Source organism: Schistocerca americana, chromosome X (genome assembly GCF_021461395.2).
Source record: "Schistocerca americana isolate TAMUIC-IGC-003095 chromosome X, iqSchAmer2.1, whole genome shotgun sequence".
Classification (NCBI taxonomy): domain Eukaryota; kingdom Metazoa; phylum Arthropoda; class Insecta; order Orthoptera; family Acrididae; genus Schistocerca; species Schistocerca americana.
The window spans coordinates 652,359,565-652,626,749 of NC_060130.1; the positions used below are offsets into that span (position 1 = coordinate 652,359,565).

Genomic DNA, 267,185 nt, shown 5'->3' on the forward strand with positions numbered 1-267,185 from the left:
AGACTTTCAAAGCAAAACACTATCCAATCCCATGTATATACACAGAAGCAGTTAAGAAAGAGTTACGAGCAATGACTGATCAGGTCATAAAACAGTTTGAACCAACAGCAAGCCAATATATAAATCTATTACACATCGTTGAAAAGAAGGATGGATCACTCCATTTAGTTTTAGATTCACGTGAGGTTAATAAAATAATCATTACAGAATCTGACTGACCACATACGTTAGAAGAGTTACTGCAAAAGTTTCATGGCACCTCTATATATACCACCCTCGATCTCAAATCAGGATTTTGGCAAATCCAGTTGCATCCAAATTGCCGAAAGTATACCGCATTCCTTTGCTTTGGTGAATGTTACCAAACTTCCGTTTGGACTAACGATTTCGTCTACAGCCTTTATACGAGGCATGAATACAATTCTCCCACAGGATCTTAAAAACAAAATTACTACATATGTAGATGACATTCTAATCGCTGCAGAAAACTGGGAACAGCACAATCACACCCTTCAACAATTACTGAATACATTCAAGGAGGACGGTGTAACTATAAACCTCCATAAATCTGAATTTGGAAAAGCCTCAATAAAATTTCTAGGTCATTTCATTTCACAAACAGGTATTGCAACAGACTCCGACAAATTACAAGCATTGAAAGATATCAACGTGCCAACAAATAAGAAGGAACTTCGGAGCTTTTTAGGCCTTATTATTTATTTTAGAAAATTCATTCATTATAAAGCATTAGACACACCCATGCTACACCAGCTCACAAGTAAAAACACAATTTGGTCATGGAATGAAGACGCTGAAGCTGAATTCGAGAATTTGAAAGATGCGCTACTAAGGGCAACTTCGTTATCGCATCCTGACCCAACACAAAACTTTTCCATTGAAACAGATAGTTCAACTACAGCACTAGGAGTACTTATTTTCCAGGAAGTAGAGGAGGACGGTAAGACAATCGTTAACCATATTGCGTTTGCAAGCAGGGTACTTTCTCCAGCAGAGCGCAATTACTCTGCAATAGAATTAGAGATGCTATGCGTAGTATGGGCATTTAAGAAATTCCGTCATTATCTAAATGGAAGACACACCACAGTATATACCGATCACCGAGCAATCCAGTTTTTATTATCAGCAAAACTTACGCATGCTAGATTAAGCCATTGGAAATTATATCTACAAGAGTTCGACTTTACTATTGCCCACATTCCAGGCACGTAGAATATTGTTGCCGACGCACTATCGAGATCTATTCAGCATAAACGACTAGTGAAAGAAAATACCTTCTGCCACAACAGCCATTGTATTATGTATATCAAACAAGTAGCTTTCGAAAACTTTATATCAACAGCATTACAGGACATAGAGAGAGAACAGCAGAAAGATGAAACACTAAAAGAGATTGTAACGCTTTGGCGAGACAAGAGCAACGCAAAAATCAGACATAATTACACTATACATCAAAATATTCTGTTTATTCGCTTGTACCCAGACGGCAACAATTGGCTTTTATGCGTTCCAGAAGGGATCAGAAACAAATTGATATGGTATACGCACCTAAGCTATGCACATTACGGAGCTAGGAAATGCCTTCTAATTCTGCGACAAAATTGTCACTTCAACATTATGGAAAAACACATTCGCGAAGTTATAGAATCCTGCAAGATATGTCAGAAAGCTAAATCGTCTACAGTATCACATATTCCACCACTGTATCCCATCATACCGGTTAAGTTAAGACACGTGACAGCAGTAGATCTTTTCGGTCAAATCCCCAGAACAAGTAAGGGTTATAGTTATATTCTAGTAGCTGTAGAACTGACATACAAATTTGTAAATTTTCTCCACTAAGGAAAGCAACAGTATCAAGAGCATTTGTAAGAGATCTTCTGTCAATAGTAGGACATGTATAGAAGGTTATTTCAGATAACAGACCACAGTTTAGGTCAGACATATGGAAACAAATCTTAGAGAGTAAGAACATAACACCAATTTACATATCAAGATATCACAGTTCTTCTAGCCCGTCAGAAAGAATAATGAAAGAGATCGGGAAACTTTGTAGAATTTATTTCCACAGAAAGCATACAACATGGGACGAATACATTTCACAGTTTCAGGAAGTAATAAATGCAATACCTAATGAGTCAACGATGCTCTCACCAACTGTAATACTGACGAATAAAGACCCACCGAATAAACTTACTGAAATGATTACTTTTCCAAAGAAGCGTAGACTTCGTCATTGTGAGATAATAGACATGGCACTAGCGAACATTAAACAAGCTGCGGATCGTCGGAAGAGACAGCAGAAGCAGGTAAGTAGATTACACAAGTACGAGATTGGCGATAAGGTACTAGGTTGTACCCATTATCTGTCACATAAAGGGAAGAAACGATGCAAAAAATTTGAACTTCTATACACAGGACCGTACAGAATTCGGAATATTCCGCATGCTAATGTAGCACACATTGAGACACTCAGAACAAACAAATCGAGAGGAAACGATCATATGTCAAACATAAAAAAATTCTTAAAATAGAAAAACCTTCTTACAGGGATACATATTGACAGAGTATAACAATGAGCTTTTTGACACATTCCAGCAAGCCCGAATACAGTGAGCTACTAATGGGTCATTTACGTGCACAACAGGTCACCTCGATTCGAGCACAGATAAATACACTGAACATTAAAATCAGTCTTAGAAGCATTCTCGCAGGAAATTTATTTCACATTATGTAAGGCAAGTGAAGCAATTAACAAGACTACTTTAAATGTAAATGTATAACACGTACAAATGATTTTCATACAGTAGTAGCAATTAGATGTATTCTTTAACCCGTGATGCAGCATTGTTGCCATAGTTCACCAAAATAAACGTAGTTTTAATTATAATACAAGTACTGAATATGGAGAAATGTGGATAAGTGCTTTACAGGTCATGCCGAGAGCTGACGCGATATTCCAGATGCAGAGAGATGTTGTAGTCATGCCGTACACTGACGATTATTAACCATGAAAATTTTGTTATAGGTAATACAGAGAGATATTTAAGTCATACCATGCGCTGAAGATTATTAACAATGAATATTTTATTATAGGCTATTCAGAGAGATGACATGAAGTACAAAGGAGAGACGAGAATGAAGATGTTAGTATGTAATGAATATAATTTAGTAATGGTTTATTTTGGTAACAGGTGACACAGCACAGCGCAGCACTACGGATGGAGAAACCACATTAAATTGCTTACTATATGTACTTTGCTATTCGAAAAATTTTTTCTGCATTGAACATGATATCTTTTACATCAGATACATACATAGGAAAAACAGATCACACCAAATGTCAGCATACCAATTCGCAGCTACATAAAATACAAGTGTTTTCTCTTAAAGAACAATGACGATGTGTGTTACACAACTCAAACAAAATATATAGTCGACTGACAATATGACTCGTAACTGACGAACACATTACCGAACATACTGAAGTCACAGAAAGTAACATATTTTGTCAAAATGTACTTTCATATTTCAAAAACTGTGAATTCACAACCAGTGAAGTAAAATAACATTGTCTTTATGAAATTATTTATATGAGCACCAGATTATGATTTGTTTAGAGTCACAGAATGTGACATAGTTTGTATAAAGGTACTTGTCTATTTTATTTAAAATGATGATGCGTAAATGTACTACTAAATTCCACTTACAGAAATATTTGTTTATGTTATTGACTGTCACATAATCTCACATGTACTGTAGGCTGAATTCACTACAGATGGAAAATTTGTTTTTTATGTAATTGTTTAAAACTATAAACTTTTTCTACAGTCACACAAGGTAACATATTTTGTCCTTTTAAACGTAAAATAAATAATTTATTCTAGAAAATAAAGATATTCTTAGAGGTTATCTTACTAGAGTCAGACACAAAGGTATAGATTGTTTATACATAGCTCAAACTTATTCAAAAATACCAAAACTGTTAGTTAGAGATAATTTAAATTTTTAAATGTATTTAGACAAGAAGACATAAATTTAAATCATATTTACCATGAGTTTGTTGGTGGAGATTTAAAGTTTGATAACTTTAAAGAAATATGTATCAAATGTTGGAATGATAAATTTGGTTTTTTAACAATAGATATGTCTAGAAAATCAAACAAAGGTATCTTCAGAAATGAAATACATTTTCAAAAACATAAACATAAACATAAATGTAAACGTAAGTGTGAACATAAATGTAAATATAAATGTTAAACGAATAAAATTAAACATTTATTTATTTATTCAAAAAGTTTAGAACAACCAAAGTATCAAGAATTTGTAAAGTAATGTAAAAAATTCATGATAAAGTTATTAAACAAATTGTTAATGTTTTTCTTCTTTAATAAATGTTTGCAAATTGTGATAAAGAAATTGTCAAAAAACAAAACAAAATAGGAAGTGAGCTGAAGAACTAAAGGAAAAATTTAAACTTTGGAAAAACCTACCATGAACGGAATATGAAAAATATAAAAAGGGTGATCAACCTGAAACTTCCTGGTAGATTAAAACTGTGTGCCCAACCGAGACTCTAAATCAGGACCTTTGCCTTTCGCAGGCAAGTGCACTTGCACACAGTTTTAATCTGCCAGGAAGTTTCATATCAGCGCACACTCCGCTGCAGTGTAAAAATCTCATTCCGGAAGATCAACCTGTTATAGATGCTATTGAAAAAGGAAAATAACGTATTGACGGTCTAAGTGATAATGTTTTAAAAGCAATTGAAGAAAATACGGAAATTGAAAAACAAATGATTCCATTTCATCATAATATAGGAGATTTTGTAGATTTATCACCAATTCAACCATTAACAGATTGGTCTGATGTTATTCCTGGAAAATATAATTATACATTGAGTGAAACAGACATTAATGATATATTAAATAAATATGAAGAAGAACATAAAAATAAAGATATAAATTAAAATAAAAATATAAACGAAAATAAAGGTAAATATATAAATGAAACTTAAAAGATAAATGTTGGTGAAGATGTGTTAAAATATATTAATCATAGTGAAGGTAAAGTACCTGTTGGTATGTTTCAATATGTTGCTAATATGCCTGTAGAATTTAACGGTGAACATTTAAAAATTGCTGATAAAACATATGAAGGTACAGATAGATTAATGAAACTTTTAAGTGAAAGATTTAAGTGGAAGATTTAAACAAAAAGTTTGATGCTGTAGAGTTATCAGTTTATGCACATATATTATTTAATTCAGGAGCATTATATTCTGATAATAATCCAAATAAAAAAAGATCAAGTAGAGGTAATAAATATAATTATTAATAAAAGAAGTTGTTGATGTTTACTTTCCAAATTTAAGAAAACAAAGTAGATTCCTCAGATAATAGATCCTAAAACGAAAAGGTAAAAGTTTAATTAAAAAACCTACAGTTAAATCAATTAAATATGATTGGTTAAATTATGTTAGACAATTAACTGATAGATTAACAGTAATTGGTGGTGAAGAATTAGCTGAAAATAAGAATTATCATAATGAAAACGTTAGTATTGCACAAATGATAACAAAAAAATACAGCGATTTTATAATTGATAATCCAAAAGGAATTCCATATTTAGAGATTTTTAAACAATCTTCAACATAGATTTTGGAAAAGTGATAAATATGGAAAAGGATTAGTAAATACTTATTTAACAAATTACCATTTGAAATGCATCTTCCAGGTTATAATTATTGTCGTCCAGGTACAAAATTAGAAAAAAGATTAGCTAAAGGTGATAAAGGTATAAATCCATTAGATGAATCTTGTAAAACACATGCTATTGTTTACAGAGATAATAAAGATTTTGAAAAAAGGCATATAGCTGGTACAGAACTTCAGTTGGATGTAAAAGAAAGAATGTATGCAAATGATGATACATTTGGTGAAAAAGTAGCAGCAACAACAGTTACGGGAATAACGAATGGAAAAAGAAAATTGGGTAGGGGAATTAATGTTAATTTGACGAAAATGGTTGCGGATTATAAAAATCTTTATAAATTGTTAAATTATATAAATATCATTATTCATTTTTAAACTATACAAAAATCTTTATTAAATTTTTAATGATATAAACAAATAAATTTACGACTGATTATATTTTGCTACCTACTGCCAAAACAAAAACAAAATCAATTAAATTAAAATTAAATAATAAACAATTTAATGCAACTGAACCATTTTAACTGAACCATAAAAGCGTAAAAAAAATTATAAAGATAAAAAATTGGTGGAAATTTACTTATTACATTAGGTATTTCTGTTGTTAAAAAAATAATTGAATGTAGGACTATCACAACATGAAGGTGGATTTTTACCATTATTATTAGCTGCATTACCTTGTTTAGCTGGTTCTGCAGCCATTGTCAATGCACTATTAAATAAAAAGAAAAATGATAAAGAATTAAAAGATACAAAAAAAAGACATAAGAAAACTGCTGGCGCAGAAATAAGGAAAACAAAAATTATTTCAAAAAATATTTAATAAATATCCAACTGCATTAAGTAATTTTGATATAGAAAAATTAACGAAAGAATTTTTAAAAAAATTTTCGTGTTGTATACATGATTGATGAACTGCCAAATAAACCATCTAAAATTAAATGTAGTATAGTTAATTTGGATACATCTGATAATCGTGGTACTCATTGTTCTGTTAATATAAAAATAATAATAAAAAGGCTGTTTTTGATCCATTTGGTGTTAATACACCAATACACTTAGTTAACTATTAAGGAAAAATGAACTATACTACAATACAGAAAGAATTCAAAACTTTTATGAAGAAATATCTGGCCGTTTATATCTATTTGTTTTAAAATTGTTTTCTGAAAAATATAATTTTAATGATATTTTAGATTTAATAAATGGACATTTTTGGAAGTAAGATACATTTTTTTAAACAAAATGAACAAGTAGTTAATACGTTCACATTAATTTAGAAAAAATTGAAAACATTACTGAGAACTTCAATTATCAATAGATCCATAGATAACTAATGCACTTAAACAATTTCAAAAAGAATTTAAAGTTATTTTTAAAAAACAGAAGGTTATATTGGCTTTAAAAATATAAGACTTTCTAATGTAAATGGTCCAATTGATGCAAAGGCTGCTGTTACTAAACAGTACTTAGAAAAGAGATATGTTACAAAACCTGAATATTTCAAGCTTTCTAACGCAATTTACTAATTACGTTAATAAAGAGGATTATAACAAGTTTCTTTTAGATTTAAAGCAAAGAAATGGTAGTGTGGATGGTATTATGCAACATTGTAACAAAGAAACAAACAAAATAAAAAAAGTGTTCTTAATGCATAAGTTATCATTGGTTTAGTAGAAAGTTACATTAATTCATTAGAATCACAAATTAATAAAAGCTTAGATAAGAATGAAGATGAAGATGTAGAAGTACCAAAATCATTAGATTTATTTTAACTTAATTAAAAAATTTTAATGTATATAAATTTTTTATATATATATAAATGAAAAATCATATTTCACATAATTATCACATTTATTGCTTAAATTGTAAAGAGTTTACAGAAACATTCAATCCACATAGAGTAACAACTAAAAATGGAAGACAAAGAATTGAAGGTCTTTTTGCAATTTGTAAATCTAAAAGTAAATTAGTAAAAAAAATTGTAAATGGTGAAGCATTAAATAATAAAGGAAATAATAATAGTAATGTAAGAAAAATAGCATAGTCAAGGGAAAACACACTAAACAGGAAGATTACATATTGAATAACCACAGCGACTGCATAGAAGCGATGGAAAAAACAGATGCCTATAAGTATCTAGGATACAGACAAAAAATAGGAATAGATAATACAAATATTAAAGAAGAACTAAATGAAAAATATAGACAAAGACTAACAAAAATACTGAAAACAGAATTGACAGCAAGAAACAAGACAAAAGCTATAAATACTGATGGTATACCAGTATTGACCTACTCATTTGGAGTAGTGAAATGGAGTAACACAGACCTAGAAGCTCTCAATACACTTACACGATCACAATGCCACAAATATAGAATACATCACATACATTCAGCAACTGAAAGATTCACATTAAGCAGAAAGGAAGAAGGAAGGGGATTTATCGATATAAAAAACCTACATTATGGACAGGTAGACAATTTAAGAAAATTCTTTCTAGAACGAGCAGAGACTAGCAACATACACAAAGCAATCACTCATATAAATACATGAGCTGCACCACTGCAATTTCATAACCACTTCTACAACCCTTTAGATCACATAACATCAACAGATACGAAGAAAGTAAATTGGAAAAAGAAAACACTACATGGCAAGCACCCGTATCATCTAATGCAGCCACACATGGATCAAGACGCATCCAACACATGGCTAAGAAAAGGCAATATATACAGTGAGATGGAAGGATTCATGATTGCAATACAGGATCAAACAATAAACACCAGATATTACAGTAAGCATATTACAAAAGATCCCAATACCACAACAGATAAATGCAGACTTTGCAAAAAACAATTAGAAACAGTACACCACATCACAAGCGGATGTACAATACTAGCAAATACAGAATACCCCAGAAGACATGACAATGTAGCAAAAATAATACATCAACAGCTTGCCTTACAACATAAACTTATAAAACAACATGTTCCCACGTACAAGTATGCACCACAAAATGTACTGGAGAACGATGAATACAAATTATACTGGAACAGAACCATTATAACAGATAAAACAACACCACATAACAAACCTGACATCATACTCACCAATAAAAAGAAGAAATTAACACAACTAATCGAAATATCCATACCCAATACAACAAATATACAAAAGAAAACAGGAGAAAAAATTGAAAAATACATTCACCTGGCTGAGGAAGTCAAGGACATGTGGCATCAGGATAAAGTTGACATTATATCAATTATATTATCAACTACAGGAGTCATACCACACAATATCCACCACTACATCAATGTAATACAGCTACATCCAAACTTATATACACAGCTACAGAAATCCGTAATTATTGATACATGTTCAATTACCCAAAAATTCCTAAATGCAATATAACATATAATGTACACTTAAAAGGAAGTCACGCTTGATCTAGGTCCACGTCACTTTCCATTTTTGACCAGACATAACGTCTGAGAAAAGAAAGAAATGATAATAATAATAATAACAATCGTGGAAATATAATTAATGAATTTCATAATCCAACTAGAAAGATTTTTAAAAAGAAGAAATGTAGTTTCTTTTAATACAGATGATTTATGGCAAGATGATTTAGTTGACATGGATTCTGGTAATATAAATGGAATCTCTAAAATAAACCAAGATTATAAATATTTATTAACAATAATTAATGTGTTTTCTTGCTCTCTTGCTAAAAATATAGTTGATGCTTTTCAAAAAAATTTTATAGTCAGAAAGCCAAATAAATTACAGAGAATGGTAAAGAATTTTATAACAAAGAATTTAAAGAATTAATGAAGAAATATAACATTAATCATTATTCAAATTTTTCAGAATTAAAATCATCTATTGTTGAACGGTTTAACAGAACACTTGAAGTAAAAATGTGAAAGAAATTCTCTTTAGAAGGAAATAATAAATGGTTATAATTAGTGAAAGATCTAATTGATGAATATAATAATACTAAACATTCTACAATAAAAAAGAAACCAATAGATGTTAATGAAAAAAATTTAAAAGTAAGAACCTAAAATTAAAAAGGGTGATAAAGCTAGAATTAGTAAACTTATAGGTCTTTTTGAAAAAGGATATACAGCTAATTGGCCAACAGAAATTTTTGAAATTGAAGATGTTATTTATTCTAATCAAATTACACATAAATTAAAAGATATAAAATGAAATTTTTATTAACAAGAACAACAGAAAACGAAATATCCAGATGTATAATTAGCTGAAACAGTTTTAAGAAAGAAAGGTAATCTAGTTTATGTTAAATGGTTTTGGTTTTGATAATTCACATGAGAGATGGGTAAACTAAGATAATATAATTTTATAATACTTCAGGTTGATGAACCATTTTAATAACAGTAATCAATTGATCTTGTGTATAGTTAAACAAAATATTGAAATAGTTCAAATGAAATACCATCCTTAACCTTGTTTCAATCTTAGACACAGATTTATTGAATAAGGATTATAGTTCATTCTTAACATTTCGTCACAATTTGGATGATTATGTTGGAATTTATATAGTTGCTTCTGTATTTTGTTTTGTTGTGTTCTAATGATGTAATAGTTATATTAACATTCACCATCAAATAATTTTAAAAGAATGAATGTTAATCTCAAACTGTCATAAATTGTTTTAGGAAATACATGTGGTAATAAACTAGTTGTTTCTTCATTTCATTTACCTATTATTTCTGAAGCAGTATCAACTGTTTCTATCAAATTTTAAATTTGAACATCTTTTAATTGAATTATTTGTGTGCTTAATTTATTTAATGTTTGTAATTGTTGTATGCACTTATCTTTTATTCGATCTTTGTAAAAAGTTTTAATTTTATATTCTCCATGTTTTCTAATTGATGGTAAAACTTCCTCTGTAATCGATTTTTAAAATTGTTTGGCCTCTTGTTTTTTAGAAAATAGTATTAAAGAGTATAATACAGATCCATAAAAAAATTTTAAGAGTTTTTGTTACCTTTAAACCCCAGTAAATTACCGAGTTTAGATAAATTTTCATATTTTAATTTATCATCAACTCAACATGTTTTCTATTTGTATCAACAGTATTTTTATACTCTAATATCTGTGGAGTATCTTTTCCTTCAAACAAGAGATTATTTTTTCATCAATAATCATGAAAACTTGTTTACTGTTGTAAGTAAGGTTTTTGTCATTAGATCTACAATCGGTTCCATTTAAGAGAAACATTCTTTATTACTTTTGCAAAAAGTAAACAGTATTAAAAATTTGTAGTTTGTATTTCTTGATGATAATGAAAAATTAAATTGTAGAGGATAATAACTCTATATATTTGATTATCATTAATTGCAATTCATTTTTCATTTGTCTAGCATTTTCAAAAGAATAAAATACTAATTAATTAATATATATAGTTCTTTTGTTTTGCAATATAGGAGATTTGGCAATTTACCAGCTAGAATCAAATCATCATATTTTACTTTATTTGCCCTATCAACAGGAATTAGTTTATTGTTTAGTTTAACTATCAATTAGCTTTTAAACAATAAGTTTTTAAAAGTATTATTTAAGTTTTCAGTTAAACAATCAATTCGTTTTTAAATAAGTCTCAAATATCTCCATCAAATTTCGAATTTAAGCATCTTTCTATATAGAAATTTTATATAGAAATTCTATTAATTTAATAACTTATAATGACCATATGGCAATATATCTATTTTATTTTCAAATTCATATCTTTCATTATCATGAGGACTTTGTGCTTTTTTGTTTACTTGAATTGTATATATTTCTTGTTTTTCACTTTTAAATAATTAAATTTTCTATATTGTTCTATATTGTTAACAAATAATCTTTATAATCTTCTAAACTTATTCTGTTTTTAATAACACATTTTATAATACCTTTAGATATTTTCTCTATTTTATTGTCAACTTTATAAGCATACATCTTTGCTCTTACATCACAAAATTCTTCCATTACTTTTCAATTACATTCATCTTTCATTTTACCATCAACTTTTTTGTTTACTTGTGGAATATTATATATATTATATGTTGGATAATCACTTGTATCAAACTCGTCAATCATCGTTTTCATATCTTCATAACTGTCTTCAGTTTAAATATTATAAATATAACAATCTGTATCGAAATAACATCATTCATTATTTTCTACATAATTAGGTTTCATAACTATATAGTGAAAATCGTACATTAAATCTTCAGATATGTCAAGTACACCTAATCCAACATAAATAGGTTTATTAAATATTATTTTAGTTTTAATCATATTTTTGTTAAATATAGTTCTATGTTTAAAGTTTTTTTAGCTATGGAGTTATCACATATTTTACCATTTCAAATTAATTTTATAACTTGTCTATTTCTTATATTCTCCATTGTTTTACCAAAACAAAATTATTCACTAATTTATAGAAATGTTTTTCAAAACAGTTTGTAGCTTTAGTTCTTAACATTGTGTTTAAATCCATGTACTTCTGAAACCAATCAGATTGGTTAAATATTAAAACTTCATGTATTTTTGTAAGTTACAGTCCTAAAGATAAATATTGTTTATGATTTCTATAATGTACAGCATACAAATGTTTTTTATCTAAAGTATTTATTAATTTACTCTTATTTGTACCTGGAACATGTTTTGATTCAGGAGCTAATGGTAAATCTTTATGTAAATCATCTAATTCTTTTAAGTATTCTAAATCTACTTAAAATATGTAACCATTTTCTCAAAGATATTTGGTTCTTCTTATCTAAATCCACCATATGGTAAATATTGGTTCATAGCGTAACCATATAAACGATTTGCATCTATATACATTATATAATTTTATATTTCTTTATAATTATAATCTTTTGAATATTTATTAGTTGATTTTACATATGTTTTTCAACATTCTTAAATTCCACCTCTCATCCTTTTTCATCCATTAGAAGCATATCATAATGATACACTAATCAAAGATTTTGTTCATTAATTTTTAACATTGCATCCCAAGATATACCTGGAGCTGTAAAATACCAAGAAGGATCGAGATTATATGTTTGTATACTTGTTTTCAAAATTTTCAAATTCATCACTTAATAATAATATATCAGTTCTAAGATTTAAATCATGATATTCTCTGAGATTTTTTATATTGAATGCTTCCCAAACTGATTTTGCATTTCTAAAATCTTCATCAGTTATATCATAATCTTTTAATTTACAACAAAATTTTTCGTTATTAGCAATTGTGTTTCGTCAAATTTATTCCAAGAATCCATATAATCAAATGGATAAATAACTTTTCTAATTACTAAATAAAATAATCCTGAAGAAAAATACATTTTAATATTGTTAACTGATTTTTCTTTTGATTTGATGAAAGTTTTTAAGTGAAGAAACCATAAATTTAAAGGTATCAACAAATCTCATTTTTAAAGTTTCAGTATGTTTCCCGAAAATAAAATATTTATGTTTATTATTTGTTATTAATTCTATTTCTTTATTATCATACCCAAGTTCTTTTACAAAAAGATGTGATTCATAACCAGTTAAACTTATGAAGTCTTGCAACATTGAATTGTTGTAGTTGAGCAGCAATGTTACTATCCATTTGCTCTTCTATTTATTACAAAAAAATTTATTAGATTTGTAAAGTTATTTTTTGTAATAAAATGATAACTATTTAGTCGCTGGATAAGGATTAGTATTTAATAAATTATTAATCGAAAACAGAATTAGTTTAATATTAGGTTTAACAATCAATTAGTTTACTATTTATATTACCAATCAACTACTTTTTAAACAATTAGTTTTTTAAACAATTAGTTTTTATAAGAATTACTTTACTATTTACTTTAACAATCAATTAGTTGTTCTTTATTTATTACAAAAAAAATTCGCTAGATTTGTAAAAATTATATTTCTATTAATAAAATAATAATTATATTGTAGATGGATATGGATTATTATTTAACAAATATTTAAATAAGATGAGAATTAGATTATTTTTTTAGTTTAAGAATTAATTAATTTTCCCAGACTTAGTTTAACAACAATTATTTCAACAATCAATTAGTTTTTATAATACAATAATTTAATAATAAATGATTATTATTTTATAAATAATAATTAAAAAGTTAAAGCTTTCTAATTCTAAATATATTCTAAAGTATATGTCTTACATTTATTATCATGTTTAGTTTTATGTGTTGCATTTGTATAAAAACAATTTAATTCTTTAATTACTTGACAAATTTAACATATCTTTATAGATGTAGGTTTTTGTTCAATTACAACTTCTTCATTATTCATTGTAGATTTCGATTTTTCTTCATTATCCATTGTTCATCATACTTTTGTGAGTCTTTCATTTGGATTATGTCTTAAATTCTCTTTAATATTTAGCAACACTTTTCCATTTACACATGGAATTCGATTTTTATTGTAATTTTGTACATGATATTTATTTATACATGGCCTACATAACCATCTTTTGTGTATTTTTGTAAACAAAACTATCAATTGTTTTCTCTGTATTGTATTATTTCTTAAATTTATTTTTCACAGAACAATCTTGTTGAACTTGATGCAGTCTTAAACGTTGTACTGCTGGCGTTTGACACAGGCCTGCTTCAGTTGGCGCTTGACACAGTTCTAAGCCTGCTTCAGCTGGTGCTTGCTTCATTTATATAGAAAAAAATTCAGAATTTTGAAAAAGTAAATTTTTTTATAATTTTTATAACTTCTTAAATTTTAATTTTAAACTATTGATATAAATTATTTTAAAAATAATCATCAGAATCATCATCAGATCATAATGCTGATTTCTAAAATTTGTGTGATCAAAAGATCCAACTACATTTGTTAAGGAATCAAGTGCAGCTGATTTATCTTCTAATGTTGGTTCTTTTTTTAATAATACTTCTACAAAGTGGATAATTTTCTTTTTCCTTTAATCATTTATCAATACATTCTTTGTGAAAAATATGATTTCAATTTGTTTTAACAAATTGTTTATTTTTTCATAATTTAAACAAATAGGACAATCAATATATTTTTCACATACCTCAATAATTTCATAAGCATTTTTTTGATTAGCTTGCATTTCTTTTTTGTTCTCCATTTATAAGAAATAAGTTTTATGAGATTTATAAAAAACAAAAAGCAATAATTTTCAATGAATCATTTAGCTATAAGTTCAAAAATACATTTTTTTAAAATATGTTTAATACAAACTATAAATTTACTTTTGTAAAACTAATAAAAATATTTATTATATAAATGGAAACTAATTTAATCAAGAAGCTAAATATATTAAGTATTTCTAAAGAAATTAGAAAAGTAAATGAGCTAGAGATAAATCTTTTATATATTATTACAAACTGTGTATTTTTAAATACTCGATTTCGAGAACAAATTTGTCTCGAACTCGATAATGATTGTAAAGTTATTTTACCAAAATTGATTTTCTAAATCAATTGACGGTTTTCGTTTTGAAATAATTAAAATAGGACAAATGGAATTAAAGTATAAAGGAATAAAGAAACTTAAAAATAAAAATAAGGAATTTCATGATATGGAGTTTACAATGTAAAATGTTTAAAATAATCTTCTTTTGTTAGTTAATAGATTTTAATTATTTACTTACATTCAAAATGTAAAAAAAAAAATTTCTTATCAATTTTATTTTATTTAAATGGACAAAACTAGGCTACAATTAAGACAGTGTAGTGAATGTGTGATTAAAAAAGTATCAAGGAATGTTATAAAGGTAAATATCGAACAGGTGGACATAAATATGTATGTGAAGAATGCTGTAAGGAATGTAATAAAATTAAAGTTACTTGTGAATGTGGTAGAAGAGAAATTTTAAAAACATTTACAAACAACAAATTATAATAATCTTATGGCTGCTAAAGCAGAAAGTAAATAATTTTATATATTTAATTTATTATATATTTATTACATTCATCTATGGGAAGTGTATGTAAAATAAGTGATTTTTATAGTTATTATTATATATTATATTATATTATAGTTATTAATTATTAGGTATAGGGATAGAAGGATGATTTTGTAGATTCTGGATAATTAGGTCAATTTTGTGAAAAATAACAAAATTGAGAGTTTTAACTAGCAATTTTTTATTTTTTATAAAATCGAGCAAGTGAGCCAGAAGCTACAAAATCATCCTACTGGAAGCCCTTTCCATCCTCCATGAATCCAATATCAAAGTGACTTCACAGATGTTTATAAACATTGTGTGGGGCCCAACAATTATCTTGTTGTCCAAGATGTTTTCCAAAATATGCTCGATAGCTTTGTTTTACAAAGTCATTTACATTCCAATGTTGTTTTTCTTGACAGTAAATATCACATTGTAGGAAAAATGGTAGGGAGTTATTTGCAGAAGACGTCTGTGAAGAACTCATTCTTTCTGTAACGAAAACGCCCAGACAGGACAGTTGCATGAAGTAACTGACACAGTAACACATCTGCAGAAAAATTGTAAAGAATGAGTAATGCAAGAAGCTTACCTGCACAGAGTAATAAAGACTGAATGACAAACAACAAAAGCTCACCTGTGAAATGGCTGATAGTCACGGTGCTCTCTGTGAGAAGCAGAGATAATTAATGTAGTTTGCCACATGCGCATGAGGTGCTTTCTGTCAGATTCCTGTCATAGTTACCAGACAAAGGCACTAGCCCATATTGAGTACAGTTACCTTACTTCAAAAAAGACACATTAATGAGCAGGGATAATTAAAAAAGCGAATATTTTTATCGAACGATTTATCATGAGAAGCAGAGTATATTCAAACAAAATAATTTACAGGCTAAGTACTTCATTATCATATATATCTGAATAGACTCCATAAACTTATGGCACAAAAAAAAATTTTTTTGTACATCTGTCTAATTACTGAAGTTCGACAAAATTTTCATTGTCTCCCTCCAAAGCCACTGTATCAGTGTTGCAGTCCATTTAAATTTGTTTCTGGCCAAATGTTAAGCCCAGCACCACTTCGCATTCACTATCCACTCATCAATGTCATAGACCTTGTTCTTCTCCTGATCTCTTCGTTCTTAATCCTGTCTCGTAGGCTCACCCCAAGCATTTCCCTCTCTACTGCGGTTTGAGACGCAGAGACGATTTTTGGTCCTTGTTGTGTCGTAGTTTCCAGCCATTATGTTGTTACTAGCATGATGCACATGTCATAAATGTTCCTTTTAACATTTGTAGGGATACCAGATTTACAGAAAGTGTAGCCAAGTTTCCCAAATGCCATCCAGGTGAGGCCAATTCGCTGGGTGATCTCCTCTGTCTTGTTACCTTTTTCGAGTTCGATTTTATGCCCTAGGTAAATGTATTCTTCTATTACTTCCAGAAAATGGCTCCCAATGTGGGTTGTAATATCGACAGGGCTCGTGACAATCGTTTTTTGAAGATTAATTTTGAGGCCTACAGTTTGGAAAGCATCTTTGAGTTCTCAGATCATTTTTCATAGTTCGTTTGCATCACTGCTAAAGAGGACGATATCACCTGCAAAGCAAAGATGGTTAAGACATTTTCCAAGTTGATACCTTTCTATCCTCAGAATAGACACTTTAACACCTCCAGAGGTGAGATGGTTTTGTCCTTGTCTGAGGACTCTTTTCATGGCAACCTTTCCATAGATCCAGTCTTATTTTATTTTCGTAAGTAGAGTGGCAATGTCGGAAATGTAATGGATTAATTTGGTGTGTCTACAGTCTATGCAGGCTCTGTTCATCATCCTCAGTAGTGCTCAGGTTTTGTTCACGTCAAACGCCTTCTGGTAGTCTATGAAGCCCATGTGAATGGGACATTATACCCTACATATTTTTGTATCAGTTTGTGTACTGCTTGGCTATGATCAATAGTAGTGAATACTTTTCTGAATCCTGCCTGTTCGACTGACTGGTAAAAGTCATATATCTGACTGATGGTTGCAAATTATTTTTTTAGCAGCTAGTAGAATATAGATAAAAGACTAATGGGCCTCTAATTCTGGATGTTCGCGCTATTAAGCTTATTTTTGAGAAGAAAATGGCTTTTCCATTTATTCATGACTCTAGAATTTTCCATTCTCGAAACACTTATTTAATAGAATTAGGAGTGCTTTGTCTCTCCTCCAATTTTTAAACATCTCACACTTGATCTGATGTTCTAGCCATCCCTCTCCCTGTTTTACATATATCTCATGTGACCTTTTCTTCTAATAATCCCTTAAAATTCTTGGGTTGTTTTAGACTTATTTCCATTTCATTCTTTATGGTAGGTTCCAGTTGTTCTAATCCCACATTCACAAGAAATCTTTGCGATTCATCATGTGGGCTATGGCTTGGAAGTCCTCAACAGTTTTTACACTTTTGTCTCTATCAGTAATGACTTGTCCTCAGCCATTCTGAATGTTGTGGATGACAAGCTTGACTTCTCATTGACACGAACGAAGGACTATCATGTTCACATTGAGTTTCATGGTCTTCTCATTGGTCATGTGTTTTCATTCACTAATCTCTTCTGATCACTTTCCTTACGTTTTTGTTGACGTATCTTTATTTCATTTCCTGTCTGTCAGAGTTTCACCTTTCTTCTATAAGCTGTTCTGCTTTGAAGCTAAATGTCAGATTTTTATGGTAGGTTCCAGTTGTTCTAATCCCACATTCACAAGAAATCTTTGCGATTCATCATGTGGGCTATGGCTTGGAAGTCCTCAACAGTTTTTACACTTTTGTCTCTATCAGTAATGACTTGTCCTCAGCCATTCTGAATGTTGTGGATGACAAGCTTGACTTCCCATTGACACGAACGAAAGACTATCATGTTCACATTGAGTTTCATGGTCTTCTCATTGGTCATGTGTTTTCATTCACTAATCTCTTCTGATCACTTTCCTTACGTTTTTGTTGACGTATCTTTATTTCACTTCCTGTCTGTCAGAGTTTCACCTTTCTTCTACAAGCTGTTCTGCTTTGAAGCTAAATGTCAGATTTTTCTGGTTCTGGAGTGCAATGCCTTCCTTTACTACTAGTAATTTCTGTCGAGGTATCTAAAGGAGTCCAGTTCCAGACTCCTACAGTCATCAGGAGAGAGCCAGGTGGGATGTGGTGGTGAGGACCTAGCTACACTCGAGAGCGCCATGAAAACATCAGCTGGTGAGCCTCAAGCAGTTGCAGGTGTAGACAGGGCACAACAAACTTTCAGCAGCAAATTGAAAAGTAAAAATGTAGGGAAATCAGTAGAGGGAAAGGAAGTGTAGTTGTTAGGTAGTTCCCATAGAAGAGGTGTTGGCCAGCATCTGCAGGATGAACTAGGATCAGAACACTAGGTCACCAATTTCTGTAAACTAATGCTGGTCTTGAGCAGGTGAGAGCGGATTTAGGATCACTTTGCAAAGATTTCACTAAGGAAGACACCATGGTCTTAGTGGGTGGGCCAGGTAATAACATTGACAGAGAACCTTGGTACAGTATAGAGTGTGACCTGGCAAAGATGGCATCAGCATCAAAGCATACTAGTGTTGAGTTTATATCTGCTCTTGGGCGCCGTGACCGACCTCATTTGAACTCTTCTGTCAGGAGAGTTAATTTAGAGTAGGAACGGCTGCTTCTGTCAGGTGCAGGGTCACACATTGGTGTGGTTCCTGTTGATCCTCTCAGTAGGTGGGATTATACTATACTAGGCATGGCCTTCACCTCAACAGGAAAGGGAAGGGTAAACTGGCTGGGAAAATAGCAGGAAAGTTAAAGGGGGAGGCACTGTCATGAGTGATAAAATACCAGTGGTTATAGGGTTCAGAAAGACCCTTTTTTAGGATAGAGAGGACAGAAAGAAACCAAGTTTTAAGAGCAGTTAGGATTGAGACAAACCTTCACTTTGAGAAAGAAACAAAAAAACATAATTCTAGGTTATTACCCCAGCATAAACAGTTTTTGGTTAAGAGTTTTCAACAATCAGCAGAAATTCATGTCTATTCAATTTTAATCCAGTCAATGTGAAATGGCAGCTATCTTTATTGCATCAAAATATTCTAAGAAATAAAATTAGTGAATTAATTATCTCCATAGATGAATCAGAGTCCTCAAACCAGCTGACATAATGTGCCTCTCTGAACATCTTGTGACTACCAGTATATAACTTTTAAGTCTTTAGGTTAGCATCTCACTTTTGTGGAGTGGAAATGGAGAAATGAGGAGTTGCCATACTCATCAGAAACAGTCATAAATTTAAGAACATAGACATTCATAAATTTGCCCAGAACAGCACATGGAAGCATGTGCAACAGAAGTAGAATTTCATAAAAAGTCCTTCATAATATTAAGTATATAATGAGCACCTGCAGATAACTTTAATCTGCTCAAAAACCTCCTTGAAGCAATATTGGCCCATTTAATAACCAAAAACAAAGAAATAGTGGTTGCAGGTGACTTCAATATAAATTTTCATTCAATTTAATTCCCATTGTAAAGTTCCCAAATAGGATAGCCAATTACTCACAAACAGCTATTGATAGCATCCTTATAGAAAAGCCCAATGAACAAAATTATATTACAAAACCAATAGTCAATGGCCTCTCAGACCATGACATGCAGTTCCTTCTGTTAAATATTAATACTGAACAGGATATAAAATGCATTAAATCTGAACTCAAGAGGGTAATCAATAAGCCAAAAATTGATTATTTTAGGACACTCCTCAGAGACATTCACTGGAGTGATGTTTACAGTGCTTATGGCATGAATGAAAAATGTAATACTTTTGCTAATAAAGAGCTTACCTTATTTGAAAACTGTTCTCCCCAAAACTAACCAAGGTTAGAGCTAAGTCTACAAAGAAGCCATGGATTACTCAAGGAATAGAGGTATCTTGTAAAAGAAAAAGAAAATGGTATCTGTCAATCTGAAACAGTTCTGATGCTGATGCTATATCACCTTGCAAGAAATACTGCAAAATATTAAAGACTGTAATATGGACATCAATGCAAATATATTACAAGGAAAAGATAGTCATAGCAGATAAAAAAACAAAGGCAATATGGGATATAGTGAAGGAGGAGACTGGTAGAACCAGACATGAAAAGAGGCAAATAGCATTAAGAGTAAATGATACATTGGTGACAGATGGGAACTTTTTAACAAACATGTTATAACTGTTACTGAAAAGATGGGGTTGTCAGGTTCTGTAGATGCTGCCATGGGATACCTCAGACCAGACATTTCAAGCAACTTCCATAATATGAATTTGAGCCTCACTACCCCAGCAGAAGTAATGACCATCATATAATCTTTAAAATCAAAAACCTCTAGTGGGTGTGATGATATATCAACAAAGTTAATTAAAGAATGTGATTCTGGGTTAATTAACATATTAAGCTATTTGTGTAAGCAGTCGTTTATCAACGGAATATTTCCTGAATGGTTGAAATATGCTGAAGTTAAACGACTGTTTAAGAAGGGAGATAAAGAAATAGTGTCAAATTTTTGTCCAATTTCACTTTTGACAGCATTCTCAAAAATTTTAGAAAAGGTAATGTGGAATCGGATTTATAACCATCTTATCACAAATAACATACTGTCAAAGTCACAGTTCGGATTTCTAAAGGTTTCTGATATTGTGAAGACTATCTACACTTACAGTGAAAATTTATTAGACAAAAAATTGCAGGCAACTGGAATATTTTGTGATCTCTCAAAGGCATTTGACTGTGCAGATCACAATATCCTTTTAAATAAATTAGAATATTATGGTGCAACAGGAAATGCTGCTAAATGGTTCAAATCTTATATCTCTGGCAGGAAACAAAGGCTGTTATTAGGAAAGAGACATGTATTAAGCTGTCAGGCACTATCCAACTGGGAACTAATTACATGTGGGGTCCCACAAGGTTCCATCTTAGGGCCTTTACTTTTTCTTGTGTATATCAATGACCTTTAATCAGTAAGATTACCAGACACCAAGTTTGTTTGGTTTGCCAATAATACAAACATTGCAAAAATAGTAAATCAAATGTAGCCTTAGAAAGATGAGCTAATATAAAATATTTGTGGACATTAATCACTGGTTCCTAGTCAATTATTTGTCACTAAACTATGAAAAAACACACTACATGCAGTTCAGAACTTGTAAGGGGTGTCCTACAAGTACATACCTAACATATGATGACAAGCAGGTAGAAGAAGTGAACAGTGTTGAATTCTTTGGATTACAGCTTAATAATAAATTCAACTGGGAGGAGCACACCACAGAACATCTGAAGCATCTAAACAAATCTCTTTTCTCAGTGCAAATTCTGTCAGACATAGGGGATATAATAATGAAAAAGCTGGCATACTATACTTACCTTCACTCCATAATGTCATATGGGATTATTTTTTGAGGTAATTCATCAAGCCAAGCTAAAGTTTTCTGGGCACAAAAACGCGCAATAAGAGTTAAATGTGGTGTAAACTCAAGAACATCCTGCAGAGGCCTCTTTAGGGAACTAGGGATACCAACTACTGATTCCCAATATATTTATTCCTTAATGAAATTTGTCATTAAAAATATAACATTTTTTCAAACCAACAGCTCAATTCATGGAATAAATACTACAAATAAGAATAATCTTCACAAGGATTTAAAGTCACTTACTCTTGTACAAAAAGGTGTGCATTATTCAGGAACACACATTTTCTATAACTTGCCAGCAGCCATAAAAAGTTTAAGGTAGTAATGGATGACGCTGCTCTCAATTTGCTATTTGCATTGAAGGACATTTGTAGTAGATTAATATATAAGTTTAGGAGAAGCCTAAAGGATTTATTGGTGGCCAACTCCTACTTCATTGATGAATTTCTCAGTAGAACCAACAGATTTTTTGTATGTATGTAAATATATATATATATGCCTAACATAGATTTTCACTCAGGAGTCACGTCCCCCAGATCCACCTGAAGTACTTGCTGGCTTACAGGGGTCGGCTCTCAGCCCATTTGGGAGACACGAGCCAGCAGTATCAGTGTCTGTCACAGGAATGGGATGGGATGAGCTGCAGCAATGGTCCTCCCTCAAGAAGGTGGATGGCGGAGAGCGTCCAGGTGATGCAGGTCAAGCTTCCAGGAAACCTGCTGAGTAATTGCGACCACCACACCCCATCAGTGTTGCCTCAGAATTTAGTAGATCCATAGATGATCAAAACAGCTAAGTGTGCCAAGGGTCATCCTCCTCGTGCTCCCATCTCACTGGGTAGCTGCAACAGACACAAGGGTTGACACTATGCACTAGGCAGTCAGCCATTTGTCAAGAAGTGTGGGACATTTAAGTTGGCACTTCCAATGTGTTCCACAGCAGTGGGGATGGCTATGACATCATGTATCCTGGTTTTCCGTCGCTGTCAGCACTCATAGTGATTTCAGACTTTCCCAACTTCACCTTTCAGAAGCTCTTTTCAGCCCTTTCGCCACCTGTATTCTTATTCTTGTATTGTACCTAACGTTCCTTTCAACGTTCTGCTTTGTCAATAATATGACAGTATTTCTGGGCTTCCATGTTGTCATTATGCTTCGCTTGCAGACTTGGGCACTTGGTCATTCCTCCGTGCTGAAATATCTTCTGTGCTTGCCACAACTTGCTCAGCATTTCCCCCTAATGTACTGGTCATTGACACAGGCCGTTCAGCTGCTGGGATCTGCCAAGGTAGACTTTGGACGAATTTTTAGTATCTGTTAGGATACTACCTAAGGTGTAATATCTTCTCTTTCCTTGGGAAAACTCGTCTCGAATTTTTCAGTTTGTAGTACCCATAATAACCTCATCGTGCATATTTTGCACCAATAGTTACACATATTATGACTTTAGTTATTATTCCATTGCCATACGGCTAGTTTACATGATTTTCAATGGTTGATACATTGAAGCGATAATGTAGGTCGTTGCAGAAAGCATTTCTTACACTTACACAATCATTTATATATTTATAGTTTCTTCTATTACTGTACATGTAATACCTTTATTCTGTCTGAGCTTTATTTACAAACCAATCCATGGGTTTCTGGAGCACAGAGGAATCTGAGCAGTGCACAGACATTCATTTAAAAAATAAGCACATTACACAAATTGCAATCAGGAACACTATGGCATTAGTAGATATCATGCTTATATTTGTGAAACTATGGTGTTGTTTATCATGGTATTACAGTATGTGCTTGAACATTTGTTCAGCTGCAGTTCTCCCTTTTTGGAGTGCTACTGGTTCATCTAGGGAGTGTAGAATCTCTGGATACAGGGTATTATTCAGGAAGGTTAAGTTTTGGGTAGGCAACACCCCTAGCGGCTTCTCATGCCAGTACAACATTGGTAGTTCCCACTTAAGTGTGGTCATATCACTGATAGTAGCTGGTAGACAAAATGTCTTGCCTGCTAAGCGACAAGTCATTCTGTTTATTATTATTCTGCTATCCTGTAATTTCACTCTGTCCATACTGCTGGTTTCCCATGTTCATAGTAGTTTACTGTGACTACTTCTGGTGAAAAAACTGAGTAGACCCAGCAGGTGCTTACTCCCTGCAAATGTGGATATGGCATTAACACTTCCCTTTGACATTTACTTGCTTCAGGTTTTCCCAGGAATAACTGAGCCTCACATCCATGCATGCCTGCCCGTATCATCCTTCTTTGATAGAGCATAGACTTTCCCTCAGGCATCTCTGTAGGTTTTCCAGCAACATTACAGCACAGCCATCGATTTGCTCTAAAATTATTAATACATCTGTGGCCCATAACTGTACCAATTGTGGTATGCGACCTAAGAGAAAGGAACCTTTATCACTATCTCCCCCTCCCTTCAGAAGGCGAGATTACCCAGACAAAATTATACCTCCATATACAAAAACAACATCGCACTGATCCCTTGAAAACGCAAATAAAAAACCACCATAAATAGAATGAAATAAAACTGGACGACTTCCTAATAATTTACGCAAGAACAAACGGTGTGCAATATAGGCAAACAACAATCTCACATCTTATCTATCAATGAGGCCTAAGGGCATAATGCTTGTTAGACATACTCTGGTCACCAGTTGTCTGATCCTTCTTCGCTCCACGAGGCTCCACATTGTGTACTGCATATGCTGCTGATATATGTGGCAGTGCATCAACAGCTCCCGTGAAAGGCTTAATACATCCCACATGAGAAATTAAAGCCTTCATTGGTATCTGTATTTCAATATTGACAAGTGATGTTATTTTCACTACTTCTTAAGGGTCATGGTATCAATTCAGGAATTTCTTTGTTTTGCCTTTTGGTGTATATGGATTCATTACAAATACCCACTGGCAAATCCTGCATTACAGTAACTTCCCTACATGTTGTCCTATCTGTTCTTGTCATTCTACAGCTTTCATATTTGTGTGTTTCACTTGTTGCCAGATGTCTCGCAATTTATTAGCAAACTTTTTTACTCTTACAACATCGGATCCAAGCTTTGGTTTAATCACTTTGAAAGGTGAATACGTCCTTGTCCTGTATATTACCTAGTATGGACTTCAGAACTGCACGTGGCGGTTACAAAATTTAAATATACATCCCAGTTTTCAAGATTACTGCTAAAGTAATAGCTCAACATCTTCGAAATCGTGCAATGAAGAGATTTGTTCGCAGCTTGAGAATTTGGTGCAATCAACACAATTACTTCATAAGAACAGACTTTAAATTGTTATCATGGTCCGTAATTAACGTGCGTGAAACGCAAAATGTGACCAACCAATTATTTAAAATGCTTTAGCAAGCGTACTGACAAGAAATGATCAGTTATAGTCAATATGTATTTATTTCCTGTTAGTGTTTTATTAAATAGGCCCAAAGTGTCCATCCCAAGCATTTCAAATCGTTTAGGTGCTTTTGGTAGACACTCTAATGGAATTGGTAAGTGGGTGAGATCAGCTTGTTGCATGAAAGGTATGCAATTCCTGACATATTGCTCGACATCTCGTTTTCTACTCCTTCATCAAAATGTTTAGGCAAAAAAGAGTTCTTTCTGGAAATGTGTAGATACTACCAACTGCAGTTCGCACTTTGTTGTTCTGCACAGAATGCTATCATGCATCAGGAACTGAGGTTCAACTTGAACTGTTGACAGTCAGCATCAGTGACTTGAGCCTTTTGGCATTGAGCAACGCTCCTGTCCAGTTTTCGTTCAACTGCAGTTTTCCTACTCAAACTGTTGACATTAACACGCCTTCTACCTGGCTTGGGTATTACTACATAATCGAATTCACTCAAATGGAGTGTCTAAGATAATAATCTACTGCAAAGGTCCTTCAATCCTAATAGGAAGTGCATTCAAGTTCTAAGGCCTCCGCTTTTTTTTCTCCGGACTGGAAAAATATAGAAACATGCGCATTGTTTTAAAATGAGGCCGTGTTCATTGTCAATACATCCCATAGATGGCAGCACCGTATGGCAGATGGAATTTTACCGCCAGCGATGAGAATGAGAACTGTTTTAAATACTTAAAATGGCGACGTTTACCTTGCTTGAACAGCGTGCAATCATTCGTTTTCTGAATTTGCGTGGTGTGAAACCAATTGAAATTCATCGACAGTTGAAGGAGACATGTGGTGATGGAGTTATGGATGCGTCTAAAGTGCGTTCGTGAGTGCGGCAGTTTAATGAAGGCAGAACACCATGTGACAACAAACCAAAACGACCTTGGGCTCGCACAAGCCGGTCTGACGACATGATCGAGAAAGTGGAAAGAATTGTTTTGGGGAATCGCCGAATGACTGTTGAACAGATCGCCTCCAGAGTTGGCATTTCTGTGGGTTCTGTGCACACAATCCTGCATGACGGCCTGAAAATGCGAAAAGTGTCATCCAGGTGGGTGCCACGAATGCTAACGAACGACCACATGGCTGCCCGTGTGGCATGTTGCCAAGCAATGTTGACGCGCAACGACAGTATGAATGGGGCTTTCTTTTCGTCGGTTGTGACAATGGATGAGACGTGGATGCCATTTTTCAATCCAGAAACAAAGCGCCAGTCAGCTCAATGGAAGCACACAGATTCACAGCCACCAAAAAAATTTCGGGTAACCGCCAGTGCTGAAAAAATGATGGTGTCCATGTTCTGGGACAGCGAGGGCGTAATCCTTACCCATTGTGTTCCAAAGGGCACTACGGCAACAGGTGCATCCTATGAAAATCTTTTGAAGAACAAATTCCTTCCTGCACTGCAACAAAAACGTCCGGGAAGGGCTGTGCATGTGGTGTTTCACCAAGACAACGCACCCGCACGTCGAGCTAACGTTACCAACAGTTTCTTCGTGATAACAACTTTGAAGTGATTCCTCATGCTCCCTACTCACCTCACCTGGCTCCTAGTGACTTTTAGCTTTTTCCAACAATGAAAGACACTCTCCGTGGCCGCACATTCACCAGCCGTGCTGCTATTGCCTCAGCGATTTTCCAGTGGTCAAAACAGACTCCTAAAGAAGCCTTCGCCGCTGCCATGGAATCATGGCGTCAGCGTTGTGAAAAATGTGTACGTCTGCAGGGCGATTACGTCGAGAAGTAACGCCAGTTTCATCGATTTCGGGTGAGTAGTTAATTAGAAAAAAAAACGGAGGCCTTAGAACTTGAATGCACCTCGTAACAATTTGAGAGCAGCGTCATCCATTACTACCTTAAACTTTTGGCCATATGAATAACAGTGGAAGTTCATAATACCGTAGATAACTGCTAGCATCTCCTTCTCAATCATGGAATTATTTTGCTCTGCCTTGTTTAACTGCCACGATGCATACACTGCAGGATGCTCTTTACCATCTACATTCTGTCCTAGGACAACCCCAAGACCCATATTACTTACATCATGAAACAGAATAAATTATTTTTCAAAACGGAAGAAAATAATAACTGGGTACTATGTCAGTGCTCACTTTAAAATATCGAACACAGTCTAACATTCAGTAGACTATTCAAATTTTACTATTTTCCATAACAAATGGCTCAAAGGTCTGGCAATTTCAGCAAAATCCTTTACAAATCATCAGTAATAATTTCAGATACTGCTGAAACTCTGCAGCTGTTTAAATGTCATCAGTAGAGAAAACCTCTGAACTACTGAGACCAAAAGTGGATTTGTTCTCACACCTTCCTTGCTAATTATATGCCCAAGATAATTCACTTCTGTTGCTGCAAAATGACATTTATTGGTGCTTAGTGTTAGACGTGCTGTTCTCAGTCTTTTGAATACCTCCTCCAATCTTTGTGCATGCTCCTGCATGTCCTTTGAAAGCACTATTATGTCATCCACATATATCAAATATTGTTTTGGATTCAGTCTCCTATGTTTAACATCCAACAACCGCTGAAAGGTGGCAGGTGCATTCTAGAGTCCGAATGGCATCTGATGATATTGTAAATGATCTCCCAGAATAGAAAAAGCTGTCTTTGGTCAATCCTGTGACGCTACTTCTATTTGATGATATCCACTTTTTAAACCCATAGTGACCCAAGCTGTCAAGAGTCTCTGTTGTTTGATAACAGCTAGGCATTGGTAATCGTTTGTAAATTGTGGTATCGGTTTTCACGGCAAAATCAGTAGTTTTTAGTGGCATCTGTTGACTTTCTCAGGACCAAAATTACGTATGCCCCTCAGGCATCAACATTATACTCAATAATACCGTCAGCTAGCTGATGGTCGATAAATTCTTCCATTATCACTTGTATACACTTCCGAACTTGATATGGGTTCTTGTACACTGGAGCATTATTCACTGTTGGTATTCTGCATTGCGTGAATGGTGTTGCTGCTAATGGATCACTTGGATTAAACAAATTTCAAATAACATACGGGTTTGCTGCCATGTGACGTCGTCGACCACCGCCGATATTTCGACAGGAGCGCACCCTGCCATTCTCAAGGCACAGCTGCAAGGAGGAAGCAATGTGTAAGGGAATTTAATACCTTGGTTTACAGAGGAGAAACAAGGAAGATACCAAACACAGAACAAGTAACCACAGAGTCAACACACAACCAAAGATAACCAACATCAGGAATATCAATAGTGACTATTAATCAACAGGTGAGGTAGCACTAATTCTGTCCCTCGGTTTTTTGATGAGAGACAGAGCCGGATTCCAGGCACCATTTAAACAAAATCCACCATCTCTGTTTATAAGGTTGCTTGATAATTTGATTTCAACAGCTTCCTTAATAACACTATCTCAATAGCTGGACGTGCAAGCCGGAATCTCCATGTTGTTATATTCCATAGGATGACCGGTGTCAGAGCAATGTTCTGCAATAGCGGATTTGCTCGGCTGTTGTAAGCGTGTGTGACGCTTATGTTCAATACACCGGTCTTCCACATTCCTGATTGTCTGACCAATATATGACATGCCACAACTGCAAGGAATACGATAGCCACCCACCTTACGCAAACCAAGATCATCTTTCATGGACGCCAACAGGGCCTTAATCTTTGAAGGTGGTCTAAAAACACATTTCACATCATATTTCCTCAAAATACGGCCAATCCTGTTGGAAATGCTCCCTGTGTAAGGCAAAAAGGCCATAGACTTAGGTGCCACTTTGTTGCTATCATCACTCACCCGTTGCACAGAAGGCTGATAGCGCAACACATGTTTGATCTGCCTCTCACTATAACCATTCTGACGAAAGGTGACTTCGAGATGTGATAGCCCAGCTGCCAAACTTTCAGGGTCTGAGATAACGTGGGCCCTGTGAACCAAGGTACGAAGTACTCCTTCACGCTGAGCTCGGTGGTGACAACTATCAGCTCGTAGATACAAGTCAGTGTGAGTAGGCTTCCTATAAACAGAATGTCCCAACGTGCCATCAGTCTTCCTTCTGACCAACACATCAAGGAAGTTAAGGCATCCATTCTTTTCCACCTCCATAGTGAACTGAATATTCGGGTGATTGAGTTCAGGTGTTCCAAAACCCGGTTTAAATTCTCACTACCATGAGGCCAAACAACAAAAGTATCATCTACATACCTGAAAGAACACGCAGGTTTCAAGGTCGCTGACTACAATGCACGTTCCTCAAAGTCCTCCATAAACAAATTGGCCACAATAGGTGACAATGGGCTTCCCATTGCAACTCCATCAGTCTGTTGGTAGTACTGACCGTTGAATAAAAAGTAAGTATAAGTCAGCACATGTCGAAACAAATTTGTTAGCTCGACACCAAACTTAACCTCAATTAGCTGCAACGAATCACAGAGAGGAACGCAAGTGAAAAGAGAAACCACATGAAAACTGACTAAAATGTCAGAGTCATTCAAACGCAATCCCTGCAATCGACGTAAGAAATCTGCAGAGTTCTAAATGTGGTGTTTACACCTACATACTAGTGGGCTCAACAAACTACCAAGATGTTTAGCTACACGATATGTCGGAGCACCAATATCAGAAACAATAGGCCTCAACGGGACAGCCTCTTTATGGACCTTAGCGAGGCCGTATAAGCTAGGTGGTACAGCACAGTAAGAATTAAGACTCTTGATAGTCTCCTGTGACAAAGAATTTTTCTTCAGGAGGTTGTTAGTCTTTCTCCCAACCCTCTTAGTAGGGTCAGCACCGATTTTGCGATACGCCGAATCAGGAAGTAGACATTGCATCTTTTGAATATAATCGTGCTTGTTCAACAAAACCGTGGCATTTCCCGTGTCCGCACGTAAAATAACAATATCAGGATCCATTCTGAGTGAACGTAAAGCAGTCGCCTCAGCTGCTGTAATGTTACACTTGCGTGGACGAGCCCCAGCCAACACACGACATGCTTCCCTCCTAACCTCTTCCGCAACTACGGAAGGTAGTTTACAAACAGCTTGTTCAATAGTACTAATAAAATCAACGACTGGCAAACTCTTAGGCGCCGGTGCGAAATTCAGACCTTTCCCCAGCACAGACAAAGCTGCGTCGTCAAACGTTTTCTCCGTGAGATTGATCACAGAACGTCGAGAATTAAAATTAGAATTAGACACTGAGCCAAGGAAACGTTCAAACTTCGCCGAATGACGAGCAGTTACAGATTGAAATTCCCAGTCTGACTGCGACCAAGAGGCACCGTCCACCCAATCCCAAGAAAATTCAGAAACATTAGACGCCATCATTAAATGAAGCTGAAATAATTCCTAGGAACAAAATCTAATTGATGGCGAATATAGTGGATCCTTTCACGAACAAGAACTAAACCAGCACGTTGCTTGATGCGATTGGCGGCAGGAGAATTAATATGATGCACAACCTTAGCAAACGTTGGAACCACATTATGATTTCGACACTTCAATAAAAACGATAATGCACATTCCAACCTTACTCTACTGCTGCGAAGTTTATGCGACCTCCGCAAGCAACGATACGTTTCCTCCCCGTAGAGGTAAACAATGTGAGACCTTAACTCACATTGCTTCCTCCTTGCAGTTGTGCCTTGAGAATTGCAGGGTGTGCTCCTGTCGAAATATCGGCGGTGGTCGACGACGTCACCCGGCAGCAAACCCGTAAGTTATTTGAACATTCAATTCGCCGGGAAAAATTGAGGTCTCACATTAAACAAATTGTTGAACTGCAGTAACATAGCTTCTCTAGCATTTCCCTGTACACGTTTCACTTTCTCACGTAATGGAGATGCATTGATGGTTTGCTTGTGGCAGAAGTCCTCGATTGACCTATCCAAGTCATCTTCAACCAAATCATCCAAATCAGCCATTAGTTAACCCTTCAGCAAACTCACTTTATCCCTGCCAAAATGATCAAGACAGAACGAAACCATAAAATCTGTGTCCATGTCAATGAAACTTACTATACTTCTGCATATGAAACAGTGTGACTTATCTAAATCTTTGTTAGTTACCAATGGCTCTAAAACATACAGGGTGTAGCGCTAAAAATCCGGACAAATTTCAATTTGAGTTTCCCGCCATATCGTAGTTCCGCCGGATGTCGCGACTGGCGTTCTTGAAAGCAATAGGCATCTAGTAAATAGTCAGGACCTCAAAATGGCGACATGTTACGGACAAGTGCGGAGTGCAACCGAAGAGCCGCGGTTATCGAAAGTCTGTGCCCTGGGCGTTCGCCCAGTGAAATAGTTCAATTCTTCGGGTATCCGATATCAACTGTTTACGATATTGTGGCCAAGTATAATGCTTTGGAGGAGTCTGGGGAAGGTTCTGATAACTAGGCAAGGAAACCTCATTCAAGAAAACGCGTGTCTCGAACTGCAGCAGTCATCGAAAAGGCTCAGGCGCTGCTTTCGAGGTAGCTAGTGCAATCGCTGAGGAAATTGGCGTCAGTATTGAATGTCAACGAGCTGACAATGCGTTGGATGGCAGAGGAGGACCTCATACGAGCCGTTTAGTCCAAAACTGGCTTTTGGGTAATGTTGGCATGTCCTGGTCAAAGGAGCTCTGAGCCACAAATAGCCTGGATTCGACCCCCTGAACTACTGTGTTTGGAACATAGTCGAAAGAGTTACCCATAAGATGATGCACCCTAATGTTGTATCTCTACGTATGGCTTTCGAAGCAGTATTTGCGAATATGGACAGTGCTGTTTTAAAGAATGCGTGCAATCGCTTCAGGACCAGATTGGAGGCGCTCGTTGTCATGAAGGGGGTTACATAGAGTAATGTTACTCTTGAAAATTACCACTACTTATATGTAAAAGTATTTTAATTTTCACTTGTATTTTGTTTTAATAAATTTGCTTTTAAAAAAAAGTTTCATTTGTCCAGATTCAAGCGCCACACCCTATATAATAAATTTTTAGGTAGGTCCATAACTATGCTCATCCAGATCAACTTCCCTGTACCTTGTGGTATCGTATCACATGCACTGATCTTTAGTGCCTGTGTCTGCTGTTTATTGGTTACCACCTTCATGACTGGTGAATCTTGCTGCAGCACAACTCTTGTAGCTGTAGTCCCTAGCGGAAACAATGTCCCACCAGGTTCAGTTGTATGCTGAAAAAGTTCAATTTTTGTGTGATGTCTGCTAAATTCGAGTCCCAGGACCACACAATACCCTCACTAACATACGCCAATACTTCTACATGTTCCCGAAAACATTTACTTCTCACGTAAAACTCAACAGAGTTGTCCCCAACGACTTCACGTCGTTATAACCTACTCTCCATAACCTATACCGTGGCAACTGCAGTCTCTTTCTTCCCAGAAGATTCAGTCTATGACACGTGAGCCCCTGTGTACCGCAGAAATTTATGTTCTCTACCATTTACTTAGCCTAGCAAGCAACATTCCGTCTCTGTATAAGTTTCTGCAGTGTTGTGTTGTACTGGGAATGCCGTCGGAGGGATGAGCCACTTCACTTCCTTTATAACGACCGATTATTAGGACCTGCTTTCTCCTGACAACATGTGCTTTATGGCCCACCTCCCGCATTCATAACATATGGGCTGACGACATTGTTTCCTGACGTGGCCCGTGTGCCCACATCTAAAACACTACACTTCAGGAGAAAAAACACTGCGATGACTCTCCTCCATCTCCATTTGAGTAGCAATCCTAATGGCAGCAGATAAGTCACTGCCGCGCGGGGTTAGCCGAGCGGTCTGGGGCGCTGCAGTCATAGACTGTGCGGCTGGTCCCGGCGGAGGTTCGAGTCCTCCCTCGGGCATGGGTGTGTGTGTTTGTCCTTAGGATAATTTAGGTTAAGTAGTGTGTAAGCTTAGGGAATGATGACCTTAGCAGTAAAGTCCCATAAGATTTCACACACATTTGAACATTTGATAAGTCACTTGCGTTATACATTCTGAACCTCCTTGAGATATCAGCAGAAATACTTCTTAGAAACACATCCAGAGACCTATTCTTACGCAGAATCAATCTATCAGCCTCCGCATTCTGCATTAGTTCATACATTTGCGAGTTCAGTTTCCTAATCCTGTCAGAGAAGGATTCCAATGATTCACCACACTCCTGCGATAATCCATTGAGTTTTTCCATAAAGAACCTCGCGCTGTTCTGCTTCCGATAGCGCCATAACAGACCGTTAGCCAGTTCATTAAATCATCTAGAATGGCTGGGCCATAGTGAGGGTCTTGTGGTACATAAATTTCTTTCTCGCGTCACCCACTTTCCTTAAACTAGCTGTATTCAATGATGTTTCTTCCCATCATTTTCCCAATTCATCGGCAGCTTTTGGGTCACTATTAAAAATAGACACATCTTCGGTAACTTTCCCTGAAAATGGTACTATTTGGTTAGCTGCTGTGATATTGATAGAATGCTAGTATTAATGTTACTCCATTTACCTTGAAAGACGCGCTGGCAAGAAATTGGCCACAGACCCATGTGATAGGTCATTTGATTAAAACCCTTGTCATGGGAATATGGGTCAGTGTCAACTATACTCTCTCTCTGTACACTCAACACGACTTTATTTTCTCCTGAATCTAGGAGTCCTTGCCACCCCCAAAGGTTTCCCACTACTCTGTTCTCCTACGCAGTGCTTCATTGTCTTACGCCTGTTGCCTTGTTGTTTGTAACAACGAAGCTGTTTGCCCCTTCAAAGCTTCCACCGTTTCATTCAGAGTCCTTGCTCGTGCGTAAAGCATTTGTGTAAATTCCATCTGCCGTTATACCAGAAAAGAAGGAAACTACACACACAATAGGCCAAAAAATGAATTAAACTACAATTAATATTTACGTCGTAGCATAGGCCAATGAGATTCTGTGCACTGGTGTTCTTCGTGACCAACCCTTCTGCATGTACTGCAGGTAGCTGACACAGTTTGAACACATGGCAAGTTATGCCCAGATAAATTACAATACAGACACCTCACTATCCGCAAATAAACTTCTCTAGTATCCCCACGGAAGTGAGACAAGTCTGCAGGTTCCTGCGATCTAATAAATGACGCTTTTAATGACATACTGTGAAGGGCCCTATGGCTCAACATGGTGAGAACGAAATACACAACAAGAAAGCAAACAAATATCAGTCACTCACAATACCGCATTGTTATGAACTTCAACTCGTAGCCGTTGATCTCACGTTGCTGCTGTGTAGAAGGTCAGCTGCTATTGTCCGAGATGTGTGGGTGGTACACCAGGCGTAGATGTCTCCACCACTGGCAACTAACTACATGCTGCCACCAGATATGGGAGTCCAGTCCCAGGCTCCTTCAATCGTCAGAACAGAGATGGGTGAGACGAGGTGGTGAGGACCTAGCTACGCTCGAGAGCACCAAAAACACATCATTGACGATAACACATTTATTAGGGAATAATACAGGATTGTCTTCCAAAGTGCCGCGCCACAACCAGACCGGCAGAGCAGTGGTCACGTCAGCAGTTGAAGGCCGGCTTGTGTTCGACTTGCAGTTTTGCCAATGGAGCAAAGAACATCAAGTGGTGGCTATTATGTGACGGGGCAGCCGCCGATCCGTGTGCGCCGGCGGCCTCCAGCTCTATGTATTGAGCTCCAAAGTCCTCTCGTTAACCTCGAAGATTTGCACTCAGGAATCACACCCTCAGGTCCACTTGAAGTACTCGCTGACTTGCAAGGGTCGGCACCTCCAGCAGACCTGCAGGATGATAGCAGCCTTCGCACCCCATCAGCGTTGCCTCAGAAATTGGTAGTACAGCTGACAGCAGCGTGTCCTTCTGGCTGGACTCATGGCTCCATAGACAATCAAAGAGTGTGCAAAGAGTTGACTTGCACAGTCTCCCCTCTCACGGGATAATTGCAACTGTGGCAAGGGCTGAAACTACGCTGTCGGAAGTCGGCAATCGCAACTCAGCAATCAGCCATTTATTAATAAGAATGGGATATTTATGCTGGCACTTCCAGTGCGTTCTGCAGCGGTGGGGATGGCGATGACATCACGTTTCCTGGTTTTCCATCGCTGTCAGCTCTCTTAGTGACTTATCACTTTTGCAACGTCAGAGGCTCTGTTCTGCCAGTTCGCCGCCTGAATTCTTATTGTTGCATTGTACCAGTGTCCCTTCCAACACTCTGCTTTGTCACTAATATGACAGTATCTCTGGGCTTACACGTCATAATTTTTAGTGTCCACCAAGGATACTATCCAGAGGCGTAACAGTTCGTTGAGTTTCATTCCTCTTAACTTTCCCATTGGCTGTTACGAAAATTCATAATAATTTGTCCTCACTGGTTTCGCGCTGGAAGTTCAAAATTTCCAATGAAGGAATGGTCTCTTGTGTACCTCACTCCTATATTAGTATTAAAATCGTGAAGTATTACAGAAAATGTGGTTGTTTCTGAATCTTTTGCGGTTGTTAGATCTTCATTCTTCCGTGGTTGAGGTGAAAGTAAGTGCACAGTTACACATGATTTGAAGGCTAATCATAGCATTCTGCTCAAGGTTCATGTAGATTGTTGTGTCTGAAATGTACATGGCTTTGGTGACAACGTGTTCCCTCGTGTAGTGAATTAGCGGTCTATGCTGCCAATATGCGAATTTACGTATGAGTTATTCTTAAACAGGAGGAGTCCATATTGGACGTTAGTAGTTCCTTCACTTTGAGCCTCGTCTCACTGAGTCCAGCTATGTTCCATTTGATGTTCTGCTATTCATTTTCCAAATATCCGACATGTTCTTCAAGCTTCATGGTGAACATATTACAGGCCGTCACAGGAAGTTTTGTTCTAGTTGTTCCTACCTCCTTTGTATTTATTATGTTGTTTAATTTGATTAGACGATTTTTGCCCCACCCTATCCTCCTCCAGAATCCATTGGGCAGACTGACATTTCAGTGTGAGATTCCACGCCTCCAGCTCTACTTGCCTGGGGTGTGCTTGTTTTAATTTTCACCATTTTCGTTCAGGGAAGGATTGGACGATATTTTCTTATTCTTGTCCAATGTTGGTTGAGAAGAGGTGGATGGTTGTATAACAATAAATAGACATTTTGATGGATACAGGTTTTAGATCATGTTCCTCTCAGGATATGCAGGTGAGGAAAACAAGTGTTCGTATAGGGCAGGATCGCCACTCACTGGGATGATCCTGCTCCCACCGGATCAAGAGAAGGGTTCACCTTTTACTACAGCTGTCGCATTACACCTCGATAATTGTCATATGAATATTGTGATAGCCAGACGAATCACTCATATGAAACCATCAAGGACTACATTTCTCTGTGGAGAACTACATAGAAAATCAACACCACTCTCAGCTTGGTTATCTCGGTCTTAAGTGTACTGCGAGTTGAAAAGCTCTTCAGCATAGACACTTTTCGCTTTTATTGGCAAAGCATCACAAGTAGTAATATTGTAATTATTAAGAGTGGATGATTTTTATTGATTTTCAGTACTGATAGGCTGATTGACAATTTTGCTTAAGGATGACTTATTCTAGGCATTACTGTCAACGTTCTATGTTTCTTGTTCCAGTTTCTTTCATGTTAGCTGGTTTGATTTTCTCCACTCCTTTTTGAGCCCGCTTTCTCGGTCATGGCGTACGGTTTCCACGCATAGTAACATTCTTGGTTTGTAACTGTACGCTATTTGTAGCTTCTGACGTCTCTCCATGGATGTTCACATTTTGCAATCAATGCTGTGTTGATTTGTGTTCCTATGTTTTGCGAATAGTGCCTTGTCAGCGCCCTTAAGAAAAATATTTGCAAAATCTATAATGATCAAAGGGCTTGTGGTCTATGGTGGTGGTTAGTGTTTAACGTCCCGTCGACAACGAGGTCATTAGAGACGGAGCGCAAGCTCGGGTTATGGAAGGATTGGGAAGGAAATCGGCCGTGCCCTTTCAAAGGAACCATCCCGGCATTTGCCTGCAACGATTTAGGGAAATCACGGAAAACCTAAATCAGGATGGCCGGAGACGGGATTGAACCGTCGTCCTCCCGAATGCGAGTCCAGTGTGCTTGTGGTCTATATTTAATGTTTGCAGTATAACCGCTGGAGAGCTCCTAAAACGTGAATCCTGTATGGTGAGTGAGCTTTTTAGTTTTCAGTACGCTGCGCAGGAGAGCTTCTGTAAAGTTTGGAAGGTAGGAGACGAGGTACTGGCAGAAGTAAGGCTGTGAGTACCGGGCGTGAGTCGTGCTTCGGTAGCTCAGTTGGTAGAGCACTTGCCCGCGAAAGGCAAAGGTCCCGAGTTCGAGTCTCGGTCGGGCACACAGTTTTAATCTGCCAGGAAGTTTCGTGACAGTTACTAATTCATAATTTCTGTTACAGGAATGGGAATACGTTAAGTGAATATAGTTTTGGAATTCACACCCTCAGCTGCTGCCTCCTTGAGAGGCAACCTGTAGACACTTCCTAGTCCACTCAATGAACACATCGACTGGTATTCTTCCTCCTAGTAGTATAACTGAATCTTCGCAACAACACAGATTATGTGCGTTAGCTATGTGACTGACGAGTTACTTCTCGGTCCACACAGAATTGCCCTGCTAAATTTAAATTCACTTGATGTCCTGTGTCATTTTCAGAGAAAAATCTATATAATTTTCGTTTAGGGTGATATAACTAGCTCTGAGGTAATTTACCAGCAGCCAGATCTAACATCAATAAGGAAATCTTAAGACTACTTCCCCATCAAAAGTCGTCTCACTACTTTCAGTGCCCCATAGTGTGAAGGCGAAAAACTGCAACCGCATAGTTGATAATGCCTTTTTCCATTTCTGCCGACATGATGTTTTGCAACTCTGACACACAATTTTATTTATCAAATGCCACAATTCCATACTACTTGAATATGACGCAAGGCAGCAAGTAAATACAGACCACTTCGAAGTCCAAAGTGAGTAATATCTTACTATAATAATTGTAATTCGTGCCAATATGGACATGCTCGCGTTACAGATATGTTTTGCTGAAAGTGTGTTTCATCGTAAGGTTATCATGTTCAGTTGTACATCGTTTGTAACAGGGCATGTCTTAATACGTTTTTCCATATTTCTATTGAATGCAACAGTAACCATAAAAAAGAAATAATCATAAACAATATACTATTTCACATTATCTAAAACAGTCTGACAATGCTCCGGTGGTTTACCGAGTCTGCACCTGTAAAAACATACTGCTTCTCAGTTAAAGATGGTGTTAAAACCAGGTTTGAACCGCATTTTCGTCTGGAAAGGAATTTTCTTGATGGTTGTTCCATTAGAATTGGGAAAGATAAACATTTGAGGGTATAAGATTACAAAAATAAGAGCATGAGAGATGACTTCCCAAACAAACTCCTGCAAAATCAGCAGAGCGAGTCGTCGTATTTTAGGAACAGGTGATGCAGTTTTGTTGGTCGTTTTTCATTTACAGCAACCAAAAGATGCCTCTGTTGTTGGCAACAAACATCATATGCGATGGACACACCCCAGGGGAGGAGATCGTTGTGCGCAACACCAGATGAAAAATTGACGTTCACGCTGACCTTTGCTCGAGTATATGTTTTGCTGTTAGGCTCAACCATAAATTTGTTCTTAAGAAGTTAACATAAATACATCATAACTCGTCACCAGTGATAATATTGCACAGAAATGCTCAGTGAGTGAGCTGAGGGCCTTGAAGCAAAAATATAGTAATAGTCACTCCCTTGATTTCGCTTACTTTGAATTAAGAGCATGCAGTGCTCCTAAACCACTTCTTGAATCTTGCCTATTAGGTAACAATTCCACACTACGATTAAATGGTCCCATTTCATCACGTATGACAGTTATCGAGACTTCCTGAATGTGGAAACCATTCAGGCGACAACGATCCTCTGTGAAAGAAGAAAAGCCTTTTCGGACGTGGTGCTAATGTTAGACTTTTTTCCACTTACGACTCTATTTTACAATGTTTAAGCAACATCCATGAAGTTTTAGGTGTGCAAAATCCAATACGTAGCTGCAAAATCACTTCTATAATTTCAAACAAGAAAATGGCAGTTAATAAACTGACTCCCAGCGCCACGGCCAATTAATCACATGGTGCTTGACGTATGGCCGCACCTTTCATGCGGCTGGTAGCCGGCAGCCGCAGTAGGGCGAGGAAACTATCGAGTGTGAAAGGCTCTGATTTTGATGCACGCACAAGCTCTTTTGTGGATTCATTTCTCGACGTTTTTGCTACTATTGGTGGGTTAGAAAGCGAAGTGAATTATCTCTGAGGTTCAATCAGACTGATAACTTCAGCAAGCAGCTGAGATACAGTTTAAAAAAGTATGGGAAATGTGGACTCACACTCGTGACTTTGTGTCTACATTGCATGGCGTTTACTACTAGGCCACAAGCTAATACAGCACTGCAACAGCTCGAGGAGGAGACAACACTTCCTCTAGAGACTTCCACATCCTACAGTGTTGGCAAATTGTGCATATGGGCAGATTTGGAATTCTGTGGGGTGGCCAGCTTTAGTGGCCGCCTTAAGTGAACGCCACCAGCAGCCAGTTTTTATGTCTGACGAAACGTGGAATCTGACATTGGAAGTAGTTAACTCTCATAGAGAGTGGTATTGTCCCCCTACAGACCACAATTTGTGAAACAACATATTCTTCACAAAGGAGTCATGGTACCATACGGTATATCTCTGCTGCCTGTGTGCCGTTTCTTCCTCCATGATTTGTGATGTGCTCATATGCACTTGAATCGCCCCAGTGGTATATAAGGTGGATGGGAGTGCTTTATCATCAGTCTGTTCAATTCACTCCAAAGATGGCTACAGGGTTTACAACCGAAATATTAGCAGGAGACAAAGTATGGCTGCAGCTCAATTCCCACAACTTCATGGATCAAATAATACACTATGAAAAATGAAGATTCATATTTAGAAGTGTTTAGTGAAACATTCTTGATAAGGCAAATAAATATAATGTCTAAGCCACACACACCTTAATTGAAAGAAGTCAGTCAAGTTCAGTGGGCACACACTTCTTAAATGTGATTTCATGACTCATGGTATACAAAGGAATGCATTAAATAATATTCAGGAAGTTAATACCTATCTATGTCCATACTTATCTATGTCTATACTCTGAAAATCACTATGAAGTGTGTGGCAGAGGGTACTTTCCTTTATACCACATATTACGGTTTCTGCCCATTACATTTGCAGATGGAGTGTGGGAAGAATGACTGCTTAAATGCCTCTTTGAATGCTGTAATTAGACTAATCTTGTTCTCATAGTCCCTACGGGAGCAATACACAGGGAACTGTAGTTGAGTCCTCAGGTAATACTGCTTCTTCAAACTAAGTAGACTTCTGCAAGGTATATGATACCTATCTTCATGCCACTTACTTCACCTATATTATAGGGTGGGTAAAATGAGTATTTGTAAGCAAATTTCTTTGCTAACTAACTGCCTTTTCCCCTATAAACAAGTAATGAACCGAAGATCATCACTTGCTTTACCCAAGACTAGATCTATTTGATAATTCCATTTCATATCACTATAAATGGTCACACCTAAATATTTGTAAGAGCTAACGGATTCCAGTTGTCACCCACTAATATTGCAATCATACGATACTATATTTTCACGTTTTGTAAAGTGCACAGTTTTATGTTTCTGAACATTTAAAGCATTTTTCTCACTGCACCATCTTGAAAGCTTATCAAGATAATACTAAAAATTTGCGCACCATTTTCAGGTAGTACCTCAGTATAGATGACTGCACCAATTGCAGTTTTTAAATTTTACTGTAGATATTGTCTACCAAGTCATTAACACGCAACGTGAATAATAAGTGTCCTAAAACATGCCCAAAGTCACTTCTACGTCTATAGATGGCTCTCCATCCACAATAACATGATGCATACTCCTTGCCATGAAATTCTCAATCCAGTCTCAAATTCTGTGTAATATCCCCTGTCACTATACTTCGTTAATGTGTTGATGTGGTACCAAATCAAATGCTTTTCAGAAGTCAAGAAACACTGCATTTACCCAATTGTTTTCTATGGCTTTTGGGATACCATATGAGAAAAGCGCAAGTTGGGTTTCTCATAATCAACAGTTTTGAAATCCACCCTGTTTGACATGGAGGATCTCATTCACCTATAACCATATATATATATATATATATATATATATATATATATATATATATATATATATATATATATACAGGATGATTCTATGATGATGTTACAAACCTTTAGGACGATAGAGAAGGGTAAATGTATCAATTTGAGGTAAAGGTCCCTGTGCAAGGAATGAACAAGTTAAAAGTTATAATCGAGTACTGTTCTGATATCTTTGCCAGTGGAATACATGTGCTGGTACTGTTGTTGCTAAGATTGTATGGCGGCAGACAACTTTCAGAGGTGTAGTACGGACCAAAACAAGGAAAAAAGTCCAGTAAACATGGGCTCTAAGAGGGATACCTGAGGAGCTATGTGTACTTTTTCAGCTTCGCTAATGTGAAACAAATCTCATCTATTGAACAAATGCTCATAGCTCTTAAGGTATGAATTTTAGAGCCCATGTTTACTTGACGTTTTTTCTTGTTTTAATCCACACTACCACCTCTAAAGGTGCCTACGCTACAAACATAGCAACAACAGTATCATCACATGTATTCCACTGACAGAGGTATTATAAAGGTTCTCGCTTATAACCAGTGAATCATTCTTTTCCAGTACAGGGGCCCTTGCCTCAAATTGATACATTAATCCTTCTCCATCATACTAGAACTTTGTATCATCATGATGGAATCACCCTGTATATACAAAAATTTACAGGCACCAGCACCTATAACTTTGACACTCTGTAGGATCGTTGGATGATGTTTCCGGACACGGGTTTCTATTGAAAATATTACTTGTTCACCCCCTTGTACAAATCCTAGAAGTCTGTAAACGGGATAGAGCTGGGATAGTAACTTACATTTGTTGTTCTGTAAATGAGGAAGACTAAGCTACATAATCTTATAAAGCTTTCATATGTTAGTAAGATAAGGTAGATAAATTACTAGTTATTTATGACTGGGTTTTCTTGTTTTTTAGGTGTGTGTGTGTGTCATCATTTTCTTGTTCAATTGTTGCCCAGAAATCAAAGCGCTACATTTTTTGTCAGCTGAAAACAATGCTATGAATGCGAAACGTTACGTATGTATTATTTGTAGTCTCCTGAGTGAGCGCGCCAAGTTTCCGTCACTTCAGACAGATAGCATAGCTGCAGGACAGTTTCAAAATGGCGTCCTTAGGTGATGTATGTTATAAGGAACGTACCGTCATTGATTTCCTCACTGCAGAGAAAGAAATTGTGGGGAATATTCACAAACGCTTGTGCAAAGTCTATGGAGCATCTGCTGTCGATAGAAGTATAGTTAGTCACTGGGCATGGAGGGTGAGGTCGTCAGAAGGCGGTTCGGCGGAACTCCACGATTTGCAGCAGTCGGGGAGCCCGTCCACGGCTGTCACACCTGACATGTTGCAGCGAGCTGAAGCTGTTATTCGCGAGGAGAGACGCATTACATGTCGGCAGTTGGCGCTGCATCTGTCAATCAGCAAAGGAAGTGTGAATGCAATTATTCGCACTCTTGGATATTCAAAAGTGTGTGCAAGATGGGTCCTGCGGGGTTTAACGGTGGATCACAAATCGCACAGAAAAAACGTTTGTCTTGACCTGTCGCAACGGTTTGAAGCTAAGGGGGAGGTTTTCTTGGTCCAGGTTGTGACAGGTGATACAACGAAACAAAGCGACAGTCGATGGAATGGCGCCATTCCCACTCCCCATAGAAGAAAAATCTCAAAGCAACTGCTTCTGCCAGTAAGGTCATCATCACAGTGTTCCGGAACTGTGAAGGTGTGATTCTCATTGATGTCATGCCAGAGGTGGTACCATTAATTCAGAAGCATATGTCAAGACATCAACAGAACTCAAGACGCACTTCCGGCGACTTCAGCGCCACAGCAACCCAGGAGATGTTTTGCTGCAACACGATAATGCTTGGCTCCATACAAGTCTGGGGACTGCTAAACATATCGCAAAAAAAGGTTGGACAGTGTTAACCCATCCACACTACAGCCCTGACCTAAGCCCCCTCGGACTTCCACTTGTTTGGGCCATTAAATGATGCCATTTTGGGGTCGATGAGGAGGAGGTGATTCACTCAGTGAAGCACTGGCTCTGCCACCAGGACAATGATTGGTACCGACAGGACATACACGCCCTTGTTTCCCGCTGGAGGAAGGCCATAGAACAGGATGGCGATTACGTGGAAAAATAGGGTGTGTGGATAAAACACCATTCTTTACTGTGTGTAATTCTCATTATGTTCAATAAAGAATTGTTGAAGAAAAAAATGTGGTGCATTACTTTCTGGGCAACCCTCGTATTTGTTTAATGATGTTGCAAGATTTGTTGATGAGTGAGGAGTGAGAGAGCTATCATACATTAGTGAGTTGCTACGAATATTGAGAGTTGTATAGAAAGTAGTTTCACTGGGACGAATGTGGTGGGGAACATAGCGAAGTCCTCTCCTGGAGCTACAGGACATGAAATAGGAATAGGTCAATAGTGGAGTACGAAGTGAGAGTATTTGCCCTTCAGGTGCAGTTGGAAAAAGACAGAGAATAGCTGCAGAAGCTACGAAGGGAGAGGTGGAGAAGTTGGAACTGGCCATTTACAGTAAGGCCGGTAAGAAGAGAACACATTCTCATAGTTTCATTTTGATTTTAAGACTAGGTTTAGCCAGCTGTCACAGTCATGTGAAGAGTAACTTCCAATATTTGTCAGAGCAGGTAACATTGCTAGGAAGCCTAAGTAAGATAGAAACATTAAGAAGAAGAAGAAGAGGATTCTGCTGTTAGGTAGAAGTCATAGGTGTGGTGTAGGATCACAGTTGCAGGAAATACTAGGTAAGGAGTGCCAAGTCATCCGCACTTTTAAACCTGGTGCTGGGCTCTGTTAGATGACAGCAGATTCAGGAGCTTCGAGTAAAGACTTTTTAATAATGAGGATCCAGTAGCGATTGTGGAAAGGTCTGGGAATAATTTTGGCAAGCATGGGGGTTGACAGGACTGCTACTCAAACTCGACCACCAATAATCACTTTATACAGCTGTTCTGGAATTACAATTACCCATTATTTACAGTGCTGTGAGGTGGTTTAATGTGGACTTGAGAGGGTGCTGATGAATGCTGAAAGGCACAAATTTCACTGGTGGCATCTGAGAGTATCCATAGGTCAGGCTATACATGACAGGGCCGGCACCTGATTAGGACTGGCAAAGGATGGTTGTTTGAGCTCGTAAGTGACAGTATAGGAGGTGGATCTGGGCTCATTCAGGTTCATATCCCAGTGATAACATGTACAAGGGAGAATGAAGGGAATTAAGGGCAAAGTAGATGAACTGCTAATAGATCTTGACGGCACTGACATTATCTGAATCTCAGCGTATCATAAACATAGCAAAAAAATACTAAGGCTTCCTTTGGAGAGATACATTTTATCTTAATTCTGTGCAAGGAGTTCGTTGCAGAGGGGAGGAGTGGCCATTTACGTCAAATGAGTTGACATATCAAAATTTTGGAATGACCAGATATTTGAAGGTTGTAAAGGGGAATTTGAATTTTCAAGGACAAATTTTTAATTCTAGGCTACTGCAGATCCCACAGTTCAGAATACGGGATTTTCTTCTGACTTGATGCTGTGTTAGCCGCAGCTCTTAAGTGTGGAGATTTCTGTGTAAACTTGCTGACTGATTCTCCAGAGAAAATAATGTTACTGGATTTTGTGGAATCTTACAACCTGATACAGAAAGTGTAGTTTCCAGCAATACTGTGCTCATCATAAGATAAACCTGATGTAAACGTTACGCCTTCTATTCTTCCATGATTGCTTGCATCTCATTGGATTTCATTTCATGCCTGGAGTGGAGGCCAAGCCGTCTAGAGTACAGTCAATTATGCTAATAAGGATGCATTTTCTATTTACATCTACATCTAGTCTGCAAATCATATTTACCTGCCTGGCAGAGGGTTCATCGAACCACCTTCACAATTCTCTATTGTTTCAATCTTGTATAGCGTGTGGAAAGAACGAACACCTATACCTTCCCGTACAAGCTGTAATTTCCCATATTTTATCATGGCGATCGTTTCTCCCTATTTAGGTCTGTGTCAACAAAATATTTTCGTATTCGTAGGAGAAAGTTGGTGATTGGAATTTCGTGGGAAGATTCTGCCACAAAGAAAAACGCCTTTGTTTTAATGTTGTCCACTTCAAATCCTGTATCATTTCAATGACACTATCTCCCCTATTTCGCGATAATAAAAAACTTGCTGCCCTTCTTTGAACTTTTTCGATGTACTCCATCAATCCTATCTGGTAAGAATCCCACACCACGCAGCAGTATTCTAAAAGGGGACGCACAAGATTAATGAAGACAGTCTCCTTAGTAGATCTGTTACATTTTCTAAATGTCCTGCCAATAAAACGCAGTCTTTGGTTAGCCTTCCGCGCAACATTTTCTATGTGTTCGTAATTGTAATCCCTAGGTATTTAGTTGAATTTACAGCCTTTAGATTTGATTGATTTATCGTGCAGCCAAAGTTTAACGGATTCCTTTTAGCACTCATGTGGATGACCTCACACTTTTCGTTACTTAGGGTCAATTGCCAATGCACAGAAACAATTTCCAATTTCGAGCTTCTGTAAAAGATCGCCAATCTTGAGGATTTTGCGTCAGTTTAAATTTGGCATGTTTGTTTCGTTGTTTCTGCAAGTGTTCTGCCCCGTTTTGTGTACCAAGGAGGATCAGCTCTGTCTGTCTGGAATATTTACTTTTCTAAATCGATTTACAATTTGTTTTGATCTTCTGATACTTTATTAGTCAATAAACGACAGCGTCATAAGAAACATTAAGGGGCCTTTAACACTACCTTGGGAAACGCCAGAAATCACTTCTGTTTTACTCGATGACTTTCCGTCAATTACTACGAACTGTGACCTCTCTGACAGGAAATCACGAATCCAGTTACGTAACTGAGACGATAGTCCATAAGCACGCAATTTCACTACAAGCCGCTTGTGTGGTACAGTGTTAAAGGCCTTCTGGAAATCGAGAAATACGGAATCAACCCGAAATCCCTCGTCAATACCACTCAACGCTTCATGCGAGTAAAGAGCTAGTTATGTTTCAGAAGAACGATGTTTTCTAAATCCATGTTGACTGTATGTCAATAGACCGTTTTCTTCGAGGTAAATCATAATGTTCGAACACAATACATGTTCCAAAATCCTGCTGCTTATCGACGTTAATGATATGGGCCTGTAATTTAGTGGATTACTGCTACTACCTTTCTTGAATATTGGTGTGGCCTGTGCGACTTCCCAGTCTTTGGGAACGGATCTTTCGTCGAGCGAACGGTTGTATATGATTGCATTAGCGTTCTCTGAAAGGAACCTAACTGATATACAGTCTGGATCAGAAGACTTCCTTTTATTAAGTGATTTAAGTTGCTTCACTACTCCGAGGATATTTACTTCTACGTTACTTATGTTGCCAGCTGTTCTTGATTCGAATTCTGGTATATTTACTTCGTCTTCTTTACTGAAGGAATTTCGGAAGGCTGTGATTAGTAACTCTTTTGGCAGCACTGTCTTCGATAGTATCTCCATTGCTATAGCGCGGAGAAGGCATTGATTGTTTCTTGCCGCTAACATACTTTACATACGACCAGAATCTATTTGGATTTTCTGCCAAATTTCGTGATAAAGTTTCGTTGTGGAAACTATTATAACCATCTCGCATTAAGTCCGCGCTAAATTTCGAGCTTCTGTAAAAGATCGCCAATCTTGGGGATTTTGCGTCAGTTTAAATTTGGCATGTTTGTTTCGTTGTTTCTGCAAGTGTTCTGACCCGTTTTGTGTACCAAGGAGGATCAGCTTTGTCATTTGTTAATTTATTTGGTATAAATCTCTCAATTGCTGCCGATACTATTTCTTTGAATGCAAGCCACATCTGGTCTACACTTATATTATTAATTTGAAAGAAGTGGAGATTGTCTCTCAGGAAGACGTCAAGTGAATTTTTATCTTCTTTTTTGAATAGGTATATTTCTCGCTTATTTTTCGAGAATTTGGGGATTACAATATTCAATCTCGCTACGACAACCCTGTGTTCACTAATCCCTATATCGGTTTTGATGCTGGTTATTAACTCAGCATTATTTGTTGCTGAGAGCTCAAGTGTGTTTTCACAACCGTTTACTATTCGCGTGGGCTCATGAACTAACTGCTCGAAATAATTTTCAGAGAATGCATTTAGCACAGTTTCGGATGATGTTTTATGCATACCTCCGGAATTAAACATGTATTTTCGCCAACATATCGAGGGTAAATTAAAGTCGCCACCAACTATAATCATATGAGTCAGGTACGTGTTTGAAATAAAACTCTAGTTTTCTTTGAATCTTTCAGCAATTGTATCATCTGAATTGGGAGGTCGGTAGAGGGATCCAATTATTATGTTATTCCGGTTGCCAACAATGACCTCTGCCCATACTAACTCACAGGAAGTCTCTACTTCAATTTCGCGACAAGATAAACTACTACCAACAGTAACAAACACGCCACTGCCAACTGTGTCAGGCCTATCCTTTTGTAACACCATTAGGTTCTTCGCAAAAATTTCAGTTGAGTTTGTCTCCGGTTTTAGCCAGTTTTCAGTGCCTATAACGATTTGGGCATCAGTTCTTTCTATTAGAACTTGGAGCTCTGGTACTTTCCCAACACAGCTACGACAGTTTATAACTGTTATACCAATGGTTTCTATATCTAGTTCTTCCTGTGTTCTGCCTGCACCCTTTGTGACTGAAGCTCTTTTTGTGTTTTCCCTGAGACACTCTAACCTAAAAAACCGCCCAGTCCACGCCACACAGCCCCTGTTACCTGTGTATAGTGGACTCCTGACCTATTCAGTGGAACCCAAAACCCAACCACCCTTTGGCGCACGTCGAGAAATCTGCAGCCTACATGGTCGTAGAACCGTCTAAGCCTCTGATTCAGACCCTCCACTCGGCTCTGCACCAGAGGTCTGCCATCAGTCCTGTCGACTATGCTATAAATGGTCAGCTCTGCTTTCATCTCGCAAGCAAGACTGGCAGCCTTTACCACTCTGTTAGATGCTCGAAACCAGAGAGAATTTCTTCTGATCCAAAGTGACACACATCACTGGTACCAACGTGAGCCACCACCTGCAGTTGGTTGCACCCTGTGCTCTTCACGGCATCCGGTAGAACCCGCTCCACGTTTGGAATTACTCCACCCGGTATGCACATAGAGTGTACATTGGCTTTCTTCCCCTCTTTGGCAGCCATGTAACTAAGGGGCCCCATAACACACCTAACGTTGGAGCTCCCAACTATCATTAATCTCACCCTCTGTGATTGTCTGGATCTTGCAGGGTGAGAGGTTTCTTCTGAAACAGGTCAGGCGACGGCATCTGGCGCAGCGACAGTGTCAGCCACAGACAGCACCTAGAACCTCTTTGTGAGACTAACTGGGGAGGCATTATGTGCGGCCCCCTGGGAAGTCTTTTGCCGCCTGCTATGCCCTGGGGCAACCTCCACTCGACCACAGGTGAGGGGTCAACTTCAGTGATAGTAGTAACTGGGCTGGCCACCGGCAAGGACCAATCAGAGGACTCAGACGTGCTGGACATCTGTTGGATCCCCACGGCCAGCCCACAACAGTTGTGCCCATCCACTGCAGCCTCAAGCTGTGTAACCAAAGCCATCACAGCCTGGAGCTGTGAGTTACATGCACATTGATTCAGCAATAATATGGAACAACAGTTAACTTGGGCAGTACTAGCGAGCCAGCTGGTCCAACTATTATGATGTGAGCAATTGCAGTTAAGATGCAAAAAAGGGCAAGCAGAGAAACAATATAGCTCTGAACATCATTCAATTTTTAAAGAGAATGAAATAATATTTGGTTAAACTCCAGCAATACTGTATGCTTCTTAGAGGACCAGATGGAAAGCATATCATGTTCTATTTCGTAGCTAACATAGCATTCTAATTAAAAACAAGAATGATGAAGTTCTTATGTTAGACAGAGGTAGTTAAATACTGAAGCCACTTACAGTCTGGTAATCTTTGAGATCCTTCCATATCCAAAACAAAGAAATACATCCAGTGCTGGAACTGTCATCTACTACATTTATAACAAGTCAAAAAACAACAGAAACCATTAAGACAGCCCAGAGTCACATTTTTCCCTCTTTTACAACGTGCCGTTCCGTATTTCACCAGCATTTGGCAGTGACGCATGACAAAGCTTCGTGCATTAGTTTCAGTGCATCTGGCAGCTTAAATGACTTATTTCTCAAGATAAGTACCTTAATTTGGCTTCATATCAGTTCTGTTGGGTTCATATTGTAGTGGTACGGTGACAACTGGAAAAATACAGCATTTGTATGGTGTGCTCAATGCTGTGAAAATTGTTTTCCATGTTTCCATGACGCTTTATCGCTTTGGCTCATATGAGACCACATCTGTGGTATAAAACAGTGGACATAGTCCAAATAAAGAGCATTTGATTTTTAATTTTTGTCCTTAAGATTCAATTTCTTATGTTTTCTTGATCTAAATCACCTTTATTAACAATATTTTACAAAATGTTGATAATTAAGAATTTATATTATCAATGAAAATTGGTATTTTGCATGCAATATATAATTAGAAACAAGAAAGCATGTATTTTTTATTAAAATGATTAGATGTGTCTGTATTAGTTCATATTTGATGAATTTTACATTTAAAAGATATAGGTATTCCGAATTAAATGAATAAAAAAAAGAAAGACCACAAACACTGATATATTCATTGTTCCAGATTACTATTTACTGCACTATTGATTAAGCTGTACTTCTAGTCATCTAATGAACCTTAACTGTGTTAAATGCACTGAAAAATTTCAAAGTTGATTTTTTTCTGTAAACTTGTAAATAAAGTTAAGATCAACCTGTTTCTCACCGCTTTTTAACTGTGTTCCATGCATGTGTTTCACTACAGAGCAGGAAGCAGCATCAGCCATTTTCACACTACGTATTAACAGTGTGACAATATGAGCACAACAGTAGTGGAACTATGACTGTACATGATTTATTAAATAAGCTACTTAGCTAAAGTAGGATTAGGAAAAGTGTTGATGACTGTTAGTACATTAGAGTATCTTAAAAGTTTCATTCAACAAAACATAGTAATAAGATATCTAATACATAAGTAGGGCCTACTCCCAAGAGCATAACAGCACCAGTCTACGTATGCTGTGGCTGCTGACTAATCATAGGGAAGGAAGGAGCATGATTGAGATTAACTAACTATCAACATCGATGTCACTGGAGACAGAGCACATGCTCCAATTGTGTCAAGGGTGGGGAAGGAAATCAGCAGTGCCCTTTCAAAGGAACCATCCTGGCATTTGCCTGGAGTGATTTAGGGAAATCACAGAAAACCTAAACCTGCATGTTTGGATGCAGGTTTGAACCGTCGTCGTCCTGAATGTGAGTCCAGTGTGCTAACCACTGAGCCACCTCGGTCAGTACCAATCACAGAGTTTGTTTACATCAGGTTTATTCTTATGATGGACAAAGTATAGAGTTCAGGGAAACAGCAGCATGATCACTCATCTCTCGCTGATGGGTAGAGTGTGAAAAAAACAGTAATGGCCACTCAAATCGTGATGCAAAGATAGTGATACTGAAAGGAAACAAGGCATAGTCATATCCCAAAGCAGTAAACGAAAGATTTAGACATATGAGTTCACTTAAAATGCAGACATTTAAAGCCTATCTCTTAAAGACAAACCTGACAAGAAGTCTACAGTTCAGACAACTTGAACGACAAATATAATACAATTCTTCAAGTCTTTGACATTTTGTTTGATAGCTCTTTCCAATTAAAAAACTACAGACAGATATGCAGTACTAATAAGCAACCAGATTTGATAACCAATGACACTAGAATATTGTGTAGGAGGAACACTAGAGCTGTTTCACAATATGAAGGAGCCCAATTACAGAATTTCATTACAGACAAGACTGAAAAGTGCTGAAGAATGTCATTAGACGGGCTAAAACAATGCATTACATCAAGAGAAGAGAAAGCTCTCAGGACAAAATTAAAACTGCATGGTCAATTGCGGAAGATGTATCAGGACATAATTCTGGTGTTCCTCTTGTGTGAGAATGAAACTTTTAGTGATCCATCATAGATTAATAATCACTTCTTGTCAGTAGTCAGATATTAAATCAAAATTTTGTTAGTACAAGTAAATACGTAGAACTCTTGAAAGCTTGTATCCTAAATTGAGTACATCACATGCAGCCACAGAAAATAAGCAAGGATGAAACTGTATCACTGAACAGTAAAGACTCCCATGGGTGACCTAGAAGACTTTTTGAAGCATAGCATTCAGCATGTATATTAAAGGCGAATATCCAACTAGGGGAAAAAAAGCAGTTTTGCCTATGAAAGAAGTCGAAACCTCATCAAAATCAAATGGATCATATGTCTTTGTGGACTTTAAAAAAAAGCATGAGATAAAACAAGCCGATAGGGTCTGAATTTATTATGCACATGAAATGTACATCAATGAAAACTATGGAAGGGGAATGTGCTGAAAAATGAAAGATGGATACAGTTGACCAAAGTAATTGACGTCAAATGCTTCATGTTGGATTTTCAGAAGCTGGCTTTGTTCCTGAGAGTAAGCTTATTTTTAAGGCATCAAAGGCTAAGAATTCTTAAGATTACCAAATGATGGCATAGTGTGTCTTTAAACTGAGGTTTAACTCCATAACATAAAATTGCAAGTTATCTCGTTTTTGTTATTTTGACAGAAACTTAAAATCCCAAGTATACTCGGGCAACTTGAGTACAGACCTGTGAAAGAACAAAACCTCACTTACATCCATTTCAGCACTGATAGTTCAGTGTTTAGCCACTGAAGAGCATTGGTTCTACATTTGCAGCTTCGCTGTTGTGTTTTGGTTGAGGTAGTTGCCACTAGATATGGTCTTCATTGAGTGCAGCTTGACAATAAAATGCATGATTTCAGCCTTTCTCTGTATTATTTTTTAGGTTTTTTTTTCAAAAAAGGATGGCTATAGTGTTCCTGAGTTTGACACTGAATCTAGCAGCTCAGAAAGTGAAGAATAATGTGATGTTATTTCATTAGAGACTGAAAATGACGACATTTCACCTGTTGAGTGACAAGTACTTGCCAGTGGTATGGGATAAATACACCCACTGGGCTCTAGCCCACTCCCCTAAAAGTTATGTTCATAGGAAACCATTGTGAAACACATAGTTAGACTTCATAGCTACACAGGATTTAAAAAGTGACTTCAAGTTTCACGATATTTTAGTCAAAGTCTAGTGACGAGTATACTCGGGATTTTATTATTGACGATCTCCAAAATTTTGTAACTCACTATTTTGAACTTTAAAATCTATCTTTATATGTCTATATGTAATGTCATTCATTACAGGATGTTTTTCATTAATAAAAAAATTATTTGTGGAACATTATTTGAAAAAAATCACTGCGCCCTCGGATTCTAACGTCCCTGCTGGCCGACACTTGCCTGACGATGATTGGCAAACAGGAGGAGTCATCCAAGATGTGGAAAGGGTCCTTCCGGATGCCACGAAAGGTACAGGGTGCAGCAAACTGTAGGTGGTAGCCCATGTCGGCACTAATGACGTGTGTCTCTACGGATCACAAGAGATTCTCTCTGGTTTCCGGCAGCTATCTGAGTTGGTGAAGACTGCAAGTCTTGCTAGCGAGATGAAGGCAGAGCTCATCATCTGCAGCATCGTCGACAGGACCAATTGCGCACCTTTGGCACAGAGCCGAGTGGAGGGTCTGAATCAGAGGCTCAGACGGTTCTGTGACAGTGTAGGCTGCAGATGCCTCAACTTGCACCATAGGGTGGTGGGGTTTCGGGTTCCGCTAAATAGGTTAAGTGTCCACTACACACAGGAGGCGACTACACGGGTAGCAGGGGCTGTGTGGCGTGGACTGGGCGGTTTTTTAGGTTAGATAGTCTCGGGAAAGATCAACAAGAGCTCCAGTCTCAAAGGGCACAGGGCAAAGAAACGACGAGATTCGTCCAAGCAACAGTCGGTATTGTAGTTGTAAATTGTCGTGGCTGTGTTGGAAAAGCACCAGAGCTTCAAGCACTGATTGAACGCACTGAAGCTGAAATCGTTATAGGAAGAGGAAGCAAACCGCGTTCAGAAAGGATACATTAAATAAAGTAGGTGGTGGTGTGTTTGTGCCTGTTGGTAGTAGTTTATTTTGTAGTGAAGTTGAAATAGATAGTTCCTGCGATTTACTATTGGTAGAGGTTATATTCAACAGCCGTACCAAAATAATAAATGGCCCCTTCTACCGACCCCCCGACTCATATGATATAATAGCCGAACGGTTCAAAGACAACTTGAATCTCATTACAAATAAGTACGCCACTCATACAGTTACAATTGGTGGAGACATCAATCTACCCTCAATTTGTTGGCGAAAATACATGTTCAAAGCCGGTGGTAGACAGAAAACATCTTCAGAAATTGTACTTTCTCTGAGAATTGCTTTGAACAATTAGTTCATGAGCCCACACAAATTGTAAATGGTTGCGAAAACACACTTGACCTCTTAGCCACAAATGATCCTTATCTAACAGAGAGCGTCATGACGAATAAAGGAGTTAGTGAACACAAAGTCATTGTAGCGAGGCCATATCAACAAAAACCACTAAAAATAAACGCAAAATATATCTATTTAAAACAGCAGATAAAATTCGCTTGATGCCTTCCTAAGAGAGTGTCTCCATTCCTTCCAAGCTAATTATGTAAGTGTAGAACAGATATGGCTCAAATTCAAAGATACAGTATCGACAGCAATAGATAGATTCATACCGCATACGTTAATAAGGGACAGGACTGATCCACCATGGTACACAAAACACGTCAGAACATTGTTGCAATAGCAACGAAAAAAAGCATGCCAAATTCAGAAGAACGCAAAATCCCCAAGACTGGCTAAGTTTTACGGAAGTTCAAAATTGAGTGCGGACGTCAATGCGAGATGCTTTTAATAGTTTCCACAATGAAACATTGTCTCAAAATATGGTAGAAAACCCAAAGAGATTCTGGTTGTATGTAAAGTACACCATTGGCAAAAAACAGTCAATACCTTCACTGTGTGATAGCAATGTAAGTGTTCCCGATGATGGTGCCACTAAAGCGGAGTTACTAAATACAGTTTTCCGTAATTCCTTCACAAAAGAAGACGAAGTAAATATTCCAGAATTTGAAGCCAGAACAGGTGTTAGTATGAGTGACATAAAAGTAGATATCTTAGGTGTTGCGAAACAACTCAAATCACTTAAGAAAGGCAAGTCTCCCGGTCCAGATGGTATACCAGTCATGTTCCTTTCAGAGTATGCAGACACAACAGCGCCTTTCTTAGCAATCATATACAACCGCTCACTTGACGAAAGGTCTGTTCCTAAAGACTGGAAAGTAGCACAGGTCACAACAATATTCAAGAAAGGAAATAGAAGTAACCCATTGAATTAGAGACCCATATCACTGACCTCAATTCGCAGTAGGATTTTGGAGCATATATTGTACTCGAACATTATGAATCACCTTGAAGAATATGACTTATTGATACATAACCAACAAGGATTCAGAAAATATTGTTCTTGTGCAACACAGCTAACTCTTTATTCCCATGAAGTAATGAGTGCTATCGACAAGGGATCTAAAATCGATTCCATAGTCCTAGATTTCCATAAGGTTTTCGATACCGTTCCTCACAAGCGACTATTAATCAAATTGCATGCATATGGAGTATCGTCTCAGTTATGTGACTTGATTCGTGATTTCCTCTCAGAGAGGTCACAGTTCGTAGTGATAGACGGTAAATCATCGAGTAGACCGGAAGTGATATCTGGCGTTCAGCAAGGTAGTGCCATAGGCCCTCTGCTGTTCCTGATTTACATAAATGATGTAAGTGATAATCTGAGCAGCCCCCTTAGATTGTTTGCACATGACGCTGTAATTTACCGTCTAGTAAAATCATCAGACGGTCAATTCCAATTACAAAATGAGACAGAGAGAATTTCTGTATGGTGCGAAAAGTGGCAGGTGGCACTAAACAAAGAAAAGAGCGAGGTTATCCACATGGATACTAAAAGAAATCCGATAAATTTTGGGTATACGATAAATCGCACAAATCGACTAAATACCAAGGAATTACAACTACGAGCAAACTTAAATTGGAAAGACCACATAGATAATATTGTGAGGGAGGCGAAACAAAGACTGTGCTTTGTTGGCAGAACACTTAGAAGATGCGACAAACCCACTAGACAGCCTACATTACACTTGTCCGTCCTCTGCTCGAATATTGCTGCGTGGTGTGGGATCCTTGCCACGCAGGATTGACGGAGAACATCTAAAAAGTGCAAAGAAGGGCAGCTCGTTTCGTGTTATCGCGCAATAGGGGTGAGAGTGTCACTGATATGATACGCGAGTTGGGGTGACCGTCACTGAAACAAGGGCGGTTTTCTTTGCGGCGAGATCCATTTACGAAATTTCAATCACCAACTTTCTCTTCCGAATGCGAAAATATTTTGTTGACGCCCAACTACGTAGGGAGAAATGATCATCATAATAAAATAAGTGAAATCAGAGCTTGAACGGTAAGATTTGGGTGTTCCTTTTTCCCACGCGCCATTCGAGAGTGGAATGGTAGAGAACTAGTATGAAAATGGGTCGATGAACCCTCTGCCAGGCACTTAAGTGTGAATTGCAGAGTAACCATGTGGATGTAGATGTTAATGAGTGACTGTTGCTGTATCTTCATGCATGTTGGTTATTGTCTTGGGCAATGCAAGTATCCAGTCTGTGGAAGTAAACAAAGTCCCAACTATTAGTACTAGAAAGACAGACATTATTCCATGGTTATCCTCTAGAGGAGTATCTCAATTTGTCACAGACCTGAGCAGAATTACGGGTTCTTGTCAACACCCACAAGCCTACATACTGAATTTATGAGAGAAATGATATTGCAAGACGTGTCGACACTGTGTTATGAGGCTGCCAATAAACCATTGTCACTATAGTGCAGCTGAGCTGGTTCAGGTGAAATGATATATTGCAGAGAAGAACTGTACATTTAGAACTGCAGACTTGCACACAAGGCACTAAGCAGCATCTCAACATCTGCATGACACGCAGAAAACTTGCAAGATGAAGATTACCACAGAGAAATGGGCAGGAATGCAATTTTGGACCTTTTGTGATAAATTGTCAAAGTGTGAGTTACTTGTATCTGATATGAATGGCAAACATGAAGTTCTTACAGTGACCTACTATACACACACTGTTAACTTAGCACTTTTCTGGGAGAGGAGGAATAGGTGAAGTCAGATATCTACAGACTGGTATGGATTGTTTGTGTTTGTTGCCAGTTTTACCTAGAAAACAATACATAGTGCCATAGCATTTGCAGTAGGTACTGTGAATGCAACGCTGATCCCAGTGTAGTGCTTATCCTATAATTATAAATGTTAATCCAGTGGCAATAGAGATTTTAAATAGGAACCTGAATGGCTGACTAATGGGATAAGGATATCATGTAGAACAAACTGGGAATTATATCAAAATGTTATGGATAGTAACAATCGAGCTGCAATAGTTCATTACAAAGAGTACTGTCAAGTGCTCAAAAATGTTATTGGGAAGGCAAAAGCACATTGTATGCAAAGTAGCTAGTTCTCAGGATAAAATTAAAACCATATGGTCATCGCTAAAGGAACTGTCTGGCCAACAGCAAAAGATCAAGGCTATAGAGTCAATAAATACATTGATGGAAAAAACTGAAATTTCAGTTACCTAGGTAACATATTTGAGTGATTAACACAATAAGATCACAGATTAATGTAAGTGCAAGATACACCATTGTAAGTGTGAAATGCTGGCGTGCTGGTGTAAGCTATCACCAGCACACCAGGCAGCAAAGAGGTTGCGGGAAGATCGATAGAGGCAGAAGACAGATTAGCAAGAAACACACTGCCAATGCCCTCTTGGCTGCCGGTATTTAGATCGCCGCCGCAGAACAGATGGCTCAGTCAGTCATCCAATGCGTCACCGAGTTGAGTCTTCAGTCACAGCACAGTCTCTTGCTGTCACAGACAGAGTCTTCATCTCAGGCAGGTCATAGCGACCAGAGTAGTGTGCATAGCGGGACTTGTACTTGTGACGCTATTATGGAAGAGCTTGAACCACAACACTTGGACCACATCAAGTAACTTCTTGTTCTTATGAATAATGAACCCTGTTAATATATGCATGCAGTCTGTGTTATAGAAAGAGGATACCAGCCACCAAACAATGTCCTCTCATTGCTTCCCATGGAACAAGCCGACAGTGATAACGAGACAACACAAAAGCTGGTACATTAATAAATGATGTAACCAGTGGAATGTTGAATGCAAGCAAGCAAACGTACATGCATTGTGTTGTGCAGGTGACGGATGTCAGTTTACAGGATGGAGTCCATGCCTATCACACTTGGTTTAGCAATGCGGAAACATTGCCAGACTGGTGTGGCAACTGAAACAGTTGAAAACAAATAAAGCCACCAGGTCTTGGTGGAATCCCGATTCTGTTTTTATTTAGCTTGCATTTATCAAGAATCTCTCACCTAGGGCAAAGTCCTAAGCGACTGGAAAAAAGTGCACGTGACTCCTATATATAAGATGTAAAAAAAAAATTGTACCTGCGAAATTACAGACCAATACTCTTGATATTGGTTTGTTACAGGATTCTAGAACATATTCTGAGTTCGAATAAAATAAATTTTGTAGAGACAAAAAAGCTTACATTGATGAATCAGCAAGATTTTACAAAGTATCACTCGGGAGAAAATCAGCTTGCCCTTTTCTCACGATATACTGCGAACTATGGATGAAGGGCAACAGGTAGATTCCATATTTTTAGATTCCCAAAAAGTATTTGACACCATGCCCCACTGCAGATTGTTAATAAAGGTACGAGCATATGGAATAAGTTCACAAATATGCGAGTGGCTTGAAGACTTCCTAATTAATATAACCCAGTACATTGACATCAATCACGAGTGTACATCAGAAACAAAGGTATAGTCGGGAGAGCCCCAGGGAAGTGTGATAAGACCGCCATTATTTTCTATACAGGGTGAACGTTAATAAAACTGACAAACTGCAGGGGCGGATTCCTGATTGGAAAATGAGGAAAAAAGATTCAATGAACATGTGTCAGGAAATGCATTGTTGCCAGTGTATTTCAGGCTGTGTGACTGATGCAGCGTACTGTAAGCAGCAGAATGGTCAGGTATTCATGATGGGAACATGCCGAGATGGTGTTTGTGTACGGCCAAGCAGACAGAAACAGCCGAGAGGGACCACTGTTATTACCAAAACGAGAATACTCACAGACACCAGCTACACCACACAACATTTCCAGCCCTTTTTGGGCACTTGTGTGATCATGGGTCCTTTCAGACAGACTAACATGAAAGGAGGCAGTGGACTGACTGTACACTAGATTTGGAGGACCGGATTCTGCCTCTTGACCTTTTGCATCTCCGTGGCCATATGGTAACACCATCTTGGCTTGTTCCTGACATGAATACTGGACAGTTCTGCTGCTTACAGTATGCTATGTCAATCACACAGTCTCCAACACACAAGGAACACATGGCAAGTGGTCACAGGAACTTTCATTCGTCAGCATCATCTACCATGACAATGATTCATTTCCAGATACATGTTCACAGGACCTTTTTCCCCATTTCCAGTCAGGAATCTGACCCTGCAGTTTGTCAGTTTTATTAATGTTCACGCTGTATACATAAATGATCTAGCAGACAGGGTGGACAGCAATCTGGGGTTGTTTGCCGATGATGCTGTGGTGTACGGGAAGGTGTCAAAGATGAGCGACTGTAGGATGATAAAAATGACTTAGACCAAATGGCAGCTGGCTCTAATTGTAGAAAAATGTTAAGTTAATCCAGATGAGAAGGAAAAACAAACCCAAAATGTTCAGATATAGCATTAGTATTATCCTGCTAGACATAGTCACACTGTTAAATATATGGGTGTAATGTTGCAAAATTATATGAAATGGAACAAATATTTGAGGGCTGTGGTAGGGAAGGCAAATGGTTGACTCAGTTTATTGGGAGAATTTTAGTAAAATGTGGTCAATCTGTAAAGGACACCACAAACAGTATGCTAATGTGACCTATCCGGGGTGCATTAAAGGAAGACATTGAAGCAACTCAAAGGTAAGCTGCTAGATTTGTTACCAGTAGGTTCGAACAATACACAAGTGTTACAGAGATCATTTGGAAACTGAAATGGGTATTCCTGTAGGGAGGGCGATGTTCATTTTGAGGAGCACTATTGAGAAAATTTAGGAAACGGGCATCTGAAGCTGACTGCAGAAAAATCCTACTGCTGCCAACATACATTTCACATAAGGACCACAAAGATAAAATACGAGAAATTAGGGCTCATACAGAGGCATACAGACAGTCATTCAGTCATTTTCCCTGGCTCTGTTTGCAAGTGCAACAGGAAAGGAACTGACTAGTTGTGGCACAGGGTAACCTCCACTATGCACTGTACGGTTGATTTCAGAGTATGTATGTAGATGTGGGTGAAGATAAATGTTTTCACTGTGGATGCCCTGGACATGTTGTTTGCCAGTGCAGAGAAAGAAACACATGATCAACAACTACTATGCTGCAACAGTCCTATTAACAACAGTCAACTGCATACAATTATAATCAACTTGTGGGACAAAGCCCATCACCCTATCCTTGACAAGGTTGGTCCCAACACACAATAGCCATTCCCTGCTGCTGTACCAAGGTGTCAGCTGCTCACCTACCAACCGAATCAAGAAAAATTAAGCAAGGTGACCATCTACAAAGGTCAGGCTGCCACAGATGCAATTCCTCTATGGACATCAGACACCACAATGTCAGGAAACTTCATTGACAGCCAACACGTATCAACTATGGGGCTCCTTTTTCTGTAATGCTGAATGCTTATTGCTGCCGGCTCATGGTATGTTCTGTGATACAAAAGCGATTGTGCTGAAGATCATAAATAGGATATATACCCAGCTGACAGGAACAGGTATTGCAAGAATAACGATCCTTTGAATTTGCCGTTTTATCAGAACATAGTCATAATGTTACTCTTGGTTTGGACTTCTTACCAACATCAGAAGCAGTCATAGACTGGATGATCATAGCTCCAAATTACAAAAGCTATTTCAACAAGTTCACGCAACAAAGAGTGCTGTTGGCAGTTGTTTGGCATTGAAGACATTGTAATACTACCTTGCCATCATTAATTAGATGAGTTTCAGTCATCAATATAGATGCTCAGTTAAAATGTTAAGCTTTTGTCGACCGCAAAAACTTACTCAGGTTTGCAAGAAAAGTCTATAAACTAGCAGTGATCATAAGCATTGCAGGTGGTCAAGAACTTTGGATCACTATTTGCCATGAGCAGTCGCATCTCATCCATAAAGGTATATGTGTAGGAACAGCCGATGCAGTTCAGGATGAATAGCTCAAGCCATTGACAAAGAAACATGCTTTGATATTAGCTTCCTCCCCTGTGTTGTCTGTAGTGATAACAAACTGCCAATTGGATCTGGGCAGACCAAGGATCATCATCTGCTAGCCATTCTGCGCCAGTTTTCTGATGCTTTCAATTCCGGTGTGGAGAAAAAAACCAGACCACACAATCTTTGGTAAAACACCTAATTTGGGAGGAAGTGGAGATGATGATGATGTAATATGACATCAATGAACCTTCAGAGAGTCTTTGGTACTCTCCTGTGGTTCTTGTGAAGGGGAAGGATGGCAAATGGCCTTCCAGCATTGACAACTAATGAATGAACAAAATCAAAAAAAAAGTCTGTACATTGCCACTCATTTATGACACCTTGGACTGCTTGAAAGGAGCACAATATATCTCAACTATGGACATGTAGACAGGTTGCTGGCACTGTTTGAACTATGTAATGCCTTCTAAAGCAAATACACAAAGGTGCTGCAAAGGTGATTGCTTATGCAACATAGAACTCTCCACATCTGAGATGAACCACTCTACAGCCGAGAAAGAGTCCCTTGCAGTTGTTTGTGCCATCAAGTTCTGGCCGTATTTATTTGGCAAACCATTCAGCACTGTAATGGATCACTATTCTCTATGCTATCTGACTAGCTTGTAGGCTCCATCGCATTGACCGACCAGGGCACTGAGGCTTCAACAGTATGACATCACAGTGGTATACATAAGTGGACACCAAAACAAGCATGCTGACAGTCTTTCAATGAATTCTTTGGCAGAACACAGCAGCAGGGGTGAAATCTCAGTCATCACTGCATTAAATGACACTGCTACTGAACAGAGAGAAGATCCAGTATTGCTGACAACCAGACAAGCCTTGAAGAAGGGGGAACCAGCAAAAGAAACATTCCAATAGACAAAAGAGGAACTGCGATCCAATATAGTGGAAATGGGTGCTTATCATCCCAGCTCATCTACGGCTAACTATCCTGAAATATTTCCACAATGCTCCAACGTCTGGTCATCTGGGATCATGAAGACTCTAGACAGAATCAGATACATGTTAACTCTGGCTAGGTCTCTACTGATACCCTAGATACCATATGAGCCACTGTAAGGAATGCCATTGACAGAAGCAGGTACCAAAATTACCTACTGGTAACACAAAGCAGCAGCCAGTAAGATAAGCTCAGGAGACTTGGTATGGATTTTTAAGCCTGTGCAGAAACTGGGACTATTCACTTGTCAGATGTCACATTCAAAACAGAGTATTATGACCCTTCCTCAAGACACAAAAGCACAAAGACATCCATATCCTAGATATGAGGTCCTTCTACAGTTCTGACATGCAGATCAACTGTGGACAACCCTGCTCTTGAATTTGTTGTGGTTACAATGTGACAAATGTTTCCTCAGGTCGCACATTTTTACAGCTTGAAAATGCTTCAGTTATGTTTGATAACTGTGGATGAATTCAGAAAGTCTGTTTATAAGAACGTTAATCATTCATGTTTAAAAGACAAAACATTAACAGTATTTCAAGGAAGAAGCTCCATGATGATTATTTACAGTATTGTTGTGCGATATTCGATATAAAATATTGGTATTTTGTATGTATTGGATTGCTGATGAGTAAAGAAAAGTGATTATTATTTGAACAAAGTTGTTAAGTCTGTAAGAGGAGATGGATATTTAAATTTGTTCTACAAGGTGTCTGTCATTATTTATTTACTCTGAAGTTTTGGCTAAAACCTCGTTTAATTTTTATTGAAAAAAGAATATGAGAAGATTTTTACTACTATTCAATTAAATAAAACATATAGGTTCACCGAATAGTCAAGGCATTAAGTTGTCACAGGTTTGAGAACGTTGCTAGCTTTCAGACAAATTCCTTTTCAGGACTACAAAATATACACATGCACACTTTCCCGGCTGACTACACTGTCGTCCTCCACCATTTACTTTCTATGAGGAGTTTCGAGTACCGTAGAAACTGTACAGAGCTGGTTAATTAAAATTAAACTTTATTCCATGCTGATATCTGAGTGAAAAATATTTTGAAGAACTTCACAAAAAGAAGGGATAAACTGACAGGACATATCAAGGAATAGTTAACATGCAAAATGTATATATATGAGGGGAGGGGGGGGGGGGGGGCGGCAGCCGTAGACTGCAGAGGGAGTCCATGGCTTGAACACAGTAAACAAGTTCAAATATATGTAGGGTGTAGTAGTTACGCAGAGATAAAATGTCATAAGGAAGAAAGTGATTTGTCTTCCAGTGATACAGAACCAGAAGAATTGCAAGCAGTAGTTCGGAGTGAGTCTAGTTCTGAAAGTAAAGATCAAGTGGCAATAATGACAAGTGTACTTCAGCCTGTTCGAAGTGTGTTCATACAATGACACAGGCTTAGCAAAGAGAATGGGATGGGAAAATGATTTGTAACAGCCCAGTTGTCTTCCACTTTAATGTGTACAGCGGGGTTTGTGAAGATTTGTGAAATAAATACAAACCACAACCGGCGTGTACATATTTTTTTAGAATACATGGGGCCACTGTTCAGACTGATCTGTGTAGAGACTGATGCTTATGCAAGAAAACAACAGACAATAAAGACAGATAAAACTATAAGATAAGTGGTTTGAAACTACAGAAGATGTGACTAGGGCATATTATGTACTGATTCTTCTGATGTCACAAGTATGAAAATCTAGAATCCAATTAGACTGGAGCAAAAACAGGTGTTTGCAAACACCTATTTTTCATGAAACAATCTGTATGGAGAGAGAGAGAGAGAGAGAGATATTCACTCTTGAAGCTTCCTGGCACATTAAAACTGTGTGCCAGACTGAGACTTGAAATCAGGACCTCCACCTTTCATGGGCAAGTGGTCTACTGTCTGAGCTACCTAAGCACAACTCTCAGATTTCCTTCTGCTAGTACCTCAGCTCCTACCTTCCAAACTTCACAGAAGCTCTCCTGTGAAACTTCCAAGACTAGCACTCCTGGAAGAGAAGTGATGAAGGTGTGAGGACAGGTCATGAGTTGTGCTTGGGTAGCTCATTTGTAGAGCACTTGCCTATGAAAGGCAAAGGTTCTGAGTTTGAGTCTTGGACTGGCATATAGTTTTAATCTGCCAGGAAGTTTCACATCAGTGCACACTCCACTGCAGAGTGAAAATCTCGTTCTGGAAATGTCCCCCAGGCTGTGGCTAAGCCATGTCTCCACAGTATTCTTTCTTCCAGGAGTGCCAGTGTTGCAAGTTCCACAGGAGAGCTTCTGTGAAGTTTGGAAGGTAGGAGATGAGGTATTGGTAGAAGTAATTCTGTGAGAATGGTTCATGAGCCGTGGTTGGGTAGCTCAGTCAGTAGAGAGCACTTGCCCACAAAAGGAAAAAGCCCCGAGTTTGAGCCTTGGTCCGGCACACAGTTCAAATCCCCACGAAGTTTCATATCAGTGCACACTCCACTGCAGCATGAAAATCTCATTCCAGATCCACTCTTATATCATGCATTTTGCATTTCATTGACAATTTTTTCAATTATACTCTCCTTAATAGAACCCAGATCTAGGCAAAACTCTAATGAAATTCAGAGACTCTCTTTCAGACGTTCAATGCAACTAATCTAAGGATGTAAGATTTCGTGTAAAATTCTGCAAAATTTGTGAATCTAGTTATGGTTACTTTCACCTTCTCGCTTTCAAAATTTAAATTGGTGATAATGAGTCAAATGCTGCCATTCTGGCTAGCAAAAATGTGGTGCTGTTGGTGTTCTTTCCTTTATTTATTTAGGAGACTGACAGACGGGCACACAAACGTTGTAGGAACTATATGATATAACAGAAAAAGTATGCCTCAGGACATCTCCAAAGCAAAACTGAAACATGGAGAGCACAAAAGATGGTCCTCTTAAATATATTGTGTGTGAAGTATCAAACATCAAGACAGGAGATGATAAAACCTACATGTGCCCTTGAACAGTAGAAGGGAATGAGTGGCGCAGACCTTCAAGACCAGATGACAGTTCCATTTCCAACCATATGACGTACGATGAAGAGGTAAAGAAAGATTTTTTTTTTTTTTTAATTTTATTAGTGTGCGGATTTTCAACATTTAAATGTGTATCATAAGACCGGTGAAAAGAATAAACCTGCTACGACGACTTCATGACCAACATTTTACAGCAACTGCTAATGTGCATGGCTACCCGAGTACTCTTCAGGCAAACATCAGCAAAGTGCTCCTATGAGACTTTAGGCAAAAACATGAACTCCTTTCCCAATGCACATGCCCTACCGGAGAAGAAAAAAGTCACAAAAAGGTGTATTGTGTTCTCCCCAAGAGAAAAAAGCAGTGAATGGCAGTGTAAGTGTGGTGGTGCTCTACATTTAGAGGACTGTTCAAATGTCTACCATACCCACCAATCATACTAGCTAATATGTATAAACCCGATTTCCTAGCAAACAGTATGTAATTTAAATAACATCTTAGTGGGTTAATGGATGTCTTGTGAAGTTCATGCCGTGGCATGTCACCTTTGATAGGATATGAGAGTGTGGTATGTGCTTCAAAATCATGACACTGCCATTTCTTTTTATTGGCAAACCTGTTTCTGACAACAATTTTCCCAGTAACTTTCTTTATCAGGGTTTCCACAAGTTTCCCCAAGTGAAATTCCCTGATATTTCCTTGATTTCCAGACAAGTTTGAACATTTTTGCCTGACAAATTTTTAGATCTGAAGGGTAAGTTAAGACATAAGTTGACAATCTGTCTTTGCAGCTATGATACAAGAAACAATAACGCAAATGAGGAAATATCTATAAAAAAAAAACACTACTTGCAAGCAAATGGCATTTCCTGGCGTGAGCAAAAACCTTAAGTACTAACATCAGCAACTTTTGTAATGAACTGTTTTTAGATGGAGGAAGCAAGCCAAATGGGATGTGTGTTTCACTAAGACCACTGATGTTATTTTATTTCAATAAAACAAAACACATTTGGTGACAAAAATACGCATTTCCTTGGAGTCACAAGATCGATTTAAAATACCTTCACTGATTTCAGATATAACCTCGGAAAAATGTACGCCTCTTGAAACAAGCATGAAAGGCTGGGAAGAATTGTGTAAACCAACACTGTAGGTAATAAAAATTTTGGTTCTAGTATGTTCATTATTGTCAGTTATTACCCACTGTGTTATATCTACTATTTTACAGGTGTTGAGTGCTTTTCTTTCGAGAAATATACGAGTACATAGTGTACAAACCGGCAGCAACTGACACAATTTTCTTCTTCCAAACAAACCACTCCTCACGCTTCCCTGCCTCTTGTCGGCAGCTGCCAGGCTAGCTGCAAGAAGCAGTGGCAGCACTGAGTGCAAGCTGAGGGGAGTGGTAGGAAGGGGAGAAGCAGTAGGAATGAGGGAGTAGGGAAGCAGCGCACGTACTCCATAATCACTGTGGCATGTGCTATGTGAAAGAATGAATAAAGAGCAAATTGATACTCTTAATTTCCCTTTTCAGATATTGTAACGCAGAAAAGTGAAAGATTTCTAAATACTTTCTCTGCTAGTTACTAATCTATGTTTTGAGCAACTAACTCTTTGTTACGTGCATTATCTTTCCAGGTTTTAGCACATTTAGATAACACAATCTGCAACTCTGAGGTTTTAGGAGAAAGAAAATAAAGAGAGTGATTAGGTTAACTCACACTTTTAATCAAGAAAATAACTTACATCCGCATTATTTTTTTAAAAAACAAAATCATCAGTCCATTTACAATATAACTTCAGTCTTTTTCGTCATCAATGCAAGATTCAACAATTTCCCTTAGGTTTGGATTCTCCATTGCTGCAGCTATCCTTTCTTTGTCGTTGATTTGTTTATTTACTGTAAAAGTACAAATTTCATTAGCAAGGTGCTCATTGCATTAAAGGGTGCTGCGTCTTTACAAAAATTTACGTGTAAATATTACTTTTCAGGAGTACAAGTGTTAAGACACTTGCGTATTGGAAAAGTTGATGAAAAGCATGTGAAACATAGATCAAATGTGCTGATTTATCACCAAATATCAATTTAGGTATTAATTCACACTATCTTAAGAAGAATTAAAATCTAAGTTCATATAATGTGTTCAGAATATACTACTTTCACTCCATTTTCCTACACCTGCTTCCTTTTTCTGGTGAAAGTTTCAGCCATTGACGAAATAAGGGCAAACACATTGGATGGACTTACTGCTGGAGAATGATGAGTGTCATGAGGCACTCATGAACTTAACTCTTAAGAGAGGACAGTAATCAACAGCTATGTTCCCAGAGCCTCCTTACAGTGTGTGGTAAAGTGTGCCACACTCATTTGTCCTTTCCTGTTCCACTCATGAATGGTGTATGGGGAGAGACAATGGGTAAAACTCCACACAAGTTACAGTTTCTTTGGTTTTACCAACACAAACATTTCACAAGGTGCATCTGGGAAGAATTAATTACTGTATTCTTTGAACTTAAACCAAATCTCTGTGATGCACAGTGCCCCTCTTATTATGTCTTGCACTGGAGTAAATGAGTAGTTCCAAAACATTTTTGTGCTTACAAAAAACGTCTGATATTTTCTACTTCCTATTTTAAACTTTCCTGATAAGGGCTCCAAACTGACTAATAATACTCAAAAAAACTGGTCGAACAAGGATTTTGTAAGCTACCTCTATCATGTGTGAAATACATTTCCTTAGTGCTTTTGGGAGTGAAACATTCACGATCTTGTGCAGAAACTAACCATCTTTAACAAGAAAATATGAAAGCTGTTTTACATGTTTGCCTCTGTAGCTGAGCTGTGATGTTCTGATTAAGTTGTGGAGGACCCAGTTTCAATTCCTGGAACTGCCAGGGATTTCCTTGGTTGGGGGACTGGGACAGGATGCATTCAGTCTTGTGAAATCAATCGAGGAGTTACTCAAATGAGAATCAATGGCTCCAAAGTCTGGAAAGCTGACAGCAGCCAGGAGAAAGATTTGCTGACCCGATGCCTCTCCACATAGGATAAAGTTGTCATCAAACTGAAAGTGGTTTGAACAGTACAGTGCTTCACTAGGAATAGCCCTATTGGACCTTGGAGCTGATCTCCCCAGCCAGTTCTATGGGGTCCTACATCTTACTGTGGACTAGAAACCATAGTGCAATTGGGGCAAAGGTAAAAGAAGTGATAAGTGACACACAAAAATCCCATGACTGACCAGGGACTGAACACAAGATCTTTGAATCCACAGTCTGGCACTTTACCGCTTAGCAATGAATCCCTCCATACCACATCCAAATGAAGCAATACGGCAGAGTATGACGTGGTGACCAGTTGACATCATATGATCCTCTAGGCCTGATTGAGGAGTTGTTATTTACTTTACGTATGTTTGCAACAATCGATGGAGTCAATTTGTGAACTCTGTGTGGGCCGTTGTTCAAATTTTCTTCTCAGCTTTCGGTGAATTATGCACTTACTCATTCCCTAACCAAGTAGCTTTGGCATACATTGATCCCATGGAACTTCATGAATTAAACTACACTACTGGCCATTAAAATTGCTACACCATGAAGATGATGTGCTACAGACACGAAATTTAAGCGACAGGAAGAAGGTGCTGTGATATGCAAATGATTAGCTTTTCAGAGCATTCACACAAGGTTGGCGCCGGTGGCGACACCTACAACATGCTGACATGAGGAAAGTTTCCAACCGATTTCTCATACAGAAACGGCAGTTGACCGGTGTTGCCTGGTGAAATGTTGTTGTGATGCCTCATGTAAGGAGGAGAAATGTGTACCATCACGTTTCCGACTTTGATAGAGGTCGGATTGTAGCCTGTCGCGAGTGCGGTTTATCGTATCGCGATATTGCTGCTCGCGTTGGTCGAGATCCAATGACTGTTAGCTGAATATGGAACCGGTGGGTTCAGGAGGGTAATATAGAACACCGTGCTGGATCCCAACGATCTCTTATCACTAGCAGTCGAGATGACAGGCATCTTATGCGCATGGCTGTAACAGATCGTGCAGCAACGTCTCGATCCCTGAGTCAACAGATGGGGACGTTTGCAAGACAACAACCATCTGCATGAACAGTTCGACGACGTTTGCAGCAGCATGGACTATCAGCTCAAAGACCATGGCTGCAGTTACCCTTGATGCTGCATCACAGTCAGGAGCGCTTGGGATGTTGTACTCAACGACGAACCTGGGTGCACGAATGGCTAAACGTAATTTTTCGGATCGGATTAATCCAGGTTCTGTTTACAGCATCATGATGATCGCATCCATGTTTGGCAACATCGTCATGAACGCACATTGGAAGCGTGTATTCGTCATCACCATACTGGTGTATCACCCGGCATGATGGTATGGGGTGTCATTGGTTACACATCTCGGTCACCTCTTGTTCCCATTGATGGCACTTTGAACAGTGGACATTACATTTCAGATGTGTTACCACTCGTGGCTCTACCCTTCATTCGATCCCTGCGAAACCCTACATTTCGGCAGGATAATGCACGACCACATGTTGCAGGTCCTGTATGGGCCTTTCTGGATACAGAAAATGTTCGACTGCTGCCCTGGCCAGCACATTCTCCAGATCTCGCACCAATTGAAAATGTCTGGTCAGTGGTGGCCGAGCAACTGGCTCGTCACAATACACCAGTCACTACGCTTGATTAACTGTGGTATCATGTTGAAGCTGCATGGGCAGCTGTACCTGTACACGCCATCCAAGCTCTGTTTGACTCAATGCCCAAGTGTATCAAGGCCGTTATTATGGCCAGAGGTGGTTGCTCTGGGTACTGATTTCTCAGGATCTATGCACCCAAATTGTGTGAAAATGTTATCACATGTCAGTTGTAGTATAATATATTTGTCCAATGAATACCCGTTTATCATCTGCATTTCCTCTTGGTGTAGCAATTTTAATGGCCAGTAGTGTAGATTAAAATTTTTACAACAAATTTCAGTCTGAAATTGACTTTTCCTAGGTTCATGAAGGTAACTTGGACTTATACTCCTTGATATTTATAGGTTATGTCTATTTCCATTTATTACTTATCAACTGCTTCATTAAACACTAACAATTTTCCCAGCTATTTATGCAACGCTATTCTGGTGTTCAGACTTCCCTATGTACAAAGCATCATCTGCATACAAGTTTGCACAGTTTCAGATGCCATCCATCCGATCATAAGTATACAGTAGCACCTTCATGGGCTGAAAAGCTGACCCCGTGCTCCTCCATGTTGCATCCAAGTGATGCTGTATATGGCAGATGATGAGACAGCAGTTGATTTCCTACAAAGGAGATTTTCATTCCACAAAATGATCACTTCATTAAAATCTCTCTGCTTTCATAAGAACTTTCTAACATGGCTATTACAGCGAGTCTTTCCAGTCCTTCACAACTTTGCTCCCCAGATACATGGCTATAGCATATTCAGCAATACTCTTGCATTTTATCAACTGACATCGCAATTTCTTCCCCAGTGATGACTTGGATTCTTACTGCATTTTCTAGGCAGAGATATTTACTTACCTTTCTTAACATATCTCTCAACACCTGAAGTCATTTATGCTATAACATTCCTATGGTCACTGAGTCTCACCCCAACATCAACTAAATAAAAAGATCAGGTCCATTAGTTGCCAGGGTATCTGACACATTACCCCCCCCCCCCTCCCTCCCTGCCCCCCTCCCCAAAATCCAAAAAGAAGTCAGTTCTCCTACTGACTGCTCAAGTTAATTTTTAGACAAGAGGTTCAGAAGAAACTTGTATGAATCTCTTTCCCCAGTAAGAAACAACAGTCTTTCACTCGCAAGCTCATATCTCCATCTACAACCATGGCATGATCATTAAATTTATCAATGATATTCTACAAGTTTTCTGTGAAGCATTCTGTCATTATATCTCCTGAGGCATGTGGCCTATAAAAAAAGTATGTGTGTGACCTCCCTTTAATACTTAACTCCACACAGATTATTTATCATTTGGAATCTGCAAGAAGAACAATTGTTGTGAGATATCATTTATAGTGGTACACAGAATGCCACGAATGGTCTTTTCAATACTGGGAGAAAGTATTGTTGAATGGGTGTACACGATGTCACTCTCATGTGGGTAGGTGTGGATCTAGCAGAAATGTAGTAAATAGTGTTTATCTGAGTGTATTGTGTTCACAATGAAATTTAGGGGAGATAGTGTGATAGTCTGGAGTTGTTTCCCCTGATTTATGCTGAGACTTATTAGTTTTAATTGATGACATAAAAAAGTAGTACTATGCAGCCACAGCCATTGAAAGTGGAATAATCATGCTCAACTACTTGTATAAAAAGCTGATGCCACATAGTCATTGGAAAAGTCCTAAGGAAATGTAACTGTCTCATGAAACATGTATCTTACAAAATCCTCATTCAACCTATTCTTCAGCACAGCTTGTCACTGTCTGTGAGCCTTACAAATTAGGACACTCAAACACCCTGACACAAGCCCCATCACACATCTTTTGTGTACACTAGTGTGTTGATTGCATCTCTCATCTATCTGTTCACCATGTTTTAGCCAGATTGGAAATAGTGTACAAATTCAGATCATGAGATCATACTGGAAAACCTCCAGTGTGGGTTAGACACTAACAACACAAAAATTAGGTTCTCCACACTATTAGTTACACGGCTACTTCTGAAACAAACAACAATGAATGAGCAGTGATTTGGCTCCTTCGTGTATATTAATATGGAGAAAATAGAGCATAACTGCAACTGCCTTAGAAGATTGTACTTACTTTCACCTTCTGTAGAATGTGTCCCTTCTTTTATGCTGATATCCAGTTTGAATTTTTCTGTAAGGTTCCTTTCCAGTTTTATGCGAATACAAAGGCCTATAAGAGTAGCCAATGAGCAGTGAGGCACAGTAGGAATAAATTCAATATGAACTGAGTACACATCATTATCTGGACTAGATTCAACCTAAAACAAACAAACAAAAATTGTACATCTTTAACTGACTTTTCATTCAAATACCATAAATAGTCCCATTGCAGGACGAAGAAAAGCCCTAGGTAAAATGGGAATGAATGAATAAATAAATAAAAATGCAAAATAAGAGAACAAGACGTTTTTGAAAGTGTCGAATGTTTAGCAAATAAGTACAGTGTTATTAACTTTTATCCTCAATAGTTTTCCTCCTTCCATTTCTCAGCATCCACTTATTTTCTTTTCAGCATTATTATTATTTGCATTAGGTGTTATTCAGCTGTCTCAGATCAAGGCAGCTATATCCAAAACACCTGTTTACTTTTTCTTAAACACTATAATATGAACCACCTGAATCAGCCTAACTAAACAAATTACATCTGAAGCATTTACTAATTAAATATACTATATATGAAGTATTTACTCTCCTCCAGCACTTCTCTCTTGCCATGTATCTACAATACTTATCCTTCTAAACACAGTCTATAATCCTATAAAAAATCTCTACCTGCGTTAATAACAAATAGCCTTCAGAAGAAGACTAAATTAATCATAAACTAAATCTATATTCTTATATGAATAAAGCATGCACATTATACACGAGTAAATTTAGCTCCTGTCCTCCGCATCAGTACCAGGCTGATAAAGCCAATAAAAATTTGTAAGGTTTTTGCTGTCAACAACTGAGTGAGATTATTGTAAAGAAATGGCCCTCAAATGTGATGAATGATGATCTTTATCTCCCTCACACCTCCTTATTCATTACTGCAGGAGCTGATGCAAAGCTAAATATTTTTTGCTAGACATATGGGTACACTTCGAAATCCACACTTCTTGTGTTTACTGCCAGGTCACGTTGTGTAAATGCCACAATATTTCATGATGGCAATTTACTCATATAATTCTCCTATTCAGATCGTAGAGGGGATGTAGATGGAGTTATCCTGTTTCCAGGCCTTATTTCTGCACATAATTTGAGAGCTTAATATCCATTCACTGCTGATTTGCTCTTAGTAACTACAGCTGTAGTAACACCTTTAAGCCCCCCTTACACCAAAGCAAACAAGCAAATTTGCAGCAGCGAAACTGCTGGTTGTCAGTTCTTCATTGAGCCATCATAAGAAATTCACAGCCTCTCTGCTTTAGCACTTGCAATACAGAAAGCTTAGGTCCACTATGTTGTCTACTCTTGCTGCTGTTGAAACAATTTGCACGAGTGATGGGTAGTCTGAAAAGAATGTAGTGTTGCCGATGAAAGAATACACACACGCTCCAACGATCGAAGAGACTCACAGTGTAAATGCCTAAGGAAAAGAAATATGACTGGTAGAAAATTCCTCAAGCACTCCAAGATCCTACAGGGAATGTGAGAAAGATGATAAATTCATTATGTGCTTGCATCAGGTGAGAATGGAGCAAATAAGAAGCAGCTTTGTAATTCTTTTTAACATTAAAAAGGAAAAGCACAATAAATTTCCTTGAAAGTAAACAAAAGCAAATACATATCTATTATGTCAATTAAAATTAAAAATATACAGAAGACATCATTCTCATTGCTTACGTTCATGGTACCTGCAATCATGTGGTTGATTTATCACTGTTATGTTAGAGATTTCTGACAATAAATAAAAATGGTTTACTCAGGATTACACTACCTGCCCTCTAAAAGTGTTACGTGCACTACCTCCACGCAGTTCACATTTACGAACAGACTAAGACACCTAAATTCTTCCTTTCTTATGGCAAGTTCTATGTCCCTGTTCTCCATCATGATTGTAATGTGCTGTATGGAATAAATTTTGCAACTTTACTGCTTATGCTTCGACATTCACTCCCATGCATTCTCACCTGTTCGCTCCAGTGTAAATGCTTATTCACAGTTACAGGTCACTGTTGGTGTGCACAAGTGAATCCTTTGTGTATTGATTGTGAATGTGCATTCACCTGTGTTCACTCTGATGTAAAGTGGTTTTTACATGTGCAGGTGGATGTGCATACACATGGTATGCTTGTGCTGAGGCATCTGCCTTTGCAACTGATTTTTCCTAGAACAGAGGAAAATGAAATGGCTGGAAACACTGTAAGTTGCTTAGCTTTGAAGATCTTTCTTGACAAAATTTATGCGTCGTCATATGCAGTTTCTGAGTCTTCTGTTCCTCCAAGAAAGCTAGGCATTCCTATCATCACACCAGACATTTGCCTGAACACTTGATGAAATACTTGTGAATCTGAGTATGATGAGCCTCAATCACGAGCATCCAGGCTCCATTTCCACAGGTTCGCTTCCCCTTATACCCAAGAACTGTGTACCTGAAGCTCTGAAAACTGGAAAAGGTGCATTGGATTTGAGACATACAGATGAACTATCAGATGCACAAACTGAAGGTGAGTATCTAGGCAAATGTTCTTCCATTTCAGCATTCATACTACTTCACATTTTTCGCTTTTATTTTACCTTTCTTCTAGAAGTTCTCTGAAGTCTACATTCATACGGCCATGGACTTGATATGACATCTTTCCTGTAACTGCACGAATGGTGCATTTCAAAAAAAGAAAATAATCGCCAACTGAGTTTCAACATTATGAGGATACTCCCTGCTTCACAGAACTACAAACAATGGAGTATTTTGTTCACATTTGGTTCTGCACTTGCCACATAGCGAGCAAATGATAACACCATGGTTATACCAGCATTCCACTTTGTCCAAATTTATTGTTGCCAACAACAAGTAACTTCAATGAATGCAACAAATATATTGGTAAGGTTTATGCCGCAGCCTCACAACTGGTGCATCACAACTCACTGCTCGCCAGGAGCCTTATGCCACAGCCTTGCTACTTGCTGGCAGTGTTTACCCTGCAGGTTTTCACATAGCTAGCAGAGTCAAACATGGCACTGCTGGAATGTTCTTGAAGTAGCCAATCATGGCTCAAGTGTCAGGATATGCGGTTATGGGCACAGTGTGAAACACAAACCAGCTTGATATAATTGGCTGACGAGGTTTGTTGCGAGTAATTGTGCTGCAGATTAAATGACTCACTGATCTTGTTGCATCATTGCTGGTCCATACCAGTGAGCAGCAAGGTGACAGCATAAATGCATCATTAGAGAACATACCAATGAAAGTGACAGCAATCCACCTTTAGCTTGCACCTCATAAATTATGAACACACCCTTAATTATAGAAGAAAAACTTTAAAAATATACATAGAGCAGATAAAGAAAAGCTTATTAATATTTTTGGGGAAATTTAAATTTATACACATCTGAAGAAATAGCTATATCACGCCAGAATGAATTTTTACTCTGAAGCAGAGTGTGCGCTGATTTGAAACTTTCTGTCACATTAAATTTGTGTGCCAGACTGGGCGTCAAACATGGGACCTTAGACTTTCACAGGCTAGCGGTCTAGCAGCTGTGCTATCCAAAGATGATGTACAACCCACTCTGCTTGACTTCCACCAGTACCTTCCTACCTTTCAAATTTCACAGAAGTTCTCTTGTATACCTTGCGGGACTAGCACTGATGGAAGAAAGGATATTACGGAAACATGGCTTAACTGACTTACATGAAATGTTGCAGACTGACATCAGCTACCCATGTGGCACTATTTACTAGTCCATTATATATGGTTGTTGTGCACGTATCATGATTGCAGTCACAAGACCAACCATAGTGCTGCCTGATGGAATGCTGCTAAGCATGGGCCTTGGCGTAATGTGTCATTTTCACTGGGAGCAAATCGTGGAAACTGGTAACTGCTGTTTCAGTAAATACAGTTTTTTGCCATGTGTACCTTCATGGACGCACTAATAATGGAATCCTAAAAAAGAATTTGTGGTATGCAACTTTTTTTTATCAAATACCATAGTATGCCCAGTGGATATACAACACTCAGCAATGACAGACTTGATGGTTTGCAAAAGATGAGTACAGCATTGCTGTTCCACACAACATTCTTCCATGGGATGTGTGGTCTGACCTATACAGGATGACAGGATGTCCCACGAGGAATGGGCAGTATTCAGGGATATGAAAGGAATGATCATTCAAAGCAAAAAAGTCTGGTAAACATGGGATAAAAATTGCATACCTTAACAGTTATGAACACTTCGTCTCTAATACTGTGAAACAGATATCATCTACTGCAACCTCTTTGTTTTCTGTATTTTGAGAGGTGGTAATACATACCAAAACGGGGATAAAATGTCCAATAAACATGGGCTACAAAGTGCATACGTTAAGAGATATGAGCACTTGTTTATCTCTGTACAGTGCAACACAGCTCTTCTACTAAAGAAGTGCTCATAGCTCTTCAGGTATGCATTTTATAGCCCATGTTTACTAGACCTTTTGCTTTGAATACTCATCTTATCACATCCCTGAATATTGACATTCCCCCTGGGACACCCTGTCTAAGCAATACCACACTGGCAATGTATTTTATATACTCCAGACTTTCACAATAATATATTGTTGCTCACTGATTGAAGAAAGTCTGTGGTCTCAGATGGTGGACAAAAAATGACTTATAATTTGTAATTTCTGGAGAATGCTGCCTACCTTGTGCAAGATGCTGCTTACAAATAAAAGAAAAACTATGGATTTTCTTGATTTACTACTCTCCTCATCCTGTTGCTGATTTTCTGCTTTAACTGATAGTACCCAATCAATCTGCCAAGCAGAGTATCCATTTTACCTGATGAATGCTCTTGGAAGAGCTAAGGCGAACTCTCAGCATCGGAAACCGTATGTGCTGTATGTACAAGTGTCTTAAGTATATTCATAAATATGGTTGGTGTAAAAACTCAACCTGTCCACACCATGGGGCTATACTATGAAATTGCCATCAACATATCTCGTATCTTCATAAAAACAGTTGGTTTCAGGGTCACTGATTCCGGAGCTCTCTCCTCAAAATCCTCCGTAAACTAGTTGGACACCAAGGGAGAAAGGGAGTTACCTTCTGGTGACCCCATAAGTCTGTTCAAAAATTCCTCATTAAACATAAAAAAGGTTGAGGTAAGAGCATGCTACTCTGGGCCTGTGATGTCCACGTGAAATTCACTGCCAGTCAGTGCCAGAGACTCTGCAAGTGGTAACCTTGTAAAAAGTGAGTCTACATCTCAACTGATTAAGTGATCTGAGTTGCTTACGTGAAGCACTTCAAGTCTGTTGATGAAATCTGCTGAGCTACATATGTGGTGTGAACATTTCCCAACAAATGTAATCAATAAGAGAGTAAAATGTTTAGGTACATCATATGTAGGAGCACCAATTATTGCTTACTATTGGCCGTAAAACTAGACCTTTTTATGAATTTTAAGAATATCATGCATTCTGGATAGAACACAACTATGTTGTCTTTATCTTTTGATGATAGCTCAAGGTAACTAAGAATAATTCATGAGTGCTGATGTATTTCATTTTGCTCATCCTCTAGGGTTACATTTGATTTCTGATAGGCATGGTCACTCAAAAAACCATACAGCTTATAGACACAGAGGCTGCAATATAACAGTACTGTAACATTACTCTTATGGGCCTCGAGTATCACTACATCTGGGTCTTCTCACAGAATGTGTAATGCACCCTAACTACAGACATTATGTTGCTTTGTATTTGAGAAAATTTCACAAGCACACAGAAAGTCACTTGTCTAGTGTCTTTTGCAGCTTCCAATGAAAGGTGTTCACACAGCTTCTGCAACAACACTGACCAAACTTATCAAAGGTGGTGCTTCAATTGTTCGAGATACTGACCACAGATTTTTTGCGATGTTTACTACCGTAGCACTGTCTGCTGTGGCACAAGGTGATCCTTATAGCCTTGTTCGAACTTAGCACAGGTTTCACAGTCAATCCATTTCCAGGACAGCTGAAAAAGATATGCCGTCATCTGTAGATGTACATCGTACAGTTCTTCTGAAATGACATATAAAGTTCTTCTTGTATGATGATTCTTTTTTTCTTTCTATCTCTCTTTTATTGTAATTTTTTATTTTCCTTTTTAGCAAGACTGGCCTTCTCTGTGATCTTTGTTACACTGATGATCTTGATGATGTGTCCCACTCTAGTAAATTTTGTTATTATTATGTCTTGGTTGTAACATCTCATTAAAAAAAGACTTATGGAAATTAGTAATTATGCTTGCTAATTGTGTATCTTGTCGATCCTTCTAACATTTGTTTTCAGCTTGCTCTGTTGTCTTCCTTGAGAACAAACATCTCATGAGCACAAGGATGTCAGCAAGTTTAAAACATGTCTCCTGTAGACACTAGCAAACCTGTGATAACAGTTTCAATTTCTCCACATGTGTTCACAACCCACTTATGTCCCCCTATAATACATGAGTCATTTATCAGTAGTGTTTCTGCTACACCTTTTCTCTTCTGTTAAGAGGACTCGTGGCTACACTCAAGTGGAACACAATGTGCAGGAATTCTAGTGCATCTTATGGTCTTTACATTTTCTTGACATTAAGTTTCCTTTTAGTTTTCACCTCCTGGTTCAATGAAGTTGTTTTAGACTGACACACATTGTTTTCAGTAAGCCCCATTATAATGCTATTTCTACCTTAGATGCTGGAGCTTTGCTGATAACTGGAGCTGGTCTGGAGGTGGCACCACACTCTTCCATTACTTTGTTTATGGAGTTGCATTTGTGTGGAAGAACTTCTCTCCCCATATTTACCTTACCATTACCACAATGTTGCAAAGGTACGGTTCAAAAGATTTTTACTTCTTTCTCATGTCAGTGTATGGTGCGTGCTTTATCACCTTGAATTCCTGGATTTTCTTTTCTTTTAGCAAGACAGTACACCCCCTTGTCCACACTGAGTGTCTACCAAAGTAATTAAAACAGAAGTTAGGGTAGGTGCACGGCTGAATTTCAAAGAAGGTAGCCAGACTTTAATGTGTAACAATGGTGGTGTTGAATTTCTGGCACTTGAAATGCCTGATGCAGTTTGAAACGTATAAGCTTACTTTCAGTTTTATAAATCCAGCTTTAATATAACCTGACCATCAATGTAAATACAGCTGCTTGTTTCTTAACTTTCCATTTACTCATTGCACAACTTGTTCGTTGGCCAACTCCTCCTAAAGCACTGCATTGTCGATGTGGATTGTGTCACTGCATGCTATCATCAGTTTTCTGTGATTAAGGGCAAGGTTCAGTTCCATTACAATACGGCACTCCCCCAACTGTTTTGATCCCCAGTAGCTTGGTGGCTTGCTGCAATTTGTCATTTCTACAAGTAATGATTCTTACACAGTCAGATAAACAGATTTTTGGGACCAAGCTAAAGTTTTGAAGCCATTTTGAATACAGTGGTTTCTTCTCAGACATGCATTCTTCTCTTTTAATCACAATAAATACATTTTGTCATACTGGGTGCATTCTTCTCTTCTAATCACAATACATGCATTTTGACACACTGGGGGTGCCCTGTTATAGTAGATTGTATTCACCTCTGGAGGAAGTCTACTCAGGAGGACTATTTTTGCAAGTTCACTTTGTTGAAGCGTGCTTTTATTGTCCATCAAACCATCTCACTGCTGGTGATTTTGTGGGTGCCATCATATACCCACAAGCAGCTACAGATTAAAAACTCCACCCAGTCCTACTTGGCTGGGTAAGCCTTCCACAAATGGGATGCAGCAGGTACCCAAGAGGTTGGCCTCTAGCAACTGTTTCACCTCAAAGTCATCAGGAGGTGAAAACTAAAAGGAAGACACCATCAATACACAGCACATGACTGAGGTCGAGTGGGTTTTCTTAGATGTTTGCACCATCCTTGCTGCTGCAGCTGACAACAAAACATACACCAACAAGGAATAGATTAACTGCTCACTTATACTATGGGCAGTGCATCAAACAGTGAGCCTCCACACATCCTTGGCCACCATGTCATATCACATGGAATGACCCCCTAGATGTCTCCAGTATATAAAGGAATAAGGTGTCATCAACAATGACAACTATAGTATTCCGTGTGTGTGTGTGTGTGTGTGTGTGTGTGTGTGTGTGTGTGTGTGTGTGTGTGTGCGCGCGCGCGCACACACACGCACGAGAAGCAGTGGGGGCAGGGGCACACGACTACACACTGTATCTAACTCTCAGCTAAAAGCTAACACTACAACAATAGGCTATGTAATGGATTTGTTTCACCTGTGGGATGCACTGGGGTTGGTTTTTGTCTTACTCTAGATACTTGGCTTTTCGACTGGCCATTGTTGTGATTTTGGACTTTTAACTCGGATCTTGTATTTGAGGGTATTGTACAAATACATCATGTCGTATCCACAACACAACAGTGACAAAGAGGATTTAGCAAGCTAATGTGATTCAAGATAGATGCAGCATTGGTGGGAAACCAACAATGATGATGGAAATACTTCAACAAGGAACTACAGCTTCAGCAGATGACCACAGCAAAAATTAGCAATGTCATTAGGCATGGCACTGCCTACACTGACTAATACAGCATTTGCATCTTTTCTGAAATGGAGTACAACTGAGAACTATAGCAATGTCAACTGCATCACTGCTTCACACACCCATCCAGATATCCAGAAATTTCTATTTTTAGCATTGCCATCACAGGACATACTGTGTCTATGGAGGAAATTGTGCCCCCAAGAGGATCTGGATAAACTGTCTTTTAAGAGAACAAGTGAAGTGTTGTCGAATTATGACACAAAAGGTCAGCCCTTCCTCTTATGCCTCTCAGTTTATAGGTGCATGACACAATAAAATGAATCTTACTGTGAATGGACCAGAGCCAAATGATAAATAGGAACACCCGGTTCAGCAAATCACGAATTTGCCAGGTCAGGTGATGACAGGCACACAGAACAGCCCATGAGGTAACCAAAGGCATGGCATCTCCATCACATACAACAATGCATACAGCGGTCTTACAAATCAGACTCAGTATCTTCTCAAAACTGTAAACAGTTCTGCTGTTCATTCCTCACAGAATCCTTTTCCTTCTCTTCCAGACTGTTTTGAGCAACATGAAAAATAGCACTGTTCTCTTAAAAATGTTGTTTGTTTCTTCCATATGAAAAATGGTAATGTCCATGTTGTGTGCAGTTCATGCTGGAAAGGCAATAATTGCATACAGAACAGAAATAGCATGAAGCATACAGTACAAATGTTGTGCAATCCTTTGATAAACCACAGACACTGACTGATTTTCAGATTTTGAAGACAACACACTTTATAAAGTAGATACGGGAACATCAGTGTCTTACATTAAGTGCAAAAAATACTTGACACTAGGTATGAGAGTATTATAACCACATAATAATCACATCACATCTTACAGTAGCCAAATGCTATCCACAAGCAAAAAAATTGACATTGATGTTATATTTAAACTGGATGCAAAGAAACTGTCCTTTTTTCCATAGATTCCCTGGAAGCAAAAAACATATTCATGTTAGATTTCTTCCCAACATGGTTTCAAAACTGATGAAAAAGTGAATCTTTTTTTCAATTCTTGTGCCATTCAACGTGGTGGATCAATTTCACTCATATAGCTTCCAGTGATAGGCATTCCTGCTGGTGGTGGTGGTGGTGCATTAACCAAATGGTTTTCTATGATTATCTGAAGACTTCAAAGCAGCAAAAGCACGAGTCATTGGCACCTACCCTACCCAGAACATCTGTTTTCTATGCTAAAAGGTGGAGAATATTGCTGAGGGACTGACTTTTTGAACAATCATCTACAAATTCCACTGCATCACACCTCCTAATAGTTATAGTTCAAAACCACTATTTGGCCTAGAGAAATACCACTGGTTACCTTTTGGCATTTCAAGTGCCCATGCCACCTTATAATGCTACTTTCAATAGTTGTTCCAGAAAATCCCAGCATTTTCTTCAATTACAACAATTATTTCTGGCAATCCTTAGTTGGAACCACAATCCACCAGAAAGCCATTAATACTAGCTACTGAGATGTCACAGTACAGAGGTGGGTAGTTCTTTTACGAAAGCAGGAAAATGGGACTGAACATTCCACAACCTTTATCTTGAAAACACTAAATTCTGCCCAGTAGAACTTCTCTCAATTTGTGAAAGGGGCCCTATTTCAAGTCCACATACTGAAGAAAATCTACACGTACCTCTATGGGATACAATTTCACCTGATAATGGACTAAATACCGTTGCTAGCTTCGTCCAGCACTCAATCATCACTGCCACGTAGAATGCCTCAATTTTTGCAAAGGGAGACATTAATCGATAGTTGTAGCTTAATCCCAAAAGGATGCCAACCTCTGCAAAGTTTTTAAATGGACAAAAATGGATTGGTGATGAAGTAAATTTTATGTGGTTATCTGTAATAAAATAAAAGCCTTTAACTTATAAATCCAACAACAGAAAAAGTAACATTATTAAAGCTTTCTAAGATGATCTCAGGAGTGATGTTTGTTATAGACAAACACAGTTATCCTTCCCTTGATTCTTTCCCAAGTTAGGTCAGCCTTGCAACTGACACCTTTTCTGATATCCTGTGCAGAGCTATATATTTCATAACGGCAGCGACCTTACAGCTTCACTGACAAATGCAGGTAGTAGTGCAGACACTGGCAACTTCCAATTCTGTACAGGCATTGGTTTTCTTAATACACTTTTAAGTGTTGAAGCAAATGTAATAGTGACTGGGTGATTATATGGTCTCCTAGATCTATTTGACAACACCATACGGGATAGGATTCAGTGTTTTTAGCTCCGATATCTTCCTTTCTTCAAGGTATACACTCTCTACTCCAGACAAGGTGATCCCCAGAACAATTAACACACTTTGTAGCAGATGAACAAACAACTTCATCGTGGGCAGCTTTAACACATTTGCTACAAGTGGCTTGTCCCGTACACGATAGTGCAGTATGCCAAAAGCGCTCTGGGTTGGCGACATTAGGCCTCACATTTAAATGAATGAAAGTTGCCTTTATATGCTCTGGACATGTTGTACTATCAAATATAAGAACAAGGACATCTGCCTACAACATCCCTGGATGACACAACACCTTGCATGTACTTCAAGGTGGTGTGTAGCTCTGTTTCGATGGCATATTCCCCGAGGTATTCAGATCCTGTCATTTTTACATGCAGGAGACTGGAGTACATTCAGAATGAACAGCCTGGTTCTCCACTGTGCCCACTGGCAAGCAATAGGCATGGGTACTGATCACTTTGTGCCCATCAATATCAGCGCACCCTATAAGTTTTGTCATCTTGGGTACCTGGCCCAAGGGAACATGTGCATGTTGAGTTTTCTGGTCTGGTTCTACTCAAAAATTTCCATAAGTTTGTTGCCAACACAATACAACATCAGAAACAACTGTGAGGCCTTGATACAAGTTTTTGACACTAAGGTCCTCCAACACAAAGCAATCTTTAATAATACCACCACCACCTACGCTTTCTCCCAGTTTCCCCTTGTGACACTACACGTGAATCTGCACATGCGTATCAGGATTAGACTTTCCTGTTTGTGTTGAGACATTGGTTGTCAATTTTGAGTTACGACTGTGAATGCAAAATATGTACTGAAACTAGGTGGTTGCACTGTCATTAAAATCTTATTGGTTTTAGTGTAAGTGCCCAGTTTTTCAATCACTTTAATTTTTTTCTTTGGAGTGACAATTGGCTACTCTACGTCTGTAAACTGGAAACTTGCATGAGCAGCTGACAAATTATGGTGGGAACAAAAACGTGTCCAGTTCACTGCACAAATTGTTCCAATCAAAATAATACTGTACACCCTCAACTGAAAAATTCACACCATCATATCAAGATTTAGTCTCATTCCTGTATCATCAAGAATGATCTTTATCAGAAATTCAGAAAGCAACATGGCTATCACACAGGCACCTCAGTGTGTATGATTGACAGCATAGCCTGTTAGCCTAGAGTTGTAGTTTGTTGTCAAACCTTAACGCTTATAACGACATGTAACATCTTGTCATTTATGCCATAATTACAAAACATGAAACCCGAAGGAATGGTTATCGAGAGGTATCATTATCTACTTACTCTTACACAATCTTCATCAACAACATGCAAATCTTCCAGGGTGGCTGGCTTCTCAGGATCCCGAATTGTCTTTATGTGATCTAAAAAAAGAGAAGTCAGTGGTAGAGAGGCAATTAATAATTACTGCAACCAAGATTGCACACAATCGTAAGGGTTATTCAATGAGGATTACTGAACAAGAAGTAATATTTATAAAACCTAAACTGATTGTGTGTAATTTAATTAATAACTAATATTGACACAGATTCGAGAGGATGCATATCAAGGATTGGCTGCGACGGGAAAATGCTGACCTCAATTATTTGGTTGGTTGGTTTTGTGGTTTGATGGGGGCTGAACATCGAGGTCATCAGTCCCCAGTTCCAAACAGACATACTTGTAAAAGGCCTATACAGTAAAAGCATAACCTCTGCACCCCGAGGAAGGGAACACCAAGGGGTACGGAGCTAAAATGAACACCGCAGTAACACAAAATAGAAGACACTTAAAAAGAACAGAGCAAATAGTTGGCTAGAGTAAAACATAGAGGACACTTAAAAGGAGCAGAGCAAACAGTTGACTAGAGTAAAACAGACTACAGTGGTTGATGGATCAGGTAAAAGGTCAACCTCTCAACTACAAATGAAGAACCTCCAGCTGGAAAGCATTGATAGAGGTACCAACACAACTTGTTATCATAAAAGACACTATTTCAGTATCCAAATCACAATTAAAAGTTGCTGGAGTGGGTGTAGCCTGAGAAATCATGCGAGAGCACCTACACTAGAGCGAGTGATAAAACTCAGCTGCACAGATAAAACGTAAAACTGAGTCAGCTATAGAGGCATCGTCACCTGGAATTAAAGGAAGTGCAGCTGGTAAATTAAAGGACTGCCACAAGGGGGCTAAAAGGGGGCAGTCCACCAGAAGATGGACCACTGTCAGCCCTGCATCACAGCGACACTTGGGCGGGTTCTCATGACAAAGGAGACAGCTGAGGGTCAACCGCGTATGTCCAATTCGGAGACGGCAGAGAACAACTGAGTCCCTACGCCTGCCCCTCATGGACGAGTTCCATACGGCCGTGGACGACTTGACCATGCGGAGCTTATTTGGCGTGTTCAAGACAGACCATTCAGAGCTCCAGACATCACAGACCTCGCAATGCAGGCCTGACCAGAGGTCTCTTTCCACGAGACCAAGCTCCAGGGGTGGCGAAGTGGTGGCCTGCTTGGCCAACCACTCGACACGTTCGTTTCCTGGAATGCCGATGTGGCCCGGGGTCCACACAAACGTCGCTGAACGACACACTCGGCAAGAGCAAAAACAGCATCTTGAATACCGCACACCAAAGGGTCCCGAGAAAAACACTGGTCGAGTGCTTGCAATCCACTCAGGGAATCACTGCATATGACAAATGACTCCCCAGGGCAGGACGAAAGGTGAGCAAGTGCACGATAAAGAGCAACCAGCTCCGCAGTGAAAACATTGCTCCCACAAGGCAGGAAATGCTGCTCAACGCAGTCACCGTGGATGAAAGCAAACCCAGTATGTCCATCTACCACAGAACCATCAGTGTAGACTACATCTGCATCGCGAAATGAGGCAAGAAGAGCCAGGAATTGTTGACGAAGACTGGCAGGTGGAACGGAGGACTTGGAGTCGCAGGACAAATCCAAGCAAAGCCGCAAGCGAGGGAGGGACCAAGGAGAGGTAGAAGAAGAGGGCCGGAAGGATGGAGGAAGGGGAAAGGACTCGAGTGACGAGAGAAGGGAACGGATGCGGACTGTGATCGGGAGACCCGACCTAGGCCGCCATCGTGGGGAGGGGAGTGCAGAAGATGGAAAAAGGAGCCTGCGGTTTGAGTGGACGGGCGAGGCATGGACGCGGGCAATGAATGACACAAGCAACTGTTGTCGGTGGAATCCTAGGAGAGGGATTCCAGCTTCTACAAGAAGGCTAGTCACCGGACTAGTGCGGAAGGTACCTGCCGCCAGTCTGACCCCACAATGGAGAATCGGGTCGAGAATCTGAAACACTGAAGGTGCTGCTGAGTCGCACGCCACACTCCCGTACTCGAGACGGGACTGGACTAAGGCCTTATAGAGCTGTAGGAGGGTTGTCCGTGCAGCCCCCCCAAACGGTGTGGCTGAGGCAGCAAAGGATGTTGAGGTGCCGCCAGCACCGTTGTTTAAGCTCGTGAAGATGAGGTGTCCAGGTGAGCTGAGCATCAAACAGCATGTCAAGGAAGCAATGCATCTCCTCAATACGAAGGCGATCATTGACAAGGTACAGCTCTGGATGGAGGTGGACCATGCCACGATGACAGAAATGCATCATTCGGATCTTAGAGGTTGAGAACTGAAAACCATTGTTGGATGCCCAAAAATGTGCCTTACAGATAGCTCCCTGCAGCCGCCGTTCAGTGACACTGATGCTTGGGGAACTGTAATAAAGACAAAAGTCATCGGCATATAGAGAGGAACAGATCGACGAGCCCACCGCAGCCTCAAGACCATTAATCACCACCAAAAAGAGGGGAACACTGAGAACCGAGCCCTGTTGGACACCGTTCTCCTGAATATGAGCAGAGATAAAATTTGTGCCAACTCGAACCTGAAAGGAGCGATTGGAGAGGAAATTCCGTAGAAAAGTCAGAAGTGGACCCCGTAAGCCCCATTCGTGCAGTGTAGCAAGGATATGATGGCGCCAGGTGGTATCGTACGCCTTCCGAAGATCAAAGAAAACAGCAACTAGATGTTCTCGCCGAGTAAAAGCTGTACGAATAGCTGACTCTAGCAAGACTAAATTGTCGATCGCTGAGCGGCCCTGACGGAAGCCCCCCTGTTGCTGGGCTAGGAGGCCCCGAGTTTCAAGAATCCACATGAGCCGCTGACTCACCATCCATTACAGGAGTTTGCACATAACGTTGGTAAGGCTGGTAGGGCGATACCTATCAACCACCAGCGGATCTGCATCAGGTTTCAGCACTGGAATGGTAATGCTATCCTGCCAACGAGTTGGGAAAACGCCCTCCGTCCAGATGCGGTTAAACAGGGTGAGTAATTCACCCTGACAGTGCGCCAATAGATGGCGAAGAAACTGGTTGTGAATTCGGTCTGGACCCGGAGAGGTATAGGGGCAAGCTGTAAGGGCACTTTGGAACTCCCATTCACCAAATGGGGCGTTGTATTGTTCCCAATGGTGCTCGCGAAACGACAACTGCATACGCTCAGCCTGCTCTTTAATGGCGCGGAATTCTGCACTGTAGCCTGCTGTTGCGGAAATATGAGCGAAGTACTCTGCCAGCTTTTCGGCGATGGCGATTGGGTCAGTACAAAGTGTACCCCGAAGAGAAAGGCAAGGGACAGACGCATGAGGGCGAAAGCCAAAAATGCGCCGAACCCATGACCACACCTCAGATGGGGAGGTGCGAGAAGCTAAGGTGGCAATATATCGTTCCCAGCAGTCCCGTTTGCTCCGCCGGATTAACTGCCAAGCCCAGGCCCGCAGCCGTTTATAGGCAACCAGATTCCCTAGGGAAGGATGACACTGGTGTCGTTGCAGGGCTCGCCGGCAGTCCCGGATAGCTTCTGCAATCTCTGGTGTCCACCAAGGAACTGACTTACGCCTTACGGTACTTGACGAGCAGGGGACAGTTGCCTCAGCAGCAGAAACAATGGCCATAGTGACCTCGTCCACGGCCAAATCAATGCCACCAGGAAGCGGAGCAATGGTCATAGTAGCCGAGGTGTAGGCTGCTCACTCAGCTCCACGAAGAGTCATCGTGGCAGCTGGTCAAGGGGTTGGGATTGAAAAAGAGAAACCAGGATAGGAAAGTAGTCGCTACCACAGAGGTTGTCGTGGACCCTCCAACTGAGGTATGGAAGAAGACCTGGGCTACTAAGAGAGAGGTCAATGGCCAAGTATGTGCCATGCGTCAAGCTAAAATATGTAGGAGCACCAGTGTTAAGGAGGCAAATGTCCTGCTGTGCCAAGAGAGCCTCAACATTCCTACCCTGGCCCAAGATCTGGGCCCCACCCCATAAAGGGTGGTGGGCATTAACGTCCCCCAAAAGGAGGAATGGCGGGGGAGCTGGGCAAACAAGGCAGCTAGGTCGGCAAGAGGGACAACCTCATCCGGGGGAAGGTACAGGTAACAGATGGTAAGCTCCATTCCTGCCCGGAATCCAACAGCCACAGCCTCGAGAGCCGTGTGAAGTGGCACTGGGGCCCTAGGAACAGTGGCAAGAACATAAACACATACACCGCCAGACACCCTGTCGTATTCTAAATGGTTCTTATAGTAACCCCGGTAGCCACAGAGGGAGGGGGTCCGCCGAACAGGAAACCAGATTTCTTGTAGGGCCAGACAAGTGCCAGGGAAGCGGCACAAAAGCTGTTTCAACTCAGCAAGGTGGTAGAAAAAACCACAGTAATTCCATTGAAGGATAATGGTATCCGACTGTGAAGACATGAAAGAACCTGTAGGAGGGGGAGGGGGGGGGGAGATAGGTTATGCCTTAGAAGTGCTCGCCGCCACCGATTACGAAGTAGCCTGATCAACTTCCATAGGAGCTGCGGGTCGAGCAACATCTAGCTCCTGAGGGGACGCTAGATGCTCCACATCATCTTCAGGTGCAGTGGTAAAATCCTTTTCTGTCTCTATGTCCTTCTCGTTTTGCTTTTCCTTCTTTTTGGTAGGGTCCCGTTTGTCCCTCGGTCTATCAGGCTGGGTGGGCTTTTCCGACCCAGTCTCATGGACCGAGGAAGACCTGGAAGCCCTACGGCCCTAAGGTGGTGGCTTTTTCAGCCACTGGCTGACATCTGGAGGGGCAATAACCATGGAAGGGAGGGCACCAAGCGATCCCTTCCGCGCGAGGGGAGCCGGAGGAGGCAGGCAGTTCTCTGATGCAGAGGTGGGGACTGAAGTCCCCAAAGAAGGAGGGGTTGTAACTCCCGATGTTGATAACAGGGGAGCAATGAAAGAGGGTGTTCCCACAATTACCTGGGGGGCAGGAATAGACGGCCAGGTTGGAGGGCCCACAAAAAGCGGCTGAGCTTGGGGGCTCGTCGCCAGCGACGGTGGCATCGAAGCTGCTGCAGTAAACATCGATGAAATGCGCACAGGGTGAAGGCTGTCGTACTTGCGTTTAGCCTCTGTGTAGGTGAGCCTGTCCAAGGTCTTATACTCCATAATCTTCAGTTCTTTTTGATAAACCGCGCAGTCTGACGAGCAAGGTGAATGTTTCTGTCTGCAGTTGACACAAACAGGGGTGGGAGGCACGTCCACAATTCCAACAGGTAGGGTCGGCGTCACATCTTGATGACATATGCCCAAACCTCCAGCACTTAAAGCTGCGCATGGGAGAAGGGACGTAAGGCTTAACATCACATAGATATATCATCACCTTGACCTTCTCGGGCAGGGTGTCTACCTCGAAAGCCACGATGAAGGCGCCTGTGGCGACCCTACTATCTTTAGGTCCCCTGAAGACACGTCGTACAAAGTGGACAACGCAGCATTCCAGATTTGCACGAAGCTCATCGTCAGACTGCAACAACAGGTCACGATGAAAAATAAGTCCCTGAACCATATTGAGGCTCTTATGAGGCGTAATGGGGACTGCAACATCACCGAGCTTGTCACAAGCAAGCAATGCCCGTGACTGTGCTGGGGATGCTGTCTGTATGAGGACTGCTCCAGACCTCACTTTAGACAGGCCTTCAACTTCTACAAACTTGTCCTCTAAATTTTCCACAAAAAACTGAGGCTTTGTGGTCAGAAATGAGTCCCCATCTGTTCGGCTGCAAACCAGAAATCGAGGAGAATACGTCTCACCAGGTAATTTAGACCGTCGTTCCTCCCCTGGTGTGGACAGGGAAGGGAACAATTGGGGGTCATACTGTAAAGCATTGAACTTTCCTTTGTTAGAGACTCGTGCTTGCGCACTATTCGTATTTCGTTTCATGGTGGTACCACGAGCAGCTAGGGGAAGGAATGTCCACCCAGACAGAGCCCCGCTTGCCTGGGTAAGCCTAATACAACCGGGAGGCGGCAGGTTCCCCAGAGGTCGCCCGCTAGCAACTGTTATACCTCAACAGCCATGCGTCTCCTTGGCGCGCAGCACACCTTGAGATTGAGGGTTTTTTTATAGAGGTTTATACCATCCTCGTGACCCAGACAGTTAAGCCAAGATCCCCAGGCTCTGTACCGTACAACATTCCACTGTCGTGCCTTACGGTGGTCATTGAAGCACGCTCAGAGCTTACGGTACTGAGGACTGGTGGCGCTTCCCAGTCCCCAGCTCAGGGACCCCGGGGTCGCCAAGCCCGTACCCAGCAACTAAATGCTGAGACCCCTGAGGGGTCAATTATTTGAATTCTTATTTTTTCCCCTCCTCTCTTTTTTCAACAAGGCATGTTGTTCTTTATGACAATATGAGACATTGAAATTAAGGTGGAAAGGAGAAAGATACAGATACATCACTCACATCCCTCTTGACAGAAGAGACAATTATCATTAATTGTACAATAAAAGTTCATTATCAAATTCAAGATATTGGATGAAAGCATAATATCACAACAACTAACTCTCAAGAATCATCTAGCGTATGTACAGAGAATTAGGAAATAGGAGATGCAAGAAGCTAGCTTACTAAATCAATCTTCTAGAAATTCTACATAGCCTTTAATGGGGGAAAATCAACTACCTACTATTGACAAAGTAAAGAGTCTCACTCGTTCTGGACAGATATTTGGGAAAACTCTAAAAGCTTCAACAAGGAAGCTCAGTGGTTGAATAAAGAACAAAATGCAGTTAGCAATATCTCTTCGGCTGGGGAGACAGTGGGTATCATTAACGAAACATATGCACCAAGCAGTTAAAAAACTGGTACTGCAAAACCCCTGGAATTAATAAAATACAGTGTGTTTGGATTACAAAAGTGACTCTAGTGCATTTGCTTTTAACTCCAGCAGTAAATCATGTTTCCAACAAGGATGAAGAGCTCCCTATGTGGCTGACCTCTGATGTACTCTATTTACTTCATACAAGTGGTGACAACAGATTACATGTATATAGAATCTGGTCAGTCTCCTGGACAAAATACCTCTGCAATTACGACTGTGGCTTGCAGGCAGCCTAGTTATAAGATATAAAGGCGTTCCCCCTTAGAGGTGTCTGCTTTCCTGCTCAATGCACGCACACCACTGAACAGTGGTGCTGTCATCACAGAACTATTCCTTCATCCACAATCATGACATCGCAGGCATAGCAAACTGCCTGTCTATATAGAAAAGGGCACAACTGCCGGTAGGCTGACAAGCTGTCATAGCAGGATGTGGATTTCTGTGTTTGGAAAGAGGAGATAGTGGTTTGGATGCTTAAGGGAGCTGCGAATGTGGGTGGCATAACTGACAAGCTGTTGTTGGTGTCCGATCCGCAATGGAGGTACTCAGACTCCACAAGTAAGCAGTTCACACGACTCGTTCAAAAAGCTCCTGTCACAAGTCGAACCCTGCAGTGGTGTATCGGATCCAGTATCTGCAATGCTGAGGGTGAGGCCGAACTGTATGAGATACTCCCATAATCAAGATGGGATTGTATCAGGGTTTTGTAAAGCTGCAGAAGGGTAGTGTAATCTGCAGCCGAGGTGGTGTTACTCAGGCAGCTAAGTGTATTGATGTGCAGCCAGCTCTTTTACTTAAGCTGGTGAAGATGGGGAATCTACATCAACTGAGAATCGAAGACCAGTCCTAAAAAGCGATAAGTCTCCACCACACTGAGTAGTTGCTCCTCGAGGTAAAGTTCTGGTTGTGGGTGAACGGTACAACTTCGACAGAAGTGCACGACGTTAATCTTGACAGCTGAAAACCAAAAGCCATAAGTGAGGCCCCTTTTGTATGGCATCTTGCAGTCAACGTTCAGTGACACCTGCACTAGACAAGTAATAGTAGAAGCAAAAGTCATCAGCATACAAGGAGGGTGATACTGAGAACCCCACAGCTGCTGCTAGACCATTAGTGGCTACTGGAAACAGGGGTACACTCAGTACAGAGCCCTGAGGACCCCAATCTCTTAGATATGGAGAGTACTGTGGGAAGCACCAGCTTGGACCCAGAAAGTGCAGTGCAAAAGAAAGTTCTGAATAAAAATTGGGGGCGGACCCCGGAGACCCTACTCGTGTAAGGTAGCGAGGATGTGGTGTCGCCACATGATGTCATAAGCCTTTTGCAGGTTGAAAAAGACAGCTATAAGGTGTTGAAACTGGACAAAAGCTGTTCGAATGGCAGACTCCAGGTAAACCGGATTACCAGTAGTGGATTGGCCTTGATGAAAACCACCCTAGAACGGAATCAGAAAAACCCTGAGACTGAAGGAACCAACACAGCCATTGGTTAATATGTGTTCACGCAACTTACAGGGAACATTGGTGAGACCAATTGGAAAATAACTGTCCATCTCTAGAGGGTGCTTACCTGGTTTCAGGGACAACAATGCTTTCTCACCATTGCAATGGGAACTCACGCTTGCTCCAGATGCAGTTAAAGACAGCAAGGGTATGACGCTGACAATCCACCAAAAAAGGTGCTTGATCATTTGGTTGTAGGTGCGGTCTGGTCCTAGGACTGTATCAGGACAGTGGTTCCCACTCACAGAATGGACCATTTTATGGCTCCAGGTGGTGTATAATAAAAGATAATGGGTTTTGCTCTACACGCTGTTTTAGGGCATGAAAGGCAGGTTGCTAATTGTCAGACAAAGAGGCTCGAGCATAATGCACAGCAAAATTTCGCGGCATCTGGGTCAGTGTAGACAGCACCATTCAAGGTAATACAAAGTACTAGTGCTACTACCGCGCTAGCCCTTAACTAAAACTACAATTACCTGTGTAGATGTTACTGACATGAACATTTGTCACGTCGCAAAAAAATAATTAATGAAGAAAGAGGAATATTAAAGAACGACACAAATCTGCTCTAGCAGAACTGCTTATTCGTGGATAACTTTTTACTTCGTTACACTGCGATGCAGTGTTTCCATGATCGTTATTTGGCTTCTACATTAGTGTACTACCTTTGTTCTATCCAGTTTTCCAACTTACAACACCAGTTAAGCACTTTGACTACAGTGAGTACAACCTGCTGAAGGCGAGTTTAGCATTTTATTGCTAACCATAGACAGACGTTGGCATATGGTCTCAAACAATTGCAATGCCATGGCTGCACACTAATGTTCTACACTCTACAGAGTGGCACGGTCACAAAGACCAAGCAGGTTGGAAAATAAATATTGAAAAATGGCTTAGTACTCTTCAAGCAACCAATATAGTTATGCATGCCCTATTTGGAGCTTATCATGCATGGCAGCTCTATCTGTTTCATTCAATTTAAGTTTCAAAATCAGAACCAAATTATGCAATTTCGTCTCGCCTGAAGAGAATTCAAAGATGCTGACCTATTGTGTGGTCTGTACGGTCAGTCGTATTTTTTGGAGGTTATATAAGTAATCCCATTTACGTCACTGTTATTTCAAAGCTCACAAAATCTTACCGTAAACAATTTCCTTGAGTTGTTCGGTGGATATTTCCGGTGCAAATTTCGTTGTCTGCTTGGGCACATCATTCTGTTGTCCTTTTGCTCCTTCCACGGTGTTTACTAAACCTTCTGTATTGGCTCCAACACCAAGCAACGCTTTAGACTTCTGAATTATGGATAACAACATCATACACAACAAAACAATAACACATCCCCCCCGCTGCTATTACAGTACGCAGTTTCCAAACATGCAAAGTTGGGCACGTCAAGATATCGCATTCGGTCTGTGACATCGACATCGCTGGACCTGTGGCAGTGTGGCTTAAAGTCGGGTTTCCAAACGCGACAAAAGTGACGCCATTCGTCACCGAGACACGGAAAAGTCAAAATCACAGCGAGTGTAAAGAGCAGCAGTAGCCGGGTTTACTTGGGCATGAAATACACACTCGTACGTGTCCCCACTACCACTCGTGTAAGAAAACTTACTTGTACGAACTACCTACTTGTACACTGTCATGCCAACTTAGGCGTAAGTTACGAAGTTGTAACGCTTGTAATTTTATCACACGAAATCGCTTCCCCCAACATCGCCGACGAGCTTCAATAACTGCCGATAGGCGGATCTGCTCTCGGACATTGCACAGCACACGACTTGGACCATTTACTTTTGTATGTGAAAAGTTAGCGTCGCGACAAAGGAATAGTCTTAGTTTTCAAGTAAATAATTAAATAGTTCGTAAAGCGGCAAACTGTTCTTAAACCATATGATAGAAATGTCAGTTTAGCATTAACCAATTCCGTATAAACACATATTTGTGATGAAGTAACACAGCATCGTCTGACGGGAGGTACAGAATCGAAAGATGTTGTAACACGCTAAGAAACAGAACAGTCAAAATTGTAAAGGTACTTTTTATTTAAGGATAATGATAATTTTCTGCCTTAGTTATTGAGTGTAAATGTACTGGTGGAGTGGAAATACAAAATTTATTTGTGCCTTTAGAGATTTAAAGCTACTTTTGACCCTAAATAAAATCCTGTGTTAAGCAACAGTGTTCATACTGGCGCAGTTATTAAGTAATGACTGTTCTGCAGAGCAGTACAAAACTTGGTTACTAAAGTAAGCACTGCACCAGTAAAGGACATATCATACACCTAAAAAAATGCACTACAAAGAAATTATCCAAATGGGATGGACATCAGTAGAAGTGATTTACATGTACAGACAAACAAATGATTACAATTTCAGAAAAACTGGATGATTTATTCAAGAGAAAGAGCGTCTCAAATTGAACAAGTCAGTAGTATGTTGGTCCACATCTGGCCCTCATTCAAGCAGTTACTCGGCTTGTCATTGTCTGTCAGAGAAGTTGGATGTCCTCCTGAGGGATATCGTGCCAAATTCTGTCCAATAGGCGCCATAGATCGTCAAAATGCAGAGTTGGTTGGATGGTGTTGCCCATAACGTTCCAAACTGGGGAGAGATCCAGCGATATCACTGGCCAATATAGGGTTTGGCAAGCTTGAAGAGAAGCAGTAAAAACTCTCGCCATGTGTGGGCGGGTATTGTCTTGCTGAAACGCAAGTCCAGGATGGCTTGCCATGGAGGACAACAAAATGGGGCATAGAATATCGTCCACATACCACTGTGTTGTAACGGTGCCACAGATGACAGTCAAAGGGCATCTCCAGACAAGTGTTCACTGGCCATTAGGATTCAGTTTGAAGGAGGACTCATCACTGAAGACAGTTCTACTGCAGTCAATCAGATTCCCGACTGAAGAAGTGTCTGGAGATGCCCCAGACAGTGGTGGTATATCAACCTGACTACCGAGCGAGGTGGCGCAGTGGTTAGCACACTGGACTCGCATTCGGGAGGACGACGGTTCAATCCCGTCTCCAGCCATCCTGATTTAGGTTTTCCGTGATTTCCCTAAATCGTTTCAGGCAAATGCCGGGATGGTTCCTTTGAAAGGGCAAGGCCGATTTCCTTCCCCATCCTTCCCTACCCCGAGCTTGCGCTCCGTCTCTAATGACCTCGTTGTCGACGGGACGTTAAAACAACACTAACCTAACCTAACCTCAACCTGACTGTCGCTCACCAAAAAGTCAGACAACCAGGAGTGATGGTCTGGGGTGCTATTTCTCTTCATTGCACTACCCCTTTGATTGTCATCCATGGCACCCTTACAGCACAGCAGTATGTCGACGATATTCTACATCCCTTTCCGTTGCCCATCATGGCAAGCCCTCCTGGGCTTACATTCCAGAATAATAATGCCCACCTGTACAATGTGAAAGGTTCTACTGTTTGTCTTTGTGCTTGCCAAACACTATCTTGGCCAGCAAGGTCGCCAGATCTCTCGCCAATTGAGAACATATGGAGCATTATGGACAGGGTCCTCCAACCATCTCATGATTTTGATCGTCTAATGTAGCAATTGGTTAGAATTTGGCACTATATCCCTCAGGACATCCAACAACTCCATCAATCAATCCCAAGCAAAATAACCACTTGCATAAGGGCCAGAGGTGGGCCAATATGTTATTGACTTGCTCAGTTTGTGAAGCTTTTCCTCTTGAATAACACATCCAATTTTTCCGAAATTGTAATCATTTGTCTGTCTGTACTTGTATATCACATGTGCCGATTCCTGTCCCATTCGCATAATTCCTTCACTATGCGTCTCTTTTTGTCTTAGAGTGTATCTATATTAGCTGTGACCTGCAGTATCAGAACTTTTACTAACTTTAAAAATAAAAACAAAGTAGAACTCTTGACACAAAAACCTTACCTTCTAATCTACCTTCAGTGTACTGTAGACAGCATTCAGCACTAAACACAAAAATTTAAAAAAGTACACTTTGGAATGCCATATGTGCATTGGAGTGACAAAGTGTCTCCAGTTGCCATAAGCCACTGGCATGGTATGATGCTTACATACATTAATTATTGTTCCATAGATCATGAATACAACATTTCGTTATGATGTGGAATGTGTCACTTTAACATAAGTTTTCTTTACACAAAATAATTATTTAATTAATTTTTTACAGTTACTATTTCATATCTAAGAATTCATCTATTGAGTAGAAGAAGTTGTCATTCAGAAATTCTTTTAATTTGCTTTGAAATGTTGGTTGACTATCTGTCAGACCTTTAATACTATTTGGCAAATGACCAAAGATTTTTGTGGCAGCATAATTCCCCCCTTTTTGTGCCAAAGTGAGATTTAATCCAGAACAGTGAATATCATCCTTTCTTCTAGTGTTGTAGCTATGCACTTCGCTGTTATCCTTGAATTGGGATGGGTTATTAATGACAAATTTTGTAAGTGAATATATGTATTGTGAAGGTACTGTGAATATCCCGAGTTCCTTAAGTAAATGCCTGCAACGTGATGTTGGATGGGCTCCAGCTATTATTCTGATTACACGTTTTTGTGCAATGAATACTTTCTCTCTTAATGACGAATTGCCCCAAAATACGATGCCATATGAAAGCAGTGAATGAAAATAGGCATAGTAGACTAATTTGCTGATATGTTTATCACCAAAATTTGCAATAACCCTAATAGCATAAGTAGCTGAACCTACTGTTTCAGCAGATCGTCGATGTGTTTCTTCCAATTCAATTTTTCATCAATCCACACACCCAGAAATTTTGAGTATTCTACCTTAGCAACAGACTTCCGTTCATAGTTTATATTTATCAATGGTTTTATACCATTTAATGTACAGAATTGTATAAACTGTGTTTTCTCAAAATTTAGTGAGAGTCCATTTGCAGAGAACCACTTAATAATTTTCTGAAAGACATTATTTGCAATTTCCTCAGGTAATTGTTGCTTGTTGGGTGTGATTACTATACCTGTTGGGTGTGATTACTATACATGAATTAGACTTCCGTATAGAGCAAGAAATGTGAGTCAAAAGTAATGCAAAATTGATTTTACTCATTGGAAAATTACTTTCGAGCGAAAGTTCGCCCTTGGCAGATAGTTATGCTGCGGCAGCGATCGCTGAGATCGTCATCGACAACCAAATCGATAACAGAAACAATGAAAAGTGTTTACCATTATCGAAATTATTGTGTTTTTCTTTTTGTTTCCGGCATTGTATGATGTCGTATGCTTTGGTGTAAAATTCTCTGTGATTATCTTACACTCCTGGAAATTGAAATAAGAACACCGTGAATTCATTGTCCCAGGAAGGGGAAACTTTATTGACACATTCCTGGGGTCAGATACATCACATGATCACACTGACAGAACCACAGGCACATAGACACAGGCAACAGAGCATGCACAATGTCGGCACTAGTACAGTGTATATCCACCTTTCGCAGCAATGCAGGCTGCTATTCTCCCATGGAGACGATCGTAGAGATGCTGGATGTAGTCCTGTGGAACGGCTTGCCATGCCATTTCCACCTGGCGCCTCAGTTGGACCAGCGTTCGTGCTGGACGTGCAGACCGCGTGAGACGACGCTTCATCCAGTCCCAAACATGCTCAATGGGGGACAGATCCGGAGATCTTGCTGGCCAGGGTAGTTGACTTACACCTTCTAGAGCACGTTGGGTGGCACGGGATACATGCGGACGTGCATTGTCCTGTTGGAACAGCAAGTTCCCTTGCCGGTCTAGGAATGGTAGAACGATGGGTTCGATGACGGTTTGGATGTACCGTGCACTATTCAGTGTCCCCTCCACGATCACCAGTGGTGTACGGCCAGTGTAGGAGATCGCTCCCCACACCATGATGCCGGGTGTTGGCCCTGTGTGCCTCAGTCGTATGCAGTCCTGATTGTGGCGCTCACCTGCACGGCGCCACACACGCATACGACCATCATTGGCACCAAGGCAGAAGCGACTCTCATCGCTGAAGACGACACGTCTCCATTCGTCCCTCCATTCACGCCTGTCGCGACACCACTGGAGGCGGGCTGCACGATGTTGGGGCGTGAGCGGAAGACGGCCTAACGGTGTGCGGGACCGTAGCCCAGCTTCATGGAGACGGTTGCGAATGGTCCTCGCCGATACCCAAGGAGCAACAGTGTCCCTAATTTGCTGGGAAGTGGCGGTGCGGTCCCCTACGGCACTGCGTAGGATCCTACGGTCTTGGCATGCATCTGTGCGTCGCTGCGGTCCGGTCCCAGGTCGACGGGCACGTGCACCTTCCGCCGACCACTGGCGACAACATCGATGTACTGTGGAGACCTCACGCCCCACGTGTTGAGCAATTCGGCGGTACGTCCACCCGGCCTCCCGCATGCCCACTATACGCCCTCGCTCAAAGTCCGTCAACTGCACATACGGTTCACGACCATGCTGTCGCGGCATGCTACCAGTGTTAAAGACTGCGATGGAGCTCCGTATGCCACGGCAAACTGGCTGACACTGACGGCGGCGGTGCACAAATGCTGCGCAGCTAGCGCCATTCGACGGCCAACACCGCGGTTACTGGTGTGTCCGCTGTGCCGTGCGTGTGATCATTGCTTGTACAGCCCTCTCGCAGTGTCCGGAGCAAGTATGGTGGGTCTGATACACCGGTGTCAATGTGTTCTTTTTTCCATTTCCAGGAGTGTATATGTAATCGCAACAATAAGTGTGTGATTTGTGTAAACAATATCTGAATTTCATTTGCCATACTTACCACTATAGAATTCCCACACTGGTGACCCAAGACAAGTGTACATTTTCCACATACTTGGTGCCACACAGCATTATCACCAATACAGTAGATATCACAAATCATCAGAGGTTATTAGGGTATTTCACAGCTTTTGAGTGTGTTTCCCATGGATTGCGTAGTGCAGTAAACTATATGGACCAAATTAAGCCCAAAAATGCTAATAAGAATGACTACCTACCTCCACCCATGTGTGAAAATGGGTATCCTGTTTCCACATAGCCACATCTATCACATCTCTCCACGTATCATATTTGATTGATTTATATCCAATGGAGAAACCACAAAACCTGGTTCCTGCAAGTACTTCTGACCCTCCATTAAATCCCAGTGTGTGTGTGCGACACCGCTTCCTCACTTTCCCCTATCTGAGGTGCGCTTCCACAACAGTTTTTGAGGTGACAGTTTGTGCCTTATGGACATTTTTTTCCTGTACAACATGTGTTGCAGGAAATACCCCAGTTCTTATTAGACCAGCCAGAAACCTGGTTTGCCATTGCCAAAGCAGTGTTCACTTCTAACAACATTCTTGAAAGTAAGGCGAAATATTCAGAATCACTGTGTCACACAAGTGCGCATGTTGCTACAATCCACGTTATTATCCCATTACCACCTCCTTTTAATAAGTTTGAGGCAGCCAAGGCGGCATTATTCCAAAGACTGCGCAATTCACCTGAGCAACAAATTCAAAAAATTTTCTTGGAACAATTAGACAGATGGACACACTCACAGTTCTAGTGCCCTCTACTAACTTTAGCGGATCATGTATTAATGTCTGACATTTCACTGTGGGGCATATGGGTAAGCAAATTGCCCCCAGCAATTCATGCTATTTAAGGCTCTCACAAGATGTTAAGTTACAGTTACCAGATCGCATCTTTACATTACAAGATGGACGCCCTTGCTACCCAGCAGGCAGCAGCAGTACACATAGTTGGCAGCCATATTGTGCATTGACATGGCAAGCAGCTAGACAGCAGTGCCAACTGTACCTAAGGCTTTCTGCCTGCCATCTTGCCCTCCACTCCAACAGATAATGGTGGAACAGTACCGAGCAGTCCCTAAGACACCTGACACTGCCACTGTGGGTTATCAACCCCAGGTGACCAATACGCACCATGCCCAGCAGACATCAACAGACAACCAGGTGCCACTCACCTTTCAGGATACAGACAGCAGCTGACAGATCGCCTGTTGGTGCTGGTTCCACAGATGTTTTTGCACAGCAACACACAAATGCACATTCCCTTGTTAACATACACTCACTGCTCATGAGCATTGCATCAGAGGTCATGGAATTAAGAGAATACACCAAGACATATTCTATGTGAACCAGATCACTCTGCTTTTACCATCTGAATGCAAAGGCCACCTCTATGTATGTGACTGTAATGTCAACCAGCAATTTTTGGTTAACACAGGGTCTGAGATCAGCATGACTCCAAACACCATTTCTCTTCCTGCACTGCACATATCACATCTCAACTCAAGGCAGCGAATGGATCGATTATTACAACATACTGATTATTTTTCGTAATATTTACGTTGACAATAATCAGATTTTCATGTGGACTTCCATGCAAGCAGATGTGAATCAGTCTCTGTTCGGGGCAGATTTCTCCACAACTTTCATTTGTGTTCAGATTTAGAGTAGATTAGATTAATACTTGTTCCATAGATCATGAATACGACACTTCGTAATGATGTGGAACGTGTCAGGTTAATATAAGATTTCTGTACAAGATATTACATTTCACAAAATATTGCATGACACTAATGTTTAAGTTTTTTTCCCTTAATTTATATCTAAAAATTCAGCCAATGAGTAGAAGGAGTTGTCACCTAGAAATTCTTTTAATTTATTGTTAAATGTTAGTTGGCTATCTGTCAGGATTTTGATGCTGATTGGTAGGTGACCAAAGACTTTTGTGGCAGCATAATTTACCCCTTTCTGTGCCAAAGTCAGATTTAACCCTGCATAGTCAAGATCATCCTTTCTCCTGTTGTTATAGCTATGCACATTGCTGTTACTTTTGAAATGGGTTGGATTATTAACAACAAATTTCATAAGTGAATATATATACTGTGAGGTTACTGTGAAGTTCTCTAGATCCTTAAATTATTGTCTGCAGGATGACCGTGGGTGGGCTCCAGCAATTATTCTGATTACACGTTTTTGAGCAATGAATACTTTTCTACTCAACGATGAATTACCCCAGAATATGATGCCATACGAAAGCAGTGAATGAAAGTAGGCATAGTAAGCTAATTTACTGAGATTCTTATCACCAAAATTTGCAATAACCCTAATAGCATACGTAGCTGAACTCAGACGTCTCAGCAGACCATCAATGTGTTGCTTCCAGTTTAACCTCTCATCAATGGACACATCTAAAAATTTTGAAAATTCTACTTTAGCTACAGACTTCTGTTCAGAGTCTATATTTACTACTGGAGTTGTGCCATTTACTGTACAGAACTGTATATACTGTGTTTTATCAAAATTTAAAGAGAGTCCGTTTGCTGAGAACCACATAACAATTTTGTGAAAAACATCATTTACAATTACATCGATTAGTTCTTGGTTTTTGGATGTTATTACTATACTTGTATCATCATCAAAAAGAACTAACTTTGCGTCTTCATCAATGTGGAATGGTAAGTCATTAATGTATATCAAGAACAGTAAAGGACCTAAGACCGAACCCTGTGGGACCCCGTACTTCATAGGCCCCCAGTTTGAGGAATCAGCTGTTGTTTTAACATTACATGAACCACTTATTTCAACTTTCTGCATTCTTCCAGTTAAGTATGAATTAAACCATTTGTGCACTGCCCCACTCAAACCATAATGATTTAGCTTATCTAAAAGAATTCCATGATTTACACAATCAAAGGCCTTCGAGAGATCACAAAAAATACCAATGGGTGATGTCCGGTTATTCAGAGCATTTAATATTTGATCAGTGAAAGCGTATATAGCATTTCTGTTGAAAAGCCTTTCTGAAACCCAAACTGACATTTTGTTAGTACTTTATTTTTACAAATATGGGAGGCTACTCTTGAATACATTACTTTCTCAAAAATTTTTGATAGAGCTGTCAGAAGAGAGATTGGGTGGTAGTTGTTGACATCCGACGTATCCCCCTTTTTATGCAATGGTTTTACAATGGCATATTTCAGTCTATCGGGGAAAACACCCTGCTCCAAAAGAGCTATTACATATGTGGCTGAGAATCCTACTTATCTGTTGGGAAAAGGCTTTAAGTACCTTGCTGGAAATGCCATCAATTCTGTAAGAGCTTTTACTTTTCAGTGAGTTTATTATTTTACTGATTTCAGAGGGAGAGATTGGTGGAATTACAGTTGTTTCAAACTGCACAGGCATGCCCTCTTCTATTAGTAGCCTTGCCTCTTCTAGTGAAGATCTAGATCCTATTTTCTCCACAACGTTTAAAAAATGATTATTGAAAATATTTTCAATTTCTGATTGTTTGTTAGTACACTTGTCATTCAGTTTTATGGCACTCAAGTCTTCCTGTGCTCTTGGTTGCCCTGTTTCCCTTTCAATAATATTCCAAATTGCTTTAATTTTATTATCAGAGTTACTGATCTCAGACATGATACACATGCTTCTGGACTTTTTAATAACTTTTCTTAGTACCGCACAATAGTTTTTATAATATTGAACAATTTTGGGGTCAGTACTCCCTCTTGCTGTTAGATACAGTTCTCTTTTACGGTTGCAAGATATTCTTATTCCTTTAGTTAGCCAAGGTTTTTTATATGTTTTCTTGGAATTATGTTTAACTATTTTCTTGGGAAAACAATTTTCAAATAATCTTAAAAATGTATCGTGAAATAAGTTATATTTCAAGTTTGCATCGGGTTCCTTATACACTTCATCCCAGTCTAGCTGCTGTAAGCTTTCCCTAAAGTTTGCAATATTTATATTGTTAATTGAATGCACTGCTTTGAAAGTCTGATTTGATATACTGTAGGGTGCTATGTCATGTACTGTAACTAGCTGTGCACCTTGATCTGAAAGACCGTTCTCAACAGAATAAGCATTTATGTCCTTAAACTTATCTTGGTCTATAAAAAAGTTATCTATCAATGTACTGCTGTTCTTTGTTATCCAAGTAGGAAAATCAATGATGGAGCTCAAATTGAAAGAACTGAGTAATACTACAAGGCCATTCTTCCTATTACACTCTTTCAGGGAGTCAACATTGAAATCCCCACAAATGATAATTTGCTTCCCCCTGTCTGACAGATAGCACAACAAAGCATCCAAGTTTTCTAGAAATAGCTGGAAATTCCCTGTGGGGGACCTGTACACTGTTACAATTATGAAAGTGCCATCATTTAGTTTAAGTTCAGTGGCACATGCTTACACATGTTTCTCTACACAAAATTTTTTAGTTTCTAAATTTTTTACACCATGGAAGCTTTTGACATATATGGCAACTCCTCCTCTCATCATATTATCTCTACTTACGTGTGCAGCTAATTTTCACCCATTGATGCTAACCTTTTGCATATCAGTGACAATGTGATGCTCAGACAGGCATAGTACATCTATTACATTCTTAGTTCCTATATCTCCTAAACAATGCAGAAGCTCATCAATTTTATTCTTCAATCCCCCAATATTTTGATGAAATATACTAATATTATTTATCACTTTACTTTTGTATCTTGAACTTTTTAACATCTTTAGTACTTGCCTGGCTGAGTTTCCCACTGGACACTGATCTTACACTAAAAAGAGTTTCCACCATGAGATGTAGTTACTCCCCCCTTTAAATTTCCTGCTATCAGCCCAGCCAGTTTACCCGTCCCTTTCTTGTTGAGGTGTAGGCCACGTCTAGTATAGTCCCACCTACAGAGTGAATCAACAGGAACCACACCAATGTGTGACCCTGCACCAGATCCAAGTAGCCGTTCCAACTCCAAATTAACTCTCCTGACAGAAGAGCTCAAATGAGGTCGGTCGTGGCGCTCCAGAACCGACACAAACCCAACACTAGTATGACTCGATGTTGATGCAATCTTTGCCAGGTCACACTTATGCTGTACCCCAGATCTATGTCAAAACAGTTGCCTGGCCCACCCACAATAACCACGGTATCTTCCTTAGTAAAGCCTCTACATAGTGAACCTAAATCCTCTGTAAACTGCCCCAGTCCAGCACTAGGTTTGAAAAAAACTTGTGACCTGCTATTCTGACCCTAATTCATCCTGCAGAAGTTGGCCCACACCCCTAGCATGCGAACTACCTAGCATCAAGACCTTCTTTCTCTTTGCAGACTTCCCTACATTCTTATTCAATTTGCTGCTGAAAGCTTGTTGAGCCCTGTCTACATCTACTTCTGTGAGAGGCTCATCAGTTCCTGACTGAGGCAACAGGTCAAACCTATTTTGTACATTAATAACAAAGCTGTAAGAAGAATTTCTTGGCCTCTTCCTTACGCCTGTTGCCACTTCCCACCCCAGTTTACCCTTCTCCCCCCTTAACATGCCCAGTTCTCGCCTAGCCTCTTCTAACTCAGCCTGAAATGCAGCAATTTTCCATTCCTGTTACGAGACAGACTGCTCTTCTGTAGAACATCTGGTATTGGCACTCGGGGTATGATTGGGAGACCTTCTATGTAAGCTGCTTGAAAACATGCAGAAGCATTCCAAGCCCCTGTGTGCAAGCTACCACAGTTTCGTTTCTCAGTCAACAACCAGTTAGCAGCAATCAATAAATTGTACATGGACTCTGAAGGTGATGAGGCCACATGCCGCTCCCTAAGTGAGGCTGTGTAACACACCCAATACTGAATAACTCATTTGAAATCATCACAGATGTTACCACCACAACAGCCTTCCTTCTGAACCTATAACACAGATACAGGTTAGCAACAATGCAACCACTGACAATAATTCCCACATTTATGTGTACACATAGAGTAATCACTGCGCACTTTACACCAAAATGGCATGATATACCTATAAATCTGGAAACAGAGACAAAGAAATTAATTTGTATAAGGATAGACAGCTGTTCATTGTTTCTGTTATTGATTTGATGGTCATCCCAACTCCTTATCCACAACACCATTATGGAAGATAGGATTGAAACTACAGAGGGACCAACTGCCTTCCTCAAAGCATGGCAGTGGAAATGGCTACAGAGCTCACCACCCAATGCCTCCTCTACCCACATTCAGAGCACATGTTAAACTTTCTATTGCTGCCAGACCATCCTTTGCTGTACGTGTACTCTTAAAATTGAGTCAGGTACGTGATCTGTGGCCAAACCTCACTGCTCATGTTTGTAATCGGATAAGTAAGAGTAACATTGCCTAAAATGACTTCTACTGACTAAACCGCGAAGTTAGATCCTTTCAATAAAAATACAATTTCCTTGGGACAGTAAATTTTATGCACTGACGATCTAGTGATTTCCTCCCTTATGGAAAAGGAATACGTCTGTTTCCTTTATTTGTCACTCACTGGATTGAACTAATGTTTTCTCCTTATCCCTGAAAAGTTTTATGCACTGAATAATAATAAAGTAACAGGAAAAGTAAAGAAAAAAAAAACTGCCCTTTGTCAGGTATTGACAGTGTGGAATGTACGTGAAACTTTTAATAACAAAAACCTTATTACCAAAACAGCTATGTGCATCATTAACAAATGAAACTTAAATTTCGTTAGTATATTGTTTAGCGAGATGGAACAGTTGACATTTACATAAGGACTGGCAGGCAGGCAGGCAGTTGCCCATGCTTTAGCTTTCCCAGAGTTGGGGCGCGCTAGGTAACTATACGGGCCGCCTCCCCCACCAACGTGCGGGATAGACTCGTCCGCTACCCGGGGTCCACTTCTAGGAATTGGCTGCGCCCGGGTCCACACAGAAAAATCAATACCAGGTGAGGACGAGCTGCCGGATGCATTGACTCGCTTTCCCGCTGCGTAACTGAGTTTATCGCTGGAAATTATAGTTAACCAAATTTCGTAAGCAAGTGATTCTAATCAGCTTTTAACATCGATTGAATTCTTTATTGATCCTTGATAGAACACGATAAAAAGAAAAATAATTTTTTCTGGCGATTTGAAACAACTTGTTATAGAAATACTTCACATAAACGTACCCAACAAAAAATTAATCACCCCCAGGGGACGTCACTGCAGTATCGTATAATTCCACTTCTGTCCTTGAAAATATCCTCAATTCGGCGAGGAAGAGAGTCTATATAAGTTTCTTGATGTGTGCTACTTGCAGCTGAGGCCACTCATTGATGCTTTTTTTATTGAAGCATTTATATTTTTACTTACGATATGCGTAAAAATTAACGGCAATTTTTTTTGTTTCGTTCCAAAGAATTCTATTTATTCTTCCAGATAAATGTTATCCCCTTCAAAGAAGGGCCCATTAGAGTTTATACACTTATCCCAGCGCTTTTTCCAATCCCCAAGGCACTTCGGGAACTCGATCACTGAGATAGCTTCGAGTTGTCTCAGCGATGTGTTTTTAATCTCATCTACGTTTGCAAAACGAAGGCCAATTAATGTTTTCTTTATTTTTGGGAACAGAAAAAAGTCACACGGGGCCTTTTCTGGCGACTTTGGATGCTGGCACATTATTACACTACTGTTTACGTCAAAAAATTACTAACAAGCAGTTTGTTCCGCCACAATTCGGGTATTTCTTTCGAACTGCTTCACACAGGTAGCGTTGTACTTGTAAGTAATACTCATTACTGATAATTCGACATTATGGTGAGAACTCATGGTGCAATACGCCGTTAACGAGATTTTCTCCACTCAGGGACTGGGTATTGTGTTGTCCCAATAACCATCATTTCATCCTCATCGACGCGCAAGTCGCCGAAGTGGCGTCAAATCGAAAGACTTGCACCAGGCGTACGGCCTGCCCGACGGGAGGCCCTCGTCACACGACATTTCATTTTTATCGAAGAACACAGTGAAATATGTGCGTATGGCATTTTTTGGCCGCAGCCCCCTTCTGGGAGTTCGGCCGCTTGCTGCAAGTCTTTTAATTTGACACTACGTCGGTGACTTGCTCGTCGATGATGATGAAATGATGGCGAGGACAACACATTCACCCAGTCCCCAGCGGAGCAACTCCCCGACGCGGCCGGGAACAGAACCGGGGTCCCGGTAATCGAGAATAAGCGACGCAAACCACAGAGCCACGAGCTGTCGGGAAGAATACACTCAGCTTAACCTACATGTCTGACCGTGTTTGGCGCTCTTTTTCCAGTCTGGCTATCCCTAACCCTTCTATTGGTGCGATCGAGCCTTGGTTTCGACACGTTCTAGTAGCTGTGCATTATTGTTGACTTCATCTAGCGACTTCTGAGCTACTTGCATTCAACGCTGTTTTCTTCCAAACTGAACAATTTTGGAACAAATTTAGCTATCAAACGTTTCATATCGAGAAAATTCGAAAATATGTCCCGGGACGAGTGAACTCATAATGCCAACATCTTCAGCGACATCTCTGACTGCGATTCGTTGACCGTTTGTATTTGTTTTTAACGCTTGGTTTCAATATTTCATCGGCTGATGATGCATTGGGGAACACAGGGCGCTCGTCGTCTTTAACATTTCTAGGGTCTTCTTCGAAATGCTTATACCACTTGTAAGCTCTTGTTTTACTTACGTTTCTAAACTTTGCTACACTTTAAACTGTTCTTATAGTAAATTTTAATACAAATTCCCTTATTCATTTTTATACAAAATAAAGAATCGCTGCTACTGCCAAAACAGACGAAACGTTTTCGACAGCTGACAACCGACAAAATACCCTGTATGTTTATCAACACAGTAACGAGAAAATCGCGCGAAACTAACTAATAAAACACACGAAATTCTAGTTATTTTCCTAAGCGCCTTGTAAATAACATTTCAAATTTCACACCTAACTTTCAGAGAAAGACGTAGCATGAAAACCAAATCTCGAAAAAATGAGTGCACAGATAGAAACGGCAAACCGCAGGAAATCGAGTACGGTAATGCAAGACCGAAAGGCGAAAAACCTCGGAAAAAACTGATTTCCCAGAGGTAGCCGGAGACGACTGAATGAAACTGCGTTCCCTTCATTTACACGCTCGTACAGCCATAGTTTACAGAACAGTGTTCATAATCATAATGTTTGGCCAAAACTGGTAATTGGAAGTGCACACTTAAACTGTATATTCAATAAATTATGACGTTGTAGAAGTGATGACACGTTGATGCTATTATACATCTTTAATTAAATGCGTAAAACCCGTAATTCTCCAATTTTTCGGCGTTTGCGTTTCAAAGGCTACATTTTATTTCTGAATTGCAATATCTTGAAAGTTACGCCAAAGAAATTTAGGGGAGATTGGGGTAGACCTTAATTCGAGATTTTTAATTTTTTAAGAGACAGTGTTTACAATTTCTCTTTCTACAATTAGCATATTGCGTAATATGTGTTCTTGGTTATGAATTTTGAAAACGTGGTTGGAAATCATCTATCTAAATTGAGTTTTAATAAAATAATAAGTATTGATCGCAAAATAATTTGTTCATGGTAACTGGTTTGACTCTTTCAAGATCATCGTCAGACCATTAAGTGTCTCCTTTAGTGATCTGCGGAGTCGAAGAGCGGAACAAAAAACATATCCCAGAGGGCACATTCGTGTGGTCTGAAGATGATCTTCAACCTCTGAAATCCGTTACTGTGGATAAACCATTTTGCTATTAAGACTGATTATTTTACTGAATTTCTTCGCAATATTTTCCGTCAAATTTGAGGCCATAGCAGCATTTGATTTTTCAGAAAAAAAGCTCTTTCAGAGGGAATTTTTGTGACCTCCTGCCCCGACTTCGGGTTGGGTTTCACAGATATTACTTAGTACCAAATAGTCATCAAATAGTAGTTAAGTATGTAAGAAACTATCCCATATTAGACTAGGCACATTAGAGTGCAGTTTCAGAATTTTCACATGTATATCACTCGCATTTTCCCCAGGGGTGCATTATTCGAAAGCCACTTCTTACTTCTGTACGCTGGATCCGTTTTTCTTCAGTTTTACTGTAAGCAACAATCTTCACAGTACTAATTCCCGTTTTAGACATGTCCCAGAGTCCGCGAGATTGGAAAACACATCGTAAGATCTATTTTCCAATTATTGAAAAAAAAATTCATGTTTGTTGAGTTGAAGTTAGGAGCTCGTGCAGACCTCGTCGTCACGGGTTTTCGTAATCAAAGATTTTTGCGTCTCTTCATAAAAATCAGCCAACCACTCATCTCCAGGACACCATTATCCTGCCAACAACATTTAATAGAATCTGCCTTGAAAATACTATAGCCCAGAATTTTTTATTTCTTTTGGCATTAACTCGCAGTAAACATCGGGTCTTGAAGAACATATCACTTTAATTCCTTCTCGTCGTCATCAGAAAAAAACGTCTCTATTTGAAATACCAATGGTGGTGGTAAGTCGAAAAATTTCACTGTGGGGAATTTTCTTACTATATCTTGTTAAAGTTCTGTAACCGATATAATAATCAGGTACAGCTGTACGAATCGATAATCCCTCCTTTCTTACTTTCCACATTGCTGCAAGCGTTATGTCTCGAGAAACTTCTCCTCGTGTGTCTTTTTTTGTGATTTCTCAAAATATATATCTAAAACAAGCGAAAAACTATTAATTAGCCTGCCGGGATAAATTCTCACATGTGATATTTTTGTGACAAGCATCCCCTACCAGCTATTTTACACAAAAAACCAAGCTGCAAAAATAGACCCTCAAAGAGGGACAAAGTATTTGGGATACAGACTTAGCGGAGTATAAGGTAAATAACGAGAGCTAATTATATCAATAAACGAATGTTTTTGTAATCTCGTAACTGTGGTTTGAGTCAACACATTCAACATGAAAACGTAGAGGAATGGGTAACCTGACCACAGAGAATGTTGAAATAAACATCCCCGTGTCATGTTCACAGTACACTGAATGACTGCGCCCAAGTCATGGTACGAAAAACGCCTCCAAAACATGACAAAACCACCTGTGGATTGAACTGTACTCTCCACGTACTGCGGATTAAACGACTCAGGGGGCCGTCGGTGCATTTATCGCCTCTCTTTATTTGAAAAGAGAAAATTCGCGACTCTTGGGACCGCATTGCGTTCTGTCCGCAATGTTCACTCGGAAACTTGTTGAGGTGGACGTGCATTCAGTAACGTCAGCAATTCCTGTCAGGTTTGAAATCGGATGTCTTTGTCAAGACATGACACCCGTCTCCGTTCCCGGTCAGTAAGGATGTTTTCAGAGCCACTGTTCTTACGCTGTGTTACGTGGCTGCGACTGGTACACCATTCCTTGTAGACACGTTGACTTGTCCGCGTTGATATAGCAACAAATCGAACATTATCATTAAGTGTATAATCATGGGCACTCTCAAATACGGTAGCCCCTTTCTGCCATTCCGTCACTTACCCACGTCGACCCATCTTACAACGCTGGTTCCAAAGAGCCGAATGGCACTTCAGTGCCGTGACTCATGTCAACGGTTTAGTGTCACGTGACCACCTATCATCAGCTATACAACGTACACGGTGCTCCAGGCAAACAGGGTGTTCTTTTAAGGGGTGAGCTTACATTATATGTTATTTATTTATAGTTTTTTCTATGTGAAGGTATTAGGAAAGTGTGACTCTCACATAGAAATAGACAGTGTTCAGAACTATACTACACATCAAAACGCACACTACCATTTGGTTAGCGAAAAAGATAAAGTAGTCAAATGGGACAAAAGTTGAATTTATGTAGAGAAAGGACAATAATATGACAATAGTTTAAAATGAAAAGTATCATCTCTAAACTTGTGACTTACTAATGCTATATTTTCAAGGGACATAAATTGCATTGAAGCCATTGATCTGCAATGTACGATGCAAAAATTACATGCAATGCATAATATCGTTGAATTCCTAACAACTGTATTTAACTTACGGAAAGAATAGTTTGTCGATTCGAGCATACTACCGATTCAGTAAATATTATATGCTCGCCAGGCCGGAACTGACAATTCATGCCAATGAATTTCCGTGAGAGTATAACAGGTTTTGAGTATCAGCTACGTATGAGAGTTGTTGCCGGTGATTCAAAAACAGTGAACTTTTTCGTCATCCTGGTGTTGGACGGCAGTGGTATACCGATCTCAGACACGACCACTGTACCCGATGAACAACCTTGTTAATTCCATTAGGACCGCATTTACGCACGCCTACTTAGGCTGCAGTTAGAGGCTCGCACAACAAACATTTAAATTAAAAAGTCTATGTTTTAATACTAAGATCCTCTTACAGACATGAAAGATGTAGATGTTATTATTTTATATAGGTTATTCGGCTAAATGTTTCAGTGGATATCTGATCTGAACTGAGTCAGCGTCCCCTCTCAAACCACGCACTTCGTCACGTCAAGTTCCCAGTAGTGCCCAGTGAAACGTGTTGCAGTTCAGTTGGCAAAATGTCTAAGATTGGCAGCTTGTAGTGAGTTCGATTTTGCAGAAAGTCAGTTTCTTCCATACGGTAACGTGTTCTAACCTTTCCAAAAATTTATACACCCAGCGTGTCCATACCTGTCAAAAATGTTGCTGCTGGTAGTTACGCTGCCATTGTTTGGTAATAATTTGTCATAATTTGCTTTCCCATTAGAGAATTCAACTTGGACTTAGATAAATAATTTTGAGGAACAGCACATTCAGACTGAAAATATAGACATATAACATTTGTCACATTTACTCAAGTATTGACTGTGTACCCATCAAATTTGTGTTACATGCACCCAAAATTGTACTCTGTCTGATGAATTTTTCATTATTGTCACATTTATTGCATGGATATTATTATTAAGTGTTCAATATAATCCTTAACTATGATACACTGGATTCCAAAAGGTATAACTCACATGGCTCAGTCGTATTGGACTTTTCTTCTTTTTATTATTTATTGGTTATTTAGTTTGACATATTACTTACACGGCAACGGCCTTGCTGCAGTGGCTACATCGGTTACCGTGAGATCACCGAAGCTAAGCGCTGTCGGGCGTGGTCGGCACTTGGATGGGTGACCATCCATGTCGTCATGCGCTGTTGCCTTTTTTGGGGGTGCACTCAGCCTCGTGATGCCAATTGAGGAGCTACTCGACCGAATACTATCATAACGATCGGGAGAGCGGTGTGCTGACCCCACGCCCCTCCTATCCGCATCCTCCCCGGAGGATGACGCGGCGGTCGTATGGTCCCGGTAGGCCACTCGTGGCCTGAAGACGAAGAGCTCTTTTTTATTACTTACACAGTAGATTGCAAATCACATACAGTTTTATTTACATTCTTCAACTCTAATTGCAACAACAATGAAACAGAAAAATTTGGGCCATTCCACTTTGTTTCTCTAACACCTGAATGCACTGTGCTTTGTGAAAAAACACTCTACGCAGAAATATGAGTCACAAGTCTTACATTTCCATTCAGTTTGTTTGCATTTCTTGACAGCTTGCTCTCGTCCAAATTCATTCTTCATTTTTTCGTAGCACACTGTACACCTACATCTGGCTGCTCCCATGTTCACAAGTGCACAATCTGCAGGTAATGCGGTGGCTTTGGTGAGAGATGTCTCAGGCTTCTCGGCATCTTCTGTATGGAGTAGTCTCTAAGTCACTTCCTCTTTGAATTCTGTGATTGAGATCTTCTTGTTGTTAATGTATCAATAAATCACATGAGCATTTACCAATGCTGACCCTGCCAACAATTCAATTGCAAGCTTCCTGTACCATTTCACACGCCGCCTTAGACAATGCGAGTACGACTTCATCTGGTCAGAAAGATCTATAAAAGACTTTGACTGATTATAGGCAATTATCATTGCTGGTTTTTTCATTGTGCCTTTCTTGGTTTGAACTTCTGCTTCTTCTTCTCCGTGAACAGTACTCAGCATCAGAACATCCCTCTTACCTTTCCATTTCAGTACTACTACACCTGCGGTACTTTCCTTTGCTTTGTGTTCCCCCTTCTTCAGTTTTGCCTGTACAACATCTTGAGGATTCAGTTTTCTGTTTGATCTTAGAATACCAACTATATGTGTTGATTGTCCAAGAATCTGGTGTGCTAGATGAACACTTGTGTAAAAATTGTCTGTCTATAAGATTCTACCCTCATTTAGTAATCCACTCATAAGGCTCATATCAACAGAAGTGGCAAGAGGAACACCAGGATTCACATTCTTCCCACAATAAACTTTCATATTCCAGGTGTAGCTACCCTTTAGACAAAGTTTGAAAAATTTAATTCCGAATTTATGGAGCTTATTCTTTACATACTGAATGAAATTTAGTCTTCCTCGAAATGGCACAAGTGTTTCATCAATGCAAACTTCTTTCTCAGGCACCTCTGCACTTCGAAATCTCTGCAGTAATTTATCAATAAGAGGTTGAATTTTGAATGTAGCGGTTTCCCGGTTGGCACTGGTTGTTATCGGAAAAATGCCACATACGTAAAAGCAGTGACATAACATTTTTCACATTGTTGTGATAGAGCATATTTCTTGGCCAATAATTTGGAATCCTCGGTTTTACATTTGATGACATCCATAACAAAAATCCTAAAAATTGTTCAATTTCAGTTTCGCTGACATCAGTCCACTTTTTCAGTCGTGAATTGACAGTTACTGAATGACTTTGTAAGACCTGTTTTGCGTACAAATTAGTTTGTTGAGTCACACATTCTGAAATTTCATAAGTTTTCAAAATATTTGAAGAAATCGTATGGTGTCCTTCCTTTGAGAGTTAGTGCAACAGAAGCATTTACACCAGAACTGGAATGAATAAATGTAAAGTCTTTCATAGTTTTCCCCGTAACTGGCCCCAGACAATCTCATTAGAATTTGTTCTCAGTGTGTCATCTTCATCTTCAGAACTTTCTGATATTACACTTACTTCAATTGAACCTGAATCAACTGCAGTAGTTATGGCACTAACACGGTTAGAGGTGCTTTGTTGTCTGGTTTTTACAGCTGTGAAGTCTGGTTCTTTGACCGAATGTGGACATAAAACTCTTCTTCCTACCTTCACTGATGTGATTCCTTCATCAGAACTTCCGGTTTCGCTTACGGTCTCCTCTGGTAAAAATTCATCTGAGCTATCACAAAATAAAGACGCAGAATCTTCATCACTTATGTCCATAACTTATCTAAAAGCTGCTTTACGTGCCTTTGTTCATGTTCATAACTTCTACGAGACATTTTCTTCTGCCACAATATCACTTTGTTACGGAGTAAACAACGCTGAATAGAGACTGTAGCAAACAATGCACGAAAGCAATAATGGAACTGTACACAAATAATGCTGTGGAATGAAAAACTGACAGGAGTACAAACCTAAAATTAATAGTGGCATAGCAAATGACACACCAGGTACCTTTACTCTGGGGCCGTGTGAGTCATGTGTAACTCATACAAAAAAAATTTTAAAAGGTACTAAAATGCCATATTTTCAATTTATTTGCACTTAACAAGTTTACTTGGAGCAAACTGAAGCAGGATATTGACAAAAAAGTAAACGGCTCCAAGGGGTCGGTAACCCAACTATACCACGGCAGTCAATGTGTTAAAAGGTAACTATCGTCAAACAAGGAAACTAAAAAATTCCAACATAATTTTGTGAATTTACAAAGCATAATATAACTAATAATTTTCTCAAATTATTGGGGGGCTCCGCACCCCCCCCCCCCCCCAAACGAATTTTTGAGGGGCTTCGGCCCCTCAGATCCCATGGAGGAGTGGAAGTACTGACCATAACCGTGGAGTTGTTATGAAATGGTAATAAAACATAACGGTATCGATAAACGTTAATGAATAGACTGAGATATGAGATTTGGTTCAGTTTATGTATGAGCAAGAAATCGTAAATCGCAGAAATAAGAAGATAATGGACACACTCACCAAAGAGAGAGAGGGTAGTAGATTTTCAACAAGCAATAGCGGGAGACAGAGTGTAATAACTCAGAGCAAAGCAGAACGTAACAGAGAAGAACAAAGAGTCTCAAATTGACTTAAAGATTACGCCGCATCAGAGGAGAGCTGTCACGCCCTGATCCGCCAATAATTACCACCGTGACTGCCTATGAAATAACTTGCGACTTGGAGGAAAAGAGATAGGAAGTAGTTCGTGTCAGTAAAGAAATTTCACGGTTTGCGGATACCGCAAACTGTCTGCACTACTGAAGTTCATCTTCTGCTCTTCCCAGGTCTCTGGACCTCAAATCATGTGACTTTTATCTGGGGGTTTACGTAAAAGACCTTTGCCTGACACTGTAGAAAGTCCACGATATCGCATTTTTGAAAATGTGAATTCGATAACGAGAGACTAGCTGCTTCGTGTGTGGCAGGAAACGAGCCACCGTTTTGAGATTTGTCGTGTAACACATGGTGCTCACATTAAATGCATAAAAATTTCAACTTCTCTCTTTCCAGGAAAGTTGGAGTTGTGTTTCTATCTTTTGTAGCTTGGAAGCAATAAATGTTTGAAATCTGTTCCTCCTTTTTGAATAGTCCTGTATATGCGTGTAGCAACTAACAGCCTAATCCAAAACGTCAACTGACGTTAAGAGGTTCTTAAGAGTGCAGTTTTACTGCTCAGTAACAAACAAAAATACTTGCAAAGGGAGTAATATTTAAAGACGCGCTTCATCTTAAATGACGTTGGTGAATTCGGCCGTGAACAAGTCAGCCTCTTAGCTCAGCAGCAGAGGGGCAAGTAGCGTGGCCACTGCGGCGTTAGAGGATGTGACAGGGGGTGTCTTATTGTTTTGTCTTCCAGTACTGACAACTCGTGGATGTGCCCAGCTCCTATCGATCAATTCGGTACGTATTTGTAGCAAGGTACAAGAAATTAAATTAAGGCCGTAGTAATACAATGCTATAAGTAGAAGAAAAATGACTTTCAAGACATTTAGCAAACGTCTGTGATCGTGTCTCATATTGTGTAATGCATTTAAATGTAAGTAATGCTACTGTTATTAACGAATAAACCGCCTGGTCACGCAGACAGCACAGCAACACTTCATCAGGCAAGTAGAATGTCACAACTTTGGAGTCGGTGAAGGTGGAAGCAAACTGAAAGAGAGAACAGTCGACACGAAGTGTTCTCAATGGTGCCGACGTATAGCGATCAGTACTCTGAGACCGGTGGCCAACTTGTCGCGCCCTTAATGCAACAAGTTCATTGATCACTCTTAGAACATTAATTTGTGTCGGTTACCAATCAGTCACTAATAAGACCGTAACATATGCAGCCCGAAGTGCAGCCCCACAATGTCAGTATTGGCTCCTGAGCAAAAACGATTGACAACCGGGGTCTAAACGCCACGTTATGGATCGAAGAATTCCGTGAGACGTTACAAAAATTTTAGCCAGCTGTTTTGAAAATTAGATTTGTATGTGCCCACTTCAGGGAGGCGACAGCGAAGAAAATGCGAGAAATCTTAGGCAGTGCAGGACATACGACAAAGTTATGCGTGCATTTTTGGAAGAATACTCGTGTAACGGAAAGCAAGAACAAATAAAACTAGGAATTACGATGACATAGAACTATACGATAACGAGGTGGCAGGATCTCGTGCAAATTTTTCAAAGACATGGTAGAGAGGAACCGATTTATAGACGTGCTGTATGAACCATCGGAAATAATACAACTTTGCCTGCGAAGTTCCCACGTCAGATTCAAAGATATATAAGGATCGCTGCCAGAAATACTCAGGACGTTAAAGGACTGCAGCAGCTACTGTGTGAATTAGGATACGACAGGAGTGGAGAAGAGAGAGCACCAGTAAATTCTGTACAGACAAATTTTCCACCACTAAATAACCAGAACTGGGGAATACGCCACCCATCAAGAGGAAACAGAAATGAATGGGGCCTGCGTGGGGGAATTGCAGGACTCCCGTTGATGGGTCAGTGGTGTGCTGCACAACGGAAAACTACTCGAGTAGCAGAGTACGTGTGGGTTGCTCATGGAGGGTATTTTAGGCCAGGTGGCAGTTTGAGGTACTCTAATGAATACTCGGCAGACGATACGCAGGTAGCAAAATTAGACCGTCTTCAGAATAAAGACACTTAAGCTGTCAAAAGTTTATCACTAAACTGTCGAAAAATTCTTAACAAAGTTTCCGAATTCACTGTCCTCCTGGAAAGTTCTCGCCCTTAAATTATTCTTGTGACCAAGAGCTGCCAGAGAAAGTTGTGAGATATTTTGCGATTCGTGGAATTTATATCGGAAAGACGGACTGGACGTCATAGGAGGAGGAATGTTCATTACAATTGACAAAAATATGGTCTCTATTGAGACTGAAATTGAGTGTGACAGTGAAGTTATGTGGTCGACTATAACAGGGCTAGCTGAAATCAGATTAATTGTTGGATGTTTTTACCAGCCACCTGCTTCCACTGTGACAGTTTTAGAGTCATTCGAAGAAAGTTTACAGTTAGTGACGCGTTTATACTCCGATCACGCAATACTAGAAGGAGGCGACTTTAACCTACCGAATATAGACTAGGACGTCTATAAATTAATTGCAGGGGTTACAGAGAGTCCTGCGAAGTACCTCTGAACACGTTTTCCGAAAACTGTCCTGAGTAGGTAATTCGGGATCCCACACGCAATGGAAGTGTTTTAAACTTTGAAGTCACAACCAGGCCTGACCTAATCGACAGCATCAGTACAGAGATGGGATTCAGTGGTCATGATGTCATCATAGCGACTATGGTTACGAAAGTTAATAAATCAGTCAAGAAGTCTAGGAGAGGGTTTCTGCTAGCAAAAGCAGATAAAGTGTTGTTAAGTGTTGTTAATATCTCATTTAGGCAATGAATTGAAGTCATTTAAAATGTGAAATCAAAACACCCTCAGCTGTCAAAATTTAGACAGCTGAAAAGGTATTGATTTGACGTTTTATACTGAACAGCTAATGTCCCGTAACTATGCAGTATAAAGACGTACTTACAGAGATGTGACATCATTTAGTTCCACTATGATGGACGTAGAGGAATTATGAGCAAAGTTTGCACAGATTGTAAATCGTGCTGCGGAGAAATATGTGCCCTGTAAGTGGATTAGGGACGGAAAAGAACCACCATAGTTTAACAACGAAATTCGGAAAATGCTGAGGAAGCAAAGGCTGTCACACTTTCGGTTCAAAAGAGAACGTACAAACGACAGGCGAACGTTAGTAGGCATATGCACAAAGCATACGACTATAGCCTTTTCAGGATACGTTGGCCGATGTGCAGTGACCATTTTTCGTCCAAAGTGCGGGGAAAGTTCATTCATTTGTTCGGAAGGGGAGGCCGACAGTGTGTAAAACCTTTCGGCTGGTCGGCGATGACAGAATCGAGGAGCACGCCCTCCAATCTTTCTTCAACGATTTCACAGAAATTACATTACTGGCCATTAAACTTGCTACAGCACGAAGATGACGTGCTACAGACGCGAAATTTAAGCGACAGGAAGAAGATGCTGTGATATGCAAATGATTGGCTTTTCAGAGCATTCAGACAAGGTTGGCGCCAGTGGCGACACCTACAACGTGCTGACATGAGGAAAGTTTCCAACCGATTTCTCATACACAAACAGCAGTTGACCGGCGTTGCCTGGTGAAACGTTGTTGTGATACCTCTTGTAAGGAGGAGAAATGCGTACCATTACGTTTCCGACTTTGATAAAGGTCGGATTGTAGCCTATTGTGATTGCGGTTTATCGTATCGCGACATTGCTGCTCGCGTTGGTCGAGATCCAATGACTGTTAGCAGAATGGAATCGGTGGGTTCAGGAGGGTAATACGGAACGCCGTGCTGGATCCCAACGGCCTCGTATCACTAGCAGTTGAGATGACAAGCATCTTATCTGCGTGGCTGTAACGGTTCGTGCAGCCACGTCTCGATCCCCGAGTCAATAGATGGGGACGTTTGCAAGACAACAACCATCTGCACGAAGAGTTCGACGACGTTTGCAGCAGCATGGACTATCAGCTCGGAGACCATGGCTGCAGTTACCGTTGATGCTGCATCACACACAGGAGCGCCTGCGATGGTGTACTCAACGACGAACCTGGGTGCAGGCAAAACGTCATTTTTTCGGATGAATCCAGGTTCTGTTTACAGCATCATGATGGTCGCATCCGTGTTTGGCGACATCTCGGTGAACGCAAATTGGAAGCGTGTATTCGTCATCGCCATACTGGCATATCACCCTGCGTGATGGTATGGGGTGCCATTGGTTACACGTCTCGGTCACCTCTTGTTCGCATTGACAGCACTTTGAACAGTGGACGTTACATTTCATATGTGTTACGACCTGTGGCTCTACCCTTCATTCGATCCCTGCGAAACCCTACATTTCAGCAGGATAATGCACGACCGCATGTTGCATGTCCTGGCTCAAATGGTTCAAATGGCTCTGAGCACTATGGGACTCAACTGCCGTGGTTATCAGTCCCCTAGAACTTAGAACTACTTAAACCTAACTAACCTAAGGACATCACACACATCCACGCCCGAGGCAGGATTCGAACCTGCGACCGTAGCAGTCCCACGGTTCCGGACTGCGCGCCTAGAACCGCGAGACCACCGCGGCCGGCTGCATGTCCTGTACAGGCCTTTCTGGATACAGAAAATGTTCGACTGCAGCCCTGGCCAGCACATTCTTCAGATCTCTCACCAATTGAAAACGTCTGGTCAATGGTGCCCGAGCAACTGGCTCGTCACAATACGCCAGTCACTACTCTTGATGAACGGTGGTATCATGTTGAAGCTGGATGGGCAGCAGTACTCACTACCCAGGCGTATCAAGGCCGTTATTATGGCCAGAGGTGGTTGTTCTGGGTACTGATTTCTCAGGATCTATGCACCCAAATTGGGTGAAAATGTAATGGTTCAAATGGCTCTGAGGACTATGGGACTCAACTGCTGAGGTCATTAGTCCCCTAGAACTTAGAACTAGTTAAACCTAACTAACCTAAGGACATCACAAACATCCATGCCCGAGGCAGGATTCGAACCTGCGACCGTAGCGGTCTTGCGGTTCCAGACTGCAGCGCCTTTAACCGCACTGCCACTTCGGCCGGCGAAAATGTAATCAAATGTCAGTTCTAGTATAATATATTTGTCCAATGAATATCCGTTTATCATCTGCATTTCTTCTTGGTGTAGCAATTTTAATGGCCAGTAGTGTATTTGGAAAAAAAAATCATTTTTGCTCGACTTATAGATTTATATGTCAGGGTCATGATGACATGTTTATCATTTCGTTAATGGTCATAGTTATTGAGATATTTACACAGAAGTAAGATACTGCGCAAAATTCGAAAAGGTTTGCAATGAAAAGTTGAGTTCGTTGTGATTTTGTGTTTGGTGCATATTACATAATATGTTGCAGCATATGAAATTTAGCTAACATATTGAATTTTCCTCTAGAGTTGGGTGGAGGTCTCTATTTGTCACCAATCTCGAGAAAATTGATCTGATGTAACACATTCATTTGCGATCGCGACGCGCCAGCGATAAAGCCAGAGTGAAAAATCCACAACATCCTTCATATTTCATAAACGGTTTGACATATCGAAATGAGATTTTGGTAAATGATAGCACGCAAAGAGGAAATTATTTTGCGATATGGTTATTATGCAAAACTTCAATATCTACCGTGTTATTCCACAAACTACAGACTTTTTCGATGATAGAATACAATTTTTAAGGGCCATCGATAGCTTGTGAAACGAAAAATGCTATGGGTTTTAGAACAACATAAGTGAGGACATTACACGTTTATTTTGCACCGAGAATGTGCTTCTTCACAAGCTATTTTCCTTACTTTTCCTCAGTTTCTCACTTAATAAAGTTATTAAACCACTTTTTAAGAATTCTTTTGCAACTGCAACTGCACAACATGTTAGTGAGACGAGACTGTATAAAATCCGCTGTGTTTTGGCAAAAGAAGCAAATTTTAACATGGCAACCAGGGAACTGTGTAGGTTTTACTCAAAATTCGCCACTCATAACGCTTCTCTGAAAGTTTATTTGTTAACAAGCCAGGCGAAAATAAATCACTGCAATTTTGGCGAAATTCTTTTTAGATACTAACCAAATCAGAGGTGACAGTAGGCCTTTTTGAATGGCCACCATGAAAGTGTGGATGTGGATGGCTCCCATTTAATATTTACAGAAAATGTGAGCATAAGCTTCATTTTGGAACGGCACTTCCCAGCACTCGGTATTCCTCCTACAACGCCTGCCCGTAACCCCCACCACTACACTCTCCCTATGCGGGACCTGCCGTCAGCGCATCTACCGGCCACGGTATTCATTGCACATTATACCACCGTCATACCTTAGCAAAAGATCTTGCTGAGAACCCGAGAAAATTCTGACCCTATGTAAAATCGCTAAGCGGGTCTAACAAGGGAGGGCCTCAGACACGGACAATCGATTCGGCTCAGATTTGGCAGGTCGCTTGTGTACAATCTAAAACGAAGAACTCTAAGATATTTTGGCTCAACACCCTCCTGTTTTTGAGAAAATTACCGCTAAAGGTTATGACGAGCAATCGACACAAAATTGGCGGGATCGATAGATAATTGTAAATAGAAAATTTTTTATCATCAGATATGGGGTCAACAAATGCAAACTTTTCCAGAAATCGACGAAAGCAACTTTTGCAGATGCCGCTTATGTACCCACATGGCAAACGCTTTTCGCCGAGATCACCGATAGTGTTGCCGGCACGGTAGCTCAGCGTGTTCAGTCAGAGAGAACAAGTATCATGGGACGTCCGCCCCGAACAACTAGAACGATCTCTAAATAACAAAATGAGATTTACAAAGAAATAGCGCAACGCCCATGATAACTGCCTGGGAAGGGCGGGACCCGGGTTCGAATCTCGAGGAAACCTAGCGGATATTATTCTTCTCGTTTGTATTTTTCCGTATCTCAATTGATAATAATAGTCCGCAGCTCGTGGTCGTGCGGTAGTGTTCTCGCTTCCCACGCCCGGGTTCCCGGGTTCGATTCCCGGCGGGGTCAGGGATTTTCTCTGCCTCGTGATGACTGGGTGTTGTGTGCTGTCCTTAGGTTAGTTAGGTTTAAGTAGTTCTAAGTTCTAGGGCACTGATGACCATAGATGTTAAGTCCTATAGTGCTCAGAGCCATTTGATAATAATAAAGAATGATAAAAAGATAGGCAAATAAATTTCTCAAACCTCTTGGGACAGTAAACAACTAAAATGTTACTCCTGGTCACTTTACAATGGCTCTTCCAGTCACTGTCACGTGTCCACACATTTCTTCGAACAACTAGATGGATGGTACATATAAACATTCGAAACAAATATCGGCGGCACCAAGAACATCTAATGAATGCAATCTTTCGACAGCTACACTGTTCCTTCCGAAGAGTCGGCGGAAAACAAACTTGGTTTACATTTAAAAATGTCTTTTTCGGAAATTAATTTTGATGCTTACCACATATACGATATCATTTCCCGAAAAACCGGCGCTGAAAGTTGGTTATGAATCATAATGTGAATAGTTATTGCATCCGTGCAGTTGTGCAATTCTCGCTGGGTTTCCAGAAGCACACTGCAATTCTGAAGCCTCGAAATAAAGTTTTTAACCTGTGATAGAAATAAACATAACACGGCTGGCACACGGGTGTGCAGTTTGGCGGTATTACTTTTAAAGTGGATGTCGGCTGACCCTCGTCATCTATAAACATGGTGTCACATTAGAGTATTAGTTTGTCCACCCCAGAAATCCAATATTAGACAAAAACTTCTTATCAGCAACGCGTGGTTTTAAAACATTCTGAAGAAATGTTCTGTAAATCGCATTCTGAATTTCCCGGATTTGGAGCAAGTAATGCAAACATTTTCCGACGAGTCGGTTAAGCCATTGACCTCTTCTATAACCCGAGGACCAAATGTAACATTCGTTTCTTGCTAACAAAGGAAAACCTTAGGCAACACTTTTCCAGAGCCTGTGATGGCATATTGTGCCGCCTACGAATGTGTTAGGTTTTTTCTTTTTTTTACGATAACGTGTGTCGAATGTTCAGCCGATACTCGCATCCTGTTTCGTCAGTGTTGATCACGTAATCACGAGTAAAACCGGCCAGAAGTGACGGCGTTTGCGTGCTGAAAAGGGCCACCACTTTCTGCGTATCTTCTATATTTTCTACTTCCTTTTGGGAGACGTATTTAGTGACGTGCCGTTCACGAATTTTACATTCCGATTTGAAATTGCTTACCCAAGATAACGATGCAGCAAACGTAAAATCCTTGTTGGTCGTATATTGAAGCGCTGCACGTGCAGCCCACTCCTGGAGTATTCTCGTTGTTACATTCTCGTTACGACGGCGAGATTCGACAAATCGGTCATGTCCACTTATTTTTCGCCTGGTATTTGTCGTATCTCGTCCCTCCTTTACGATATCATTTTCCCACAATTTTCGGTCTTTCTTGCTTTTCAGGGCTGTTGTTGCCCCATTCTTTTGCAGTGTTTGTAGGTTCCAATTCAGATGATTCTTGGCTAGCGCTACCGCCTTTACTTTTACTTCAAGGGGTATAGCGTCGTAGTTCAGTCGTTTAGTAACACTCATCGGGAACGGGTGAAGCACAGATTGCCTGCGGCGCGGACATTTCCAAACTATTATGACCATTTTGCGATTCACTAGTTGTGATATCTTCCACTGAATCACCTTCTGCTTCGCCTTCATGATATAGATCTTCAGTATCAACAAAAGTCATTTCGTTCGTCAGCTCCAAAAATTGCTCGACGATAGCCACTCCTATCAATCTGGAACCCGAGAAACAGAACTGCCTGGTTCCAGTAGTGCATTGATAATACATGTCTTGCAACACTTTTACAAACCAAAACACAGCGTCGGTAACTTCCTGCTTGCCGTCGTCTATGACAGGCTCCCAACTACATACATGAAAAAAAGTTTTGCATCACGCCGGTTCCTAGAATTCCTGAAGATAGACGTTGACTGTGGATATTGTGTAACACAGACACAGTCCCTTTGACTGTTCAGAGATGTCACTAAACCCACCCAAAGATGTAAACAACCATGCATGAGCAGCGCCTATTAGATGGAGGTGGTCCGCCGACAGCCGATCAGTTCCAGTCATTCCACCAGGAAGGAGGTACATGGCTCGTGTTGTCTGTAGTTCAACCATGACTGGACGGTCAATACCGCGGTTCGATCGCGTCCGCATTGTTACTTTGTGCCAGGAAGGGCTCTCAACAAGGGAAGGGTCCAGCCGTGTCGGAGTGAACCAAAGCGATGTTGTCCACACATGGAGGAGATACAGAGAGACAGGAATTGTCGATGACATGCCTCGCTCAGGCCGCCAAAGGGCTACTACTGCAGTGGATGAACGCTACCTAGGGATTATGGCTCGGAGGAACCCTGACAGCAACGCCACCATGTTGAATAACGATTTTCGTGCATCCACTGGACGTCGTGTTACGACTCAAACTGTGTGCAATAGGCTGAATGATGCGCAGCTTCACTCCCGACGTCCATGGCGAGGTTCATCTTTGCAACCACGATATCATGCAGCGCGGTACAGATGGGTGCAACAACATGCCGAATGGACCGCTCAGGATTGGCATCACGATGTTTTCATCGATGAGTGTCGCATATGCCTTCAACCAGACATTCGTCGGTGACGTGTTTGGAGGCAACCCGGTCAGGCTGAATGCTTTAGACGCACTGTCCAGCGAGTGCAACAAGGTGGAGGTTCCCTGCTGTTTGGGGGGTGGCATTATGTGGGGCCGACGTACGCCGCTGGTGGTCATGGAAGGCGTCGTAGCGGCTGTATGATACGTGAATGCCATCCTCCGACCGATAATGCAACCATATCGGCAACATAATTGCGAGGCATTCGTCTTCATGGACGACAATTCGCGCCCCCATCGTGCACATCTTGTGAATGACTTCCTTCGAGATAACGACATCGCTCCACTGAAGTGGCCAGCATGTTCTCCAGACATGAACCCTATCGAACATGCCTGGGATAGATTGAAAAGGGCTGTTTACGGACGACGTGACTCACCAACCACTCTGAGGGATCTACTCCAAATCGCCGTTGAGGAGTGGGACAATCTGAACCAACACTGCCTTGATGAACTTGTGGAGAGGTACCGGTGTGTACAGCAATCTGGACCACCGACTCTGACGGTCTCGCTGTATGATGGTACAACATGCAATGTGTGGTTTTCATGAGCAATAAGAAGTGCGGAAATGATGTTTATGTTGATCTCTATCCCAATTTTCTGTAGAGGTTCCGGAACTCTCGGAACCGAGATGATGCAAACCTTTCTTTGATGTGTGTATATATTTCAGCGCTGGTGGAAGGGTGCACATCTTCCATTATTCAGATTGTGCAACTGAAAGATATGACCCAACAAACAATAACTAGTTACTATGCCATAAACAGAAAAGCTAATTACTACAAACTACATACAGTACAAGTCATATGTTACTTACGGAATATCTCTGTATTCCTTTACAAAACATTTTATTCGGGGGTTTTACGATGATGAATCATTACATGTATCCTCGAGTTCCGCGGCAGCCTAATGACGGGAAACAACTCTTTCCGATAGACTTCTACAAGGTTCGTGCTGGACACCCTCACTCTTCGAGGTTCACAACTATGATATGACGAAGAGGCAACCGGGACAACATAACTCTCCCCGCGTGCATTCTATCCCGTGCCTCGCTATAAACAAGCGGCGCGCGGTTGACTATCTGTGGTCCCTCGTAAGGAATTCGCTGCACTCTTATTGGGAGTTGTTTTCGTGTGACAAGGCTTAAAAGTTTAAGTCTTTACTAATTCACGTCGTTTGGGAAATTAGTTTTCCTACCTTATTGCTATTATTATTCCGTGTTGAGTTGCGTACTTTATTAACCCTCCTATCCCTACGAATTATGGTACGAAAAACTACAATTTAAGAAAATGAAAACCATACAGTTCCCTCGAGATTCCAACGTGGGTTCTCCGCTTTCCAGCCAGTTACTTTGGCCGTTGCGCTCTTTTTTTTCATTTTGTTCGTTGTTGTTCGCGGACGCCACATGACATCCGCTGAAGTTCGTTATTGATCCCTTCGCTCAGTTTTTTATTACAGAGACCAGTCAGCTCTTTGACCGAACACGCTGAGCTTACCACGAAAACCAAAGTTTTAAATTTCGCGTTCACGAAATCGTTCACACAGAAGAATCGTACAAACATACCGTCATTTGACCATTGGACAGACTCTTGTATGGACGACATAGTAATAAGCATACCCGACATAGAGAAACAACTGAAAGAGTTGAAAACAAATAAGTCGCCATGTTCGGATGGAATCTCTGTTCGGTTTTACGAAGAGTACTCTACGGTACTGGCTGCTTACTTAGTTTGCATTTATCGCGAATCTCTTGCCCAGCGCAAAATCTCAAGCGACTGGGAAAAAGGTGCAGATGACTACTGTATATAAGAAGGGTAAAATAACGAACCTGCAAAATTAACGACCAATGTCCTTCACATCTGTTTGCGACAGAATTCTTGAACACACTTTGAGTTCCAATATATAAATTTCCATGAGACCAAAACGCTTGTGTCCATGGAGCAGCAAGGTTTTAGAAAGCATCGCTCGTGTGAAACTCAGCTTGCCTTCTCTCACACTATATACAGCGAACTATGAATGAAATGCAACAAGCAGATTCCATATTCCTAGATTTCCAAAAAGCGTTTGACACAGAGCCCCACTGCAGAACATATGGAGTAGGTTCACAGATACGTGAGTGGCTCGAAAACTTCTTATGTAATAGGACCCAGAACGTTGTCCTCGACGACGAGTGTTCATCAGTGACAAGGGCATCGTCAGGAATGCCCCATGGAAGTGTGACGGGACCGCAATTATTTTCTATACACATAAATGATCTGGCAGACAGGGTAAGCAGAAGTCTGCTGTTGTTTGCTGATGATGCTGTGGGGTACGGGAAAGTGTCGAAGTTAAGTAACTGTAGGAAGATACGAGATGACTTAGACAAAATTTCTAGTTGGTGAATGAATGGCAGCTGGCTCTAAATGTAGAAAAACGAAACTTAATGCGGATGAGTATGTGCCAAGCAAGATCGTAAGAGATGGAAAAGAGCCACCGTGGTACAACAACCGAGTTAGAAAACTGCTGCGGAAGCAAAGGGAACTTCACAGCAAACATAAACATAGCCAAAGCCTTGCAGACAAACAAAAATTACGCTAAGCGAAATATAGTATTAGGAGGGCTATGCGAGAGGCGTTCAATGAATTCGAAAGTAAAGTTCTATGTACTGACTTGGCAGAACATCCTAAGAAATTTTGGTCTTATGTCAAAGCGGTAGGTGGGTCAAAACAAAATGTCCAGACACTCTGTGACCAAAATGGTACTGAAACAGAGGATGACAGACTAAAGGCCGAAATACTAAATGTCTTTTTCCAAAGTTGTTTCACAGAGGAAGATTGCACTGTAGTTCCTTCTCTAGATTGTCGCACAGATGACAAAATGGTAGATATCGAAATAGACGACAGAGGGATAGAGAAACAATTAAAATCGCTCAAAAGAGGAAAGGCCTCTGGACCTGATGGGATACCAGTTCAATTTTACACAGAGTACGCGAAGGAACTTGCCCCCCTTCTTGCAGCGGTGTACCGTAGGTCTCTAGAAGAGCGTAGCGTTCCAAAGGATTGGAAAAGGGCACAGGTCATCCCCGTTTTCAAGAAGGGACGTCGAGCAGATGTGCAGAACTATAGACCTATATCTCTAACGTCGATCAGTTGTAGAATTTTGGAACACGTATTGTGTTCGAGTATAATGACTTTTCTGGAGACAAGAAATCTACTCTGTAGGAATCAGCATGGGTTTCGAAAAAGACGGTCATGTGAAACCCAGCTCGCGCTATTCGTCCACGAGACTCAGAGGGCCATAGACACGGGTTCACAGGTAGATGCCGTGTTTCTTGACTTCCGCAAGGCGTTCGATACAGTTCCCCACAGACGTTTAATGAACAAAGTAAGAGCATATGGACTATCAGACCAATTGTGTGATTGGATTGAGGAGTTCCTAGATAACAGGACGCAGCATGTCATTCTCAATGGAGAGAAGTCTTCCGAAGTAAGAGTGATTTCAGGTGTGCCGCAGGGGAGTGTCATAGGACCGTTGCTATTCACAATATACATAAATGACCTTGTGGATGACATCGGAAGTTCACTGAGGCTTTTTGAGGATGATGCTGTGGTGTATCGAGAGGTTGTAACAATGGAAAATTATACTGAAATGCAGGAGGATCTGCAGCGAATTGACGCATGGTGCAGGGAATGGCAATTGAATCTCAATGTAGACAAGTGTAATGTGCTGCGAATACACAGAAAGATAGATCCTTTATCATTTAGCTGCAAAATAGCAGGTCAGCAACTGGAAGCAGTTAATACCATAAATTATCTGGGAGTACGCATTAGGAGTGATTTAAAATGGAATGATCATATCATGTTGATCGTCGGTAAAGCAGATGCCAGACTGAGATTCATTGGAAGAATCCTAAGGATATGCAATCCGTAAACAAAGGAAGTAGGTTACAGTACGCTTGTTCGCCCACTGCTTGAATACTGCTCAGCAGTGTGGGATCCGTACCAGATAGGGTTGATAGAAGATATAGAGAAGATCCAACGGAGAGCAGCGCGCTTCGTTACAGGATCATTTAGTAATCGCGAAAGCGTTACGGAGATGATAGATAAACTCCAGTGGAAGACTCTGCAGGAGAGACGCTCAGTAGCTCGGTACGGGCTTTTGTCAAAGTTTCGAGAACATACCTTCACCGAAGAGTCAAGCAGTATATTGCTCCCTCCTACGTATATCTCGCGAAGAGACCATGAGGATAAAATCAGAGAGATTAGAGCCCACACAGAGGCATACCGACAATCCTTCTTTCCACGAACAATACGAGACTGGAATAGAAGGGAGAACCGATAGAGATACTCAAGGTACCCTCCGCCACGCACCGTCAGGTGGCTTGCGGAGTATGGATGTAGATGTAGATGTAGATGAGTAGAAAGAACAAACCTGTAATGTTGGAACACATCATTAGTAGTGTCACGCTTGCCACAGTCACATAGTTTAAATACACTGACGGAAAAAGTCACAGCACCAACAAATAATTAATGCAAAGTAATGAAATTTCGGGAATACATTTGTCTAGATAACGTATTTAAGCGATTAACATTGCAAGATAACAAATTAATGTAAGCGCAAGATAAGCCATTGCAAATGTTAGATGCTGGTACATTAATAACCGGTGTAACCGCCAGAATGTTGCATGGAAGCGTGGAAACGTGTACAGGTGCCGGATGTCAGTTTGTGGGAGTGAGTTTCATGCCAACTGACAGTAGTCATGTACAGCGGCTACATTCCTGCGAAGTCTTTCAACAGTATCACACAAGGAACATCCAGTTTCTCGTAAGCCAATTACACGATCTCCTTCAAATTCAGTGAGGTACTGATAATGGCGTCTTTGTTGCCTTAATGTCATTCTTGTCCAACATCAACTCACCACGTCTAATCTCAAAGGTAATTAACATTTACAACCGTTACAGCGTGCATTTGAAGCAAACCTAATTTGGATCCTCATAGTGGCGTTAATAGCGCCATTCTTATGCGACTGACACAAAATTTGAATATACAGCATATTTCAGATGTAGAAACAAACCTACTGCCTTTCGTTAATGTCGCACAACTCCTTCTTAGTGTTGCGATTTTTTCCCGTCAGCCTCTGTGGGTGCAAAGGGATATGAAATGAAACAAGCATGTGGTAGGGAAGGCGAATGGACGACTTCGGTTTTTTGGGAGAATTTTAGGAAAGTGTGGTTGGTCTGTAAAGGAGACCACGTACAGGACACCAATACGACTTATTCTTTAGTACAACTCCAGTGTTTGGAATCCACACCAGGTCGAACTGAAGGGGGACGCCGCAACAATTCTGAGGCGGCTGCCAGATTTTTTACTGGTAGGTTCGAACAACACAGAAGTAATACGGAGATCCTTTGGAAACTGTAATGGGAATTCCTGGACGGAAGGCAACGTTCTTTTCGAGGGATGCTGAATAGAAAATTTAGAGAACAGGCATTTCAAGGTGACTGCAGAACGATTCTATTGCCGCCACTGAGGGAACACCAAGGTAAGATAAGAGAAATTAGGGCATACAGACAGTCGTTTTTCCATCCGCCATTTGCGAGAGGGACAGGAAAGGAAAAGACTGTTAGTGGTACAGGGTGCCCTCCACCACGCACCTTACGGTAGCTTGCGGAGTATGTATGTATATGTAGTAGATATAGGAGAGTTCATTCTCCAATTTAGATTGAACCAAGTATTACCAGCGAAATTCAACAGAACAGACAAGTTTTGAAGTTTTTTTGTCTCGCATTAAGTCATATAAAAATATTATACGAGGTGCATTCAAGTTCTAAGGCCTCCGATTTTTTTTCTAATTAACTACTCACCCGAAATCGATGAAACTGGCGTTACTTCTCGACGTAATCGCCCTGCAGACGTACACATTTTTCACAACGCTGACGCCATGATTCCATGGCAGCGGCGAAGGCTTCTTTAGGAGTCTGTTTTGATCAGTGGAAAATCGCTGAGGCAATAGCAGCACGGCTGGTGAATGTGCGGCCACGGAGAGTGTGTTTCATTGTTGGAAAAAGCCAAAAGTCACTAGGAGCCAGGTCAGGTGAGTAGGGAGCATGAGGAATCACTTCAAAGTTGTTGTCACGAAGAAACTGTTGCGTAACGTTAGCTCGATGTGCGGGTGCGTTGTCTTGATGAAACAGCACACGTGCAGCCCTTCCCGGACGTTTTTGTTGCAGTTCAGGAAGGAATTTGTTCTTCAAAACATTTTCGTAGGATGCACCTGTTACCGTAGTGCCCTTTGGAACGCAATGGGTAAGGATTACGCCCTCGCTGTCCCAGAACATGGACACCATCATTTTTTCAGCACTGGCGGTTACCCGAAATTTTTTTGGTGACGGTGAATCTGTGTGCTTCCATTGAGCTGACTGGCGCTTTGTTTCTGGATTGAAAAATGGCATCCACGTCTCATCCATTGTCACAACCGACGAAAAGAAAGTCCCATTCATGCTGTCATTGCGCGTCAACATTGCTTGGCAACATGCCACACGGGGAGTCATGTGGTCGTCCGTCAGTATTCGTGGCACCCACCTGGATGACACTTTTCGCATTTTCAGGTCGTCATGCAGGATTGTGTGCACAGAACCCACAGAAATGCCAACTCTGGAGGCGATCTGTTCAACAGTCATTCGGCGATCCCCCAAAACAATTCTTTCCACTTTCTCGATCATGTCGTCAGACCGGCTTGTGCGAGCCCGAGGTTGTTTCGGTTTGTTGTCACACGGTGTTCTGCCTTCATTAAACTGTCGCACCCACAAACGCACTTTCGACACATCCATAACTCCATTACCACATGTCTCTTTCAACTGTCGATGAATTTCAATTGGTTTCACACCACGCAAATTCAGAAAACGAATGACTGCACGCTGTTCAAGTAAGGAAAACGCCGCCATTTTAAGTATTTAAAACAGTTCTCATTCTCGCCGCTGTTGGTAAAATTCCATCTGCCGTACGGTGCTGCCATCTCTGGGACGTATTGACAATGAACGTGGCCTCATTTTAAAACAATGCGCATGTTTCTATCTCTTTCCAGTCCGGAGAAAAAAAACGGAGGTTTTAGAACTTGAATGCACCTCGTATTATCACTTATTATTATTTTCAAGTTCTAAAAATAAGTAATGTAGGCTCCAACATCAGTTGAATTATCTGATAAATATGTTTCTCGTTTCAGGGAAGATAAATGGATTAGCCCACCTGTCCATTCATCATTCAGTACCTATTACACCACTGGAGGTGATAACCAACTTCGCCAAGAGACACGCAGTGGTTACACACTGGACTCGCATTCGGAAGGACGACGGTTCAATCCCGCGTCCGGCCATCCTGATTTAGGTTTTCCGTGATTTCCCTAAATCACTCCAGGCAAATGCCGGGATGGTTCCTCTGAAAGGGCATGGCCGACGTCCTTCCCCATCCTTCCCTAATCTGATGAGACCGATGACCACGCTGTCTGGTCTCCTTCCCCAAACCAACCAACCAACCAAGAGACAGAAGAAATGGGACATGCCATTATAGGGAAGATGGTTATTATTTGCTGGTACCTTGGTTTTACTCTTGATTATTTTAATCCATAGTTTATTGACTTATTCATCTGCAGAACAACATACTTCATACAGATGTTGTCAATGAGTCACACAATGCTTCTTATATTTAGTACTAAAACACTTTTAAGAAACACTAATCCTCACAGTGACAAATGATTTGCCCCTTTATTCAGATGCATGGATGTCTTGTAAAGTGCTTTCTTTCCAGGTCAACTATGCTGAGAAGGGAAACATTTCAAGTGGACTGTCGCATAACATGCAGTTTATAGCGCGCTAAATACTCGTGATTAATATCGACATCAATATGCTTCAGAATTTTTCTACTACAGTTCTTTCATCTCCACTAATTTTTATTGTGACAGTTCTATACCGTCACGTCGCCCAGATGCTTAGAACAGCAGCTGAACGGCCCCAGTGGGCCGCATGAGAAGTACACACGCTCGCTGGAACTGCTGAGAGGGGCACTCCAAGACCTGTTTCGATGGCGTGGCTTTCCGAGCAATCAGCAAGGAAATACCGTTCGTCATCACACTGTCCGCCTGTGGGTTGTGGGCGCCAAGTGGGCTACTCCATTTTAACTTGAACAACAGCAAACCTTGCAGTTTTTTGGGGGTTCAATTTTCTGTCATCTAAAGTAGATGTTAAGTAAATATCTTTTGAAAAATCGCAGCTGTGATAAATAACTGCCTCTGGGTTTTGATAAAGGTCAAAGTTACCATAATTTAATAAATTCACACGATTCTAAGCCTCATATCTCAGGAACTATTCAACATAACATTCTCAAATAGAATTCAAAAGGAAGGTAATATTCTATAATTTGAGGTGATGTTTATACGGTGTCTCTAGAACTTAAATTTGATGTAATTTTCATCATGGTTCACATATTTTCTGACAAAAAATTTTAATTGAATAAAAAATATGCCATATCAACAAGCATTTGACTTATAAATAGTATTGGTCAACATTTTTATTTCAGCTTCAATGGAAAATTGCAGAAAAAATAAAAAATGAATAGAAATACCTGAAAATCCTGGTGGCTGCATGAGTCACATTATGCAACACAACCTGTTAGGTCTCTTACACTGTTAAGTGGCACATGGGAGCCTATTGCAACCCAACTACAGCACAAGTGTAAACATATACTGTTTAATTTTTTTTCCACATTTCATACAAGAGGCTCCATAAAACTTAAAACTGAAGTCGTGTTCAATAAAAAGAGATTGAAGCCTGTAAAGATTGATCTTTATGAAAACTGTGTTTATGCTTACTATTTGATATGAAGGTTTTCAAAAACAGTATCAATTACGATGATGTTATTGATAATTATTTCCATCAACAGCGGACATTCAACTTTAAAATGAATCATGTTCTTGTTGTTGTTGTGGCAGTCTTTGGTCTGAATACTAGTTTGATGCAGTTCTCCAGGCAACTCTATCCTGTGCAAGCCTCTTCGTCTCGGAATAACTACTGCAACGTACGTCTTTCTGAATTTGCTTACTATATTCATCTCTTGGTCTCACTCTACCAATTTCACCCCCCCCCTCCCCCCACTTCCCTCAAATACTAAGTTGTTGATCCCTTGATGTCTCAGAATGTCTCCTATCAGCTGATCCCTTCTTTTGGTTAAGTTGTATCACAAATTTCTTTGCTCTCCAGTTATATTCTGTACTTTCTCATTACTTGCATGATCGACCCATCTAATCTTCTGCATTCTTCTGTAGCAACACATTTCGAAAGCTTCTATTCTCTTTTTATCTAAACTATAGGTCATCCATATTTCACTTCCAAACATGGCTACACTACAGACAAGTATTTTCAGAAAAGACTTCCTAACATTTAAATCTATATTCTATGTTAACTGATTTCTCTTCTTCAGAAATGCTTTTCTTGCCATTGCCAGTCAACAGTTTATATCCTCTCTACTTCAGCCATCATCAGTTATTTTGCTGTCTAAATACCAAAACTCATCTACTACTTTAAGTGTCTCATTTCCTAATCTAATTCCCTTAGCATCACCTGATTTAATTCGAATACATTCCATTATCCTTGTTTTGTTTTGATGTTCATCTTACATCCTCCTTTCAAAACACCGTCCATTCCGTTCAGCTGCTCTTCCAAGTCATTTGCTGTCACTGACAGAACTACATTGTCATCGGCATTCTCCCTGAATTTTTATTCCTACTCCAAATTTTTCTGTGTCTTCCTTTAGTGCTTGTTCAATGTACAGACTGAATAATATTGGTGATACGCTACAAACCTGCCTCACTCCGTTCTCAACCACTGCTGCCCTTTCATGTCCCTCAACTCTTATTACTGCCATCTAGTTTCTGTACAAGTCGCTCTCTGTATTTTACTCCTGTTGTCTTCATAATTTCAAATAGAGTGCTCCAGTCAACATGTCAAAAGCTTTCTCTAAGTCTGCAAATGCTAGAATCCAAAATGACTTTCATTGAGGTATCCTTCTACTAGTTTTTCCATTCTTCTGTAAGGAATTCGTGTTAGTAACTTGTAACTGTGACTTATTAAAGTGATAATTTTCACACCTGTTAGCAAATCATTTATTTGAAATTGGAATTACCACATTCTTCATCAACTCTCAGGGTATTTTGCCTGTCTCATACATCTTGCACACTAGAAGGAAGAGTTCTGTCATGGCATGCTCTGCCAAGACTATCAATAGTTATGATGGAATGTCTTCTACTGTGGGGCCTTGTTTTGACTTAGGTGTTTCAGAGCTTTGTCAAATTCTTCTCACGGTATCATATCTCCCATCTCATCTTCATCTACATCCACTTCCCTTTTCTATAATATTGCTTTCAAGTTCATCTCCTTTGCATAGGCTAGCTGAGCACTTAATATTCATACAGCTGCTTCTCTTTCCACCAAAGGCCTCTTTAATTTTCCTATGGATGTTACTTTTCTTCCCCATTGTGAAATATGTTTCTAAATCCTTAAATTTGTCCTATAGCCATTCCTGTTTAGCCATTTTGCACTTCTTGTCAATCTCATTTTTAGACATTTGTATTCCCTTTCACCTGCTTCCTTATTTTCAGTTTTCTCCTTTCATCAGTTAAATTCAATACCCATTCGTCCTCTACTGTATTCCTTTCCCCTGTTATAGTCAACCATTTGCTGATGCTCCCTCTGAAGCTCTCAGCAACCTCTGGTTCTTTCAACTCATCCAGGTCCAATCTCCTAGATTTCTTACCTTTTTCCAATTTATTCAGTTTTAATCTATAGTTCATGACCAATAAATTGTAGTCAGAGTCCACATCTACCCCTGGAAATGTCTTAAAATTTAAAATCTTGTTCCTAAATCACTGTCTACCCATTATAATAAAATCAATCTGAAACTTTCCGCGGTCTCCAGGTCTCTTGCAGGTATATAACCTTCTTTCATGATTCTTTAACCAAATGTCAGCGGTGATTAAATTATACTCTGTGCAAAACTCTAACAGGCAGCTTCCTTTTTCATTCCCTTCCCCCAGTCCATATTCACATTTTTTTTCCTTTGCTTCCTTTTCATACTATCGAATTCCAGTCCCCAATCAGAATTATATTTCCGTCTCCTTTAACTACCTGAACAATTTAATTTACCCCAGCATACATTTCTTCCATCATTTCATCATCTGCAGAGCCAGTTGGCATGTAACTAGTACTGCTGTGGTAGCTGTGGGCTTCGTGTCTATCTTGCCTATGATAATGTGTTCACTACTATGTTCATAATAGCTTAGCTGCATTCCTATTTTTTTATACATTATTAAACCACCTCCAGCATTGCCCCTATTTGACTTTGCATTTATAACCCTGTAGTCACCTGATCAGAAGTCCTATTCCTCCTGCCACTATATGTAACTTCAACCTACCTATCCCCCTTCTTAAAATTTCTAACCTACCTGCCTGATCAAGAGATCCAACATTCCATGCTCCAATCCATAGAATGCCAGTTTTGTTTCCTGAGTAGCCTCCACCTGGGGATCTGAATGGGAGACTATTTTATCTCTGGAATATTTTACCCAAGAGGATGCCATCATCCAGTAGAGCTGCATGTCCTTGGAAAAAATTACAGCTGTAGTTTCCCCCTGCATTCAACTGTTTGCAGTACCAGTACAGCAAGACAGTTTTGGTTGATGTTACAAGGCCAGATAAGTCAGTCATCCATACTGTTGCCCCTGCAACTATTGAAAAATCAGCTGCTCCTGGCCTCTCACCAGATATCCCTCCATTGTGGTTGTACCTATGGTGCGGCTATGTGTATCACTGAGACACACAAGCCACCCCACAGACAGCAAGGTCCATAGTTCATGATTGGAGAGGGGGGGGGGGTAATGAATGATAGTTCACTGAAACTAAGGTTTTTGAGTTACATGGCACACAAATTGTCTCATTCGAAAATAATGCAAACCTTACCAATTTTCATCTGAAAACTAGTGAATATGTGAGTGCTATCTTTATGAAAGTTTTTTTACAGTACTTGAAGTGTGTAGAAGTTATTACTAATGATTTTTAAAAATATGAGATCAATTTCCTCATTTTTCAGTCGATCTGGAATGGAATAGCTCATGCGCCTTGACCTGCCATCTAGTTGCAATTACCAATGTGATTTACCACTGGCATATTTCCTTGGGTTGGTGTTGGCACAGTTTGGTATGTATGAAATGGAGCTCAAGTGCATTTTATTTTTGGCTTGCTAGAAACTAATTGGGTGTCAGGAGCACTCAGTTATGGGCGTCTGATAAACTTTGCACGTGACTGGTATAAAAGTGATTGTATTGTTTATTTCTACAGACGTTGTCTCTTCGTCACTGACGCAATGGCAGTACCACATTAACTTTTGTTACCATTTGAATGGCAAAAGTTGTGGTTTTTCCTCATCTGTGATAATTATTAGCCATCTTCATTCCTAATGTTCTGAGTATTGAGTTTTTTTGGTGGACATATTTTGATTATACTGTGTTTCTTTAAGTTTCTGGTGATCACTACTTCTTTTAAGCATTTAACTGGATTTCAAATAATAATGTGCGTTGTTTAATGGTAAATAGCGCCATATAATTGAGATTTTTTGATATTTATATGTGGAATCGACAACTGGCTACTGTGAGAATTCAATTTGATAGATTTCTATGTAAGTAATTATCTTCTATATATTTTTTCAAATGTTGAGGCCCCTATAAGCTCTGTACTGTATTGTATGGTAAACTGGGAGGTCTCTTGATTTAGATTTGTTAGTTAAGGTTTTATGAGATTAATAAAGATATTTCCCTGATTGTTGTTGTACCTCTCAACACAGGGCCACCAAACCTAACTACCACTATAGTAACAGAATTTTCAGTAGAGACAACCTGTGTTCCAGTTCCAAAAGTTGAAACAGTTTAAGACAGTTCAGCTCCTCATACTTTGCAGCTCTTATGTGAATGAGCATCCTGTACTTGAACAGAACTGAAACCCCCAGAAGAAAAAAATATCTGTTCCCTTGCAACTAGTGGTAGATAATCTCAAATTTTAAAAGTTTGTTTTGCTCAGTGGGTATTTCCACATGTACATGTTCGTGTGTAGAGCAATCCAACAAATGCACTGCTAATCGTTTGCACGAAGTGTATAGAGTCAGGCACCTAGGTCAGATACGATGTATACCACAATGTTTTGAGAGTTGGGAGGAAATTATGGGAGCCATGTTCTTCTGCCAGATATAGTGATGTTTCTCACCCTGATAAAATATCAACAAATCTACGTGTTTCTCATCCTCACTAGCGAAATTAGAAAAATGAAGGGATCCAATAATTTTATGTGTATTAAAAACATCATCTAACTTGCTTTCCTTGCGGCTGTAATCGTGGACTGACATCTAGGGACTCTGCTTCTCAAATTTAGGTACGTATCAAAATTTAGTGGGGAGACAGTACCATAAAAGCCATACAATTCAAAAATAGTATCACCCACATGGTATCTACTTGAACATTGTGCATCTTCCTTGTAATTTCTTTCACAAGCCAGGACTGAGCACACATAGCGTAAATCGTCTTTAAGAATTTGGACATTAATAGTGGTCTTTTTAATGGCTATATCCTTTGGAAGAGGGATCCTGGATGACCCACATTTAGTGGGTCAAAAACATGTGAGTGGATGTGGAGGTGGCTTACACAGCAGAATGCCTTACCAGAACCTTTTTCCTCCATTTTGGATAACTGGCCCTGTATGACACTCAAGGTGAAATCTCGGAATCATCCAGCAATTGAGGTGCCACGTGATATCACACTATTTCTCTCAGAAATATAAGCAATGGTTTTACCTTCACCATCGCCATCTTATTTTGGTGGATAAGCAGGTTTGCAGGATAAAACTGCGATGTACTTAATTTGTGATGGTTAAAACGTATGTATGCTGGAAGCCAATAAATAAAAAAATATAAAATAAGGGCGACCTGGTTGCCACTCGTGTGGGATCGCGAAAGGTGACTGTGGAAACAGCCAGTCTTGTGGCTCCGCTCGAGTGACGCCACTTTTAGCTGTGCCACAGAAGGTACGGACAACGAGAGCCGCAACGTATATCGGTGCATCTTCAGGTTGGAAGAAATGAAAGAATTTGCTTGGAAATATGTAACTTCAGTTTCAATAATTTAAATTTTTCTGATCTTCAAGGGTACTCGGCTGCATTAAAACTAGTTTTCGCCACAGAATCTTAAACTCAAGGAGAAGAAGCGAGGGAACCTCTTTCAATAGAGATCCTAACTTCCTTGGTTGATGCAGATGTGCTATATTCAAGTTCTTTGCTGTGTTTATCTTTGATATGTCATTGTTGGAATTATTATGACAGTGCAGTAGATGAAAAATGGTTCGTAAAGATTCTGCAGTTCTAGAACCTGAGCAGGCTCTCATATTTGCAAAAAAACTTTTGTGCAATAAAGTGTTTTTGGGACATTATCAAGAGAGAAGATATGTGGATTCATTAAAGTCGTACAGGTGAGAATGTATTCGAGCCGACGACTCTGTGGTATGACATTTTCCATCGCTCATACTACCGATTCAGAAACAGTTTTTTTAATTGACAGTTGTCTTTAACCGACAATACGCATGGGAACTACTGATACTGAAATTGTGTTGATATCAAACACAGGAGTATATGGCAGTTTTCTTATCTTCCCGGAAACTGATTGTGTGTTAAGTCTCCATCGTTGTTGACTGTGATGGTCATTGTAGGTGGTATGGCAGCCAGGTCTGCTCTTATTGACGGAGAATGGTGATCATGAAGTCATTATAGCGACGATATTCACAGGATATATAAAGCTGTCAAGAAGTATAGGAGAGTTTTCACGCTGGAAAGAGTAGATAAGCTGTTGTTAGCATCCTACGTAGACAAGGAATGGAAATCATTTAGGTCTCGTTTTATGGTCGTAGAGGAATTATGTCATACTTCAAACTAATTGTAAATGACGCTCTCGAGAAATAGCTAACAATTAAATGGCTTAACACAGAAAAGATGCACCACAATGTAAACCAAAATTTGCAAAATACTGAGGAAACAGAATTGTTGCACACTCGGTTCAAAAAAAGAATGCAGAAATGCTGTAAGCCAAAAATTAGTAGAAATTCTTGGGTCTATGTAAAGATTAATGCGCGAAGTCTACAACAATTTCCATCGTTATGCTTTAGCGAAAGATCTCCACGAGAAGATGCTGATCCTACGCAAAATCACCAGGCGGTTCGTAGCTCCTGTTGTCACTCACAGAACAATCTGGTGTGACAATACAAGATAGCGAAAGGAAAGTTCAAGTATTTTTTAAATGAATCATTCATGCACGATGATCGTACAGATACACCTTTGTTTAGCTCTCTGCGTGAAGGACGTAGAAATAGGCACCGAGAAGCAACTGAAGGAGTTGAAAACAACTAAGTCACGATGTCTGGATGGAATCCTAATTCGGTTTTACAGAGAGTTCTCTTTGGCATTGGCCCCTTACTTAGCTTTCTTTTATCACAAAACTCAACTAGTGCAAAGTGCCAACCAACAGGAAAAGAAAAAGGAAAAAAAAAAAAAAAATAGGTGACTCCTGTACATAAGAAGGGTAAAAAAAAGTAAAAAATGGACCTGCAAAATTACAGACCTTAACATCATTTTCCTGCTGAATTTTTGAGCATATTTGAAGTTTGAACATAATAATTTTCCTTGACAGAAAAGCTTCCGTCCACAAATTAGCAAGAATTTAGAAAGCATTGCTTGTGTGAAACTCAGCATACCCTTTTGTCACACAGTATACTGTGAGCTGCGAATGAAGGACAACAGGCAGGTTCCCTGTTCCTAGATTTCTGGAAAGTGTTTGGCGTGATACCCCACTGCAGACCATTAACGAAGGTATGAGCATACAGAACAGCTTGTCAAATATATGAATGGCTCAAAGACTTTTTCATAAACATAGAAAAATGTAAGCTAATGAGGATGAGTAGGAAAAACTGCCCTGTAACATTCAAATACAGCATTAGTAGGGTGCAGCTTAACATTGTCAATCAATTAAATAGCTAGGCATAATGTTGCAGACTGATATGAAATGGAACGAGCACGTCAAGTTGGTAGTGGGGAAGGTGAATGCTTGACTCCACTTTATTGGAAGTATTTTGGAAAATAGTAGCTCATCCATAAAGGAGACATTGTATAGAATGTTGGTGCAACCCATTCTTGAGTACTGTCAAAATCTCAACAACTCAAAACCCAAATACCCCATATTCACTATGTCAGTTTAAACACAACTGACCTACCATAAATATACAACACACAGAACATCACAATTGTTACTACAGAATAAAATCAGAACACACACACACACACACACACACACACACACACACACACACACATTCATAGACATATGTCTGGTCTTAGCTGCTAGAACTCTGGTCAACCTCATGCTATTGCCACAAACATGACACCTAACATATTCAGCAATGAGACCAAACATCTGCAGAAACTGTATGACAGACATCATATCATCACCCACCACAGAATCTAATGATAAATTCGTGAATTTCACTGTCATATCCATACCTAACAAATAAGAAATAAAAAAAAAAAAAATTAGACTTCTTTCCACACAACAAACACCAAACTAATCAGACCTAACAAAAACGCCACCCGCATAAGTAAAAAATGAGAAACATTAATAACTCACGGAAAACAATTCCACAACCCACGTTACTGCGCCAACTACGTAAACTCAAAACCACATTAGTACTATGACAACCAAAACTCAACTGAAGCCAATATCGCATGTTAAACTGTGCACATCCACCACAAGATCGCACCATCAAATATAAGAACATGACATCTACAAGGACAACCAACTCAAAAATTCCGCACCGTAGTAGTGTCACACACAACACCGCAATTATTTCGCAGGTCAAAGCAGAAGGGTGGAACCGGATGCTTCAGTTGACTCAACATATGCAACCCACCAATGCTGTTATACATACAGGCAACATATCTATGTAGTTAATAGCATTTCTTTCCACATAGCAGTTGTTGACTCTTCACTGCTCACGAAAGAAGCAGAATACATCTCTGTTTCTACTATATCTTTGTTAACTGGAATTTCACAGTGAAGCTTATGGATGCCTGGAATTGTACTATTGAAATGTTGCTTCAGCTCGGCCATATCTTAATCATGATGGGAACCTTATGTAAAGTCAAAGGCACATGAAGGAATATTTTCTGTGCACCAGTGAAACACCTACATTGGTGTCAAAAATGGTTTTCATGAGGTTGCTTGAAGTTGGCAAGTGAGGCTATTTTTTTACAGCCTCTGCAATCACACCGCAAGGTCCTTTACAATGTGCTGTGGCAAATTAATGCAGTTGAAAATCTTTCTGATGGTAGGACAGATTCATGAAATTATTTCTGTTTTTGTATTGGGCAGCACATCCATCCAAAACATGGAAAATGTTCTTTGTAATTGGAAAGTGACATTTTAAGAAATTGGTGAAATTATCCTGGAGAAAATACGGACACAGTGCATCATGCTGAAGGCAATCAGAAATTTCTGCTATGACATATGGTGTATTTCAGTAGCATTTTCATCTCTGTAATAAGCTACAAACTAGTGAATTGTAACCTGTGAATTATTCCAGAGCTATCCCTGTACTTCATCCTGAGTGTTGAAGGAACAATTCTCTACAAAATCACAAACAACAAGATATTCAAGTACTTTATGAGTTGTTCTTTGGTGCTTTTAAAGATCTGTGACTACTGCTGGATGGTACATGAGTGTGGTAGGAGCTGTTGTAAACTCAATAGAGACACCTCAATGAAATAACCATCACTTGCATGTAATCTTGCCAGTGCAGTTCATACTGAACAGTTCAAACAGATAATCAGTTAGTGTTGTCAAACTTTTACAATAGGGGGCATGCACCTAAGAAACATACTGGGAGCGCAGGACTGCATGTAACAAATGCTACACAGTTCTTATATGATGGTAATGAGTGTTCTTCACACTTTGTTAGTTCTTTCAGTTTACACCATCCTACCATTAAGTTACAATTATGGTGTGAGTCACACAAACAAACAGCGTGGGTCCCTTTGGCATAGGCAAGAACACAGTGCTTTTGGCAGCAACTCACAAAATTTTGAGAATCTAGTAGTTTCATTTGGCGTACTATTCCTTAAGATGGTGCAACCCTAGGCACTTTAGCATATGTATGCTAATTCCATTTTATTTCACAGACACACAGTCATTTCTTCCTGGCAGCACATTATGATCACAGTAAAAATCATGCACACATTGAACTGTGTTTTCACAACATGTCTTACTTGGCTTTGGATTTTGTGTCACTAATATACCATGTTCTGCTAACTGTTTTGCTCATTGTACCATCTAATCTGAAGTGGAAAATCCTTTCATGATTTTCCTTATACTCCAGCTCTTTGGAAGTGCTGTCAAAATTTGGATTTTTCTCACTCATACATTCTGTGTTGTGAAATGTATCTTTCAGCTATGCTATGAGTTCTCTTTCTCAGTTTTTTCCCCACACTCTTCTTTATCCAGTTGTGCCACATTAATATGCTCCAACAGTGAGGCAACATTTTTAAATTTTTTGCTTTGCGTACTTTTTCTTGCACTGAAGCCTTTTTTCCATGGGAGATTCACTTAAAAACTGAAGGCTGGTGTTTAAAGTATTGAATGCGATGTCTGATGCTATTTCTTCTTCACTTACTTATTCTCTGGAAGTACCTAGCACAGCTGAGGCAACACCTGCAGCGATTGACGGATTTTGTGATATTTGCTTTGTACATTTACCACAAATTTTTCCACCTAGCAACAGATTAGGATACTTGTTTATCATTCACTAGTCTTCAAATTCTTCTATACTCTTGCATGACCTCCTTTAGATGGATTACAATTTTGAATCAAAATCCATTTTTCACAAACTACTGCAGAATACTACTTCACAGGGAAATACGGAAGCGTCCGATCCCACCCGTCTGCTTTGACCCATGACGTCACAAATATGGCGGAAACAAAAACAAACACACACACTTTCCACAAGAAGCCAAATGACACTAACGGGACAAGCGCGGGAAATGGGGTGTTTTGGGTGGAGGGCAAACTAAATATAAACAAATTTAAGCGCCTTGCGTAGCTACAACGTGTAAGTGAAGACAGCCATGTATGAATACCCACCCACCTCCCCAGGGGTTGTAACCCCTGCAACCCATAGAAGATAAAGATGCTTCAGTAGCTGATTAGTGTTTTTTGTCTTTTTAAAAAAAAATCTCACCGGATAGAACGAACAGATCAGAAAGATAAATATAATAAACTAAAACAGAAATTCGAGGAAACAGATAATTAAAATAAGTAATATGTGTTTTTAAATTAAAAAAAAAAAAATCTCACGAGATAGAACGAACAGATCAGAAAAGTAAATAAAATAAGATAAAACATAACTGGAGACAGCCACAGTCAAACCAAACTCCGCGCCGTCATGACGTTACACACGACAACACCCTTACGTCACGGGGTCAAAGCCGACGCGTGGGATCGGACGCTTCTGTCGACCCCTTCACAGCACATATACACTGCAGTTTGAGTAAACAAGCTAATGGTGATTGGTTGAAATAAAAGGCTTCCTGATTGGCTGTCCACAGCAAGAAATTTTCACCAATTTGTCAGAATAATAGTAACTGCTATTTTCTACTGTTCTGGAGAACACCCAGATACATAGCTGCTTACTGCTTTTTGTTAGCCTAGTGATGTAGGTGAAATAAATTTTTGGTCATGATGCCTTTGCTGTGCAGTCCTGATATTTATCATGTCTATAGCAGTATATTTTTTTATCAAGATCAAACATAAAGATCAATGATCTTGTATGTGAAAATTCTTAGGAACCCTCCATGTTGCATATTTAAGTAAAGCTCCACTCATTAGCTTTTCAGTGATACTTTGTTGTATCTGGATGACAATCAGAATTATAGTCATTTATGATGAGACAAGCACAAGTAAATGTCACAGAATTTCCAGACTTCACAGATCTGTAACGTTCTTCACAATTGTCATAATCTCTGCAAATTGGCAGTTTTCCATCTCTTATCTGGATTGTTGGATGCACCAAATCTGAAAGAAATCTGAATGGGTTGTGTTGAGTGATGCATGGAATTGACATGGAATTACCCAAAGACAAAACTGTGTGCAGAAGTTTCCTCCTATCACAAGAAGTATTGTGATTATATCATGTTTGAAAATGAGCTCATACATCAAGCAGTAACCACAAAACCTTGGGCTATGGATAGATGATACTCTGGAGTGGGTTATATTGGTACATAAGCAGACAGAGCAGTTTGTGCTACACTTTTAGATTCTCAATAAAGTCTGTGATACAGGAACACTAAAATGTGGATATTCCAGTCTCGTACTTTCTCAACAGTTGCTTATTGTATTACATCTTGAGGCATCTCTCACAAAAATATGTGTATTATGCAGAAGTGAATATTTAAGATAATGAAACAAGTGTCCCTCTGTTCTACTTGCAGGCACCTCTTTAAGGAACTCAATATCCTGCCAACATGCTTTAGTTATGTATGAGAGAGTTCTGAAAAGTATTATCTTCGAATTTATGTGAAAACTCTTAGTTTCTTAAATGAAGCAAACATTATTAACATTCTACATATTTATATCTCAATGTATTCACCTAGGTGATGAACACATTTCTCCCAAGAGACCAGTTTGTTGATACCGTCACTGTAGAATGTTTGACTTTGACGAATCCGCAACCCTACCTCGGCTTGCACCACTTTATCACTATCAAAGTGAAGCCCTCGAGCCGGCCGGGGTGGCCGAGCAGCTCTAGGCGCTACAGTCTGGACCCGCGCGACTGCTGTGGTCGCAGGTTTGAATCCTGCCTTGGACGTGGATGTGTGTGATGTCGTTGCGTTTAAGTAGTTCTAAGTTCTAGGGGACTGATGACCTCAGAAGTTAAGTCCCATAGTGCTCAGAGCCATTTGAACCATTTTTTGAAGCCCTCAAAGGTGTTGTTTTAAGTTTTAGAAACAGATGAAAATTGGATGAGGCCAAGTCAGGACTGTATGGAGGATGGTCAATGATAGTAAACCCAAGATGTAAGATTGTTGCAGCGCTCGTGTGTGGACCATTGTTGACATACTGAAGTAGAAGGTGCCCCATGTATGAATGTACTCTAGTAATTGTAAACTCAATTGCAGCACACTGTTTCTCGTGCACCGGCAATCTGCAGTTCAGAACCCTCTATCAGCAGAGGGCTTTAAATATGCGGACATGAAGAATAAAGATGTAGAATGTTAATAACATCTGTTTTACATAAAGCCTCTAAGAGTATTCACATAAAAAATTCAGAGGCATTACTTTTAAGCTTGCCCTTTTGTGTTATAAGAGTAAAGATGTACAATTAACAATGTGTGTCTTAGGTTGCTAACTAATTCAAAAAAGAATTTGTGTTTGTAACTTTAATGTGTATAGCTCTCCTTTCACTTGTCCCATATCTATGTGTAACAAATCACACTATGATTTGTGGGGCCAATAAAAATCAAATAATTATTTGCAAATTTTTAACCACAACTTTTTCAAAGCAAAAAATTTCTAGTCTTCTGAGGGAGTGATATGTTCTGCAAGAATTCCCAATACTACTTTCCTAGAAAGTCACCATGCTTTCAAGGCCTTGTCAGTGGCCTTCCATATCCACAGTTCTGTCTTTTGTTAGCAAACAATCTCAGTAGTAGACTGTGCATTCATATTTGCTTCATCTTCTCTAGAAATTGAATCATCCATTATGTGTACAAATCTTCCAGCATGTGTAGTTTAGAATGTGACCGAGTAAGCTGTCCTTTTTGCCCCCAGAACATTCTTTTTTCTCATGGCACTTAAATATTCATTGACTTAATTTTTTTCTCAGTAGAATTAGTTGCTAACAAATACTGTATGTACTGCACTCCAGTCAGTAGCCATAAAAAATTCAGAGTCTGTCATCCACATCTATGTGCTTCAAGTTAAGTCTCCCCAAAATATGGTGTTGCGTAATTCCTCTTATGCTTGAGTATGTGATTAACACTGCTATTGCTGATTTGCATTATGTTTAATGCAGAATTTGTTTTAAATTATTTCACTTTCTTACTTGGAGATTTCAAGGTACAATGTTTACAACAGAAAGCAGCATGAGACTATAAAGATGGATACAGATCTGAAAGCAGGGACATAGGGACATTAAATGTGGAGTACCTCAACAATCAGGTACTTTGTCCACTGTTATTCTGTCTCCTTATAAACAATATTGAAGTCAGTGAGAAGAAACAAAAAATCCTATAATAACTTTAGTCAGTTAAGAAGGTAGTGTGGAAATGCCTGAAAGAGCATATTTACCCCAATGAATAGTGACTCATAGAGAGTGTCTGAATTATACATCTAAATGAGATAATGTTCATGCTGTAATGTAAGAAAAGAACGATCACACAGGTGTATTTATAGGTGACCCAAGATGTGAATTACATTAGACAATAATTGACCTATGTGTTGACCATGGACTGTTTCTAAAAACACAAGATTTAAGGGGTGACCACACAAACTACTGACCAGAAAATGCCCTAACATAAAATCGAAGGGTTTCCAGATTGGTCATGTAGCCATAGGAAAAAATTACCACAGAGAAATTTAAAATATCAGAGTCCTCTGTTTTTGTAGACTTTGACTCAGATCATTATGTCATTAAAGCAAAAATTGAATTAACACCAAAAATGAAACACAGACTGTTCCAATCCAATAGGAGCAGGAATTATCACCCCAGTTACTTAATGAATAATACAGCTTATTTGGAGAGACTGAGCATACCACTATGCGACAGACTGAGAATATTGATTAATAAACTGAAAGCAATAGTTGAAGAAACTGCTATCAGTGTAAGGAGAAAGAAACATACTGGGTGGAATTGTGACTAAAAACAAACACAAGGCATGGTTAAACAACCAACAAAAGATAACGGGAAGATCACAAGTAGGACTAACCAATACTAGAAGACAAACGGCCAAATAAATTAGAACAATTAGCCTAAAATAAATCAGCAAAATTAACACTGAAAACCATAGATCAAGTATTCAATCAGCATAAAACTAAGGACAATTATGAAACATTTAAGCAGTGTGAATCGAAGTGAACATCGCCCATGTATATGATGAAAAATAAAAATGGGAAAATAGCACATAATAATCAAAACAATTCTGGTTGTCTACTTGTCAAAAACTGACTCAACTCTGGGGAACCAAAAGAATACCTAGAATTTAATTCTCATCCAAAAAATAAAACTCAGGGAGAGGAGATTGTACTACCAGATTACAACAAAGTGATAAGAGAAATTGGTTCACTCAAAAACTACAAAGCAGTGGGAGAGAATCAACTGGTCACAGAAATGTGGAAGAATGTATATGAAAAAACCCTTCGAAACTTAAATGAACAAATTATGGAAACATGGAATATTGAGAAAATGCCTGAAGTGGTACACAGCAATAATCCATTAATTATGCAAAAAAGGTGAGTGATCAGATCCAAGTAATTATCAGGGAACATCTCTACTTCATGTCCTAAGAATTTATCGTGGATTAAATATATAAAATTCAGGAACAACTTGACTGAGAACTTGGAGAATATCAGGGAGGATTTTGTCCCAGTCAGATTATCGGTCTTGTGTGTATCATGAAACAGCGTATGAGTTTGAAACAAGAGTTAGTCCTCACTTTTTTTTTTTTTTACTTCAAAGAAATTGTATGACAGTATCCATCTCGAGTTGTTACTCAACATCCTTAAGGAATTCGAACACCAAAAACTCCTAAACCTCGTCAGAATCACCCTTAAGAATACCAGATCAAAAATTAAATTTAGAAGTAAATTATCAGAACCATTCAAAATCTGAACTCGTCTTTGATGTTGGGATGGGCTGTCACAATTACTGTTTGACTTGGCATTGGAGAAAGTTGTGCAGGAATGTAATAATAAGTGCCAACCAAACATAAAGATTGACGACTATGAGAAACTTGATTGCATAGCATTTGCAGATGATCTTGTATTACTTGCAGATAATGTGGAAGTGACTAAACTTAAAACTAAAGTACTTGAAAAATGGTAATAAAAGTTGGATTGCAAATTTCATTTGAAAAAGCAGAAATGATGCTAACCTTCTAGGTCGGAACATCAGCTGTTCAGCTGATCGATAACAAACAAATGAAGATTGTAAAGAAGTTCAAATATTTTGGTGAAATAATAACTTGTAACTCACATAAGAAAGCTTCAATATAAAGCAGAACAATTAAATTGAAACAACCACAGTAAAGCACCTGGCCAACCTCCTAGAAGAAAATCTTTCAGTGATCATGAAATTCAAACATTGTCACTCTATTGTTAAATCTGAACCAATACAGGCATGTAAAAACTATTCAAGTTGAACACCAAGTCAACAACAGAAAAAACACTGAAGGCAGACAGAACAGTTGTCAACAAAAAAATGACAAATAGATGGGCAATGGGAACTGCTGTATAATGAAGTGGTGTATCATGAAAGTGAGGTACTGAGCGAGGTGGCGCAGTGGTTAGCACACTGGACTCGCATTCGGGAGGGCGACGGTTCAATCCCGTGTTGAGCCATCCTGATTTACGTTTTCCGTGATTTCCCTAAATCTCTTCAGGCAAATGCTGGGATGGTTCCTTTGAAAAGGGCACGGCTGACTTCCTTCCCTAATCCGATGAGACCGATGACCTCGCTGTTTGGTCTCCTCCCCCAACACAACCCAATGAAAGTGAGTCAGTGAGAGATACATGCGAAAAAGGAGAGTTACCTTTGTATACCATTTATTAGGATTTTTAGAAACCAGGCTAATGGAACAACTATTCAGTTACTTTTGGAAAAATTAAATCCACGCTGACTGGATGAAAGAGGTCCAGTTCTGTTTAGAAGAGTAAAATATAACAGTTCAGCCAATTGAAAACAGAAGAAAAGAAGATTCTGAAGAACACACAAAGCGTAAGTCAAAATCATTCACACAAAAAGAAGACACCATAACTTGATGAAGAAAGAGCAACTAGATCAGGAAGAATGAAAAATTTTTGGGAGGAGAACAGCTAGCAGTAAAACAAGTTAACCATTTTGATCACAGTGTCTGTATGTGTGTACTTTTTTTTCTCTTTTCTTTAATTTATTGTTGTGACATTTGTCATTAATAAGTTGCTCATTCTGTTATTGTAGATTCGAACTTATATCTTTACCCTCTAACAATATCTTAATTTCTTTTTTTAACTATTTCTTTCCCCCCTTCATTATCCCAAGCATACAGCTAAAGAATAGAGATGATAGATTCACATTTAATGTTGTAAGTATAGTAGTTTAGTTTTTATCCCCGTTCCTCTATAATGTTCACAATATTTTGGAATGATTTTAGTAAGTTGATGAGTTTTCAAAAGTTATACAGTGTCAGTACATATATTTGATGTCTTAGGATACAGCCAGCTGCTGTGTCACCTTATATTAGCCCACTATGTAATTTCTTGTAACCAGCCTGTGGTATTGGTGTCTACCCCACCACAGGCACTGTTGCCACAAGTTGACAATTTTACACATGTTGATACATTCATGTCTTCTGTTTTCATGTCCAAGAGGGTTAATAAATAGTCCTCTATGTTGCCACAACTGCACAGTTTGTGTGTTCTAATATTTCCTTATTACAACTGTGTCAATTACTGCAAGTGTAAGGTTGTAGAATGTTAAGCACATACAAGAAAAGTGCTAGAGGTAGTTTCTAAAGGCTGTCTGCAACCTTTTAGGCTAGTGAATTCCTTTTGAAGCCAGTGAGTGTGGTGGTATGTTAGTACTGTTGTACATATCAGTGATGTGATCTGCTGAATACTCCAATATATAGTATAAAGTGAGGCATATGGATATGCTCTAGCAAGTGGAATATTTATGCCTGCCAAGTGAGCTATAAATAGCAATAATAAAAACTCACAAATTGTTACTGAATGAAAATTATCTTTTGGCTTGAATCTAACACTGAAATTTGGTCAAATTTCTGCATGATGTACTAAGAACAGTTAGATTAACAATAAATTTCACAGAGTCTTACATACTATTCAAAAGAATGAAACATATTATTCTAGGTGGATTCTGTGTTATAGGACAGGATTTTGTTTCTGCAAATGACTTGCATTTCACCGTAATTCTGATTTGATAATTTTGTGCTAATGGTATGGGAATGTGGTGAAACAATATCTCCCTGTTTCATCAAATATTTTTACATTGGTTATCTATTTGTAAAAGGTATGAAAGAGATAATAGATTCTCTGCAAGTAATGCACCTTTGTTATCTGCACAGTTAGATTGTTTTCAAATGGATGAGTAGTGAAAAGGAAACCATTATTGTTACTCCAACAGCAACAAAAATAACTATCACATGTTATTAAAACTAAAAATAAGAAGACACCAAAATTGATAATATAGATATAGAAATCATTAAGTCCTCTTTACAAGCTTGCATCAATAGGCTGTTAAGCTTTATAAATATGTTCTGATTTCATTGTTATGATCCCAGCAAATGAATTGAAGCAGTTCATTCCCAAATCACAATAAATGTGACAAAAGTCCTTTTATGACTTGTAGGAGCATAACCTTGATGACCGAGCGAGGTGGCGCAGTGGTTAGACACTGGACTCGCATTCGGGAGGACGACAGTTCAATCCCGCGTCCGGCCATCCTGATTTAGGTTTTCCGTGATTTCCCTAAATCGCTCCAGGCAAATGCCGGGATGATTCCTTTCAAAGGGCACGGCCGACTTCCTTCCCCGTCCTTCCCTAATCCGATGAGACCGATGACCTCGCTGTCTGGTCTCCTTCCCCACAACAACCAACCAACCTAACCTTGATGAATTCATGTTGCAAATTATATGTGCTGAAATTTTATTTAAAAGACATGTCAGTTATAAAAACCATTTATAACAGAAAACCAAAGTTGATTCAGAAAGGGAAATTGATGCCCAGATTATATTTTTCAGTGTCTCAGCCGACCATACAACTACCTACTTATTGACTAGTCAGTTACTTTTTTCTTGTTCCATGGATCATATACATGATAATTTGTTACAATGTCGAATGTGTCGAGACAGTTTTTCTCTCTTTTTATTTCTTGCATTTTGTATGACCTGTGAATAAAACTTTCTGTGGGAGGAGATGTAATTTTAATTTACGTCTAAGAAATCTTGTGAAATACCCACACCTTTGGACATTTAGTTCTTGAGGAATATTATCACTAAGTACATTAATAAAATCATTGTACAGAAGTAATAGTCTTAGTTAAAAACAAAGGGAATGTATAATCTTATAGCCAGCATAAACCAAGTAACCAGGGAAAGGCATCCCCTGTTACTGATATATAACATTGCAATGTGGCACATAAGCAATAGAAAGACCAGAGAATGAAGTCTAAGAGACTGTGTAAAAGTAAAAATGATTTACCAATTAATTATTTACCAATATATCAAGGGGGGAAACTAAAGCATTGCCATTCCTTGGTGACAATACAATTAGAATGAGAATTGTGATAGCTGACTGTACCACTCAACTAGTTTTAGCATTTTCTGTTGAGGATTCCAAGCCAGGTAAAAAAAAAAATTTAAAAATCTGTTGAGCCTTACATAAAATCCAAGGTTTTGGATCATTAATGGGAACACAGAATAATCGGGCATATGCAGTATAAATTGTACTAAGTTGTTGGCAATACCTTTTCTGCTTTACATAAGTGAAGACTGACACACAATTAAAATCATGTTACAGTATTACTGTATACCAGGTATCCACTTCTGTGTGACACATTCAATAAAGAAGTAAGAGAGGAACACCAGTATTCAGTTGTTGCATGGAAATACAATTACAAATGCCTTTCAACACTTGTAGCATGTACTTGTATCTAATATAGTGTGGTAATACAAAGCAGCTGGGTAGTGAAGACAAAAAGCTAGAGAAAAATGATTAAAGTCTAAATCATTATCTCAGTGATGCTAAGTATAGAAAAAGTGAAAAAGCAATAAACAACTCTGCATGTCATGAATAACCTATAATGCTCATATTATAATACACTTAGAAGAAAGGTTTCACAGTTTGATTTATTTGAGGTGACAGTGAAAGCATTCTGACATCCTCCTGTCTGATCTTTGGCGGAGAAGCTGTGTGTTAATTGCTGTATTGAAACCAACTCCCAGTACCCCACTCTGTACCATAGTAGATTTAAAATAGTGTACACTTCTCAACTGAGTTATTAGTATTCTAAATCATTATGAATAGTGAAAAAAGCCACATCCCTCTGTTAATACTGTGTCTGTGAAGCCTGAATTTAGGTCAGAAATGTATGAAGTATTCTGGACTGCAGGAACTAGTGAATCTGCATCTCGCTACTTTGTGTGCACATTTGTACATTTGTTCCAGACGCGACTGATTCTAAACATGTGTGCTCATTTTCCTATGCACAGGAATAAATGGTTTGATGTGCACATATTACTTTGGCTATGTCTCTAGCATTATTGTGTAGGTGTAGCTTATGCAATGATAGGAAAGTACTAAGTTGCAGTCAATACCTCAAAATACTACATTACGTGCTATTGCCAAAATAATGGAATTATCAAACTTTCACGTGTATAGTATTTGTGCTAATTGACACACTTTGCACTGTAGACCAAGAAATAAAGTTTTGACTGTTACTATAATCGGAATGATATCTGAATTGCAAGATTTTCACACTTCAAAATAGTAGACAGCTAGTTTGGGATGGGCAAATCAAAATACTACTTGCTTTATTTTAAAATAACTGTCAGCCTTAGATGATTGGTCTTCTTGAAATGCCAGTCAATGTGGTTCTGTTCTTGTAAATGCATGTAATAATAACTGAACACTTAACTGAAATGGGATTCATGTGATCACAGTTGCTTCATGAAGAAGCAAGAGTTTGGCTTGTGAAAGTGTATTTAGCTATTTATTAACATTAATTAGTTATAGAGTAATTAATCTTCATATTTACTATGTTAATTTAACAATTTCGTTTTTCTTGTTTTGTAACTTCAGAGATGTTGTTCTTATCGACGAAGGTGAAAGTGATTTAAAGTCACAGCTGGACATTGTGAAACAACATATGGCAATATACTGTGGCCCCAGTATTTCGTGGATTGGTATAACAGGTATGCAAACAGTACTTTTCTTCCTTTTCTCTGGGAGGGTCGGGGAGGGGGGAGGGTGCAGCAGAGTGGCAGTGAAATACTGACAAACAGCAAGGAAACTGAAAATCTGAATATGCATACCTACCCTGATTAAAGCTACTCTTCGTGTCATGATCTGTTTGTACATGGTAGAGAACAATACTTGCAGATTGACTGGTAACATGAAGGGATGGAAGGAAACACCACATTAATCGATGGGGATATTTGCAGAATGAGCAGAAAAGCCTGCAAAGTGAATTTTTTTTGTTCGGGTTTAGACATGACGGTCTGTTGCTGATATTATTGTTATGAGGATGATTCTCAGTCTTAATTTATAATGTATTGTAGTTTTATTTTTTTCTCCTCATAGCATTCCTTATGATCTATACCCTGCTGTGCTTCCCTGATGGTACAAACAAGCAAGTCTTCATGGTCATACTGACAAGTTTGCAAATTGAGGACCCAGTGTGTGTGACTGCTCAGTATTGCCATTAGATTAATATTGTGAAATATGAGCTCTATTTAGGGACTGTCATTGATTGAAATGTTAGGACAAGGCGTGGAAAGAGCATTTGGTTCTTGCCTGTAATAGGTACCTGAATCAGTGGAATGGTACACCTTCAACTGCATGAATTAATAGAATTGGGTCAATCACCACTGTAATGAGCAATTTGTGTTGTTGAGAAGAGACAATTTGCAACTGTTACCATTCACTCATCCACCAGACCTGGTTGTTTACGTTTTCTTACTGCCACTTTGTGCTTCTCTGTGTAGAGGTAGTTTCTGAGATTAGGGTGACACTATTGCAAAGACAGATTATCTCCAGTGGCAGTTCAGATGGCCATTTGGGCTGTACTAACAAATAGCCAGTCAACAAAACCATCATTATGACACACTCGTGGTGATAGCAAGAAAGAGGGGAATGTTTGAATAAATTTGGTATATATAGAATATACTGAGGGAACAGGCAGAACTCTGAAACCAGGTAAGCAACTTCATAGTGAAACTGTTATAGTTGAAAATGAGTATCACAGAGAGCAACAAATCCCCAGAAACTAGAGAGAACAAGTGAAGTAGATCAGGGGTTAAAGAATTGGACTCACCTTCAGGAAAGCCACGCTTCAAATTCCTACCCAGCCACCCTGATTTTGGTTTTTGTGGTTTACCCAAATCTTGTCAGGCAAATGTTGGCTTATCCTACAGAAAATTGATGGATGAAAAGGCTGCATTTCCATTGAATTTTTGGTTTAGTGTTTCTATTCAGTTGTATTACCAGTGGAATAGTCAATATTAAAACAATACCATACATTCCAGTGCTCTTGTAATATTTTAAATGTGAGAAGTTAAGGCATAGTAATATGGGCATAGAGCCCTTGCTACACACAGAAAATGTCATATTAGGTATGGGTGACTATGGAACAGCATATGTACTCCCACATGTTTGTTCTATTCTTTGGGCACTAGTCTGTTTTGGAATCAGGACAAATTAAGAATTTGAAAGTGACTGTACCAAAGACATATGTTGACGTAATGACTGAAAATATAAAACATGATTCTGTGATATTTCCTAATACTATTTCTAACTGTTAGGAGGAGTCACAATCAAGCTGCAGCAGCCCATTACAAACAGTATTTTAAGGTGATTAAAATTGTTATTAGGAAGGCAAAAAGTATGTGGTATGCAAATACAGTAGCTAATTCTCATGATAAAATCCTAACTATATGGTCAGTTGTGAAGGAGGTGTTGGTCGTCAACACCAGGTCGAGGACATAAAGTCAGTACATAGTAGGAATGTTCCAGGTATTGATAAGTTGGATATATGTACAATATTTAATAATGACTTTCTGAATATAGCAGATTAACTAAATAGAAGCTTAGTTGCTACAGGGAATCTTATAACTATCATAGACTTTCGAGACTTATGTGAAATAGTCCTACATGATACTAACAATGGGAAGATTAAGTCAAGAATTAAATCACTAAACACTAAGGACTCTCATTGTTATGATAGACAATTTTAGACTTATTTCTATGCCATCAGTGTTTGATAAAGTCATTGAGAAGGCTGTATATACAAGAGTAATTGATCATTTCAATTCACATAATTTGCTGTCAAATGTAGAGTTTGGTTTAACAACTGAAAATGCTGTAGTCTCTTTTCTGTCCAAGTTCATGGCTTGTAGAAAATAAACGGATGGTAAATCACAGTACTACTCAATTTTTACAGTTTCTAACATGCAATTCAACAAAAGCTAACATTCTGATGGGCATATGATTAGTGGAAAGCCCATGTTCAGGATCTCATTCAAAAACTAAACACTGCTTTATTTACCATTAGGACAGTACTTTTAAATAAGTCATAGTACAACACAAAAAGTAGTCTACTTTGCTTATTTTCATTTGCTTATGACATATGGTATTATTTTTAGGATGACTCTTCTGGTTCAAAAAGGGGAATTTTTGGCCCTGAAACAGGTGGTTCAAGCAATATGTGGTGTAAATTTGTAAACCTCGTGTCGACCCTTGTTCAGTGGTCTGGGAATTCCGAAATTAGTCTCTAAATACATATTCTCTTTAATGTCATTTGTTGTTAACAATATCACCTTATTCCCAAGAGTTAGCAGCTGTCATGAGCTGCCACAAGATTTCTAACACCTTAGCAGTAACCCACACACTTTCAGGTCTAAAACGAAGTTACCTCATGGTTCAGTCTTTTTATTCTGACAAGGAACTCATGGAAGAAGTAAAAAATTAAGCTAATTCCTGTGTTACGTCATTGATTATGATGATTTAAAATTATGTCTTGTCATCTACATAGGATTCATATACATTTCATTTTATCTATTATTACTCTTCTATTATACACTGAAGCACCAAAGAAACTGGTATAGGCATGCGTATTCAAATACAGAGATATGTAAACAGGCGGAATACGGCCCTGCAGTCGGCAGTGCTATATAAGACAAGTGTCTGGCACAGTCGTTAGATTGGTTACTGCTGGTACAGTGGCAGGTTATCAAGATTTAAGTGAGTTTGAACGTAGTGTTACAGCCGGAGCATATCTAGGATGCCTTGCAACATGCTGTTCAGAAGAGATCTCCACCCTCTCATACTCTTACGGATTTATGGACTGCCCTGCAGGATTCATGGTGTCAGTTCCCTCCAGCACTACTTCAGACATTAGTCGAGATCATGTCACATCTTGTTGTGCATTCTCGTGGGGCCCTACATGATATCAGGCAAGTGTATCAGTTTCTTTGGTTCTTCAGTGTAATTTCATGTACTGACTCGGTCCATTACCATGGAGACTTGCTCCTCAATTTGATCCTGTGGAACATGACATATAAAATAAAATAAAAAAATACACAGGTCATTGTCGTCAGGATTAATACTTGTCATTATGTAATATGCTTGCTAATATCCTCGGATCAGCTGAACACTAGTACCTATCTAACAAGAGTTATGACTGTAGCACTACAAACAAGTTCTTACTGTGATGTTCTAAATGCAGACCAATTCTTAACAGCCATAGCATGCAGGTTTTGAAGACCGTGTAATACTATTCAGAAGAACTAGGCAATATTGTGGTGAGAATATACGCAAATAATGCTATTTCATAAAATTACAGCTCCATAGAGAAATTAAAGCAGCACTCCGTCTTCAGGCCACAAGTGGCCCATCGGGACCATCCGACCGCCGTGTCATCCTCAGTTGAGGATGCGGATAGGAGGGGCGTGTGGTCAGCACACCGCTCCCCCGGTCGTTACGATGGTTTTCTTTGACCGGAGCCGCTACTATTCGGTTGAGTAGCTCCTCAATTGGCATCACGAGGCTGAGTGCACCCCGCAAAATGGCAACAGCACATGGCAGCTCGGATGGTCACCCATCCAAGTGCCGGCCACGTCCGACAGCGCTTAACTTCGGTGATCTGACGGGAACCGGTGTATCCACTGCGGCAAGGCCATTGCCCCATAGAGGAATTACTAGAGATTAAATTTAAAGGAAGTTATAAACAGAATGGGAGAAGAAGTTGAATAAAAATCCAGGAAAAAATGTGCATATCTAGACATTACAATACTGTCAATGTGGTTACATGAAGCTTATAAAAAGAAGTCAGTTCAGGAGTCAAATGTACTACCTATTTTGATTAGCTCTATGCACTGAATATGACCACCATGACTACTGTATCAATTTAACAGTTATTAATTATTTAATAAATGATTGTATATTATTTGAAAGCTGTAAATCAAACATATGGAGACAGTGTGTATTACCAACATTAGTAGAAGTCTACAGTAAAACTGGCTAAAGTCTAGGTCAGGGCGAACAGCAGTCTCAGCAGTGCTTATCTACTGCTCATAGGTTAGCAACATGTCAGTTTTGTGTAGTCAACATAAACAATGAGAGGCAATGTGTTTCTAGTGCTGAAACTGAAACCATTGTCTTGCTGTTTTTCAATGTATTATTGAGTTTTGGGAGAGAGATTTTGTGATTGTGCTAGTGAGTGCTATAAAGTGGACTGATTTAAGTGATTTAGTTCTGCATGGTGATGTTGCCTGTTGGTACATGTTTTATGGGTTAGTTGCAGAGACATGAAACTATATTAAATGTGGTGGTGAAATGACTCTTAAAGAGTCAAAGGCTTGTGAGCATGGAATCATCTGTAAGTGCAACAAGAGCAGCCAGTTTGAGTAAATGGGTCAATGTTTTCTTAATTCAGTCGTGGAAAAAGGAAGGTGGATGAGTTTTTATTAATAGAGTTGCACATTCAATACCTGCCTTTTCCCACGATTTAATTCAAAAACATTGATACATCTACCTTCTCCCATGATTTAATTAAAAACATTGATCCATTTACTCAGTGCGCTCACATAGATTGACTGCGTAACAACACAGAGCAAAGAAGTATTTCACTGTTTTTTTGAATATGCCATGGATTTTTACACTGTCCTTGGTTTGCAAATACTAGCACAGTTTTAAGTATCCTTAACTCAAACAAGGAGCAATTAAATTTAAAATCCTGGTTTACAACAATGTTTCACACTTTATTCCAAATGTATTACTTTGAAACTTCTTGGCAGATTAAAACTGTGTGCCGGACCAAGACTCGAACTCAGGACCTTTGCCTTTCACAGGCAAGTGCTCTACCAACTGAGCTACCCAAGCACGACTCACGCCCCGTCCTCACAGCTTTACTTCTGCCAGTACCTCGTCTCCTACCTTCCAAACTTTACAGAAGCTCTCCTGCGAACCTTGCAGAACTAGCACTCCTGAAAGAAAGGATATTGAGGAGGCATGACTTAGCCACAGCCTGGGGGATGTTTCTCATTCTGGTATTACTTTGAAGTTTGAAACACATTGTCTGCCTGCTGCTGTCTCATTGGCTGCATAACACAAACAGCTGACACACCTTCTTTTGTTCCCATCATACCTCACGGCAAGTGCTGAATTCCTGCACAAAATACGTAAGTACACCACTGGCCCTATTCGAGACTTTTACCCAATAAAATCCATGATGTACATGAAGCAAACAGTCCGCCTCAATGAAAAATTATTTTTTATTGATATATACATTCTTACTTGTGTGGACCATATGGTCATGACTGTGGTGCAGTGTCGTAACATGGGACTTGGGAAATCTAAATCAGTTTAAAATCAGGTAGTGAACCCGAAAATGTGATGGCACAGTAATACGACACACATCTGAGTTGCAGGCCAGTAGCTAATATGCAGCTCCTTCTTGAACATTCTCACAGTATTAGTGTAGTGCTGTGAGCTTGGTGTGTACTGACAGCATCTATTGTACAAAAAATTGCATATGGACATTCATTTGTGAAGGGCTACCTTCACTATCCACTGTAACTGTGTCACCTCACAACAGATGCATGAAACACACAGTTCATGCAGATTGGCATCATGTCAGGTTTCAGATAAGGCTTCCTTTGATTATTTTGTGGATTGTACAGGCAGAAGGTGATACTATGCTGAGTGTCATGTTACACTGTGTGGCAAAAGAAAGTGAAGCACACAAAAAGACATGGTCAGTTAGATGTAGACACCATCATTGGGCATGTAAGTGTTTATAGAGTTGAAATTCCATGTGATGGGTACAGTGGTCACAAGAGCACAATAATTTTGTTCGTGTTTAGTGTTGTTTCCAGGCCTTGTGTGTATAAGGGGCATGAACAGCATCAGATGGTGAGTGGTCACCATGAAGGACATGGAGATGCCATGGACTCATGAGACAGCATTATCAGCACCTGTGAAAGTTTGAAGGGGCCTCACTGTGGGCATCCATCTGGCCACCTTGTCGAATCATGCAGTATCTATTTTTGTGGAGCATTCAGACATGATAGTGGTCTGCTGTTGAACTGTGTGGGAACGTGAGGGCAGGAATACTCATTGTCAGGGTAATGGTCAACCACATCTGACCACTATGCGGGAGGACCGCCATATTGTGCACCAAGCACATCATAACCTCTTCACATCTTGGTGACCCACCCGAGAACAAGTAATGGACTCCCTGCAACATTCTGTGTCATCCTGCACCATCATTCAGAAACTAACAGCAGGTGGACTAGGGACTTATTGTCCCATGTGTAGGCTGCTGTTACCACAACAACACAGATGACTGCATCTAGAGTGGTACTGTGACTGGCAAGCATGGACTGTTGATGAATGGTGTCACATTGTGTTCAGAGATGAATTGTGGTTCTGTGCTACCCTGAGTGATCACTGTCGGCGAGTGTGACTGCAACTTGGGGAGAGGTCTCATCCTTTCAGTATTTTGGATGGGTATGGTAGTGTTACTCTTGGTATCGTGATGTTGGGAGCCAATGGGCAATGGCTGGTAGTGATTGAGGGAACTCTAATGGCTCGACGGTACATCATGGACATCCTGCGTCCTTATGTGTTACCTCTCGAAACAGCATTGTGGTGCCATTTTTCAACAGGACAATGCCCAGCAACGTGACATGTCTCTCTATGAAATGTCTGTGTGATGTTGAGGTGGTCCCATGGTCAGCAAGGTTCACAGATATGTCCCTGATAGAAAATGTGCAGGGCCAGTGTAGATGTCAACTCTGTCCTGGTGCCAGTATCCAGGATATCAAAGACCAGTTACAACAGTTGCGGACCAGCTTGCCTCAGGAGAGGATACAATAGCTTCCTGATGCCCTTTCCAGCCAGAGTACATGTATCCAGGCAATCGGAGGTGACGTGTCACGAGTTCTTCGAAAATTTGACTCAAATGAGTTATGACTATGATGGGAGATGTCATGGGTGATATTGGAATGGTAAATTTGAAAATTTTCCTGTTGAATTGAGTGTTTGTAGGCTATTGGGAATGTTGACTAAAACTAGTTATGATACTGTAACAGTAACTCAATAAAAGACATAGCTGCTGAATTCACATCCTTCGGCGGTGCGGATCTTCCGCATCATTCCCTACACGCCTCAGAGTAAGGGACCTCATCATCATCTTATGTACAGTCTTAGGCACAAAACCTGGCCACCAGACACCTGGCACAGAGACTAACTCTGAATCGTTCACTTAAGACAGACAATAAAATCAACCGCCCCCCCAGAATTCGAAGTCCGACTGTATGCACAATCTGGCAACACTATAGGAAGCGTAAGTATCTGAATGAAGTGTTTTCTCCTTCTCAATGTGTTGCAGTGCTGTATCAGCTCGTGGTCTAGTAGGAAATGTCACACACATTGTAAACACAGTCGCAAGTTTGAATCCACTCCTTCCTCAATTTTTTAAACTGCGTCTTGATCATCGCTGAAGTTGTCAGTCTGATGGAACCTCAAGGATAATTTGCTTCACTTTATAACCAATCAGTAATAGCAAAACCTTCCAGAAACATTTTCTCCCTCTACAGCAGCAAACTGCCATCTGCCACTGACCAGGTGTCATCCGACAAGGTGAACATGGTGCAGCACACTTTGGACGTGTCTTTGCTCTTGCACTGGTAAGCATAAAATTGTTTATTATTTTAGATTGATTTTCTGTCTGGATTAAGTTCAATAAACTGATCGAGCACTGAGCAGTAAAGCATAGGCAGCTATGAGTGTATTTATCGGTTCTCATTTTCGTAATTGCAGTTACGTATTGGATTTTTCATATTTGAAACTTATGAAAATTGTTTAAGTGTTGCAAAATAGTCACAAGGGGAAAGATGACTGACATTTGTGACATATTGTTAACTTTGAATGTAATAAATGGTGAACACAGTGAAGAGACCACAGCTTGAAACCTTTGTATTGTGTGTGGGGCAGGTGCAAGTGCCTTTGGGCAGAGCACATCGAAAATGGATTTTCTTGTTTTGAGGAAGGTCATTCTGGCATGAGTGATTTTCCACATTCAGGAAATCTCTATAACTGTTGTGTGATGAACTGTGACATTTGTATTCAATAGGCAAGGTTCAGAAATATGGTGTAGGAGTGTTGTGTGCTCTAATTCAAAGCAACAAAAATCAAAATGGTGAGTACTAGTGCATTTTTGCTTGAACGTCATCAGTTAGCTATTAGAACATTCCTATGCAATATATATATGATGAGTTAAGATGTCTTATTTTTAACCTCTTAAGGAGAAATTACGGGTTGAATTCTAACAGAAAACATATATTCGAGGAAAGGGCAGTACGAACATAATATTTTGCACCTGGTGGCTCAAAAAGTGCTGTGAACTATGAATTCATACTCAGGGGTGTGTCCATTGCAGCGGTATTTGTTGCCAACAGCTGAGGTACTTCTTGGTCGCACTACAAGAAAAATGCTTGACGACACTGCATCACATGCTACTACTATGGGATAATGTATTCTGCTGATTTCACAAACAAAACTATCCAGGAGTTTGCTTGGGAAGTTGTCGCTTATGCAGTTATTGTACTTATGTTATACCCTCAAAACTTTCCCACTCCTTTTTGAACAACCATCAAGAAAATTCCTTTCCGGACGAAAATGCATTTCAAACCTGGTTTGACGACATCTTTAACTCAGATCCAATAGGTTTCTACATCTGTTAATGAATAATTTTTCTCTGATATTTACTGTTGTGTTCAATAAACTAATGGATAACACACATTAAAATATGCACTGTTCTAATACAAATGAAGTAACACCATGATAGCCTTGTGGTGAAAGTCTGTCGTAATAAAATGTTATGTATCTGTAACATGAGTGTGCATATATCAGCATGAGTTTGTAAGATATTACTTACTTTAGTCTTAGAAAACAGCCTGTATTCACTTGCTGTCCTGTGTCATACTCAACTAGTTTTTTTTTTTTATCATCAGTCTACTGACTGGTTTGATGCGGCCCGCCACGAATTATTCAATTAGTATAAAAGTGCAATAGCATTTTATACATGAAGTTATATTGGCAAATGCAGAAAGAGGCATTATCAGTTGTGCAGTGTCATAAGTTTTTCATCTATATGCAAGGGACTTAGATGACTTTTGATATAGAAGTTTTCTTAAGATTTCCTTATTGATTTTTGAAGAGCTAGCAAGGAGCTACGGCAGTCGTTATCTCCCTCATTGCCACAGTGGTGGCTATGACAGATAAATCACAACATAAAAGATGAGATTAGGTACATTTTCCTTGAAAAACAAGTTTCTTGAACTCCGAACCATACATTGATAACGTTAGGTCACACCTTAAGTAAAAATCACTTGTATTGTACAGTGGAAATTACACAACGAATCAAGTAAATTTAACAGGGTAATTCAACATTGCTGTCAAGATTTTGTTATACTACCACCAGGAAGAATACCAGTCAATGTATTCGTTCAATGGGCTAGAAAGTGACTACAGCTTACAATTCAAAGATGAGACTGCCAAGGGCCAGAATATCCAAAGTATGTCAGTGAATCTTATTCACATTTCTGTGACTAGTTTTAGGGATTAGAGCATTGTTACTAGTAATAATCTTATGCATCAACTGCAAACCAAACATCATAAATCAGTAAGTCACAATAATCAGTGTTTTTTTCTGTCTTAAGTATACTGAAAACTAAAAAGCTGAGGCAATTTACATTTTTGGAGCTTTTCCAGTAGTTGTACTGTGAATGTTAGAAGTAGGCAATGCATCTTTCTTTATAGTTATAGGTGTAGAAAATATTTTTCTTCACTACCATTGGCATTATCCGCAAAAGAGATGCACACAGATGAACAGAGAACAACACAGTATTGATTGTAAAAGTGAGTATCCACAGGCAGGCTTCATAAGATACGAATAACATTAAGTTCCAAATCAAGAAAGGCTGCTGTGCAGAGAACATAAACAATTACTGAAAAAATTCAATTCCAGCTTCCGTTAACACAAAAGGAGTAGCAGTTGTTATCAGAACTTCAAACAAGGAACACAAAACAATGACAATAATGTGCAGAATAAGTCATGCTTAAGCAAAACTGTCATCCAGTCTATTAATACTGAAAGAATGTCAAGTATACTGTACTCGCTATGGTTGCAATACACCCACTGTTGATGCATTGTCAGTGAAAGCAAAAAGGGCATACATTAAAGATGTTTTCAATGTGTTATACACTTAAAACAGCGAGAACCCAAAATAACAACAGGTTCCCCAAGCTGAGTGTTGTGCTGAGATTTTCATATGAACAATGCGTCTAGGCTATCACAATGTTCATATGAAGATTATTGGATTATAATGCCATGACAGAGATGGGCATACGGCTATAGAATAACAAATTTGGTACACTTACTGCTTGCTACATGAGAATCATCCCTGTGCAGTTAGAGCCTCCTAGCTCCCATAGGAGCAGAGATATGGGTGATAAAGCATTTTTCAACCCTTGGCATGTAGGCTGCCGTGTGTGACAGGCATGTTGTGCTCGTAGTAGGGGGAGGAGAGGAAGGACAGAAAGAATGGAAGGATGAGTTTGAAAGGACAGGGGGCTGGTGGTGGTAGTCTGAGATGGGTGGAGGAGGAGGTGGATATAGAGAGTGAGTTGGAGGACATGAAAAGATACATGGGGGAGCATCCAGACAGAGACAGGGTGGATGGGGAAATGGGTAGACAGATAGGGGTGGAGGAGATGGCAAAAAGAAAGAGACCAGAGAGGAGAAGGACAGAGAGAGGAGACAGGAGGAGGAACTGGACAGATAGCAAGTAGTATGTGTACCAAATGTGGTCTGTGTTGTGTGGGGTGCAGGGGTGTTGATGTCATTCAACCATTGTTGAGGAATTGTTTCACAGGCAGAAATTAAGTCTGGGCTATGATCTAATGTAGTGGCAGTCTGACATTATGAATCAGCAGGGTATGAATAGTCTCTGCAAATTCTAGAACTGTCTGCCCATCCTTGCCATTGCATTACAACTCGAGACTTTTCATATGAATATTATGGTAGCCTAAAGGCATTGTCCATATTAAAACGTCAGGGGTTAAATTAACAACACTCTGTGCAAATGCTGCATAGAATCTCAGCACGTTCCAGAGACCCAAAAAATGAGATGATTGTCGTGGGTGTGGAACATGTCAAAGTATAACATAAGAACATAAATCATTTGAATATAATACTTACTACGCTGATCATTTATCAGGAGACTGTCGAAATACGTGAATACAATGCGGTAAACTGGAACGGCTAGTACTTACAGAATTAACACACAGTCAGAATGAAACATTGTTATGCACTATTAATAACTTTATCATACACAAAATACCTAATCTTGACTGTTGTGACCAAGTGCTGTCAAATCTGAAATATAATAGACATTTTTACTTAAGCTAGCTTATCAGTCTCTGTTAAGTATTCATCTATAGAGTAGGAGAAGTTCCCTATCAAAAAGTCTTTCAAACTCTTTAAACCATGCTTTAGCTGATAACAAGTTTTTAATTGTTGCTGGCAATTTATTGAAAATGCCTGTTCCTCAATATTGGACCCCTTTTTGGGCAAATGTAAGTGACTTTAGGTCTTTATGTAGATTGTTCTTATTGCTAGTATTAATACTATATATCAAGCTATTGGTTGTAAATAGAGGTATCTTATTTGCAATAAATTTCATTCAGAAATAAATATACTGGGAAGCTGTGGTTAGAATACTAAGTTACTTCAACAGGTTCCTACATGATGTTCTTGAATTTGCATGCTAAATACTTTTGCTTGGTTTGATGAGTTACCCCAGAATATGATCCCATATGACATAATAGAATGAAAGTAAGCAAAGTATCCAAGTTTTTTTTTTTATATTTATATCTCCTATATCTGACATTACTCTCACTGCAAATACAGACTTGTTTATGCAATTAAGCAATTCTGTGGTATACCCTTCCCAACTGAATTTAATATTGAGTTGTAATCCCAGAAATTTAACACCGTCAACCTCTTCGACCTGCGTGTCTTCATATGTTATACGATGCTGGAAGGAAATCACTTACAGGTTCTGAACTGCATACAGTGGGTCTTCTCAAAGTTTAATGACAGTGAATTAGCTTTAAACCATTTATTAATATCGGTGAAAATTTGATTAGGAGCTATTTCTAAATCCATACTTGACTTGCTACTTATTGCAATGTTTGTATCATCTGCAAACAAAAACAAACTTAGCATCTGGCAATGTAACAGACGAGAGGTAATTAATGTACACAAGAATGAGCAATGGACTCAAGATGGAACCTTAAGGAACACCACATTTAATTAATTCCCAATCAGATGAAACTGACTGCTTACTGCACAGGTATTTCGCAATGACACCCTTTGTTTCCTGTTACATAGATAAGACTCGCACCATTTCACAACATTGCCGGAGACACCATAATATTCTAATTTACTTAAGAGAATGCTGTGGTTCTCACAGTCAAAGGCTTTTGGCAGGTCACAGAAGATGCGAATAGCCTCTAATTTATTAGCTAATGAATTAGGTACATTCTCACTGTAAGTGTAAATAGCTTTCTCTACATCATAACCCTTAAGAAATCCAAACTGTGACTTGGACAATATGTTATTTGCAGTTAGATGCTTTTCACTTCTCATTCTTTCAGTATTTATAGACTGGATAACAATTTTGCTTAAGGATAGCTTATTCTACACATTACTGCCATCGTTGTGAGTTCCTTGTTCAATACGCTAAAACATCTGCTTCTCCTTTTGTGTTGTAAGAAGCTGTAATCAAACTAGAACTACACACATTTGCTGGTTTCATTTTCTGTCATTGTGTTGGTTTTCTGCACAGTAGCCTTTCTTGATTTGAAACTTAATGTTATTTGTAGCTTATGAAGTCTGCCTGTGGATATTATCATTCTGCAATTAATGCTGTACTGTGTGTTATTTTGTGTGCATCTCTTTTGGCACTAATACCAATTACAGTGAAGAAAAAGTTTTCTAAATTTATAACTATACAAAAGAAATGTTGCCTACTTATAATGTTTACAGCATAGTCACTGGAGATGCTCCAAAATTGTAAATCGTGTATGGTGAATGAGCTTTTTAGCTTTCACTATGCTTAAGACAGAAAAACTCAAATAATAATGACAATTACTGATTTATGATGTTTCATTTGCAGTTAGTGCATGTAAACATTATTAGTAATTATGCAATAGGCTCTAGAGCTAGTTATCTAAATGCAGATAAGACTCATTGACATATATTTTGGACATTCCAGCCCTTGGCATTCTCATCTTAGAGAATCAAGCTGTAGTCATGTCACAGCTTGCTCAAGGAACACATTGAGTGGTAGTCTTCCTGTTGGTAGTATAAGTGAATGTTAGCAACAATATAGAATTATCCTGTTAAATTCCCTTGATTTTTTTGTGTCATTTCCATTGAATAATCTGAGTGATTTTCACTTACGGTGTGATATAACATTATCAATTTATGGTTCAAGAAAGTTGTTCCGCCTGGAAACTGCAACTAATCTCATCTTTTATGTTATGAATTACCTGCCCTAGCCACCATTGGGGCAATAAGGGAGATAAGACTGGCACGGCGTATTGCTGTCTGTGAGGCAGAGTGGTCGCCTGTAAAGTGAAGGCTACTTTGGCTCACGGTTCTGGTCTTTCTGAAGACCAGATTTTTAGCCACTCTGTGACAGAGCTACAGGCAACCAGATCAAAAATCAGTAAGGAAATCTTAAGAATACTTCATCAAAAGTCTTCTTGCTACTTCTAGTAGCTCATAGCATAATGGTACAAAATTACGATGTTCCACAAGTGATAATACCTCTTTCCACTTCTGCTGCCTTATTTTGTTTATGAAATGCTGTGATGCTATACTTCTGGAGTGTGCCACAGGACAGTAAGTAAACACAGACTGTTCCAGAGACCAAAGTGAATAATACCTTACTAATTCACGCTGATATAGGCACACTCTTGTTATGTTTAATTAGAATAGACTTTCTTTGTAAGCTTATTGTGGTAAGTTGTATTTCATTTGTACTAGTACGTTACACCTTTTAATAGTGTCTTCGATTAGTTTATTGAACACAACAATGAGTATCAGAGTGAAATTAATCATCAACAGTATATTGTCTCACATTTTCTAAAGCAGTCTGACAATGTGGAGACAATATGCCAATTCCACACCTGTAGAAACCTGCTAGTTTTGAGTTAAAAGATGTCATCAACACAAGCATGAAATACAATTTTGTCCTGAAAGGAATTTTCTTGATGGTTGTTTGAACAAAGTAAATATTTGAGGGTATAACATAAGAGGAATAAGTGCATGAGGGGTGAGACTTCCCAAACTAAGCCCTGGATAGTTTTATTTTTGAATTCAGCAGAATGCACTTTCATGTAGTAGCAACCTGTGATGCAGTTTCATTGATCATTTTTATTTCGCTACGACCGAAGTGTGTCACAGTTGTCGGCAACAAATACCAGCTGTGATGGAACACAATGATAGGGAGATGTTCGTAGTGCACAGCACCTTTTTTGAGGCACCGGATAGAAAATATATGTTTACACTCCCCTCTGATTCTCTCTCTCTCTCTCTCTCTCTCTCTCTCTCTCTCTCTCTCTCTCTCTCTTTTGTCAGGCATTAAGTTCTTCTTTAGAAGTTATCATAAAGGCATCACAGCTCATCACCAGTAACAAAATTGCATAGGAATACTCAGTGACCTAACTGATGATGATCAGGCAAAAATACAGTAATACTCGTCCCTTCATTCCCTGCCCCCTTTTACTTTGAATTAGAGCATGTGATACTCCTACACCTAACTTCTGAACCTTGCCTATTGAATGTAAATGTCACATTATGGTTCAATGATCACAGTTTATCACGTGTATGTCAGTTACTGAGACTTCCTGAATGTGGGAAATCATTCGTGCTGGAAATATCTTTCTGGAAACAAGAAAATTCCTTTTCCAATGTGTTTTCCCAAATCTCTCACCCCACCCGCAATACTGCAGTTTCAAGCTGCCTTCACTGCTTTCAACCTTCTGTTAAACCCGAACCTTACAATATGACACACATGTTATACCTATTTCCACTTGTGTCTCTATTTTACAACACTTAAACATTGTTTAAAAGTTTGAAGTATGCAAAATCCAATATAAAACTGTAAGATAAATACCAGAACTTCAAACAAGGAAGTGACAGTTGATAAATGCGCCACATTTGCTTAGTCAGACAGCATGTGATGTGTGGCATCGTCTGGCCTGTTGTCTATATCTGGTAACCAGTGGCCACAGTAGGACGAGGAAACTCTCAAACGTAAACCGTTCCAATCTCAACACAGCCCCGAGCTCTTTCGTGGACTCATTTCTGGAAGTTTTTACTATTATTGGTGGGTTACAAAGTGAAGTGAATTATCTTTGAAGTTACATCAGACAAATTACTTGAGCACACAACCAAAATGTGGTTTAAAAAATATGGGAATTGAGGACTTGAACTCGCAACATTGTGTGACATTTACCACTAGACAATGACCTGATACAGCACTGTAGCAGCTTGAGAAGAAGGAAATATTTTGTCCGAACACTTCCTCACCTTACGATATTGCCAGATAGTTCATATGGCTGAACTTCAAATTCTGAGGGGAGGCAAGTTTTATTGGCCACCTTAAGTGAATGAATCAGACTCTGCGGCAGCAAACCAGCAGCCAGGTTTTATGTCTGAGAGGGTACATACGTGGTTCTCCAACAAAGTAAGACTTGGTCACATATCATTTAGAAAATGCTAGTTTCATTTGCAACACAGCAAATTTCAGTGTCCTTGTGGACCATGTTGCTGACTGACTGGATGTGTGTGTGTGTGTGTGTGTGTGTGTGTGTGTGTGTTTTACATACTTACGTAGCACAACATAGTCCTACAGCAATCAGTAGTAGAGAAGTATCAGTCAATGGTGTGATTACCTGTGTCTGTACTAGAATGTTTTGAGATGAATGTACCTGAAATGGTTTAAGGTTTTTCTGTGTTATGCTAAAATCTGTACTGAAAATTTCAGTTGTTTGACCAATTCTCACTCATTTTCTCTAACATTCTTATACACGTATATAGTTAATCTACAATTTTCAGCTGAATCATTGTGCAAGCTATCCCATTTAAATAAATACATATTTTTAAAAAGGTTGCCAAAATACAAAAAAAAAATTAGAAAAGAGAACCATATATTGTGCCATAGTTGTGGTGCATTATTTACATAGAAGCAGTGAATATACACTACTGGCCATTAAAATTGCTACACCATGAAGATGACATGCTACAGACGCGAAATTTAACCGACAGGAAGAAGATGCTGTGATATGCAAATGATTTAGCTTTTCAGAGCATTCACACAAGGTTGGCGCCCTTGGCAACACCTACAATGTGCTGACATGAGGAAAGTTTCCAACCGATTTCTCATACACAAACAGCAGTTGACCGGCGTTGCCTGGTGAAACGTTGTTGTGATGCCTCGTGTAAGGAGGAGAAATGCGTACCATCACATTTCTGACTTTGATAAAGGTCGGATTGTAGCCTATCGCGATTGTGGTATACTATATCGCGACATTGCTGTTCGCGTTGGTCGAGATCCAATGACTGTTAGCAGAATATGGAATCGGTGGGTTCAGGAGGGTAATACGGAACGCCATGCGGGATCCCAACGGCCTCGTATCACTAGCAGTCGAGATGACAGGCACTTTATCTGCATGGCTCTAACGGATCGTGCAGCCACGTCTCGATCCCTGAGTCAACAGATGGGGACGTTTGCAAGACAACAACCATCTGCACGAACAGTTTGACGACGTTTTCAGCAGCATGGACTATCAGCTCGGAGACCGTGGCTGCGGTTACCCTTGACACTGCATCACAGACAGGAGCACCTGCGATGGTCTACTGAATGATGAACCTGGGTGCACGAATGGCAAACCGTCATTTTTTCGGATGAATCCAGGTTCTGTTTACAGCATCATGATGGTCGCATCCGTGTTTGGCCACATCGCGGTGAACGCACATTGGAAGCGTGTATTCGTCATCACCATACTGGCGTATCACCTGGCATGATGCTATGGGGTGCCATTGGTTACACGTATCGGTCACCTCTTGTTCGCATTGTCGGCACTTTGAACTGTGGACGTTACATTTCAGGTGTGTTACGACCCATGGCTCTAACCTTCATTTGATCCCTGCGAAACCCTACATTTCAGCAGGATAATGCACGACTGCATGTTGCAGGTCCTGTACGGGCCTTTCTGGATACAGAAAATGTTCGACTGCTGCCCTGGCCAACACATTCTCCAGATCTCTCACCAATTGAAAATGTTTGGTCAATGGTGGGCGAGCAACTGGATCGTCACTATACGCCAGTCACTACTCTTGATTAACTGTGGTATCATGTTGAAGCTGCATGGGCAGCTGTACCTGTACACGCCATCCAAGCTCTGTTTGACTCAATGCCCTGGTGTATCAAGGCCGTTATTATGGCCAGAGGTGGTTGTTCTGGGTACTGATTTCTCAGGATATATGCACCCAAATTGTGTGAAAATGTAATCACATGTCAGTTCTAGTATAATATATTTGTCCAATGAATACCTGTTTATCATCTGCATTTCTTCTTGGTGTAGCAATTTTAATGGCCAGTAGTGTATATAAATTGTTGACGACATTAAATGTGTCGTTCAAAGAAAAATAAAAAGTTTAAAATGTAAAATATAACCAGGGCTATCTTCATTTTTTATTATTATTCAAACACCTTTGTGGCAGGTGATGATGTGATAACAACAAATGTTAAATTCACTATTAATCGAACTCCTCACAGTTATGCACAAAACTGTGTGTGTAGATTGGGTTTCAGTACTAATTTAAAGAACTGTATCTTATGTTCCCATTTACTGCCAGACAAGAGGGAGTAGCAAGATGAAGCAACTGACCACTGTAATGTGCAGTGAAGATATTTTGTGATTCAATACCACATCATACCAAGTAAGTAGCAGGAAGGTTAGTCTTCTGTTTAACCCAGCTTTTTGGTTGATAAATTTTGTGACTGTACTTGGGTCATCTGTCTGCAAATGTTACAAGCTGCAGACTAGACAGACATTTATTTGGATTGAGCATTTTGGTATTTTGTAAACTGGTTGGTTTTATATTATACTTTGTTTTATGTTCAAGCTGTTTGTCCTCAGTAACTATTTTTCAATTATGCACTCTTTTTCTAGCGTGTACCAAAAGCACCACGTAGTTCAGGTGCTTGACTTCTGCCTCCATACACAATACTTGGTTTAACTGTAGGGAACTTGCGTTGTACTAACTGCATCCCAGGCAACACCCAATTGATGAGGTGTTAGTTGTTTCAAAGTTATGGGAGATTAAAGGTCTGTTAGTGCATGGATGTATTTTGTCCTGGTTTTTCTGAAGACTGAACTATTTTTCTCCTTTAAATTCCTTTTACAAGACTTTAATGCTGTTGAAAATGAGTGTGTCTTCATTTTGTGAATATTCTTTCCTCTCTCTGAAAAAAAAATTACTTTATTTTCTCTCTAATATTTCCATCAGCTGCACTATGAACGTGTTAAAACACCAAAATAGCATGCTTAATATGCCACTGGGACAGCTTCAGAGTACTGGACAGCAGTGATTTGTTACATACTGATGTGTACATTTTGTTGAGTGTTTCTAGAAGAATTTTTTATAATTTCTTGTATCATAAAAGAGACAGATTACAGGAACTTTTCAAAGGAAGAACAGTAAAAAATGAAGTGATGCGTAAAAAGACAACATTGTCTTATTTGTATTTATTAGGGAAATTCAGTAATTAAAGAGAAAAATTTATGTAGAAATGAAACAATTTATAGAAAGAGTTTTTACTTTCATGACTTTAGGCAGGCATCACTGGTATGAGCAGAGAACAGTAGATGTATAAATTTTTTTTTTTTTTTTTTTTTATAACCTCAATATTGCATTTAATGATGGCATGTCTGTTTGAAGTTTTCACATTAGTTGAACAACATTCAGTGATTCATTTTCTGCTTTCTAAAGGTGAAAAACTAGCTAAAATCTTTTCTCGAATGAATTTACAGTATGGGGAAAGTTATATGAACAATAGAAATTTTTGTAAGTGGGTAGAACAATCAAAATGGTTGAACCTCAGTGACTAGTGAGCAATGTCCTGGCCAGCCAGCCGAAGTGTCAACTCTTTCACATAAAACTTAAATTAAGAAGAAGACTGACATATTACAGCTGGACATACAGCAAAAAAGATTGCAGTAAGTGTTGGCACAGTTCGTAACACAATCAGAGGCAAGGTCAAGTACACCGATCGTTCAGAACATTATGACCGTTGATTTACTATCGATGTAAACCCATCCAGGTGAAAGCAGCATCACCTGGCAAGGAATGACTACTAGCCAGACGTACGCACAGCGCACGTAGTTTCAGTGAGCATGCTGTCCATGTGTAGAAGGCGTGCAATCTATCTGAGTTCAACAGAGTGCCGATTGTGATGGCACAGAGGCTCAGCATTAGCACTTGTCAGATGTTTGAGGAGTGCTGTGGTGAGCGTCTTCAACACATGGCGAAACCAAGATGAAACCACATCCAGATGATGTGTGGTTGGGGAGCCACTCCTCATTACAGATGTCGGATGTCATAGGCTGTGAAGACTGATAAAAGAGGACAGGTGGTGAACTGTTGTGGAACCAACATCAGACCTTAATGCTGGGAAGCCGACAACCCATTCATGTCCCAATGGTAACACCATTACATCTGCTACTACGGCTGAAATGGGCACATGGCCATTGCATGGTCTGATGAATCCTGATACCTTCTTCATCATGCTAATGGGAAGGCGCAAATCTGTCGTCTTCCAGGGGAATAGCACCATGACATCTGTACTGTGGGGTGGAGACAAGATGGTGGTGATTCCTTTATGCTCTGGGGAACATTCACATGAACAACCATGGGTCCAGTGGAGCTTGCATAAGGCACCATGAAGGCCCAGGTGTATCGTACACTGATTGTAGACCATGTACACCCCTCTGTGACGATCATGTTTCCCAACAGCAGTGGCATTTTTCAGCAAGATAATGTGCCATGTCACAAGGCCAGGAGTGTGAGGGAGTGGTTTGAGGAACACAGTGGTGAGTTCCAGTTGACGTGCTCTCCCCCCAACTCACCAGATTTGAACCCAATCGAACACACCCGAGATGTGATTGAATGTGGCATCAGAGCTCTTCACTGCCCTCCCCAGAATTTTCATGGATCAGGTGACGTGTGTGTGTGGGGGGGGGGGGGGGGGGGCGCACGTGCGCGGAGATGTGGTGCCAACTCCCTCCAGCGACTTACCAATGCCTAATTGCTTCCATGCTATGATGCGTCACCGCTGTTATCCATGCCAGAGCTGGACAAACTGTGTACTAGGTAGGTGATCATAATGTTCTGGCTAATTAGTGTACAGAAAAAGGAATGCAAGGTGGATCGTGAAAGAGTTAATGCAACGACACAAGAGAAAAGACTCGTAGTATGTGCTAATTTGAAAGAAAGCTATGAAAGGGAAGATGACCCCTTTTCTAAACAAATTTTAACCTGTGATGAAACTTGGGTTCACCATTTTGAACCAGAGTCCAAAAGAGCAAGCATGAAATAGAAGCACACCAGCTCACCTATCTGAATGAAATTCAGAAGGGAAGCATCAACAGGAAAAATCATGTTGACCATCTTTTGGGAAGCCCAAAGTGTCATCTTTTGTGATTATTTGGAAGATTAGTGTACAATAAATAGTGTGAACTAATCAGACGTGGAGATCAACGAATTAAAGCCAGCAATATGAGAAAAATGTCACGGATCTCAAAGAAATAGCATGATACAGTTATGTGACAATGCTCTCCCTCACACCGCCCAGCTGACCCGGGAAACCATTCAAAAAGTAGGCTGGGAGATATCTTGTCCTCCATACAGTTCAGATTCGTCTCCCTCAGATTTTTTGTGCACCCAAGGAGACATTATGTAGAAAAATGTTCTGCAACAAGGTGGTCAAAGAATTTGTGAGGAAGTGGCTCAAACAACAAACCAAAGACTTCCTTGCATTGTGGTTAAAAAAAACTAGTTCATTGTTGGGTTCAAATGGTTCAAATGGCTCTGAGCACTATGCGACTTAACTTCTGAGGTCATCAGTCACCTAGAACTTAGAACTAATTAAACCGAACTAACCTAAGGACAGCACACACATCCATGCCCGAGGCAGGATTCGAACTTGCGACCGTAGCGGTCGCTCGGTTCCAGACTGCAGCGCCTAGAACCGCACGGCCACTCCGGCCGGCCCATTGTTGGGAAAAGTATATTAATATTGATGGGGATTATGTTTGAAGTGTAAATGACTCATTTTGTAACAAATACACGGGTTTTTCCTAAATAAATTTGTCTCTTTAACCCTTTAACTTCTCTGGATGTGTTAACACGCGCACCTTTGTACCTGTCCCTGTGTGCTCTGAACATGTTTACACACGCCACCAGTCCTTCTACCTGGTACTCTGAACATGTCTACGCATGGACATGTTCAGAGTACCAGGTAGAAGGACTGGTGGGGCGCGTAAACACATTCAGAGCACACAGGGACAGGTACAAAGATGCGCGTGTTAACACGTCCAGAGCAGTTAAAGGGTTAATTACTTAATGTCCCTCATACTTACTCATTTACTTGTTGCAGGAGAACAACCTGCTTCAGGGCTTCTCCAACTGCACTTTCAGGTGCATGGTTAAGCTGTTTGCAACTATATTTTTTCTCTTCGACTGTGACACAGAATGAGGATGGCAGAAAGGAGGGGGCTGTATGTCTAAGTTTAGGAGAATTTGGGGGACTGCTCAGACATCCACCATACATCTAAGGAAAACCTTGGTAGAGCTGCTGGTGTTGACATCATATTTTGATGGAAAAGTAAGGTCTACCTTCAGCAGCTCATTTAATAACTCTTGTATTAACCTCAGCACCATCACAACAGCAAGCTCTGCAGCTCCACCTTGCATATTTATCACACCAGCAACATTTTCTTGTCAGTGTACTAGTGCTGACTGTTGTGGCTCCAATTTCAGATGCTTCCCACTACTGTCAGTCGCAGGATTTTTCGAGCTCTTATATGGAGAGGAGCTGTTGCCAACTCACCTCTGCCTTGTGCATGGATTATCAGTGTTTACACTGTACTGACACATTTTTGGTAGTGATTAGACATTTGGAATTGTACACTCCAACTTAGATTTTAAATCTTTGCAGATCACATCACATGGTATATAGCAACATGTTATCTGGGAGGCTGACAGAAGTGTGACGTCATTTAAATCAATTTAGCTCCACAGTTTCTCTCTCTCTCTCTCTCTCTCTTTCTCGGTTACAGTCACAGTGGCTCTCACATCAGTGGATTCTGCCGATGACTGACATTGGCCGAAGACAGCTGATGTTTTCAAATAAGTATGCCAGTAGGTGTATCATGACAATATAGCTGATCTTGTCACCCAGACATACAGATGTCGGAGAACAATCGATGAAATTCAGATCAGTTTGTTTTGTTTAGTGGAATCGGCTAACATTCTTGTGCATGAAACATGAACCCTGAGAAACTGATAAGTTTAGTCAAAGAAAAAAAGAAAGAAAGAGTATGTGGCATGCCGAGGATGAAAAATATCATCATCGGGTTATAGGTCGGAATCTAGAGACTGAAATCACAGCTTTATTGGAAACCACAAGTAGAAAAATCTTTATCGGACATTTTAGGCACAAATTACAACCTCAAAAAATAATTCGTTCAAGTGAGAAGGGTGGCATCCCTGGGTTCTGAAACCTTTTTCAGTTCATGACAGAATATTTTCAGATTGTGAAATTCAGGCCAAAGTATCATTTTTTGGACTCTGCAAAGACAAAACATTAATTATATACTGTAGTAAAACAAAACTGGCAACATTTTACATTTTATTCAGTGAGCAGTCTCAGGTAGCACATGATGAGGGTAATGAGGCATATTGTCAAAATATCATGCAAGAATGATGGTGATATATCCGGCACATTACCTGACACCACCTCAAGATCTCGGCAGATCGATGAAAAAGTCTGCTGAATGCTGTGATTAAATCTTTGATCTTCATGTTTTCTTTAAAGCCAGTGAGCACGGGGATTTGGATGATTTTTTTGGTTAGAATTTGCCCCTTTCATAATGCAGTTTTCTTTTTAAATGCATCTCCACCAAATCAGAAATAAGTCGTTTCTCACTTTGTGATTTCTTACTGTGGGTAGACTGCAGTCAAATCTACTTACAGTGAGAGGTCTGCAATCCATTTTGGATGTTCCAAATTTTGTTCCTGGTTTCCTTTTGCCCTTCGGAAACACAACAATAGCAGGCCTCAGATCAGAAATGCATTCAAAGTATGTCCCCTGTCTTAACCAATATTCTTTGCAGCAGTGCATACTGTCTACATAGTCTTCGTCCAGTTCCATAAAAAACTGTTGCAACTGCCAATGTAATAATGTGTGTGACTTCAGAAAATTTACTAGTCATACCAGCATTTTTGTTATATGGTCCATGGCTCCTAATTTAGCACAAAGCGCTTTTTGATGTACAGAAAAATGAATCGTGTATGAATTGTCTGTCAATTGTTCTAATTTTTGCTGTTTTGTCATCAGCTATATTCTTAAATTCTTTCTGCATGGTGTTGTAATGCCATTCAATAGCAAATTTGAGGTATCCTTTGATTATGTGACTGTGTAATTCTCATCCTTCTGGTCTGTGATTCCCACTCATTTTTTAAAAGTTGGACAACAGATTACTAGATTGCCTCTTTTTTTGTGCAAACTACCACTGGAATTGTGGACTTCCCATACATCATCAATAAATAGTGAAGGATGTACAGTGTAGACACCATGAAAGTAAATGAAAGAAGTAACAATGTCGGGTCACACTGCTAAATGAAATTTTGCACTGCACCGAGTAGTTCTGAGGAGGACTGAGCAAAGCCAAGACGTGCCAAGATGGACGAGTCCTCGAGCCACACACGTTCAACACATGGTGTACATGTGAAATTTTGCCCACCATGACCAACCCTGATATAGAGTGTAAGTTTTTCCTCACTCCATTTGCAAGTGGTATGAGGGAGGGAATGACTAGCAGTGGTAGAAGGTACCAACTAGCATGCACTGTATGGTGGCTTGTGGAGTGTGGGTGTGGATATAGGTGTAGGTGTAGGTGTAGGTGTAGGTGTAGGTGTAGAGTAGAGGGTGTTGAATGAGGTCTTGAGTCGTACACAGTTAGTGCACAAGGTGACCCTTCCCATCTCTTGCTACCACAACTACTTATAATTTACTGATGTCAATCCTGTTTTGTCTGCTTCCCATGACTGGACATGGTGACAGCCTTTATACTAGTGTGCCCAATATGAACACTGTAGCTCCAGTTTATACCACTAAAACAGCATGTTTTGACAGTTTTCACTTTTAACGGAGTTAGTTACAGATCTTTATCAGTGGAAGGTGCCAACTGTACTTGCATCCACATAATGCACCATATTGAAATCCGACTAATCCCTCCATTTTCCTTTATAGCTAACTACTAGATAAATGTGTATTTAACTACTCATTCCTCAGATTTGTTTGTATACATGCTTCACTTACAAAAAGTGTGTGTGTGTGTGTGTGTGTGTGTGTGTGTGTGTGTGTGTGTGTGTGTGTGTGTTTTTATCATGGCGCAGAAGGAGTATAGTGACATAGCAAGAGCACACTGTGGTTAAGCTGCTGAACTTGCATTCAGCAGTCAGTCAGTCAGTCAGGCAGTAGTAGCCGACCGCAACAGATGCAGCAACAGATAAGTAAACCGCTTTTGTGACGTTTCTGAGTTCCTAACCAGGAGCGAATTTCATTATATCATCTGTGTGCTTTAATAGTTTAGTTTCTTGAGTTTCTGCGTGTAAATTTAAAATCTAATAGCCACAATTCTCGTGTTTCCTTTTGAATCAGAAAGTAAACTGATTTTGTGATGTATTACAAGTTCCATATCAGGGGCAAATTATTTATTTTCACCTGAGTGCTTTGGTAGTTAGGTTCCTGAATATCTGCGTATTACTAGACACAGTTCGCGCGTTTTTGTCAGGTTCTACATTAGAGTTGCGCAGCACGTGCCGATAGTCCGTTTATCTGCATAGTTTAGTTTTCCACAGTCTTTGGTGTGGACAGGGACTGCGATTGTTGTGTGCGGATGCGAGCCGAGTTGGTGACACTTCGCTCTCAGCTTCACACTGTGATAGCTGCAGTTACACAGCTTGAGGCTTCAGTGGATGGGCATCACTGTTGTGGGCCGGCCGTGGGGATCCAACGGATGTCCAGCATGTCAGAGTCCTCCGATCGGTCCTCGCACTGAGGCTGACCCCTCACCTGTGGTCTAGTGCAAGGTTGCCCCAGGGCGAAGCAGGCAGTGAAAGACCTCCCAGGCGGCCGCACATAAGTCCTCCCCGGTTTGTCTGACAAACAGCTTCCAGGTGCTGTCTGTGGCTGACATGACCACTGAGCCGGATGCTGTTGCCTGTCCTGTTTCAGAGGAAAACACTCAGCCTGCAAGATCCAGGCAATCGCAGAGTGTGGGACCATAGGTAGTTGGGAGCTCCAACGTTAGGCATGTTATGGGGCCCCATAGGGACTTGGCTGACAAGGGGGGTAAGAAAACCAATGTGCACTCCGTGTGCATACTGGGTGGAATCATTCCAGATGTGGAAAGGGTCCTCCCAGATGCCATGAAGAGCACAGGGTGCAGCCAACTGCAGGTGGTTGCTCATGTCGGTACCAATGATGTGTGTCGCTTTGAATCAGAAGAGATTCTCTGTGGTTTTGAGCAGCCAACAGAAGTGGTAAAGGCTGCCAGTCTTGCTTGCAAGGTGAAAACAGAGCTGACCATTTGCAGCATAGTCGACAGGACTGATTGCGTGCCTCTGGTACAGAGCTGAGTGGAGGGTCTGAATCAGAGGCTCAGACGGTTCTGCGACCGTGTAGGCTGCAGATTTCTCGACTTGTGCCAAAGGGTAGTTGGGTTTCGGTTTCTGCTGAATAGGTCAGGTATCCACTATATGCAGGAGGCAGCTACACGGGTAGCAGGGGCTGTGTGGCGTGGACTGGGCAGTTTTTTAGTTTAGAGGGTCTCGGGAAAACACAAGATGGGCTTCAGTCACAAAGGGTACAGGCTGAACACAGGAAGACCATAGATACAGGAACCACTGGTATGACAGTTGTAAGTTGTCGTAGCTGTGTTGGGAAAGTACCAGAGCTCCATGCGCTAATAGAAAGCACTGATGCTCAAATCATTATAGGCACTGAAAGTAGGCTAAAGCCGGATATAAGCCCAGCCGAAATTTTTGCGGAGAACGTATCGGTGTTCCAGAAAGATAGGCTAAACACGGTTGGCGGGGACGTGTTTGTTCCTGTAGAAGTAGTTTAACTGTTCGCGAAATTGAAGTAGATACTTCCTGTGAGTTAGTATGGGCAGAAGTCATTGTTGGCAACCGGAGTAAAATAATAATAGGATCCTTTTACCGACCTTCCAGTTCAGATGATACAGTTGCTGAAAGGTTCAAAGAAAACTTGAGTTTAATTTCAAGCACATACCTGACTCATACGATAATAGTTGGTGGTGACTTTAATTTACCCTTGATATGTTGGCAAAAATACATGTTTAATTCTGGAGGTACGCATAAAATATCATCCAAAATTGTGCTAAATGCATTCTCTGAAAATTATCTCAAGCAGTTAGTTAATGAGCCCACGCGAATAGTAAACAATTGTGAAAACACACTTGACCTCTTAGCAACAAATAATCCTGAGTTAATAACCAGCATCAAAACCGATATAGGGATTAGTGAACGCAGGGTTGTTGTAGCAAGATTGAGTATTGTAATCCCCAAATCCTCGAAAAATAAGCGAAAAATATACCTATTCAAAAAAGCAGATAAAAATTCACTTGACACCTTCCTGAGAGACAATCTCCACTCATTCCAAATTAATAATATAAGTGTAGACCAGATGTGGCTTAAATTCAAAGATATAGTATCAGCACCAATTGAGAGGTTTATACCAAATAAACTAACAAACAATGGAGCTGATCCTCTGTTGTACACAAAATGTGTTAGAACACTGTTGCAGAAACAACGAAACAAACATGCCAAATTTCAACAGACGGAAAATCCCCAAGATTGGCGATCCTTTACAGAAGCTCGAAACTTAGCACGGAGTTCAATTGCGAGATGCCTATAACAGTTTCCACAATGAAACTTTGTCTCGAAACCTGGCAGAAAATCCAAAGAGATTTTGGTCGTATGTGAAGTATGTTAGTGGCAAGAAACAATCAATGCCTTCTCTGCGCGATAACAATGGAAATACCATTGAAGACAGTGCTGCCAGAGCAGATTTACTAAACACAGCCTTCCGAAATGCGTTTACAAAAGAAGACGAAGTAAATATTCCAGAATTCGAATCGAGGACAGCTGCGAACATGAGTAACGTAGAATTAAATATCCTCAGAGTAGTGAAGCAACTCAATTCACTTAATAAAAGCAAGTCTTATGGTCCAGACTGTGTACAATTATGTTCCTTTCGGAGTATGATGATGCTTTAGCTCCATACTTAACAATCATATACAACTGTTCGCTCGACGAAAGATCCGTACCCAAAGACTGGAACGTTGCACAGGTCACACCAATATTCAAGAAAGATAGTAGGAGTAATCCACTAAATTACAGGCCCATATCATTAACGTTGATATGCAGCAGGATTTTAGAACATATATTGTGTTCGAACATTATGAATTACCTCGAAGGAAACAGTCTACTGACACACAGTCAATATGGGTTTAGAAAACATAGCTCCTGTGAAATGCAACTAGCTCTTTATTCACATGAAGTGCTGAGTGCTATTGAAAGGGATTTCAGATCAATTCTGTATTCCTGGATTTCCGGAAGGCTTTTGATACTGTACCACACAAGTAAAATTGCGTGCATATGGAATATTGTCTCAGTTATGTGACTGGATTTGCAATTTCTTGTCAGAGAGGTCACAGTTCATAGTAATTGACGGAAAGTCGTAGAGTAAAACAGAAGTGATTTCAGGCATTCCCCAAGGTAGTATTATAGGCCCTTTGCCGTTCCTTATCTATATAAATGATTTGGGAGACAATCTGAGCAGCCGTCTTCGGTTGTTTGCAGATGACGCTGTCATTTAGCAACTAATAAAGTCATCAGAAGATCAAAACAAACTGCAAAATTATTTAGAAAAAATATCTGAATGGTGCGAAAAAAGGCAGTTGACCCTAAATAACGAAAAGTGTGAGGTCATCCACATGAGTACTAAAAGGAACTCGTTAAAATTTGGTTATATGATAAATCAGTCTAATCTAAAAGCTGTAAATTCAACTAAATACCTAGTTATTACAGTTACAAACAACTTCAATTGGAAAGAATACACAGAAAATGATGTGGGGAAGGCTAACTAAAGGCTGCGTTTTATTGTCAGGACACTAAGAAAATGTAACAGACCTACTAAAGAGACTGCCTACACTACGCTTGTCCGTCCTCTTTTAGAATACTGCTGCGCGGTGTGGGACCCTTACTGGGTAGGACTGATGGAGTACATCAAAAAAGTTCAAAGAAGGGCAGCACGTTTTGTATTATTGCGAAATATGGGAGAGAGTGTCACAGAAATGATACAGGATTTGGGCTGGAAATCATTAAAAGAAAGGCATTTTTCGTTGCGACAGACTCTTCTCATGAAATTCCAATCACCAACTTTCTCCTCCGAATGAGAAAATATTTTGTTGACACCAACCTACATAGGGCAGAACGATCACCATGATAAAATAAGGGAAATGAGAGCTCGTACGGAAAGATATAGGTGTTCATTCTTTCCACGAGATATACGGGATTGGAATAATAGAGAATTGTGAAGGTGGTCGATGAACCCTCTGCCAGGCACTTAAATGTGATTTGCAGAGTATCGATGTAGATTTATATGTAGAATCATTCAAAACTTCATGTGGCCATTGAGATTTAATTACTGTGGCTTTTCTAAATAAATTAATCTGAATTCCCGGTTGGTTTCCCCTGTGAAAACACACACACACACACACACACACACACACACACACACACACAGCCAATTTCTTTCCACATCTTTGTCCTGTTCATACCTGTGCTCCATCGCTAGTGAGATTGTAGAATTCTCAAATGTCTGTATGGGTAATGTCATAAGTTCTCCATAATATTTCAGCAAACAGTATCTTGTCATCTGCAGGTGGTTCCTGATGACAGATTCTCAGCTCTTGTCAGTGTCCTATATATGTTGACTGTTACTCCTCCATCACTATGCTCCCATTGCAGTTCCTGCATCTGGTGTGATGGTGCTTGTGGCGGTGGTGGAAGTGGTGATGCCTGGCTGCAAACTATGGTCTCCAGTGTCTGCGCTATCATCATCTGACGCAAACGTCACTGTATGGGAACACTTTTGGTTTTCTCAGCTCAGTACAGGGTTCCGTGCCTGATTTCATTGTAGGCCACTGTCTCTGTTAATTAGACCACCTTGGACCCTAATTTTAGTGGCCTCTCTAATCATGCAATCCCAGAAAGAAGAGTATTGCCTAAATATCTTTGTTTTGTTGTAATCTATAGTATGGCCAGTTTTTATACGATGGTCATCCATGGCTTATATGGTGGTCTGCTGTAATTCAGAATGGTGCCTATGTTCACAGCACCTCTCTTCTACTGTCTGCACGGTTTCCCCAATGTACACTTTGCCACATTAGTAGGGGTTTGATAGACCTTGGTTTGTGAAGGCCTAGATTATCCTTTACTGAACCTAGTAGTAGTGTTAAGGTGGTGTGGTTTGCCAAAATATTGTAGAGAACTGACATTGTGACCTGGGCAGACACCCAAGAATTCTACAAGTTAAAAATATACCAGGAAGACATCAGATTGTATATCTAGTGACATTGTCATCAGTGGAATAATAAACCTTAATCTTCTTTCCTCCTTTTGAAACTTACTGTTTTAATTTAAAGGGATTGGTCAGTGAGGGGTTGGGGGGGGGGGGGGGGGCAGTTCATAGTAGAAATGTAGGTATTATGTAATATCTCAATATTTTGTATCTGTATCGTAAGATTGTTAGTTAGTGATTCTGTTTTCATTGTGTAAAGGTCCAGATGTGGTTGGTGCACCAAATGGCTATGCCGTGTGGGTGAAACTACATGAAATGCCATTTGGAAAGTACTGGTTCCAGATAAAGAGTATCAAAATCTCCCAGAGTTGTGAAGTTGTTATTAGCTTGAAACGTGTCAGGTAAGATTGTTATTTGAACTTCTCTCATTAATTTAAGAAATACTGAAGTTTACATTTATATTTTTAATGTTAATATAATTTATCAGAGCTTAATATAAAGTATTTGACCACCACTTTCTGAATGACCCTGTAAGATAATGAAAAAAGTCATGTTTTTAATCTTTAAGGTTCATGCGATGTCTAAAACTGTCAGCTTAACTTGTAACTACTAACTTAGTAACTGTGGCTGGGCATCTTTTGATTTCAACATCCAGATAGGTAGAGAAATTGTTCCTTTCATTTTATACTACTACCAATGCAGTAGAAAAATTAATGGCATTTTTTGGCAGGATTTTAATTTCATTTGCTTGTACCATAATGTGAAGAAACATTTTTCTTCTTTGTCTGCAAATCCTTTATTGGATGCTTTTGACTACAAAATTCATCTCATCTAACATATTTCTGTGTCAAGGTGTTTGGCAGTCACAGTCCTCATCATCGCTTTGTTATTATGAAAACATGGCTGCTTCTGATCTCTAATACTCTGACCTTCTATTTTTATTTCTATGATCAACTGCAGTAGCCATTACTTAGAAGTTCAAATGATGTGGCCCAAGCGAACAATATTTCTTCTTTATTATGAGTAAAAATGTATGTTTTTTATTTATGTCATAATAGCTTCTCCACATGTTACTTGTTTTGTCTGTAGGGTACAAAAACATCAACAGTAGATCCACATTTTAAATACAAGCGGAAAGTTTCAATTCCTAGCCTTCTATAGGAAATAATAGTACCAACCAGATGCAGGATACATACCCACAATCCTACAACAGCTGATCCTCTCTCTTCCCAGATGGCATTTGAGAGACTACTTGGTGTATATTGACATATATATTGGGTATACCCTCCACTCTCCCTTCTAAGCAATTCTCTCATCAAGCAAACAACAGTTGGCTTGCTCAGCTGGGCTCTTGACACACTTCTGTGTACACACTCTTCACAGACCTATACCTTTCTGCAAAGGGGAGATACACCAATTTGTTGTTGTTGTTGTTTGTGGGGAGGGGGGAGGGACACAGTAACTGAGTGTGTTTTATTCTTGAGCTCCTAGCTTGGCAGAGACATTTCCTCATTTTTAGCTTGAGGAAGTGCAGGAGGTAAGATACTGATGGTTTTTGTGTTTTCTGAACTACTCATTAAACAACAAAATGGAGATTTAGTAATTTTTCTACTGTAGCTGATGGTGTGCATTATTTTGAACTTGAGTTTGTATTTTTCTCAGTTTCTTTTCAGTATTGGTAACTATTATATCATCCATGTTGGACTATGGTTTGGGAACTGTGACTGTTTATGACATAAAAGATAAATTGAAACAGTTTCCTTTTATGTGGAATTGTACTCATTCAGTTAATTTGTGCAAAGGTGCTGATGAGCATGAAAACAAGCAGACTCTTTTCCAACTCCTCAACTTCCCCCTCCTCCCTCCTCCCATTCCTCTTCACCACTCCTCTTATTCATATTCTATCCTAATCAAAAAACAACAAAAAGCTTCAATTCCAGTAACCATTGTAGTCCATCCAGGGCTGATTGTATAGAGCAGTTGATCTTAGATTAACATAAAAAATGAACTTGAATCAAGCTGAACTCAGAAATCTGTATTTTTCAGACATTAATCTCGGGTTGTATCGCTGTGAACTAGGATCACCTTTGACTTTAAAAATTTCCTGGATCACATCAGGTTCAAGTGCAATCATATGGAATGAGAATTTCACTCTGCAGTGGAGTGTACACTGATATGAAACGTCCTGGCAGATTAAAACTGTGTGCCGAACCGAGACTTGAACTCTGGACCTTTGCCTTTCGTGGGCAAGTGCTCTACCACCTGAGCTACCCAAGCACGACTCGCACCCCGTCCTCACAGCTTTACTTCCACCATACCTCGTCTCCTACCTTCCAAACTTCACAGAAGCTCTCCTGCGAACCTTGCAGAACTAGCACTCCTGGAAGAAAGGATAGTGCGGAGACGTGGAGTTCGAGTCTCGATCTGGCACGTAGGTTTAATCAGCCAAGAAATTTCATATAAGTGCACACTCTGCTGTAGTGTGAAATTCTCATTCTGGATACATTCCCCAGGCTGTGGCTAAGCCATGTCTCTGATCGTTCGACATGAAAATTAGTTTCCTTTGCTTATTTTCATTCACTTATGCTGTATGGTATTATGTTTTGGAGTAACTCTTCCCATTTTAAAAGGATATTTTTGGCTCAGGTATGGGCTGCTGTTCGGGTAGTAAGTGGTGTAAGTTCGCGAACCTCTTGTTGACCCCTGTTCACTAGTCTGGGTATTCTCGACATTGCCCCCCCCCCCCCCCTCTCTCTCTCTCTCTCTCTCTCTCTCTCTCTCTCTCTCTCTCTCTCTCTCTCTCCCCCCCTCCCCCCCTCCCCCCCTCCCCACCTCCCCCCTCACTCTCTCTCTCCCTCCACCCCCCACCCACCCCCTCCACCCCTGTCAGTCTTCTGACTGGTTTGATGTGGCCTGCCACGAATTCCTCTCCTGTGCTAACCTCTTCATCTCAGAGTAGCACTTGCAAACTACAACCTACGCTCTCAATTATTTGCTGGATATATTCCAATCTCTGTCTGCCTCTAGTACTATGGAAGTCATTCCCTCATGTCTTAACAGATGTCCTTTCATCCTGTACCTTTTCCTTATCAGTGTTTTTCACATGTTCCTTTCCCCTCCAATTCTGCACAGAACCTTCTCATTCCTTACCTTATCAGTCCACCTAATTTTCAACATTCGTCTATAGCACCACATCTCAAATGCTTTGATTCTCTTCTGTTCCAGTTTTCCCACAGTCAATGTTTCACTACCACACCCAATGAACTCTATGCTATCAAGGAGACAACGACTGTGTGGTGGTCATGCATGCAAGCCAATCGCAGAGACTCAGTTGTCCTTTGTCGGCTCCGCATTGGCCACACCTGGCTGACGCACAGTTATTTACTGCGTCAGGAGGACCCTCCTCTATGTCGCTGCGGGGCGGCTTTGACAGTGGCCCACATTTTGTTGGCCTGTCCCCTTTTAGCTGTGATCAAGCAGACGTTTGTGCTGCCTGATACGCTCCCTGCCCTTTTAACAGATGACTCTGCCATGACAGGCTTCATTTTGCATTTTACTCGGGCAGGGGGCTTTTATCATTTAATCTAAGTGTTTGTCCTTTTTTGTGTTGAGTCTGGCATTTAGCCTACGGTTTTAGACTGAGTTTTTAATGTGTTTCTCGGTGGTTGGCCCTATGGTCGGCCAACCACCGTCACACTCTGTGTGATTTTACTTCGTTTTGTCTGGTCTTTGTCTCAGTTTCTCTTGTCCTTTGTCATCTGTCATCCTTTCCTTGTTCACTTTTATTCTCTGTGGGTGTTTTTAAGTTTTGGAAAAAGGGACCGATGACCGTAGCAGTCTGGTCCCTTTAATCCCCCAAACCAACCAACCATACAGCGCTGTATTCCAGACGTACATTCTGAGAAATACTTTCCTCAGATTAAGGCTGATATTTGATATTAGTAGGCTTCTCTTGGCCAGGAATGCTCTTTTTGCCATTGCTAGTGTGCTTTTGATGTCTTAGAGTACTGTTCATCTGTATGGGACCCTTACCAGTTGGGTCTGATTCAAGAGATTGAAAAGGTCCAAAGAAGAGTGCCAAGAATCGTGACTGGTACATTTAGCCATTGTTAGAGCTCGTGCTGAGGCGTTCAGACAGTCATTTTTCCCTCGCGCAATCTGCGAGTGGAACAAGGGGGGGAAATATGACTTTGGCGTGAATTGTGCCCTCCGCCACACACCGCTTGGTGGCTAGCGGAGTATATATGTAGATGTAGATGTCCTTCTTGCTCCATCCGTCATTATTTATTTTACTGCCTAGGTAGCAGAATTCCTTAATTTCATCTACTTCGTGACCATCAAACCTGATGTTAAGTTTTTCACTGTTCTCATTTCTACTACTTCTTATTACCTTCGTCTTTCTCCGATTTACTTTCACATACTCTGTACTCATTAGACTGTTCATTGCATTCAGCAGATCATGTAATTCTTCTTCAGTTTCACTCTAGATAGCAATTTCATCAGCGAATTGTATAATTGCTATCCTTTCACCTTGAATTTTAATTCCACTCCTGAACCTTTCTTTTATTTCCATCATTGCTTCCTCAATGTAGAGATTGAAGTAGGGGCGAACGGCTACATCCTTGTCTTGCACCCTTTTTAATACAAGCACTTCGTTATTGGTAGTTCACTCTTATTATTCCCTCTTGGCTGTTGTACATATTGTAAATGACCCGGCTCGCCCTATAGCTTACCCCTACTTTTTTCAGAATTTTGAACATCTTTCACCATTTTACATTGTCAAATGCTTTTTCCAGGTTGACAGATCCTATGAACGTGTCTTGATTTTTCTTTAGTCTTGCTTCCATTATTATTAACCGCAACGTCAGAATTGCCTCTCTTGTGCCTTTACCTTTCCTAATGCCAAACTGATCGTCATCTAGTGCATCCTCAGTTTTCTTTTCCATTCATTTGTGTATTATTCTTGTAAGCAACTTGGATGCATGAGCTGTTAAGCTGATTGTGTGATAATTCTCACACTTGTCAGCTCTTGCCGGTTTCGTAATTGTGTGGATAATGCTTTTCCGAAAGTCAGATGGTATGTTGCCAGACTCATACATTCTACACACCAGTGTGAATAGTCATTTTGTTGCCACTTCCCCCAATGATTTTAGAAATTCTGATGGAATGTTATCTAACCCTTCTGTCTTATTTGATGTTAAGTCCTCCAAAGCTCTTTTAAATTCTGATTCTAATACTGGATCCCGTATCTCTTCTAAATCAACTCCTGTTTCTTCTTCGATCACATCAGATAAATTTTCCCCCTCATAGAGTCTTTCAATGTATTCTTTCCACCTATCCACTCTCTCCTCTGCATTTAACAGTGGAATTCTCATTGCACTCTTAATGTTATCGCCCTTTCTTTTAATGTCACCGAAAGTTGTTTTGACTTTCCTGTGTGCTGAGTCTGTCCTTCTGACAATTATTTCTTTTTCGATGTCTTCACATTTTTCCTGTGGCCATTTCATCTTAGCTTCCCTGCACTTCCTGTTTATTTCATTCCTCAGTGACTAGTATTTCTGTATTCCTGAGTTTCCCAGAACATATTTGTACTTCCTCCTTTCATCAGCTAATTGTAGTATTTCATCTGTTACCCATGGTTTCTTCCCAGTTACCTTTTTTGTACCTATGTTTTCCTTCCCGACTTCTGTGATGGCCCTTTTTAGAAATGTCAATTCCTCTTCAACTGTACTGCCTACTGAGCTATTCCTTATTGCTGTATCTATAGCCTTAGAGAACTTCAAACATATCTCGTCATTCCTTAGTACTTCCATATCCCACTTCTTTGCGTATCGATTCTTCCTGACTAATGTCTTGAACTTCAGCCCACTCTTCATCACTACTATATTGTGATCTGAGTGTATATCTGCTTCTGGGTATACCTTACAATCCAGTATATGATTTCGGAATCTCTGTCTGACCATGATGTAATCTAACTGAAATATTCCCGTATCACCCAGTCTGTTCCAAGTATACCTCCTCCTCTTGTGAGTCTTGAACAGAATATTCGCTATTACTAGCTGAAACTTGTTGCAGAACTCAATTACTCTTTCTCCTCTCTCATTCCTTGTCCCAAGCCCATATTTTCGTGTAACCTTTTCTTCTACTCCTCTCCTTACAGCTGCATTCCAGTCCCCCATGACTATTAGATTTTCATTCCCCATCACATACTGTATTACCCTTTCAATATCCTCGTACACTTTCTCTATCTCTTCATCTTCAGCTTGTGATGTCGGCATGTATACCTGAACTATCGTTGTTGGTGTTGGTTTGCTGTCGACTCTGATAAGAACAACCCTGTTACTGAACTGTTCACAGTAACACACTCTCTGCTCTACCTTCCTATTCATAATGAATCCTACTCCCGTTATACCATGTTCTGCTGCTGTTGATATTACCCTATACTCATCTGACCAGAAATCCTTGTCTTCTTTCCACTTCACTTCACTGACCCTTACTATATCTAGATTGAGCCTTTGCATTTCTCTTTTCAGATTTTCTAGTTTCCCTACCACGTTCAAGCTTCTGACATTCCATGCCCCGACTCATAGAATGTTATCTTTTTGTTGATTATTCAATCTTTTTCTCATGGTGACCTCCCCCTTTGGCAGTCCCTTGCCAGAGATCCGAATTGGGGACTATTCCAGAATCTTTTGCCAATGGAGAGATCATCATGATACTTCTTCAGTTACAGGCCACATGTCCTGTGGATACACGTTAGATGTCTTTAATGCAGTGGTTTCTATTGCCTTCTGCATCCTCATGCCATTGATCATTGCTGATTCTTCCACCTTTAGGGACAGTTCCCCATCCCCAGGACAAGACAGTGCCCTGAACCTCTGTCCGCTCTTGCACCCTCTTTGACAAGGCTGTTGGCAGAATGAAGGTGACTTTTAAAGCTGGAAGTCTTTGGCTACCAGTGCTGATTATTAATCAAAATTTAAGCATTGGCGGGATTCAAACCCAGAACCAAAGATTTTTGATTGTGAATCAAAGATGTTTCCCCTATAAATATAAACAAAGATGATGTGACTTAGCGAACGAAAGCGCTGGCAGGTCGATAGACACACAAACACACACACCAAATTCAAGCTTTCGCAACAAACTGTTGCCTCATCAGGAAAGAGGGAAGGAGAGGGAAAGACGAAAGGATGTGGGTTTTAAGGGAGAGGGTAAGGAGTCATTCCAATCCCGGGAGCGGAAAGACTTACCTTAGGGGGAAAAAGGACAGGTATACACTCGCACACATATATGTATATATGTGTGGATGGATATGTGTGTGTGTGCGAGTGTATACACTCGCACACATATATGTATATATGTGTGGATGGATGTCTGCTTGTGTCTGTATATGTGTGGATGGACAATATATATGCCACAAGAATTCAAAAATCTTAGCAGTGTTCCACCCACTTTCAAATTTTAAACTGAAGAGTTTTCTCATAGGTCACTCCTATTCTGTTGAGGTGTTCTTTGAAAAATGAAGCTGATTCTTATGTTACATTGTTGATCCAACGTACATTTGGATCGAACTTCCTTAACTCTTGTGCAGAAAGGAACTGCTGCATCCATTTTCAATAAGCTACCACAAGAATTCAAAAATCTTAGCAGTAATCCACGCGCTTTCATATTGAAACTGTAGAGTTTCTTCATGGGCCATTCCTTCTATTCTGTTGAGTAATTCCTTGAAAAATTAAGCTGATTTTTGTTATATTGTTGATTGCATTCATTTAACCATATGGCTTGACTTTTTTTGGGTACATAAACATTTTATTTTTATCTGTTATTACTTTTTGTTGTAATTTCATGTACTGACACATTCCATGACCTTTCAAATTGCTCCTTAATTTGGTCCTACAGAACATGACGTGTAAATAAATAAATAAAGTAAAGCTGTGAGGACAAGTCACAAGTCCTACTGGGGTAGCTCAGTTGGTAGCTCAGTTGCGTATGACAGGCAAAGCTCCCAGCTTCATGTCCCAGTCCCACACACAGGTTTGATCCAGGAAGTTTTGATGTGTGCTATATTTGTTTTTATTGTGTTCAGCAAACTTCTTAAACCATGATGCAAAGCAACTGTCTTTTACCATTTGTGTTTGCAGGCCAATGTCAGGTGGATGTAATTATCAGCTGCAGAATGGTGTATTTTTGATGGTGTTAATTATAAAGATAATTATGACTGCACTGTGTTTTGAAACCGCACCACCTGAATACACCATTTTTCCTAATGTTCTGGGCCATTGTGGTGAACAGCATTCTCTGTTCAAGAGCATTAAGTGCTGAAAATTATTATTATTATTATTTTTTGTTTAATTTACAGATATATGGCAATTTCAATGATTTTTGTCTTAAGAAGTTTCTTGAAGCAGTTTGAGAAATTTCTTCCAATCACTTACCTTCATCTTTACAACACAAAATCATAATGAATACTGTATTTCTACAATGCATGATATACAACTGAAGTTGAAGTGTGATAATCATGTTGATAGCTATTCAAGGATGTTGCCGAGCATGTCTTGTGCTGTTTCAGGTCAGCAGTGAACTTAATTCAGTTTTTCCTAGTTCAGTGTTACACAACATAATGAATTTGTTAACTGGGTTCATGATCTGAACTGAGGTCAAAATTGATTTCCAGTGAGAGATGTTTGTACAGTTGGCTCATGGTGTAATAATTGCAAGAGGTCTTGCCTGACCTCAGTCACCATAATTTCATGGCACTGTGGAACAATCAGTGAAACAACTACTTTGAATTTAGCAAAATGGTACATTTCATGGAGACTGCTTCTGTGAATAAAATTATTCATGAAGCAAGCTAGACACTGTTTAAAGAGGGAACTGGGTATACCCATTAAAAGTTGGATTTGATCACAGGAGAGTTACATCACTTACATCTGAAGATAAGCAACTAGTCTCCCTCCTATTTCCTGGGAGTGGGCTGATGGCATACCACTTTGTTATTCTGCAACAGCAACAAACTTCTTTTAAATGTTCTGTTTTTAAATTAACAAATAACAATCCAGACAATGTGATGGAAGTTGTTTTAGGGAAGTGTTTGAATTTTACTCCTACACTGAAACACACGCCACTGACATATTTTATCAGAGAATGGAAGAATCTGTCAGAAAACTGCTGGTGATGCTGCTGAGGAAATGCCCCTTGATGCATGCCATGCACTTATAAGATCTCAGCCACAAAAAAGCAACATATCCTTGTCTGAGAGAGCTGCACTCTGTAATTTCTGAAATTATTCTCAGATGGTGGATCTTCCTGCAGATAAAGATAATGATATGGCTTTGGTGTTTACAAAGAGAAGGTGGACAACCTACTCGATGAGCCTACATATTGTAATATCAACAAGGACAACACTACCCATGTTCAAAGAAAAACTGCTTTGCTCCGGAACTCCAGCTTTGTACCCAAGGAGGCTACCAACAGACTGAAGGGGCACAGCTCAGTACCTCCTGGATTATATGGCCTTCCCAAGGTCCACAAAGTTACACAGAAACAAAACACTGATTCAGAGGAAACTGGAAATCATAAACCGCACTTGTAGCAGATTCTAAAAGTATTGACTTTCAGTCTGATAGTGGGTAAGACAGAAGCACCTGCTTATTGAATGACTAAATATTTAACCCTGTTGTTGAGACCTTTTATGGGTAAATGTGATCATTGTCACCATACTCTCTCACACCTGATGGTTGGTTTATTTATGGAGGATTTTGAAGAAAAAGCACTTATCTATAGTTTTTAAAAGGGCTGTGTGCCAGAAGTATGGTGGTGACACATGTCCTAGTTTAGACCTCAAAATGAGGATAAATTTATGGGGACTCTTGAGTGTATTTATTCAGTTGATGAAAAATAAAGTTTACCGTGGAATGGGAGAAGAATGGCTGTCTACCATTTTTGGATGTATTAGTTTGACATGAGGAGGATCACTCACTCCATGTTCACAACATCAGAAGAATTATTGTTCTGAATCTTCACTGCGTGGCATTCGGCACCTGACACCAATTTAATAATTAATCATATAATTTGCAAGCACTGTGGATTTATTGACTAGGTGCTTACTAAACTGTATATGTTGTTCCAGTGGTCTTATCTGTGACCCCTGCATAGTTTTATCTGTGACAATGTGCATTTCACTGCACAGCATACCATTGTATTGAGAGGTTCTAGCTTTTCAGCATGTAAATAGACATGCTTGAGCACTCACCTTGAAGATGGCTGTACAATTAACAACCAAAATATCAGAAGACATACTCTGTCCTGCATGCATGCCAGAAAGATGATGGAATAAAATGATATTATTGTTTGATATGCTCTGCTGGGATGTGTCACAAATTAACTTAAATGAGCATGCTGACTCCAAATCTTACAGAGATAATATGGCCTGATATGTTACCAGCCCATCCTACTCCCCTCCTCTACTGTGCATGTTGTTGCCAAACTGCTTAGGCTCATTGGTTGTGTAGGATATGCTGTAGAGATAGGAAGACAGTGGAACAGTAGGAGAAGATTACTGCCCTTCAGGCAGAACTAGATAAAGTGAAACTGTGGTGTCACTGCCAGACACCACACTTGCTAGGTGGTAGCCTTTAAATCAGCCGCGGTCCGTTAGTATACGTCGGACCCGCGTGTCGCTACTATCAGTGATTGCAGACTGAGTGCCGCCACATGGCAGGTCTAGTCTAGAGAGACTCCCTAGCACTCGCCCCAGTTGTACAGCCGACTTTTCCAGCAATGATTCACTGTCTACATATGCTCTCATTTGCCGAGACGATAGTTTAGCGTACCCTTCAGCTACGTGTCTTGCTACGACCCAGCAAGGCGCCATGTTCAGTTACTATTCTGAACAGATAATATTGTGAATCATGTACCGTCAAGAGAGACGTTCATCATTAATGGATTAAAGTTAAGTATGAAACTAATTACGTCCACTTTCTGAATTCTAATTCCTTGTCATGTTCCAGACCTCACGTCAGTATAGTTCTTCACTCCTCACGCCAGCCTGCGTGAGCTAAAACGCGTGCATTTCGGCCTCCTCTAGTAACACGGTGTTCGCTCTTCTGCCAACACTACAGAAACTAGATCTGGAAAGGTTAAGGGGGAGAAGGGAAAAGAGACATAGGAAGTGACAAGGAATTGGACTTTCTCAGACAGTGTTGTTGTGAATGTGGAAAATGGGTTTGATCTGTTGTCACTGTTAGAAACTGTTGTGCCACCAATAGATTTAGGGGTAGACAGGACACAACAAACTTTCAAAAAGTGTTTGAAAAGTAAGAAATCAGAAAAAAAGTTGTGGAGAAGAAGAAGAAGAAGAAAGTAAGTTTTGTTGTTAGGTAGTTTGTGGGCCAACTGTTGCAGGCTGATCTAGGGTCAGGTTACCAGGTCACAAGTTTTTTTAAACCTAGTGCAAGTCTGGGTCAGATGATAGAGGATGTAGGTTCACTTTGCAAAGACTTTACAAAGGAAGACAACTTGGTAATAGTGGGTGGGGCAGGCAACAGCATAGGTAGAAACCCTAATTATTCAATTGAGAGTGATCTGGTAAAGATAGCTTCAGCAATGAGACATACTGGTATTGGGCTCATGTCTGTTCTGAGGCACCATGACCAGCCTCATTTAAACTCTCCTGTTAGGAGAGTTAATTTAGAGGTGGAACAGCTGCTTGGATCAGGTATGGGGTCTCATATCAGTGTGGTTCCTGTTGACTCTGTCAGCATGTGGGACTATACTGCGCATGGCCCTCACCTCAACAGGAAAGGGAAGGGAAAACTGTCACATGAGGTAAAGTAGCAGTGGTTACAAATGACAGAAGGGCAGTTTTCTTAGGGTAGAGAGGACAGAAACAAACGATGTTCAGAGACAGGCTGAAAATGATATTCACATTGATAAAACAGGCAGCCAGAAAACAAATTTTAATGTATACAATTCATGCAGACAGTCCCTGATGGAAATTAGAGATACTCAAAACCTGACAGGAAAATTATGTTCATCGAGTTGTAATTCAGCCAGTGCACAAAATCAGTTATCCTTATTGCATCAGAATATTGGAGGATGAAGGGTTAAGCAAATCAGTAAATATTAATCTGCCTCTCTGAACATCATGTGACCATTGGTACAGATATGTTAAATGTTACAGGATCCAAGTTCTGTAGAGAAAATATAGCGGAAGGAGGAGTTGCCACATTTGTCAGAAACTGTTTTGATTTCAAGAATATTTATATTAATAAATTTTGCTCGGAGCGGCACTTAGAAGCTTGTGCAACAGATGTAGTATTCATAATAAGTCCTTTATAATGGTAAGTATATACAGATCACATTCAGGAAATTTTAACCTCTTCATAAAAACTCTGGAAGCCCTGTTGTCCCATCTCTCAGTAAAAAACAAGGAAATAGTTGTTGCTGGTGATTTTAATGTGGATTTATCGAAAAGCTCTATCAGTGAACAATTATTGCAGTCAGTAACACTATCATTCAATTTGCTGTGAACTTTGTAACTAGGATACATAAACGCTCTGGAGACTGCTATTGATAATATCTCTATAAACAAATCTAGGGAAAGAGGTCATATCACAAAACCAATAATAAATGGGCTATCTGAAAAAATGACATGACATATAGCATCTCATGTTATATTTTGAAACTTGTCGGGATAAAAAATCTATTAAATCTTAGTACAGCAGGGTAATAAATAAGTCAAAAATTGAAAAATTCAGGAAATTGCTCAGACATGAACTTGATAGATCTTCACAATACTTCTGACTCAAATGGAAAATACAAAGCATTCACTAATAAAGTTACCTCCACTTTTGAAAATTGTTTTCCGCTGTAAGTAACTCAAATCAGACAGAAGTAAAAAAATAAACCATGGATTACACAAGGAATAAAGATATCATGTGGGACAAAAAGGAGACTGTATCTACTATCTAGGAACAGCTCTGATGTTAGCATTGTAATGCATTACAAAGAATACTGGAAAATACTGAAGCAAGTAATCCAGAAATCGAAGCAGCTTGAAATGATAATTACAAAATAAAAACTGTATGAGAAACGGATAGCTCTGAAAATAAATGAGACTTTGGTAACAAGTGCATGTAGTGTTGTAAACCTCTTAAACAAGTGCTTCATTTCTGTTACTGACAGCTTGGGGTTATCAGGTTCGGTGAACAGTGGAATGGAGTAGCCGACACTAGTAAACTTCAGTAAAATGCAAATGACACTCACGTCTCCCAAATAAGTAGCATCCATCATAAAATCCTTCAGGTCTAAGTATTCTAGTGAGTATGATAACATATCAACAAAGTTAATCAAAGAGTGCTCATGCGAGTTGAGTTCTGTCTTAAGTTATTTGTGTAATCAGTCTCTTACCAACAGAACATTTCCAGACTGGCTAAAGTATGCTGAAGTGAAGCCTCATTACAAGAGGAGAGATAAAGAGGTGTACCATCAAACTATCGACCAATTTCACTTTTCCCAGCTTTCTCAAAAAATATTTGAAAAGGTTGTGTTCAAGCACCTCCTTAAGCATCTGACTGCAAATAATATATTGTCCAAGTCACAGTTTGGATTTCTTAAGGGTTCTGATATAGAGAAAGCTATTTACACTTACAGTGAGAATGTACTTAATTCATTAGCTGATAAATTAGAGGCTATTGGCATTTTCTGTGACCTGTCAAAAGCCTTTGACTGTGTGAACTACAGCATTCTCTGAAGTAAATTAGAATATTATGGTGTCACCGGTAATGCTGCGAAATGGTTTGAGTATTATCTATGTAACAGGAAACAAAGGGTGTCATTGTGAAATACCTGTGCAGTAAGCAGTGTTTCATCTGATTGGGAATTAATTAAATGTGGTGTTCCTTAAGGTTCCATCTTGAGTCCATTGCTCCTTCTTGTGTACATCAATTACCTCTCGTCTGTTACATTTCCAGATACTAAGTTTGTTTTGTTTGCAGATGATACAAACATTACAATAAGCAGCAAGTCAAGTACAGATTTAGAAATAGCTCCTAATCAAATTTTTCACTGACATTAATAAATGGTTTAAAGCTAATTCACTGTCATTAAACTTTGAGAAGACCCACTATATGCAGTTCAGAACCTGTAAGGGATTTCCTTCCAGCATCGTATAACATATGAAGACATGCAGATCGAAGAGGTTGACGGTGTTAAATTTCTGGGATTACAACTCAATATTAAATTCAGTTAGGAAGGGTATACCACAGAATTGCTTAATTGCATAAACAAGTCTGTATTTGCAGTGAGAGTAATGTCAGATATAAGAGATATAAATAAATTTTAAAAAAATTGGATACTTTGCTTACTTTCATTTTATTATGTCATACGGGATCATATTCTGGGGTAACTCATCAAACCAAGCAAAAGTATTTAGCATGCAAATTCAAGAACATCATGTAGGAACCTGTTGAAGTAACTTAGTATTCTAACCACAGCTTCCCAGTATATTTATTTCTGAATGAAATTTATTGCAAATAAGATACCTCTATTTACAACCAATAGCTTGATATATAGTATTAATACTAGCAATAAGAACAATCTACATAAAGACCTAAAGTCACTTACATTTGCCCAAAAAGGGGTCCAATATTGAGGAACAGGCATTTTCAATAAATTGCCAGCAACAATTAAAAACTTGTTTTCAGCTAAACCATGGTTTAAAGAGTTCGAAAGACTTTTTGATAGGGAACTTCTCCTACTCTATAGATGAATACTTAACAGAGACTGATAAGCTAGCTTAAGTAAAAATGTCTATTATATTTCAGATTTGACAGCACTTGGTCACAACAGTCAAGATTAGGTATTTTGTGTATGATAAAGTTATTAATAGTGCATAACAATGTTTCATTCTGACTGTCTGTTAATTCTGTAAGTACTAGCTGTTCCAGTTTACCGCATTGTATTCACGTATTTCAACAATCTCCTGATAAATGATCAGCGTAGTAAGTATTATATTCAAATGATTTATGTTCTTATGTTATATTTTTCTGACATGTTCCACACCCATGAGAATCATCTCATTTTTTGGGTCTATGGAACAAAAACTGAATCTAATCTAATCTATCTTGAAGATGTTTTTAATGTGCAGCTTGCTTAAGATGGGGAGAACCAAAAATGACAACAGGTTCACCAAACTGAGTGTCGTGCTGAGATTGTATGCAGCATTTGCACAGTGTGTTGTTAATTTAACCCCTGATGTTGTAATATGGCCGTTGCCTCTAGGCTACCACAATATTCATGAGAAAAGTCTCGGGTTGGAATGCAATGGCAAGGATGGGCAGACAGTTCTAGAATTTGCAGAGACTATTTGTACCCTGCTGATTCATAATGTCAGACTGCTACTACATTAGATCATAGCCCAGACTTAAATTCTGTCTGTGAAAGAATTCCTCAACAATGGTGGAATGGCATCAACACCCTTGCACCTCACACAACACAGAACCTATTATACTCCAAGTAATCACAGCAAAAAATGTCGCAGTACCTGCCTTCTTTGGAATATGAAGTATTACATTCTTCCTGAAGTCTGAGGGTATTTTGTAACTCATACATCGTGCTTACCAGATGGAATAGTTTTGTAATGGCTGGCCCTCCCAAGGACCTCAATAATTCTGAGGGATTATCATGTAGTCCAGGGGCCTTGTTCCAACTGAGGTTTTTCGGTGCTCTGTCAAATTCTTCTGACCTCCAAAGTCAACTTCAGCTACTTCCTCTTCTATTTCTGTAATGTAGTCTTCATTTTTGTCTCCCTTGTATAGATCCTCTATTATTCCTTCCACATTTCAAACTTTTCTTTCTTGTTTAGTACTGGCTTGCCTTCAAGCTCTTGATACTCACACAGTTGCTTCTCTTTCCACTAGAGGTCTCTTTAACTTTCCTTTTTTCCCCAGAACATACCTTGTCTTTCATGGGCAATCCTTTAACTGACTGAGCTATCTGGGCATGACCCAAGATCTGCTCTGACAGCTTAATTACCAACAGTACATCTCTCCTACTTTCCAAACTTCATGGAAGTTCATCTAAATACATTGCTGTAGATAGGCTTACTTCATGACCAATGGTCGCTTGGCACTGCACTTTTTCGATTTGTGCAGTGCCAAGCGACCACAGGTCGTAATAGCAGCAAAAACTCTGCCTATGTTTTGAGAAATCGAAAAAGTGCAGTGCTAAGCAACCATATGTCATAAAGTAATCCTATTTACTTCGCCAACAGAACAGGAGAACGCACCACAACTTCAAAACTATGACAAGTTGTATATTGTGTAGCAGAATAGTTACTAAAATAAATGGACAATAACATCGTGTAAGTTAAAAATAAAAATTAAGCCCACTGACGATATCACAAATGTGCTGAAACATGTATGGGTGAAACAAAACAGGAAAAAAAGGTGTCTTGCATTAGGCGGAACTTCTCATCCCATTTTCGTTACAAGCATGGAAACAACAAGAAGAACTGCACCACAAGATGATTAAAAAGTGCAAATTTTCTGAATAGTTATTGTTCTCCTGGTTACAAATCATCTCATCCAGTATTAATTGCGAGGTTTTTTTTTAAGAGGGGTAGGATTTAAAACCTGTCCTGAATATAGTTTGATGGCATCCATTACAAAATATACACGTTTGAATTCCACAGAGCGAAATTCAGTGAGATGCAATAGAAGGGGCTTGGCGCTGCTCTTTTTCACACCTAAGACAAAGTAACATGTCCTCAAACATATATGTTTTATGTATCAGACACTTCAGAAAGATGTGTGCTGCAAAATGAACGCTCGGGGGAGGGGGTGGGGGCACTGTGTAGTATTGTTCTGGTTCAGAAATATCGTAAATCCGGGGCTGATGTGCAGAGCAATCTGAGTTGTAGTGGGGAGGTGGGTAGTCTTTACCTGACCCATGTTTACATTAAGTAATTTTGCTGTTTCCTCTTTGTGTACTGCTCTGAAGTCAAATAAAAACAGAATGGATTTCTGTGGCCAGTAGCTATCAAGTGAATTGAAGTACATTCACATAATTACTGAAGGCTAATATGTGTTGTTAGCATTAATCACCTTGCTGGACAGTGAAGTTTTTTTTGTCGGTTTGCTACAGAAATTTTGCTTTTATTAATCATTTCCGCTGAGGCAGTCAATTTATTTGAAACGAAGTGTTTAATTCGACACTATTGGCTAGATTCAACTGTTCGCAGTATTTCAAGTGCACGTTTTCAGCTTCTAGTACGTATGGCATTATGCCATAATAAAGAACCAAAAATGAGATAATACAATACCAGTGCTCCAAGAAAATTTACATCCCGGAAAGCACACTGAAAAGCCTGCTATATTGTCAAGGCCTAATTCATTGGGAATCTGGACATACAAATGTGCACTTTAAGCCAGATCATGCATTTTAGTTTGGTTCACAAAATTCTGATGCTTTTGGAGTAGCCTCTGAGGTCTTATTTCTTTTATGACATAATCTAAGATCTTTTAATGTTTTACACATACGAACGAACATACGGGCTTCCTACATCATCATAGCTGCGCAAGCCCAGTGATGTCTATCTGACACTCTGGCAACTGCTGGAACAAACCTGTTTCTAACAGGTCGCGGGGAAAATATTGCGAATGGCAGTTTGAAAAGCGTTACTTTCAAAGTAAATTTCCTTTTACGCAGGATGAACTATCTGCAAGAATGTATGATAAATTTCTTAAATCACAGAGCATTTGACTCGTCATTTGCCGGCCAATGTGGCCGAGCAGTTCTAGGCACTCCAGTCTGGAACCGTATCCGCTATCATCGTCTGGCAAGATCACGTGAGATGAGCTATGACTGGCTTACAAAGGCACATCACAATCTGGATTTCAATGCTTCAGAAAGTAACATGCGCTGTTTAGTGGAACTCAGATTTAAATCACACGAAAATATGCAGTGTACATGTTACTGCACACCAGAGACCTTTCCAAATCGTGTTTTTTATAATGAGTTTCGTTTTCTATAGTGCTGGGAAATTCTACACTGCTGCATAAAACCATAACCATTCAAAGGATTGATAAGTTTTACAGTCCTGACGGAAAGTATACTGTCACATAACACAAAAAAGTGTATTTTTACCCGGGAGGAAGTGTATCTTTAACCAGGAAAAATCTGGGATTTTTTTTTTTTTTTTTCCTTGTTCGTGTATACAGCCTGAGTTTTAATCTGGCAGGAAGTTTCAACATTTGTAGTGGTTGAGGGCACCCTAAATATTGGATCAGTTGCAGCAAAAAGAATGCAGAATGAACATTTAGACTTCACTGAGCAATGTGCATATCTCATGCTGCATTTACTGTTAGAGCACTAGGAAACAGAGAGGTCACTTAATGGTGGAAAACTTGCACATATAACACTAAGTAAAGGAGAAATGACCACCTTGTTCTGACCACCATTCAGCTGGTTACTCAGTACGTATTGACTTCTGAATATGAGACAAACTGGCTGCCCCACATCATTGACTTATCAATATTGAAGTCTTCTTTTATCACACAGTGACAACACTGCAGATTACCTAAAGCAACTCAGTGATATATGGATGTATACAGAATTGTGGAACCCAGGTTTCCAGAGCTGTGAGCTGGTCAGTGTTTCTAGTTTTCTGTTAGCATAAATTCTCTGTGCACTCCAGCAACCACAGAGATCGTAGCTTAAACACCTGAAACTCAAAATGGCAAAAATAGTTAAAAATATGTAAAACTTTTGTTATCAGTCAGCGTCATTGTGAACTGCTCACCTAAATGTGTTGGGCCTATTCAGGCATGAGGGATTCTGTCTGTGTTCTGTTTCATGTATCTTGTAAAATCTGCAAGGAACGCAATGGTTGATCAAAGATAAAACTCTCCCCCAAGTCATTTCTTCACAGCAGGCTTTCTTGTAGAAGTGCTGGTCCAGCAATGTATTTAGAAGAACTTCCATGAAGTTTGGAAACTAGGAGAGAGGTACTTTTGGAAATTAAGCTGTGAGAGCAGATTGTGGGTCATGCCCAGATAGCTCAGTCAGTAAAAGGATTGCCCGTGAAAGACAAGGTATTGGGTTTCAGACTTGATTCAGGTGACAATTTTAAATTGCTCAGAAGTTTCTGGAACAATAGGCATTAGAATGTGAAACCAGCGGTGTAGCTGTGGGGTACCTGTATCAAGCCAAATAAGACGCTGTCCACAGACCATGAAATTTTACTCTGGTGAGATGACACATCAGCCTTTGGTGATTACTGTATACATGCTTCTGTGACTTTTCCTTGTCCCATAAACTTAAGAGCTGCATTTTCTTGTGGATGAAGAGTCTTTGGCCTCTTACTTTTATGTGATATGTTTCTTAAGAAGTGTGTAGACTAGCACATTTTGCAGATAATTATAAAGAAAGGGAAAGAGAGTCAAGTTCTCCCATGAAGTTTTTTTGAATGGTTAGGGCAGGAGATTGTTATTCTCATTTGTTAAAAAAAATTCATTAGAACTTATTCAACCAGAAACCCCTTTCACTCCAGTGTTAAAAATTGGACAAAATAAGACTCAACGACTGCTGTGCGGAGGTACACCCTCCACAAAACAGTTTATATCAAAAATCAAATACAGAAATGGCAATAACAACTTGCATATAAACGCTGTGAAACTTGGTGAAGCATCAGTTAATTTATTGCTATCACTGTAACATCAGAATGTGATACATAGGCAAGGAAAGGGGCTTTGTGATATAGTCACTTCTTTTGCGTGGTCGACTTTTTAATATTTATCATGTATTTTCTTGGAACCAGAAAAAAGTGTATCTATCAATATAAACTGATCTTTCAATTTCAGTGAGATATTTTAAATAAAAACTTGTTTTCTTTTACAGAAAGGACAAACATAGTGGTAATGAAACTAAAGATGAGCTGGAAGAGGACAACTCATTGAGATCAGTCTCGTCAATTCTTGTTGACTTTTTCAGTTATGGAACTGCCAAAAATCTAGTAAATAGAATAACTTCAGAGTTGACGACAGAAAATGTTAGTAAAACAGTTTGTTTTATAACAGTGCTTTTAATTACTGTACTAGCAGGGCTTCTGCATTTAGTGAAGCTACTGGGATTTTTTTCTTTGAAATTCCTGCACCAGCTGACAATTCTTTTGCAAGTACTGACTCCTTACTTCTTAGGAATTATGGATTTCTTAAGTAAGTGTGTTGGTGGTCTGTACATTTTGATAGCAATGATGTGGAGAGATAGGGGGGTACCTCAACATTCTCGGATACAAATATTCCCAATGCCGATTCCAAAACAGAGACGGGTAAAACCCCTCCCACTCCAGTTTTAAAAATTGGATAAAATAAGACTCAACCACTGCTGTGCAGAGGTACACCCTCAATGTGGGTTCCAAAAAAACTGATGGGGCAATGAAATTCACACCAGTTTTAAAGTTTTTAAACAAGAGGCAAGTTCACTGTAAAATAATTTTTGTAATAAGTGTAAATGTTTAATTTCTTACTCTTTTCTGCACGTGCATCACATAGTGTAATCAATGATGAAATCAAAGTTTCTGATATCTGTGATATAAAAGATTTTTTATGAAGATTTCAAAATAAAATAACTACTTGAGATATTAAACACCTCTGTTTCTTGTTACTGTTCTTTTCATCCTTGTGAACCTTATGGTTTCAGAAAGAAGATATTAATAGTTGTGTTAGTGTGCATTTATTTTAATGTTACTAAAAAGTCATTCTGTTTTTAAGATGTATTGTGTACTGAATACAATTAATTTACTCCACATGCAGGCACACATACTTTTCAACATAAAAAAAATCAATAGGGTGTTTGTCCTCTATTGTTAGATCTTATATTTTTTCAATAATGCTGTAATAATTAATTGCTTCAAATAGCTGATTAACAATACATGAAACAACAATGAAAAATTCAGTCTAGCAGCAACACTCACATGCAACACAGGCTGTGTGTTAAGTTTTTGTGTGTGTGTGCGCACTTTATATATCTGAATGACTTTTTTGTCTTGATTTTGTGCTTCTTACATAAGCAGCCATTCTGTCTGGTAATTAGAGAACAAGAAAAAGCTTCAAACCAATGGAAAACAAATGTTTTATTAGGTTTTGTGTCAGCAGTTGTGTGTCAGAAGAAAAGTAGTAGCGGTGAAGAGAGAGATTTAATAGATATATCAAGCGTGAATCAAGCTGATATTGAATTATTGAAGCTAAGAAGCACCTGTGAAAATATTGAGAGTGTTTGTTCTCCTCACAAAAGGCTCTGTTTGGGAACATTTGAAGACAGACATAGAATTTGCTGTGACCCTTTTAAGAAACATGGTAAAAAGACTGCTAAGAAATCTTTGAAACCTATTTCTTTAACCATGGCAAGGAAATATAAAACACTTGGACTCATCCTAGGTACCAAGCTGTGCATAACATGCCGTAAGGACATTTTATCTCCTATGGGGATAACCTTTCAGGGATGGATGAATGTGAAGTTAAAGATCAAGAATATACACCACATCCATCTACAGCTCTTCAAAAACTGAATGAAAGTTGTGAATTACGTGAAATTTCGCTATTTAAGGTTACCAAGAGAGCACAAGACAGACGCCCAGAATACATTCGATCCCAGTCTCGTCGCTTAGCTTTAAAATTACAGCAAACAGCATCAGAAGTGCTACATGTTCCAGTGAAAAATGTGTCTGAAGAAACTGGCAGTGCTGAATGTACAGACTGTAATATTTTAATGCAAAAACTTAAAGAGAAATTCAACAGAAGTTCTATTAAAGAAATCTACAAATACTTACCTTAGCACCAGCTTCATGGAGTAAAGAAAAAATCAAAATGTTTTTTAACACTACCGAATACATGGTAAAGAAATCGAGGGTATTGCTAAAAGAAGATGGTATTTTGTCAAAAGGGAGTTAAAGTGGGAAACAGAATAGGTAAGGATGTGGAAAAACGTGTCCAGAATTTTTACTGTGAAGATTATATAAGTCGCATTTCTGCTAATAAAAAAGACTGTCTGTCAGTCCCTTCAGAAAATGGCAAAAGAGTGTATAAGACAAAAAGACTAATTTTACATAATCTGAAAGATGTATACTTAGCTTTCAGAGAAAAAATATCATGAAGATAAAATTGGGTTTACTAAATTTTGTGAACTTGGGTCAAAAGAATGTGTTACTGTAAACAGTCAGGGAATGCATAACATATGTGTATGCACGTATCACCAAAACGTAAAACTGTTAGTGCATGCTGCACATGTGAAAGAACAGTACACTGAACTTCTACAGAAACTTGTGTGCAATCTGGAAAACGAGGAGTGCATGCTGCATCGCTGTTCTCTGTGAGCTGGCCGGAGTGGCCGTGCGGTTCTAGGTGCTACAGTCTGGAACCAAGCAACCACTACGGTCGCAGGTTCGAATCCTGCCTCGGGCATGGATGTGTGCGATGTCCTTAGGTTGGTTAGGTTTAAGTAGTTCTAAGTTCTAGGCGACTGATGACCTCAGAAGTTAAGTCACATAGTGCTCAGAGCCATTTTGTTCTCTGTGTCCTGACGAATATGAACTATGCAATTTTTTAATGGAGCTGGAGTCTCTACACGATTGTGAAAATGTTGTATTCAAACAATGGATGCAAACTGATCGACCTACACTGGAGACATTAATGAAGAAGACTGATGAATTTGTTGAGTATCTCATGCAAAAACTTCAAAACTTAACACAACATCATTATGTATCAAAATCTCACAGTCACTACTTCAAATCAAGCAAAGAAACCCTCCCTGATACTACATGAATCATCATAGTGGATTTTACAGAGAACTATACCTGTTTGCTTCGGGATGCTGCACAAGGATTTCACTGGCAGAACATTCAAGTCACCCTTCATCTTTTTTTGTGGTGTACTTTAAAACAGATGATTGCATTAAGTCAATGTCATTGTGTTGTATAAGTGACTGTTTGCAGCATGATACAAACACATTCTATGTTTTCCAGAAAACTGCTCTCACTTATGTATTGGAACAATTACCACACATCCAGCATGTTATGTACTTCAGTGATGGCAGTTCTGCACAATATAAAAAACTTTAAGAACTTTTTAAATTTGTGCCATCCCCAGCAAGATCTTGGAGTAACTGCAGAATGGAATTTTTTTGCCACTAGTCATGGCAAAAATGCATGTGATGGAGTTGGTGGTACTGTTAAATGTTTAGCAACAAGAGCAAGTTTACAGTGTCCATATGACAGTTGCATTTTGAGTAAAAAAGATCTGTTTACATTTGCCAAAACTCATGTTCCAGGAATAGAAATCTTTTATGTTACAACAGAGGAGATAACAAAGTTCACAAACATGTTACAAAAACAATATGAGACTGGTTCTACCATTCCTGGGACAAGAGTGAATCATTTTGTCAAACTACAGAATGAAAACAAGTTGCTGATAAAGCGTGTTTCATCATCCACTAAATTCATTCAAGTTCCTCTTTGAATTCAAGACACTGCCTGTAACACAATTAAAGAAGAAACATTTGTTGCAGCTATCTACGATAACCAGTGGTGGCTTGGAAAAATTCTAGAGATAAGTGAAGAACACAGAGATGCAAAAGTCAAGTTCATGAGTCCAAGTGGCCCTTCCTCGAGTTATTCATGACCACTTCTCACTGATGTTTGCTGGATACCTTATGAAAACATTTTAATGACTTTGCCTGCTCCTAGTGCAAGCACAAGTACTGGTCATTTATATACTTTCGAATCAGACTTGTTTGAAAGAATGAATGCTTTTTAGAATTTTATGAATGTGTTTTATGAGAACTGATCATCGTTTGTGACCACTAGGTAAGAGTCACAAGATGAATTGTGTATGTTATTATTTATGTTCTTTCTGTTTTAAATGATTAAACAGAACAAACACCCTTCTGATTTTTTTAATGTTGAAATGTATGACAATAGGAATTCTTTGAGACAAAATTTAAAATGGTGAAACTTGTGATTTTGATGATACAAATTCATGAAGTTTGTAAAAAAAAAATAAAAAAAATTGAAAAATGACTTTAATTACATATTTGCACATATTTGTGTGCACAGTTGCAGCATTTTTATAGTTTAGTGATATAGTTGGTCCTTTTATCTTTCTAATGACACCAAACTGAATAAAATTGATTTATAAATAAGGGAGTTATAGTAGTTAAAAACTTTCAACCTACCTTTTGTACTGATGCCAGATGGTGAAAATGCCAGACATTTCAAAATGGCCCCCTGATTACAGTTTTGATCTAAAAAAACTGAAAAAAAATATTTTATCACTTTCTATTTATGCAGTTTCTTACACCAAATTTTCACAAATATCTGTGACATGATGGCAATGAGATATCTTCATTTTGGGTGATTTTAAATGAAATCAGCTAGGTGCATCATGATTGAGAGTCCATGTTAAACTGTAGGTTCCCATATATCCGGATGGGTAAATCAGTTCAAAGACCTAGGAAGGTAAGGGCATACTACCTTCAAAAGAAACATACCCAGTATGCCACTGTCCTTGGCAAACCAACCATCAGGTTGATGACAGCTATACCTAAACATATGTATACCTTTGCTGCTCTCTGTGTCAGTAATTTATTTAGAGCTGAATAACAAATGTTTTAAAACCTGCAAACTATTGAAGCTTTCATTCTCTCAAAAAGCCACATAAATCCATGGCCAATGATCTGTAATATCTATTTTCACATTGTGCTCAGCAAACAGCTGAAAGCATGATGTGATGCATACAGTTTGTGCTCATAGTCAAATTTGCCACACCACATAATGGCTAACATCTAGTAGTCACGAATTTTCAGCTGCTGAATGTTGTATTGTCTACATGTCTGCAGTATTCCTTGTAAAGATAATTATGATAACACCATGTTTTGAAACCACATCTCCTGTGAATATGGCTCTTGCTATTTTGTAGCATTATGGGCCACTGTGATAGGCAGCATTCTTTGTTATAGAGCCTTAAGTGCTGAGAATTATTCTGTGTCATTTTGTCTGCTTAACAGAGATCTAACAATTTAGATTTTTTATTGTTGCAGAGAAGTTTCTTGAAGAAGATTGAGAAGTTTCTTCAGGTTATTTTCCTCCATCATTACAGTACAAAACTTTTAACAATAAATACTATGTATGTACAATGTGTGACTAATATATGTGTTTGGAGTGTGATAATCAACACTCTGCATTCTGAGGTTTTAAATTTCCTTGCTCAGCATTCTCTCATTGCATCTGTGCCTTGAAAATGACAAGGTGTACACCTGTTGACATATTGGTGATTGACAAAGACATCACCCAGCTCCATTTGGGTAAATTATTTGAACATTTTATACTGCAGGAGAAACTAAAATTTCACATTATTGATTCAGCAGTGTTACCAAGCAAGTCTCATACTAATTTAGGTCAACAGCGAACCTCATTTACACTCATGCTCATAAATTAAGGATAACTGCAGAATGTGGTGCCACACAATGTGGCACTACACAAAGCTGGAGCTAATACCATAGGCACATAGGGAACACACACGACACAGATCTGTAAGTCCACGGCATTGGTGATAAGTTGAGAAAAACGTCCCGAAACACGTGCTACAAAACGCCACTGTTTCCTGCGCATGTACCCCAACATCAGTATGGGATATGATCACCATGCACATGTACACAGGCTGCACAATGAGTTGGCGTACTCTGGATCAGGTGGTCGAGTAGCTGCTGGGGTATAGCCTCCCACTTCTTGCACCAGTGGCTGTCGGAGCTCCTGAAGTGTCGTAGGGGTTTGAAGACATGCAGCTATACGTCGACTGAGAGCGTCTCAGACATGCTTGATGAGGTTTAGGTGTGGAGAACAGGCGGGCCACTCCATTTGCCTGATATCTTCTGTAAGGCTGTGCGTTATTATCCATCAGGAGGAAGGTGGGACCTACTGCACCCCTGAAAAGATGGACGTACTGGTGCAAACTGACGTCCCGATACACCTGACCTGTTACAGATCCTCTGTCAAAGACATGCAGGGATGTACGTGCACCAATCATAATACCCCCCCCCCCCCCCCTACGCCATCAAAGCACAACCTCCATACAGGTCCCTTTCAAGGACATTAAGGGGTTGGTATCTGGTTCCTGGTTCATGCCAGATGGAAACCCAGCGAGAATCACTGTTCAGACTATACCTGGACTCATCTGTGAACATAACCTGGACCACTGTTCCAATGACCATGTACTGTGTTCTTGACACCACGTTTTACAGCTCTCCTGTGACCAGGGGTGAGTGGAATGCACCTTGCAGGTCTCTGGGCGAATAAACCATGTCTGTTCAGTCGTCTGTAGACTGTGTGTCTGGAGACAACTGTTCCAGTGGCTGCGGTAAGGTCCCGAGCACGGCTGTCTGCAGGACTCCGTGGCCGTCTGCAGACACTGATGGTGAGATATCAGTCTTCTTGTGGTGTTTTACACTGTGGACATCCCATACTGTAGCACCTGGACACTTTTCCTGTCTGCTGGAATTGTTGCCATAATCTTGAGATCACATTTTGTGGCACACAGAGGGCCTGTTCTACGACCTGCTGTGTTCCTCCAGTTGCCCTAGTATTCTACCCCTCATAACGTCATCAATATGTGTTCTTTGAGCCATTTTCAACACACAGTCACCAGTAGCACATCTGAAAACTGTCTGCACACTTACTCGCTGCACCGTACTATGACATGCACCAACACACCTCTGCGTATGTGGACTGCTGCCTGCGCCACCGTGCAATGACCGCAGGTCAAATGCACCGCGTGGTCATACCCCGAGGTGAGTTAAACTCGCAAACCGCCCACCAGAGCATTTTTTCACCATGTATCAGCATTATCCTTAATTTATGAGCATGAGTGTAGTTGATCAAAGTTTAGTGTCATACAACATAGTGAATTCGTGAAGTGAATTCATTTTATGAACTAAAATCAAAATTGACCTCCAGTTGGCAACATTTATACAATCGGCCGTTAAAGTAGTAGATGAGTTTTACTCTTCGAACAGTAAAATAACTGATGATGGCAGAAGTAGAGAGAAAATACAATGCAGACTGAATAGCAAGGAAAGCATATCTGAAAAAGATTATTAATGAGGAGGTACTAAATGGAATTGAGGTAAAAGAAATTTATGCCACAACTTGAAAAAAGAATGGATCGGTTCATAAGGCATATCCTGAGGCTTCAAGGTATTGTCAGTTTGGTAATGTATCAAGGTATTGTCAGTTTTGTAATGGAGGTCAGCACGGAGTTTAAAAACTCTAGACGGAGGCTGAGGCTTAAGTATAATAAGCAGGTTCAAATGGATGTAGGCTATAGTTAGGCAGAGATGAAGAGGTTTGCACAGGATAGACTAGCTTGGAGAACTGCATTAAATCAATTTCCACACTGACGACTACAACAACAGAGTTTCTTTGCAGACTGCTTTTCATCTTTTCCGTGCATCTGTCTCCTCATGTTCTCTCTCATCCACAAATATGCTTCAGCACATCTTTGATTACCTCTCCACCTTCCCTTTTAAGTTTAATTTGTAATATGTGTTGCAAGAAGATTGTATTTGTTTCCTGCCTTCTGGTGCAGAATTGCATCATGTTATGTAGCTTAGATGCAGCTCAACCACATAATTTGATTTAATTAATAATCCAATTTGCATTTTTATTTTTTAAATCTGTCTTATTTATGTATTGTCCAGTCAGGGGTACAAGTAACGTGTTTATTAACTAGAATTGACAGGCTTTAATTTTCAAAAATTTTATTTCAGTTGTCTTACTCATAGGTTTCATAATTTGTTGAGATGCTCTGTATATTTTAAATCATGTGTTACATTTCTTTGATTCCAAATGTTTAGCTTTTTCTCCTGACAGTGATGTGGCTTTAATTAAAATCTGTTGACCCTGTGATGTTATTGTTTCAAGGCACACTAATTTCACAACTTAAGCCAAAAGCCTATTTACTAATTTCTTCTCAGTATAAATTAGATTTCATCACTGATTATAATTTGTGCAGGGGTTTTCTAGATCTTTGATGTAGTTTCCCAGGGACATAATTTGCCTTTTGTTCATGAGAATGTGACTTAGTCACACTAATAGTAACGAACCAAGTCAGCAGTGGTGACATAAAAACTCTACAGAACTAAGCACCTTGACTTCATTGCTTGCCAGAACTATGTGCCTTAACTGCAATAAAATCTGTGGCTGCTTCATTGGTCAGCATCAAATGTAGCGGAAGATGTGCATATTAAGAAGCAGGGATCTTGACCTTATAACATTGTAAATGAAGGGAAAATCCCTACATTTCAAAGTGAGGATGATGCTGTGGTTTCCTTAAATTGCTTGAGGCAAATGCTGAGATTGTCCCTTCAAAGAGAACACAGCCATTTTTCTAACCCAATCTCAACTTGTAGTGTGGAGCTGATGACCTCAGTGTCAAGAGGACATTAAATCTAATCTTTAAACAAAAATACTCTGGCACTGAGCAGACATCTTTATACGTCTACTGGTATCAAGTTTTAGGCACACAGGTGCTTCTTTATTATAGAGCTGTGGCACGTATAAAGATGATCATGGCAGTGAGAAGACATGGTGGTGTGAGGTTGTTCTTCCATAAGGCCTATCACTCATATATCTACCACCACCAACTTAGAAGCAGCTTCTGTTGTGTGATTTATTGTCATTAATGAAGAGTGTAATTTTTTATTTGTGTCACTTCATGACCATGCAGACAGTGAAATTCTCAAGAACCTCTTTCACTGAATCCCCAGATTAGTTCTCCACCTTGAATTATTTTAAAACCACATCTGAAAATGTCGTCATTGACAGAAGATTAAGCTTAAGATGAATCATGATCATCCTTCCTTTCTTACACTTTTTTTTATGCTTCAGCATTCTGATTAAGTTATTCTCTGCCACTCACATGTTATTTTGTTCTTCCACTCAATCCATTTCACTCAATGGGAAATTGCTAAAAACTTCCACTCCAGCAAACAGTTCTCATGCTAAATTGAAGGATAAAGCAATTGTGGATATCAAAATGGGTGCTCAAAAAGTATGACTAAGTCCTACATAGTTAATTAGGTGTGTTCAGACCTGAGGACAGCTTCCAAAATATGCTGGAGCACATCAATCGAAGAGTGGATAATGTCGGTCACTTGAAGGGTAGTGGCTAGAGTCGGGCACGGTGCTTGTTACATCTTGCGCAGCCCATGTGTTGTTCACTGGCCCATGTGGACCGCAGACTGGTCCACCAGGATGGTGAACTGAATGCAGCCTGCAGTGTCGCAGACAGTGGGCTAGCAGGGCACCCAGTCAACCCATCCACTGGCTCATCAGTGCTCTGCTCACAGTATCTAACATTTCAGCCAGTCTACTATAGTGCAGCATGCATTGCATTGTCTGCAACTTCCTAAAACTCGTGAGGAGAAAATACGGCTTTGACACTATGTATTACTTGATTCCTACTGGATGTCAGTGGAGTCTTATGTTGTGATTGTCAACGACTGCACTTAACAAGAATGCAATGCCCTTATTTCTGTCAACATATGTTCGATTTGCACTATTTGGAAATTAAGATGTATCTGGAGTAAAAATTCTTTAATTGTTTTTGTTGTCACATACACTCTTATAATCATAAAAAATATGTATGTAGGTTCCGTAACGGCGTGGAGGTAAAAAGTAGAAACTGGCACCATAATAAGGCATTAATTGAAACATTGCCAAGCTGTCCCTGTATATTTAATCAAAATAATAATAGAAGAGGGTTAAACACAGAACATTCCAGACAGAAGTAGAGTGTAATGCATCAGAGGCGACAGGCTGGCATGATAAGTGACCGACCTAGGTGGTCAGGCAAGCGAAATCCGGCAGGACGCATCAGTCTGACTGGGCTGGTCCCGCAGGCTGCACTAGACTGTGTAGCTTGATGACTGGGCCAGGCTGTCCCATGAACTGGCCAGGCCATACTGCAAGACACAGGCTGGGGAAGCTGAAACCACCACCAAACATGTCAGTCACATCTGTTTACGCAGAAAACACAGTTAATAATAGCAAAGTTGAAGTATGGCGAAACTAAAGAATCAGGAGTTCATCAGTGGTGCTAGGCTTCTATAACCATAAGCTGTGGACGTGCTTCAGAAACTGCAATTTTGTGCAACAATAAAACATTATGTATTGTGTAGAGTGAGGAGCTTCACTTAACTGTCTGGGATGTAAGGATGTTGCACTCATCAATGAAGCATATCACTCCCACACCATCACTCTCACCTCCAACCTACAAGCAGTTGCCATAGGTATCCAAAAGGTCACTGCATGCTCAGAGTATCACTCATCGAATGCTTCACTTGATAGAGAGTTATCTTAATGTTAACTGAGATACCTTTAGGCAATTTCTTCTGGAGGATTTGAATGCTTACCACACACTGTAATCTTCCATCATCTGCACAGGAGGTTTTGCGGGCAAGTGCTTCATTCTGTTGGATTACATGTGCATTTTGAACCAAGACAAAGTGATGCATTTCAGCTTAATAACAGGGTCATAGATTACCACAGACATTTCCTTTTGCTTACCTTCCCTACATGAAAAGTTATTACCAGTCTCCATTCAAACAACTATTTCCCAATCTTGTTACAACTACCAGAGAGAATAGTCTCAAAATGGATGTCATCAAAATGAGTGTTCTGTGTATTGAACTGCACATTGCACAGCTAGTTATTGATATTTGGTAGTGTTCGAAAACATGTAAGTCACATGACAAAGGTCATCCACTGCTGACGATATGTGCATCCAAAGGATTTCAGGACAACATAAGAGGAGTCTGTAAAACAATGGAATCACAAATGATAACCAGTAATCAGGTATAGGTGGACAACTAGAAGTATTCACTGTTCCTTTATTTCTGGTTTTTAGAGCAGAATCAGCAGTGGTTGGAAGTGTTCACTCAATCTGTGTGTGAGTTGCGGGTCTTACCAGAAGTTAAGAGCAAAGAATGTGGTGACATTGTAGGACTCAGTGTCGTTGTTGTGGAATGTTGCCTTTCATTTTGTGATTTTGTCTTTGAGTAGTCTGAGGGAAATACAATTTCAATATCTAAGTATTTTTTACCTGTATGGCCTGGTTTTGAATCAATAGTTGCTCTGAATGAGGGAAACACCATTTCTTGAAACTAATAAAGATCTGTTGAACAAATAGTATAGATTCAAGTCCAGATCATCATGTGAGAACCTAATAACTTTTTGGCTAGTGAAGGCAAAGGCTCAGTGAAAAATCAAAGAGGATAAAAATGTGATCACAAGTGTTCATCACAACATCAACACACACCACTGGAACCATATCCATCCAACTGATTGGTTGATGACTACAGCCAGTCACTAAACTATATCTACAGCAACCGAGCAACACAAAATACACAGCCAAGTGTCAGTCAGTGCTAATACAGGTGAATTACATCATTATACAATGGACAGTGTTTTACTTTCTAGAAAATCCATACTTCACTGGGCAAAGAGTTGAGCAAAAGTTAAGGGAATATTAGCTTAGTTCTGTACTAACCAAACAATGCAGAATAGGAGAATTTCATGACTTATGTGAAGAAATGGAGGAGGAAAAGGGAAAAATTTTGTGATATCTGCCGGATGATCATGGTGACATTTCAGCAAATGAAACTTCCTGGCAGGTTAAAAATGTGTGCATGATTGTAACTCTCAAACATGAAACCATGCCTTTCGTGGGCCTTACTCGTGCCATTTTAGTCACAGCCCAGCACACAGTTTTAATCTGCTTGGAAGTTTCAAAAAAGTGCACATTTTGATGCCGAGTGCAAGATTAACTCTAGATTTTAATATATTCTCACAACTATTCAGCATACAATCCCTAACTAGGCAAGCAATATCACCCGAGGGGCCTGTTGCATCAACTTTGAGGTGGATTCCACACATGGCTGGCTACAAAATATTTAATGAACACAAAAAAGTTTGAATGATATGTAGTTTTAGAATAATGTTTTGAAAGTAATGTTACGATAGCTTCATAAAAACATAGCAATCCAGAGATTATAGACAGAATACAGAAGAAAATATTTTGTTTGAGAAGTTGTACTGCTGTTGTCTGTGAAATTTAAGACAGATCACAATAGTCTGCATGGGGCCATTTCATTTCTATCAATGAAGTGGACATTTATCAATTTTTTAATTTATTATTTTTAATATAATTTTGATATAGTTTTTGTGTTCTGTTTTATAAAAATATACTCCTTTTCAGTGATGAGAAAGCAGATCATTCTCTTCCTGAGGATCATGGGACGATGTAGTTCATTGATCATCAACAAGACTTTATCACAGTTTATTACTGTTGGAAAGTTTTCATTGCTTAAGTGCATTAGTAAAACAAGAAAGTATGAGGCATAATGAAAACCAGAAATCACTGTATCACTTGTGGGGCGGCGGATAGTATTAATGTTGCTGTTTGAATGTTGAAACACTTCCCAGCCGATTAACCATATGTGGGGCAGCTGGTGGAATTATGTTGTTATATATAAATGTTTGGTTTGTAGAATGTAAAACCAGTTCCTATTATTTAGAATGTTATTTATGTTGTCTTTCGCCATTCTCAACACTGGCTCTCTAACTACAATATTGGCAACCAGAAAGTGATTAGTAAAACGTGAAGCCTGTAATTAGAATTCCTAGTGCCCACTTCATCTGAGAATACACTTATAGTTACAGCTTATAGCTCTGAGGAATTAGGAGATTGTCCGGGATTTATAATCAAAAACGATTTTCTAAAATAGTTGAGTATATTCTGAAAGTCACAGATGAAAAACGAAAGAATCCACACAACCTAACTAACAGAGCAGTTCAGAGTCTAATGCGCTGATGCAACTATAATTGTCCAAATTGAATATTTAAATGAATGCTCGCCATAATTTGATGATTAGGTTCATCAAACGCCACGCTAAATAAAAGTAGAATGTTTGTCCCGCGACGGCACATGAAAATACGACAATACGCAAACTGAAGATCGATAATTAAAGTCAACCCAGAATTAACACTTCACTCGCAAATGATTTCATGGTTACGCGTATCTCGAGTAACTTAATACGGCATCCGAGGCTGTTTGTAGCAATGATACCGACGCGACGCGACTCCCGACACAGATGGCGTGTTATTCATCGTCTGGAGAGAACTGGGGCCTTGCTTCCTCGCACAGCGTTCTTATATATAAAGCCGCGGTGCGGACGGCTAAGGGAACGCCTGATCAAATCGGCTCTCCCGACTAGCCGCTGGGCTAGTAATGCACCACCTTAAGTTATTAAATAAATCATAGCTTCTTTTGCTGATGGCCGATGAAGCTCTCAATTAAAATGTGCATTCAGCACACAGGAAAGTAATCATAACAAAAGTTTGACATGGCTAAGTTACATATTTTGGGCGATAGAATTAATTTAATTACACTGCACGCAGTAGACGAGCTCTGAACTGGCCCTTTGGAGATACGCTATCGCTATAGTTTTATAGGTATTCAAATGAAACTTTTCACATCTTCATAGTTATAGCGGATCTCCAACCTACTTAAATATAAACACCCTAGCCTTATTTATTAGCCTACTTAATCTATCTTGCTTCCTTAAGTTTTAAGGCGAAAACCAGAAAATCATGATTTTCCACTAAAATTTTAATTTGTGAAATCCAAAGTACTGTTTTTATTAAATAATTATGAAAAATGAATCTAATTATCAATTTTTAATTCTCTAGCTCTTTTCTGTTGCACCAATGATTTTTACAGAAAACCGTCCAAATTTCGAAATTGGTTAAAGTTATCGAACTGATATTCAACACACATTAATTTAGTATTACTCCTGACATACTAGAAATGTTTTAGGTTATTTGCTTGATTTTTAAAGTATTGCGCAACATTTATGACGTCAGAGCTAGTTACAACGGACGGCTGGCACACAATGGAAAGACTGATGTGAATTTACTACGTCATGAGTAGGCTGCTTCCCTACACACTGTCCTCCTCCGCAGTAGCAATGAGGGGAAACAATTTCAATTTCTTTAATTTCTTTTCCTCTGTTATAAGAAATGGTTCACCGCATGTATCAGGTATACTCCCTCCCTGCCTCCCTCCCTCCCCACCCCTGCCCCCCCCCCCCCCCCCCCCACACACACACACACAAAATTGGGGCCAACATGGTAAGTTGATAACAATCTGTTGGTTGCATGTCATGAACAGATTCTTGAGATCAACCTTGAACTGAAAACAATGGGTTATCTGAAGATTTGTGTGGTATACCACATACAAAATTGCTTTCTTGTGCAGTCAGCAATGTGTGATGTTATTTTCTTGGGAGATATTCGTGACACATATCGGGCGTTTTCTCTGTTATGTTATGACTCTTAGAAATAGCATACTCTGGAAGTGTGACAATGAAAAAGTATGATATACAGGCAACTTGACTCCATTCTTTTTTCTGTAAAAGTGTTATATTCTTTGCAGAAATGTGTCTCAGTCCATGCTATTCGATACAACATGGACTGGAATAAAAGGAAATGAAACACTGATAACTAGACAGGTAATTTAAATAAATACAAATAATTCATATTCCTCAGTCATGACAACTGTAATCAGTGGCTAACAGTTGTGTCCATTCATAAACCACATCATTATTGAGGTTTTTGGGCACTGCATTTTATGGTGTCACTGTAATTTTGTAATATTTAGATAGGACACCTGCTTCTTGTCCTCAGGGCCTCATCTTGATAGTCAACATTATCACCTGAAGATCACTAGCATTCAATGTGCTAAAATATTTCAAATTTTTAGCAGCACCATGCAAAGAAATGCTAGAGTTCTCAGTGATGTTTACCACACTGGGAAAGTCTTAAATATCACATTGTGTTATTGTTTGTTGTAGACACTTGACAAACAGGGCTTTCCATCAAACCACTGGTATTTTCCTTTAGGATATTGCACATCATTAGTTGAAAGAATACAAAAATAAATTTTAAATGAGGCCACTTGGGATGTTCATAGATACTTGCCAGATCATTAAAAAAAAAAGGGAAACTTATAAGTAGTGATGGGGGTGAAAAAACTTGTGTAGCATTAAGGAAGACAGAACCAACCCATTATCTGGCAAGAAATGTGCTAAAGCCTGCAAGTGATAGTCAAAGTAGGTATGTTATCCACTGGAATATAAATGGCTTAAACACTGATGCTTCTAACAATAAAAGCTCCAAAATAGATGAATTGGAAATCATTAAGACAGACTGTGCAAATATTAAAGTTGTTTGTTTAAATGAACACTGGTTTACTGAGGACACAGGCTGCTGCGGTCGCAGGATCGAATCGTGCCTTGGGCATGGATGTGTGTGATGTCCTTAGGTGAATCCCTTTGGCCTGGGCAAAAGCTCTGCAAACTTTACAAAATTCTCAAAAGTTTCTGGGGAGGATGTAGAAAATGCTATTCTAACATTAAGAAACAAAAAATCTGTAGGTTGGGATGAAATACCCACCAAAGTTATTAAAGTGGTACACAATAGAATTGCAAACCCACTAGCTCAGATAATAAATCAATGTTTTGAAGAGGGCTGTTTTCCAGAGGTACACTCTTCAAGAAGGGATCAAGAGAGATCAAGGAAAATTACCATCCTGTCTCAATTCTCCCAGTCCTATTTAAAATATTTGAAAAACTTGCTGTTGCACAAATCCAATACTTGATTGCAAAATATTCTGTTCTTCTAAACAATCAATTTGGTTTTCATCAGGGGAAAAACACCATTGATGCAGTAAACAGTTTCATTTAGAAATTAAGTACATCATTAGACAAGAGAAATAAGGTGGCAGGAATTTTCTGTGACCTCACAAAGGCGTTTGATTCCGTAAACCATGCATTGCTTGTTTACAAACTTGAAAAGTATGGCATTAGCGGCTGTGCCCTACAATGGCTTAAATCCTACTAATCCAACAGAAAGCAAAGAGTTAGCATTTCTTCAAATGGCACATATTATTTTTCTGACTGGAGAAAAAATATCTCAGGGTGTTCCACAAGGCTCCATATTAGGCCCAGTCCTATTTCTCTTGTATGTTAATGACTTACCATTAAATATCAGCTCCCCATCAGTTGTGTTCGCAGATGATACTTCTGTGTTAGTCGAAGATCAGGACTCGGAAAAAATTCCCAAATCTGTGATCACTAGCCTCAGTATCTTAGAAACTTGGTTTCAGCTAAATGGGTTGAGTCTAGGCATATCTAAGACTCACGTGATGCAGTTCAAAACCAAACAGTCAAAATGTGAGGTGATTAAGATTGTACACAACAACCAAGGTATAGAAGAAGTTGACTCAGTCAAATTCTTAGGTTTAAATGTAGATAAAAATTTGAGCTGGCAGGCACACATTGAATACCTGGCAAACAAACTGAGCAGCTTTTCATTTGCAATGCAAATATTATCAACTGCAACTGACATGGACACATGAAAAGTAGCATATACAAGCTACTTCGAATCCATTATTGGGTATGGTATTGTTTTTTGGGGTAACTCGACAAACATAGTGCAGATACTAAAAATACAGAAAAAAATCATACGAAATATGTGCACTGCAAATCACAAAGAATCATGTCGACCATTATTTAGAAAACTTAAAATATTAACTCTGCTACCCTTATACATATATGAGATTATTATACTTTTGTACACCAGGCATGAATTATTTGAGGGAAACCATTTTGTCCATTCACATGATGGAAAATTTTATTCTCCCCACCCACTGCCTCAGACTGTATGCCCAGGGACCTCAATGCATGGGAATGAAAATTTGTAATAAATTAAAAGGCAACAAGTTGATGCAGATGAATTTAGGTTCGCTTAAAAGAAAGGTATATGAGGTACTCACACTGAAGTGTTATTACTCAGTGGATGTATTCATGCAGGACAAACTGGAAATTTGGGCTGGGTACAATGTGTTACACAGTCCAAGAAATATCCTTATAGTGATGTTATTTATTAATGTAAAAACCATTGTAATTGTTTTATGAATTTTTGACATGTCTCCTGTATGCAAACCAAGTGGATTGCAAATGTACGTCATGAGATGAATAAAACATTATTCACAATTCAGTCTGTTTCATCATTGCTCTTAAAACAGCAAGAAAACATTGTTTTGAGTGACAACTTCTATAGTTAAAGTTGAAAAATGAGGTGATGTCCATATGATAAAGGTGCAGATGTTTATACAGGGTGATGCAAAATAATGTTTACAAACTGACATGGCACATCAGGCATACAACAAGAATCAATAATCACATAAGAATCAGGCTTCACAAATACCCTGAGAAGGCACTACCATCACGAGAGGCCATTGCTGTACAAACTTGGGAAGAGCACACAGAGACCATTGCCATTCAAATTATGGTAGCTTTGGGAGTAACATGGCTAGCTGCACATACTGTGAAATGGTTGAGATGCATTTTATTTATGGAGCAGCCAACTGCAGTGTACAAGAAGCTGTGTGATTGTATTGTGAAAAGTATCCCAATAGGAAGGTGCCATGCCACACATTATTTGCCACCCTGCATCACCAATTGTGTGAAACCAGCTTGTTCCCTGTGCACAAGCCAGATGCTGATCACCATCGAAAGACATAGATAGCTCCAGCAGAAGAAAGCATTTTCAAATGGGTGCAGTGTATGCCATCAAGGTGCCACGAGATGTAGTCTTCACCACTGATATCCCTCAACCCTCCATCTGGTGCATTGTACGTCATGGAGAATTGTATCCGTTTCATTTCCAATGTGGCCAGGCATTTCAACTGGGGGACCACAACAAGTACATTGGATTTGATTGGTAGTTTCTACAGGAATCTGCTGCAGACTGAAGCTTCACAGTGAGTGTCCTCTTCAGCGATGGGGTTGCATTCTCACTCGAGGGCGTGACGAATGTTCACAACCTGCAGTCGAGGGCAGGTGTGAACACATATGCTACATATATGCATACCTCACAATGCAAATTTACCCTTATTGTGTGGGCTGGCATCATTGGAGACTGTTTAATTGGGCTGTACATTCTCCCAAACCAACTTTATGGTTGCATGTATCTCATATTCCTGTGAGAGGTTCTGCTTGGCATGCTGATGATGTTCGCATGCCTATTTTTTGCTGCATTTCATTTCAGCACGATGGAGCCCTCATACATTTCAGCAAACAAGTTAGGGCACATCTAGAGACAACCTTTACCGGTCACTGGCTTGGTTGCAGTGGGCCAGTTGTGTGACAACCTTGATCAAACAATCTGCCCCCAATTGATTTTTTTCCTGTGATGGTATCTGAAGGGCCTTGTATATGAGACAACTGTTACGTCACTAGAGGGCCTAGTGTGGAGTATTGTTGTGGCAGCAGGATGTCTTCGAGATACACTAAGTAGCTTTGAGAGGGTGTGCCGTTCAATGCAGCATTGCATTGATGTCAAGTGTGTCTTGATGCATGTGGACAAAATGTAGAGCACCCCTGTAGTGAGGGTCTATTTGTAGCATCTGACTAAACAACTGAACTGCCATTTCTTTGGCCTTTGCAACCCCCAGTTCCGATTTCTAATCCTTATTATATGCCCAATTTGCCATATCAGTCTGCAAATGTTTTTTTGAACACTAGTCTACCTTGCTTTTCACATGCATGTATGTGTGAATGCGTGCATGCGCATGCCCCCCCCCCCCCCCCCCCCCCCCGACACACACACACACACACACACACACACACACACACACACACACACACCTGGCACAGTGGCGGCTTTGCTTGGGTGATTGGTTGTTTTGTGTGGAGCAGAGGAGATGGAGTGATCATCAAAGATGTGATGAGATGGAAAGAGTGAAGGGAAGAGAGGTGCAAGGTTGAAAGAAGAGAAGAACACATTGAAGGAAAAAGAGACAAATATGAGTTTAGCTCAGGTGAATGTTTTCTGCAACATGGTCATTACAGTGATTCTTTAGAACTGTGTAACATTTGGATAGGACTTATTAAATAGCATACATGAATATTTTTCAGTCATCTGACATTACCCATGCACCATTCAGCTTGCAGATGTGTAGCAGTATAGGTCAGATATCTCAACAAAATTATGTCCCAAGCAACAAAGGTGAGTAAGTGGGTAACTAATCATGCCTCGACAAAGCATGTATCCTGCATATATGTTCAGTATAGGTATCCCAACATAACTTGAGGTATTGTGCAAATGCAATGAAAAGTTCATAAGACACTGCCAGCAAAGGTGTAGTTTTTGGTCTGAGTCTCAGCCTAGTAGCTTTATCCTGTTGATGGGATTCATTTTATTGCTGACTTCATTGCAAGGGGAGAAATTGTGCTACGTGTAATAGGCTGCAGGCAGTCATATTTCAGTGTGTCATTTCTCTCAAATATTGTACTGCTAGCAGCATAAGAAGAGTGAGGAAGTGACATATTGAAGCTTTACGTCCACTTATGAGGTACAACGAGATAACTCAGCAGTTAGAATACTACTTGCAATAGCAGCAGATAGCTGCTGTATGGAACATATGGTTCTTGGCTCTGCTGTCAAATCATGTTGTTTACATTCCAGAATGTTTGACTGAAACCACTGCTCAACATCTTCAGGTGGTTACTGTTGTTAAGAAGCAACTTCTATTGACACTGTGGTGATCTTCTTATGGAGTTACACCTAGTCTGTGCATCTGGTTAAATCAAGTCAATGTTTCTGACTAGAGAACTCCAACTGGTTGTCCCTGTAGTACTGCAGGAGGCAATGAGTTGGAGCAAATGGAGGAGACAGCCAGTAAATGTGGAATTACTGATTAGCATGTTCCAAACAGATAGTTCCTGTTCTGTCATAGGAGTGTATGGGAAAGTGGAGGAGATGCTCATTTGATAAAGAGGGCAAATGGACTGTCACACTGTATTGTGGTATAGTTTGTTTGCCACATAGATTAGCATTTTCTCTTAGAATGGAGTCCACATTTAGAAGTTATGCATGATTGAGTTACTTCCAGATAGATAATGGCATCATGTGATGAGCCACTTGAGAAACTGAGATGTGGCCTTCTGCACATAAGAGGAGTGACTAATGCTGCTGTGTGTTGCTGTGGCTGGAAGCTAAACCAAAATCTTTTGCTATATCAGTCTACCACTATGCTGTGGCAGGTCTATTGTCAGGAATTCCTGTCTTGCTCTTTGCAGTCTGATGGAAGAAAGCACAATTTTCAACCTGTACAGAGTTGGAATTCTGAATCCTTACTCATAAGTTTGTCTGTTATACAAATACATATCACGTTCTGTACAATGAAGTCCCAGAACGATGACACTGCAGATAAATTGTCTTCTTGACTATCATGCAGTGTGGTGTGCTACTGCAGATTTATCAGGTTTATGTAAGTGTTTACAACAATGTTATTCATCATAGTGGTTCTGCACCATATCTCATGTTTGGTCAATATACGACATTCCATATTGATGCAGGATTTCATACTCTGCTCGAAAGAATTAGGGGAACATGTGTATTAATGTCCAGTATGTTAAATCTGTTGTCGTACACATGGTATCTGTTGTCTTGATGCATTGCTTGAGATCTTCAGTTTCAATGTATGCTACAACTAAAGTCATTTGGCATCTGTCAGCAGTGTTATGCATTACAGCATCAGCTGACCCTCAGATGGAAGGGATTACTTGGGTCCCAAAGTTCACTAGTGAGGTACACAGATGACAGTTGTCGTTGTCATATGGGGAAGTTCTATTCAACCAAGTACATGTAATGCAACATCCTAGTGCAGTGCAAATTGCAAGAGCAGTCTGATTCAAAAAGGATGGACTTTCCATCATGTTGCTGCAGATGCCAATGTCTCTCCATCTGTCAATGATAAGTTGTGGATGTGCTACAGGGAGACAGGTCAGTACACAAGGACAAGTTGGACAAGGTCACTACAAATTACAGTCCCATGTGAAGATAGGTATCTGGCCATTTATGCATTGTGGCATTGTACGGCTACCACCAGAGCACTACAGGACGATATCAGAAGGGCCACTGGAGCCGTTGCATCCAATTAGACTGGAAGGAGCATGATACAGGAGAGGACTTTATGGCTCAGACATACTGTTCAAGTACCCTGCTTGATATGACATCATCTCACAGTTTGCCTTGACTTCTGCCATTCCTATGTCAAGTGGCAGCTTTGTCACTGGCAAAACATGTTACTCACAGATGACTCCAGATTCTCTCTGATTCAAGGTGATTGCTGTGTTCGGGTGTGCAGATGCCAAATATTTCCCAGGAAATTGACAGATTCAGCCAATGTTCTGTGAAGGTGTAGGGAGGCATCAGTGTTGACAGCCGAAGGGATCTAGTCATCGTCCAAGGTCGCCTTACTGCCATGCAGTACAATGAACAGATCCTGTTGGACCTTGTGGTGATTGCTGCATCCAGTGGAGGCCCCGAATTCCTTCTCTTGCATGATAATATCAGGGCCCATGTGGCTGGTGACACTAGGGATGTCTTGTGACACCAGGACATTGAAGTAATGTAATGAGCAGCTCTAAGCTACACCACACTGAATGTGTGTGGAACATGCTTGATGGATGTGTTCATAGGCGTCCTGTTTCACTACACTTCCCAAGAACCCTGCTACACTTCCTTTGAAGAATGGGAACAGATACCACAGCCTGACTCCCACAGACTTACGTGGTGCTTGCCACATAGGTGTCAGGTGGTAACAGATGGTTACCAAGGGTGAACACATTACTGAACCTCTCAAAATCCAACGAAAAGCACCCAGAATGACAGGCTGAATTATTGATCCACTTTGTTTTCACAGCCTGTCATACGTTTCAGCTCTTCTTATGTATTTATTGATCCACTTTGTTTTCACAGCCTGTCATACGTTTCAGCTCTTCTTATGTAAATGAATGAGGATGTAATGATGTTTTGTTGTGTACTAAATTTGTGACAGATAAAGGTATAATTTGGTAACATACCCCATCCTCAATTATTGCTCATTGGAGTACAGACATGCGTATTTTGTAAGCCCCTGCCACGTAAGCTCCCCTGCAAAGCAAGTCGATAAGGTGGGCTGATACTATCCCCTCCCAAAATGCCTGTTGTGCAGGACAGCTTTATAAGCAGCAGCTGAGAAAACCATTTTTTGTCCATACCTGTACTCCTGTTGGAGCTAAACGTATAATTTGGTAATATACCCCATCCTCAATCATTGGTCACTGAAGTACAGACATGCATGTTTTGTAAGCCCCTGCCACATAAGCTCCCCTGCAAAGCAGGTCGATAAGGTGGGCTAATACTATTCCCTCACAAAACACCTGTTGTGCAGGACAGCTTTATAAGCAGCAACTGTTTTATGTCCATACCTATACTCCTGTTGGAACTATGAGGCTATAAACCCCAGTGCTGGTATTCATTAAATTTGCTGTCTGTGTGCCAAATTTGGTTGGGCCATAGGTTTGGGAGGAAATCTCAGAGATTTCTACTAACATAGATACATGCTGCTCTATTTATATATTTGCCTTTTCCCTGTGGCTTCACAAGTGAATGCATTCAACACATATTCTGCACCCATCTCCCCCTCCCCCCTCACTGTGCCCACCTCTTTCTACCCTGTCTCCCAGTGCACATCATTATCCTCCCACCTCTGTCAGTCCATCTCCTCCGCCTGACTCCCTCTGTCTTTTCATGCCCTCCTCCCACCTTGTTTGTCCTTCTCCTCCACCTACGCTCCGTGGCCACATCTCTCCCTGTCCATGTCATCCTAACTCATTACCTGTTCATCTCCTTCCCACTCCTCTCTATAACCATCTCGTCCCCCCTCTGTCTGTTCATCCCCTTCTCTCTCTGTCCATCTCCTGTTGTCCCCTCTGTGTTCCTCCCCTCCTTCCGCCTTCTCTCTTTATCCATCCCTTCCTGCCCCTCTTCTGTCCATCTCGCAGAGCGGTCTAAGGCACTGCAGTCATGGACTGTGCGGTTGGTCCCACCATAGGTTCAAGTCCTTCCTTGGACGTGGGTGTGTGTGTTTGTCCTTAGGATAATTTAGGTTAAGTAGTGTGTAAGCTTAGGGACTGATGACCTTAGCAGTTAAGTCCCATAAGATTTCACACATATTTGAACATTTTTTTTTCTGTCCATCTCAATCTTCCTCCTGTGTAGCTCTGCAAAACAGGTCAGTAAAGCAGGCCAGTACTGCTACTACTACTACTACTACTACTACTACTACTACTCACACAACACTCCAGTTGTACTGAGCAGCCTACATATCAGGGCCTTAAAAATAATTTGTTTTGGGAGCAAAGCAGGTCATAAGGCAGGCTTGTATTACATACAACTCCAACAGAACACACCTGTTGTGGAGAGCAGCCTATATTTTGGGGGCTGAAAAAATTATTAGTTGCAGCTTGTCTCCTATTGGAGTGAGGAAGTTATAAACGTCACAGTGGTGATTCTGGTTAAGCATACTGTTTTTGTGCCAAATTTAGTTCAACTTGATTGTGGGGTTTAGGAGGAGATCCAACACACACACACACACACACACACAGATATATGGCCCTTCCCCCCTCCCCTTTCTCTCCATTTGCTCTCCTCTGTCCATCTCAACCTCCCCCAGGCATGACCATACACACATGTAGCCTCTGCAAAAGAGGATGATAAATCAGTCTGGGTACTACCCTTTTTTTCCCATGACATGTAGAATGTCCTGCAAAGCAGGTCAATAAGGTAGGTCAATTCTATTCCCAAACAACACACCTATCATGCAAGACAGTCTACATTGCAGGGGCTTACACATATGCATGTCGGTATCCCTTAAATATTAGACTAGAGAATTATAAACCCCCTGTGTTGGTCCTCTCAGGGCAAGGAGTTTGTGTGTCATATTTGGACCACTTCAGTCCTGGGGCCTGGAAGGAGCTCTTACACAGGGCAGCCTACACTAAAGTGGCTTAAAAACATATATGTCGGAATCTCTGTAAATATTAGAGCTGGAGCATTATAAACCCCCTTGTATCAGTCCTCTTGGGGCACAGAACTGTATGTCAAATTTGGGACACTTCGATCCAGGTGCATAGAAGGAGTTTTTCCTCATACATATGAGAGTGAATCACATATAAACAGGATTTTTGTTCCTCAGCATCAACAGATGGTAGAACCAGACCCATGCTTCTAGTGTTGTTGGGTGGGGCCATTAGGAATGGGGATAGCTGGCCGTTACATACTTCCACAAGTGTTGTCAGTAATGCTAACAATGTCAGAGCAATAGGTGCACCCTTCCACAGCACAGTGCATAATTGTAAAATGTCTTGCTCGTGAAGGACTTCAAGAGACAGAAATTTTCTGGAGACTGACTGCACAGTTCGATCAAACATTGTCAACAACGCACATATTTGCCTGGCATAAGGATTTCAAGGAATGATGAGAACATGTGGAAAATCAGCAACACAATCACCCCATCCTCAGACCAGCATTACAGATGAAAACATTTGTATGGCTTGAGACTTTCTTGAAGGCAATTGCTGGACAAGAGTATTAGAAATTACAGAACAGGACGGAATAAGTTATGGGAGCTATCAAGCGATCGTCCCAGATGGTATACAGTTCCGTAAATTGCAGTAGCTGCTGCTATGTAACAGCATATGAACACCCTAATTTTTTATTGGTTATTTTTATTTGAATGCTGTTATATGTAACATAGATCTGAAAGATACAGCACTTAAATCTATGCACTACTGCTCCTCTAGACTTTGTGAAACTTAGCATCATTGTTGCACGCACATCTTCAGTTGTTCACGTTTTAAGGAACTTTTGCCACATGACTTAATTGCCTTATGGGCCAAATACATACTGATCTCATAAACAATACGCATGTCTCATGATTTGCACAGCTAGCCCTTCCTACTTAACTGGAAGTTTACGCCAGTGCCACCAGGTGGTAGCACACTATGGCAAACTTTATCTCCATTTGCTTGGCATAAATCCTGCTAGATGATAACACACTCATCAGATATGCTAATTCACTCACGAAATATTGTAGTAAAATTAGATCGGATGTCAGTGTATGTTAAAGTTGTTCTGACAGTAAACCAATTTTGTGGGATTCTGAATGAGTTATAGTATATTAAGTTGTGAATTTTATCATACAGTAATCCATTTGAGGTGCTGAGACTCATAAGGGCCTAAAGCACATAACTGTTGATTGTGAGATTGTAGCATTTATTCATGCTTCTGAAATCTGTTGACCGTATGGAGAGTCAGGTTTATCTGTGTTATAGGCCCATATTGTACGCATGAAAATCCACAAAAAGCTGTATCAATGGTTACTCTGATGGCTCAAATGGCTCTGAGCACTATGGGACTTAACATCTGTGGTCATCAGTCCCCTAGAACTTAGAACTACTTTAACCTAACTAACCTAAGGACATCACACACATCCATGCCCGAGGCAGGATTCGAACCTGCGACCGTAGCAGTCGCGCAGTTCCGGACTGAGCGCCTAGAACCGCTAGACCACCGCGGCTGGCGGTTACTCTGATAATCACTTATATGTGGGTTCGGCAGGAGTGTGCTTTATGCCCTTACAGATCTCAGTGCCTCATTTGTATTCTAGTCAAGTGACCAAGTTCATAGACACTACTACTGAGTTTAATCATTTCCACATATGGCACTTTATGTTTGGAGTTGTTTACTGTGTGGTAATCGGCTTTCATGTGCGCTGTAAACACGGAATATGTTGAATATATTTTAAATGCTAACAGAAAAGTAAAGCTGTGAGGACAGGTCATGAGTCATGCCTAGGTAGCTCAGTAAGTAGAGCACATGGCTGTGAAAGGCAAAGGTCCTGAGTTTGAGTCTCAATCTGGCACACAGCTTTAATCTGCTAGGAAGTTTCATATCAGCACACACTCTGCTGCATAGTGAAAATCTCATTCTGGGAACAGAAAAGCAAATTACTAGGAGAAGTTAGCCACAAAGGATCTATGGCCTTTGAGAACAGATCCTTTGATTGAGAGACTGACAAAATCAAATAAGTGTGACTACAAGCAAACATTTGACAAGGAAGTGTAGAGTTAGCACAAGTTGTTGTGCGGTAGCAGCATAAGACTATCTGATTTTCAGCCTGGAAATGTATTCACGAACTAATACATATGTTTGGGATCTTGTACATTTGTCTGAAAAAATGGAAAAGCATGAAAACTCCCAATTACACAAAAGTTCAAAATGGAGAGTTGCGAAAGCTTACACACTATTTTGTTATTGCCCTAAACTGTACTTAACTATGTACAAAACAACAAAATTCTATAAAAACAATTCTTTCTTTTGTCAGATAAATTATGCATATTATTATTATTATTACTGTTGTTATTATTATCGGTAGTGGTTGTAGTTGTATAAACTTGTTGATAAGCATAGCTGTTATACAATAGATGCTATTAATTTCACACTCTTGGATTTACCTGAATCTAAAAATGTGTGAACCCCCAGAATGTATACTCACAAGCTGCCACTGGTAAAGTGTTTTCCAGATAGAGTCCACACTTTTTGACTGAAAATTGGAGTTGAGATGTTTGAGGTGTGTCAGAGGCTCACAGCAAGGTTTGTGAAAAAGGTGATACGGTTTCAAGTAGGATTGTCACCTGCAACGAAATGTGAGTCCACCACTACAATCCCAAATAAAAAATACTTTAAGGAACGGCAGCGAAAAGGGTTGGGAGCCCCAGTGAAAGCCAAGACTCAACTGTTGCTGGTAAGGTTCTGTCAACCATTTCTTTTTGTCTGTCAAGGCATTTTGCTCATCCATTTTTTTGCATGAGCAATGCCCAATCATTGCTGCTTAGTGCTGCAACCTGTTGAAAAAGGTGAGGGAGGGATGCATATCAGTGCAAAAGATGAGACCACGTAATACGACACACACACACACACACACACACACACACACACACACACACACACACACACACACACACACCAGCTTCGCTCATGTATTTATTACTTCCTCTTCCACATGCATCCTCACAACCTGTCCTCCTTCACCCTGGCTTGCCACAACCTGTCCGCCTTCCCCTTGCCTCCCCACACACTCTTTGTCTTCTACCTCACACCTTCTTTCTATCCCTTCCTCCCCCCCCCCCCCCCCCCTTACCCCTGCCTTGAATGCCCCAGCTGCACTTGTATGATGGTACTCTGCCTCGGCCATCCTCATATCCCAACCACCACTAACCACTATAAATCGATATAGGTATGAAATGAAGGCACAACACATGGTGCATAAGGACAGATTTATTCGTGATAGTAAAGTCTTATATACAATATTACATATGCTATTCCCAGGTGCCATGATGTAAATTGCTGGATGAGCTAACTGTGCTACATGTCACGTTCAGCTTGCCATGCGAGAAACATACGTTATAAGGTGAAACAGACGTCATATGGTGATGCTGCATATTTCCGTGGTTTGCTTCTGTGCTTTATGTACTGTTTTGTGTGAGTCTAGTATAAAACTTAACATATGCATGTATATGTGTGGAAGAACTACTCCTAGGCCACTGCACCAAAGTGGACCAATCTGGCACACAAAGACCTTGCTCTAAGAGGACCAACCTAGTGGGCAGGGGTTTATAATGCCCTAGCCCTAATATTTACGGAGATACAGACGTGTGTTTAAACCTTTGACACAGGCTATCCTGCATAAGAGGTGTCTTTCGTGTGAATAGTGTTGTGACTCACCGATCTTTCAAAGTGCCGCCACGCAGTTACGAGCGTCCTCTACATGCGGCGCTGCCTGCCAGCCATCCAGCAGCAGCGCCACCTAAGCGACCAGCCAGCCAGCGGCCGCTAGACTTGGACTCAGTTATAACTTGACAGTTAAAGTGTACACACGTCTTACTCTGTTTACTTGATCTGTGACTTTCATGTATTGCGTCTTCTTTGGAATATATTTGTTCAACTTGAAGTTATAACAATTGTCGACAAGGTAGTGATTTTTCTTTTCCATTGTTGACCCACATGTTTCCATGGCTACTTTAGAACAACTATTGCAAGGTCTCATAGAACAGCAAACGCTTCTCACAAATGCGATTCGTGATTTCGCCGAGGCATCAAATGCGGGGCGTCTCTTGTCGTTGTCTCTACCTACTTTTCCTCCTTATGACGAGATGGTGGAAGACTGGTCTGATTACGAAAAACGTCTTCGACAGCACTTCTTGGCTCTTCATCTCACGGACGAACAAACATGTAAGTCTCTGTTCCTTTCATGGATTTCACCTCAAATGTATCGGTTGTTGTCGCAATTGGCTCCATTGAAAGATCCTGCGTCTTTGTCCTTTGCTGAAATGTGCTCACTTCTGTCCGTCTATTTTTAAAAGCAAACGCATGTGGTAGCCTCTCGTGTTGCCTTTTATCGTTGTCAAAAACAACCGAATCAATCGTATCGCGCTTGCGCTGCTGAACTTCACGGCCTCAGTAGAAAGTGTCAATTTGTTACTGAAGTTCACAAAGAATTCTATGCCGATTCAAAAGAAAGTGTCAATTTGTTACTGAAGTTCACAAAGAATCCTATGCCGATTCCATGGTACGTGATGCTATTATCCGATCGGCGCCCGACAAAGAAATTCGGCAACGTGCCCTTCAGTTGGCAAATCCGACTCTAGATGAAGTCCTATGTATCGCTCAGTTTTCCGAAATTTCTCGCGCCGCTGGAGCGCAAATAGAAGCATGGGGCGACGTCGGGGAAATACAACCTCTGTGCGATGTTGACGAAGCGTGTGGCGTGTCCCCGCTGGCGGACGTGGCCGCAGTACGCTCCCAAGCGCAGCCTGGGCCCAACCGTAAACAAACCTCTAAGAAACTGCAGCAAAACCCACTGCAACTTCCTTCATGTCCGCGGTGTTTTGCGAAACATTCACGAGAAGATTGTCCACAATGTTGGGCCGTGTGCCACAAACGCAAAAAAAAAAGGGTAATGTGTCATCCTTTTGCAAATCCGACCGCATACATGATGTTCATGAACATGACGCTGATTCTGATTCTGTGTTGTCTGTCAATTGTACTTCTTCCCTTTCAAGGAAGTTATTCCTCACTGTCAAAATACTTGGTCGAGATGTTTGCATGTAGGTGGATACTGGTTCTGCTGCCACTATCATCAATTCTGAGACGTATCTTCAGTTGGGTTCTCCAATCGTGTCACCTGTCACTACGCAATTACGGACTTACAATAAACAGAAGATTTCTCTCTTGGGACAATTTGATGCTGAGGTATCTTACAAATCTGTCGTTCACACTGCTCCCATATTTGTGGTCGACCATAGTAACGTGGAGAATCTTTTTGGTTTCGATGCCTTTCGCGTTTTTGGGTTCTCCATAGATGACTCTGTCAATATCGTCTCTGATGCTATTCCTTACGCTCAATTGGATTCCGTGTCGACGACATTTTCGTCCCTTTTTTCTCCTGGGTTAGGCCGTGCAAACGACTTTGAAGCTCATATCACGCTCCAACCCACTGCTCGGCCTAAGTTTTTTCGGGCTCGGCCCATTCCTGTGGCCCTTCGTGATCAGGTCAAATGGGAGCTGGATCGTCTCACTGCTTCAGGGGTCTTGCTTCCTGTCACTTCCAGTGAGTAGTCCTCTCCTGTCGTTGTCGTTGCTAAGCCAAATGGTGATATTCATCTCTGTGGCGATTTCAAAGCCACTGTAAATGCTCAATGCCTTATAGACCCTATGCCTCGACCTGAAGAATTGTTCACTAAACTTGCTGGAGGCCAGTATTTTTCTAAACTTGACCTGTCAGAAGCTTATCATCAACTTCCTCTCGACACTGCTTCCCGGCAGTTTCTAGTCCTTAACACGCCTTTCGGCCTCTATCAATACCAACGATTGCCACTCGCGGTTGCCAGTGCCCCTGCTCTCTTTCAGCGATTCTTGGAACAATTATTGCTCACTGTCCCTGGGTGTATAAATTACCGGGACGACATTGTTGTCACTGGCTCCACCACTGACGAACATCTTCAAAATCTCCGCACGCTTTTTCATGTCTTACAAACTGCCGGTCTTAAGTGTAATCTTCAGAAATCAAAATTTTTTCAGGCATCTATCACGTACTTAGTTTCAACTCTCTTGGGTTGATATTCGTCTGCTTCAACAAACTGTCGCTGCGATCGGTGCCCTTCCTCGCCCTACATATGTTAAGGAACTGCAGGCCTTCTTGGGGAAAATAGCATACTATCACAGGTGTTTACCATCTGCTGCTTCGGTGGCTCAGCCGTTGCATCGCCTGTTGCATAAAAACGTGCCTTTTCACTGGTCCACGTCATGCGATGCGGCTTTCCAGAAATTGAAGACTACGCTGAAACAGGGCCCGTGCCTGGCTACTTATCGACCTGGCCAACATCTTGTTCTTGCCATGGACGCCTCTCAATATGGGGTCGGTGCAGTCCTTGCGCACCGTTTTTCTGACGGTTCTGGACAACCCATTGCTTATGCCTCCAAAACGCTCATGGATACCCAACAAATGTATTCTCAAATTGAAAAAGAAGCTTTGGCCATTATTTATGCTCTTCATAAGTTTGGTGTTTTTCTCTATGGATCCAAATTTCATCTTCTTACGGATCACAAACCACTTGTTTCCTTGTTTCATCCATCGTCACTTCCCGACAAGGCTGCACACCGCCTCCAGCGTTGGGCTCTTTACTTGTCTCGTTTCAATTATGAGATTCATTTCTGGCTGACGGCTCAACATGCGAATGCTGATGCACTGTCTCGCCTTCCCATGGGTCCTGATCTGGCATTCAGTAGGGACAAACTTTTGTGTTTCCACATGGATGTTGCCGAGCAGCGGGTTGTGGACGGGTTCCCCATCACTGGGAACCGGCTAGTGGCTGCTACGGATTCTGACCCTACCCTCTCCCGGGTTTTACACTGTATTCAGAAGGGTTGGCCAGATCGTCTGTCCGCTAAGACTTCTGATCCATTGTGGAACTACTACGCTTTGCATTACCACCTTCACGACTAGGGATGGTGTTATCCTCCTTTACACCGAAAATGCTTCGCCACGTGTAGTGGTACCTGTGTCTTTGCAAGCTTCGGTCTTGCGCCTCCTTCACCAAGGGCACTGGGGTGTGTCTCGCACAAAATCTCTGACACACTGTCATGTATACTGACCTGGCATCGACTCTGAAACCTCACACTTGGTCGCTGCCTGCGACCCTTGTGCATAACAGGCTGCTGCCCCGAAGTCATCTTTGTCACCGTGGCCTTCGCCTGAGAAGCCCTGGGAGCGTATTCATGCTGACTTCGCAGGACCTTTTTTAGGTACTTATTGGCTTCTCGTTATCGACGCCTACTCTAACTTTCCTTTTATATTCCGTTGCACGTCGCCTACCACCGTGGCAACCACCAATGCTCTAGCTCGCATTTTCTCTTTGCAAGGCCTTCTCTCTACTCTTGTTACTGATAATGGTCCGCAATTTGCCTCTTCAGATTTTGCGGATTTTTGTGCCCGTCACAGCGTCATGCATGTCATGGCCCCTCCGTTCCATCCACAGTCAAACAGTGAGGCTGAACGACTGGTCCATACATTTAAGGCTCAGATGAGGAAACTCCTGACTTCTTCTTATGCTGATGATGCGCTTCTCCAGTTTCTGGCTTCTTACCATTTCACCCCCATGGGCGACCACAGCCTGGCTGAGCTCTTACATGGCCGACAGCCCCGCACGCTACTTCATCTTCTGCGGCCTTCCACCACACGGCTGCGGGCGCCTTCACTTGGCTGGTGCACCACCGACGACCTTGTATGGGTGCGGGGATATGGCAGGTGACCAAAATGGAGTCCTGGCCGCATCTTACGACACTGTGCCTGACACATGTATGAAATCCAGACGTACAAGGGTGTTGCAGTGCGCCATTTGGACCAGCTTCAGCCTCGTGTGCCAGCAATACCTGTTTCGGATGCCGCTACGCCACCTTTGGCTCTACCTGACGTACGGGGTACTGGAATCTCTCATTACTCTTAACGCAGTCCTCTCACCATCATATCGGTGCCAGCACAAGAACTGATGCAACCACTCCTGGCAGGAACCAGATGTCCATCATCTGTCGGAGCAACTCTACTCGCCTCCTTCTCCTACGGACGCGGACACATTGCCCATGTCTCCTGTTATAACAACCGGACTTGCCGCAACAGGCAGATTGGTGCACGGGGCCCCAGCAGATTCGACCCCCACGTCTCCTGTCATCTCGACCCGTTATCATCAGGGACACTTCCATCCGTACGGGAAGCCTCCTCCTCGAGACTTTACGGCCAGTCAAACAACACCTATGGATGTTAGCAATCTACAGGCCACCTCCATCAAGAGCTGTGTAAAAAATTCAAAGGGGGGAAAAGTGTTGTGACTCGCCGATCTTTCAAAGTGTCGTCGCGCAATTACGCGCGTCCTCTACATGCGGCGCTGTCTGCCAGCCATGCAGCAGCACCGCCACCTAAGCGGCCAGCCAGCCAGCGGCCGCTAGACTTGGACTCAGTTATAATTTCACAGTAAAAGTGTACACACGTCTTACTCCGTTTACTTGATCTGTGACTTTCATGTATTGCGTCTTCCTTGAAATATATGTGTTCAACTTCAAGTTATAACAAATAGTACTGACCTGCCTTGCAGGGCAGCCAACAGGTAAGGAGCAAGAAATGGTTACCCACAGTCATGTGAAGTTGGCACTCTGCTTTCTCTACAAATCTTTAACAGTCCTGCAGAATTTCGCGAGGAAAACTGTAAGACTCGGGAAAATTTTAATCTTGTAGAAAAAATAATTCCCAGATTTGCAAAAAAATAACAATTGTGAATGACACTGCAAGTGTTCTACAGAAAACCCTAATGACGTTTTTTTGTGCAGATAACAGTTTGAGGTACGGTAATTTCAATCATGATAGACTCATTTCCACAGTTGTGTGAAGTTGGCAACCGACTTTCGAGAAATACACTTTTTTCAGTGTTCTTGATAGGTAGTGTATAGTTCTAAAGTTCTCTGTAAATATTTTTAAGTTCTGTAGAATTCTACCAAAAAAGTTATGTTCACAATTCTGAATACTGTGAAGTTGGCAATTTATTTCCGAGAAATCTAGATTTTTCTCAGGAGTATTTATATATATATAGTATAGTTCTAGAGTTTTCTACACAAATTTTGAATAATTCTGTAGAATTTCGCGAAAAAAATGAGTCACATTTATGAAAAGTTGGCTAACTGACTAGTTGAATAGTACCCGATTTCAGGAAATATACATTTTTTCATACTTTTTGGTATATATGCTATAGTTCTAGTGTTCTCTGTTCTAAACTTGAATAGTTCTGCAAAATTTCGCAAAGAAAACACTAGTAATCGGAAAATCTTAATGCGGTAAAAAAATTGCGAAAGTAAATTTGTGGTCACAATTCTGGATAGCTCCCCACGAGCTCTACAGAAAACCTTAATGACACTTTTTGTGCAGGTAATAATTTATGAAATAAATGAAATAAGGGACCCATTTCCAAAACCGAAAATATACGAGATTCACTAGTTCTGACGACAGTTCCGATCACAGTTCTGGATAACACCCCAAGTGTTTATAACGACAATAATGTGGGACCTACTCCACTAAAATATAGCTTTTGGATCGGAAACTGAGCTTCACTGCCCTACATCAGTATACATTTAGGCTACAAAGCAAACCACCGTGAGTTGCATGGCAGAGGGTAAGTCCCATTGTACCAGTTATATTTATTCCTGTTCCATTCACATATGGAGCACGGGAAGAATAATTGTTTGATCGATGCATGTAGGTGCAAGTCGCACATATCGTGTCGACTGTCGTTATGTATCAGAGTGCTGACAACCTCAGCAATCTGACGGTAGTTGCCATTTTTCGTTACTTATTGCGTTGTATCACAACTACTTTAACTTAATTTGATATTCTTTGCTGCAATTATGACCAGATTTGAAGATAGCTGTCTCTCTAATGTGCTTTCACGAACTCTTGTACTTCAGAGTTCGATACATAGTGGGATTTTCCAACTTTTGCAAGACATACGCTATTTTTTTCAAAGTGGAGTTCAGATGCGTCATACAATTAAAGTAGTTTTTATACCTTCATACGTTTATTGTCAGGTTGGAAATCAGAGTTATGGGTAGTATCACGTTCACTTCACAAAACATGCTTGTTGGAGCACCAGTAATCAATAGTCGGAAATCATCTATTCGATTGTTATTCTCGGTCTCCAAATGTTCAGGACTTAGCAACTGGAACATGTTGTCCATTCTTGTACTATCTTTTCTCTGGCTTTGGATAGATCGACGAACATGTTGCTAGTTTACCATTTTTATTACTGAAACTGATTTTAATGTCTTCGAAAATCTTGCCAGCCTGGAAGTACTGCATTCTAAAAGAAGAGGATCAGATATACTCGAAAAAGTAAAATTATGGGTACAAACATTTAAAGTCATCAATGTGTGTACTAACAGACTGCTGGCAACAATAGGTAGAATCAATGGCACTTAAAAGTTTGCTCAAAAACTTTTGAAATCGTCCTGTACTAAAATATTACTGCATTAAACACCAAGAGACACTGTGCAGATAATCCTTGAAACTTAAAATAAGTAGCATGTTATCCCACCGGTTCTGAAATATGAGAGTAACACTAGAGTTACCGGATTAATGCTCGAGAATTCTGATGTTGCTGTGAATTGTTGGATTTGGGGTATGGTGAGCTTGTCCTACATTGTGAGGCGCAGTATTTTTAAAGGAAATTCTGAGTACATTTTGAAACACGAAAAATAATGTTTCTGATTTTTTTATAACAGGAAAATACATTACCTGAAAAAAGACCCCTATGACATGACAACTAGCAATTTCATTCAGCATTTTTAGATGAAGTTAGTTGCCATCTCAAAGTGTAGATTTAAAACTAGAAAGTAAAAGCATCAGTCCATTAAAAATTGTGTTAAAACTGATATTCTATCAGTTATAAAATGAGGATTTGAGTCAATTTCCATCACTGAAAGAAAAGAGTGAATTTGCTCTGGAGAGTTGGACCAAACACACTGAAAAATGTAAATATTGCAATTGTCAATTGAAAATTGTTTTCATAAGTTTTAAATCCATTTTCAGATTGTGAGCAAAATATAATCCAGATTCCTAGTGACACAGAAACAGAGTTGATTAGTTTAAAAACAATTTGATTGTTTAAAATGAAATCTGATAAGCTTTTTTCATATCAAAATGATTCTGCCACAACTAATTTCTGGCATTCATTACGCAATGAACATATTCTAGAACAAACATTGGCACGCGGTTGTATAGGCCTATTGCTCTTTGAAACAACATACAGATGAATACACACCTTTTCATCCATGGCATTTATTAAAGGCAAAACAAGATCCCGGATAAAAGAATCAAATTAATGATATGTAAGGTTCCTGTGGCGTAAGAGATGTTGATTAGATACATTAATTAAATCATTTAAAACTGTTAATTAGGTCCACAGACATACTTATATTTAGGCAATTAGGCATGTCTCAAGTTCTCTGTACTCCATCTCTCACTGAGTTTCTCTCACTCTTCGCATCAAAAAATGTGGCCCAGAGTTATCTTCACCAAACGACCCTATCTGACCGCTGTAGCACAATGGCACTCACCTGTCATCGAAGAGATGATTTCTGGCTATTGATGATTGGTGCTCCAATAAGCGTGTATCTTTTGAACTGAAGTAAATCAATTGATTTAAAAGCTTGAGTCAGCAATTCTTGTTCCACTTCTAATTGAACAAGATCTTATCTCCATCTCCGTTTTCCAATTGTGGTCACGAACGCATGATGGACAAAACCCACTTGAATTGTATGACGCTTCTGAATGCTCCGTGAAAAAAATCGAGTACCGGTATGTCATAAATTTTGGAAAATCCCAGTAAGTATCAAACACTGAAGGACCGGGAGTTCGTCAAGGCACATTATAGAGGTATCTTCAAATCCGGTACTTAATTTTAGCAAAGAATAGCAAATTAAAGTTGTTGTAATACAGAGCAATAAGTAGACGAAGAAATGGCAACTACCATTAGATTGTTGAAGTTGTCCGCACTCCGATACACAAAGACAGTAGACACCATGTGTGCAGACTTGTACCTACATGTACCAATCACATCTAGGGCAGTTATAAACGATTATCTTCACAAGTAATTACATTACGTTTTTCGATAAAACTCTTGGCGTGTAATCCAGAACTGTGATCGGAACTGTCATCAGAACTCTAGTGCAATTTAGTTCATTTTAGGCAGTGAAAATGGGTTGACAATTATTTCATTTATGTCATAAACTATTACCTGGGTGAATAAGGTTTTCTGTAGAACTCTTGGGGAGCTATCTGGAATTGTGATCACAATTTTACTTTCGCAAATTGATAATTTTTTACAACATTAAAATTTTCCGATTACTGGTTTTTTTTTGCGCAATCCTGCAGAACTATTCAAATTTAGTACAGAGAACCCTGGAACTATAGCATATCTACCAAGAAATTTGAAAAAAAATGTATACCGGTATTTCTCGAAAATCGGGTGCCAGCTCCATAGCTAGTCAACTTTTCATAAATGTGATTATAATTTTTGTTTCGCGAAATCCTACAGAACTATTCAAAATTTGTGCAGAAAACTCTAGAACTATACTATATAGGCCTATCTATATAAATAATTCTGAGAAAAATCTATACCGTATTTTTCGAAAATAGATTGCCAACTTCACAGCTGTTGAGCTATTCAGAATTGTGATCATAAATTTCGTTTGTAAAATTCTACAGAACTAATATTTACAGAGAACCCTAGAACTACAAAATATCTACCAAGAACTTTGAAAAAATGTATATTTCTCGAAAGTCGATTGCCAACTTCACACGACTGTGGACGTGGGTCTCTCATTATTGCAATTACCACAAACTATTACCCGCACAAAAAAAGTCATCAGTGTTTTCTGTGGAACTCTTGGAGCGCCATTCAGAATGACTATTTTTTTCGCAAATGTGGGAATACTGGAAAATCCCAGTATATATCGAAATCTGAAGTACAAGAGTTCGTGATAGCACGTTATAGAGACAGCTGTCTTCAAATCCGATCACAATTGTAGCAACTAATACCAAATTAAGTTAAAATTGCTGTGGTACAACGCATTAAGTAGGCAAAAAAATGGCAACTACCGTTAGATTGCTGAGGTTGTGAGCACTCGGATACATAACGACAGTCGACATGATGGGCCGACAGGAAGTTATCCTAATAACAAGTACAATGGGTTTTACCATCTGCCATGCACCTCACGGTGGTTTGAAGAGTATAGATGTAGGTGTAGGACAGCGAAGCTCAGCTTCCGATTGAAAAGCTGTATGTTAGTGAAGTAGGTCCCACATTATTGTAGTTATAAACGAATATCTCCACAAGAAATTACAATAAGTTTTTCGATAAAACTCTTGGGGTTTTACCCAGAACTGTGATCTGAACTGTCATCATAACTCTAGTGCAATTTCGTACATTTTCGATTGTGAAAGTGGGTCCCTCATTATTTCATTTATTTCAGAAACTATTACCTGCACAAAAATTTCATTAAGGTTTCCAGTAGAACTCTTGGGGTGTTATCCAGAACTGTGACCACAATTTTTATACTTTCGCAAATTGATAGTTTTTCTACAAGATTAAAATTTTGCCAAGTGTTACTGTTTTCTTCGCGAAATTCCGTAGAACTATTCAAGGTCTCTGAATATATATATATATATATATATATTTATTTATTTATTTCTCGAAAGTCGGGTGCTAACTTCACTAGACTATTATCCAGAACCCGACGAGTATGCTGCCCAGCACAAGAGGCATGTTGTGTTGGAGTAGTATTAGCTTGCTTCATTGGCCTGCTTTGTGTAGCATCCTACACGTCATGTGAAAAAAGGGTTTAAAAGCCCTTGGCATACGGCCTGTGCTGCTGTAGGGACGTGTTGTGGAGGAAGTTCCAGCCTAGTTTATGGACTTCTTTTGTGGGGGCTACACATCCAGATGGGTGCAGGTGAGATGGATGGAGAAAGAGGGGGGGGAGGGGGGGACAGGAGGGTATGGCTAGGGGGACAGGGGAAGTAGGAGGGGATAGGTATGGAGGGGAGGCAGCAGGAGACATAAAGACAGAAGAAGGAGGAGAGATTGACAGAGAGGCATAGGAGGAGGAGGAGGAGGAGGAGGAGGAGGAGGAGTTGGGCAGAAAGAAGGGAGGGAAGAGAAGATGTGAGGTGGGAGGAAGAGATGCATAGATAGGAAGGGGAGGGGGAGATGGACCAAGAGATGTATGCACTACATATGACATACACTCCTGGAAATTGAAATAAGAACACCGTGAATTCATTGTCCCAGGAAGGGGAAACTTTATTGACACATTCCTGGGGTCAGATACATCACATGATCACACTGACAGAACCACAGGCACATAGACACAGGCAACAGAGCGTGCACAATGTCGGCACTAGTACAGTGTATATCCACCTTTCGCAGCAATGCAGGCTGCTATTCTCCCATGGAGACGATCGTAGAGATGCTGGATGTAGTCCTGTGGAACGGCTTGCCATGCCATTTCCACCTGGCGCCTCAGTTGGATTAGCGTTCGTGCTGGACATGCAGACCGCGTGAGACGACGCTTCATCCAGTCCCAAACATGCTCAATGGGAGACAGATCCGAAGATCTTGCTGGCCAGGGTAGTTGACTTACACCTTCTAGAGCACGTTGGGTGGCACGGGATACATGCGGACGTGCATTGTCCTGTTGGAACAGCAAGTTCCCTTGCCGGTCTAGGAATGGTAGAACGATGGGTTCGATGACGGTTTGGATGTACCGTGCACTATTCAGTGTCCCCTCGACGATCACCAGTGGTGTACGGCCAGTGTAGGAGATCGCTCCCCACACCATGATGCCGGGTGTTGGCCCTGTGTCCCTCGGTCGTATGCAGTCCTGATTGTGGCGCTCACCTGCACGGCGCCAAACACGCATACGACCATCATTGGCACCAAGGCAGAAGCGACTCTCATCGCTGAAGACGACACGTCTCCATTTGTCCCTCCATTCACGCCTGTCGCGACACCACTGGAGGCGGGCTGCACGATGTTGGGGCGTGAGCGGAAGACGGCCTAACGGTGTGCGGGACCGTAGCCCAGCTTCATGGAGACGGTTGAGAATGGTCCTCGGCGATACCCCAGGAGCAACAGTGTCCCTAATTTGCTGGGAAGTGGCGGTGCGGTCCCCTACGGCACTGCGTAGGATCCTACGGTCTTGGCGTGCATCCGTGCGTCGCTGCGGTCCGGTCCCAGGTCGACGGGCACGTGCACCTTCCGCCGACCACTGGCGACAACATCGATGTACTGTGGAGACCTCACGCCCCACGTGTTGAGCTATTCGGCGGTACGTCCACCTGGCCTCCCGCATGCCCACTATACGCCCTCGCTCAAAGTCCGTCAACTGCACATACGGTTCACGTCCACGCTGTCGCGGCATGCTACCAGTGTCAAAGACTGCGATGGAGCTCCGTATGCCACGGCAAACTGGCTGACACTGACGGCGGCGGTGCACAAATGCTGCCCAGCTAGCGCCATTCGACGGCCAACACCGCGGTTCCTGGTGTGTCCGCTGTGCCGTGCGTGTGATCATTGCTTGTACAGCCCTCTCGCAGTGTCCGGAGCAAGTATGGTGGGTCTGACACACCGGTGTCAATGTGTTCTTTTTTCCATTTCCAGGAGTGTACATGTACGCAGGTGAAGCCACAGGGAAAAAAATGTAGTATAAAGCTGAGCGTATGTATGGGCTTGTAAAACCTCCTCCCAGGCACCTGGACTGATGTGAGCCAAATCTGGCACTCAAAGTCCTGGCCCATGGGAACCAACATAAGGGCGGTTTGTAACATTCTATCTCTAATATTTATGGAGATAGAGCCCTCAGGGGTTCAGCACTCGTTTGCTGGGCATAGGTTTGGCGACCCCAGGGTTCCTGAACTGGCGACTGGTGAGCGCCCCCAGTCCTCTGTCGCTGTAACCTCTTATAATCCTTCAGTGACCACTATATGGTGCAGCAGTGGAACATCGTGTGCCACAAGGAACTTGGATCTTGGCTTGATCACAAGGATGGTAGAAACATCTATAAACAATCCCTCAATCTCAAGGTGTGTTGCACGCCGATGAGATGAGATGCTTGGCTGTTGAGGTGGAACAGTCATTAGTGGGCAACCTCCAACGAAACTCAGTTGTATAAGGCCTACTCAGGGAAGTGGGGCTCTGTCTGAGGTAATCATTGTCCTTAGTTGCTCATGGACTAAGATGGAACCCTCAAAAGTTTCTCCTCCTCTTTCTCCCAACGGAATGGGTGAGCTGCTTTTAGGTACCAACACCTAATCTAACAAAAGAGCTCATGTAGCTAATCCTCTAAACTCTGGGGTTACACCGCGTTTTTCAGTTTATAGTAACAAAATCCATGATTGTGGTCAGAATGTGTTCCTAATAGTTAAACAGAAAGAGGGCAGCTTTGAGAAAGTTTAACCTTTCTACATCCAAAAAGGTTTAGAGATTACTGCTGGAACTTTAAAATCTGTCAAACACTTGCGAAATGGGAAACAGTTGGTAGAAACGTCTAATTCCCAACAAGTAAAGAATCTCCAGGAATCTCAGTGGCTCAGGGAGTATGTAATCGAAACTGAACTACACAGCACCTTGAACTACAGCAACAGTGTTGTGACTTGCAGAAATCCGGTGGATATTCCCAAAGAAGATCTGAAAACTGAGTGGACCCAAGAAGGAATGTTGATGTCAAAACATTATGAAAAGGGTCGATGGCGATCTGATCAAATCAGATTTGTATACACTGACTTTCAACAGCATAAAACTTTTAGAGAATGTCAAGGCAGGTTTTCTTTGCCTTATGTCTCCAACCCAATGTGTTGTTTCAAATGCCAGAACTATGTGCACAATATTCTTGATTGTGAAGGAGAAGCCACTTGTGGTAAATGTGGTAAGGCCACCCACAAACGAGTCAGTTGTTCACCTGCTCTCAAGTGTGTAAATTGTTCTGGGATCACTCTGTCTAGAGTGGGGACTGAACTGTCTCATTTGAAGAAAGGAAGATACAGGAGAGTAAAACAACAAAGCAAATGTCATGTGGTGAGGCTAAAAATATCTATAGAGCTATGCAGCCCCCCTCCCCATGTTCACTAGGTCATTTCTGAAGTTTGACAGTCACTTCAGAAAACTGATGCCGCTACACAAACGGAGATTGCTACTGTTGGCACTAGTACCCGCATCTGACAATGCAGTTGTGCTGCTATGGTTATTTCGAAGCCCATACCTCTCACCAGAACATTAGAAAAGGCTGTTGTTGCCAACATTACAGGGCTCCCTGCCCATGCAAATGTTCAGTCTGGTTAACCATCCAGTGCTGCCACTACCGTAGCTGCGGTTGCTGCTTCGAAGCCCATCCAGGCCAAAAAATCAAAGGAAAAGTATCAACTATTGATGGAGTTGGAAAGTAAACAGTTCAACATTGTTCACATCATCTGCTCTGACGTCTCTCATGATTCTTCTTCAGAGCTAATGGACATTGATATCTGCCTGGGGCATCCATCTCGCCCCAAGACTGAGCCCCCACACATTAGGGGTTTTCTTCTCTGATGGAAAGATAAAGTGACAGTGCTACCCCCATAATATATGGCTCCCATACTACAGTGGAACATTAATGGCTTCAGGACACATCTGGAAGAACTAAAACTCCTAGCACAGAAATGCCTTCTGTACTTGTGTTTGCAGGAAACAGATTTTGAAGCATCTTGTGTCCCTGTGCTATGGGGCTACAACCTCCACCACAAGGATCATCTGACTGGCGTCAAGAATCAAGGAAGGTGTCGCTTTGTTTGTCAGTAAGGCGCACCTCTCTTCTGCTCTACTCCCTGGCTGCTGATATGCAAGCAGTTGCAGTTGAAATTCATGTGTGTCACAGGATCACTGTTTGCTTCCTGTATTTTCCTCTGCAAAATGCGTAGATTCTGAGGCTCTAACGGTTCTTTAGAACAACTCCCCCGACCATTTCTCCTTCTGGGAGACTTCAGTGCCCATCATGTATTGTGGGGCTCGACCTCTACTTGCTCTCAGGGTCGTGTTTTGGAGAGTCTTATGACATCTCACAAGCTGTGCTTCCTCAACACAGGCACTCATACTCATTTCTGTACTGCTACTGGGTCATCCTCAGCCATCGACCTCTCTTCATGCTTTCCAGCTCTTGCAGAATCCATTCAGTGGGAAGTCACTGATGATCCTCATTCCAGTGACCACTTCCGTCTCTGGATTCAACTACTGGATGGAGCTCTCCCTGAAAGGACACAGCCATGAAGGATGATCAGCAGAGCTGATTGGACACTGTTCAGCGATCTGGTTGTGTTTGAATTCCAGGACGGCATCCAGAACTGGATGGAACACATCACGTGAGTGGTTCCCCATGCCTCTGACATCTCCTTAATCCACAGGTAAACTTTGGAGGCCACCTGTCCCTTGGTGGACTATTGAGTGCATTTTGGTAATCTGGGTTATGCATGCAGCTGACAGTTTTAATGACCACCCAACGGCAGAAAACCTTGCAGCCTTTTGAGTGGCAAGGGCCAAGACTTGATGCCTCTTCAACGAGAGCAAGAAAAGTTCATGGTAAGTGTTCTAGGGTTCTATCAACCCTTCCACTTGTTCTATAACAGTATGGGAAGCTGTCAGGTGGATTTCTGGTAAACATAGTTGTTAACCAATAGGAGCATTGCCGAAACAAGAGTGTCCCCAAAGAACACCCAGAAACATTACCCAGATGGCAGAGTGTTCTGCAATGACTATTGTCCATGCCAGCCAGGATCCAGCGTTCTGCTGCTAGCATGTGAGTGTAGAGGCACCAGGTGGACTTAAGATCCAACGATTCTGAGTCTTAAAACTGCCCTTTCTTTGTATGGGAGCCGGCTTCTTTGCTGCCTGAGGCTCATGATACTGCACCCAGTGATGAGCAAATCCGGTACAGCATGCTTCGACATTTGCCAGCAGTGTCAAAGAAAATCCTCCTTGACACCTATCCTCAAACCAAGAAAGGACAAAATGTGTCCCAATAGTTACTGGAGTGTTGCCTTAATGAGCTGCATAGGAAAGACCCTGCAAAAAATACTTAAATGTCATCTAGACTGGATGATGGAGACCAGGCAACTCATTAGCTACTCACACTGTGGACTCAGGAGGCGATTGTCGATAATTTTATACTGCTAGAAGTGGCAATTCAGCACGCTTTCCTACATAAACTTCACTGTCTAGGTATATTCTTTGACATCAAAGGAGGGGCAAGAATGGATCTAATGTTCCATCGACATCAAGCTCATTAGAGATGGTGCACAATTTCATACAAAAGTATTCTAGGACAGCTGCACAAATGGGGCTTCTGTGACCACCTCCTGATCTTTGTACAATCCTTCCTGCCCAAGCGCTTTGTTTAGATTCTAGAGTTGGTCACATGTTATCAGATTGTTTTGAGCAAGAGAATGGTGTTCCTCAGGGCAGTGTTTTAAATGTTACCCTCTTTGCCATAGCCATAAACAGCATCAAGTATCACGCCAACGGTAAGGAGTGTTGTATAATGTTCCTTATTTGTGGACAATTTTGCAGCTTTCTATTCCTCCTCCAGTATTGCATCAGAAACTTGTCATTTCCAATCTGCACTGCAGTGCAGAGGTTTGAGGAATGGGCTGCAAAGATGGGTTTTCAGTTTTCTGCAGGTGTGTGTGTGTGTGTGTGTGTGTGTGTGTGTGTGTGTGTGTGTGTGTGTGTAGATCCATCTATAAATACTGCTAGAGAGTTGTGAGGCTTAATTAAAATGTCCTAAAACAACATATTAAAAACATATGCAGGAGTGCAACCTCTCATGTACTACACTAAATATGGGTCTGGGGCTGAACTTGCTCCACACCAAGTGACACCACTTCGCATTTCATGCAGATCCTAGATGGCCTCATTGCCCATGGATGATTACTAAAGAAGCAGTACGAGCAGTGGTGTGGTATGCTGGTGAAATGGAATTAGTCTAGCTGCAATCACACAAAAGCCCTATAAAACTGCTGCCCAGGACCTTTGGTTAAGACACTTTAAGATGTTCTGGGCCCTTGCCTTTGGAGTCTTTGGGTGTGGTAACCACAACAGTTTGGAGTCGAAAATGAGACCCAGAAAGCTCATAGTGTTTAAAAGGAAAAGGGAGTCCCTCATATGCAAGTCACGTAAATTAAAAATATGACTAGAATGATTAAAATGGACACACACACACACACACACACACACACACACACACACACACACACACACACACACACTCTTTTATCTGCATAAAAACGATCATGTCCTCTTGTTCATTTGCCTCCAACGTTTACTGTATTCTGTACAGAGTTATATGTAATCTTGTGGGCACTGGACAGATGGGATTGTTATAAGTGCTAAATTCCTTCTTTGTGTCGATTTCCTGAGTGCCCTTCACTCTCTACAATACTTGTACCCTGCAGATAAAGTAGTCAAGAATATTCAGGATGCCCTCCTCAGACTAGAAAGGCAAAAGTGGTGTCTTTTTGCTGGGTGCCACAGTACATGAGTATTACAGCGAATATGAGGGCAGATACAGCAGCCAAGAAGGTGTGTTAAGATCCTCAGTTAGTTCAGTGTGCCATCTTCATGCATGCTATTGACTCACTGTACAGAGGCATGCAACAATGGAGGGGGAGTGGCTGGAAGTGACAGACAGTAGGCTGTGTCTAGTAAAGCCCACAACGTGGCTGTAGTGTACCTTCTTGTAGCCATACAGGCAAAATGATGTCCTCCTTACTCATCTTCACATAGGCCACAGCCTTACGGTGCATGAATTGAGATGATCCTCCAGTGTTTGGTGCTTGTGGTGTACATATCACAGTGTGCCACATTTTATTAAACTGTGTTTTATTTTCAGACCAGATGGCAGTGGCAGACTTGCCGACATCTGCCCTCTATTTTAAGTAGAATTCAAACAAATGTGGTGGGAGTTTTTTAGTTTTGTGCCATGTCCAACTTGCTTCATAAAATTTTAGGAAGATGTTCTTTATATGTTAACAGGGCCACTGGCTCACCCATTCTTTTTTTGTATGTGGTCAGCCAGTCACGCTTCTCTGTGCCATTATTTTACTTCCTCTGTCATTTTAACTATGTTTTGATCCCAGGTATAGCACCTTTCACCCTTTCTCCGTCATATTGCGGCATCTGAGGCAAAGTGATTGCATGGGTTAACACAAGTGAGGTGAGAGTGAGTGTGTATCATTTTGTAGCTTCACTCCTAATTGTGTGATAACATTATTAGCCATTTTATCCATAAAATAATTTTTTAAATATTTGTAGGGGCACTTATAACCTTGCTGTAGAGTGCCCATAAATTCCAAACACACACACACACACACACACACACACACTCACACACACACACACACGCACACACATGCAGAGATACAGAAGTTTTTGTAAGCCCCTACCTGGCATTTGACCTCGCAGCATTCACCGGAAGTAATGCATCAAGCTGTGTTGCAGAGAAGAATAAATGTCATGGGTTCCAAGCTCTTGGGATGAGACGCTTGTTGTGGGAATAGTACCAGCCTGCTTTATTGATCTCTTTTCCAAGGTCTACATGCAGGGATGGATGTGCCTCGGGAGGGGCGTTCACACAGAGGTGTGTGTGTGTGAGAGAGAGAGAGAGAGAGAGAGAGAGAGAGAGAGAGAGAGAGAGAGAGAGAAAGAGGGAGGGAGGGAGAGGGGGGGGAGAGAGGGGGGGGGGATGTATGTATGTGTAAGAACTCTTCCCAGGTCGTGGACTGTAGTGGAGAAAATCTAACACACAAACTCATTGCCTCGAGGGGACCAACACAGGGAGGTTTATAACACTCTAGCTTTAATGGTGTTTTTAAGGCCCCTGTCATATAGGGTGTGTTGTGTGAGAATAATATCGGCCTTCTTTGCAGGGTAGTCTACACATCGTCGACAAGAAATGGTTTTCAAGTCCCTGACGGGTACGCTGCCCAGCACAGCAGGCATGTTGTGCAGGAGTATTGTCAGCCTGCTTTAACAAACTTTTTTGTAGGGCCCACATGTGCAGATGGGATGGATTGAGGAGGAGATGGAAGGAAAGAGAGAGTGGGGCAGGAAGGGATAGTCAGTCAGAGAGGGGGGCAAGGAGGAGGTGTGTGGGAAGAGAGGGGTCAGGAAGAGATGGGTAGGGAGAGAGGGGACAGGAGGGGATGTAAAGACATAGAGGGAGGCGGACGAGGAGATTACAGAGATAGTGGGGGTAGAGGAGATTAACAGAAAGAGAGAAGGGAGGAGGAGATGGGCTGAGAGGTGGGACAGGCAGATGGACCAATAGGGAGGGGAGGAGGTGATGGGCAGAGAGTGGGGAGGAGGAAACAGTCCAAGAGACGTGCACATTATATGTGATATACATGTACGCAGGTGAAGCCTCGGGTAAGAGGCTAGTATACAAGGTGAGTCACATAAGATGTGATACCCCTTTTATTTCGTGAATGGTTACACGTATCAAAATGCAGCTTTCGCAAATGTTAGAGCGTCGAGGGGCATGTATTGTTTTATTTGATTAATATTTTTAGTGCTGGTATCAATGGAGATACTGAAGCAAGTAGTCTTTTTTTTTTTAAATGGAACCATATACTTTTTATAGCTGTTTTCAATACTTCTAGAGAGGACAATTACAGTGATATGGTGTTTGTTAATGTTGATGCTCAAACCCATCATTTAAAAAAATCAAGAAATGTCCTAGAATTTGAGAGCACAGTGGCTGGAATCACTGATGCAAAGACTGCCAAGCAGCGCTCTCGCGCAACACTGCTTGACAATGTAAACACATTTTTGTGTTGACTTGTCTGTACTGCAGGCTGCTCATTTCTGCTTCAATATTTGTAGTGTGCAGACATGTACACAAATGAGGAGAAGTTGGATATACTACATTTAGATGGTGAATGTAAAAGAAATGCCATAAAAACAATACAGTGGCATGGGGCTATCTATCTGGTTTGCCAGTGTCTGACACATAAGGCAATTGCACAAATTATTAAGATGCTAGTGCAGACAGACTGCTTGAACGTCGAAAAGCAGACAAGAAACATTACGGCAACTAACAGAGAACACGACGGAGCTGTTCTGGCTATGATGCTAATGAATCCGCACAGTGGTACGAGACATATTGCCAAGGAATGTGGAATCAGCTAGACAAGTGTCATTCGCATCCTGCACCAACATAATTTCGATCCCTATAACCTATCAATACATCAGGAACTCGATGACCATGATTTTGAATGTCGTACAGAATTTTATTGGTTTGCCCTTCAGCAACTGAGAGACGACCCTTTGTTTTTCCAACGTGTGTTTTTTACCGATGAAGCAATGTTTACTAACCATGCTAATGTAAATTTGTATAATATGCACTACTGGGCAGCCGAAAATCCACACTGCCTTCATCAGGTGCAACATCAATGGCCATGGAGCGTAAACTTATGGTGTGGCATCATAGGTGTCCAAAATTAAAGCAATAATCTGCTATTTCCCTGTCCTGCATCTCACTCATGATATAATCGTACAATCTGCCAAAACATGTCCTTACGATCACAGAAGGTGGCATTCCGTAAGGGAAAACTGCACCAACGATGACGTTAGGGCATCTATTAAATGGGGTAGTGCTTGCTGGGTAGTCCCATATCCACAATTGTTGTGTACACGGTTACAAACGGTGCATCATGGCACAGAGAAGATGCCTACCAGACCCTCTGCGTTGGAGGGCCTGGGGAGAATGGAAGCAGGACAGTCACAAGCTGATGTGGACTGCTGGATTAATGTGAATCGTTCTGTTGTTTCTCAAGTGTGGTGACAGTTGTTAGCATCCAACTTAGTAAATGAATCGACTTCATTTACTTCTGGTACAATGGATGTGGAAGAATTATGGGCAAATTTTAAACACATTTTAAATCATGCATTGGAGAAGTATGTGCCAAAAAAGTGGGTTACGGACGGAAAAGACCCACCGTGGTTTAACAGCACAATTCAGAGAATGCTCAGGAAGCAAAGACAGTTGCACTCGCGGTACAAGAAAGATCGGGAGAATGAGGACAGGCAAAAGTTAGTAGAGATTCGTGCTGCTGTAAAAAGAGTGATGCGCAAAGCATACAACCACTACCATCATCACACCTTAGCAAAAGATCTTGCTGAAAACCCAAGGAAATTCTGGTCTTACATAAAATCGGTAAGCGGGTCGAAGGCTTCCATCCAGTCACTCACTGGTCAGTCTGGGCTGGCAACGGACGATAGCAAAACGAAAGCTGAAATTTTAAATTTAGCATTTGAGAAATCCTTCACGCAGGAGGATCGTACAAACATACCGCTGTTTGAGCCTCGTACAGATTCCTGTATGGAGGACATAGTAGTAGACATCCCTACGGTTGTGCAGCAGCTGAATGGGTTGAAAATAAATAAATCGCCAGGTCCTGATGGGATTCCAACTCAGTTTTACAGAGACTACTCTACTGCATTGGCTCCTTACTTGGCTTGCATTTATCGCGAATCTATTGCCCAACGTAAAGTCCCGAGCGACTGGAAAAAAGCGCAGGTGACACCTGTATATAAGAACGGTAGAAGGATGGATCCTCAAAATTACAGACCAATATCCTTAACATCGGTTTGTTGCAGGATTCTCGAACATATTCTCAGTCTGAATATAATGAATTTCCTTGAGATAGAGAAGTTGCTGTCCATGCATCAGCACGGCTTTAGAAAGCATCACTCCTGCGAAACGCAACTCGCCCTTTTTTCACATGATATCTTGCGAACCATGGATGAAGGGTATCAGACGGATGCCATATTCCTTGACTTCTGGAAAGTGTTTGACTTGGTGCCCCACTGCGGACTCCTAACTAAGGTACAAGCATATGGGATTGGTTCCCAAATATGTGAGTGGCTCGAAGACTTCTTAAGTAATAGAACCCAGTACGTTGCCCTCGATGGTGAGTGTTCATTGGAGGTGAGGGTATCATCTGGAGTGCCCCAGGGAAGTGTGGTAGGTTCGCTGTTGTTTTCTATCTACATAAATGATCTTTTGGATAGGGTGGATAGCAATGTGCGGCTGTTTGCTGATGATGCTGTGGTGTACTGGAAGGTGTCGTTGAGTGACTGTAGGAGGATACAGGATGACTTGGACAGGATTTGATTTGGTGTAAAGAATGGCAGCTAACTTTAAATATAGATAAATGTAAATTAATGCAGATGAATAGCAAAAAGAATCCCGTAATGTTTGAATACTCCATTAGTAGTGTAGTGCTTGGCACAGTCACGTCAATTAAATATTTGGGCGTAACATTGCAGAGTGATATGAAGTGGGACAAGCATGTAATGGCAGTTGTGAGGAAGGCAGATAGTCACCTTCGGTTCATTGGTAGAATTTTGGGAAGATGTGGTTCATCTGTAAAGGATACCGCTTATAAAACACTAATACGACCTATTCTTGAGTACTGCTCGAGCATTTGGGATCCCTATCAGGTCAGATTGAGGGAGTACATAGAAGCAATTCAGAGGCGGGCTGCTAGATTTGTTATTGGTAGGTTTGATCATCACGTGAGTGTTACAGAAATGCTTGAGGAACTCGGGTGGCAGTCTCTGGAGGAAAGGAGGCATTCTTTTCATGAATTGCTACTGAGGAAATTTAGAGAACCAGCATTTGAGGCTGACTGCAGTACAATTTTACTGCCGCCAACTTATATTTTGCAGAAAGACCACAAAGATAAGAGAGATTAGGGCTCGTACAGAGGCATATAGGCAGTCATTTTTCCCTCGTTCTGTTTGGGAGTGGAACAGGAGAGAAGATGCTAGTTGTGGTATGAGGTACCCTCCGCCACACACCGTATGGTGGATTGCGGAGTGTGGATGTAGATGTAGATGTAGTTTGTAGAGACCAATACTGTATCCCAAAGACCATGGCAAGGCCGACCATGTGTGACATCACAAAGAGAGGTCCATTATTTGGCTTTAAACGCAGGACAGTACCCCTTAGAACTGCATGGCTGTGGCATCTGACCTCGCAGCATTCACCGGAAGTAATGTATCAAACTGTGTTGCAGAGACGAATACATGTCATCCATAGGCATTCATTGAGGCAAATGGTGTACAGAAGGCTTCAACAGAGTGACTTTTATTATCTGAGACCTGCTGTACATGTACCTCTGATGCATCTTCTCAGAAGGAAAAGTTTAGAGTGGAGTCGTCAACATGGCACCTGGACTGTCAAACAGTGATCCAAAGTTCTTTTCTCAGATGAGTCCCGATTCCATCTGGAGAGTGATTGTCGATGGATTCTCATCTGGAAGGAATGTGGAACACAGTTTTGAGATCCAAACATTGTGAAAAGTAACCAATAATGAGGAAGATCCCTAATGGTGTGGACAGGGATTATGTTGACCACTTGAACACTTCTTCTTAAAACTGCATGGGTGAATTCGCAAGGATTACTGCAGACAAGTATTGTGACAAGATCTTGGGACCTCATGTGCGGTTGTTGCTAGGTGCTGTGGGCCCAGACTTTGTACTGATGGATGATAATGTTGGACCTCAGAGAGCTCATGTGGCTGATGCTTTCTTGGAGATAGAAGATATTGCACGGATGGTTGTGGCCTGCATTCTCTTTCAATCTGAAACCCACTGAGCATGTCTGGGATGCACTAGGGACGTGGTTTGCAACCACCAACCACTCTTAAAGACTTACGAGCAGCTCTGCAGGAACAATGGGCATTACTGCCTCAACATGAGATTTATGACATCATTCACAGCATGCCCTGTCATTGTCAGACCTGTATTGCTGCCATAGGTGGTCACACTCCATACTGAGCACATTAACCAGTTTTTGGAATGTGTGTGCAAATCCATTAAGTTGGAAAAAAATGAAGGACTTTTTGTTTACAGTTACGCATGTTGCAGTTGTTTATGTTATGCATTCATTACATTGTTTCTACTTTTCTATTGCCTGTTTATACTGTGTTGCTGCAAAATAAGTGAAACCTTGAAAAATTTTTGTTTTTTGCATTAATTTTGACACCAGTGTACATTGTAGGACCTTACTTCATCTCAGGCCTTCTAAATGGACATTCGTATACACTATTTCTGAAAAACATTCTACTGGTTCTTCTAGAATAGGTAGCACTGGATATTCGACAGCATATATACCTGCAACATGATAGTTGTTCATCTCACTCATTCTATGTTGCAACGCAGCTATTGAATGAGAACTTTCCTGAATGCTTGGCTGGATGAAATTCTGTTATCAAATGGCCTGTAAAGTCTCCTGATTCGACTCCTCTTGGTTTGTTTCTGTCTGAAGCACTCAACGATGCAGTCTATGATGAAGCCCCTAGTACGCCAGAAGATATGTGTCATCAAATCATTAGTGCATGCTCTACCATACAATTCACTCTAATTACATCTGTTCATCATTTTTTCGAACAGTGACTGCAAATGTGTCTTTCAGTCCATGGTCAATGGCTTGACCACATGTGTAAATAAAGGATAAAGTTATGTTTTTGGAGGACAAAATTTATGTAATGTGGTTTCGGTGGTTCCAAATCATTGTTAGTAAACTGTTTATTTCATTTACATGTGTATGAAATTGCGCAGCAATCTCAAATAAGCAGACAGTGTGTGTTGTACATTGCTGATAACACTGTCATTACATGATTATGTTGAGCATGATATGACATTTCGTTAAGTAGAATATTTATCTTGCAGTGTACATGTGGTCACCAAAGTATTTTTAATAAAATGTTTAGTTCAGTGACTGTATCCCATACAATATAATTTAGACAAGTGTAGGTATCGACAGTAGCCCAACAGCATGTATTTTACCTCTAAGAAGTACACAGCTACATACAGGAAAAGATAGGTCAACATTTAGATATTTAATACAGTAGTTGCTTTTTGCAGTGAATGAGACCTCTTTATTTTTAAAGAATGAACAGTTGATTTCTCTCTATGAGCTCATGTAAATCTGGGAGGATACATGGTGAACCTGCATCTAAGTCGTAAGTTGGTTCAAGGGGTGCTCATAGCACAGGCCTACCTAATGCTATACAACTACACAGACTGGACGGTGATGCCTGCTTAGCAGTGTTTGCGTCGGACACCGTTTCCGGCCACTGAGCTCTCAAATTCTGGGACTTTTTTATTTTTTTTATGACAGGTTTCAGTGTCAATATTAACAAATGATATATCACTGTAAATGTCTTCTCAAGAGCTATTAAATGCAGTTATAAAAAGTATACAGTTGCATAAAAGAAAATTAAAAATTAAAAAAAAAAACCTACTTAGTTCAATATCTCAGTTGACATCAACACTAAAAACATTAACCAAACAAAAACATATGTGCCCCTTGATGCTGTAATGTTTCGATATGTGTAACCAATCATGAAATGAAAGGGGTGTTATGTCTTATGTGACTCACCCTGTATATACAAAACTGAGCGTATGTATGTATTTGTAAGAGCTCATCCCAGGCCCTTGGGCTGACATGGACCCAATCTGACAAACTCCTAGCTCTGAGACGACCAACATAGGGTGTTTATAATGCTCTAGCTCTAATATTTACAGAGATACATACATGGATGTTATAAAGCCCCTGCCGTATAGGCCGGCCAAAGTGGCCGTGCGGTTAAAGGCGCTGCAGTCTGGAACCGCAAGACCGCTACGGTCGCAGTTTCGAATCCTGCCTCGGGCGTGGATGTTTGTGATGTCCTTAGGTTAGTTAGGTTAAACTAGTTCTAAGTTCTATGGGACTAATGACCTCAGCAGTTGAGTCCCATAGTGCTCAGAGCCATTTGAACCCTGCCGTATAGGCTGCCCAGCACAACAGGCATGTTGTGTTGGAGTAATGTTGGCCTGCTTTGCATGGCAGCCTACACATCATGGGTTCCAAGCTCTTAGGGTATAGACTATGCTGCACAAGATGCATCTTGTGGGATTAGTACCAGCCTGCTTCATCAACCACTTTTTCAAGGGCTACACGTGCAGGTGGGCATGCCTGGGAAGGTCGAGATGGATGGAGGAGGAGATGGAGACAGCAGCCACGAGAGGATGGATAGGGAGAGAAGTGGCAAGAAGAGATATAAATATAGGAGAGGGAGGAGGAGATGGACAGAGGGAGAAGGTAGAGGAAGTGATGGTCAATAATAGGGGGAGGGGAATCTATAGAGTGGTGGGAGAATGAGATGGATAGATAGGGAGATGAGGAGGTGATGGACAGAAAGAGGGGAGAGAAGAAGAGAAAGGCTGAGGAAGGGTAGGAGGAGACGTGGGCTAGTTATGTGCTATATCTCAGCATTTTGAAAACATTTCTTCACACCTCCATTGTAAAGTGAATATTTGGAGGAAGCAAATTTAAATGCCGAAGAACCATAGCATTTCCACTTTTATGAGGCCATATGACAAACAAGCCATCAATTATCATGAATAGCAGGAATGTTTTAAGGCTATTGGATGTAGTGCTTTCTCTTCAAAGTCCTTCATAAGATATTAGGCCATCATGGGAGACAAGATGGTCTCCCATGGCAAGTCGGTCTACTTATTCAAAGTACATTAATGTAAGCACATATTTGAACAGCAATAATATGACGTCGTCCTCCAACTTGCTGACAATGAACTCCAAACAGTCCTTGTAACTAAGAGATCTAATCATCATATTCTAAGTGTCTTCAAGCAATGTATGAAGTCTTTCAGACATGATGTGTGCAATTGCCTGTGAGGAAATCCAGTAAAGATGTAAAATAAGTAGGTGCTCCAGTATTGCATTGTGGTAAGGGTGACTCAATTCTTGTGGACCTTCAGAAGGTCATGGAGTACTGGATGACATTAGCCTGCTGTGTAAACTTACTGATGTTGGCTAGAAGGGAACCCTTCTCAAGGAGAGCCAGGATTTTCCTCTCTATCCTGATGGTTTGGTTTATTTAATCCTTCTTACCCAATTTATATGAGAATTATTGCAACTGTAATGGCACAAATAAAGTTTTCTTCTTCAGCAACAACTGTGTTGGTGACATAGGACAAAGTAAAACATAAGTATCATATATATCCTTGTGGAGCTAACTTACATACACTTATATTTTTCATGAATAATGTGGTGACTATTTTACAGAACAGAAAGTGGAAAAATTTGTAATACCTTTTTTATACACTGAAGAGACAAAGAAACCAATACACCTGACTAATACTGTGAAGGGCCCCCGCGAGCATGGAAAAATGCCCAACACAATGTGGCATGGACTTGACTCCATAAGAGTACGAGGGGGTGTGGAGATCTCTTCTGAACATTACATTGCAAGGCATCCCAGATATGCTCCATAATATTCATATCTGGGGAGTTTGGTGACCAGCAGAAGTGTTTCAACTCAGAAGTGTGTTCCTGGAGCCACTCTGTAACAATTCAGGATGTGTGGGGTGTCACATTGTCCCGCTGGAATTGCCCAAGCCCATCGGAATCCACAATGGACATGAATGGATGCAGGTGATGAGACGGAATGCTTATGTACATGTCACCTGTCAGAGTTGTATCTAGACATATCAGGGGTTCCACATCACTTCAACTACAGACGCCCCACACCATTACAGAGCCTCCGCCAGCTTCAACAGTACCCTGCCAACATGCAGGCTCCACAGATTCATGAGGTTGTCTCCATACCCATACACGACATCTGCTCAATATAATTTCAAATGAGACTCGTCCGATCAGGCAACATATTTCTAGTCATCAACAGTCGGATGACGGTGTTGATGAGCTCAGGTGAGGAGTAAAGCTTTGTGTTGTGCAGTCATCAAGGGTACACGAGTGGGCCTTTGGCTCCGAAAGCCCATATCGATGATGTTTCATTGAATGGTTTGCACGTTGACACTTGTTGATGGCCTAGCATTGAAATCTGCAGGTGGTTTGCTCTTCCGTCACATTGAAAGATTTGCTTCAGAACTCTTTGGTCCTGTTCTGTTCTTGCAGGATCTTTTTCTGGCCACAGCGATGTCAGTGATATGATGTTTTACCGGATTCCTGATACTCATGGTACACTCATGAAATGGTTGTACGGGAGAATCCCCCCTCATTGCTACCTCGGAGATGGTGTATCCCATCTTTCGTGCACCAACTATAACACCACATTAAAACTCACTTCAATCCTGATAACATTGCTATTGTAGCAGCAGTAACCGATCTAACAACTGTGCCCGACACTTGTTGTCTTATATAGGCATTTCTGACCGCAGGTCCATGTTCTGCCTGTTTACATATCTTTGTATTTGAATATGCATGCCTACAGCAGTTTCTTTGGCACTTCAATGTAGTTATTATTGTCCTGCACAAGAAAATGGAAACTGTTGTGAGGTTTTTTATTTTATACGTTATGACTTTAGTAGACAGATTAATTCTCAGGTCATTCTGTTAAACTTGTCTTAAGGTTTGATATAGGAGATATGGTTCATTTTTAGTAGAAGTAATGTCCACCATAAAATCCTTAATAATGAAAAATACATCATCAAAATTATTTAAAGAATGTACTTCTGAGTTTAGTAAAATACACTACTGGCCATTAAAATTGCTACACCAAGAAGAAATGCAGATGATAAACGGGTATTCATTGGACAAATATATTATACTAGAACTGATATGTGATTACATTTTCATGCAATTTGGGTGCATAGATCCTGAGAAATCAGTACCCAGAACAACCGCCTCTGGCCATAATAACGGCGTTGATACTCCTGGGCATTGAGTCAAACAGAGTTTGGATGGCATGTACAGGTACAGCTGGCCATGCAGCTTCAACACGATACCACAGTTCATCTAGGGTAGTGACTGGCATATTGTGATGAGCCAGTTGCTCGGCCACCATTGACCAGACGTTTTCAGTTGGTGAGAGATCTGGAGAATGTGCTGGCCAGGGCAGCAGTCGAACATTTTCTGTATCCAGACAGGCCCATAAAGGACCTGCAACATGCGGTCGTGCATTATCCAGCTGAAATGCAGGGTTTCGCAGGGATCGAATGAAGCGTAGAGCCACAGGTCGAAACACATCTGAAATGTAACGTCCACTGTTCAAAGTGCCATCAATGCGAACAAGAGGTGACCGAGACGTGTAACCAATGGCACCCCATACCATCACGCTGGGTGATACGCCAGTATGGCGATGACGAATACACGCTTCCAATGTGCATTCACCGCGATGTCACCAAACACGGATGTGACCATCATGATGCTGTAAACAGAACCTGGATTCATCCGAAAAAATGACGTTTTGCCATTCGTGCACCCAGGTTCGCTGTCGAGTACACCATCGCAGGTGCCCCTGTCTGTGATGCAGCGTCAAGGGTAACAGCAGCCATGGTCTCTGAGCTGATAGTCCATGCCACTGCAAACGTCGTTGAACTGTTCGTGCAGATGGTTGTTGTCTTGCAAACGTCCCCATCTGTTGACTCAGGGATCGAGACGTGGATGCACGATCCGTTACTGCCATGCAGATAAGATGCCTGTCATCTCGACTGCTAGTGATATGAGGCCATTGGGATCCAGCACGGCGTTCCGTATTACCCTCCTGAATCCGCCGATTCCTTATTCTGCTAACAGTCATTGTATCTTAACCAACGCGAGCAGCAATGTCGCGATACGATAAACCGCAATTGCGATAGGCTACAATCCGACCTTTATCAAAGTCGGAAATGTGATGGTATGCATTTCTCCTCCTTACACGAGGCATCACAACAACGTTTCACCAGGCAACGCTGGTCAACTGCCGTTTGTGTATGAGAAATTGGTTGGAAACTTTCTTCATGTCAGCACATTGTAGGTGTCGCCACCGGCGCCAATCTTGTGTGAATGCTCTGAAAAGCTAATCATTTGCATATCACAGCATCTTCTTCCTGTCGGCTAAATTTCGCGTCTGTAGCATGTCATCTTCGTGGTGTAGCAATTTTAATAGCCAGTAGTGTATTAAGTTATCCGCGTAACCACACATTTATGACCGGAACATTTCCTGAATCATTGAAATATGCTTAAGTTAAGCCTTTGTTTAAGAAAGGAGATAAAGAAATATCATCAAATTTCTGTCCAGTTTCACTTTTGCCACCATTTGCAAATATTTTAGAAAAGGTAATATACAAGCGTTCACTGAAAAGTAATGCCTCCAAATTTTTAATGTGAAAAGTGTTAAGGGTTTTTCAATAAAACAAATGTTATTAACATTCTAGATATTTGTTCTTCATGTCTACATATTTATTTCTCTACACAGTCATCCTGGCAATGAACACATTTCTCCCAACGACAGACCTGTTTACTGATACCATCACTGTAGAATGTCTGACTTTCTTGATGGAGCCACAACCTCACTTCTGCTTGCCCCACCTCATCAATATCAAAGTGAAACCCTTGAAGGTGAAGGTGTTCTTTAACTTTTGGAAACAGAGGAAAATCGCATGGGGCCAAGTCAGAACTGTATGGAGCATGATCAATGACAATGAACACAAGGTATTGGATTATTGTAGGTGTCACAGTGTTTGTGAGTGGCGTAGCATTGTCGTGCTGAAGAAGAGGGTGGTCCATATGTGGACAAACTCTTCAAATTCAAAACTCAATTACATCACACTGTTTCTCGTGCATTGACATAATTATGTTACATAGCACCACATTACATGCTACAATTTGAAGCTCTCTGTCATCAGATAGCAGCAAATACATAGACATAAAAAATAAAGATGAAGAATGTTAATAACACTTGTATCATTTAAAAAGCTTTAAAAGTTTTCACACAAGAAATCTGGAGACATTACTTTTTAGCACACCTTTGTGCAGATAGTTTCTTAACCATCCGACTATAAATAATATATTGTCAAAGATGCAGTTCACATTTCTAAAGGCTATCTACACAAACAGTGAAAAAGAACTTAATTCACTACACAATATGTTAAAAGCTACTGTTATATTTTGTGATCTGTCAAAGGCATTTGACTGCGCAAGTAACAATATCCTTTTAAGTAAATTAGAATAGTACAGTGCAACAGGAAATGCTGCAAAATGATTAAAACTTTGTATCTCCAATAGGAAAAAAAAGGCTGTCAGTAAGAAAGAGACCTGTATTAAGTTATCACTATCAGGCATCATCCAACTGGGAACTAATTAAATGTGGTGCTCCCCAGTATATACCTAAAATATGAGGCACACAGTTAGATGTTGACAGTGTTAAAATCTTGGGATTACAGCTTGATAATAAATTCAACTGGAAGGGGCATACAACAGAACTCCTGAAGCGCACAAAGAAATCTCGATTTGGAGTGTGAATGTTGTCAGATACAGCTGAGATAAAAATAAAAAAAAGTTAGCATAATATGCTTGCTTTCATTCCATAATGTCATACAGAATCATATTTGGTGTAATTCATCAAGCCCAGCTAAAGTTCTCCAGTTCCAAAAATGTGTAATAAGAATTATTTGCTGTGTGAAATGAAGAAATGCCAGTAGAGGTATGTTTAGAGAACAAGGAATACTGGCTATTGCTTCCAAATATATTTATTCCTTAATGAAATTTGTGGTTCAAAATACATCTCTTTTTCAAACCAACATCTCAGTTCATGTAACCAATACTAGAAATAAGAATAGTCTTCACAAAGATTCAAAGTCACTTACTCGGGTCCAGAAAGATGTCCATTACTCAGGAACACACATTTTCAATAACTTACCAGCCGCCATAAAAAAATTTACCTAATAATAAAGTTCAGTTTAAGAGGAGCCTATATGATTTATTGGTGGTCAACTCCTACTCCATTGCTGAATTTCTTAGTAAAATCATATGATGTGTATATGTTACTAATAATATGAAGTAATGCTAGTCCTATTATGATTTGACTTCAGAACAAATGCAGTGCAGTAATGTGTGAGCATTGTAAATAACTGTTGTAGAATGATTTTTCTATTTGACGATGTATGGTTGCGATAGCCTAACAAGAGAGTTAGTGCAAGTAGTGATCACAACCCTGCAACAAAGTTTTGGTTTGCATATAAGAGTTTTACATGTACATTACAAACATGCACACAATATTTGACAGTTCTCACCAACCTGAATTTTTCAGCTACATAACCATCAAGCACATGAAGTTTTGAGTGCTGGCCTTCCTCTCCTTTCTCTACATAACATAAATATCATGGATGATGTACGTCTTGCACCATACGATATCGCTTCTATACTGCATTGAAGATTAATCTTTTAAAACTTTTATTCAGTATGGACGAGGATAACTGCGACTCTGATGAATAAGTGTTTCCTGAAACAACTGCAACCAGTAGCCTTTTGTTTTGTTCTTCTGCAGCAGTGTGGGAGTGGTGCAACGGTGGCAAGATGTGTTAACAAAACATGTAAACACTGACTACGGTGAGAATTATTCACATTATGAGATCAATTTTTCTGTGTTACTTACAGTTAATAGTATCTGTTGGTTGGTTGGTTGTTGGTGCACATAGTATTCTGGAAAACATAATGAATATTTTCCAGTGATGTTAATTTTACTGCACTTCACACACTTAGCCACAGGTAATACATTCCACATGCTTTACAAAACTTAAATCAACCAAGGAGTACAGCTAAAGTTATGTCAAAGAGTCTGTGTTAAGGGAGAGTGTCTCTTTGTTTAGTTCTTGCAATACACACTGTTGACACTAAGTATGTATCTGTTTCATTATTGCAAAGATAAGGTGTAGTTATAGGGCAAAATTGACATGTGCTATTTATAAAACGTATTAAACAATGAGTTTGGAAGATGTTACATCTACAATTTTAGCACTGAAATTTCGTTTGAGATTTCATTTATCTTTTGTTTAACCAACACTGATCAACACTTAAGAAATAAACAATAAACATTACAGCATTACTTTTTACTTATTCTTTAATAGTGTGTGTGTGTGTGTGGGGGGGGGGGGGGGGGGGGGGGGGGGCACGAGTAAATTGGAAAGGAGGGAGAGGGAGAGCGTGCGTGCAAGTGCCGAGTAGCTGTGACTGCCCCCCCCCCCCCCCCCCTCCCTCCCTGGTTGGTTTTCCACATTGACACACCTACTCTGCTCTCTCTCTTCCCCCCCTCCCCCCCCCCCCCCCCCCCCCTGGTACACACACACACACACACACACACACACACACACACACACACACACACACACACACACATATATATATATATATATATATATATATATATTATATATATATATAAAATAAAAAGTAATGCTGTAATGTTCATTGTTTATTTCACACGTGCTGATCAATGTTAGTTATACAAAAGATAAATGAAATCTTAAACGAAATCTCAGTGCTAAAATTGGCAGATGTAATATTTTCCAAACGCATTGTTCAATACATTTTTATAAATAGCACATGTCAATTTTGCCATATAACTATATATTATTTTTGCAGTACTGAAATAGATATATACTTAGTGTTGACAGTGTGTATTATGAGAACTGAACAAAGAGACACTCTGCCTTGACATAGACTCTTTGACATAGCTTTAGCTGCACTCCTTGGTTTATTCAAGTTTTGTAAGGCATGTGGAACATGTTACCTGTGGCTAAGTGTGTGAAGTGCAGTAAAATTAACATCACTGGAAAACATTCATTGTGTTTTCCAGAACACTATGTGCACCAACAACCACCCAATGGATATTATTAACTGTAAGTAATGCAACAAAATCAATCTTATAATGTGAATAATTCTTGCCTCACTCAGTGCTTACATGTTTTGTTTATACACCTTGCTGCAGCTACACGACTCCCACACTGCTGCAGACAATCAATAAATATGTACCATCTGATGATGAATTGCTAGGCAGTTCAAAATCAGTAATGATATAATATAAATTGAAGAACAAAACAAAAGGTGACTGGTTACAATTATTTCAAGAAACCTTTATTCACCTTTTAGTTTTCTCATAATCCTGGAATGCAATTATCTCCTTTGCCATTGTGTAATTGGTGATGGCATGTATTTTATAAATTTTTGTAATCAGCACCTCAAACACATTCATAAAACCCACTTCTTCCGTCAGCTTGGCAGATAAGCAGACGACTGGCTTCCATCATTTTATAAAAACTCTTCGTTACTGTCAGGTTCAGCAGTTGACCTTTGGTACAGCATGGTGTGTGTTGATCAAATCATACACTGCAAATAACTACATTAGCTAGGGGAACACTGTTTACAATGACTACAGTTATTAAAGTCATATCATCATGTTAGATATGGTCCACTGTGAGCAGAATATTGTATCTTCATTAACTTATAGTGTAATTGGTGATGGCATGTGTTTTATAAGCTATTGTAATTAGTGCCTCAAACATATTCATACAAACCCCAACTCAACTGCAATTGCAACTTGTACTAACTCCATTGTAAGAACGATCATATGCAACTTAGTGCACTGCACATTTGCATGTTTTCTGATAGGTTATTTATTACCTTTCAAATGAAAATATGTTAAAGATTTTCTGACTTTCTCCACATCCATTAGGACTACTTCACTTGTGATCTGTGGAAGGTACATTAGCATATTTCTTTTTCTTTCTAAATATTTATAGTGTATTGTTTTTCTGACATGTCCTACATCTTGGGACGATCTCCTCACTACGGATTTACTGGAACAAAAAATAATCTTTTCTTCAATACTACTGAAAGTGCATGCTTTGATCTGAGCAACTGTGTGGTGGAGGTGAGCTGTTTCATTGATAAGTACACTTTAAATGTAAAATCTTAATTTATTCCACGCAATTACACTTCCTCTGCTTCAAAGCTGAGGTTACTAACTAATGGCCAACAATTGTAGGGCTTGATTCATCTACATCTACATGATTACTCTGCAGTACATACTTAAGTACCTAGCAGAGGGTTGATCAAACCATTTTCACATTATTTTAATACCGTTCCACT

General features: G+C 40.0%; 3 protein-coding genes and 1 pseudogene across 3 annotated transcripts; 1 reads left to right on the forward strand and 3 right to left on the reverse strand.

The window, feature by feature from the left end:
- Nucleotides 1-67,085: 67,085 nt before the first annotated feature.
- On the reverse strand, nt 67,086-94,440 carry LOC124556628 (cytosolic iron-sulfur assembly component 2A). Its single transcript, XM_047130597.1, has 4 exons — nt 93,980-94,440; nt 84,446-84,525; nt 72,204-72,387; nt 67,086-67,278 (listed from the first exon to the last, which is right to left on the reverse strand). Exons 1-4 carry the CDS (start codon nt 94,152-94,154, stop codon nt 67,178-67,180), a joined length of 540 nt encoding a protein of 179 aa, XP_046986553.1. The 5' UTR covers nt 94,155-94,440; the 3' UTR covers nt 67,086-67,177.
- Nucleotides 94,441-113,420: 18,980 nt separating this feature from the next.
- Nucleotides 113,421-114,894, reverse strand: LOC124556227 (piggyBac transposable element-derived protein 4-like). Its single transcript, XM_047130217.1, has 4 exons — nt 114,583-114,894; nt 114,207-114,489; nt 113,867-114,103; nt 113,421-113,821 (listed from the first exon to the last, which is right to left on the reverse strand). Exons 1-4 carry the CDS (start codon nt 114,892-114,894, stop codon nt 113,421-113,423), a joined length of 1,233 nt encoding a protein of 410 aa, XP_046986173.1.
- A 24,885-nt stretch (nt 114,895-139,779) lies between these two features.
- LOC124556706 lies at nt 139,780-205,529 on the forward strand. The gene is made up of 4 exons (XM_047130689.1): nt 139,780-139,968; nt 154,605-154,717; nt 185,322-185,463; nt 204,962-205,529. The coding sequence occupies exons 1-4, from the start codon at nt 139,838-139,840 to the stop codon at nt 205,416-205,418; spliced, it is 843 nt and encodes a 280-aa protein (XP_046986645.1). The 5' UTR covers nt 139,780-139,837; the 3' UTR covers nt 205,419-205,529.
- Nucleotides 158,588-158,705, reverse strand: LOC124557377 (annotated as a pseudogene).
- Nucleotides 205,530-267,185: the final 61,656 nt, after the last annotated feature.

Excerpts from the sequence above, each read along its gene's own strand:
- LOC124556628 (XM_047130597.1), bottom strand. The coding sequence starts at position 94,154 with ATGATGTTGTTATCCATAATTCAGAAGTCTAAAGCGTTGCTTGGTGTT. Across the intron at positions 72,388-84,445 it reads TTGATGAAGATTGTGTAAGA|GTTGAATCTAGTCCAGATAA; the intron begins GTAAGTAGATAA and ends TGTTTGTTTTAG. Across the intron at positions 67,279-72,203 it reads ACATTCTACAGAAGGTGAAA|TAAATAAACAAATCAACGAC; the intron begins GTAAGTACAATC and ends GTACTTTTACAG.
- LOC124556227 (XM_047130217.1), bottom strand. The coding sequence starts at position 114,894 with ATGGACATAAGTGATGAAGATTCTGCGTCTTTATTTTGTGATAGCTCA. Across the intron at positions 114,104-114,206 it reads TGTTATGTCACTGCTTTTAC|AGGTGCCTGAGAAAGAAGTT; the intron begins GTATGTGGCATT and ends TTCGAAGTGCAG. Across the intron at positions 113,822-113,866 it reads GAGTGGATTACTAAATGAGG|CACACCAGATTCTTGGACAA; the intron begins GTAGAATCTTAT and ends GTGTTCATCTAG.
- LOC124556706 (XM_047130689.1), top strand. The coding sequence starts at position 139,838 with ATGGTTCGTAAAGATTCTGCAGTTCTAGAACCTGAGCAGGCTCTCATA. Across the intron at positions 154,718-185,321 it reads TTCGTGGATTGGTATAACAG|GTCCAGATGTGGTTGGTGCA; the intron begins GTATGCAAACAG and ends CATTGTGTAAAG. Across the intron at positions 185,464-204,961 it reads ATTAGCTTGAAACGTGTCAG|AAAGGACAAACATAGTGGTA; the intron begins GTAAGATTGTTA and ends TTTCTTTTACAG.